Source organism: Chelmon rostratus, chromosome 20 (assembly GCF_017976325.1).
Source record: "Chelmon rostratus isolate fCheRos1 chromosome 20, fCheRos1.pri, whole genome shotgun sequence".
NCBI lineage: Eukaryota > Metazoa > Chordata > Actinopteri > Chaetodontiformes > Chaetodontidae > Chelmon > Chelmon rostratus.
In genome coordinates, this window is record NC_055677.1 from 4550360 (window position 1) to 4838717 (window position 288358).

The following is a 288358-nucleotide window of genomic DNA, read 5'->3' on the forward strand; positions in this document are numbered from 1 at the left end:
CCTTATTCCCTCTTTTTCTTTTCCTCATCAACATCAAAGCAGAGTAAAACACACACACATTAAACTCTAGTTTTCATCTGCCGGAAGAGCGTCTCTCCCCCTGCAACCCAGCTGGGGTCTGGTTTACATCTGTGTGCCACTACCATTGCAGGCCTTGCACAAAGGTGTGTGTATGTATGTGTGCTGATTCCCTGGTGTTCCCCACAGTGGGGAGTGTGTTTGTTCATGGAAGCAGCTTCCTAAGATCCTTAACACCTCCACTGTGGAGACCCAGGCCGCTTGGATCTTTGGATATATAGTCAGGTTGCACACCAACACACATAGCTTTCTCAGCGTCAACAGTTTTAAACACTATGAGAGGTTCTCGTTGCAGCATTATCAAATGCAGTGATGTTTATACCTTTAAGATAGCACAGAGGGAGGCATTCACTGTCTGTCCAGAGGAATGCTTTCAATCTGGAAAAGCTCAAGGTTTTCAGACGACAGTTGGCACCAGCGGCATCCTATATATGACTGCATGAGCAAGAATTTATTATGCCTGTAAAGCTTGCATTCCGGTGTGACTGGGAGTGTGTGTTTGCCAGCATTTGTGCAAGAGAGAGAGAGAAAAAGCTCGGCAGACGCGAGAAAGAGCGGTTAATTATAACTCTCGGGGTGAGTGACAGTGAGTTCATCTGCATTCACATAATCATACTGTTTACTTGCATGTGTGCTATGTTCAGAAAGCTCAGGGGTCTTTTGCTAAAGTGCAACAGCTTTTGTGTCATGTTGTGCCTCCTGCTAGTTTTCTCATATATTATTATTATTATTGGAAAAAAAACTCCAAGGTTAGAATTGCTGTAGAAGATTGAATCTCACAACATACCTTTTTTTTCTGGTTTGCTGGGTGAGAGTGAGGGGTTGCGCCAGTCTGGAAGCAGTGTATCGCTGCAGTTTGTTGGCTCACCACCAAAAGATTCATGGGGTGAAGAAAGACGGTGGTGTCTGTTGAAGTAATGAGGTGTCATTTACAAATGATCAGAGGGAGTGACTCCATTCTGATCACCATCAAATAATAATTTTAATGATTTTTTCAAGCATTGCTTTTGATTAATTGTTAGAGGATACCTATGTGTTTCAAATTAAAATTTGGCATCAACTCAAAAATCTTTTCACAGTTCCTTAGAGAGTCTCAACCCAGCAGATTGTGAACTGTCGACCTGACTGTCTTAGCGATGTTTTATTGTAGTCTTTTCAGCCTTCTAATCACTTTTTTTGCTCCACTGCGTCAAGTTTCTAAAATCCACTGGAAAAGCTTTTTCTATATAATGGAATTAATGAAGTTTACAGTTTGCTCAGATTTAAGCAATGATAAACTTAAATTGGCATCGTTGTTGATATCAGACGGGTTTGATAAGGAATTTAGACAAATCTAACGCTCCTTGTCAATGTTGTGTTCCTTATGTGGAAAAGGAGATAATGGCTCTTTAGTCTGCACAGAGTTGCTAAACGTCTCCAAGGAGTGGATTTGGTGTTTCTTTTTTAAATATTACAGTAAACAGTTGCCTGCAGTAGGTAGAAATCCCTTGAGTCATACACTGGGGAGGTAAAGCATCATGGGTAATCCTGCCACTAAAGGAGCAAATATAGCCCTCGGTGAGGGATGAACTGTGAATGACTGTGAGGTGGTGGGAACGACTACACCACACACGATTTTGTACGTAGGTGTACTCGATCCTCATGCTTGATAGACTGTTTCATGACTCATTACTTCTCAACTACTTATGACTGTCTCATTTTCCCTAATTTAGTCATTCATGTTCTGTTTGTTCTTTATTTCCTGTACATTTTGTAATTCCATGCAGTTACTGCTACTTCAGATGAGCAATGTGAGCTGGGATCTCAAATATGCAGAAGGTTGAGGGGAATCCAGCTGTTATTTTTCAGTCCTATATCTATTGCACTCTTGGAAATATTTATTTTTTGTTGTAAACAAGTAACAGCAAAAATTGCAATGACAGTCAATAGGGATTCACATAAAATGCATTAAAAACTGACAGAATGATTGTAATTCAGGCACGCAACCACTGGCTGTTTCTCTTTGCATACTCAAAAATGACCTCACTAGTGCTACCATGTGGCCATTAAGATCCTTCTTTACATTTCCGGATTATAAGATTATTTTTCTTTTCTGGTTACTTGTTGGCTGGTTGCATCGAGGAGGAAAAAAAAAAGCGATTTTGAAATTGTCCAAATTTGTTTTCTTGTCACATCTCCTGCAAGGTTGGTCCAATCCAAATTGGGCATAAGCATATCTGAATATCCTTAAAATGATCGATTTGCTCAATAGTTTTCTAAAAACACTTGCCATCATTGGCTGCTTATATCTTTGGAGTGGGCCAATTTGACTCAGACCTCCATATTTGTTGGACTTGTACAGGCATTCGTTCCAGTCATTATTTGGTGCCATTATGTTCATAGCATCATAACTTTAAATGACCCTAGCTCTGAAACTTAAAGTCCATTTGAAAATCCATTTGAAATATTTTACACAGCTCCCCAGCAACCATTAGGTTTTACTCATGTCACAAAAATCTGTCAGCCAATAAGATTTCAGCATCAGTCCGACAAGGCTAGTGATGGTCTATTCGGACCACATTTTTTTTGCAATGTGGATCTTTAGATTTGTTCAACATTATTTTTAAGATTTAATCATTCACATGTTTCTTGTCCTGGTGCCAAGTCCAGAAACTGTACTTGTGATTTCTTCCTTTTAAAGACACGCAGCACTATTGAACGCTCCCTTTTAAAATTTCTTTTATTACTGTCGTACGAATTACAATGTTTTGAGCCCAAATTGGCCATTATTTTAATGAAATAGAAATGTTAAGGGGAGAGTTCATTAGTATTCATCAGTGAGTCCATTAGAGGTAGACAATAGATTTAAAACAATTCATAAGTTGTACTTGTTAATCAAGTCGAGGTCAACATCAATGCTTTGAGCAGTGACTACTAGCAGCCACACTGCATTTCATTCAGGAAATACACTCCAAATTTTCCTTCTCATCTTTTTTTTTTTTAATGCACATCTGAAGGAACACAATAATCAGTGGCAGCAGTTTATGGCCTAATACACACAGTAGGTTGTGTGGACAGGACATCTGAAACATCTGTTTCAATATGGAGCTAACACTGACTGATGATATAATTCCTGGCTAATGTAGATAAATAGCCAGCAGTTACAATAGCAAGCAGCCCCTCTACCTCATCTTTCCTTTCCCATACACACAAACCAGGATGTGGACAGTGACACATCCACTGAGGTATTAGCTTGTAGTCTCTGGTGCGAGAGATAAGATGGGATACAGGAGATTAATGACTCTGTTATTGTTAAAGCAGTGGAAAGTCTGGGTCACAACAGGAACAGTTACTCTATTGTACTGCATTACCATCTGTATGCCTGACTTAACTAATGCCCTCCTTCAAATCAAATTAATTAAGTTTTAAATCTCTTTCCACTTGAAGAGGATTATATAATCAAAGTCACATTTTATATGATGAACACAAGGCTCATTTGAAAGGGAGCTGCTGGATTTTTACTCAAGATTCACTTTGATACGATTAAAATGACTAAAATCAAGAAATTGCACCTCTTAAAAGTATTACTTGGAGGACAAAAACCTTTCACACAAGGTCTGCAGGTAGAACCAGGTAGTATAAGCAGAGTAAAGGTGGTGGCGGATAAAGCCGCCTTTTCCAACAGTTAACATCTGCTCTGGTGTTACTGTGGGTCGGACAGGAAAAAGGACAAAAATCAAACCCAGAGCTCACTGATTGTTCTTTTTTTTATGAGTCTATGTGACTTGCTGTTCACTAACGGGGCCCATGTGTGTTCCATGTCAAACAAGAGCAGCCACAGGCATGTCGTTTGATCAGTGGAGGAAAAAGCATCAAGGGGTATACGTGGAAAGAAATGTGCTAGTCCAGCTTCAGACCTGGCAACCCGGCGTTCCTCTCTTGTTACAACCTGATAAATGATGCCCAAACCAGCAAAACTGAAGAAGTTTAATTTGAATTGATTTGCCAAAAACATAAATATCTGCCAGGATGAAGGCGTACATCATGTCATCCTCTGACAACAGGCTCTCCGCTGAATCCAAAGAAGTTTAGTGGAAATACATTTACATAATGCCTGGCAAAAGCATAATGTCTGGCAAAACAGTAGTATGCACTGATTGTGATTGTTTGGAAATATACACCCAGCTCAATCCAAAACCTGGCAACCCAGGCTACAAGGGGGTTTGGTGTAAAGAGTCTAGTCTGAGATGGAGCTTCTCTGGAAAAGGGCTTAATATGAAGCCAGAAAGCCAGAGAAAAAACTCCCGATGGAGACGGATGATCTGCAGTTTATACCCCTGCTCCGTGTAGTCCGACGCTGCCTTCAAGTGCTGTCAGAACATTCTAAGTAGACAAATGAACAGCCAACAACAGTAGGAGTTTGAAATGTTATACAATACACAGGTTGCCAAGAAGTAGTGCATCAGTTTCCAAGAAATTTTCCAGTCTCACTGAACAGTTTTAAGTGAGTTAGTGAAGAAAGACGGACAATGGCTGAATTAATGCCCAGTCAATCAATCAATCATTTAATCAAATATATGAACAAAAAAGCGTAAATGCTTTGGTAACAATTCACATAGATAACGATATGGTGTATTATTTTCACGGGAGGCTGTAGCACCGCTGAAAGCCAGATATTATAAAAACAATCAATTTAAAAAACAGGTTTCAGCTTAGTGTTAAGACCATAGCTTACTTAGTTTCTTAGTGGGATACAGGTTTATATGTCACATCACACACAAAAACATTGAGGTTTTTCAACTCTCCCGCTAAATCCAAGTAACAGACATCAGAGTCAGACTGACCCCTGTAAAGAGTTTATAAGGTAGCTGCTATTACTGCTGTGTACAGTGACACTTTTGGTCATTTTGACAACTAAAGCTGTTGTTTTCCGGGCAGGGGACAGTCTCTTGGCTACACAGAGGCATTTACCATTGAAACTTAAGACCGACCAAAGGTTTTAATCTTACTAACAATTTCCTGTGTATACAGATATGCCCAATATGAGCTTTATTGAAATTCCTACTACTCCTTCAGGGGTCGTTTTATGTGATACCCTGTAATGTAAAATAAAATTTTATGACCTAACCAGCCAGAATTGCATTTCATTACCTTTAATCCTTCACATAAAACATGGACTCCACTACATCCACTATAAATTAAATTTTTCATCAAATATTCTGTATAAAGCTTGTTCTTGTCTCCTTGCCTTGAAACAAATCAAAGTCGATGAACATCTTCTAAACCTTGGAATAAGGTCCACCAAAGCACTAATTACTTCCATGCCCTGCCTGTATGAGACCCTCTTCAGATATGCGCTGTATACCCTTGTGTGTTTGTATGCGTGTAATGGAAATCCAAAGAAGGCTGTCAGTGATGTGTTCATCAGGGAAAAAAGAGGTCACTCGTCGGCAGTGAAAGCACAGTGAGAGGAGAAGAGGATGCCGTGTAAACGAACGTGTATGTGTTGTCTGTGAAAAGAGACACATCAGTTGATTTAAGTTTGTATTCATAATGCAACCCTGATTGCAAAAACGTTGGGATGCAATGTAAAACATAATTAAAACAGAGTGTGATGATTTGCTAATCCTTTTTGACACATACTCAATGGAAAACAGCACAAAGGCAACATATTTAATGTTTGACCTCCTCAGCTTCATTTTTTTGTAAATAGATGCTTAGTCTAAATTAGATACCAGAATCTTGTTACAGCAAAATATCAGAGTGAAAGTGAAGCAACACACAAACCTCGTTCATGCCTCAATGATGTCTTACCTCCTATTGAGGTTGTTTGGACTGAGAGGGACAGTTCTCTGTGGTAGCTCATTTTCATTTTTAACTGCCATGTCTTACTCATGAGGCATGAATCACTGGCTATAACGTATGCTCAGGTTTCTTTCAGAAATTAAACTTCATAATCACACAAGGAGATTGAGATGTACACTATGAATATACACTGTGTAAATAATTGAGTTTAGTTATCTTCAGACCCAGTGTTTGCTGGGACAGGCTTAAGCTTCCTGCAGCTCTGCAGGATAAGAAGTATTATTTAATGGATTAACAGACAATACTATATGTGATTAAATTAATCTTATAACAAGTTTATAGAGGTTTGTTTTGGAAAATACTAATGTAGCATGACTAAATTAGCACTCTATTTTGCTGTTCAGATGTTCATTGTGATACTATCATATTGTAAGTGACTTGTGAATCCCAGCCCCAATAAAAGAGAATTAGTCTTTCTATGCTGATCAACAGGCAGCTGCACTGATGAAAACCCTCGACCCTTTAGAGACCACTGTTAAAAAAGAAACGTCTATCCCCCTACAATCACCAACCCCTTTCATTGGCTGCCAAATTTGAAACCTTGAAACTCCTTCATGTGCCCGTTTTTTGGAGGGAGAAGACAGTTGAAGCTAAAGCTGAGTGTGTTTGGCGAGTTTAGGGTTTCATCTTGCTCTTACCTCACTGCCTTTACAATAACACACTACCATATGTCCTCATGCGTGTCCTTGAAGAGGGATGTGGAGATAATACGGAGTAACATGGTGGTGACAGTAAGCTGAATGGTGGTCAGGGATTCTGGATTCACTCTAGACACAAAGAACAAAGACGCCATCAGGGAAGAAGCCTCTTTGTGTTTTTGGTTATTTTCCAGTGCCATCATTGGGTGAACAGATGTGTGTGGCTGTGTTCATGCTTAGGCAAGCTTTTGTTGGGCAAAGCCTTCATGTGTGACCACTATCGAACCGTGAATCCCCTGACATATTTTCTCAGACATACACATTTATTTGCAGTGATTCCAGCAAAGCTCTTTTTAAGCAGCTTTTGGTTTCTTTGAGTAGAAAAACAAAATCATGCATCTTAATCGTATTTGGGTGATCACACACCTCCAGTCTGTACAGTAAAAGGAATTAGACTCAATTAAGACATTCCACAGAAGTTTGGGAATTGTCAGGCTAGTCCCATCTGACTTACGAATGCTTTCTCACAGCCATTTGACCAATCAGATCCAGTTGCCAGCCAAATTTTCCAAAGAATTTGACCAATAAAAAAAATTGTTTGCATCCACCCGTGGTCTACGTCACGCCTTTTAACTTGGACAAGCAGTAGCTTTTTTGCCAAACTTTAAGTACCACTGCAAAACTCCTTTACAGCTATGAAAACCAACCATAGACACAGATCCAGTGATGATATCTGGGACAGAGTTTGTCAATGACCTCAGCTGGTGTGGCTGTCCATCATCAGTCCTCACTGCATTTATAACGGCCTTTTTACCAGGCAGGAGACCTCTTGTATACGTGCTGATGTTTGACAAAGTTAGCATAAAATCAATAATTAAAAGTTGCAGAACCTGTACTGTGTGTAAGAAAAGGAAAAGAGAGCATGACTTAAATTTTCTTTCCAGTCAAACTCCAGAGTCAACGTCATTTGTGCACCATGAAGCAAAAGGGTGTTGGTTGGTATTAAAGTGAGCTAAAACAGTTCCCTACATCACTTCGGAAACATCCCAGAAATATGCCAGTGAGATGTCCAGGAATGAAGTAGCTGATGCAGAAGCTTGACCATTTCTTAATCCAAACCAAGTTTGTCTATTTCCAAGCTTATCTTTCCTGTCTTTGTTTTGTGACTTCTCCAAAACAACATTTTTGTATCTGGCAACCTATTTGCAGGCTATGTTGTGGTAACTAAGTACTTGGTTAAGGTTAGGGAAAAATTGTTGTCATGCATGGTTGAAAGAAACATTGAATGTTGGTGGGAGAGAAGATCTGAACCATGGTTTCTGGTGTCAAACTCTCACACTTTGTACACCTAACCATCCATCCCCGCCTCCACCTTAAGAGGTGCTGTGGTCATATAATGTCACTCTACTTTCATCTACTGGCAAAGAACAGTTGTTATTCATACAAATGTTGTTTTCAATGTTATAAGAGGCTGGAATTAGTGTAATACCTGGTAGTCTTATCGGTATGTTCATTTGTCATGTGCTCCAGGAATAAGAGAAGCATTTGATGTTTGATGTGATATTTGATTTGTGTACTTTCTACTGATGTATTTTTGTTTTTGAAGACAGTTGCTCTACATGGCAAGTACACAATGGACAAGAAACTGATTGTAAAATCCTAATTCCAAAGAAAGTTGGGATGTTGTGTAATACAAAACAGATTTGGATGGTTTGCTAATCATTTTTGACACATACTGAATTGAAAACAGTACAAAGACAACATTTCTCACGTTTGACCTCATCCACTTCATTGATTTTTGTAAATATACGATTATTCTTCATTTGATGCCAGCAAACAAGTTGGGACAGGAGCAACAAAAGACTGGGAAAGTTGTGAAAACACCTGTTTGAAGCATTTCACAGGTAAACAGGTTGATTGGTAACAGGTGATAGTATCATGATTGGGTATGAAAGGGGCATCCTGGAAAGGCTCAGTCGTTCACAAGCGAGGATGTAGCGAGGTTCACCACTTTGTCAACATGTGATTGAATGAACGACATTATATATAATGGACTCAGGAACACTGTTTGCAAATAGCGTCCCAACTTTTTTTGGAATCGGAGTTGCAGCAATTAAAATTTTCTCTAGAAAGAATAAAGATCAGTTGCATTCTATGGGGTCAGTTGTTTAAAGTCATTTTCATGCTTATTTTCAATTGATACTGTGTCATTAGTACTTACCATGTCAGCATGATTTATGTCACCAGGTATGTTGCAGAAGAGAATGCAAGCAAGGAGAATGAATGCCTTCTAAAAGCTTAAAAAAATGTTTTCAGCTGAAATGAAAGGTCCTTATTTGGAGTTTAATGAACCTATAAGACATTAGACATCAATAATACCAGCTCTAAACTAGGGCTGGGCGATATGGCCTGAAAAAAAATCTCAGATTTTTTCACAAAAAATCCCTATTCACGATTTAAATACATTTTTTTCACCCCCTACCTAAAATCAATTTGCAGATGACAAAGAAATTGTTCAAAACAAGTTTCAATTTTATTTTCTTTAAAATTTCCCTTCTGGGGTTTAAGTTACATAAACAATCCACAAAGAAAGAGATGGCAATGTAACATTTTGGCATGTAACTTTTCAGTAAGCTTTATCTAGTTTCAAAATGACACAATGCACCCTAAAACATAAAAATAAAAAATAAAAAATAAAACGTAAAATTATAAGACGCTTTTTTGAGGTTGATCATGTTGGTACTGCTGTCAGTGGTCACACAGGTGAGTCGGTCCTCAGCAAGATTCTACAAGCTCAGAGCGTCTTTTAGCCCCTGGGCAATTATTTCCCCTTTGTGATCATCGGGAAAGGAAGTCGTTTGGAGGCAGACGCTTTCGCAGAGTCCAGTCGTCACTTATGAGGTGCACCGTTCAACTTAAGTAGGGCTGCATTACTCTGCTGGACCACAGATCGGTTGTCGCGGAGTAGGACGGAACTTCTTCCAGCTCCGTAGCGATCCTTTGGCGTGTACTGTTACCCGAACCAATTCCAAATAACTGAAGTTATGTTTCCTTTCTTCGGAGTGAGATCTGCACCGCTCGCCGCCATGTTGTTTGTGTATCAAGCACGGGGGGAGGGGGGCGCGCACTCTGAATTACGGGAGCCCAGCAGGCAGGCGTTGGTGGCGGATGCTGATGAAAAAATCGATTTTCATTAAATCAAATCGACATTAAGTACAAATTTGAATTAATTGATAAAATCAATTTATCGCCCAGCCCTACTCTAAACGCAAGAATCTGCTCCATTAAGGTTTAAATTTAATCTACAAGATAATCATTACTTTGACTACAGTACACTAAAACCTTCAGGAATACACTGTGTAGGCTTATATCCAGAGTCTGCACGTTTCCTGGCGTATTCAATAACCCAAACTTGCATCCAGCCTCATTTCACAGCTCACTGCATGGGTGTGGTGTCAAGGTCTGAATTTGCTCAAACAAATCTCTGCTGCATGCATGCTTTCTGCACCATGTGAGAAAAGAATATACAGTTTAATTCAGTGATAATGTGTATTTTTTGTCGAAATTCTGGCTCCCTCTCTCCATCTGGAAAAGTGACTTTTGATCGATGCTCAAAAATGTGATCCACCCACAGCTCAGACCGTCTGTTGTCCGAGATCTGAATGGAAAATACTGGATGGAGCAACAGAGATTATTTATGATCCGCAGGGGCTTTTGTCAGGGCAGCAAACATGAGGGGAAAAGGCTGGCTTGTCCCGAGTGGGATGTTAATACCAGACATTTGGATGAGACGCCACCCAGGCCTCACACTTGCACGCTCACAAGGAGAAAGTTTCCTGAAGACAGTTCCTCCCCTTGACAACATTCTGTCCTTGAATATGTGTGATAGGTGTAATCAATGAGCAGTGAACAATCGGCTCCAATTGTCTGTCTTTCCTGAACATTCTCCAAATAGTGTGTACAAGGACGGCTTTCCTCCCCAGATACTGGTTGTAATCTTAACGCTGTACGTAATTGATTCATCATGTCTCCTTTTCAGATGTCACTAAGAAGTTTGATGCTTAGCAGAAGAGCAATGGACTTGAAAATGGAAGGATTTTCCGAAACAATTCTAAAATATAAACTTTATAGCTCATTTCATTTGAAATTATTGTTATGGACTCCTGACAGTCTGAAAATGGGCAATGTGAGACTATGCAGTGTAATTTAGAATAAACTCTCTGATTGCACTGTGTATATGTTCATAAATAGCACAAATCCCAGCAGCCCGAACTTGTTAATGAGCATATTTACATGCACTGATGTGGAAATAAACTCAAAGCAAAGGGTGAATTTCACATACGTGCTTGTTTGTTTCATTTGTAAGTGACCTTGTCTAGAAAGTAACACGAACAGAAAAACTAACAGAGAAATGCTGACTAAGAATAATACGGATTAATTCATAGAGATTTGGTTTTTAACAAACTTCTTGACCTCATTTCTCTCACTTCCAGGCCCAGGAAAGTGACGATGTGCAAAAATGTTTGAACAGTCGTTGGGTTATGAGAAAAAAAAATGGGGGATATGTTGAATTTCTTGGCAGACAGATGAGAGTATGTGAGAAAACCCAGTGTGAATATATTCTCCTGTCCACAGAGTGAAAGATGGCAGAGGCAGACTCATGGCTTAAGGCCTGACCACGTCTCTGTGTTTACCAGCCGTGTTTTCTTAAACAGTCGCTGGGGGGCGGCTGGAGGCGTCAACAACACCTGCACACACACGCAATCCTGAATACTACATGACACACAAACTGTGGTTCTATTAAGGTGTTAATACTGTATTTTATCATAATCACTTCCTGTAAGTAGGATGCCTTATTGCAGCCATATTTGAGGCCTATCCTGAATTTTCATGTGATGCACTTGATCTTTTTTTTTTTTTTTTGCTGTAGCTGCTCGAACAGGAACTGGTTATTTCACATAGGATCTAGTTTGTGTTTGATCAACATTTATCTGGCAGAGCGAGCATTAGTGGTAAGCAGGAGGATTTACATGTGTTGCTTTGATAAATTAGCTCTCTGGCTAGCAAGCCAAAACACACAGTTACACCCAGCCTGCTCCGACAACCTGAAAAAACTTGAACAGTTTATTAAGACTAAACACATAACATTACTAAACCCATCTACAGCTACTCAAGAATGTTTTTTTTCTTCCCTGCTGTTTCATTTTATAATTACATTACTCTGTTTTCTGTCATCACTTATTTTTTGTTGGATATATTTGTGCCAAACCAACTAAGCTTGTCCGAAGCCTGTATAGATGCCACACATCATTCAAGGTGGGAGCTCCATGTACTGATAACAAGGAACTCATGTCTGTTGTGTGATTTAACAGACAGTCCATAAACCTTGAGTCCATAAAAGCTTGAGTCAGCGTCTTTAGGAGTGACTTTCAAGACCCTTTCAGACACAACGTGATTTGTGGTGCACTCGCTGCTTCGGTTCAGAGATTTGCTGGTGAGCAAGCTCACCAAGCAGCATGCTAAGCTGCGCGTTCCACTTTGCTCGACTCGCGAAAAGCCATAGTGGTGTGACGTGAGCCATTGGAAATAATGTGTCCAGGAGTGCAGTAATGGCGTCACATTGCTCCTGTGACATATTCAATTAAAAAATAAACTTGCAATGATGCCAAAAAAGTGCAGCATTTTTGTTGAAGTGAATTGGTGAGGATTGAGGGGAACAGGCAGAGGTGGAATGCACCTAATCCTTTGCTGCTCATTGAAAGCAGCTGCTGCTCACCCATGTTAATCACCTGCACATCTGAGTTTGATCTCACAGAGCCCCAAAAAACAAAAGGTACGTCTCCCCTTGGTCACTTGAAACCTCTGTATCCCACGCTTACGGCAAAATCCTCTCTAAATTTCTTCTTGAATTTCATCCGACATGTTTTATTCGTATATGAGAGATTGTATTCAGATGTTATTTAACTCTTGTTAAAAAGAGGAAATGACAATCTTCAGTTTTTCCGTGAGCGGTTTAGTGATGTGGCCCACGTTTCCTAACTGACCACATCCAAAACAGGTAGAGAAGGTAAAGAGAAGGACAGTGTGTACCACATTAGTTTTATCTGTGCACAGAAAATGACATTTTCAGCAATGACGTGGATGATTTTTGGATGAACCAGGCATTTAATTCGCTACTATGAAGTATGGGGGGAAAAAACTGGGAACTAAAACAAGGCTTTAATGCCAGGCAGTATCTATAAAAAGCGAGTCCCCGAGGTAAATGCCAGTACATTTGATTCACAAACTAATCTTACTTTTAAAAATACTGAGTTTAATCGCCACTAATACTTTTTCCCCATTAGACTAGTATTTTTCACATGACTGAGACTTCAGCATACGGCATAAATGTTAAAACCGTCCTGTCTCAAAACACCCACCATGTTTAGGACTTCTTATTTTTCCACCTTATTTTCCCCTCGCTGCAGCTGCACAGCCAAGCGCAAGATGAATGAACAATGTCTGGCTGCTGCTGCTGCTGCTGAATCCTCCCCTGACTGACGCTTCCATTACATTCAGGCTGCTCTTAAAATTTCAAGCAAAGCGCTAGCACACGATGACAATTTAACATCATAATTGCAAAGCAGACTGCAGCCCAGTATCTCTCAAACACGCACTCAATCCTGTCATCACACTGGGTTACATACAGTGTGTAAGCTTTGTATGGATGCAGGGTCAAGGACAGCCTGTTTAGAGGTCAAACGTTTGGCATTTTACAGTTCCTTAGTTGGAGCCAGGAACACCTGCAAGGATGATTGCACCTGGAGACCTGTAATAACATCCATACTGCTGCAGTAAATCTGAAGATAAATGGGATTTAAAATGCAACTTGACAACTGGCATCTCTCACTGCTTGGCTCTCTGATCTGGCAACTTAAACACCTGTAAGCACAGCTATGTTCCTACAAAGTAAAGAGAGCAGAAAGAAAACATCAAAGTGGAGCTAATATGTATTTTAAAGCCAGAATGTTTTTTATTTATTTTTAATTTTTCAGTGGATCTTTGGCTGTATTTTAACTCAGGACAACACTTTCATTTGCAGACCAGAGGTACTCTTGCCAGTCATCTGAATAAGACAACAAATGCTTACATTTCATACAGTGTCAAACTTTCATAATCCCATGAGGGTATTTTTTTTTTTCTTTTTTAATGTTGAGCTGTGAAGAACTTGAGCTACACATGTGAAGCCTAATCAGAGTAGTTTAACTTCTATTTATTTATGCTGCAGTGGCATACTTCATTTCAAGAATAACAGCATTACTCCAATTTTAACAAAATCTTGTGAAAGTGTGTGATGTGTGACTTGAAGAAAAAAAATCTATTTTTATGAGAAACTCAAGGCTTGATTGTCAAAGTAGAAAAAATGCTCCACAAGGTTTTCGTTAATGTCTTTCTGTCATTTTTTTATGTTATGTGCAGCACATTTTAGTTTATCTGTGCATTTGTGGTCTGGATCAGAACCTTTCCTTCTTAACCCATCATGAATTAATATAGAGGTTTATTTTGTCTCTATAGGCTATTCAGGGTCTAAATCCATGTATTTAAAGCTCATCTTTCACTTTTAAAAAGCGGCTTGACCTTGTAGCTCATGTTCCTGCCAATCACTCTGAGAGTGAATAGCGGATCCCTTGCTTGCTTTCGGTAGCAGGGTTACCCCTTTTGTTAACTTTGCGTTTGAATTTCATCTTAAACACCAGAAGCACTTGTTATTTTCTGTGTGACCTGGGACACACACAGCCACATACTGCAGCTCAACCGTCATCCCACCCTCAGAGATGAAGTATGACCTTTGAACCCGCAACACGCCCACGGCTTTGTGTAGAAGCTTCATAACGCTTCAGACCCCTACGTCCAAATCTGAGGGCTGGGGAGTCCATGTCAGTCACAGAGAGCGTGTGAAACGTGAGCAAAGAAAAAGAGGGCGAGATGAGAAACACAAAGAAACCAGGTTATTCCTTAAAAGGTTTTCAAGATTAAGCAATCTGCTACACACTTGGTTAACACAATGGTTAACAAAAATATAATCACCAGCACATGCATCCCATTCCAGTGTTGCAAGGTACATGATTATTGTTTCCAATCGTCTAGCTCTTTGTATAATGTATATGAATAATTCTTAAAGTTGCTGAATGTATGATAATTTTAACCAGTCAGTGTTTAAATGTTCAGTTTTTTTTTCCTATACATAATGGCGAAATGGTATGAATCTGATTTGGAGCCAGCATGCATCATACTGCATGATGGAAAACTGACCATGCCATCAATGCTTCAGTCACATTTCTGCAAATTTTTGGTTTTCCAGCCACTGTCACAAGTGGTCGACTGATGTGGTTTTTCAGTGGCTGATGCCAATATTCAGAGAGCAGGCCGATATATATATATGCCGATACATTGTCTGGGTCAGCGCACTTTTTTTAAAAATTAAAAATTGAGTACATAAAAAGGTTTGAGTGCACTCGACAACAGCATTTCTCAGCATGTAGCAGCATCTCCTTGTTCTGAGAACGAAAATTTAGAAACTAAAATAAATCAATAATAAACGATGTCAAAGCACACAGCAGCACCCAGCAGCATCTCTTTGTTTTTGTTGCCAGTGAACATTTATCTAATGCTGTATTATTATGTATTATTCACTTGAACACAGAACAATATGAAACAAATGGTTGAAACCCATGCAAGCACTGGGAGAACATGCAGCTCCACACAGAAAGGTCCAGAGGTGACAGTGCTAACCACTGAGCTACCACCCTGCCTGCTTTCCTTACATGCAATAGTGCGTCTTCTATGCATAATGTCCTGTAGTTGTATCTTTCTCTGGTTATTTCGTTTGCGGGACCTGGCAATGCTAACATCAAACCTGCATAATCTAAGCTGTTAAGAAACATGAGACATAAAACAAAAACTTGGACTGCAATTGATCTTTAACAGAACACAGATGAATGGATGAAATAAGATTTTTTTTAGGAACAACGAGATCCTTCTGTGCAAGAAACTCAAGTATGCATTGCATGCATAGGCACCTAATGACTTGGGTTTTAGACCACCATCACTGCTGAGAATGGACAGGAAAATGCATGATGTTGATGGGAATGACAAAGCGTGGTTGTTGCCCGCACTATGTTACCTGAGTCGACAGGAAACGTAGTGATCCATAGTGATACTTGAATGATCCAAAGACTAGCCGTTAAGTGATGTACATACAGTATAAACCCACTTCTTTGAGACCCAGTCTGCTCACCATCCCTGTGTTCATTCTACTCACACAGCATTTATTCTTGTTCTCTCATTGCTGTCTGGGGGTTAATAGACACTTAAAGTTCAGAGGTTCTGTGAGGAATCCTACACTCTGTGATAAGAAATATTTAGAACATAGGCAGCAGAAATTTCTGCTTATCTAGGGCCAAGTTGACATTTTGGGGCCCCATTCCTTCTTTCATCTCACTTTATTCTACATCACATATGTCGAACTGATTACATAAAGGGCCGTGTGGCTGCAGGTTTTAGTTCCAATCAAGGAGGAGCACACCAGGCCAACCAATCAACATCAAGGAATCACTTAGTTATCAACTGAAGACTGAGATCAGCTGATTAATTGATACCAGCCTGGTGTGCTCCTCCTTGGTTGGAATGAAAACCTGCAGCCACACGGCCCTTTATGGAATCAGTTTGACATGCCTGTTCTACATATATCAGCTCTACCTGCATCCTTCTGCATTAGAGCACTTGGCTCTCATGTCCTGTAATCAAACCTCCTCACCACATGAGTTTCAGATGCAAATCCAGGATTGAGAGATCCAATTTCATCACAGTAGGATTTAGTTTGTGCTTTGCCCAAAAGGTTTCATATCACAGTCTATTATTTTTACTATGAATTTTATTGAATTACACTCTTAGTGGGTTTGTCTTCCACTACATCTCTGGATGGCTTTTGGCAGCACTGCAGTCTATTACAACCACAAACCACTTAGGTTCACAACATGGAAATTCCCTGCAAAAAATGCCCCCCTTTCCGACTCAAAGCCCGTCACTGCTAGCAGATGTGTTTTCTTTTTGTTCTTTGGTGCATTTTGATGTCAGCTGGGGAAGCTCAGCCTGGCTTCTCATCACAGCCAGCTTTAGAGCGATGACGATCCGGTATCTTACTGACTCATACCAGCAAGACCTCGGCCTAGACCCCTTCTAATCTCCAGCCACCCACAGGCTGAAATCCCTCACTCAGCCCCCCCTTGTCTGAGTAGCTGTTTTCTTTGCATAGAAACAGTCTGTTGCTCTTTGTTCCCTTGTCTCTCTTTTCACAGAGAGTGGGCTTTCCACTTTGTTTACCTCCAAATACACAGACTACTATGGAGATCTCAGGAAATTCACCTCAAAGTCTGAGTGAGAGGGGGCATAGAGTAATCTTAGCAACCCACAAAACATATTTGTTTCACTTGAGATTTTTCATAAAATAAGCATCAGTTAAAGAAATGTGAGCTTTCTCCACATCTTTATAAACTGATGTTTCATCACTTTATTGTTTCAGTTATCATGCGCAACTTTTCAGTTTATATGCAGCTAGTCTTCTCTGTCTAATATGCTTCGTAGGTAATGTAGTCACCTATATTATGTTAAGTGGCTACTTTTTGTTCCAGTGCAGGATGTGTGATGTTCTTATACAGCTGCAAAGTCTTTGTCCGGGATGGATGGTTGAGCGTTTACAGCACAGGACTTTTTGACAACAGAGACTGGAATTTGCATCCATGTTTCAGGTGTGGTTAGGTTTGAGCTGATGAAAACACTTGGTGAAGGTTAGGTTTGTGAAAGATCGAAGGCTAGAAAATGACGTCAGTGTTGACGTGTGATTTCTGGGCAGTACAGAGCAAAAACACTGAGAAGACACAAGACTAGGCAATGTCCATCAACTCTTTACAATAAATACGTCTCCATCAACCAGCTGTGTTTGAAGTGTGACTGCAGACAGAAACAAACGCTGACTTTTCTATTGTCAGTTTCTTAGTCGAAAGCTTTTTTTTTTCTTTATAACAGTTGTCCATCATCTGCCCTGACTCAGAAACAGTGACTAAACTGGACACCTGTGCATACATTTTCTTTCTTGTTGAGGTATAAAGATTTCAAACTAAACTAAACAAGTTATTGCAAGAAGCATTTAATGCGGGTTTAAGAGCGTTTAATAAGACCAACTCAATTTCCACAGAGAGATGGGGCCCCCTATATGTATGAAACCTGAAATACAGCAGACAAGACATTCACACAATGAGAAAAAACACAACACCTGTCAGGCATTTTGAGTTGAGAATGAAATGCTGTCATTTTAGCTGATTATTTCAGTATGTCCGCTGTAAATCTCTATATGCTGTAAATAGGGATACGGTATATCTCAGTGTCAGTCAGCCAGACCTGAGTTTGTGTAGTTTAAAATGTGATTTGCATTGTATCTCTGAAACTTTAAAAATAAATAATTGTATAAACAAATATGGTACATGCAGGTCAATTGTTTCAATATGTAGAATTCCTATAAATGAGCCTAACAGGTATTCCATCCACCTGAAAAGTCATGGTGGATGGGACACTTTAAATCCCGTCCAATTATTAAGGCTGCAAAAATGAGTGGCTGTCTGACCTAGGATGACTTTGAATATGAAGGCTCGTTGAAGACCTCATTCGACAGACTTGCAACAATGTGAGGAGGAATGCCGTCTGACAACAGCACTGGTCAGTCTGCGGGAGGTCAGTGAAGTGAGAATTGTTTATTGCTGATGCCGCCTGTCTAACAGCATCGCTCAGAGGCTCTTATCTGTCTGAGCTGTCAGAGACAAGGTCTGAACACGTCTTTATCTGTCCTCCCCTCTACCACGCTGGCTCCTGCAGCTAGACTGGTGGATGTGTTGGTTGCAGGCGGATTCCATTTAGCACCACTGCACCAATACTCCAGTCCAGACATTGTGGGAGATGAATCACTGATGGCATCATTGTGAGTAGAGCTGTTTAACTTCACCGTACCTTTTAATCATGACTTTGTGGTACATTAGAAAGCAAGAAACTAAACTTTGAGTGCATTTTACTTGACAGATCAGGTCAAAGTAACACCACAGTTCAACATATGAGTAGGACTAAATGCATTTGTGTTGTGTTGCCATCAGTTTGTAATGTTGGAGCAGCTGAAAAGTGAAGATTTTGGTAGCCTTGGGATTAAATCTCTTTGCTGACAGTGTTGTTCTGTTTGTAGCATCTGACTATGACCACCACGACACACTCTGAGAGTGAAGATGTTTGTATGAAAGTCAGGAGCTCCAAATCTGAGGCATGGGTTTTGAATTCAAGCACCTCAAGGTCTTCTAATGTGGTAAAGGTAAAATAGAGATCAATGGGTGGATTGGAGTGGCATTTAGAGTGATGTGAGCATGTTTGGAGGGTGCTATTGAAGAGGGAAATGAGCCAACCCTCACTTAGGTCACGAAACTGGGTAGTAATAAATCATGTGATCACTGAGCAAGCCAAAATTAGTTTACTTCAGAGTGCAAGGGGTCATTTTTAGGGGACAGTGTTAGGAATTTTACATGTAGTGGGAGCTCTGAGTTGAATCAGTTCTCACTTACCTTTTAAAAGAGCCAGTCAGGATCATTTGGCATCTGATCAGGTTTCCTCCTGGATTCCTCCACGAAGAGGAATTCTTGACATGTCCAACTGGGAGACCCCGGAAAAGACTCACAGCAGATTGCGATAAAATTTCCAATTTGGTGTGGAATGCCCCAAAAAGAAGCCCTCCAAAAGAAGATGGAGGACATGTTTGGATAGAGGGAAGTCTGGGCTACCTTGAATATCCCAGTGACAAGTGATGCTTATTGGGACCCCAAAGAACTTCAGAGCATGGATGGATGAATGAATAAAAGATGAAGCACGTGTAACATTTGGAGAAAGGCAATGTGGCATCTTTTATATAGAAATATTGAATGATTGACATTTTACTTGGCCTCTGTGGATAATCATGATAGTTGGTTTGGACTTCACAAAGAAAACACATTCCTGTAATGCCAGTCATAAGCTGAGCTTTCGGTTTAGCCATTTGAATATTTACTTTGATCCAATGAAAACGTCTTGTCTTGACTTGATATACTTAAAAGAAAGTTTTGGACTTGACGCTGCCGCTCCTGAGGGATCTCCTCCCATAGGTCAAGGTCACACAAGAGAAGTGCTTTAAAGCGCAGGGAAAGTGAGAGAAGCTACACTGGTGAGGAGGAGCAGGAGGAGGATTTAACTGGATTGTGTTAATTTGTATTTGGAGTTGTGATGTCTGAGGGGAGGGCAGGATTAGAAAGCGGTGGTCCGTAGAGAGACACGAAGAGTCGGGTTTCAGCTTTGCGAGGGCCCCTTGAGTCCAACGCACTGAAGCTGCCTTTGTTTGACTGCGAACCAAAGAGAGAGAGAGAGAGCAAGAGCAGCAGGAGGAGGAGGAGGAGGAGAAGGAGGAGGAGAGTGAGAGGCTTTTGCAGGGAGAGAGGCAGAGTGGGCTCCATCTCTCTCTCTCTCTTACCAAAGCTATCACACATGAGCAGGACAACTTTACTTTGGATCTAAGCTTCCCGTCACTGAAGATGACTTCACGGTAAATGAAAGCACTGTTTTTTTCTGTGAAAAAGTTGTTTTAAGTCAACATTTAGTCAGTTTTCCAACTCTTCACTCCTGTCTTTATGCAGCATTCCTCCATGGTTCTTTGGATTATTTCTACTAGTCCTTCGGTTCTGCTGCTGTGGCTCCTCTGCCTATCAGCTGCTGGATGGTATGTGCACTCTCTCTTGATTGCTTTTTGCTGTATCATGTGTTTTTTTTTGCTGTCGGTGAACTTTCTGTTGGCTCATGTGTGTTCGCTGAATATGACTGGTGAAACTGTTCACTCTGGTCCTGGAAACTGAACTTGTTACCCTGGACGTTCTGACTTTGAGAAAAATGCTTTAACAGCAAAATTACAGCAAGAGTGGTGTGCTATTATGGGGTGATCATATGAGTGTTGTGGTGATAGTTTAGGACATTGTGAACTTAATTGATGTTATTGATGTTGCTTCAGAAAAGCAAGACAAGTTGTTTAGGCTCTGGACTCACATGTAGTGCCTTTAAAGTAAAGTCCATGGGAAAGTCTCTGGGTGTTTTGAGTCTGCATTTTGAGGGCATATTTGCATTAGACTCTCATTTGATAAGATCAGTACATCCCATGGGATGCTTAATGTTAGATTGGACTGGCTACAACTTCACTGCACATAACACTGTTTACACTGGAAGTAGGGTGGTAACTGTGTGGAGAGTGAAGCATGGCATTTCCCCAAACTCTTTGGAAACCTTTGGTAACCACTGTTTTTAGATGAACTTCAAGACATCAGAGCCTATTAGGGAGATACCTGCTGGCTTCTGTGCAGCATGATGGTTTCAATTATTTCTTGACTGATATGTTTCTCAGAGCCCCCGTGCAGCGTGTCGCTGTCTTTGCAGACTGTTTTCATAGCTTAAAACTAGAATTTCTTCATGATGAATGGATCAATCAGGACACTTCAACATGTTCCCAATTAGTGCTGAAGGAGCTGCAGATTTTCTTTTCCATTGCAATTGGATACAGGCAAAATCTCACAACGTGTACATTGACAGACAGGCTCTGCAATCAGTCGCACTGCATAATTAAGGTAGTGAAGATGATGTAATGCTCGGGATTTTTGAATGTGTGTGTTGGAGCGTGCTTGTCAGACATGAAGGTCATTGTCAATAATGTCTGTGAGCTTAATTTTATTAGTTTTCATCCTGGCCTTGAGACAAGCTACTGTACCATCACTGCTTTCGTCAGCGTGCTGGAATCCAGATTGACATTTGCAGCTATGTGTGTGTGAGTGTGTGCGGCTGTCTTGATCTGTGACCACTACAAGGACCTCCATGTCACAAAAGCAACATTGTTTGGGTCTCTTCAGCTAATGTGACCTCATGGAGCTTAATTATCACAGGCTGACATTTTGAATTAAACACTACTTAAGCTGCTTGTGGCTAAAAAAAAACAAAAAAACAAAAAAAGTAACTGCTTTGCAAGTGAACCCTGTCCCTAATTATGAAATAAAGTGAAAGACGATCATAGGAATATTTTAACTCAAAAGAAGTTTGTTTGAAACACAGCAGAACTTGACCATGGATGTGGGTGAGGAGGTGGATGGAGTTCAGTTGATGTCTGACTAAAGAAAAGTTTTTAAAGTGTGATTTCATGGTCCAGTTTCCTCTACTGTAGACCCTGCAGCAGCTGGCTGAGCCAGAGTCTCCACTCTCAGGCTGTTTGTGCTTTTGCCATATTCATAATCCTGTGTCATGATTCACTTTTTCAAGAAGGGGAAAAAAGAAGTGTGTGCACGCGCATGCTGGCTCACTTGACACAGAGAGAGCACTAGGGACAAATATTTCCAGGCTACATGTTGTAAATATTCTTGAAAACAGAGCTGTCGTCGTGGCAACATTTCTATGCACAGTATTTGAAATGAAGCTGATATAATCCATTTCCTCTGTGTGAAATAGTGCATGCAGCTTCTTCCAGCTGTGTATGTTGCTAGAGTGTCCTAAGGTTTTTAAGTGGATGCAGTGGAACTGAGAGCTGGCAGAACAAAAGAGTTTCTATGAATGAAACATCATGTTTGTCTCACATTTTGAATTTGACAGAAAAAGACAAGTCCTTATTGGCAGTAAATGAGACGTGACCTGGGAATGAGAGTAAATGAGAGTTATTAGCTGCAAGATGATTGATGAATGCGAAAATGTGAATTAATGAATGATTAACCTCAAAAATAATGACAAAATATACATGGCCAGAATGAATGAGTGTCTGGATAAATGAACAAACGCATGAATGGTAGGTTTCAACAGATCCATGACTAAGCAAGTGAATGAATGACTAAGCAGATAAATACATTAGTGCTTAAATATTTGAGTATGAATGAATGAATGACTGAATGCAAGACAGAAAAATACATAAGCAAAAACTGAATGAGTGAATGAATTGACAAATGTATGGATAGTCATCATCAGAACAATTGAATAAATGAATGAGCAACTAAAAGGAGGAATGGCTACAAAGAGTAAATTATTAGCTGAATGGATGCAAGACAGAAAGATGTTAAACTACATAAACAAGTTAACAAACCATAAAAAATGCTTGTTTTTTTGGCTGTAGTCCTTTTCGTTCTGCAGAAGAATCATAAAAGCATACTCTTTGGGCTGAAGCCGCTTTTAATCTTGACTAATGAGCAACATGTTAACAAACACGATATACATCATCTTCAGCCTGGGGTGCTGTGCACGCACATACACACTTGCGCATGCTTGCATCTGCCTGTACACCACACCCACAGAGAGAACACACACATGCAAATCATTTATGATGTTTTCCAGCTGCTGTACACATTGTAATTATTCACAAATAATAATGTTTTTAATTATCTTGATGGGACAGCGTGGATGCTCAGGACACACTTGGCTGTTGGGGATAATGGTGGATGATGTGGCTGTGGGTCTTCGAGAATATGGTTATGATGATTACACTGGGGCGATGATGAGGATAATGATGATGAGGACAAGGCTGACAATGAGAATCGTGAAGATGGATTACGACACAAGTCCTCAGTCTGTGAAGGGTGTTGGTGGATACTGTATAACTAGCAGAGAATCATACACAGGGTGAATTATGACGAACAGTTTTATGCATGGAACACAGTTGACTGAGAGAAGAAACTGTTGTGAATCTGAACATTTCACTGTTGAGTCATAGATGTACTTTGAGTTCATTTCAGTTTGCTTCCAAAACAAAACAGACAGCATTTTGAAAAACTGGTGCTCGCAGTTTTATCTTAACAAGCCAGGGTCTGGTCTACTATCAAAGGAAGGACTCATTATTTACTTCTTTTTATCTGTTAGGGGCTATTCAGGGAAGGTCAACTAAATATGTTTACTCTTTTTTTCCTCTCTCTCTTCCCTCCCCCTCCTCAAAGTCTTCCATTTCTCTCCTGCTGCTGTTCGGCTCAACTTACGGTGTCACGAACAATCCAGTGACGCCAACCTTTACATCACCGCTGGTCCTGAACCAGCGAAAACTCTGTGCAGGTTTAGCTGACTCTTTTAATGAAGGGAGGAAACCCCATGGCAGCATGTACTGTAGCGGCATCTAAACTTATTACACATACAAAACCAGCCTAAAAACATTCCTAACACCCAGTGTTTTTTTTTTAACATGAAGAATTAATAGGATTAATAAAGTTGATGAGACTTCATCTTTTGCAGTGAGGAGGAAGACTTGGACGTAGTGTTCAACTTGGAGGTCAAACTGTTGATTTATGGATGTGCTCTTTTTACACTAGATGGTGGAATGGAATGAGTTTAGATCTACTGATTCGAATGTGTCTTGATTAGCTTAATGTTGATTATTACGAAACAGTTTTACAACCATTCCATACATCATATAATAAAGACAAAAGACTGTCTTCAGAAGTGTTCTCTTGGCTGCTGCAGTGAAACATTGGAAACATTTCCGGATTCTGGAAACCATTATGGAAATAAAGCTGATTTCTCCGAGTGCTAGAGGGTTTCTCTCTTGTGTCCAAACAAAAGCTGCAGAGAAAATCGACACTTCAGTGTAGATGGCAGTTCTGCAAAAATAGAAACTGTAAAACACAAAGGGAGGTAGAGACAGAGAGAAGCTGTGCCTAAAACCTGGCTTCCTAACTTTTTTTATTGCATAAGTATGCTTTTTATTCATTCTTTTAGCCCCAAATCCACTGTAAATCCAGCTGAACATAGGTAGCAGCCACACCTGTAGACTGACTTCACATTACAGATTTGTCAACAAAGTAAGATGACAGAGTTTAAGGAAGTAATGTGTAAATACTTCCACGTCCATTTGGTTTTGATTCTGACTTAATGAGCCGATGCTGGCTTCAGTTTGTTGTAGGTCATCTGGACATCAGCCCTGCGCAGGGGTAACACGCCATTTTGCTTTAAAGTGTAATTTCAACTCAAGCACAGTAAGATTCTCAGTCCTGTCCAACAATGATTTCATGAATGAGCAAGAAACACACACACACACACACACACACACACACACACACACACACACACACACACTGGAGGCTTTTAAAGTCTGTGGCGTTTTCCTATAAATGAATGTCCAGTTTGTTTCCATCCACCACATGATAAAAAGCACAAGTGAGTCAACTTTTATCCAGCTCATGAAAGTTTTTACAGTTCTGTTTGACATGTGTGATACTAGACAGGCCTTTTCTGAGAAAACAAATCACAACAATGAGCACTGAGCACCAAAGGTGTCACCAATTTGATAAAAACAAGCAAAGATCATGATGACTCACTGAACGTTACAGGCAAAAGTGGCCAGATGTTGTTACTCTCCATGTCAAATGTCTTTGCCGAGTTCTTACTGAATGAAAACTACTTTCTCCGTCATAACATGAGGCAATGATTTAAATGTTTACGATGTATAAATTTAGCAAATGCTCAGATGAAAAGTGATTAACTGCCGGATAGAAAACCATAATAAATATATTCTACACTCATTTTTGACTGTGATGCAGATATCGTTACCTCCTGAGCTTTTTCAGTGTTTGGCTCAAGAACTCCTTGACAAGATAAACCACAGGTGATCAGGATTTTTGAACTGAGGCCTTGTTGGGTCAGAATTGTTCTTTTTCCAAAGTCAAGTCAGTCTCTTTAACAAGTTTGACTCAATGTAGGCAAACAAGGCCAGACCAAACTATTTGTCTGCTTTTGACAGAAAGTTGAACAGAAAATTAGTGTATAAATTATATGGGTATCACTTATAATTTACTCTTCTCTCAATCAGCTGTCTTCGTATTTCTTTGTTTGTCCTTGGGAGAGTGACGTGTGCCTTCATGTGGCTCTTTACACTTTCACGTGTCAGCAAGCTCAAACTGATTCAAGATGTACTGCAGGTTGTGTGTGTTGCACATGTCTCTGCATCCCAGATTATTCCTGTTTACTTCCACCAGCTGCCAAATTTGGTCCAATATGACAGCTCTTATTATCTTCATCTGGCTCCTGATGAAGTTTTTTTTACTCATAATTCACTCAGTTTGTTGTTTTTGTGACTTCCAGTGATAAGTTTGTTGTCAATGATTTTGTTATGTGACCATGTTTTTTTTTTTAACTCTCAAAGGGAAACTGCAGACAGTGTAATAGCAGTAAAAGGATCATCATCAAATTATGTAAGTAATTCTGCTGATTTGACACTTTGAGGAAAGCTGCTCAACAGTCTCAGAGCCTTAGTGATTCATTCTGCAAATAATCTAAGACAAACCCCAAACAAAAAACATGTGCATTATCCTGCAGGGTAAACAGGAATTACTAAATTTGTCCTGGACATAACAAGCCATAATTTTGAGTTGTGAGCACACATGATGTGTGTGATGACGCGGATGACTTTCTTCAAAGCATGAGGGCAGAGGACAAACACAGGATGTGTTAATTATAGGATTGATTCTGTAGGGGAGGGTAAAGGTGTGGCGCCAAATGTCACTTTGACCTCCATCCTTTGTACTCCATGAGTTTATTAAAGTCTGACCTCTTTGAGTAAAACCTTATAAACAGAGCAGCAAGAAAAATGGTTGCAAAAAGCTCCTGCACCCTCTGTTTGATATGGTCGACTGTTTTCTTTCCTCAGCCGTCATTTTAATGTTGGATGATGCAGATCAGATGGAACAGTGCATTGACTCCTTTCTTGCTGTCGTTGTTGCTTTTGCAAGTTCTTATTCCAAAATGTGATACATCCATATATCGGTAAATGCCTTCTATCTATCTAATCTATCCTTTCATTTTTCTTGCTTTGCTGTTGCCTTTAACACATGGGCCAATTATGAAATAATTAGCTCCTGGGCGTGGAGGCCTTAAAGCTTCCACCTTATCATCTCAAGAGGTCAAGTGACCATACAGCTGGAGTGTCTTGTGATTTCTTTCAGTAGATGCTGAGGGCCCATTTTGCATGGTGCACAGAATGGCAGTCTAACTCTCAGACCAATATCCAGCTGAGCTTTTTCAAACCTATTCAAACTGTATCCCTCAACACTGGATCTTGAAGCGTCTTGTTTCACATGTTACTTGTGTCATCTTTCAGACTTTCTCAACAGATAAGTGTGTCAACATAGGTCAGAGGTTGAGGTCCCTTGTTGCTCAACTCTGCAGCAGACAATGTGATTGTTTAAAAAACAGTTTATTTACACAGTAAAGTAAAGCCAGACCAGCTGAAGCAAAGTGGCTGGGAAAAGTAGAAGAGATCCGCTTTCTATTCCCTCAACTGATGAAGTTCCCTTGAGCAAGGCTCCGAACTGCCAGTGGCTCATGTAGAGCTGTTTAATGGCTAATAATAGACTGTGGCCGTTGAAGGTTTGAGTGAATGCGACTGCAAATGTGACGCAGGATGAAAAGAAAATTCCTCTCTGTAGCTGAGTGTTGGGACATAAACACATAAACATGGTTACAGCTGTAAAGGGCATGGTTGAGACTGAACCACAGTGCATTCTGTGTACTATGAGGACATTTTACTGAAGAAAATGTGTCTTTCTGTATTCCTGTAGGAAATGGCGTGCTCATGAAGTAGGTTTTGCCGTCAGAAGGGATTAGAGGTGCATCAAAACGTCAATTTACGATAATGTAAAGTGGTCTGAATTAGCGTGTTTGTTTTTCTGGGAGTGCCGGCTTCCTGGCTTTTTGCGCCACAGAATCCTGATGTGTGAAAACATGGAATTTCTAACAGTCTGGAAAATGTTTGTCAGTGCGGAAGGATGGAGTTTGAAACAAGCAGGTGTCTGTTCAGCTGTGTGGAGACCACAGAGAGAGGACATGTCCTGTCACACAGCAACGGAGCATCTGAGTCTCTAACGAGGTCATGGAGTGCAGACCAGCTGTGTGTGGCTTTAAAAACAAGTAAGAAATGAGGATTTCAGAGTCCATCATCTCCCAAAATCCCTGTTAAATTAGAATTCTGTATTGATAGTAATCTAGAAAAGTCAATGCTTTCCAGATAATATGTGTACGTGCTTGTGCATGGGCATGTATGAGTGTGCAGCCCATATCTACTTGTGTGTGTCTGTGTTTGCGCTGCAGGAGGATTGCTCCTCTAATGACAGAGCAGTTGTCTGTGGGAACAGATTTATGAAGACTTCCTTTTTCCTTTTTCACTATATCACCTTTACCCCCCTTTGCTCACTGATCTCTGCCTGTTTGATCAGTCTGTTGCCTCTAAACCAGGATGTTAGTGTTTAAGATAAGGATGTTTTGCTCCCTAAATTGCTACATGAGTAAAGGTTTCTTTGAACCTGAAGTTTAGCTCGTCATCCACAAATGGTAGAACACTACCAGGAGCATTTCAGCTTCATTTCAAAGTCTGTATCTCATCCCCAGCCCTCTTTCTATACTGCGCTACATTGCCAAAAGTATGTGAGCATCTGAAGATTACAAACGCAATTGTTGAACATCTCGCTGCAAGAATTTGCTCCCATTCCTTCGCTAGAGCATTAATGAGTTTGGCCACCAGTATTGGGCGATGACACCTGGCTTGCAGTCGGCACATCCCAATGATTTTGATGGGTTTGAGGCCAAGACAGTGGGGGCCAGTCACATCCCTCCACACCTAGTGGAAGTGTCTACATTATTTCTATGTGATGTATAGGATTGAGATTAAGATGTGGACAGGGGTGTCCACATACTTTTAGCCTTATAGTGTAATGGCAGTTAACATTATCTATCATATGTTGCTTAGCAAATATAAAATCATAGGTTTACTTTTAAAACTGGATGAAAATAACATATTTGTGCTCACACTTGCCCTCCTCAAGGTTACACCAGATAACACAGCTCAGCAGTGTCCCTGGTTTGTTGTCCCACCCTTGAACCTTTTGACTCTGGTTTGGTTTCCTGTGGAGCTGATGGATGAGTACTGGTCATCAGTAAACCACAAAAAAAAAAAAAAAAAACAGACTTCAAAGAAAGTTTAAACTTGAACCCTCTATCTTTTTTGTCTTGTTTCCTGGTTGGAGTGGTCTGAGGATTTGGGATTATGAGGTGCTTGCATGGTGTAAGTTTTTCTTTTTTAGTTAATTTCATTGTAACTGCCGAGTGAGGGTTTTTTTTCTTTTTTTTTGGCAGCTTGAGGTGTAAGGAAGGGAAGAGATCAATTTGACGATAGTTTGTAGGAAAAGAGACAGAAATATTTCCTGAGGAGCATAGTTAGGATCCTGATTGCTTCCCAGTGGGTGGTGGGATTAGTGGTGGTGTTGATGGTGGTTTTGTGGCATGTGTGTCTCCGTGTGTGCGTGCTCAGCTGGTCCGCAGCTGCGTTGTTTTTGAGCACACTGTCAACTCACTTCCTGAAAATCCCACCACAAATCTAATTAATGTTTTGTTCTCAGTTTACCTTATTATTTCACCACCTCTGGCGAGTAAACATCAGCAAACATCTGTCTCGATCTCCTCCTGGAATTCCTTCTCGTCTTTGTTTGTCACTGCTCTTTTTTATTCCTTTCTTCCATTTCATTGACTGATTTTTATCCTTTTTCTTTATATTTTTCTCATTTTGTCATTCATCATCTGCCTCACATCTCATCAGTCTTTCTGTCTCATCCTTTCTGTAATTGATCATTCACTGTCTTTGCTTGTAACCTCCCTGTCTGAAAAAGGTAAGTGCTGTTTATTCTGCTGTGTTTTTTTTTATTTATTTTGGAAAATCATGCAGGAAATAACAGCTGTGAAAATCAGAAAGTCAATTTCTCACCTTGGTTTGCGGTTAGCTCTTTGCTGCTGTTTCTGCTGTTGGTCTATCATTAGCACTGCCAATTATTGTGTTTATGCATGTGGTCGACGCTTTCACTTCCACCAACTCAAAATATCTGGCACCTTTCCATCAAAAAAAAAAAAAAAAACACTCTGGTGTACATGTGCTTTGTTTTATATTATTGCTCACTGTTATCCCCCCCCCTTTTTTTTTAGCAATCTAAGACCATAGACTACTAAATATAGAAAATATAGAAACAGTATAGAAAGATAGACCTAACAAGTTTCACAATACATCCTCACACCTGAACGACCGAATAGGTCGGTTGCTAGTGACTCCCTAAACATCATGTATGACCGTTCCCAAGACGATATGTACGCGGAATTAATGTTGTGAAACAGTCGTTTCCTTAGGTTTAGGTGTCAAAAGTACCTGGTTAGGCTAAGGTTAGCTTAGGTATTAGTTTAGGTATTAGGTATTTGTTTGACCTGTCCATCCACTTCAACTCCTCCACATATGGACTTACTTGCTCTGTACACTAGGTCACGCGACTTCCTGTTCCTGTTCACTGCATGTTGCATGTGTGTGTTTACAGTAATGGGTGAAATGCAGAGAATAATTTCCCAGTTTGGGATCAGTAAAGTGAATAAAATAAAAAAAAATTTAAATTAACTTAAATTAAAATTCCTCCTTTGCTCCTATTAGAATTTCCACGACAGGTCACTGACTAACAGTAATCGTAAATATGGTTTGTAATAACCAACTTATACAGTTGACCTGTATGAGCATGGTTCTGGGGAGAGCTATATTATGGGGTGCATTTTGTCTTTAACATCTGCATTGAAAAAAGGTTCTCCATTTACTGAAAGCCTATTGTGGCTTCTAATGTGCAGTCCACACCATTTCCAAGATAGTTTGAAGGTGGTACATGATGTCATGTTTATGTAGTCACAAAGATGAAGTCAAACATGTAGGCTTGTAAGAGAGAGAGTTGTTTCATATGGCTCTGGTTGTGTTGAAATATGGAATGCATTTTTCTGGTAATTGCCATCATAAGGCCATGATGTGTTCTATGTTGTTGACGTCACTGTAATTATACATGTTGATGGTGGGCAATAAAAAACGGATTGAAATGGTCAACACAGTTCACAAGAGTTTCCCAAAGGGATCCTAAGTATCTATCCAGCTTCAGTGTTTATGAGACAGTGTTTTTGGGTGTTTTCCATTTTTTCTGCTCTTTTCATTCTTGCCAAAGCTGATTTCACTTCAGCCCATTGTACACTACTGCTCTCAATATGGCAGTAGTGTACAATGGGACACAACAAAAGACACAACAAGAAATTGATTAAAAAAGCATAATAAAGAGATAACAAAAAGATACATAAATGGGTCTTCTACTTGCAAACTGTATTATCATCTTTAGATTTTTAGGGTAAAAATATGTTGGTCTCAGTTCTGTTGAGCTTTTTCTTAATGAAAATAAATACATTGGGAGCTGCCCAATTTATAATGAGAGCCAGGTTTGTGTACTACAGTGGACAAGCAAAACAGTGCAACAGTAATCAGTCATGCTTATTACTTTAAAATCGGTTTATTTAACCTCAGAGCTTTATGGATTTGTCTTGCATGCTTGTGTTGCTAAATTTGTAGTCATGCAATAAAACTGAAGCAATATCATCAAACTGGCATTGTTGCCTCAAACACTTCATGATTGGGTGAGCAGAGCAACTCTTTGTAGCTAAAGTACCTTTTCGTGCGTCGTCATCTGGCAAGTTGAACTTTCTGTTAGAAATCTTAAGATAGAAAACAACTGTGCTTGGCATGGCTCTTGTCCTCCTTCATTGAGTCCAAGAAATGTTTAACTAAACTGTAATCCGCAGCTTAATTGGATCAACATTGCACTCACCCTGCCTTTGGGGAACCACTTCAAAAATGAATGCAATTATGTAGCTATACAAACCATTTTCAACAAAAACACAGAAGAAAATTGCTCAAGATAAAGTGTTAGTTTATGAAAACCCTTGTGTGGTCAATGAGTACAAGCATGACATTGATCAACAAGTCTAAAGTGTGAACTTCTGAAAACCCATTCTTGAAAAAATTAAATTATTCATGAAGGTATTTTCTAAAGCAACTTAAGCATTTGAGGTAGTAGAAAGAATTTTAGATTTCAAGTGGCTGAAACCTTTAAATATTATTCTTGGTGTTTTCAGAGAGCGTTTCTTTTTCTTTAGCCCTTGGTTGAACAATGCTGTCATCAGTCCATCCTTCAGACAACACCAGACATCCCGGCTTGGTCCTCAGGCCCCTAAAGCTTTCAACAGCCTCTTTTGACCTGAGCAGTAGGAAAAACAGATCCGTTTTCCAAAAAGCTCTCAAGTTTTAGAGTTGGTTCAACACCTAATCAGTCCCTGAAAACAGCCCTGATGTTTTTATTACGCTTTACTGGAAAAGTCTTTTTAATATGTATACTTTTGGTCAGGCTTTTAGACGAAAAAATTTATTGGGATCAAGAGATTAGTTACATTTAAGACCACCCTTGTGTGGCACCCAAGCCTCATTTTTAAATGGCCGCTTCCATTAAGTGTAGAGAAAAACACAACCTCCCACAGACAGAGCAAAGTTCAGTCCTTATTTGGCTCATGTCCTCCAAAAAATGCCATTTCCTCACTGTCTCAGCACTGAGTCATGGCGACACTATCAGACAATGGAATTTAGGCCCAAATGCTGTTTAATAGAGCAAAGGGCAGTTTCTTTTAAAATATTTGTTCAAAATAAGCAGTAAAACAATGACAATCTGCTGATTTTTCTGTGTATCTAACATAAGTGGTCCTGGTGAGAAGTAATTTGCCTTCTCACAAGCAGCTACTTCCCTTGTGGTTTAGTGACATGGGTGTCCATAAAAACTGAATGAAACCTGGCAATGTGGGGGAGCTGAAGGCAGTTTTAATGGAAAATCATGGTGGTGAGTATGTAAGTATGTATCTGGCCAGCAGAACCTGAAATTAACTGCAGTGAAACAGTGAAATGTTTGTAAATTTTGTTTGTGGTTTGTCTGGAAGACCTAGTGGTTACTCTGGTAAGGAGATACAGTTTTTAACAAGTTGATTGTATTATGTTTTGTTTTTTAATCCATCTCAGCTGTGCGACTTTCTTTTTGGCATCCATCAGTCTTACAATTTAGTGGTTTCCTGCTCAGATTTTCTCCCCTGAAAATTATTTGAAACGACTCTTCCATTAATGTACGCATGTAATTATACCAAAATCTCTTTTAGAATGGACTCGTGCCGACTAGTATTGATAAAACTGGCTTCATATAGTAAATGTATGGTCTAGTTCTGTATGAGAGATTTGACAGCAAAAAAAAAAAAAGTCCCAGCTCACAAATCAGCTCCTAAATCAGCTCCCAACTCATAGTAAAAGTCTTGTCTTTCCATTTGAACAGTGCCCTCATTTGGCTAACTCTAACAGCTGAGTCAAACCTGGCAATGCGGCCAAGGGGAAGAGAACCAATTTAGTGTGATACTGTGGTTGCCTGAGGAGACTTCTGCCTCCTGACTTCTGCAAGCAACCCTGGATTTGATAACTCTCCCACTGGCAGCAGATATGAAACATGAACTCTGGCCCAATTTCCTCTCCACAAATAACACCGACTGGGAAATCGCTTTGCTTTTGATGCATTATTGAGCATAACCTGACTGCAAACGCGCGTGGCAAGAGCTTCAATTTTGGCTGAAGTTTTAGCTTTTGTTTTGATATTGTCCTTTTCCTACATGTGGTTTAACCGAACATAAAAGAGCAAAACTTGAACATAATATGTTTCAGATGATCTCAGCGCCTGTAAAATGGGGGATCATTGTCAGAAATTGTGTCAGTTAAAGTCACCTTTTGACAGCCGGAGCCGCTGAGAGGAAGTAGGCTTGTCTTGTTGGTTGTGGGCAGCCAGAAAAAAAACCTCAGACGTTTGTCAGTTTTACTTCAGGATTTTGTGGTCATAAGACACACGAACAAAATATAGGGTTTGTTGTTTAAAAGACAGGATACTTAAATGAAAGTGAAGACATTGAGAGTTAAAGAAAATATCAGGAATATGCAGGAAAATATATTCAAAGAAAACTAGCAGGTTTTATCATTAGTACTGAAAACCTCTGTTGCTTTTACTTTGCATTATGTTGGCCAGCTGGAAATGTCACAATGTGTATTTTAGCAGTTAACTCTGTAAAAGTTTCTTTTCATCCTTCTTTTTCTTCATATCACTCCTAAAGACATGTTTTTGATGGCAAGATTATAAACCTGATGGCTCACCCCCCCGTGCCCCATCCTCTGTATGCTTTGTACAAGATTAAGTCTGTTGAAGTGCTTCAAGGCCTTTCAGTGAAGTTTCCAACAGATGATGAAATGTAGATGTAATGGTCTGGAACAAGAAGAGGGGGACAGGCAGTATTATTATTATTATTACAACCTTGGCTTGTCTTGTAACCCAGGAGCTCTCAAGTGGAGGGTAACATGGTGTTCATCAGGGTTATGACTGAGGTCTCCCCTAGTTTATGATGGGAAAGGATTGAGGTTTCAGAAACACGTGTCTTCCATGTTCATTGAGCAGCAGCAGTCAACCATAACTAAGAATGAATGTCTAGAAAGTGTGAGTTGGAGGAGGATGTGATCAGACACAACATTTAAGATGCTTACTGTGTCAGATTAGGTGATCCTTGTCCTGCCATGGTTTGGCAATGAGCCATATCAGACTATTCAACCCAGACCATTAAGAATTTGCCATCTTTCTCGATGTGATCTGGCAAGAGAACCCAGAGACATGAATGCTGACGATCAGGAACGTCAACAACCATGGCATCCGAAGTTTCACAGAGGACATTGTAGACAAGTGACATTCGGCATGTAAAAACAGAAAAACTTTGGTCATGTTAGTGTCTCTAATATGGCCTTGTTGTTTGCATTCTCATTTTTGTCCTCAAAGCCCTCCACATCTGTTTGATTGTTGCATTCTGGCTTCACGTGGAGTTGAAGAAAAGGGGTCACTAAACTTCAGCTCAGAAGGACAGTGGTTGCAAGGATAGATAGTACTTTTCTCTAAAACATCCTTAAAAGTTTCACTTAACAAGTGAAAACTGATACTAAATTGACCAAAATCCTTTCAGACACATTCTTGTCATATATCTGTGAAGATTCTCATTCATTCGGGTCATGAAATTTGCACTTTGGAAGGACTTAGAAAAACATTCTCGTCCGTTTCATTGTTGCGTCATCCAGTCAGGTTCGACTGTGAAGATGAGTATGACTCTAGCAAAAAACAGATGGAAATATGAGCATGCTTACATTCAAGCATCTCAGAATAACATCTGTGTCATCAGATACAAACAGCATCTTGATTATTTCTTACAGTTCAGGACATGTGGCCGTCTATCACAAACTATACCAACAGGTGTTTCGGTTTTTCAGCATTTGTTTGCAATTTGTGTGCATTGTCAGAACAAGGCAGAGGGCCTGGAACCAATTTATTTCAAAAAACTGTATTTATGAACAGCACATCTAATACACTGTTCATGAAGGAGTTTGTAAACAGTTTGAATTGGAGCAAAAATGCACTTGTGGATATGCAGAGCAAAGGCGAACAATAAGACAAATGAAACAAAGTAAACAACTTCATTTTTTAATATCTCCAAAATAAAGCGCAAGCTTTCATTCATGATGAATCATAGTGGAAATCCTGAAACTTGATCTTCATAAGCAAATACTGATTATCTGTGTTTTGAGGTACTTTTGTGTGCAGAGGATGAAGTCGTCATGCTGTCACTATGTCCTGGATGAGGAAATGAACTCCACTTCAGATGTTCAGGATCAAAGTGCCTGTCAGGGTGCCAGCAGATACTTGTTGAGGATTTTTATGGAGGCTAACAGCTATGTGCAATCTCCTCTGTTAGAGGATGACTTTTAGCAAGGGAAGAGGCCAGCTTCTAATTCTGGAAAGCTTTACACCCCTGCAAGAAGTCGTACTCTTATGCACACATACATCTTAAGATGAACCGAGGTTGGGTCGTAACATTGGCTTCTGGATTAGGTTACCTCAACACTGACTGTAAATCATCTTTCTCTGGAGAGCACTGAGACTATTCATTATTCGAGAGAGTAGGAAGAGTTGTTGCTTTGTGTGTGCGATTGTGTCGTTTCCAGGAGTAAAGAATAATGGCTTCATTTCCAGTTTAATGACTGCAGGAGGTTTAGGGTGATGAAACTCATTAACAAAGTTTTCACTTAGGAGCAGTGCCATAGCTTCATGTATAATACTTTTGCTATTCCATCCCTACTACAAGTGATCTGCTTCATGTTAAGTCACCTTATACACTTGAGGTTGGCTGAAAACAACCATAGTCTTCAGCACTTTGGGCTATTGATGTTTTATCAAAGATAATTCAATACAGTTTACCTGGAAAAGGGAAAAACAAGGTGTCCAGTGCTCCTTTGGTTGTGATGCTGTATTTTAACATTAAGTTTGTGGCCTGCATTCAGACTCTCATGTAGTGTGAGTGGTTTTTCTTATTTAGTCTGAGCTTAGAAAAACTTAGCTGTTTTAGTCTAGTTTTAATCAATGAAAGCTGTTGCCATTTTAGTTTTTTTTTTTAAGTCCTCAGATTGATTTTTTGTTTTGAAGATTTCAGTCCAGTCCAGTAACACTGCTCTCATGTTCATCTTTATCCCCTGTCTTTGCTGTATAACATCTAATAAAGAAGAAATGACACTCAGAAATGACATAGAGCCAGTAATAAGGAAATAGTAGCTTTTACTCCATCTGTTTAATCTTTGCTGTAAGTGTCAAAGAGTTAAAGTTAAGACCTCACAGCTTTGCTTTTCTCCATTTTTTTTAATCTGTTGGGCCAACACCCATGGCATCACTTCAAAATCTTGTTGAAGGAGAGTAATTGTATGCACATCACAGAGCTAAAAGGCTATCTGAAAACAGCGTTAATGAAATAAGGTAACACGTGGACAAGTAATCCATGCCGCAAAAGTTTGATAACAACAAAGTCTGCCCAGGGTGGTGAACATCCAAAAGCAAGTCACAATTCATATTCAAGTAGTATAGAAAAAGGTACTGTACATACAGAAAAAAACGTAATACAAAAGCTTAACTTTAGATATTAAGCCTATGTCTAGTCCCATATATCATAATCTTCATCACCAACGTTAGGGTTAGGGTTAAATTAAAGAAACATTACATTTGTGTGTAGGCGTTGGGTCTTGACATCCATTATAAAGAGTGGTCTAGATCAAATCACACTAAGGAAATGGTCCCATCTGTTGTATAAAATTGAACATATTTTCATTTTTACAAAGTGTGTTGGGGTCTAGAAAATATAAATACATATAGAAATGGGTATGGTGTCCATTTGTCAAAAATATTCAAACTGATGATCAAAGCAGGGTCAAACCTTTGTGGCACATAGTACGTGTGCAAGCATTAATATATCACGTCCAAATCTCTCATCAAGCTAAACACAGTGCAGGTTCTTCATTGAGAAGTTAATATTGTGGGGATGCAAAGGTCAAAGATGTTCTCTGTGGAGAAATATGGACACAGTGTCAATATGGCAAATAAAATCATGCTGGAAGCCTCTAGCCTTGACTGTAAAAGCAGCGCAGATTTTTCCATCATGTGGAGCAGCAAAAGGAGCAGAGACATTACAGATTTTGGTTGGAGGGGCATCCAGAGGAGCTGGACCTTGACAGTGCATATGAGAAATGGCGCTCTTTGGATCTTGGCTATAAAGCTGAGACATGTTGCTGTTTGTCTGTGTTAATTTTAGTTTTTGTTTTTTTTTTCTATTGTTAAACCAACCCCTTTGCTCTTCTTTGACTCAAAGTTTGTGATTTTTAAAGGTTTAGTTAAGGGTAGATGAACATGTGGTATTAACATTGTAGTTGTTAGTCATCCCTTCAATGCCTGATTAAAATTGTATGTAAGGGATAATGCCCAGTGAGGTGACCATTATCACACAAAGCCTCTTTGGAGTGCATTAATTCATACCATGGTCACTTGCCAAAGCAAAAAACTAAGACCATTCGTTTAAATTTAATGCATTTGCAATCAAAATCTAAAAATTTGGCTCCACGGTTTCACCTAAGCATTTGATGAATATCAGGAACAATCATTACCATCCCATGCCCATCTGTATTTCTTGGGTGTGTGTGTTCATCTTGTTTTTGATTTAATTCTCTGGGTGTTAACTCTTCATGCCATTTCTCCCTTTTCTTTTCTATTGCTCTTGCTTCAGCTGTGCCTTCGTAATCAAAGTTGTGATGTTCTTCAAAAAGATCAAAGTAAATGCTGAAGTCAGTCATTGTTATGCAATGTGAGCCCGTTGACGTGATGCAATAAATTGTAAACGGAGGTTGCTGTTGACTGTGGAAGTCCCTGTTGCTATGGTTACTCATTTTAGATACAGGCGGCACATCATATTAAAACGGTGAACAAATAGTTATAATAGGGACTACTTGCAAGGTGTCAATTATCAGAAATAAATGGACATCCTGCAGCCAGTCAGAATTAAGTATTCACCCAGACCATAGTATAAAAGGTGAATAATAGCTGACAGATTAAAGTGTTCCCATTCAGAGTCCTTGCCGTTAATAAGAATTGTGAGGATTTCACCTCCTCTCTTTCCTTCATACCTTGCTCTCTGCATTTACTTTGTATTTCACTTAATGTGCCCTTTGCTTACTGTTCTTACTTCTCTTTCTCCCTCTCTTACTCTCCACCACCAAGAAAATCCAGCCATTCTGTAAACAACTTATTAAATAAACGTCTGTCCACCTCCGAATGAGTACTCCTAAAAAGGCCCGGCCTTTGTTTTGGCCACACCACTTCAAGCACTTGGGAGACGAGGAATTTCAAGTTTGAATAACAAGTCAATGAGCTTGACCTGGTTTTGGCCTGACAAATGATGCTAACAGCAGCTGAGTGTTCTCCATTGCTGTAGGACACTGGGGTCAAGGATTGGGGTCATTTCCTCCCCTGGGTGAATCTGGACTACATTTTGACTCAGTTTGGCAACTAATTGACCAATACATTCTGAGAACATTGCGATGCAAGAAGACTCTGCTCCGTGATTTTCTCAGGGGTTCCTTGAAGCAGCGTTTTGCTGACAGTGGTAATCTGCACTATTTTGGCAGAAAGGAGTTAATTGCAGAGTTTTTTCCACTGTACCTCTCAGGAGATCACTTGGCAGTGAAGCAGCACTGGTTGCTAAAATGCAAAATGGTTCTCTCCCTCCGTCCAAGACATCTTTTCCTGGAACGATCTACCTATGTTTACGACATTCAGTAAAAGTATGTTGTGAAGTAGCTGCTTGCTGAATTACCTTTAAAAAAATAAATGATAATACTACTGCTACTGATAAATCAGAGTGGGGAGTATAATCCAACAAGTTAAAGGTTAAGCCACAAGAGCATCCGTTAGTTTGGTTGATGAAATCTGACTCACAGTTGGCATTCTTATTTTAAAGTACTGTCAGGGCTCAGTGCGGACCTCAAGGTCTTCAACACCGAACTGGGAAAACCATATTTTTATGGACCTGATTTTGTACATGCGGCAATCGTTATATTCATACAATGGATTCATACATGGAAACACTCTATGGTCTAAAATGCCATCGTATGCTGCAGCGCTATTTCCCTTAATTGCAACAAAGGGGCCTATCACACCAATGAAAAATAGCCTCAGACCAATGGCCGTCCACATCCACATTCTCCCTTCTCCACTGAGCTTGGCACTAACATTCTGGGCTGGTACCGTTCTTCTGGCATCTGCCAAACCCAGAAGTGTCAACAATCTCTATAATTAACTATGATGTATCTTTGTATATGCAAAATAGAAGATGATTACTTTTCAGATGTTGTCAGCATGTTTCATGACAAACGTCTTCTTTTGCTCTTGTCTGTATGAACAGGAACCTTTTAAAGGCACCACTTACTGAAAGTGGCTGCTCGGTAGCACTCTGAACAGATTGCATATATCCACTGAATAAACATCATTTTAAAATCCAAATGAGCACATTGAGCTGAGGTCATCCAGGTCAGTCTGATCTGGGTCAGCCAAGCCGGTCAGGACTCTTTAAACAGTGACAGTCAACCGGCGCCATAGAAGCGGCCACACTTGGGTCAATGAATGGACCCGACTGCAGGCGGATTGGCCCAGGGCCTGCTCTTCAGACTGTAGCTAGCAACTCGCAGAGCCGAAGCAGATGCTGTCAGTCAGAGCCCCCTCCACCACCAGAACCGTCCCTGTGTAGGAACAGTTTGGATAAGCTACACGGGTGTCTCCTATGTAATAAATACAAACATGGCAAGCCCTCGCATCACTGCAAAAGAAGGAAAGAGGATCTTAAGGGATTTCTTTATGGCTTGAAGAGCTGGTACGGATGAAGATGAAAAGGTCACAGTGTGATGTGAAGTTGCAGATGTTGATCCTTCAGTTGCACCTTAGCACATTTGGTACAGTTATAGTTTTTCTTGCTCTGTTCTTTTTATCTTCCTGTCTCCGTCTCTTTATTTCTCACTCACACAGTCATCAGCTTTTCCATTCCTTTTCTCCTCCTCCTTTTTTTCTCTTCTGACAGGAGCCATGGCAAATCACAGCCAAGCTCCCAGTTGTTGTTTAAGTGGGAAAGAAGCTTTGCACCTTTCTCCCTTTTGCTTCTTTTAATTGCTGATGGATTGCTTCTATCTCTCTCATTCACGTTATCATTTTTCCTCACCCTCAATCTCTTCTTTTCTTTATTGTACCCTGGTGATCATTCATCTCATTAATTTCAGTTAAGAAGTCACCCCTTCATCTTCTTCCCACCTTTTCCATGAGGAAGTAAGACAGAGGCTTTGCAAAATTTGGCGTTGAAGGCTGGACATAGTGGCGGCAAGCTGCCAAAAACAAGCAGTGTTTTTTTTTAGTCGGCCCGTCATTCCTCTGACACTTTGGTCAGAGTGCAGTTTCTACAGCTGGTTAAACACAGCTTGGGGTAAGCCGAAACAACATGCCGTTTACACGGAGCCCCATGACATCTGACCCCTGTGGACATCCGCCTGCCTCTAGTTGTTTTAATTAACTTGAAGGCAGAGTAAGGGAGAATTGCTTCCAAAACGTTTTTAAACACTATCACATCACTTGATATATTAACAGATCCAAATGGTAATGAAAGGTGAAAAAATAGGAAAGTGAAGACCAGGAATACACGTTTGCATATCATGTTGGACCCTCACTGCAGTGAGAGACTGTGTGAACTGTGAACACTGCACACCGCACTTTACACCTACACCTACACCTCTACCTCCACCTGCACCTTCTGTGTACTTGACTTTTATGTACACACATATACTATAATTATATACATTTTAGTATATCAACACATTTCAGTTTCTTTGGCATATTTTATTCTGTCGGTACATTTCACTGTGTATATTTTATATTTTATTCTGCTTGTATATTTTATTCTGTTTGCACATTTCACTTCCATATTTTATTGTTTATTGTTTAGTATATTTTATTGCCTAAGTATATTTTCATTCTGTTATATTTTTAATTGCTTCACGAATATTTTTTTTTATTGCATGTTGGTTTATTTTATTTTATTGTAGTTATCTTAATTTTATTCACTCTTTCTAGTCTTATCTTTCTTACCATCTAACATGGGGGTTGCAATGAAAATTTCATTGACATGTGCAATGACAATAAAGACTCTTGAATCTTGGACATTTTGCATGCTACTCTGAGGTTTTGCCCCTTGACTTTTATTCAAGGTTCTTTTGTGGTTTCTATTTCCTCACCCCTGCAGTGAACTTGGTGACAAGAGGTAGACTGTTAAGGGTCAAAGCGGATGTTCAAGAAAGACCAGGTTCTTTTATATTTGGTCCTCTTGTGTCAGTGTGTTGTGTTTATAATATTGTGGTATGTTTTTATGTCTTAAAGAATTTCTGCACCAGCATCTCTCTGTAAGGCGCATAAAGTCTCAATCCAACTATTCAGGATTGATGTTTTCTTGAATCAGCAAACTCCAAGTTGTCATGCTGATTTTTTGGGAACATTAGATCTCCCATAGCTGCTTTTGGCTTCTCTAATCAGACCAGAATGTCTTAGGTACGTTTTAGAAGATAAAACGTCACTTGCACAATCTGTATTCTGAAAGCAGAATAAGTACATTAGGAAGCATAATGCATGGCTAAGGACATGATGGGTCTGTAGTGATACAGATGTGTCAATTTACCTGTATACATAAGCAATGTTAATTGCATTTTTGTGTAAAGTGTCATTTATTTCACCAATTGCGTGTAACTCTGATATTGTGCTGAAATGTGACTTGAGGGGGTTCAAGTGAAAAATGAAGAAAACACGAAAAATATTCCGCTTTATAAAGGTGATACTGTTCTCTCGCTGATGCTGGCAAGTTGGTGCTCCCATATTAAGATGGAAGATAAGAGTTCTGTAAGAGCAGGGAGTGTGTGTGTGTCTGTGTGAGTGTGTGTGAGTGTGAGTCTGTGTGTGTCAGACAGGAGGAATACTTGGCTCCACTGACCTAACGGACTAAACTATTTGGCCTTCGGCTCTCTGCAGCCTTGGACCTGCCAGCTTGTGCGGGCACGGAGAAAAAAGACCCTTATCGGTGACCTCAGTCCTGTCCAGTCTTAGCTTATATGGGCACACTCCAGAGCTTTGAATCACTGGTCCAGACTCGCACCAAAACAACGTTTAATCTGCAGGGACAGTTTGAATTCCTGTATTACTCAGCCACATAGATTCCTGAAGCCATTGTTAGCATTGTCATTTTTACCCAGGAAAGGAGTCTTTGAGGGTGACATAACATAGGACTATGAATGTTAAAGCAGATGAAAAGCTATTCGTTAGTCATTTGTAACATAAAATGCCCAGTCTGCACCAAACCAGTTCACAAGTCAGTCCACTCATATTAAAAACATAAAATATATTAGAGAAAAAAAACACTGACATAAATCATGAAACTACGAGCTTTGTCTGTCCTGCAATGACCTCCACACTTCTGGATGGTGACCCCCATCCTCCTGGAAGCTACAATTACTCTGTTGTCATTAGGCAGTCATTATGTGCTCCTCTTCCACGGTCTGCTGGAGTCACACAGAGACCTTTTAACCCCGTGTGAAACCTACATCGTTGCTGCCATTAAACCCAAGTGTAGTCTCAGCCAGTCTTTCCTGGCAGACTTCTCATGTTTTTCCAAGACATAATCAGAACTAAAATATTTGTGATGTCAAATTACAGCTATTTTGGGGACAAAAAAACATAAAAAATTTTATCCTATCTTACTCATATTAGTTGGACTACTTTGTTCTCGGTTTATACTTCGATTCGGTGCATACTAAGTAATGTGTACATTATACGCTCTTTTACTGAACTTCACATCTGTAAACTGTTTGCATTTGCAAAAAACTGCAAGTGACCCTTCTTTCACCGAAGAAAAAGTTGATCAATGAGCAAATTTGCACCAAAGTCAGTGTACTTCAGTAAGAGTTCCTCTGTATACATTATCGTACATTAAATGGACAGTAGTCTGTAAGACCACCGGCCGAGAAGAAGCTGGTTCGACTCACTGAGAGACAGTCAACCCTGCTCCCCAAGATGAATGTTGGATGAAAAACAAGAATGTGCTCTGCTTACCGCTCAGCTCCTTTTACCCCAGACCAGACCTCACTTTACCTGTCACACATAAGGCTCCCGTTGTGTGTGGATCTGTGTAGTGCAGTGTGAGAGAGCTATAGAAACAGAGACCTTTTTAAAGCTGCATTCAGCAACATTTCTATGTAGTAATTCACTCATTGTTGCAGCTTGTATGATCTCCATTGGTCATATATCTGCAAAGAAAATTAAATCTTGGTTTAGGATTTGACACTGGCAGAAAATTGTCCAGAAAAAAATGCATCAAGAAGGAAATACAAAGCACTATATCCAGAGAAAGTGAGAGTGTGAAAATATTAGATGAACCTCTAAATCAATCCCCATCAAGACCGTTAGGATACTGCATCTATGCTGCTGTAACCCTGGCAATGGTTCCCTGACAACAGTCGCTGTAGTTGTGCAGGAAATATAGTGAACAAATGAACAAATAAAGCAAGTAAAGCTAGCTACAATGGTTAGGCAAGATGATAACATTTCCAAACTGCCCACCATCAGCCCACAAACCACTGATTGCCGTGTATTACAGGTATTCATTAACAGGTATACTCATGCGAGTTTTGTGTGTGCAGTGCCCCCTGCCTCCCTTCTCCGAACTAAGACTAGCTTAGTTACCTTAACTCAGCGTAAAACACACTCAAACTTGACAAAAAACAAATATAAAATAAAGTGAAATTAAACTCACCGAAACAATCTTGGATAGTCTTTCCACTGTTCCAACAATCACCAACCCTGGTTTATTCAAAATAAGATTGATAATAAATGAGCAAATTGAGAGCTTCATTGTCAGGGGCTGGTTCCACAGTAAAACACCTGAATCTCTGCACCTGTTAGTCACTGAACAAGATCCGGAGCTACTTAATCTCCTTTACATTTGGCACTTCCCAACCTGCAATGGGCAGGTGCAATTTTATGCAAGAGGATGCATGCTTTCTGATCCCAACCACGTCATCCAATGCATGGAGGTCACAGTCCAATAACGCCCACAGAACTACATCATTGGTAAAGACACTATGCCTGGGGTTCCCAAAAGGGATGCTTCTCAACTGTGCCAACAATTCTGTCCATGAAAACAGCAAACACAGTCAGTGAGAAGTCCCGCAATCTGTGCAATAATAACTCCCATCTCCTCACATCTGGGAGTCTTGCTTGGTGGTTTCAATACTGCAGCTGGCATCAATAAGGATGAGATAGTGTTCACTACCTCATTCTGCTGCGGTTGGTACAGCGAGTCATTTATTGGAGCGCAAATTGGCAAATCGGAGCTGGATCAGTTACACTTGTTCAACAACAGCACAGATAGGTGTGTCTGTTTGGGCCACAGTTACAATGCGGTTCCTATTTTATTTCAAGGCATCTTCTGACAAATTGTGGCAAGTGCAGCGAATTTGAAAGCGTCAGTGGAAGTCAGTAGTTTTGCAGAAGGTCAAGAGTATGGCTGCCTCTGCACTCTAAACATGCAAAGGCAAGAAAAACATACTGTTGTTGTTCTCAGTGTTTTCACTCCTGAAATATTGCTTTGAGAAATTTCCTGGATGCTTGAGTTTATAAGATACTGACCACAGAGGTCTGTATTACGTATTAGTCTGTGACCGGTCACTTAACATTAGCTCTCCATCCAGTTAATCATTTTGTCCCTGCAGGATCATGTATTATTTATACTCGTTTGGCTACTGTGGAATTTCCCTGAAAACATTCTGTGTTTATGATTCGTTTCCCTTTACCCGACAAGCTAATTGCATTTTCTTTTATTTATTTTTTTTCCCACCCTGGCTACTAATTGCTCTTGTCTGAATAGTCAGCTCCCAGCATAATGCTGAAGTAGTCCTTTTTCCCCAGTGGGGACCAGAGCTTTGTACGGGGGTTAACTGGGGACATGGGCAGAGTGTTGGTTGAGTCAGTCTTGGCACTGAAACTTTGCAGAGCAGAGCTTTGAGTCAAGCTCACAATGTCTCATGGAAAACTGATTATGAACTGGTTCTGAAATCCTGCAGATAGAATTTGGATGTGGATGGTGGTGATGTTGTTGGTAACGGCAGGATATTGCAGACAGGATTTTATTTTTCTTCAGTCTGTAAATGTTACACACTGATGTGGTTCATGTTCTCAGCAGCTAGAGTACTTTGTTTATATAACCAACCATTAAGAATGAATTTGGAGCACACCTAGTCAGCTCTGACTGATAGCTGTGGCATGCAACAATGGAAAGAGGCTGTTGTGAAACTTATTTTTAAATGCAGTTTTGTCCCAAATGTTATGATCTCGTAAAGTTTGAGCAGGAAATACCCTGAAAACTCTCTCATGGCCTGTCCGGTGGAGGACTGTTTTTGTTTTTTGCCATTGCTGCGATAAGCATGGTGAAATGTCGATGGCTTAGAAAGAGAGAGAGGTAGAGACAGATGTATCCAAACATGAATTAAAATACCTGTGGAAATATGCTTGGCTCCGTTCCAGCAGTGAGGATGGCGAGGTTTGAAATGGCTTATTCTCATTCCTGTAAACCATCTGGTTCGTCTCACAAGCAGTTGAAATTTAAATTGCTGTAAAAGCTGTTTCCATTTTATGGGACAATCAGCTGTGCTGTGTTGTGTTGATGTCCTGTTGCAAGGCTATTAGACCATTATCTCATGTTGGCTGCATTGTGGAAAATGTCCTACTTTATGAGGACTGCTGGCGCCAACTGTTAGCACTCAGTGGCGTGACAGAAACAAACACATTCCATATTGTACATTTTACTATATGTTATGGTCTTGTGTATAAATTGAACTCTGCTGCAAAGGTTTTTGAGAGGTCTTGGATCAAAGGAACCTACCGTCTTTTCACATTAAGTGAGCTTCCTGCCAACTCTGACTTTTTCTGGATTCAACCGAACTGAGAACAAGCCTCTTTTATACCTCTGCTATACATTAAAGCTGCACCAGGTGACTTCCCACTTCGGAAACCCCACATGGCAGCTCCAGATATCTGTTTGCATTTCCGAGCATATGAAGGACTCCATTGTAACCGTGCTTCCTTAGGACTAAATAAGTGTATCTAGAGTGAATTTGTAGTTCACTGCTGCAGTCCTAATTTGTGATTTAGGCTTGAAATTGCACACTAAATGCAAAACAAGCTCTATAATATTTATATCTAGCCGTGCAGATAGTTTTGGTTTTGAGATGCATAAACTGGCAGTTGTTTTCACAGAGACTCTTTCTTCAGGTAAAAGTAGTTATGTTTCTGATTCACACTGATTCTGAAAAAAGACTCATTGCTTCTTTTCAGTGCATCACAAACAAAGCTCCATTCACCTCTATTGCATAGCAGTGGAGGCAGAGAGAAACATATGCCTCATCTCCATGGCTACCACTAGAAAGAAGTGAGAAAATAATTTTTCTTGTTATGTGGGTGAGTTCACCATTTCAACAGTAGGATAGACTTTCCCATACAAATCATCCTGAGCGCATCTTCAGAGTCCTTGTTGCCATGTGTGGCTAATATGGTTCAGTTGCAGTGGTAAGGTGCTTGCAACACTATGTAATCCATTTTTCCCACTGGGATCAATAAATTGCTGCAATATCAACCACAAACTGCCTGTTTTGGATCAGACTTCTCTGAAAAACAGCATCAAATTGAACAAATATGGTAGCTTGCTGACTTTGAGACATTCTTTGTGTGTTAGGCTGTCTCTTTCTGTGCACATGGCAGGCACACAGGCCTTGTACTCCTATCTGAGCATGACTATCACATTCCTAACATACAGGAGTCACATTTGCAGGTGCTCCCTCATTCCTAACATATATGTGTCTCACATTTCTCCTTGAACATGGCAGCCACATTCCCATGATACAATTTTTTTCGACTACTGAATGAGGCAGTGGGACATGGCTATAGGCAAGGCAGCTTTATTTATACAGCAAAGTTCAAACACAGACTATATTGTTCAGTGGACTCGAGGAGAATATGGGGTTCACTTCCTTCCTTGTTTACGTAACTGACTATGAAAATATACTCTGCCACACTTGTTAGTGTCTGTATAAATCCACGGAGTTCATAAAGATTGTAAAAATATATATTTTAAGAGTGAGAATTAGATTTACTTGCACCAATAGTAGAATCTTGCCCCCTTGCTAAGACATTTGAATAATATTTTTATTGTTTAAGCAACGTGTGACTTATCAAGACCTCCCTAAAGTCAAGAAACACATCATTATTGGAGCACTTGAAGTCTGTTTATTTCTACGCCAACACAAACAAGCTTAATCTCTGCTGTCAGACATTCATACAAGTGAAAAAAGTTCGTTTTGTTTCTGACATCACCCTGAACGAGATCATTCATCGCTGAGCTAAGCGCCACGAGGCTTTGATCACAGCGGGAGAGTTAACACTTAAATCTGCTCTCCTCTTCTTAACGACTGTGCTGACTTGCTGCTTTAGCTGGACGCTAACAGAGCAGCTTTGTGCTAAATGGGAGGCCTGTAGCCTCACCTGGTCACACGCATGCTTCTGTTTGTTCTCAAGCTAAATACACAGGCTGTGTGGTCTTTGCAATTTACCTCGAACTTCCTGCTTTTCACTACAACTCACAGCTGACGTCACCTCTGCTCCGTCAGTCAAACACTGAGCTGCTGAATGAAAGGATGTAAGATGTTTTGTCTACCTGTTGTTTGGAAACTGAGCTAATCTGTGGTTGAATGGAACAGGAAGGGAAATGCCTCTTTGAGCCTGATTATTTATTTAAACTTATTTAAACCAGTTATTTATTGAAACTTAGTCAAACACACAGATCTAAGGAGACCTGGTTATCTGCAGTAAGTCCCTTCAAAGTTAAACAGTGTTAAATGACAAGACCATACCTGGATTATTTTATGTTTTAGCCTATTAACTACAAACCAAGTGTGCTTAGCAATACTTAAAATCGTTTTTCAATTACACATATTATGATTTATTTACTGTTGTCAGAGCAGCAATTAGATTTAATCACATTCACATGAATTTTTGTTGTTTGTTTTTGTCAAAATGAAGTTATTGTTGCCTGGTGATGCAATCGTTAGCAGGTGCAGCTGGCAACAAGCAACCTTTTATGCAGGAAATGAACAAATTCACATTATTACTTAAATCAGTGTTTCTGTTTATTTGTCGTCTTGGTTTAATTTTCCCTAACATAGCTCATTGTTACAATCTTTTATGTAGAGCTGGCTCTCAAACCACCATTATGATGTTAACATTGTTTGGTGGATGAAGTTCATGTCAATCAAAAAGAGGCTGGGAACAAACAGGGGTTAAAAAGATTAGACAGTGAGGTGGGCCCTGGGAGAGAGAGCAGTGTGTTTGAAAGATGTGGTGAGACCACAGCCGCAGAGGATTTGCTGCGTAGCAGTGAGGTTTTGTATGTCTAAATACTTGGATACAGTCTATGAGCGATTGGTTTTGGATTTGTATGCTGAAACAAAGTGTGCGTGTGAATGTTTGTACGTGTGTGTGCATGCACGTGCGGCGGCACACTTGGTGCAGAGCGTGCTCCTGTCCAAGTACATGAGATGATTGAGGTTTGATTAGATCACATTTACTCAGTCTCTCATTAGATGTGGCAGCTCATTACAAACTGATGTGGACTGACTGACAGCTGAGTGACTTTGGCCGGCACCATTTAGAGCTGTCCAAATACTGTGTCCATCATCACCACATTATTATGACCTTTTTTTTTTATCTTTCTGATCAAGCCCTAATACTCGACCTTTCTATCTTAGCCAAGTAGAGAAAACACTTTATCTAGAACTCTTATACGATGAACACCTTAACCAAATATGTGTCCAAAATATGAAAATCTCAGCAACACCGAGACGCTCCAGAAGACACTGTCTTGTGTCTCTCTGAGAAGTATGTGTGTATTTGTGCAATAGCATGTCAGTTTGTGTGTGTGTGTGTGTGAGCTATACTAAAGATGATATCAGTAGTAGTGCACGAAGATCCTTTACCCTGTCTGCCCTGATGTTTTATTAAAAACTGTATTTTGTTCAACTGTTCGCTTGTGCAGTGAGTACTGTTGTGTGTGGTTACACCTGTTTTCAATCAAACTGAACTACAGTTGTACTATTGTACAGTTTAACTTTGTATTAACCTGTGCAGATGTTGTGCTGTCAGTCATTTTATTAAGAAGGGCTTTTTCTTGCAAGGCAAGAGAGGTCACTCCTTTTTGTAATGACAATCCTCGTGTCTCAAGTGGTGCTTAAGTAATGAGTCTGGTTTTTGCCATAATAGGGTGTCACATGGGGACTTTCTCGGTCAGAGACACACACTCCCAAAACCCGCTGGCCCATTTAAGAAACACCCCTGCAGAGGCAGCAGTGTTTGGATCATTTTGCCCATTTGCAGGGTGTCAAAAACCAGCGTTTGCTTTTACCCCTCGGCATCTCATGCAGATGCACAAAGTCGGCACCCTTTATCATACTGGAGCACTCTTGGCTTTTAACTAACTTCAATGTAAACCTATCTGCAACACATTGAGGCGCTCTGAGCAAGGTTATGTGATTATAAAGAGCAAAAATGTCTGCAAAAAAGGATGTCGGGGTGGATGGATTGGTCAAATACAGGACTTTCACCTATGAGACTGGGGTTCATGTCTCATGTGAAACCAGAAGTCAACGTTGACATATTTGAACTTATCTACATAAATTTACCTACCTGACACACTTACCATAACTTACATCGACATACGTAACTTAACCTGTCTACTTAAATGCTCTTTTTCTCATGTGAATACTGCAGGGACAACTGATGCTTTTTTTTTTAAATAAAAAGAAGTACTTTCTCGTTGTTTCTGACTGACGCTAAATTCTCACTGATTTACTGTTTATGCAGAAAGCAGTTCTTAGGCAGAGGAAAGGAAGGAAGGAATAATTTGCTTTGTATTCAGTTCTACCACTCAGTTTTGAGCTCTGCCTTCCTCATTTATTCTTTGAAGTGATATCACGCTTTAAATACGAAATGCTCTCCAAAACTGAATGTTTCGTAGTGAAATGTACTGAACATAGTAATAAAAAAAAATTATGTTTTGCTTTCCAAAAAATAGCTGGCTTTCTCGATTTACACTAAGCGTCACACTCTGTTGCGTTGGAGCACTGTAAGCTTGTACTGTGAGATTAAATGTGTTGTCACTTTGTGTCTGCCCTAAAATCATAGCTTATCATGTCCATGTGTTTTGCTGGCCTGTTGTCCAACATATATCCTCTTCCAGAGAGAAGGGAGTTCACCTTAAAAAAGTCAGTGATAATTCTCTGGGACTCGAAGACGCGATCACATGGCAGCATCTTGTACTTCATTTATACATCTTGAAGTTATTACCGGGAACACTAGCTAGGGGACATGTACTGTATCTCCTGAGCCTTCTTCATCTCCTCTCCTTTCTTTCTCTTGCCCTGTTCCAGTGCAGGTGGTGCTCACTCTCAGCCAAGCTTGATTACACTGTCACACCCTGACCCAAATTGCACAAGTTTCTCACAGCTGACAACGTCTTGCAGTGGGATGTTTTACATTTTCACTGCTCTACTTTCATGATTCGCAGTATTCTTGACACGAAAGGCCAGGATCAGCTGTTTGCTTACAAGTACGGGATGATGCATGACACAGGACAAATGATGTTTCGTCAAAGCTCTTGTGGGTTCCCGTTGCATCATGAGAACTCGAGCGAGTGCAGAGAGTGTGTCTAAGTTTCCATGGCGATCTGTCCAGCTGTTAAGTGTCTGACCCAGCGGAGGAACATCTGCGGTGATGTCACTTTCGGGCAAAGACAGAGCGAGGTGACAGGCTGAGCTGTGGGACTGCTGGCCGACACACTTTGGCAGGACTTTACCAGTGACAACACAGAAGAGCCAGAGCGACGTCCAAGTCGACTGGCGAGGCAGCCAACAGGCTAATCAACATTTTCTGATTCTGGGCTTCTCTGGAATCAGAAATGGGTCAAAGAGTATTTGGAAAATATTTCTGGGAGGAGTGTTTGAACAAAGGCAGCTCTAAAGTACACTCCAGCTTAGTTACAGCTACAGTGCAGTGGAGGTTATACAGCAGCACGGTGTGGGTTGCACTTTATTGTTATTTTTTAATTGCTGCAGTCTGTCGGGATTTCAATCCAATTAATGCATGGGGAAAGAAGTGTGCCTCTCTTTCTGTGGGGAGCCTAACTGGCCACACACACACACACACACACACGTGGAAGTCTTTAATGTCTGCACTCTCCATCTCAGTCTGTCTCCCCTTTCCCTACTCTTTTTGTCTTTGTCGCTCCTGCGCACACACACACACAAACACACACACACACGGCACGCGGTAAGCCTAATTTACAGGAGCTGCCACTGCGCAGAACGTGTGTATTAGTCTAACCTAATGCCTTCCATATGCCCAGCCTCTATACCCTGCTGCCCATACACTCTAAAAGAACAGACGATTGTTCCAGGGGTCGTCCTACTAAGGAGAACCAGGTGTAGAGTGAGTGTGCATGTGTGTGTCTGACAGAGGGAGAGAGAGAGGGATGTTGCGGTAGGTGGGCATTCACAAAGTGCGTGCCTGTTGGAGAGAGAGTAAGAGCGCATGCTGGTTGTCTGGCATGCTCGTGGACTCGTGAATATGTGTGTGTGCAGTCGAGTGTGCATTCAGCCTTGAGTACAGTACTGGCAAGTTTACAGAATGAGATGACAGATGAAGGGTGGGGGCTTCAGATGGATAGACGCCTCTTCTCACCCTCTTGGCAAACTTTATGGGGTGTATCTGACATTTTGTCTTCAAAGTGTCTAAAGACAAAGATGGATGCAGGCAGTGGTTTTGAACTCCATGGTCAAATTGAAACTAATGTGAATAAAAAAAGTTATTTTTCAGTGTAGTTAAATTATAAATTATAAGATGACTACACCTCCCACACTGTCTGTACTGTGGAATGCTTCATTTCTAAGATATCAGCCCTGTGGCCCATGGCTGGATTAACCCACTAGGGGGCTCCAATGCAAAAATGAGCTTTAGACCACCAGCGGCCCCGACTCCTCTCTGAATTGTGTACCCTGTCACATTCAAGTACCCATCGAACCTAGAGCACACAGCACACCACACATGGCAGCTTCATTATGTTTTGTCTAGCCGCAGATACCAACTGGTGCTCCTACTTAACTGACCGCAGGTTTGCTTTGTGTGAAGTTAGTTGGTGGTAATTCAATTAAACACAAACTTATTATGCAGTACATACAATTTTAAGAGCAGAAATCGTTTTAAAATGTCCTTCATTGGAGGTAATAATCAGCAACTTTAAGGGCTTTATCTTTTTCACATTGTGTCTTAGTTGTGCACATTCTTTTGCATGTAGTGAATTTGCCCCAGACTGAGAAGTTGCTCCAAAAAACTACTGTAGTGTGGTTAGAAAAAAGTGCCAGATAGTTCATCATACAGAGAGCACAAGATTGTCACTTGACTTGAGAACACAGCCAAAGGGGAGACCTGGCTGCAGGTGTGCTCCTGCTCAGACAAATAGGATCCGTCATACATCATTAAGATACTAATTGCAGTGACTCAGATAAAACAGGCTCTTGGCACCAATACACAGCAAGTACATGAGATGCCAAATCTGCACCAGTGAGATTCATTTTAACCCTTGACACCATGTTGTTTCCATATTGCAGCAATCAGTGTTCTTGTACCTCTTTGTTTGACTTTTTCAGCTCAGTTTATTTCTGTTTGGCGAAGGTGTCAGTAGACCGATGGTGCACTCCGTGACGCACTTTGTTGCATGAGGAATTTATTTTCTTTTCCCCTCCGCTAACGTGGTTTCCACCTCCATGATCTGCTCTTTGCAGAGCGCGGTTCTCAGGGAGCCTTGGACCTGACGGAGTTGATCGGCGTCCCCCTTCCTCCCTCCGTCTCCTTTGTAACGGGTTTCGAGGGTTACCCCGCCTACAGCTTCGGCCCGGACGCCAACGTCGGCCGCCTCACAAAGTCATTCATCCCTGACCCATTCTACTATGACTTTGCCGTCACAGTTACAGCTAAACCTACCACAAGGCGTGGTGGCGTGCTGTTTGCCATTACAGATGCTTACCAAAAGGTAGGTGACACAAATCAATTTAACTCTACTCCTTTGTATTTTTTATTTTTCTATAGCACCAGAAAGTAAAACAATTTTCTGCATCTCTCTCTCTCTTTTTTTTTTTGTAAGATTGTACACTTGGGTATCGCGTTGTCCGAGGTAGAGGATGGTTCCCAGAGAGTCATATTGTACTACACCGACCCAGGAACAAGAGGTGGGACCCTGGAAGCAGCTTCCTTCAAAATGGGAGACCTGACGGGACGGTGGGCGAGGTTCACCCTGACTGTACAGGGGGCAGAGGTGGGTGTGCTGTACTAGTGTTATTTGTGGCATTTCATCAGCTATAAACTATGATCATATTGATTATTTTAATGACAAGACTGGCTTGACCTTCTGATTTCTGAACTGCACTTAAAACTGTGAGTTTTTTGAACAACAATGAAGGTCTATGGCACAGAGGAATAAGTTATATCAGGCTTTGGATACGCAGACTGTACTTGTTATAAAGTTAAATTCACTGTTGGTCTTTTCATGGGATTTGTTGAAAATAACAGATTTTTACCAGACCCTTGGACAATAACCTGATGCAGTAAAAAAAAAATGCTATGCACTGACAAAACTGATGTTTTGTGCAGCTTATGTTTTGCATGCAGCCCTTTTTGCTATATTTTCATGCCATCATGAGAAGTTGCCAAAATCAGGAGCGTTAAATAGGCTCCATACGGCACTTTTATCTTTCACAGATGTTTATTTAATATGCGAGGATGTTGTCATAAAATGAATGTGTGTCTCTGTATATGTAGCTGCAGGGAATAATACAGACTTTCTTTTAGCATTTTTTATTGATTTGTGGAAGTGTGCGTGTGTGTGTGTGCCCTTGTCACTCAGGTGCGTCTCTATATGGACTGTGAGGAATACCACAGAGTTGCCTTCACCCGGAGCCCTCAGCCTCTGACCTTCGAGGCCAGCTCGGGGATCTTCGTGGGGAACGCCGGGGGCACGGGCCTGGCGAGGTTTGTGGTGAGTCTGGATGGGACTGGATTTATTGTCGTGTGTGTGTGTGCACATATCTTCTCCGTTTCTGTGTACATCATCATCTCTTGCAACATGAACGCCTCAGGATTTTCCTGTGCGAGAGCCGCATTTCTGTGTTGTTAATTCCTCATTCCTAATGTCAGCGGATTTGGATCAGTGGGTTGACAACAGATGTCAAATCCACTTCTAGTTGCAGAAACAAACGTGGCGTTTGGGCGGCTGCCTATTTTGCATTTGAGACATGAACACAGTCGTCTTTGTTGGCAGCTTTATGACCGCCACAGGAGACAAGGAATGAATGACCACATGTGTTTATGAGCACTGCCTTATCCTGCGAGAGCTCATAAATGACAGGCTGCATATGATTTACATTTTTGGAATATAGCTGATCTCTCATCTTGAATTACTTACACTGAGTGCAACCGTGAGCGCAAATGCCAATTCTTTAATTACACTGAATAGAATCAAACAATAGTAAGGATGCGAGAGTGGAGGTTCCAATCCAGTGCAACTTTTAAAAATACCCCTGAGTGGTTATAATGAGGGTTTGTGACAGAGAAGTGCTGAGTAATCAGATCCAGGAGAAGAGGTAGTAACACATGCTATGATGTATTCTTCTCTCGGTGCACTTGTAAAAGAAAATAAACTAATAAATGCTTCAGCACTTTCCTCCAAATTATTTATGATTTGCTGTTTTGTAATTGCAAGAAAAGGTCCGTCCCATTGTAACTGGGAGAATGATGAAGGGAAAGTACTTTTCAATTATCTGCTGTGTGTATGAGATAAGCAAGAAAAGATTATATTTATCTGGGCCAACATGTGTTTTCACTCTTATCAAGATGAAACTTCGCCAAAGCATTGTGAGAATATGAAATTTTAATTAGAGAGGAGCTAAGCACATATTATAAATCGGCTTGTGGCCGTTGGCTATACTAGAGGAATACATGACCTGTGACCTTCAAAACAAAAGCCTGACCTCGTCTATGCTGCATTTTGTAACCTCTGTCCTCTCCTCCTCTGATTTGTAGTTATGTAAGTTCATGTGACGGACAAACTGCAAGATGTTTCATGTCCAGGACAGTGGAAAGAAGTTCTTGTAGCCAAGCCTCTCATTAAGATTTTATTAGAGAAATCTGAGGAGAGGTTCAAAGAGATCCAATGAGCCAAGGAGGGAGAAAATGTGTTTATTCAGGATTTTTTGGTCTCAAGGGGAGAGCCCATTTTGTTGCTGGAACAATTTCTCAAACAGGTTTTCGCTACCTACTGTGGCTTAAAACCAGCTCTGCCGTTGGTATTTACACAGTGACAGCCCGAGTTTCATTTCAGACCACTGATCACTTCATTCTACCATTATTTAAAGTATAATACTAAATGCTCCCTTCACACTCTGTCTTTATTTTATAGAGTAAAAGTGGTCACTTCATTTTACTAGTAATTTTTTCAAAAGGTTGATATTTTCGACCTGTTTGTATTTACTGACTCCAGAGGATGACTTTGGTTGACTCTACAGTGGCTTGGTGCGGTAGCAAGGACACTGAACCTATAATAAAGACAACAGGAAGTGTTTTTTCCCCCCATAGTAGAACCATTCAATATACTTTACGTTTTTTTAAGATAAAATGACCACTTTTTTATCCCAGGAGTCTTAGCCATTGACATCCTGTCAAAGCCTCATTAAAACGAAATCATTTTGGTTGCATCTTTTCTAAAATACCAATTTGTATGAAATAAAACATTGCGAGAAATGCCCACCGTCTTAAATGAATAGTAGGCAGCGTTTGTTTGAATCGGGAAGGAGCTAGATTATCAGTTTCCAGTCTAATCACCTGTTGATTATACCTCCATAATTAGCATCCAGATATGCATGCCAGTTAGGAGCTACTTTTAGGACCCAGATGTCCAGATGTGTCAGGAAATAAAAGATGATTCTGAGGCTTGGACACCTGCCTGCCAATCAGAAACAAGTATTTTGAGCAGACATAATACAAAAGACATTAAAAAGGCAGCATCAATCAAGGGATGCCACTCAATTACTTACACCTTTAAGGAGTACAACAGCAGAAAATCAAGCCGAGCACCTCTTCTCTTCTGTAGAAAACCCTATGTGGCCACCTTTGCTCAAGATTTTTTTAAACCTCAAAGTATGGCCATCATAAGCTGTGCAACATCACCCGGAGGCCCTCTAAAAGCTTTTTGTCCTACCTCTTACCAGTAAGCCTTCTCCTCCCTCTCTCCTCCCATCTCAGACAAAGAGGAGCAGCAGTGACCGTCTGTTTCCAGCTGTTCAGTGTTTGAACTGGCAGCTCCATCAGAGATCCACCTCCTCTCGGGGAGAGCAATAACAGCCACGCAGCAGCAGTAGCTCTCTGCATTAGTACGCTCACACACAGCTTCATGTGAACACACACATGCAAGCCAATATACTAAAATATTTTACTCTCCGTATTGTTAATGAAACACACTCCATGCTGTGTTTTGGAAGATGTTCTTGTGTGGCTCGTCTGTACACGAGCAAGAAATAGACAGAAATATAGAGACACAGAGGGAAACAGTATGTGCAGCTTTCTGATTGTCTCTTCTTACTCATAACATTGAGTAAAGTCAAGCACTTTAATGTTCAAGCTGTGTGCATATGGTTTGAGTATTTTGTGCCACATATTTGCTATAAGAATGCAGCTATCGAGCAACATAAGTGCTGGATGTAAGAATGTACCTCTAACATGTTTTCTCAGGATGTCAGCTTTCATTGTGAAAAAAGTGGGACTGTCCTGTTAAAGGTGAAGAATTCAGTCCATATTACTGCTACCAGGTATTATCACTCTAATTTCTCCAAGTCATCGTACATTTTGTTCTAATCAAATTGGTGACACCTTGTGGCAAAAAGAGGGTCTCATCACATGATCTGATACAGCCTATCGCTAATTTGCATGTGCTGTGACATGTGTATGTGTCATTATACATCATTTAAAAGTGGGCTGGCACACACTGACACACACACACACACACACACACACTTGGCCAGCAGCAGCTGAAGTGACCTTGTCTCTGTTGCTTTGGCAACAACACGTTCCTCAACATGGTGAGTGCCAGTGCCTGCAGACACAGAACAATACCTTAGAAGCACTTAACCTTTTTCTTTGCCATCCCTGACATCTGAAAACTCCTCCGAGTACCAGTCCTTGGACCCCAACCAGGCTGCAAATTATACACAAACAGCTGACTACCACCAGCTACAGCTCTGATATGTTGCAACTTAAGTCAGGAGCTCCTCCTCTGAACTGCTGCACAGTCAAACCATAGAAGTAATTATTTAGACGTATTTAACCTGGTCTTCAACCACCGTGCCAACAACTGTCATATCTGTATACAGTGATTTATGTGCATAGCAATCATTCACTCATTCAATTGTCACTTACAGAATTAAGCTGTTATATCAGAAACAGAATGACTAGCAGTGAATAGACAGGCCATTCAAACATCCTATCAGTTAAAATGGCCTCAACATCAGAATCAGTCGGACCTCACACAGTCCAGGGTCACCTCAGTTCTCACACAGATCTTACCAAGTTCAGACCCGTCTGCCTAAACACCAAACAAAGCCAGCAGTGTGGGTCCATCGTGTTGTCTCAAGTCCAGAAACAGATGCTTTGCTGTAGTAAACCGTCCGACAGCTCATAATTAATATGAACCATGTTTATCTAATGGGGCAGCCTGTAGCAGTAAAAATCCACTCCACACCTGGTAACCCAAACCTACAAAACAATGGGTGAAGCACTACTACTACCCTAACCATTTTTTAAATAATACTTATAGTAATTCTTAACCAAAAATCAAGCCCTGAAAGTCCACAAATGTAAGATCATTCCCATGTGTGACTGAAGTATTTATGTCCCCGCAGTGTGATGTCACTCTCCAGTGCAAGTGTTTGCATGACCTTTTAAAAAATCTCCTGTTTGCCTTCATTGTGCACATGCATGCATGCTGGTGTATCTGTGTTTTGACTTTCACCACCATGTTTGGATGCCGTTGTATGTGTGTGTAGGACTGACACATCGTCCCACTGCCTTCAAGTGTTTACATTCACAGAATTCAAAAGTTGTACAAGCTGACCGGCCGAGGCATTCGACCACACTGTTGTGGCTCACTTTATGGGGGAGCTCACATGTTAAAATGCTCCAGAGAAGTTTGCATGCTGCATTCTTTGTTTATTTCAGATGTGTTGTTTACTGCATAAACAGATGTCTCTGATTTGGTTGCTACCCCGACTCATATCCACCCATTCTTTGTCGTGCTCTCCCTCCCTCTCCAATTCTCGCTCCTTCAACACCATTAAATTTCATAGGCCGTGCTCCATTCCATTAAAAACAGGTGTTTGTCCTCTGGCCTGAACTCAATATCAATAAACTTGGCTAAAATTGAACTGATCTAATAAGAGGACAGACCCACTGACTCTCAGATTTTAAGTTCCAGTCTAAATACATTGCATGGAATAATTGGAAATCTCCCCCATTCATTGTCATGCAACTGTTACATACATGATTCATTTCCAGATTTACTTATGAGCAGGTTAAAGTCTTTGTCATAACTTTCACAATAGTGACACGTTGGAAAGAAACTGCATCTTCAACAACCACCGAGAAAAATCAAGTCCGTGCTTGCAGGTCACAGTGGGTTAAAAACATTTGCAGAATGATAGCGGCATTATTTCTAGAATTTCTTGCATCACTCCCTGCGCGACACTAAAATCTCAGGGTTTCAGTAGTTCGTCCTGCTTAAGTCACACCTACTTCTATAGGTCATTAAAATAGTTGTAGCTAAAGCTTAATGCTTTGTTAGAGGTTCTTCATGAGATATTGAGCTTTGAATTGTGGTTTAAGCAGTAATACACCACAAGGTGTCTCAGTATAAGAAAATACTTGAAGAAGTTACATAAAAGACTCTAAATGGTCCAATCAATCAATACATACTCAATCAGTCTTACACAGCAGGAAATGATGCAGCTTACATTTCCTGTCGATAGTAGGCCCGAAGAAGTTGGCGACTGTGCAGCATGAGGCATTAAAACCAGTATGCATGGTGTCAAGCCAGTGGGCTTTTGGGGGCTTTCATTAGTCTGTTTAGCTAGCATACACTGGGTACATTAACACCTGTTTATGGACAGCTTGATGCTAGAGTGTACATTAACATAACGGACCAGGTTCAGCCATTCCTGTTTATCATCTTCAAACTCCCAAAGAGGGTACTGACAACAGAATAATGCACCTGTCATAGCACAAGAATGATCCAGGGATGATTCTAGAAACACGCAGGTGAACTGGCATGAATGTAACGTAAGACTGACAAGACGAGATTTAACAGCATGCACTGAAGTACAGATTCTGTCTAACGCAGCATCCACCCATTAATCTTGGCCAGCTGAAGCACTGGTGTCTGTATTGTCTGCTTAAACGCTGATAAACTGTTACAGTGTTGAAGTGTCAGAGTGTTAGCACTGCACTACTGCAGGTCCCTTGTTGAGCCACGTGATGTCTAGCAGCTGTTAGCAGACTCAGAGATGGTCCAACATTTCTAAACAGGGGTCTTCATTTTTTTTGGTCACTCAGTATACTGTAGTATTTACAAATGTGAGGAGAAATGACCCATAGTATATGACTTATAGTTGGCAGTTCAACTACATTCCCATATAAAGCCTGTGTGAGTCCTAAAATGTGTTTAATTTAATAATTGGTGCATGTGCAGGTGGTAAATTTTCATCATTTTGAACATGACTTTGCACAAATGTCCATACTGCAATATGAAGATAGTCTTTAGAGGGCAGATGATTTGGTTGAGCATGAGACACCTGTTCCACTGCCAGATGTTCGCGAACCATCTGAGTGTGCATGTTAGTGTGAGCAGTTGTGCTGGATAATGTGTGGGTACTGAGGAAGTGGGAGACAGATGAACTGGTATGCTGGAAGAAAGGGGCAGTGTGTGGCTGGTGTGTGGGAAATGTACTCACAGCTTCAATAAAATTTAATGACACAGAATGAACTAAATTACCACGCAACATAACACAGGACGATCCTCGTCTTCCACCCCTCTGTCTCCCTCCAGGGCTCCATCCAGCAGCTGGTGCTGAAGTCAGATCCCACGGCCCCAGATGACCAGTGTGAGGAGGATGATCCTTACGTAAGTGTGCATGAAAACACCCCAAAACACAGTCTGCAAGAAGTTTTTATTACTTCTGTCAGAACTCAAAGCTTCAACAGTCCAACCAAACATGGAACTATTCCTCCCTCTAGTGGTGGAAAAAGTGTACTACAGTAAACTATGTAGACAAAGTCCTCCCTATTTCAGTTGAAGAAGCTTAATGCTGCAATACACCGTGATATTTTAGACGATAGCGTGCTTCAAACAATTTCATTGTTTCTACGTGATAAAGCCAGCTCCATGGAAAAAATAGTTTCCCCAGTTTTGTGTGGAATAACTTGACTGGCCTGCTCAAGAGCCTTGACCCTCAACCCCATCCAACACCTCTGGGATTAACTGGAGCAGCCAGGCCTTGTCGTCCAAACACAGCCCCCAACCTCACTCGTTCACCTGTGGCTGAGTGGCAGCAAATCCCAGCAGCCAGCTTCCAAAATCTTGCTGAAAGCCAAACCGAAAGAGTGAAGGATGCTGTTTTAGCATCATACAGTATGAGATGTTCAGGAATCACATGGTGTAATGTTTGGTTGTCCACATACTTTTGGCCAGAAAAGGAATAGCAATATACAGTATTTAGAGTAGTATGACCATGAATGTGCAACACAGCTTAGCATAGAATGTAGTTCTTCAGTATTCATGATATAATCCCATCATGTTCCTCAAGTGATATTTGCAGAAAGTTAAACATAAAGCTAATTTGCTGATGTTATTTTAAGGTACACATATTTGCCATTAATTCTTTAATTTGCATTTAATTAATCATGATTAAGCATGAGCATGCCTTATTTTGAGGGTAATTAAGATCACACTTCATGTCCAACAACTTCCTTGCTTACTATCAATAAGCAGTAAGTAGAAGGTAATTGATGAAAAACTCTTGTTTAATGGCCCAGTATTTGAGAGAATTTGGTCATGCAGAATAAGGCAGACATATAGTTAAAGTTTGATGTGTTTGGTATATGAAGTCAGATTTTGCACATTTTTTGAATATGGTCCAGCTTTCATACAGTTTCATGCATGTTGTCTTATCCTTATTAATTAAGGCAAAGTAATGTCTCATCATGGATTAGCTGATGCTTTGATTTAAGGATACATTTTTTTTAAATGGCTGTGTTAAGTACTGCATACAGTGCATTCAGCACTCTTCTTCTTCTGCGTTTCCTCTAATCCTTACCTTCCTTCCCTTCTCCTCTTCACTTCTTCTTCACCTTTCTTATTCTGCTGCTTGAACTGAAATTTGTCCACTCAGGAGGATTTAATCATTTCTGTCTGTCTCTCTGTTTATCTACTGACTCTCCAGGCCTCTGGATACGGAAGTGGTGATGATGCTTATGAAGACATGGAAGGAAGAGACGAAGTGAAGAAGATCGTGGAGGAGAGAGAGTACACAATGGTGTGTGCCTGCACACACTCATACACACTTATCCCTCTGTCCCGTTAAGCTGGGTTGGACTCGGACCAAAGAAAACAGGTCTTATCCTTACAAGCCTGGTGGAGACTGGAACATGGTGATCTGTGCTGCTCTCTGCCAGTTCTATGTTCTCTGATAAAGAAAAAAAAAAGATTACAACAGGGCAACAGAAGAGAGGCAGGGGTGGGAAGACTTCTAAAAGTAGTTCCACATTTTAGGAGATTTGTCCTTTCCTGCCAAGAGTGAAGTGAGAAGACTGGTACCAGTAACCTTAGCTGCACAGAAAGAGTGAAAGCAGTGGGAAACAGCTAGCCTGGCTCTGTCACTGACACACCCAAGAAATAGTTCCCCCTTGTAAAACTTCATCAATTTTATGTTTTTGTTTTTACACACTTATCCCCCAAACACACAAGCTATAACGTGTTAGTCAGTGAGCTTTAGACGTGCTGGTAGGAGTGTTTTTAAACTCAGGAGAGAGCGAGGCGAGCCGCTTCCTGTCCTCATGCTGGCTTTTCCAAATACAATAAAACACAATGCCGCATCAAACATCTATGCAGAAGTGAGGTGATTTTAGACTGCACTCAAAGTACTGAGACTGTACTCACAAATGTCTCATGTGCAGTAATCAGAGTACTTTGTATAGAAAGCAAGCTAATAAATACTAATATTACTGACATTTGGTGAAAGCAGTGTGACATTTCTCGCTCTACAGCTCCCTACAGTTTTAGGGAAATTTCACTGTCATACATTTACACAATAACACGTTTACCTGCTCATTTCAGAGCTGCTGGACATGCCTGGAGAGATCAGGGAGATTTGCTTCATTTCCCCAGATTTTCTTCCTCAACTCCAATACTTTGTCTTGATGGTACCTGAAGTACCTCAGTGCTGTGTCAGTAAGATTTGAAAGTATGGAATCATGAGGTGTCAGGGGACGGATTTAAATCCCAAATCCAACGTTCTTCCTCAAAGATTTATTGCTTTTCCTTTGCTACTCGTTTCGAGGGGTCGCTCATAAGCAGGACGTGAGGTCAGGGCGTAGCGCCACAGCAGATCTTGTAAAAATAATGCAGAAATAATGCTGCAGTAATCTGGTCTGAGAGAAAACATTTCCTCCCATCCTATCTTTTTTCTCCCAGCAACTGTTCATCAAAGTGCTGTTTATGAGTACAAGTCAAATCCTAAAATAATAGCAATATTTACACATGCTGTTTACATACACTCGGCTAGTTTATCTCATTTTTATGCATGGTCGTGGAGTATTTTACATAAAAATGGGCAACATATATGCAAAATATTTCCCCTTAAATTATTCATCTAAGAAGTTTATGATATTCTGTCTCGATTTACATTTCATTAAATAAATGTATTGTAATGCGTTTTGTTAGTTTGTGGAATGTTGCACAAAAAAAACCAAAACACTTCTGTTTCCTTAAATTTGCAAGTTTTCGTGAGGTGACTGTAGATTTGTACTTTTTTTTTCAGCCCTTGCCAGAGCTGGACCCCACAATCAGCACCCCAGTCCGAGCTCCGCCCACTGAGATGTCGCGAGGTGATGATGAAGATGATGACGATGAAGACATAGAGGAGACTTCTGGGCAGGGGGTGGAGATGACCACAGCAAGAGGTACAGAAAAAAAAACAACATAAATCTAATTTTTATTTTATTATATTTCAGAAGATCACATGAACAGCATTCATTTCTTATTATTTATTATGTATATCACAGATATATGTGCTGACCAGTGGTGGGATACTTAAGTGCTTCAGTTTTGAGGTGTTTGTACTTTTGCTCGAGTTTTTTACATTTTATACTACTTAATACTTCACTGCAGTTTGGATGCAGGTTTTTACTCGACTACATTTATATCTGATGGCTTTAGTTACTTTGTGGGTTTTGATAATTCATACAAAATACAGTATAAATGAACTAATAGATTAGGATGTATTCTTATGGGTTAAGCAGTATAGTAAAGTGGCTGAAATTTGCTCCACATTTTCCAGCTGCAACATTAAAGTTATGTGCACATGAATGCATCACTAATTATAATCCATTGATATTAGAAATATTATCCTGAAATACATGAGTAGTTTTGGTACTTTAAGTAGTTATGTGCTTAGGGAAGATTTTGAATGCAGGACTTTTGCTGTTATCAGAGTATTCTTACACTCTGGTATTGCTATTTTTAGTTAAGTAAAAGTAGTACTCAGTAATATGCAACCGAGTACTATTTCCACCATTGAATAAATCACAGTTTCAGTCTTGTTAAGTTACTTTATACAGTATAGTAAAACACTACATACCAGTTTCAGACTTCTCTGCCTTTGAGTCAAAATAGCTAAACAGGCAGGACATTAGTGTAGTACTACAAGAAAAGAAGGCCTACTTACCACATTAAAACATAGCTTTCGGATAATGTATTGGGACAGAAGCTGAAAAGGTGGAAGGCATCACATGAGTTCAAGGCGAGTGAGGTTTTGAATGGAGTACTTTTATGTGTAGCAAAGTATTTTTACACTATGGTATCACTACTTTCACTTCAGTAAAGAGGGTAAATAAGATATCGGATTTCTTCTTGCAGCCCTGGTGCTGTTATAGAAGTGGCACTGCAAATACTCCTGTGTTGTATTTCCCAAATTTGCCAGCAGATGGTGCTGGTGGAGGCAGTGCAGCCTCCCTCACTGAGATGCAGTCTCTCTGTTTCTGTCCTCTGGTTGGCCCTAAATGAGGTTTCATAGCCTAACAGATCATATAGGTTTCCATTCTGTATGGTTCCACCTTTTCAGATCATAATAATGATGTACCATCTGTTGTATTTGCAACTGAACTGACATCTGTTTTAATGTGTCTGCTTTGTGTCTTTTTTCAGTTAAATCATTTAAAACAGATACACCAGCCTCCATACTTGACACTGTAAGTAGTGATTTTCTTCATAATTTAGATCATAATGATGATGTAAAGCACATATCATGTTTTTGGTTTTGTTTTGATGTAATACTGTAGTCACTGGTGGGAAAAAATCATAAAGAAAGCTGGAGTCACCAACATTAAGATGATGACATGATCACAAAAGTCAATGATGGCTCCTTAAACTAAGCCAAAAATGCCCTCTGCCTTTAGTTCATGTTAATGTAAGTCAAGTCTGCACACTGTTTGATGCCTTGCTATCATGTTCAGTCCCTCCAGATGTCTCCAGGACAGAAAGGGGAGCCAGGTGAGCCAGGTCCTTCCGGTCCCCCAGGACCACCCGGCCTTCCAGGAAAAGGGGAGCCAGGACCCCGGGGTCCACAAGGACCTCAGGGACATCCAGGCCCACCTGGAGTTCCTGGGAAAGATGGACAGCCTGTGAGTTTCATCTGCTTGTTTATATGCTTTATTTGCTATATGCAAAATTCTCTAGTTTTAAACGAAGCTTTCTAGTTACAGGACATCGTGACAGCTGATTAAAGCACATCCTGTTGTTTAGGTCAGTCCTACAGGTCGAAACATAAAATGATGGATTGGTTTTCTATTTTTGTCTTTTTTCCAGGGAAGCAAAGGTGAAACTGGTGTCCCAGTAAGTAAGGCCTTTCCAGTCTTGTTGATTTATAGGTTCATTCTTGTACGAGTGTCTCAGGGGTGAAGAGACGCAGGAATGTTCCACTTACACTGTACAAGTCAAAATGTGAACAGCTTCACTTTATATATGTAGACAGCTTCACTTATCTATATATTAAATAACTATATATTAGCTGATACTGAATGCTGATCTAACTCACTTAATGCCACTAGATTTCGGTCACAGATCTAACATCAGAGCCTCATTCCTGATGTCAGTACTTACAGCTGGATTAAGTCTCAGTGTGCTAAACTTGGACTGCATTGCATGACCACAGCTGTAACTGTCTTTCTCCAAGGGAGCTACAGGGGTTCCAGGATTCCCAGGATTACAGGGAGAGCCTGGTCCTCAGGGAGAAAAGGTAAAGAACATCCCGTGATACCTGGACTTGAACATTGCCAGAATGTAAATATTTTATTGATTGATCGCTGCTTTGTGAATTAATGAGCCAATGTAAAAGTCAGTAATTAATCATGAATGTCCACATTAACACATACATTGTTTCTCTCAGGGTGATCTTGGTGTTGGACTGCCAGGTCCTCCAGGCCCGCCTGGACCTCCAGGTCGACCTCATAAGTCTCCCACGTTCCTGGTAGGTTATTCAACCTTTTCTACCTTTTCTTGGTCCTCCACAGTCCGCCCTTCTGTAATTATTAATGGACTGTGATTCAGAACTCGGCATCAAAGCCTCAGACTGAAGTAGTATCATACTGAGCTTCAGTGGAGATTTGATCAAAAAAAGGTGAAATCCATGATGTTTTTTCTTGATATTATTTATCTGTAGGTGTATTTATCGTTCACTCACCTTATTTTGCTATTTACAAACGTTGATCTGGTTTGTGTGGTTGCATCTTTGCAGGTGCAGCACTGATGCTCAGTCATCACTTTCACTTTTAAGTAATCAGTTGCTTTTAATTTGTACAAATTCCAAATAACTGGATCCACTTCGGTTCACTCATCTGTAATCTCTGTTCAGTTATGGTTTTGTTTTGTTGTGGATCCATCTGTCATTTTCATTGTGTTCACTGGTGTCAGTAATGTTTTGAAATGAGACTATAAAAACTAATTTTAGTCCAAAATGAATGGACTGATGTTACCCTGCCCTGTTGATTAATCTATTTCTTTTTATGGCTGCAGCATTTATCTTCCAGAGGTGTGTAATTATGAATCCGCAGCTGCAAAATGACTCCTGAAAGGAATATGAAGCATTTGGGCGTGAAACCTTTCGGCTCTAGTCTGAATCCAGTAACTGTGACTGTAACTAACTGACTGGTCATATGGTGCGTTTTCATTAGGAGGGGTCAGGATTTGAAGACTTTGACAGTGATGCAGAGATTATCAGGGTAAGTGAACTTTGTGTTTTCTTTCTGTGACATATTTAACATCACATAGCAGTCCCAGTTTCTTTTTCAGGCTTTTTCTTTTTGTCATCTTTGGCTCAAAGTTGCACGTGGCATGTGGAAGGTACTTTCTAAAAAAATCTTTTTTGTGTACCGCCTTGTTTCATCAGGGGCCTCCAGGGCTTCCCGGCCCCCCGGGACCACCGGGGCCCTCAGGAAAACCATCTGAGAACATCTTACCTGGACCACCTGGGGCCCCTGGGAGAGATGGAGAGAAGGGTGAACCTGGACTGCCTGTAAGTTTTCCTTCTTCCTTTCTTCAGTTCATCAATAAGAGCTTAAAAGAAACATAAAGGTTTTGAAATATTAAAAAGTTCTGGTGTTCTGTAGAACCACCAGATTTTGGTCCTATTAAACAGGACATGTTTCTTCATATAATTAATAGTTCCTTTGAGCAACAACTGTCCAACTCTGAAATTGTTCGGTATTGTGGAGAATTTCATAGTAATTTATGCATAATTGTGTCATCAGGTAATGGCTTGTCAGTGACATTTTAATTTCCTTTATAATGTTCACTGTATTTCAATTTAAACTTGTATTATCTGTTAATTTTACACGCACCTGAATATAAGGTTGAATTTGCGAGACGACCATTTCTTAAACAGGACAGCAGGGATTTGTCCAGAAAGTGCACTTTTATTGCTGACCTAGCTTCTGTTTTCAGGTGATTGAGGAGTGGTTTAGTGGCTCTGGGTCTGGGTCTGGTCAGGTATTAACAGTTGGTCCCATCAGATCGAAGGGGCCAAAAAGACAGTATTTCCCCCCAACTGAAAGACCATGTTCACTCCCTGCTTTCCAGCCACTGCTTGCTGCATCATGGTATTGATCAGTGTGCAAACATGTTGAGTGTGTGTGGTTGAAAGAGAGAGAGAGAGATTGCAGAAGCGTGTGCATTGATTGACTACTTGTATGGTTGTCTTTGTAAATGTTACTGCCTTCCAGCACCCGTCCTCAGTAAGAGCCCATTTTATATCTATATGCACCCTCGTACCAAAAGTTCAAACAAGTCCAATTATCCTCAGCTACATTAACGGTGCTTTGGCAGAAAATCCTGTAAGAGCTTCAGAACATGGTCTGAGCTGCAGCATCTGTAGGGGGAAATGTGTCTTTTATCCTCAGAATGTCAGAAGCTTTTACTAACCGTGTGAATGGACTACTCACAGGTTAACATTTACTGCAGCGCTGTTTCTGTGCATGAAAGGTTTCCGCTTCAGTTCCTGGGAGCCCTTTAGCTTTGTTTAATATGTTTCATTTTAAGCAGTTTATCTGTTAGTTTGCACCTAGCAGCTCTGTTCAACAATATGAGTGCTACCAACAATTCAATAAGCCATTCAGAATGAATGTGCCTCTAAAATCTGAAGTGTAAATATAGTCTTGTCACTTCTGCAGGGAGTTGATGGAAAGGATGGAGATCCAGGACCTGCTGGGGAGAAAGGAGACAAGGTGAGGCTAATGAATATTAGTTTGCATCATTGCATGCATCATCGCCATATATTCTCTCTGTGGACAAACACAAGTAAATAAGTTGAATTTAAGAAGCCCGCCTTAAATTGCAATGTACTGCTGCATTTTATGTGAATGTACAGCACACCAGCCAGGAGCTGCCTCTTGCTTGTGTAACCGCGCTGCCTTTTGTATGAGCTCGCCGTGATTTCCCTTGAGCGGGCCTCTTAGTGCTCTGTTAGCAAAAACAATTACACACAAGCTAAATAACCACCTAACACAAAGAGCTAAGCTCTTAATGAGGCGACCCTATGGACTAATAAAGTGAGGACTCGGGTGTAAACAAGTCTGCAGTGCAAAAGCTGCTCTGCCTTTACGTGCAAACCAGAAACCACAGTTGCTCTCCAGTCACTGCTGCAGCTCATGTGATTTTATTGGATTTCATCTGTTAACAGGGAGAGTCTGGTGTAAACGGACAACCAGGACCAAAGGTAAAAATCTTCATATCCTACATCCATATTGACCTGACCGCTTTACCTGTCCCTTTCTGTTAATCCCACCCCCTCACACTTTGTCACTTTATTGGTTGAACTGGTTTCAGGATCATTTTGAATGCACACTTTATCACATCTCTCGCAGGGAGACCAGGGTCCGCCAGGATTTCCAGGCCTCCCAGGCCCAGAGGGTCCAGAAGGGCAGCCTGGTCCCAGGGGTGTACCTGGCCCTCCTGGGCCCCCAGGCCCCCCTGGAAGAGGCTTTGTGTGGGACTTTGAGGTACTGGTCTGCTTGCACTGTAGCTCAACTTGTCATTAGTAGTTTCATAAGGAATTAGGAAATATTGATACGCAGACAAGCATCCACAGTATTTTGTTGTTTTTTTGAGGGACTGAAGCATGATGGATGTTTTTGTTTGTTTGTGTTGAAAGCAGTCTGGACGTTGCACTGATTTTAAGATAATATCGGCACAACATCCCATCCCATATCTGCCTGGTCTCAGCACAGAAACAGTACACTTCATTTCTTATGTCAGCAGTTTTGTCATGCATGGGCAGCATAAATAGTTTGATTATCAATTCTGGATGTTTCAGATAAACCTGAAATCATCAGGTTTTCCACCATACAAGTGCTGTTTCCAGCTAGGCGTTGTGATTTTAGAGATTTTATTCAAACAGTTGTCATTTTTGTGAGGACAATAACATCTTTGACACAGTTTCCTCATGAATATCTTTATGTTTAGGACTTGGAAGGATCTGGGATGCTGAGGGGTTTGGAAGCTGTGCCCTCCAGAGGCCCACAGGTACACTGCATTGACATGAGGAGTATTCTGCACCATAATACATAATACTTTACAGTCACCATACAAGGTCATTTAATCGTATCATCAGCTGCTGTTTTTGTCACTTCAGATACATTTACTTGTATTTGTTTCACAGGGTCCTCCAGGAATCCCTGGACTCGAGGGACCCAAGGTGAGATATGTGTGTGTCCGTGATATGTTGCAAAGTCAGTTCCCCTCTGTGGACTTGAGTCAGGTTGTGTTGTTATGTTAAGGTTAAGAGACTGAGATACTTAACGGGTTTATGTTAGGGTTGGGGTCAGGCAGTGGTGGAGGAAATGTTCAAGAAAATAGAATTACTAATACCACAGTATAAAAATACGCACAGCCATGCTGCATTTGTGTGTTCATCACTTTCATGTTGCACCTGGGAAAGGTGCAATGTCATTTAATCACTTTATATATTGCTGGATCACTTAATCTGCAATACTACATCATAATTTATGATTGAATATATATTTTGTATTATCTGAAGCTGCAAAGTAACTAGTAACTCAAATACTTGAACATAAGTACAGTACTTGAGTAAATGTACTTATTTACATTCCACCTGTGGGATTAGATATGTAGTGGTTGTGGTTAAGGTCAGCATACTGGAAATGAACCTTTAAGATGACTGACTTCACCTAATTCTATACATTCATGTGCTGAATGATAGAATTCAGGTAAGAGGTCATTTGGATTTTACTCTTCATCTTTTTCTCTCTCGCAGGGTAAAGATGGTTCAGTTGGCTTCCCAGGAACGCCAGGTCCAAAGGTGAGTCCGCCGTCACTCTGTTGTGCTTTTTGAGATGTAGGGTTTATCTCAGCACGCGTCAGACAAGCTTCTTACATTAAACGTCTGGAGCTTTAAGGTCACAGCAAACAGCTGTAAAGCGAAAAGGCCACAGCGACGAGGGATGTCAGCTTTTGGCAGCGAGCTGCTCTGGAGAGCAGAAACACTGTCTTCATGTTCCCTCCATACAGAAATGAAGCATCACAGTACAACGCAGATAATCTTGTCATGAGAATTTGACTTTATTATTTATCACCAATACTAATTCAGAGAAATCTGTGTGGAGTAGGCAAAGATCAAGTCATTGTTACTTGATTACTTGGAGCTCTTGAAAATACATTTCACCACCAGTGAAATGAAGGAGACAGGTTGTCTGATACCAGTGAAGTTTGTGAATGATAAATGTTTCTTTGTGGTCCCTGTAGGGGGAGACCGGTGCTGCAGGACAACCAGGGCTTCCAGGACTGAAGGGACTAGACGGGGAAGAGGTCAGTAAACGATGTACATACAGATACATGAGCAGAGGATTTCATTAAAATGTCAGCTTGTACTTGACTCTACCTCTAGATTTCAACTCAAGAATGGAGACGAGCAAAATTAATGTGCAACCGAGGCTTCTTATGTTATTCCAGTTTGCACCTATAGAGGTCCTCCAAATCCACTTTGTGACCTTAGACAGGATAATTTAAGGTTTATTTAGGGGGGCAAAAAGCTCAGGTATGAAACTGTCCAGCTACCAAAACATAGAGGGGCATTATTTTCATGCTGCTCAGTTAAGATGAAGTATTTAATATGTTGGTACAAACAAGATTACAAAGAAGAGTGCAAAGAAATAGAAAAAGAGTTTGGAGAACATTAATCCAGAAATTTATTGGAGATAAAAAAGAGAGTAAAATGAAAAATCAGACAGATGCATGTTTTCTTTAGAATTATGTTTCAGAATGATTAACAAATAAAAGCTGAAGAAACAAATGTGCTAAAATGCGCGTTTGGTCATTTTAAACCAGCCACACATGATAGAGGATTCAAAAAGTGAGCAGCCTTGGGAGTCGCAGCATGATGCACGTCTGAGAAGGACTGGAGCTGGAGGGTTTTTCAGATTATGAAAGATAAATATGATATGGGTAAGAAAGATTTCAAAGCGTACCAACGACTAAGGGGTTAGTATAAGAGGGAAATCAAAATAGACCCCACTGTGGAAGTGAATGGTGTGATCCACATTAATTATTTATTGTACAGTCAACAAAAACGAGAATATATCTGGACTTGATAACACAGCTAATAACTGAATGTGTAACTTTAAGAATTTGTGTTTCGTCTTGTCCACAGGGAAGAAAGGGGGACAAAGGTGATCCAGGACAAAAGGTAAATCCACCAAGGAGTTAAAGTTAAGAGCTTTTTGTGTTGCAGTTTACTGTGAGGCTAAAACATCAAACGTGTTTTTCAGGGAGAGACAGGGAGGGATGGGCTCAGTCTACCCGGCCCTCCAGGACCACCTGGACCTCCAGGACCCATTATCAACCTCCAGGATGTAAGTAGTGAAAAAGGGGGAGGGTAATGTTTGTGCCACGTCTTACCAACCTGTGGAGGACTGAGAGCTTGAGGGATTGATTTGTTGAGTCGGTTTGATTGCACTGACATTCTCCTTCTGCCTCGTATTCAGCTTCTGCTTAACGACACAGATGGCGCCTTCAACTTCTCAGGGATTTTTGAAGCTCAGGGAGCCGCTGTGAGTATCAGACAAACACGTTCAATCATAGACCGAATGATGTTGACGTCATGACAACAGAAAATGTGTGTTTAGATAGCTACAGTTGATTTATTGTTTACAGTGTACAGCAATCCTGCGTTCCAGTTAATGCTTTCAGCTGTCAGGTGTCCTGTTCCGAACAGAAGTAACATCAGACACATTGTGCTTAATACTAATGAGTGCACAAACATGAAGAAGACAGCATGTAGAGTAATAATCTTCACTTCACTTTATTCCATTTAGATATACAGAGTTATCCTAACTTTCATTTCCTGAATGCTTGCAGGGTCCAAAGGGTGACGTGGGCTTGCCGGGAGCTGAAGGACCTCCAGGGCTGAAAGTAAGTGCATACAGTACGTGTTTGATAGCTAAGCAGACTACGGTTTGGTAGTCGTTAATATTTGTGTGTACATGCACGTTGCTTTTCTCTTTCTACATTTGGTTTGTTGGTTTGTTTACATGCAGGGTGAAAAGGGCGAGCCAGGGTTCGTCATCGCAGCAGATGGATCCATGATGTCGGGCCTGGCTGGTCCAGTGGGACCCAAAGGACTCAAGGTTACATTTGTTGTTGTGTTTTTTTTCCTTTCCAGGTCCAGATCATTTTCCTCATATTCTCGTGTACAAATTGTTGTGTCCTTGTTTCAGGGAGATCTTGGTGTACCTGGACCTGCCGGGATTCAAGTAAGTTTTTCGAGCAACAGAAGCAAAAAATTTCACTTGTCTGGTTTGATAGCAACTTTGCCTCCAGTCGTTTCCACTGCTACGGATGCAGATGCGATGAGTGCATTTAAGAAATAGTCACATTATGTTCCCAACAGGGGCCTGTGGGACCACCGGGACCCAAAGGAGAATTTGGTTTTCCTGGAAGACCCGTAAGTACCATGAGCTCACCAAGCATTTCCAGTTTGTTTCAAACACTGACCCCTCATTAATGTTAATGTTAAATTAATTCACACATTGGCTCAGTCCACAAATTACGCTGTTGTGCACATTTCCCTGCGGACATAATTAAAGTTAATTGAATCTTCACTTGCCACACTGCTGTTGTTGCTACTTAGATGCTTTTGGATGATGTGTGTCTGTGTAGGGTCGTCCAGGCCTGATGGGACCAAAAGGAGAGAGAGGGGACTCTATAGGCCTGCCGGTGAGTCCCACACCTCAAGAGCGTGTGAAAAGACTGCGAAGATGTTTGTGTATTTAAAAAAATACGATAGATGCAGGTTGAGAATCTGCAAATGAAACGACTGTGCTGTGACTCCCCCCCCCCCCGAACTTCCTTCCCCCACCCACATGTGCAGGTGTTACAGTCTTGTTATGATGTCTTGAATGTTGCTTGTGCTGAGGTGTTTTTTTTTTTTACCAAGCCCACACTGTGCCCCCCCCAATGGGCGCAGTCTGAGATTAGTCTTTTTTTTTTCTCTCTCCTCTCCCTCCCCTCCTGTTTTCATTTGTTTTTCATCTAGTAAGCGAGGCGCCGCCCTGCTGGTTGCATCGTGGTTCTCCTGTCCCTGTCTTCCCATGTCAATTATTTGTACTGTCTTTTGTGCCATTGTGTCCTCTGGGACGGTGTAACTGAACAGAATTTCGTTGCACTTGGAAACTTGTGTGATGACAATAAATGATTCCTGATTCCTGATTCCTGATTCCTGATAATTATTCCGTTCAATAATAGCATTTATTTGTGTCAGTTTGACGTCAGACCACCTCATTTCCCCCTTTTCTTGTCTTCTTCGTCTGCTATTTTCAGGGTCCTCCTGGTCCACCTGGGCTGCCGGGCCGCCCAGGAATATATAACTGCCCCAAAGGAGTAAGCACACACGCACACGCACACACACACACACACACACACACACACACACACACACACATTAACTCACACAGTCATGACTCATTTCTCCTCAATCATCAGGCTTGTTTTATTTGTTTATGCGCTCACTGTCCTCTCTCCTCCTCTGGTTTCTGCAGACAGTGTTCCCCATCCCCCCGAGACCCCACTGCAAAATGGCCGTAAGTCTATGCATCCTTATTACTGGTGGAACATGTTTTATATATTCAGTTATTCATTTCTAACTGCACATTAAATCCTATACAATCTGTCATCCTCCTGCTTTGTCTATATTCTAAGTCGTATCTCGATTTTACTCGTGGTGGCTCAAAGGTTTAAAAAAAAAAAAGACCCATAGGAGTCATTGAGATAAGCTGCTATGTATATTTAATTTCTTTTAAGACATATAATAATCTTATAATAGCCAGTGTCTAGATTGAACTACTACTTCTACAGGCCTGTCGAGTGATTAAGGTTCCATCCATCTTCAATAACCTCAGCAAGCTCCTAACTTCATTTCTGTGTCTGCAGTACTGCATTTAGCTGTCTGCTGAGCCCTTCCAGACATAACTCCTAATCACAAGCTGTCTGTCATTCTGTCTCTGTCCCCTCTTTTCCCTCTGTGTACTGGATGTCGTGCACGTTTCTCCGTGTAACACTGGTGCTCGCTAACCTTTTATCACTCAGAACTGTTCAAGGATGGTTCTTATGTATTCCTGCATGCTGCATGTCCGGTCTGGAGAGGTGAAGGTTCTTTGCCATAACAAACACGAGGTAGCACGAAAATCACATCCACAGAAAATCTGACTGTCATTTGCATGTTGATTAAGATTTTAACAATACAGATTGCATTTTTTAATTTGTTAAAAGGGAAGGTAAAGTGACAGTTTTTGCATTGCCCTGATGTTTATTCTGAAAGTAGCACAAGCTTTGTTGTCAGCTGTTGATATGTTTGTGCTCTGTTATTTCAGCTTAATCCCAATGGAACCATTGCAGTCGGTAGGTTGGGTCATCTCTTTGTTCGTCATGCATCATAAAGCCTGAAGTCAGCTTTAACCACTTGTATGAACTTTACAGAATGCTCAGGAGAGTAGCAGTACAAAAAAAATGAATGCACTTGCAATATATACTTTTCTCTCTGGAGGGAAAAGCAAGTTAAGTTTGGCTTTTTATCTCCAAGGTAACTGTCAGACGGGACTAAAAGGAGAAAAGGGAGCGAGAGGCCTTCCCGGGATGCCGGCGCCACCAAGTGAGTCGACACTTCAAAATTCAATCAAAGGATAACAGCTCTCCTGATGTATGGACTCTGGAAATGAAAAATGTGTAGTAACATAAAAACTATAAATGCTACCGAGGTGTGTTTTGATGAGTGAATTTAGAGCTCTGATTTTATCATTAACATTATTTTGGAAAGTGTTTTCCTGTTCTTACTCGCTCCCGTGCTTCCTCTGTTCTAGACTCATTTCTTCCCAGAGGCAGCTGGGTAAGTTTCATGTGGAAGTGCTTTTTTCCATCTTGTTCTGGTGGCTTTATGTGCCACCGCACTCAGGTCTTATATGAGTGTGTGTGTGTGTGTGTGTGTGTGTGTGTGTGTGTGTGTGTGTGTGTATAACCACAGGGCACAAGAGGTGACCAGGGCATTAAAGGAGAGAAGGGAGACAGGGGGGAAGGAGGGTTTCCCGGGCGACCAGGCATTCCTGGGAGACCAGGACCCGTGGTGAGTCAAGTTTCCATGGCTACAAGCATGATAAAGTGTCATCTTTGTGAGAAAAAAATGTACCAAAGCAATCAATAACTTCTATCTAACACATTTCAGGGACCTAAAGGAGAGTCAGTGCTTGGTCCACCAGGCCACCCTGGAGTGCCAGGTTCACCGGGTAGCCCAGGCTATGGCAGACCAGGACCGGTCGGCCCTCCTGGGCCCCCAGGGCCTCCTGGGCCCCCTGCGTCACCCTTCAGATATGGCTCAGGTACAGTTGATCAGTCATATATTTCATACAGACAATCCAGTGTCCTGCCCCCCTTAGTTACTGTTGCTAGGTTACCACACAGCCTAGTCTTTACAGCGGACAAAATGTGTTTTTGGTTTTGAGGATGGTATAAACGCATTTTCGACATGGTCAGCATATCAAGTGTTGACTATACGTCCCCCAGAGGCATCTTTTAACCAGTCTTCAAAATCTGGAAGACTAGATGAGTCCAGCACACATCATATCTAAGTATTGCTCAACTGTCATTGGAGCACAGAGTGAAAAGGGGCGGGACTTAGGAAGGACTAATGACAGCTAAGTCTAGTATATTTACAGTCCTCTAAGTTTACGGTCTCATCCGATGAAACATAATGAGCTTGTTTGACATTTTTGTTGTGGCAGCTTTGACCATTGCTGGGCCACCTGGGCCTCCTGGGCCACCTGGATCTCCTGGACCTTCAGGTAGCGCAGCATCTGTAAGTGAGCCTGTTTCCTCTGGCCATGTTGTTGAACTCATGATTCACCAGGATGTTACTGCTGCTGTGCCGTAACATTATCAAAGTTTCCACAGAGAGGTACAGATTTTCTGTCTTTGTTCTTCAGCTGAAAACCTTTTTGACCCGTGAGACTATGATGCAGCAGACCCTCCGGGATGCAGAGGGAACTCTGGCGTACGTCACAGCAACAGGAAGTCTCTTCCTGAAGGTGTCCCAGGGATGGAAAGAGATCCAGGTGCTGACATGGAATCGTCCTTCTTTATTTAGATTTAGGAAATCCAGACATTAAATCACTAAAGACATGCAATGATGTCAACACTAATCATCATCTAATATGCACATTGTCAATGGCTGTATAACCTCTCAGCAGAGAAATGAAGCTGCAGCATTACAGCAGCTAGAAACATAGCCCAGAGCTGCCCCCTTTTAAAATGATACGCATGTAGGTTAAGACCTAACTGACGTAGCGAGTGAAATGTTGTAATGGCAGTTTAATTGCTTTTCTTGTCACACTCAGCGAACCATTGAGTGAAGGTTGTGATTTGCCTCTGAATTGTGTCTCAATCCAGTCCTGATTTACAAATCCTGTGGTCACTGGAAAATAAGTCATTTCAGGAATAAGTGCTCCTGATTATATAATGTAGCCAACAAACTGGTTGGTGGGAAGTTTTCAGGTGTTTCATATATATATATATATATATATATATATATATATATATATATATATATATATATATATATATATATATATATATATAAATTTACACAGCATATTGAAGTTAACATACAGTCTTGATTTTTCTGTTTTGTCTCCACAGCTTGGCAGTCTGATCTACCTCTCCAATAACATTATTCCACAAGACGAGGTTCTCATTGTTTCTTTTTACGGCTTTTAGCTCCGTTAAAATGAGATATTGTGAATGTTGCACTGTGTATGCATTATTTATTCATTTAATATTTGTTTTCAACCATTTATTTAGCCCCGAGTTGCGTATCAGATAAGAGGAGACACGATGGAAAGAATACGTTCAGTTAATGAAAGGGTGAGTATTAATAAGACTTCGTTTGACTCTTCATGCTGGAATATTGAACACTGAATGTTCTGCTACAGTGAATTTTGGAGAGGGATGCTATGAAATATAATACAACAAAAACAGGTTCAGGATTTTTCACAGCATAGTTCTTTTTATTTCACTCATGAATACTTACTGAATGTTTTTGCTTTTAATTGTTCAAAACACATGAAAACTGTGCAGCAGTCAGTCGTTCACCCGACAGTCAAACAGGACTTTTCGATTATCCCATAGTGGACTAACACCATCTGTTGCTTCCTCTCCCTCCAGCTCAACCTGGTGGCCTTGAACCAGCCTCACTCAGGCGACATGATGGGGCTCGACATGGCGGACCGGATGTGTTACGAGCAGGCCAAGGCGATGGGTTTAGCTCCGAACTACCGCGCCTTCATTTCTTCCCACAGGCAAGACCTGGTCCACGTGGTCTATCCTGGTTTCCGGGAAACTCTGCCAATTACCAACCTCAGGGTGAGTCTTCTTCTCTGCTGTTTTTCACTGTCAAACAGCTACTTGGACTAACTTCTATCACGCAGGAACCCTCCACAGACACAGTGCGTCTGGCTGCATCTGACCCACCATGTGTCTTCTTTCAGGGAGACGTGATGTTTAGGAACTGGCGGTCCATTTTCAGCGGCAACGGGGGGCGAATCAACGCCAAGCTACCCATCTATTCCTTTGATGGCCGGGACGTTTTAGCTGACCCCTTCTGGTCAGTAAACTTGATCAGCTCCCACCTTGTTTGTTATTTAATCTGTAATATTCACATGTGCAAAAATGCTTCAGTCCTGTTTCAGTCAATGCATTATTGCACATTTTTCCTTTCTGTACAGCTCTGTAATGTATTGAATAGCACTTGACTGTCTTCCACACCAGAGAAGAAGACAAAGGACAGTGTTTTTAAGGGGCTTGTTGACCACATCTTAACATTTTGTCATCTATCTGTCAGGCCGCAGAAGAGCATCTGGCACGGCTCCACCAGCAGGGGGTTCCGAGTGGTGGACAAACACTGTGAGACGTGGCAGGCGGACCACATGTCTGTCGCGGGCCAGTCGTCGAGCCTGACCTCAGGCCTGCTCCTGGGCCAGCAGACGCGGAGCTGTTCCAACCAGTACATCGTTCTTTGCATCGAGACCCACAAAAACCCTTAAACGCCCCACCGAGACCACTCCACCGAGGAACCCGTCCCAGCCACCCGTCCCAGCCACCGTTCAACACTCGGGGAAAAGATTTGAGTGTCGCCATTTTCAGCAAACCTTTGGTGCTACGTGTAGCATTTTGCGGACCACATTTAACACCCCGTTGTTCACAAAGAGGCCGTTTTTCTCTTCGCCTTCTTCTGACATCAGTCTGTGTTTTTTTTCTGAGGGGCCAGAGGATTGTTAAAGGGCAGTAACAAATTCTTCAAAACAGCCAAGATATGATCCAGGAAGGTAGGCTAATGTGAGACTGATGCTAAGCTGTGGAACTGGAATGATTGTGTGGATCGTTTGCAATCCAAATACGCAGCTTTAAAGAAAGCAATCCAGGAGGTTTCCTCTTACATTCAACCTGGTGGCACATAATGTAAAATGCAGCACAGATCCCGGCAGAGTCCTCTTGTGCTAATTCATAGATAGATAGATGGATAGATAGATAGATAGATAGATAGATAGATAGATAGATCATACCAATAATGCTAACATCTCAAAGAGAATGTGGTAGTTGCTTATTAGTGTTAAAATGATACACGCAGCACCTTCCAGCCTTTACTCAAAGAAAGCGGACAGATACATCTGTTTCCCATGTCGTCATCCAGGTGTCTACAGGATAAAACGTCTCTTTTTCAAGTTTATTGTCTCCTAATGGTTCAACAGACTGAATTTAGAGACTGAGCGGCTGCAGGAACCCGCACCTGCCCCCGATATGTGGCGATTTTTACAAATGATCGATTTCCAAAGACTTTTGTGACGGGAGCGTAAAGAGCTTCTCTCACTGTTTTTGTTTACAGGTTGTCGTGGAGAGTTTTAAGTTTAAAACATTTCAGCCAAAGTTTACTCAATGTTTTCACAGTCCCTCGCCCGACAGCGGGGCGAACAGACAGCCAGTGTTGCCACCAAAGTCATTTTTAATGCACTGTATTTTATTTTAAGAATATTTTCTAGTTCAGCATTTTCGCCCTTGAAGATGTTGTTTGTGTTGTAGCCTTTCATACGTCTTTGTGATCTCACTCATTAGCAGCTCTAACTCTCACTAGGCTATTTAATTTAAACTCATTGATTTATTTATACCGTCACAGCACATAACATGGAATCAGATGATTAAATTTAAGAATGTAATTTATCGTTTACTGTGCCTTCTCACTTTTTGCCTCTTTTCTATTTTTTTGTACAGTTTTTTTTTTTTTTTTTTTCATTTATTGATTTTTGGAGAATGTTGAAAACAGTCAAAACAAAGTGTAGAGATCCAATTCAAACAAGCTAAATATTTCAATGCAGAAAGAAAAGAATGCTAGAAAAATAAATTCCAAGGGAAAAAGTGAGAGCACATGTTTTTGTATAAAAATTGGTGCTTTTATGAATAAAGTTTTCTCTTTTCATAACCCTGTTCTTGTTTCATTCTCAGCTCAGTGCACAAAATAACTCCAGTACCACTGAAGTAACACTGTGTGTTTCTTGCACTATTAATGCTTTTTCCTCGGTGCCCATTATGGTTCCCTTAGTGTCTTTCAGCTCAATGTTTTGGTTTTACGGCACACAACTTTTCTGTGTTGGTTCATTTACAGCTGCACCAGCAGAGAAAGTTGCCGACGAGCTGGTGAACACAGAGGAGCATAAAGCAGCTAAAGATCCAAACACAGCTCGAAGAAGAGTGAATATTGACAGATGGGGGAGAAGATAATTCTAAATGAAAGCTAATGTTGCTCTGGGTCTGCTGGTTGTGTAAACATGCACCTGTTTGCTAACACCAAAATTGGCTATGATGCTTATCTGGTCAAAATTATTGTGAACAATTTTTTGTGTTTTTTTGCTGCAATTTTGTGGTTGAACGTACAGAATAAACTCAAAGTATTAGATCTGTGTTGAGCTGATATAGGCCATGTAATTGATGGGATTACCCCAGATTGGCTGTAGTTTTAATCTAACAGCACAGACAACAATATTTTCATTGATTCTGTCTTTCTTAGTATTCCAGCAAAAAAGCAAGATGTGTATTATGGTAATATTTTAGAGGATAAAACATGAATGTTTTTAATGTGTAACTACTCTTTGAATCCTTTATAACTGCTGTTGTAGCTGACAACAGCTGCTGTTATCTGCAAGCTTTTCAGAGCCACCACTCAAACATACAGAGCCTGCATAGGCTGAATGTTGGCCATTCGAAACGCTGTTCTTTGGTGGAGTTTTCCATTCAAGGTTGCACTTAGCATTGCTGACTTGAAGTTGGGATGAATCATTTTTCTGAATGGACGTAGCTTGCTGCAGCCCTGCTCATCCTCTAGCACCTCTTAGCAGCTCTTAGCAGCAGCAGAATCCTATGGCTTTGTGAGTTGGATAACTTGCTGTTGCACTGCAGGTTAAAGGTTTTGTAGACTGTGTCCAAATATAGCTCTTCAAACATACTATATTTTCCTTCCAAAGGTCTGAAACGGAAAGAGAAAACATCCAAGAACAATCAGACATCTCTGGGCTCACGCTGCACTGTTGAACTCTAGTACATGACAGCAGTAGAGTAGCTCACTGTGCTCTTACTTCAATCTTTTGAGGTTGTTCTTTTGTTGGAACATCTTTTGTGAGTTTTTCGGACATGAAGGCATTCCAGGTAATAACAGCATTTTTCACTAAAAGGCACATTTGGAAAACTGCAGAACATGTCTGTATCAGTCCCCAAAGACTGGAGCCTGTTTAAGCACATTAACTATTCTGACTTTGACGTGAAGGTCCTGCTGGTGCTTCTTCTGACTGCTGCAGCAGCTGACGCTCAGTCTTTCCACCTTGGAAGCTGTCCTCAGCCGCCTGTGCAAGAGGACTTCAACATTACAAAGGTTAGACACAGAAGCAATGCTCAGATCTGTTCTGTGTGTACTGATCTTGTTTGTTTATTGGTCGTGTGTGCTGTGTTGCTGTTTCTTGCCTTGTATTTAGTTGACAGGTTGAGGTTTAGATCATTAACAGCCTTTGTGCTGTTCCCCTTCTAGTATATGGGCACCTGGTATGAAATAGAGAAGCTCCCGGCCATGTTTGAGAGAGGAAAGTGTAACCAAGCCACATACAGTCCTCTCGCAGATGGGACAGTCAGCGTTCGCAATGCAGAGCTGCTGTAAGGACTGAAGTAAAAACAATGTTTGACATGTTAACAACAAACAGCCATCACCCTTCAATGCATTTCTGATAAGTAACGATGGACTTGCATTCATTGTGAAATCTCGTTTCTCTCCTCTCTGTACAGACCCAACAGGAAGATAAATTCAATTGAGGGTGTTGCCATAGTTAAAAACTCATCTCAACCAGCTATTCTGGGAGTCAGCTTCTTTAAAGGTAAATATGCTGTGGATGTATTTGAGCTAGTATGTTTAATACACTACAGAATACCTAAAAATACTGTTTTACACCTGTCGGAGACATTTTATTTAATAAGCATATTTTGGCCATAGTTGACTGGCTGAGATTGATCAGCATGTGTGCAGCGACAAGATAATTAAACCAGATGTGCACCAAAGAAAAGAAACAATTGTTTCAACTGCAAAGTTTTTTTTTTATCATGGTGCAACCTCACCACTAGATGCCACTAAATCACACACGCTGGACCTTGAAGCAAATTTATCTCAGGGTAAGAAGGTAACATAAATGTGCGTGCTGGATGTCTTGCATGCCGTCTGACTGGCGTATCTGTACCCAGGTGTTCCAGATGCTCCGTACTGGGTGCTCTCCACAGACTACCAGTCATATGCTCTGGTGTACTCTTGCTCTGACTACTTTGGCCTCTTCCACGTCGACTTCGCCTGGATCCTAGCTCGCACCCGCGTGTTGACTGAGGACCTCATCAGCCAGTTGCATGATAAACTGGCTGCTGCTGGTGTGAATGTAAACCGCCTTACAGTGAGCAATCAGACAGGATGTGATGTCATGTACTGAGGCATTATCAGAGGAAGTGCTGAAAGCCTTTTTTAAACTGCAGGTGAAACTCCAAGCATAGTACTTTTTGTTTACATCATCTGCTAAACTGATTCAACACAATCAATAGATTGATTGATACATTGATTCAGTATTGAATCTACCTCTTTCTGTTTTTGGGTTGGACATTTAAATGAAGTAATGTAATAATAATGATCAGTAATAAAATAAAAAGGTTTTGGAAAAAGGAGAGAAACAGTTTCAATTGCAACTTATTTCATAAATGCATTATTAATTTTGTTTTTTTTTACTTAGACCTTGAAAGATATTTACTGCAGAACCATTTTTTTCCAGAAAAATCGTAAACAAATTTCACGTCAATGTCCAAGAAAATACTTCCGTTTAAAAATAAAAGTATAACAAATACGTCACAGTAAAAGTCATGTATTGTCCAACATCAGATGCAAAATACAGAATTGTTTCTTTATCATTAAAATATAGCTTCTTAGAAACATGCTTTGACATAATCTAGTGCTGGAGCAATGAAGGGAAAAGGTCTAAATTAAAATCCACATTCTAAAATTGAACACATTAGTTTAAATAATTGTCACCACAGAAAGCATTATGCTACAACCTAATCTAATATATTAAAGAATATGTTTGCGTGTTGCTGGTTAATTACTCGTTTACTTGTGAAAAACGTAATGTTTACGTTTGAGGTCTAATTTGATGCTTTTATTCTGAAGGAGCTATTCCGGAAGTGTTATGAACAACAATATCGCAAACCTGCGGTCAAGTTGCGACACTCGAGCGAGCAGCGTTAGGTTTCAGTCGTAGAAAAATGATGCTGTTGTTATTTTGCTTTTGTCTTTCGTGCCTCACGTTTTGTTCCTCAGCCAACAGAAATGACAGACCCATCATTGGTAAGTTTATTAACAAGTTATTTACTGTAACAGGAAGTTGAGCTAGCTTACATTTTGATAACAGTAAAAGCTAAAGTCAACTAACAGCTAGCTAACCTCTGCAACCTTATTGCTGTTGTTTCAGTTTGTAAAGTGAAAGCTTGCTAAAAGACAGACGTGTGGGGTCACGGGACAACCTGTAATTATTAAAACTGCTTGTGTTTTTCTTAAAGGTGTTTTGGCTCAAGAAGTTTATTCACCAAAACCGAATCAGACAGCTGTCATCGCTGCGTCTTACGTGAAGTTCCTGGAGTCAGCAGGAGCGAGGGTTGTTCCTGTCATGTGAGTTATTGTCTGTAAATTTGCTTCACCTGCAGTGAATGAGAACAGGTGTTGCACGTAGTTCAGACATCAGTGATTGAACTGAAACTTGTAACCTCGCCTTGTTTTTGTTTTGGCAGGATTAACCAGACACCGGAGGCGTATAAGACGCTGTTCAACTCCATCAATGGGTGAATGTGTTGTAATGCTACATAACACTCAAAGCCTCCGTGATGCGTTTGAGGACTTGTTTTAACGTTAACATAACATTTGCTGACAGGTTACTGTATGTGTCAGAACAGGAATCAGTTAACTTTATGAACAGGGTTGGACACAAAAACAAACTTTAGGACGCCATGAAAGCCCTGCAGGAGGGAGAGGCCACAGAGTCCAGAGTAACAGACATTTAAGGCCATTGTTATAAAGCAAGTGTCCCACTAAGTATTTGCTTTTTATCAAGATCTGCTCATGTCATTGGGACTTTAACCCTCGCCGCATTACATAATTCTGCAATGTTTATGACTGAAGCAGCAGCTGCTGTAAAGCTTAATAACAATGGCGTGGAAACGTCATAGGTTGGATAATAGGTTAAAAGGAAAACTGACTGACAAATGTAGGTCAGATCTAATAATTAGCAATATATCAACACTAGGCTTCTGACAGAGGTACAGCTGAATATTTGGTGCGTCAGTTGTATAATGTGGAAGGTAGTTAGCTCATAAAGCAACACGTTTGTGTTCAAACACCTCTGAAGGCTGCAAGTATATCAAATGAGGGTGAAGGTTTCCTATTATTTTGTCCACCCCCTGTATGTATCCTTTGGAAAAAAAGACCTGATATCGTGTTTCTTTGCAAATCATGACTCTTGATTCTTTGTTAACAGGATCCTTTACCCGGGCGGAGGTGCCAGCATTATCTCCTCCGGTTATGAAAGGGCTGCAAAAATCTTCTATGAGCTGGCCATACAGGTAAAGGTGTAAAATAGCAAGGACGTACTATAGCTTTTGGTGTGTTGATGCTGGATTGTGCCTCATGCCACATGTGATGTTTCAGGCAAACAAGAGAGGCGACTACTTTCCTGTGTGGGGCACCTGTCTTGGATTTGAGCAGCTGACCTATTTGACGAGTGGAGAGTCCATCCTGTCACATACTAATACGAGCGGTGTGTCGCTGCCGCTGAGCTTCACTAACGGTATGTCTTTTTCCAAATACATCTACGACTGATCAGTGAGAGAGAAGTCTTAAATCAACAGCAAATGGGTGAATGCTGTTACCTGCAGCTTTGATAGTCCAGGAATGAGACCTAACTTTTGAGGATTTTCCTGTTGATTGTTGGGAAATGTTTACTTTTAATTAACATGACCAGAATTAGTTTTGTAGGATGCCTATTTATAACTACAAACTATAATTTCTTCCATTTTTCTAAACGTTACCCATCTGTACTCCTTAACAAATTATCGAAACATAATGATTTGATTGACAAACGTGCCGAATATACGTATATACGTATATGTGGTGGAGCAATTTAAAATGAACATATGTAGTCTCCACTAATTATCTCCATAATTCCATGTTGAGGTTGTAGCAGCAGAGTTATCATGCGTTTCAGGACAACTATGGACCTTTTTTTCATTAACTGCTGTAAATATATTATGAAAATGTGCATATTTGTTTTGAAAAAACTGTTAATGATCTTAATGTTGTGACTCATTCCCAGAAGCCAAAGACAGCAAGATGTTTAAAGGCTTCCCAGCTGAACTCATGGCAGATCTGGCTTCTCAGCCGCTGACAGAAAACTCTCACAAGTGGAGTTTGGCAGTGTTGGTACGTCATTCATTACTAATATTATCAATAAGCAAGAGGCACAGTACTGAGGATGGGAATGAAGAACAGGTTCCAAATTGTCCGATCAAAGGGAATCGTATGCCTCTGGTCTTATCAGTTCCTTTAATCGATGCAATGATGTCAAACTAATGGCGGAGGGCAGTTGGTGTCAAAATCTTATCAATTCCCATCCTGATACAGCTCTGCTGGAGCACACCAGGCAGAGAAGTTAGACCTCACTCTGCTTTCTGTTTCTTTCTCTCAGACTTATAACACAAATGAGGATCTGAAGAAGTTCTACAAAGTTCTCTCCACAAATACGGATGGAACAACAGAGTTTGTGTCAACAGTGGAAGGTACAGGGGTTGCAAAGCTGCATCACTTTATCAGCACAAGTTTACGCTGGAGGAAAGTGTTTCTAAAGACTTTCTCACCTCTCTGCAGCGTACGATTACCCAATTTATGGGACGCAGTGGCATCCAGAGAAGAATGCATTCGAGTGGACGAGGCCTTACATTGCACACTCGCCATCAGCCGTCAAGACCACCTTCTACATGGCTGAATTCTTCGTCAGTGAAGGTGTGAACACTCAGCGTGTTTGGTTCTTTAATTAGTCTGTAGCTGCTCGGTCGAGTCTTTGTGATCTGTAATTCTTGTGTTGTTTTCTCTTCACAGCCAGGAAGAACTTTCACAAATTCGAGTCTGAGGAGGAGGAGAGGAAAGCGCTGATATACAACTACAGTCCTGTTTACACCGGACCCAACAGCAGCTTCGAGCAAGTGTATTACTTCTAATTTATTCTGATGCCAGTTTGCAGACTGCTTTTCCTCAGCAGCTGATTGGCCGTCTCAATCACGCGACTTGCGAACATTTGCGGATAATTTGATGTGTTTGATTTTGCTGCTCGCTCCATCTGTCGAATCTGCAACTAAATCAAGCAGTAAAGTGGAAATAAGACAGATTTATACATGCAGCCTGATTCTGGATGCAGGTCAGGATTTAAAAAATGTTAAATCACGTTTTGTGGATGCTGTTTCTGAGTTTACAGCTGAGTAATTCAATTTTATTACAGAACGTGAACATTGCGATGTTTACGGTCCATCATTTTGTGTGCACAATTACCCACATAAAGCAGCTGCATTTCGATGAACAAATACACATTTAAAGCTGCAAGAAATCAATATTTTTCCATTAATGATCAAATTACTAAATGTGTCACGTAAAAAAGGGCTTATTGTTTTTGTTGTCCTGAAAACCCTGCTTCCTGTTGCAGCAGGCAAATGTTTTTAGCAAAAAAAAAGCTCAGATAAACTTAACGCTAACAGACAGCAAGTGAGCACAGTGAAGCATTTAACAACTGCAGAGCCAGAACATTACTATCAGGATTTATTGGAGACCAAAACAGAGTGAATGTTGGACTTCCATTCAGTGGGTCACCAAAAACATGACTCCAAATGAATGTGGCCGTGAGTCTGCTAGTAAAGAAGCTACTGTTTGATAACATGTAACAGCTTTATACAGTGATAACAGGTCTGTTTTCTGCTTGTTCCGCTGCTCCCAAATGGACAAAAAAAAAAATTAATACAGGTTTAAAATTCACAAGAGCAACAAAACAGATGAGCCGAAAAGACTGAAGGCTGATAAAATATCTATTTTTTTTTTATTCTAACATTTACCTTCATGCCACAGTCTGACATTAATCGCCTTCTACGCTTTGGATAACAAAGTTGAGCGTCTTGAAAAAGTCCTCAACCGCTGGCAAAAGAGTTCGACGCTGCCTTTTATAAAGTCCACTTCCATCTCAGTTCAAGGACAGCAACAGGAGAACAGAAATGAATAGTCAAATGTAACTTCCAAAATGCTTTATGCACAAATAACACTCAGGTAATATAGTTTTTTTTTCTTTTTTTTTTTTTTTTTTTTTGGAGAATAAAATGATATTTGAATAACATTTACACATCAAGCTGACGAGACTGGGATCTCAATCACGATACTACTGGAAATGTAATTAATGCAATCCAGTAAGGAACATTCAAGATGTCAAAATTACCATGTGGAGCTGAGCTATCGGGGGTAGTGCTGCAAATAACCTCTCAACATGCACTGAAACGCAACACAAATGGCCATTCAAATAAAAAAATGGAAAATTCGACTTGTGCCTCAAGGATTCCTCATTCCGTAGGTCGTGTTGACGCGTCTTCATCGGACTCTGAAGCTAAAACCGTGTCTCACCCTTATATACAAATGCATCATTTCTTGGGGTATGACACTAATCCTAATGGTTTCTCGCCTTCAACCTGATTTACGTGTTTCAATATCAAACACTGCAGTTTCTGTTCTGGTTACAAATGTTCTTTACCTACCAGTCTTTAAAATCTTAAAAGCAATGATGCATGCAGGTTCTGTACACTTCAGCTTGGTGTAATAATGTCATTGGGTTCCCGAAAATGGTTCATTTTTAGCTGTGAAACTTTAAAAGCCTTCAGTTTCTCAATCGTGTACTAACTGTTTATTTTAATAATGATCTATTTCAAGCTATAGATTTAAAACAACAGCTGCTATTTTGGGAAATGTGCCCACTCGCTTTCTTGATGAGTGTTAGATGAAAAGATTGATACAGCTATCACGTCTGTTCGTTAAATATGAACTGAAATCCAGGAGAAGGTTAGCTTAGCTTAGCATAAAGACTGGAAGCAGAGGGAAAAGAGCTAGCCTGGCTCCAGGAAGTCCCTGCTCCTGGCCAAGAAATAGTCCAGGTCATAACTCCCATAAAACCACAGCTTGTAGTTACAGTATAATGTGCTACTAGTGTACTACGCTAGCTTTTCCCTCCACTTCCAGTCTTTACGCTAAGCTAAGCAGCTAAACTGACGCTCCATATGTAACAAGCAAACATGAGTTTGGAATGTTCTCATCTAACACAAGAAGACGAATGAGCTCATTCGGCAAAATGTGACACCATTCTTAGAAAATTCGCCTTGTTGTAGTTCGTAAATGCAATCCCACAGCAGGATGTTTTCTGACAAAGTAAGGCACAGTGACTAAAACAAGTTGATGCTTCTGTGTCCCATGAAACTGGCTCGTCACAATAAAACTGGCTCAAATGAACTTGAAGAAACCAACGGCGCCATTTTTTTTTAAAGAGAATTCTGTCAGCGTCACAGAAATACTTAAAATGAAGCTACGAGATGAAGCCGACATCAGGGCGAACATGGCGACTGAAAGAAGCTCGATCCGTAACGGCCGAGTGAATGCTCGTGTGCTATTTTACATACAAGACACAACCACAGTCCAACATGAAAGTTCTTCACAACTTTAAAAATAGTTTCCGCACGATTCCAGACACCCGTCGTGAACAACCAGCGTTTGTCACCCGGCGTCTGGTTTGCAGTGATATACAAGCCCACCAGGTATGTGCTATAAGGTGTTCCTTCCCCCTGCGGCTTGAAAGTCTGTGTGAGAGCTGATACTTTCTCTCCACTGCTTCGGAGGAGCTGGTCCGTCCCACTTTGAGGGAGGCTGCTTCCTGTTAAATCAGTATATTCCAAAACATCGGGTCAGTCTTTGTCGGCTCTCTGGCGGGCCGTTTGGGTCTGGGATGGGGGGATGGTAGCGGATCTGTCGTCTGCTGGAAAGGCAGTCTCAGGTTCAGCATGCGGACACGAGGAGTCCAAATCAAACTGAGCAAGAACAGGTGAGAGTTGCATATCGTGGACGACTGTATGCCAGTGTTGTGCTTGGGCACGGGGACGGGGTGGAGGTCAGGGTAGGCGAAACGTATGGGTGGGAAGGATCCGGGGCACGCGAGCCTCAGGGGGGCCAGGCTAACCCTCGTCCTCGCTCTCCTCCTCCAGCGCCTCCTCGAACACGATCTCTGGTAGCCTGAAGCATTCCTCAAAGAAGTTCACCAGGGACTGGCTGAGGTGCTGCCGTGTCGCCTCGCTGTGAATGAAGTGGCCTTCGTCTGGGTAGATCTGAGGCACAAACGACAGAGTCGCTTTATGAGTGAGATGCTGGTTATGGTCATAGACATGCAGACCAGTTATTGCACAGATCATTTTAGATTATGGTAAGACTTCTTGCAAACTGGGGAGCAGAATGTGTTCCAGTCAAGCTGCAGAATCTGAATGTAAAATGTGTTTTCTGCTCCACAGAACTGTTTTCTCTCGTGTGAAGAACAAACTGAAGGTCTGGTGTGTGATGAGACTTGAGGCTGATTCATGATGAAATCTCAGGTTTAGGGTTGCGAGCGAAGCAGTGGTGGAAGGTAACCAAGTACATTTACACAAATACTGTACTTCAGTACAATTTTGAGGTACTTGTACTTGAGTATTTCCATTTCTATTGCACTTTTTACTCCATTATGTCAAAGATTTTAATAACAAAGTTTAATCATAGAAAATGTAATCATCAAATAAATTATGATGTAATATTGTAGATTAAGATAAAATTTAATTGAAGCGCAGGTAGAAAATTAACCAGCTACCCAAAAGATAAACTATATGAATTATTTAAACCACCTTTACCAGCTTCAACATTATAGTGATGAACACATTAATGTATCAATAAGTATAATATGATGTACATTATTCTGAAATTTACTTTTTAAGAATGGCACAAGTACTTTTACGTTTGGTACTTTATATTTTGATGCTTATACTTTTATACTTTTGCTTAAGTAAAAATTTAAATGCATGACTTGTAACAGTATTTCTACTCTGTGGGCCTGCTACTTGTACTTAAGTATAAGTAGTACAAGTAGTCTGAGTACTACTTCCACCTCTGGAGTAACCAGTCAACACAGTAAAGAAAAAATAATTGTAAGTATTACTCTGTAAGTGGAAGGAAATATTCTACAGAGACAGTGTGGGCATCTTTTACTTAAGTTAAAGTACTGACACCACACTGTAAAAAATACATAATAAATAAAAAGTCCTGAACTGAAAATGTTACTTCAGTAAAAGTAAGTTAAGTAAAAGTGCTCAATGCAGACAAACAGCTCCTGTGACTGTTGTACTACTACATATTATAATATTAGATTATTATTACTTGTGCATTAATATTGAGGAAACAGTTTGCTGTTTTAGTTGGTTAAGGTGGAGCTCATTTTGAAACTCCACCCATTTCCTCTCAGACTACTACTACTACTCAGGCATCTTTAAATTAGTGCAGAGCTGCAACCAGCAGTTACTGTGATGATTAATAAATCTGTGCTGTCTTAGTCCATTAATCATTTAGTCTGTGCAGGTTCTGTTCAGAAAATCAAAATACATAATTGAAATGATTATTAAAAAAGGATTTTTTAAAAGTTAATTAGTCAATCCAAGACAATTAATTAATTTAGCACTAAATTAGACTCATGATAAACTGGAGTTTAATCTTAACAGAGATGTACTGTAACATGTTTATAAGGGCCGACCTAAAACCTATTAGAGCGATGAGAAACCAGGTAAATGCACAGTAATAAGCTCCAATGAACACTCAGCTGCCATACATTGTGTCTTAATTGGATTAGTCCCGGTGTTAACGCAGGATGCCCGGGAAGGTCTCATAATCTCATTATGTGGAATGAAGGCATTGTGAGGACTAATCCTCTGCCTGCTGCGGGAGCCCACTGGGATCACAAAGCCCCCAAAGGTTGCAGGAGAACTGCACCGGCCGAGGGAAGACGGGCAGAGAAACCGGATCTGCGGCCGCAGCGATTACATGGGGTGAAAGTGAAACCACGTACCTGTAAGGTGTAGTTGGCCTTTTCGTTGATGAGCTGGCCAATGAATTTTGCTGTATGTTGGAAATGGACTTTTTCTGGCAAAAACATAACGAGACAGAGGCCAAAATGTGAGAAACAACATGATTTTCGCTTGGTGAGATTTAAAAATCTGGAAAAGTTGTCTTACCATCAGCTGTAGGATGGATAATAAGAAACTTCTTATCCATGAACTGAGATGCTCTGTGTGCTAAATTTGCCATCTGAGGAGTAATGACACACAGCAGCACATTAGATCAAATGAGTCTGCAGTGATTATCACAAATGAAACGTAACAGTGATCAGGTCTTACTGTGTATGCCCTTGGATCAGGTTTGGGCAGTCCCAGATATCTCTCTGAAAAAGCCGAGGCTGAAGGAGGAAAGAGGGTTTAATTAACACGCTGCTTCGACGTCAAAACCTCATATTCACAACGACATGAACGTGTCATTTCCGTCTCCTTCTGTGGCCATTTTGAAGGAAAAAAAGTCCCCCTTTCCAGGTTTCTTCTCCTCCATATTCAAATATATTCACCCATCTACATATTCTTTGGTCTCGTAGCTGTTGTGGACCGCCCTCATTTGCAATTCCAAACTTATACAGTGTCATGGCACGTCTCTCACCCCCTCCGGCAAAGCGAGAGAAATCAAATAGATGGGAAATCAGTCACACCGCGGCGCCCAGCTCCTCCTTAATTTGCAGTTTCCTGACTCGGTGCAGCTACAAGAGCGGCGCATCTCGCCCTCCGCCTCCCTCCCGACGCACACAATTCTACATTTCACACATTTTATTCCTTCGGCAGCGGAGGTGAGGCCGCGGTAGTTAACTTCGCCTGCTGCTGTTGTGATTGGGTTCTCAGGTGTATCTGCACCATCACACTGATAAGGTGTACAAGCGTATTTCTTTTTTTCCCCTCATACACAGAGTACATACATGTACAACACAGGCGCTGAAATAACTCCCAGCTGCGGGGGTGAAGGCGTCAGGCTCACAGCCTCCGTCTGTCTTTTTCCGTTTGCGATCATTCAGGCTCAGGCAGAAAGCATTCAAACAGATTCTGGATTTGTTCAGCACACACGGCGGGGAGTGTGCTACGAACACAGCTTACCGTACAACTCAAAGTCGGTGATGGGTGAGAGGACGGCGCCACACTTCACCGGCGATTCCTCGCCGCTGACCAGCAGGCTGGTCACATAGCCGCCGTACACCTGAGGTACAACACAAGTGCATCAACAACAACAGCAGCAACACTTCAAACAAGCAGTTTTGTTCCAAACCGACACAATAATCCATCCAGGGAGGGAACAAACAACAAGCACGAGACTTTCAGACACACAGCGAGACTGTTCTCACCTTCCCAAAAGCTCCAACTCTGGTTTTGTCAATGTAGGGCTCCTTCAAAATAAAACTGCAAAACAAAAGATAAACATTGGTTCCAGTCAGGAAGAACATTTCACTATGTTGTATGGACTGTCTCACCGGAGCAGCTGGAGCTCATAACTCTAACATCTGACATTTTTAAAAAGGCGAGATGGAAACTTCTCGTACTTGAGTGCATCCTTCTGATCCTGTTCCTCGAACACGCCCAGCTTCTTCTGGATCCGGTGCAGCAGGTTGGTGCCCTGGAAGCCGCTGCCCTGTCCGTCGCAGCGCACCACGATGACGCCGAAGCTGCTCACCAGCACGGTGGCCCAGTCCATCTGAAACCGCTCCGCCACCATCTGGCCACCGGGTGTCCCGTCGCTGCACGGACACAAGCACAGAGACGCAGGTCAGTGCAGACGACACCATGAATGACATGAGAATAACAATGATGAAGCAGGATGGAAATGATGAACTTGCCTTTTCTGCACTGCAGAAAGTCCTCTTTACAAATAGATGTTATTTGGAACTTTTATTAGAAGCTTAGCATTTAAATTTGTGCAGATTTAAGCTGAAGCAGGTTCCTGTTTCAGTGCACAATAATTCCTTTGACATGCTGGAATGAACAGTGCTGCTTTAGCAAAGCTATTCTTAAATCTTCACAGCAGAAATAGAAGGTCGGTCTGTGGTTACTATAAGAACTGGGTCAGTGAATATCAGCTGACTGATAAATCACAGTTTAAACCTGTTCAGAGACTCATACATACACGAGCAGGAGCAGCGGGTAGTGTGACGTCTCCTGGAAGCCGGCGGGTTTCAGGATCTGCATGGACAGGGCTGCAATGCAGATACAAACCACTGTTATTCAAAACGCAAGAGCTTCACTCACTCATTCATTAAGGAAAACCGTAACATTTGAAGTCATATTTAGTAATTACAAAACTGATTCTGATAAAAATTATAGTGTATATATTCTAAAAAAAGACCAGATTTAAATGAGCGTGACAACACAAAGGAGTGAAGGAGTGAAGAGCCTCATCTGTATTTCTCGACTATATTAGAATTAAAATATCACTGTTTACTATATGCTACAGTCCAGCTGTAACATATAGTAAACAGTGATCCTGTCCCAGGATGGGGGTCCCAATATGGGCTCGAAAGGTGATTAATGGGTACATAAAGCTAAGTGAATCCTTGTTTTCTTGAGAAATACTGGATAGGTTTAGCTTTTCTGGGCTCTAACATACAGTAATTCAAGTTAAAAATGATAAAGAGTGGAGAATCACTTCACTGAAAAGTCATTGTTTGAGCTGATTCTCGTATATAAACTGCTTCATTTTAAAAGGCCGAAACAGTCGGGAAACAGTTATTCGTATGTGAGTAGCTAATGCAAAGTGTTTTTTCAGCATTCGTCCTTCTCAGCTATCAGATTATTGTGGACTTCATTTGTTGGTTAATGTGACTGTGGCTCTGACACGTGACACGTACTGTAGTCGTCCATGTTGATCTCCTTGTACTCCACTATGGGCATCTGCATGGAGTCCAGGGTCAGCCTCAGGTTCTCATTCGTCTCCAGTTCATGAACTTCTGCAATACCTGTAGACACATGATTAACCAATGAGATTCATTCATGTGGACGGGAGCACGGCCAGAGCTCAACATGAACAGGAAGTCCAAATCGCAGTTATGATACCTGGAAATCAGCAGTTTAATAGAGTTTTAGTAGCACAAAAACTCTCCTTTAATGCAAAGCTGTCATCAAAAAGACTTGATTTAAATTGCATTCATTCATTCTTGCTCTTATTAACCTGCTAATTTGTACTTTTTCTTATGAGGTACTGACAGGAAAATTGATTGAATGTAAACATGTGATAATTAGATATTTATAGTTTTTTTAATAGTAATAAGTTTATCCTGGTGTAAGAAAATACATGACATTTTTGATAAACTGGATGCTGTAGAAATACAGATTTAGCTGCCAGCATTAAAATTCATACAAGAAAGCAGCTCCACACAATATCAGAGCCTCTCATCCTCCAAAACCTTCAGCATGAACTCCAACAAAATGCAATCCAGGAAAAAAAAACAGACACGACTGCAGCTGAAACCTGGACCGCGACCTGGATTCGCTTAGAGCAAGCTTCATGTCTCGAGAGGCTGTCCTGGAAAGAGAAGCAGCTGTACTTATTCAACAGCTTCGGCCGGTCGGCGCAGCTCGAACTTATCGCCCTTGACTGCTGGAGTCAGAGGGGATGCAGCAAACAGTGTGTGTCGGGGATTGGTTTGTGTAGACGCTGAAAAGGAAGCATCCAGGAGGGAAATCCACAGACCGGGCCTGTCGGCGCAGACACACTCAGATAAAAACCTGCCAGGCTGATGGAGGAAGACTTCAATTAGAGGAAGAAGAAGAAGAAGAGGAGGAGGCCTGTCTGGATTACTGACTTACTAATCACTGTGTTTCAGTATGCATGCATCGACTCTATGACTCTAGACTCTAATATGACCTTGATTCTATCACTGCTCAGTGTAAAGTCTTAGTCGCATCTCATATTAAAAATAAAAGCATGGCTCTAGGAACGGTGGCGTCGGCCGGTCGGTTGGTTGAGCACTTTAGTTCACGCTGATTTCCATAAAAATTTGGTTTTGAGATTTAAATGAAGGTCGAATGAATGAATGAATGTTCTTCTATTTGTGTTTCTGCTGCCATAACTTTTCATCTAGCACCATCATAAGGCCAAAATTCATCCAATACTTCATTTATGATTAATCCCATCAGCCACCGCTGCACATTGTCTTTACTGCAAATGTTAGCATGCCAACATGCTAATAATGCTACAGTACTATGCTCAAATTTAGCAGGCGAGCGCTGTTAATGTTATACCTGCGCAACATCAGCATGTTGACAATGGCGTTGTTAGCATGCTTATGTTAACATTTCACTCAAGCGTAACACTCTTGCACGCTTCGATATCGCCGTGTTGGTAACTGTTGCTCCAGGACCATCATTGCAACCGACCAACCGCGTGTAAGTGATGTCATAACTTCTCCTTTCTAACAGGTGGTCAACAATAAATCCCACATGGGGCACAAAGCCCAGACTACCTGCTTAAAGTCCGGTGCTGGACCCATTCAGCCACCATTCATCCCTCCGTACCTGGACTTTGTTGCCATGATGGTCCTGGAGCAACATTATTATCATGATGTTGAACAGATAAGCTCTTTGCATAATTCATGACCATCACTCATGTTCATTTCAATAGAATTAAAATCTGCCTGCACAGAGAAGCCTGAAAAACACCAAAGTTTGGTAGGTGAACATTTGGAAAACATAACTGGACTCATTTGGTGTTAAACACATCGAATAATGATGAGTGATGAGATTTCATTGACTTGACTGACACACACTCGCACACACACACTGTCGTGATCGCATTACAGTATGCTGATGGAGCCGCTGGGCGGGTCATAATTTAATGAGGACATCCATTGCGAGGAGTAATGCGATTACTGCCATTCTGCTGGACTTGGCTTGTAGACAAACAGTGAGTCAGTGCACAGGTGGTGGCGGAAACGCTCCCGACAAGGTCGTTTTCAACGCGGCCATGACGCTCCTGCGTCACGAGGCCGCTCGTAATGTCGTTAACATAATTCACAGTCTTGTAAATGCAAATCTGCGATGCGGCCGGCTGAAATACTCACTCTCTCGATCTTGCGTCTGACTTTCTCCGTCTCTCTGGGTCTTGTAAATGGCTACAAACGGGATGTCCCGGCCTAAAGAGACAATGAGAGACTTTAAGTGTCACAGATGTCTGCTTTTATATCTGAGCGGCACATTCGGACACTAACATACGGTGACAGTGCTGTTTGTATTGTTTGTTTGTGTGCTCAGCAGTGAATGCACCATGATGTCAAAGCCAGTGGCTGCAAACACTAAGAGAGGAAAACCAGAGAGGGAGAGAGACGTCCCAGATCTTTTGTCTGTCAAACAAAGATTCTTTGCTTATTAGATTTATCTAATGCAACAGCTGAAATAGCTTTTCCATATCTAGGTGACAAACAGAGGCTGAAGCCCCGAAAACCTCAAATCGGAGGGAGGAGAAGTGATTGATGCACTTAGCAAATTGGGAACGCTGTGGTTCTGTCTGGCGGAAAATGCGCCAGCCGCTCCCTTCCTCCCTCATCCTCTTCCTCCCGCTCTCTCTCATTGTGGTAATGATATCATGACCTCATCACTTAGATTCTTCCAGGCAGACTCTGAGCAGGGAGGTGGATTACAAATGTATGAGGTGCAGGACCGCCGACTGTCAGTGATTGCTGGGGTTTGATGGTCACGCTCTGTTTGATCTGTCTGGGTGTCAGTGACGATCACTTACTAAAGGTTCGGAGGTGACCGGCGCAGAAGCGTCGGATTAAATATTGAAGCTACGCGGCTTCACGCTGAAGTCACAGAAACATGAATCTCGCCTCTTTTGAATCTTCTGGGCTTTGTTTTAGCGGCGGTGTGAAAACTGCGCCTGTTCTTTTGGTGTTGTCGCGCCCAGCACATCAGATTTGGATCAAAGGTGGAAGGAGAGACGCAACATGATGCGAATAAAAACTGAACAGATGAACAAAGACTGAGACTAGTTTAAGAGCAAAACGCCACTTTTCCTGATTGTTGCACCAGAAAGTGCAGAACTTGACAGAAAGATGCAGAAACTATAGAATAACACTGAGTAGTAGTCGAAACTAAGTACATTTACTCAAGTACTGTTCCAGTGTACACCTTTAACATACATCTACTGTCCTGGAGCTGTTTTGGATATGATGCATTGTCGCTGATGAAACTACCAAACAGCCAATGAAGCATTTTATATAATTATATAACACTACCAGGGACCTTTCTGCACGATCAATACTTCTGCTTTTGAGCATCTTTGACATTTACAGAGTAATTTTACAGTGGAGTATTGCTGCTTCTACTTATGTAAATGTAATCAGTGAAAAAATATAAATCTAAATTAACCAAAGACCGTGTGTCAGTAAGCCTGTGTGCACTGAGCTGAAGATTAATGAGTGGATTCTGTCTGTCTCTGCCAGCCTATATGAATCCTATATAAGTCCTTATATCCTATATAAGTCTTCCCCTCCAGCTAATCAAATCCCCGCAGCCATCTGAAGGAAGGACGAGAGATACGCCGCACACTTCTGTGCACGTCGAACTCGCCGGCTAATATCATTCCCCTCTCGTCACGGTTCGTGCTTTGACTCCGGCATGCGCTTTACAAGCCCCGCTTGTCCACGCGAAGTGTCCACGTTGAGAGGGGAGGTGGAGGGATGAGCATGAGCAAAGGCGCTGCGTTAGCTACCTTGGCAGTTGAGCAGGAAATAGCTCATGTTGTAGCTGAAGGAGCCGCTGATGTAGCCACAGCTGTCGGACAAGGCGCACGAGAGACAGCGGCGGTTGAAGGAACCAAAGGTGTCGGCGCTGTGGAGACAACGAAGAAGACTTTCAGCTGTTTGGGGATCTTTATCTGACGAGCCTGTTCCACTTCCTAACAACAACTGCTGCCACTGGAATTGTTATAAAGAGAAAACAGCTGTTACCTGTACAAATGTCTTCGCTTTGGCCCATCCTCAGTGCTCAAGAAGTATCTACATTAATATAAGAGAAAATGTGAGTTTAAGCAGTATTTCATAGAACAAATAGGTTGGCTTAGTCGTTTTTGTGGCTTTAGCAGAGCTGCGTTCACCACTCAGTGGAAATAAAGCACAGAAGCAGTGACCCAACTACTCACTCGAATAAATGTATCATAAATGAATGAAGGGGGGGGTAAAAAGGGGGGATGAATCCTTTTAGAACAGAAGTAGGCCAACTCTTACCCACTTGGGGAAGAGGTTTTGAGGTTTTTCACTTCGGCACTGGGGACAATGAGTAACTTTATCCGTCTACGTGTGAGTGAGTGTGAAATGCAGATGTGTACACGTGAGATGATGTTAGTCACATCGCAGCTGCGGGAGCGAAATCATCTGGTGGCGATGAAGATGAGTCACACTCCTCACGGGTGTCTCAACAGAGACCCTTCGACACTGAATGCATTTAGAGCGCTTTATTGTGCGGAACTGTGCGAGCTCACCACAATGCACACTAAGCATAGCCGCCGCCTGTAAACTCGCCACACATCAGCATCAGCGTGCGTCCTCATAATAGACAGGATCGATGTGCTTCAGTGTGTCTCTGCCCCTGATGCTGAAACACTCGATCTCAACTCTGCTGCAAGTTTTTCTTTCAACTTTCTGATGATTTCTGGGTGTTTTGTTCAACTTCATATTACGAAAAGAGCGAAAGAGCATGTTTCCTCACGGTGACATTCATCTAGCTACGGTCACAGGTTTATTTATGATGCATCTGCAGAACAAATTTGTAACAGAATGTCAGTGAGCTGCAACGCTTTTGTTTGCTCACAATGAAACCATGGTTACCAACACACAGAACAACTACTACAGAATGGTGACACGCTGCTGTTTGCTGTGAGGGGGGTCGGTGATGCCGCTGGTAGATTGTGGGTACTCACATCAGCTGGCTGTCCTCGTTATAGGCCAGGACTTGGGTGACGTCCCAGTCTCCAGACGTGATGGACTGCAGCGTGTCTGTGCTGGTGTTGGGCTTCGGAGATAAACAGAAGAGTGCACGAAGGTGGTGACTTTATTATTGTCATTATGATGACGAGCGCATGCTAAGACAATAAAAGTGCTCATTTTATTGCCTAAAACGTCTATAAAATAAAAGAATAAAGATAATCTGAAAGGAAATAATACCCAGACTGCATAATGAATGTGATTCATGTTCATGATTCTCCTACCTGCGAGATGGACATGGAGATGTGGAAGAACTTGCCCCTGCCTCCTTGAGGAATGGCTCGGGTGAAGAACAGCTTCAGTCCGTCTTTGGAAAATAGAGGCTTCTCGTTCTGAAGACACAGACGAGCTCATTCAAATCTTTTACTTCTACTTTATAAATATATAGCAACGCAAATGCTGCATGATAAACGCAAGATATTAAAAGCCTAGAATTACAATCAGGCAAGAATCGATAAAACAAACAACAAAATATAACCTCCAGAAATTAAGAGTTGAATCAAAGCAAGTCCACCACGGTCCACATCTCCAAATAAGACTTTCAGCGTCCTCACCTGTCTGTGCAGCCAGCCTTCACTTTCATCCTCGTGTTTCTGTAGGAACAGGTCGGCACGTTCAGTTGTTGTATGAAAACAGTCTGGAGTGTGTTTGATGCATGCAGTACATTTAACACACACACACACACACACGCACACACAGCCTCAGGCTTACCTTGGTGCAGACCCCCGTCGTGGCCTCGCACAGCGTGAGAATGGAGATGTTCTGGGCTCTGTTCAGCCAGTTGATGGCCAGTTTGGTGGTTGTGGCCCATTTCACCATGGTAACGTAGTACTCACTGTCAAACAGAGAAACATGGCGACAGACTTTGTTTACACTGCGAGCTCTGCAGCGTCATCAGCGGCTGAATGACCGATCACTGTAACACGTCAGAAAACAAGAGAAATGTCCCAAAATGTTTCCGTTTACTAATTGCAGATTATGATAGAATTTTAAAAAGGGATGAAACATTAATGATCTCTCGCAGATAAATTGAGATATTAGAGCAGCTTATAATGAGCCACAGCGAAGGAGGAATAAAAAACTGGATATAAATACGAACAGAGCAAATGGAGGCATTAAACTTAATGGAACTAAACACGGGACAACGTTAAGTAAAAATGCATCACTGGAGGGAGAGAATTTGCAGGATCTTTGCAGGATGTGCAAAATGACACAAGGGAGATTCAAACAGGACGATTTTTGAGAAGCGTGCAAGCCTATGTAGCAGCAGAAGATGAATACATAGAGAGATTACACACATGACAGAGTATATGAATATGAACAAAATATGTAAATTGATGGAATGAATGCAGGAGGTGTGAAACGTCTGCATGCCTCACCCTATCCTGGGATCATCGGGTCTCCTCATCTCGATGGTGTGAAGAGGACCGTTGAGGTTCACGACATACAGAGTGATAACAGGGTTTTCCTCGCCGGCCTGAGCGGAAAATGAAAGTGATACAGCAACACTTCTAGCAAAAAACCAAAGGTTGTCTGTTATTAAAGTAATGTTGAGGATAAAACTGCGCACCTTCGGGTAGTGGTACTCTTTCCCCATTGGGTAGGGTGTGCCGGTGAACATGGGGAGCTCCATCCTGGGCACCAGGGTGTCGTTGATGGTGGCGTATGCTAGCCTGGCACCGTCTGGAGACCACCAGTGGGCAATGTGGGACTGGAAAATCTCCTCTGGAAGAGTGAGAAGAAGATGGGGATCAATCAGATTCAATGAGAGTCAATTAAATGGCTGCAAGCCAACAGAACCGTACTGTTGTTACTGATGAGGTTTAGAGATGAGCAGGTGTTCTGGGAAAAAGGTCTTTTAAAATGTATAGAAATGCCGTTTAATTGCATTGCTCTCTCTCTGCACAGAAACTCATACATTTCTCATGCATGGACGCGGTCTCCTATTGGCCATCGTGCAGGACTTAAGGATGCTACGTTGAGCAGTTCGGGATAACACAGTGCCAAAAACCCCACAGAACCCAGTACTGGAAGAAAATACCAGTTCATCACCAGAACGCCCCAAAAGGAGCAATAATTCCCCTCACAGTAGGGTCAGGAAATAAGAAGCTACCCTCTCCACCCTCAGTAGTGCAGCATGCTAACGCTCTCCTGACCTCTTTTCTATATTTGGACTCTCTTTCTTAAACATACACACAAAAACACGCAGAGTAACAAACGCTGAGCTCATAAATCAGCTTTTAACCTCAGGACAAGCTATCGACCAACACAGAGCTCGGCCACATCTCCCCAAAAAATGAAGCAAACAGCAGTTTCTCACCGCAACTTTATCATGCAACTTCAGTGTTTGCTGTGTGTGTGTGTGTGTGTGTGTGTGTGTGTGTGTGTGTGTGTGCGCGTCCATGTCTACCATTTTCAGCTAGAAAGTCACTTCAGCTCATTTCAGACTTGCAACCTAGAGGGTTCCCTCGAGACCATCGCGTGCAGGTGTGTGTTTCTAAAATTATGTAGCAATCACACACACTCTTGTTCGACAGACAGAGAGAACATAATGGGGGATAAAAGCAGTCCAGGTCCTTTATCTCTCTCTCTCACACACACACACACTCGACTGCCAACACACAGTGAGTTATTACGAAATTATGCAAATCAAAGATCAGTGAAGGAACTTTCTGACAACATAAAGCATGACCGCGACACTTCCAGTTCATTATTAAGTCTGTTGTGACGACGCGGACGGCATTCAAACAGTTCGGCTTGTTGTCACCGCGCGCCACGAGCTACATTTAAATCAACTTTTGCAATTAAATTTTCATTAAAGCTGTTTATCTGTGGGACTGGGTGCTGGCTTTGGGGAATTACCAGACATCAACTACCAATTAGCATTTTCATTAACTGTGCACACTCGGTGGAATGACTTGATATGCAGCATCATTTGACAAACCTCCTCAGATCAGACGTGTTCGTACGTTTGTTCCTTAATGTAATTCTGTAAAAGTAATAGCGCCTGAAGGAGCTTTCCACCGCTGGACACTGCTAAACTAATTAGAGCACCAGATATCTCTATGCCAGGGACAAGACGAGCAGGGCTAATGGCAGCGTTCAGTCCGGTTGGTCTTTGCTCTCCATGCCTGGTGCGTCCACCTGCACCCTGCTGGCACAGCTCACTGGGAACGATTGGATCTTTTTCTCTGACGATGAACAGAGAAGCATGGCTCAACGTTATGCTGCATTTGCAAATCAGGAAAAGAAATAAAATAATAAAGACGATTTCCCGCATGGCCGCCTTCACCGGCAGCGGCTTAAAAGGCTTTCCACGTGGAGTGGCGCCACCGGGCCGTTCGACCCTCTCAGCTGGGGACGCGCAGTGACTTTGGCACGTCAAGGAGAAAGTTTCTAGAAGGATCCTGATACGTAATTAACCAAAGAAAGCGAGGGGACAAAAAGAGGGGGAGTAATAATGAGAGATGGGCGTGTAATGATGAGCTAACGCTCATCGTCTCTCTCATTAGTAATGAGATTATGTCTCTTTCTTTTTTCAGACACCTCATTGTGATTATTACCAAGCTGAGCTTTTGGAGGCTCATCTCCTCTCTCCATGTTCCCCTTCCTGCTGTGCAGACCAGATTATTCACTTAGTAAAGGACATTATTAATGCATGAGATACCATGAGTCCAGACGCCAGTGGGAAATAATGAGTGCAAGGTGACAGATCCGGGCAGACTGAACTAATGAGAAAGAGAAAAGAAAAGAAAAGAAAATCAAGTGGTGCAGGATGCATTTCTTCCTTTTTTTCTCATTAGTAGGAACACAACATTGACTAAACTCTGTATTGACGAAGTGGCTCCTGTCTTAAAAGTGTCCACCAACAGAGGGCAGCAGTGTCACATGGTAAAACCACATAGCAGCACAATACAGACAGGAATGCAGCTTTTTTTGATAGTTCTCCATGTCTGATGCAGATTTTTAGGCCACTAACTCCATGCTTTTGGAGTCTATGTATTCTCCTCTTGTGTTCTGAATATTCACAGGCCACCCCACCAATCATAGGTAACACTTGCGTCAATTCTACATCCGCCTCCACCAGTCACACAAGACAAAACTGCACCCTTTAAAAGCTGGTCTGGATTGATTACGGCCCGCAAACTAATTGTGAACCTGTCAAATCACTGAATCAACACCACCTCCTCGCTCGTGACAAGCAGGTTGTTTAGATGACATGACACTTGAGTTTTCCATCCAGCATGCCCCAAAAAAAACATGCGAGAGGAGCAGCTGCTACTATAAATACTGTACAGTTTCCACCGCGCCGACTGAGGTGACAGTGCAAGTGATAATTGAGCAGGAATAGAAGCACACGACAGAGCGAGGTGGGACTTTGCTGAGCGTCTACGGAGCCTCATTTACAGTTTTTTTTGGCTCAATCCGAACGATGCGGTGAGTTGGGGTTTTTGTGCAGGTCTATATTAAGCGAGCAGAAGTGGAGGAAAGAACGGCACTGGCACATGTAGCCCCTCGTTTACCCTGTAATGGTACCACAGACAAATCCTCCTAAAGGGAAATGATATATTCAGGTTTGAGACAACATTTGTAACAGAAACAATGCGTTGCAAACAGGGAGAAGAGTGCATCTAAGAGGCAGGGGATCGGTCTAATGACAGGTGATATTGCATTATGGGAAATGCAGTATCCTGCATTTTCAGAGCTAAACCCAAACTAGAACTAAAAGTCAGAATATCTTGGCTGGTACCTGTCTCATCTGAACTGGAGTCGTCCTGCACTTTACACAGATCACTCGTCAAATCAGCTCTTTTCTGCCGTGTGATGTGATAGATTTGAGTTTTACAGGTGACATGCTTTCCTTTGACTGCACAGCAATGCTACATATTCTTTTCCCAATCACCAAGGCATCGCACCGAGGCCCTTTCTATTAAAACACATCATTTCCTGTCCCCCAGGTTGAATCACTGCTGTTTAACAGTACACCAGTTGGTAATAAAACTCGCAAGAAAATATATTTATTTCCATCATGCCACCATTTGTTTCATGATTTCGACAGATCATTAAAAAAACAAGCCCCAAAGATGCTATTTATCATGATTTAACTGTAAATGCACAGTTTTGTTGTCGCGTTCCTAAAATTGTCTCAAGAGGCAGAAGCATACGATAAGAAACAGAGCAAAGCAAATCTTTGTTTCTTTCATGCTGAGAAGAGACTGATACTGACTCCACAGACAACGCATCCTGGCTGCATTAAACACCCAGGTAGAGTCCCAGGTATTTAACCCCTGTGAGGCTGTAATCATGGTAACTGACATCAGCAGGGTCGTAAAATGTTCTACAAAACTGTTTCCATCCGTTTGTCTCACGTCTGCTTCAGCTCGTTTATTAATCTCTCCCTTTCGAGCGCACAAGTGTCGATGTTGTAGTTACTTCGCGCCCCGCAGGCTCGGCCGCAAACGCAGCGATAAACAGACGCAGCCCCGCGAACGAGCCTCTCGACACAAACAAGTCATCTAGCCAAACATCTACGGGGGCAAACATGACTCAAATCAGAGCGACGGCGGGTTTTTATCTCGGCGCAGCAGAGCCCAATAAACAGCCGTTTCCTCGGGCTGCGTCACACCGCGGGACGCGTCAGTATCAGCACAGCCTCGATAATCAGACAGCCGACAGATGACAGAACACTCGAGGCTCCCCTGAGGCGTTTTGGGCTATTACACACAGCCGACGGGGCTCTTGGCTGTGTCTCTTTAATTGTTTTTCACACACAGATTTAAAACAGCAATGCAAGCCAGAGGATATTCCAGCCCGGGAGATTATTTGCCAACCTTTCACCCCTCAGCATCAAATCTGGCAGAGCTTAAGACCTCATTTCTCCTCGCCGGCAGTCTGAGCCTCAGCTTGACCTTGGTCGGAGCACAGCCCAAGTCATTAGCATGGAAAATCTTCTGCCTGGCACTTTCACTGATGAAGGTAAACATTACACAACCTGGCGCGGCTTCTAAGCTGCCCTGCAGATGCGGGCATCACCGCTGGGTCGACGCCAAATCTATTTACAGGCTTATAGACATTTTCGAAAAGGGATTTATCATTAATAGGAATGAAAATGACTTTTAGTGTATTGGCAAAAATAAAGAAATAAACGTCATCATCATCAGATGCTTGCAATTCATTTTGGCAAAAATGCCGTGGACGCCTAAACATGACACCCATGTGTGATTATTGAGCATTTCACGGTCGAATCACGAGCCTTAATGTGCTGCTACGTAACAGCCCCCGCTCTTCTCTAGACAAGATGCTGGAACCCGGCTGCAGGGATTTGCTGCTGCTCAGCCACAAGAGCATTAGTGAGGTTGGGCCCTGATGTTGGCCGATAAGGTCTGACTCTCAGTTGGTGTTCCAAATCCTGCGTAAGGGACTGGGCTCTTTCTGAACCTGGCTTTGTGCGTGGGGGGCTTTGCCGTGTAGAAAGAGGAAATATCATAAAACAGGATGTATCGTTAAATATTCGGCTCGATTACAACTTGAAACCATGAAAACGGCCCCAGCCACCACGGGGACGTCCACATACTTTTGGCCGTGTAGTGTATCTCAGCATCTTTTGAACCATCCATGAAGGTAAAGAAGTGTTTTGAAATGTTTTTGGGTGCTTTTACTTAACGCCAGCCTGTTTTCTGTACTTCATCGATCGTCACTGGTACACACTCAGCTGCCAGTTTATTAGGTACGCCTGCAACAGTCCTGCAGTATATCCTCCCTGCACGAAGGTTGTAATGCTCAGCTTTTATCTGTATGTGTAATTCCACTTCAGTGTCATGTCTCTCAGCGATACGGATGGGGTGGACAAAATAACAGAAACACCAGTGAGTATAACGCAATACGACTGAACTGGACCACAAAGTACGACTCCGAAATGGCCGTGAAGTTGAATCAACGACAGTCTCAACAAAAACTAAACGATATTGTTGTACTTGACAGCACTTGTTTTAGCAACATACAACTGAGCGTAAATGTGGTGGACAAAATATTGGAAACACCTTGCAGTGTAACGCAACAAAATTCCTAAACACCAAAAACTACAGCCTCCAAAAAATGACCATAAAGTTGAATCAAGATCTAACAAATTACAAACATTATAACCTTCATGTGTGGATTAAGAACAGAGAGATAATTAGATAAACTGCCAAAGAAATCGTGATTAGTAATGATTAGTTTAAACCTGGTATCTTTGGATTTTGCCTTCTCTACATTATCATTATCTCAAGCTACATCTCACTGTTTTAAGACACTGTTAGCAATCTCGACTTAAAATAACGTCTGATACCTTGAATTAATGTGAGTAAATATTTTTTTTATGATAACAGGCTTACAAATACAGTGAAGTTAAGGTGTTCTAGAAGATATCTCAGGATAATGGAATAGAGGAAGACTGGAAGAACCTCCACGTGCCATCACATCACACTGTGTTCATTTGGAAAGCTACCTGCAGAAATAAACAAAATGCGATTCTGTTGTTCCATAATTCACTTTTTATCTCAACATTACGAAGCTGATTCTGTGTTTTATCTCTGTGAAAGCTCTAACTGGTCAATAAATGATGAGTGTAAATTTCAAGGCCTTCAGCAGCTCATACATATGAGTCAGGGGGTCAGACGCTGCAATAACGCTCTGATTAATGTTTAAATGGCTGAGAATGGATATTGCTCTTGAAGAATGGATGTGGTTTCCAATGGCGGCCTGGCTAATGCGGAGATAAGAGGAGCTGTGGGTTGATGGCATTGAATAGGAACGGGCCAGTGCTGAAGAGGAAACAGCTCTCGCCCCGGTGCACCAGTGACCTCAGATAACCTCTGCGTCTAAAAACCTCAGAGGCCTCCGAGGTGGCAGCCATTCACATTATCGGACTCATTTCATGCTGCTGCTCGAGGATTTACAGCTTGTTGTATTATCACAGACTGTCTCTATTTCTGCTACCTCTAAATCTACGCGCCTGCCGCTCCCCCGCCACCCTGTTATTAAAACACTGTTCCACCAGAGCAGCGAGTGCAGCCAGCGCGGCAGATATAAATCCATTAGCTGAACGCGAACACAGCATCCGTCCTGATTTCACTGCGAGGCACACAGGTGATTTTTTGATTGGTGGCGCTGACGCTTGGCGAGCACTGTGACATCTGTAGCAGAGTGTGTGCAACACACGCCACAGCTGAATTAATGTAAATCAAGCGATGTAGAACATTTATTCATTTCCGGGGGGGTGTAAAGCAAAGGCAAATTGACAGAGTTTCCCTTTTTAATTTACCTGCAGGAAATCAAGTGCTGCACGCCAAAAATACTAATGTGGCTGCAGACGCTGGGGAGTAATACTGTCTCATGTCATTACTCGCTAATACATGTGTCCAAATCAGAGTAATGGGACGGGGGGGGGGGGGGGGGGCAGAGGGAGGAAAATGGTTCATTTTACATCTCTTACATCAGGGATAGGATAATATAAGTCAACGTTTCATGACGGGATGCATACGTGACAAGCCGTGCATTGTTCAGAAGCCTAGTATATGCCTGTATGCTAAATATAAGGCTATTAGCTACATGGGATTATATGTGGGACCATATCCGGGGGTCGGCAGTGGACTTAACTTCTGTCAGAGCCAGGCTAACTGTACCCCCACCTCCTCTCAAAGCCTGCAGAATATGCCTGGCTAAACACTCTCCGGGGGCAAGTCAAATGTTTTTTGTGTAGTTTAAGTGAAAAGCCCCCCAGAAAGCCATGTTGTCACTTTTAAAGGAACAGTTTGAGAAAAAACAGGAAAAAGGAGACGTTTAGCTTAGCTTAGCATAAATACTGGAAGCTGTCTCCTGGTTCTAGCTCCAACAGATATATGTGAAAGTGGTATCAAACCTCTCATCTAAGAGAGGAAACAGGTGTAATCCCAAGCCGTCAGACTTTTCCTATAATGCCAATTTTTTTTCTGCCTTACCTTCATACAGCCAATCGCTGAGCCCGTTGAAGATGACGCCCTCCTTGCCGGTAGACACCAGACGAATAGAGCGGCTCTCCACCGTAGAGCGATAGTAGATGTTGTTCTCGAAAATAAAGATCTGCAAGAGCCAGCAAGAGAGGAAAAAGCCAGTTTTTGGAATATGAAACAATACACCAACCGTGTTTAAACCGGAAACCCAACGATAAGAGAGTCTTTTCAAGCTGAAGCGCCCTCATGCAAGACACCGAATCCCTTCCAGCTATGTGGACGTCGATCTGTAGCTGACCCTGACCTTCCTGCAGGGAAGTTCCTTATAGTGAATAAGCTGTTACACCATTATTATTACCAACACGCACGAGAGGAAGCCTGAGGACAGTCTGGCATATACGCTGACACGTTATATCACAGGTGGGAGACCTGGATAAGGCAGAGGTCATGCTATCACAGCTAAGATCAACCCGAGGGTCGCAGCACACATTAGCATGGGGCTTTCATCACCTGCCACGCAAGAGAGATCACTGCACGGCAATGACACCTTTTCATTGGAACCAAAGTTTTTCATTCGATACAAAGAGGAAAAAAAATAAGTCATTTCATTTCTGATAAGACGGCAAACCTTGGGACCGAATTTTGACTTTGACGCTCTTCTCCACGGGCCTGCGGGGCTTTCCAGATAACTGAAGGTCAACTCTTTCATTACAGAGAATAATAGATCATCAGCACCCACGGTGAGCGTGGTAGGGCACAGCGGCTCTTGGGGCTGGAATTTTAAAACGCTGCAGCCTTAATGCCATGCTGAAATCAATCTCAGGCTATTACAGGAAAGGGTTCGCTCTGTATCTCAAGGATTACAGAATCTCTTGGCCTCCAGCTGGTATCAGTTTGTGAATGATTGAAGGAAAAAGTATTCACTCTGAGAAGTCTAAATGACGGGATGATGAACTGCAGGAAATCCAATACTGTCTGCGATAGCTGCATGTGGATTTTTTTTCGACGGAACAAAAAAACACCTCTGCGGTATTTAGTGTACGCACTTTCTCCTGCGTTGCTGTAAAAGTAACATAAATCTGTCGCAGCGAGCTTCTCTTGAAGAGACGCGATCTGGGCGCCCATGTGGTTTGGTGTCACCTTGGTGCAGATGGAGTCCCTGTATAGAAGCTAATCTAGGCCACAGCACAGAGAGAAGACCTGGCCCCGTTCTCTGAAGGAAGGTAGAACTCTGCCAGCGATGGCTGGCATCCACGTTTATCCTCAGCAAGAACATTTGGAAGGGATTACACAAACTTTGCCACTTTAGTTTGGGCTGGCGATGGTATGCAACTGAAGCTGCACCAACAGAGAAAATCCATTCGATCGTCACTTCTTTACCAAGTAAACCATGATCATGCTCAGGTAGGAGAAAGCAAGGTCAGGAAACAACCTCAAAATGTGAGGTTATAGCAACATATTAATATGTTCTCAAGTGGTTTAAAGGTGTCATCTGTGGCCTTTTTAGCCATGCTAGCAGCATATAGTCAGTTGGTCAGTGGGTCAGTGTGTCGGTCCTCTGTGGGCCAGACCGGAATTGGGGTTAGGTCAACAACTATTGCAATAACTTTGAGGATCCCTGAACTTTTCCACAATGCAACCAGGTAAAAATCTACATTTGCCTTAAACTTTGGTTCACGATTCCTGAGCTCAGCTGTGTTTAGTGCTATTTACCTAATGTTTGCATGCCAACCGGCTATACTAAGACAATCAACATGGTGAACATGAAACGTCGGCATGTTAACACTGTCATTGTGAGGCTGTGCTCGAGTACAGTCTCACAATGCCACTAGCCGTCTGTGGCTGTGGACTCGAAAGTCTCGTCTCTCTCTCTCTCTCTCTCTAATATAATAAAAGGTTAGGCCTCCTGTGGCAGAGCGTCCAAACTTTGATTGTGTGAATATGTGTCAGCCACATGTTGAGGACGAACCGCCTACAGGGAGCAGGGAAAGAAACTCTTCCATTCACCAGGGGATTTACTTTCCACACACACACACACACACACACACACACACACACACACAAAAAGTAAGAAACATCTTTGTGCAAAGACATCCCTCTGTGAGAACAAGATGCCACTCATGCACCCAATTACACTGACTTTTTAGCCCAACAAATAGCTTAACATGTGGCTGGACAGCTGTGTTCGTGGGCGTAAATATTGGCATGTATGTGCTCATTCTCTCTGGGAAAGCAAAGGAGATTTAATTAAGTGCATAAGGGATGTGGGAACAGGATAACAGGTGGGCTGATTTATGTATATTAGGTGTCTAAATGTGACGGCGCACACCTTGGCCGCCTGCGCGAGCTTGTTTTAGCTGACGGACATCTCTCACTTCAACCTCCACCTCTTCGGCAGAGGACATCTGAACCTTCAGGGAAAGCAGCTGCTGCTCAGTTTCACGCTAACATAACTCGCCTGATGGAAGTAAAACCACTTCATGACTAATGGTGGGAAACTAGAGGCTATATCAATCTAGCGACTGTGTTAATTAATCCACTGATGAGATAACAGGTAATTAATAGCATTGTGCTGCAGGATGTTATCACTTACAGTGTGTCTGCCCTGCAAACCAACAGACTGAAGCTCATTAATGCTCTGACAAGTTCGACTGTGTTATGATGGAGGTGGAAAATGACTCATCTTGGAAGAGTTGCAAAGGACCATTGCTCCTTGCGATTTGAACAAAAGTGCTTAATGTGAAATTTGTTCACTGGGAAATCTCAGAGAATAATTTGGATGATATACACCCCAAGTAGTAAAATAGTTTGTGTACACTAAAGACTCAAACATGTACCATATCAGTGAGTTAAGGAAAATGCTGCCTCTTAAATATAAAGATTATCTGCGTCCTAATTTAATGGATTCCTCTGTATTTCTAGACCAAATTAGTCATAACGGGCCAACAAGGCCTGTCCTACATCAGGTTTTCTTCCAAATGCAGCAAAGAAATGCAGCTGTCTTCCCACCTAATGTGGAGGACAGCTTGTAATGGCAGAAAATGTAACATGACCATGTCATACATGCTAGGTATTTGTATTCAGGGGGTCATCAATCACTGGTCAACCTATGACATGAAGTGGATCAATGAAAAAGCGGGTGGGGCATGTAAATAAGGGAAGTCAGGCATAAACTCCACTATCGGTTCTTGTTGGTGGCCTGATTTGTGAATCAGAGGACGTTACATTGATATATTAAGCATCACCCTGATCTCCTGTTTGCCTGTTGTAAATGTGTGTTTAAGTTAAATGTCACGACTTTTACTCAGCCGTTTCAGGTTAATTTCCAAAAATAACTGACTTTGTAATTTGACAAGGAGCTGTTGAATGCACCATTAGTTTTGCTCAATGTAAGGCTTGACCCGAGTTCATCGGCTGCAACCTTCAAAGGATTTGACATCTGTATAAAGAATGACATTGACATGAGCACATAATTGCAAACAAAGTAACCTTAAAGCTGCTCTAATGAATATTTCTATATTAACAATGGATCAAATGACTGCATGTACCGAAAAGGTATCGCTCTGAGCAATGAATTATTGACTCTGCAGTTCCCCTCAGCTCTGCAGAGCGTTTCACCCTCTCTCAGTCTCACTGCTCTCATAAGTGTTGTGTCCAGACGCAGCAGGCAGCTGCTTTTAGCTAAAAAGCGAAAACAGCTAAAAAGCACTCAGCTCTGAATGTTGGACTTACATTCATCATGGGGATGAATGCAAGTCCAATATGTCATTTGGACGCAAATCCAAATGAATGCTAACGTTGCTGCTGATGTTATAAGGTGCTGATCTGTCAGCGTTGTGTTAACAGCGTGTTGCACTGCCCCCAAGTAGAAAAAAATCAATTAATGCAGGTTTAAATATAGGAAACGCAAGAACCTTTTACACCCGCTTCATTACTCATCCCAGCTCCTCCCATCACAGGGCTGATAAAAATTCCCCTAAAATCATTAATTCCATCTTCCATTAACTTCATAAACCGGCAGTAAAGGATGCTGCAAGCTTGCACTGTACATATATTTTGCACTTGGCTGCATCTTGCATGGCCGTATTGATCTAGTTTTTTAATCTAATATGCAAAACGTATGCTCCACATCATAGACAAGTGTCAGTGGCTGTATGTTAGACAGTAAAGATGGTCAAGATGATCAATGGTCAGCTGAAAGAGATTAGACCAGGGACATCATGAAAATTGTGGTTCTTACCAGTTGTTGACCCTGGGGTCCCCAGCCTGCATACTGCAGCTGAGCATTTCGCACCTCTGGAGGATTCAAGTTCCACGTCTCCCTGGGGGGGTGGGAAACAATGCTATCAGATAGAAGTGCAGACACATACACACAGTGATTGTCTGCTTCCAGGCCTGCTGCAGCAGAGGAACAAGTGTAGCACATCTGAGAACAAAGGTTTAAGTGTATCCATAAATACCAGCGTGCTATAACAGTGTCACCTCTCCTTATTGGGAAAAGTGCTGCACAGTGCAGGCTGCAGAATTAGAGGTGCCACTGCCTCTATGTCTTTGTCTGGGGCTGAGGATGAATGAGGTCATCAGCTGAGGTGGGTTTTTGTAAGGCACAACCACTGGGTGGCAGCACACAAATAGAGTTGAGCATGAGAGCTGCTGATGGGGCTGTGATACTGTGACCTGGTGTGGAAGTAATTCAAAAGGGAAATAAGTGAGGTGTCTACTTTCTGGACAAAGTGGCTATAATATGTACAGGCTGTTGACCAGCACCAATTAATCAAGTGTGACGAGGTTTGGCTTTTTAACTTGTGGAAATGTGTCACGATCTTGTCGGGAATGAGAACATAATTTTCTGTTTATGTTGTGATGGTTTCACTCCACTTCGAGGCAGCTGTGGCTCTGCAGGTAGAGCTGGGTTTCCACTGATCACACGATCGGCGTCCACGTGTTGAAGCTGGGCGACACATCGAACCCCCATATTGCCCCTGATGGTCATGCCAGCACCTTGCGCGGTTGCTCACCACCATTGGTGTGTGAGTGTGCGTCCGGATGAAAGGCTTTGGATAAAAGCCCTATATACAAAACACAGCTATTTACCAGTTGTGCAATAATGAACATTTTCTGCTCCTCTTTCATATGTTTTAACAGACAGAATTGACAATCAGAGAGGTTAAATTGCAGCAAAGAGAGCTATGCTTCTCTTCTCGTCATCAGTCTCAAGTCAAATAACAAAGCAGTATTAACACTGCGCCATTCTGCAGTGCATGGTAGCACCTCGGCACAAGTGCGTCTGACTGACCTCTCAGCATACAGTAAATTACACTAAACTGTTAAGATGCGTCTTTTTTTCGAGGCTTGATGTGAATAAAAATGTAAGATCTGGAGTTGTTGTGGGAACCTCGGCTGCCGTTTCAAGTCACAGATTACTTTCTCTTCACAGGCAGCACTGGCGGAGGATCCGAAGGTGAAGGCGGGGTGAGTTGTGCTGGAGAAAGATGGTTGATGTTGCCATCTCTCCTTCTTCACAATGCAGCCAGGTTTACCCTCCATCTCTCCTCCCCTTGTCCTCACATGAGCACGAACACCACCTGTCGCCGGTCGGCCTGAACAGTGTTTCGCGGCTCCGTCCGAGCCACCTCGTGTGTTTCTCATTTACAGATCCAAGGCTGTGTGCAGAAACCAGACGTGTTCCAGCGCCAAGACAGAACGGACAGCTCGCGGACCGCGAGGGGATAGTCTGCTGAATTCAAAATTCAGCAAATAACAGCAATTTCTCCAGAATGACTCACCCCACCTTTAACAGTGTAGCTGATGTCAGAGGTGCTTCGTGGGAGGTACAGTGAAAACAGGTTGTGAGAGCAGGTGGGAATGAGCTGAGCTCGGTGTCGTGGGCAGCGAGGTCAGGTGAGATATTACAGGATGCAGCCCTGTTGACTACTTACGGAGTCTCCAGACTGCAGATGATGTAGAAGGCCGTGTAAGAATGCTGGTACACCTGGAGGAAGAGGGAGCAGGAAAGTAAAATCACTTTGCAATAACCAAGCAACAGTTTCACCTTCACATCTTGATTTAAACTTTTCTGGTATTCACTAAAACGGATGCAGATGTCAAACTTAGAGAAGACTTCAGAATTAAATCTTTGAAAATGAAGAAGTTAAAGGAACAAAACAGAATTGGACATCGACAATAATGAATTGTTTGAGCTTTGAGCTGTTAGAGGGCAACTCTGAGAAAAGAAAATACTATTTCTGAAATCTTCAGCACTAACAGAAAAACAGTTCAGCAGATTAATATTGTTGCAGTTTTGTTTAATTTATTGGTCCATATTGGTGTGCAGGTCCATTACACATCAAAACAACAGGTTAAAACCTAACTTAAAGGCCCCTGAAATCATGCTTCTTCTAACCTCCCGTGCTCGCTGCAGTGATGTGAAAGTGTACTCTGGTGTACATCAGTATATCACTGCTGGGTGTGGTTACAGGTGAAACCAGCGAGGGTGGAGAACATTGCTTTGCAGCCTGGTGTTGAGTAACTCTTGACTACACACAGGGCTCTCGTCCTTTTCATTGGAGGCTGCTATAAATTTCATTTGCCACTTTAAAGTCAGGCTGTGATGATGATAATCGTGAACAACCGCCAACACTCACCTCCCATCTTTGAAATCTTAACTATTCCTTAACAGTTTTGGACAGTTGATAACTGATTGCTGCCTGCAGGAGGCGGTTTGTATGTGTTAGCATGCAAACACTGTGTTTATTGTGATCCATACAACATGTTACAGAGACGAGGTGAGTGTGAGTGTGCATATGGCGGTGAGTGACTGCGTGCTGCCGCAGTGAGCGTATAGGAGGAATGACTGTCATCTATCAAGGTGATGGAGGCTCTGATGGAATCGCAAATGCAAACACATGCACTACAACACACTTGATATCCCTAGAGTGCGTAACATTTCCTATTCATCTCAGGCAATAACAAGGTTATAGCTCTGCAAGCATCCATCACACACTAACAATGGGCAGAAACTCTCTGCAGGGACTCAACGGCGAAGCACGATGAGGTAAACGCATCAACTAGCTGATTAAACATATCTGATCCACCTCTACGCTTCAATACAGATCAAGGTCAAGTTGATTTATATCATATGAAAACTTTGACCAAAGTGCTTTACATTAACATAAAACAAAGGAACAGAGCAGACAAACATAAATAAGAGGATATAGGTATACTAATAAAAACACAGGATATCTTAATAAAATCATAACACAAGAAGCACTGAGACAAGCAACAACATACAATAGAAACAAGCAAGAGAATAAAAAAAGAGTGTCATATCTTCATGATGATAATCGAGAGGCTAAAGAAAAAAGGTGGACCTTTAGACGGGTTTTTAAGGTTAGGGGGAAGATCTGATTGTTACTGGCAAACTATTCCACAAGGGCGAACAACTGGAAATGCTCAATCACTTTTGGTTTAAACTGGGTGCTGTGGAATGGAGAACTGTGTGTCATCAAATATTTTCTTAAAATCAACCCCAAACGAAGCATTTGTAGAGAAAGTAAAATAGGGCCTAACATGGTGCCTTGTGGTACTCCACATGCAGAGGAAGAAGACACATTATCATTTCTAACAGAGGCTGATCGTCTTGGAGGTCAGAGGCAACCCACTGAAGGGCCAGTCCCTGAGGGCCAACAACATGCTCAAGGTCGTCCAAAGAATTAAAGAATTAAAACTGTGTAATTTCCGGAATCTAAAGACAGGAACAAAATCATGTGTCCAGCTCAGGAGAGTGGATAAGAAAGAGAGCTCAGAGATTGGTTGATTATCACAGTCAAGGGACGTATTCTTCAAAATGGCACAGCAATAATAAATTCCCAGCCAATATTTCATATTCCTTCCGTCGATCTCATCTCCCTCCCTGCGAGCCTATGCAGCGCCGAGGGGTTTGTTTGTGTTTCTGCCTCCCTCGCTACAGTTCCACTCGGCTGTGCCGGCCCCCCGACGCCATCGCTGACAGGCAGCGGTGTGCGACAGGCCTTCACAACCCGCCATGATTACTTCCTCCTCCCTCCCTCTTTCCCTCTCTTCCCTGCCTTCGCCGCACTACAAGCCTACACCCCACCCCACCCCACCCTCGGTGGAGCCGGCTGACATATTTGGCTGTCAGCTCGCTAATTCAAAAAACAAGCAAACAAATGAGAAGCTCACCGGTGCAACGTTGTAGGCCAGCAGCACATGCTTCATGTCAGGAGACACCTCATACTTGCTGGCTTTGTACATTTCCTGAGAAGCAAAGGCAGATGTAGGAGGGAAAAAAAGACAAAAAGATGAGACCTTTAACCATGCGTGGTATTTTTTCATTAAACTAGTCTTTAAATGACTGCGTTTGACGGATTGCTCGGCTCCTGAAGCAAATGGGAGTCGCATTAATCTTTGCACGAGGGCTTGGCGATTTGATGGCGGACATAATGTTGTGTGTCTTCACCCAAGCCGCCACCGCCGCAGTGCTGACACTACATCTCCATCTTGGCGTTTTCCCACACAACCAAGCCCCGAGTTTCAACTATGCAGCTCGCATTTCACAGCAATAATGGATCACATGATTAAGCTTTGCAATAAAAAAGAGCTTTGGGTGCTTTGATTTGCTGACGGTGTGAGAAAAGTTTTAATTTAATTCATGAGCAGTCGTGGTCAGTTATTTAGTCCCGTGATTGTGAGAAAGTAAGAGAGAAGAGAAGATGACTTACAAACTTCTTGTTATGCACCAACACGGTCTTTTCATCGGTATCGACGTTGAACTTGACGACATCGCCGTCGCGATTACGGTACAACAGCTCGTTACCTGCGAGGAGAGGAAGACAGATTTCAGACATTCCTTAATATAACATCCTCAAAACGTAACGCGACATACATATTGTCTCAGATTCTTTCAAAATAAGACAAAATCATTACTGGGAAAAAAGACAAAAGGGTCTGTACGACCAAACATCCTCAAATTCACCCCGTGGGTCAGAAACAGCTGAGCTTTAATTAAGCTCCTCACATCCAACAGCGGACACCCAACATGCACAGAACAAATGTAACTCAGTGACATGAGACAGTGAGAGGCAAAGATCGCTTAGTACAACAAAGGAAGCTGCGAACTTGACCCCACGCTGTGCTCTGAAGTCCAGTATATCAGCAGTAAAACAGGGAATCGTCTGGTTTCCTGCATTCATATTCTGAACAGGAAATTAACCCTGTGAAGACGTTATATAACAGGTACCGGCATGACAAAAAGAAAGAAGCAAATATTCGATTTTAATGAGGCTATCAGCTGTCTTGAGCATTAACAATAGAATTGTTTAATTTATTACTTGTTAAATGTTCTATTAGGGTGGTTAAAGACTTTTATTGATCTATCAGAAAGCATCTCTGCTGCAGATACAGTCAGCCACAGCTTTAACACACTGTAAAAAATTACTCATAGCTTCTGAAAACTGGAGGCTTAGTATCATTTATCAAAATGTAAAAGGTCAAAAACTAAAAAACAAAACAAAAAAACAGTCGGTCTGTGGGTGCAATTTGATGAGATTTGGCAGAAAACAAGCCGCCAGCCAGAGAAGCTCAGAGAGAAAAACAACAACAACAAAAAAAAACACCACAAACACAGAAATCTCTCATACGAAATAAATAGAACAGGTCTAACTTTAGATGTTGGACCCCTTTGCTCATAATAGGGAGCTAATTGAGAAAATATGTTTTCAGGGCCATTACTGTATCTTTATGGTACTTGACACACTGCAGAATACTAAGAGTGCCATTTTTCCCAAAATAAAAATGTTATTTCAGATTATAACTTTTCAACTGGGTTACACAGATGTGCTCCTCAATCTGACCTACTGGATGTCACGGAGAAGTCACAGCTTTCGATGCGAGTGGTCGCCGAAGCTTCCAGCGCAAACACAGTGAGTTCAGGCCGCCAGAGGAAACCCTTGAAGGGAGCCATTAGTTGACAGACGTATGAAAGTTCACAAAGCTCCTCATCCATCAGGCTGTTATCAGGGAAGGATAAGTTTAATACAGCAACTGCCCCCCTTCACCTTCAATCTATCTGCGCTGCTCCGTCTTATTGCTTTAGTGATCCATAGGCGCACGAGCAACCACGCCATTTGGCGAGGTAATTAGAAGCCAGAGATTGTTATGCAGAGTGCTCTCTATCTGCTAGCATACCTAATTGTCCATTAGAGGTGACAAAATTACCATCACAATGGCTTTAATTCAGAACGTGCTTGGGAGAGCAGTTTCAGACATTTTCAGATTGGCATAGCCAAACGCCCCCTCAACAGCTTTTGTCTCCTTGTTAAAAACTGTTGGCATACTAACCAGGGTAGAAAATGGACTCCTTCCTAGAAATCATGGAGATAAATAAAAGAGTGGTGCTTTTTTTTCCCCACCATGCTCCATTATTTTAGTTTGACTCCGTCTGGCATCTTGATAAACGTCCTGCTTTTATGTGTGAAATGGTAATCGCAGATAATGGGGCTCGACTGTGTGAAAAGACAGACAATATGATGATAAATCAGTGGTCGGAGAGATTGACTGGACTTCATTTTGCTTCGTGACTTACTCTGTTTTCATAGCCGGGCTTCACTCGACCTGCATCTCTTTAAGGCTCTCTTTTCATCTTTATTCCTCAGCGAGTCGCTGATCCTTTCCTTTATCCACACGCCCCAAGACACCTCAGATATACCTCAGATTTCTCAAATCCTTCCCATCACTGCCCTTTCATAAGCCCTCCTGCTGAGTTCATCATTTTAGACCTTATCATCCCTCCTTCACCTCTCCAACTCTTTGTTTTCTGCTCTTTGAAAGACCGAGAGCCATCTATTCTTTCACAGTACCCCAGGCATTACGTCTTCCCTTCAATCTCTCTCTTTCTCTTTCCACTCTAGCTTCACTTGCTGTGCATTAGCCCAGGGCGCTGTTTTCTCCTGTGATCTATACCTTTTCACGGCAGTATGTCTTATTAATACAGCCTCCTGCCCTGGGCACAGCCCTAACCCAGCCTCACTCCAGGGAGGCAGAGATACGAGGTGACACACCCGAATGAGGCTCAGACAGAAGGTCCGATGCAACTCCACGAAGCTCCCTTTATCGAAGCAGATTTTTGGAGCAGTCACTTACAGTGGAAACTTTAAAGGATCATTTCTGTTTATTCCAATGTAAGTCTATTGGTTAATACTCAATATTACTCACCAGAGGCACAGCGACATTGTTACAGTAAAATGAGACACAGTAAGAACGTGAGTAGTCAGACAATAATAGAGGTTATAATCAAGCTGGAGTCTATATTACGATCATATTGTCTCATTAGAAAAACATAGCAGGGGTCTGTGAAGCAGGATTTAACCAGACGTCAGTCAGAAGATCTCAGTGTGGACTGTTGGGTTTTTTCAGAACAGATGATCCACACTTTGCATCGTCACAGACTATTTAACCATTCGCTGGACGTATTTGAGACCTTTTGACATGAATTTATCATTTTCATTAGGTGAAAAAAAATATGATATCTCTCCAAAAATTAATCGATTTCTCCACTACTTTGTCTCTGAATGCAGCAATAATTTCCAAGACCTGTAGGCGGACTTTTAGCTGTAAAATGATTTGAGTTTGAGGGGTCGGGACCTCGAGGTTTGGAACCGGTGGTCCAAACCACTTCATTTGGAGGTAAAACTATAAGTGAAGTGTTTGCAATCATCCCAAGAAAACTGTGCGCACGAATAAGGTAGATTAAAGTTTGACCATTTTGTATCAGTTTGACTGGTCGTGTTTTCTTCCCACATGTCGCTGCGCTCTCAGGTCTTAGCAACTGACTCGATGACTACGTCATTAGTATTACCCACAGAATCGATGGCTAAAACTACAAAAATAAGACTCTGTTGTACCACATTGTTGTTTGACCTGATCTGACACTCTGATCCTCCGCCACCTTCTGCTCCTCACCTGGGAAACAAGCTCTTTTCTAGCACGTCAATGACTTCATTGTACTGTCGGCCTCATTAATGGTTCAAACAATCCTTTTTGTCTCATGCAATATGACAGCTTAATTAGAGAGACAGAAGAGTGCTAGAGAGACTAGTTAATGCCACTTCAAGGAAAATGGACTCTAGTCTCTTGAAGTGAAATGATCCTCTACAACACTGCAAATGTTCTACTGTCTTCTCAATCCTCCTTATCCATTCCCACTAGGCCCGTTCTTGAAGGCACAATTGTAATCGCACCATTCAGAGCATTCAGTGTTCTTCTTGTGCGCTTTGTTTTGTTCCAGCTGAGAGGTTGAAAATACTCCAAGAGAGCAGCAGGAATGCTCCAATAGAAGAAGTGGTAGCAGGCTGATCGGTTGGATAAATCAGGAGAAAAAATGTTGACTTTATGTGTGTTTTTTAATTATTTTGGCTCACATAATACATTTACCCGAGGAGTAAGCACTCATCAAGCATAAAATGTAGACGGACGGTGCAGATTACTTGGAAATGTCCTCTCGTATTGTTTCAACCGAAAAAACTCAAACCCAAACCTCCACATTATACATCACCATATGATTACAGAACCCACTTGGGGGACTGAAACAGGTTTTTTCTGTGGGCTACGTTATTAGCTGTGAGGTGAGGCAGGGTTGCCAAGGTCTGTATTTTTCTTGTCAGTTGCAGCTCATTTGTCCGTGCCCAAGGCTGCGGATGATGACTGGTCTGTTAAAAGGGACACAAGCTCCTGGGGGAGAATTATGGTGTTTGTCTGTGGCTAAATAAAAACAGTCTCTAACGTAGTAAAACAGTCTTAAATCTTTGCCAACCATTGGCTTAGATATGTGGTGAAATTTAGGTTTATAAAAAATTTCAGCAGTAGTTTTAATTAAAAATCGTCCCCTTATATTTCCCATAATTTAGTTTCACTCTTGAAATGGAATTCCACATGATATCTCGGTGCGTTTTTCTCCACTGTTGCAAAGCTGCATAGCAACACCACAGAATCTAAATTTTATTTCTGACCGCATGACAAATGAGTGTGCTAGCAAATGATTGGCAGAGCAAACAAATGAGCAAAAACCTCCACCTGCCGACAAAATATGAAACCACCCAGGGGTACTGCCAACCTGCTGGCCAGTTTTCACAGCGGAAGTCATTTATGTTCATCAGGAATGCCAATCAGAGTGTGCCTGCTGGCTTCATTACTCACTGCTTGTGTTGCTTACGAGTTCACATAAAGGATTTTTTTTTTTTTAAAAAAGGCACATTACCAGGTCATTTGTGCTTCAAGCCATTAAGCTTCTCAAATACAGATAATGTTTTTCTTTGTTTTATCATTTCGTTTACTTGGACTTTGCATATCTGAAGCCACCAGGGGTCCAAGCAAAGTTCAAAGAGCTACTGACATACCTCCACCCTTTGCATTAGAGCCTCAACATCAGGGTCCTGGAAATACCCAGCTTCAAAATCAGAATTCCTCTTTAATATAGAGGAGACTAAAATACCTTGTTCCACCCTCATAAAGTTAAAAGACAGCCATCCTTTGACATTAAGCCATGCACACAGGTCAGCTTTCAGGAGCCTTTTATGAATTATGCATCCTCTGAGTTCAAACACAGGCCAACAGAACCAAAGATGAAGAGGCCTGGACGGGCACAAACAACGCAGAGCGCCAACACCAGGGGATGCAGCACAAAAAAAAAACTGCACAAAGCAATTACGTAACAATGATGAACAGATTTGCTGAGTAAAAAGGTTTAAACCCCAGTAACACAGCTGCATTTAAGAAGCAGCAAGAAATGATTAAAACAGGCCATGATAACATCATGGTTGTGTACATGGCCCAGGACCCCAGGAGTCTGCAGACTGACAAAGACTGAGAAGAAATAATCCATACACCGTAAAATGTTTTCAAAATCCCTGTCGCTATGGGATACAGCAACCTAGCGACCAAGAATGATGATGGTAATGGGTGCAGCCAGGCCTTTCTCCAGCTCTGACACAGCACTGTGGAGATCTGGCTACGAGAGACTAATTCCACCATAATAAAGCTGGAGAAGCAACAGGTAAGCATCAGCTTGCATTAGTATTTGACATGCTGCTAAAAATTAGTAAGAATCTCAAGACTGAAGCCCACCTGTCCGTGGAAAGCAGTGTGTGTGTGTGGGGGGCTCAGAGCCTTGTGATGATCCAGGACAGACTGTCTGGTGCAGTCAGACAATATCTTAACGAGTTCATTGCCTCTGAAAGCAGTTGAGTGGAGAATTTGCTTAACATTAAGTCATCAAAAAGTCACCCACTGCTCATCTAACTCCGTATTCCCTGCAAGATGACTCCCACGGGAGCACCCAAGTGTTCTCAGAAACCCTCCATCAACTTGCCAAAACCCGTGTGCTTTCTCTAACCTGTAACCTCAATTTGCAATTCACCCTTAAATCACTGTGTCATGGATTTGACTCGCTGCCTCTGGGGTGACGGTCATTTCATGAGTGTGCGCCAGCTGTTCACACTCTCCTCGTGAATCCATAACCGCTGTCGCCGCTTGATTCATCATCCACAGTCCTCATGTGCTCGGGCTTCTTCTCTTCCTCGTGTGTGTGTTGGTGTAGAAGTGGTGTGTTTCCTTTGTGCAGGCAAACCGGCCACTGAACTTGAAAAGACCCGCCCCTGCTTATAATAATTAAGATCATTCGGGAGGCTGGCGCATGCAAATTAACTTAAATAGCAATAATAATAATAATAATGGCAATGAACATCGCAGCAGTGAGTGGGCTCTGGTGTCTGGTCAGCAGGAAACACAATGTTATTATCACACACCTTTACTGGTCCAAAACGTCCATATTTGAGTATTTGAGTTATTTGTTATAATTATTCATAATTCCCAAACAAAATTATGCAACCATTTGAGCCACAATATCTACAGTACAGAAAGCTGCATGTGCATTCTTTCATTCATTCATAAGTGAAAGTGTTTGTAGAACCGCTGTCACAAAATTATCCAGCAGGCCTCTTGCTGTGAAGGGATGCTCTCAGTCTTTCTGCTGCGTAACACAAACACAGTTTAGCTGTGAACTCTCAGTGGTGAGACCGCCAAAGTGAATGCAGGGGATTGTAAGTCCATTTCACGGCTTAGACGTGAATGCGAGCATGTGCAGCAGGAGTTATAGGGACGTGGACTGTAAAAGTGCTTGCTGGATGTTCAGCTGCAGTAGAGATGTGTGTCAAAACATGGAGCGGTAGCTGCTGCACAAATACTCCATCATTTATGACTTTACAACACACATGATTCTCCGCACAGAAATTTACCCAACAGACGAGCAGTGTGTGTGTATGTGTGCGTGTGTGTATGTGCACGCTAATTACTACCTCTGTCTTCTCCGCAGGCAGAAACACAACCACAAATGCTGCTTTTTAAGCATGTTTGCACGCTACTAGGATGTGGAGCTGTGGGACTAAACTGGCAGGCTGTAAAAGATTGCTAAATGCATGAAGACGCTACCACTGCTGATGATGCTATGTCGTTATGGTAAAGCTTTTGATAGGAAGGACATGCAAGTAGAAAAGAAATAGCACGAGTAAGAAATAAACAATTAATAATAAACATTAAAAAGGCTATTAGTCAACTGTAAACACCAAAATAGGCCAACTAAGAGATAACACCATGGTTATGCCATCATTCCCTTGTAAGGTACATATATGGGGGTATTGAGCTTTAAAGAAGTTATCATTTAAATTTTTTTAGAACAAGTTCCAACACAATGCCTGACTTTAATCAGTTTAATAAAATCTATTACATAAAAGAAGCCAAACTTCTCAAGTATATAATATGTATTTCAAGAACTGAAATAAACTGCAGGCTAAAAGTGGAAAGATTTAAACGAGGAGCCACCTGATCAAAGAATAACAGCAACCAATACATATTAACACACATTTGATGTTAACCTTTGGTTCAGTTCCCATTGGCACTGTTTGCTACGGGACTTAGCGAAGAGTTAGTAGTCACTGGGTCTTTGTATAACTGGGTTTAAAGCTGTGATTTGAACTTATAAACACTTATAACCAGCCACAGATCTGCACACAGGGCATTTGAAAATTTTGGGCACTGCCAGTGAAAGCCCTGAGAAGTCATATTTCCTGTCCAGCCCTTGACCTCGCAACTGCAGAGACACCCTGCTTGAGTTCTTGGGACTGATACCTGATCTAAAGAGAAAGACTTGACTTCTTCTGCACTGTAGCAGTCAGCCATTCTCTGCCACGAGCTGAATGTCGAGATCCCTCGGAGTTGATTGGAGGGTTTTTCAGATTCCCCGCTGGGCGGGGTGTGGAGGCCTAAATAATGATTGAGAGCAGCTTGGTGCATTCCCCTCTTGGCCAATCAGGGTGTGACGCCACCCTTTCTTTAAGGCTTAAGCGAGGCGGCGAGCTGGACGCGCATGTCATTCAGATCCCTGACTGCAGACCTCACCTTAGCAGACATCGTCATCCAGGAACTCTGCTCTGTTTATGATGATACAACTTTTTTGTTGTGACTTTATTATTGCATTAGGGCAGATCTTAGCGCTGTTTGTGCTTGCCTAGCGACAGCATGGCACCTGCAGGCTTTCTTTTGTTTACTTGTTTATCTTCATTAATGAACCCTCATTAAACACAACCCCCTTTATTTCATTTGGGGAAACTTTGAAGGGATGTAAAGGGGAAAAAATACATCAGTTCCCTTATCACTGAAGAGGCATTTGTTCATTATTGTTATTATTATTATTGAAGAGGCACTTGTGAACGCACTTGTGGGACTTGTGTCTCCCAGTAAATATTTCTTTTATTTTTATTTTTTGCAGTTGGGAACTGGTTCTTAGGCTTCTTCCCGATCAGCTGAAGTCTGGGGAATCGCTACCATCACAGCACCATTCATCTGGAACATCTCTAATTAAATTTTAAAGCTGAAAATGAGAGCAATTTAGTTCCTACTTGTAGTTCTGATCAACTGCTTTTTTGAGGATCGTGCACAATGTGGATCCATGCCATCGCTTCTTCATGAAAGAAGGCAACAAAATACAGTAATCAGGAGGAGAATCATAAAAGTCTTCTCTGTGCCGCTGGCAAGAAAAGGCATCTAATTTTAGCAAAATTCTTTAGTTGGACAAAACATGACTGAAATAGCTGTTTTTCAGTTTTTATTGCTCAATACTTGGATCAAAGATGACATCCAGCCGCTCAGATATTGCCTTGATGTTAGCAGCTAAGGAGCTACGAGACTGCTGAATTTATCATGAGACGCACCGAAGCAAACGTGTAATTCCAAAGTCGGCTTCTCCTCCGCGGTTCTGCAGCAGATGCTGTTTTTTCTGCTCCTCCCTGGGTATTAAAACACTGAACAGCATTGGTATATTGCGACAGCTTGTTTCTGTCAGAAGATGAGTTGCCGCCTCACTTTCCGGAGGTTGAAAGGGACGACGAAAGTCTGAGTTTGAGCCAAGACGTCCTCTCAGATGACGCATCAGTCATGCTTTGCGGTAAAACTGGGCCATCTCAAAAGGGGATATTTGCACCTGCTGCTTCATATACTGTTACCATTGCACAAAGGCTGATTGTGTGTGACACTGAATGAACACTGGACACTAACAGTGAGCACATGGTAAGAAAAAGACCCATTGCAGAACTCCATTAACAGATGACATTCACATCATTACTCATGCTGCATCATGGGAGCAGAGCTATGAAAAGTCAATAAGGGAGCGAGACAACTGGTTAATCTTCTCCAAAGTGATTGCTTTACATAAACATTAGCGATGAGAGGGGGTGCATCATTCAGGAGCGAGGTAATTCTCCGACATGCACGGAGGACTGTAGGCACACTGACAACGCAAACATCCCCATGCTTCACTCTTATCTAAATCACAAGTCCCTAAGTCACAAGCCCCTCTCAAAGTCACGGCGATAACGCTTTTAGGTAGCCTCAATCGGTCGAGTGCTTTACAAACGGCTCCCCCTTCGCCATATTTAACAAACATCAGCGAGACAAGAGGAAACGTGGCCATTAAAACGGCAAGCAGCTGCTCGGAGCGCCTGCGTCGTGTCCCCCAGGGCCGGCTTCACCTTGGTGGCGTGCGAATGATGTTGATGCTGCGTCTGTTTGATTCCGACGGAGCAGGCGGATGTGAGCGGTGTCTGCTAACTGTGCAATTACCTAACCAGGGAGACTTATAGTGATGGCTCCAGAAGGTGATCAGAATACTGATGCAGAGTGAAGCAGTTCATGCATATGGCGTCAGGTACATCACATAATTAAAGGATAATTTCAGATTATTACAGTTTGGGTTAATTTAGTTGCTTTGGTTATTGATTCTACTGGTCATGGAAACATTGTACTGCCAAGTTAATTACTGAGAGGCAGCATTGCTATAAAGTCTGACTGGAAACAACAATCAGACCATCTGCAAAGAAGCCAGATTATAGACTATTTTACTTAAGGAAGGCATGTATGATGTATATTGGCACTGGAACTGACCTTATGAAGTGGATCAGGTATCATCCAGGATGTAGATATCAGTGTTAAACACAGTTTATTTGTCAGTTATATTATAAAATCCAATGTTTCTGCCATCAGTTAATATCTATTCAACCTGCATGGGTTGTGGACTTTTCACAGCAGTCTCTGGTTTAAAATGACCCCAGTGACCTCCATGTTGGGAGGTATACAGATTTAAAATTGGGGGAAAAGAGAGCACCTGTATCTGATTGGTTGATCTGAGTGGACACACTCCTGGTTGATTCCTTTGTAACACGAACAGGATATTTGTCCTGTTAACCTGTTGATGGCCGCAACAGAAGGTAAAATAACTGTTGCAGGTATGATTGATAAACGTCTGATAAGGCTTCAAACGAACGGACCTATTGTTCAAACCAGGCTTCCTGGATCGCATTTCTGCATCTAAAACGATGATCCATTGGCTGCACAGGCGGGGATCACAATCCCTGCGACCACTGTGAAGAGCAGATAAAGAGCACCTAATGATACTTAAGTACAGAATCTATTTAAAGCTAATACTGTTGGACAAGACATGAGGAAGCCATTTTTTTCTGGTAAAAATAGCCTAATATATGATCATTGAGGCTTCTGGAGGTTATATTCAGTCTGCCTCCAGGGAATTGATTGATAGGTGGAGACAGCCAGGCGAAGGGAAAACATAAAACTGGCCTAAATTAGGTTTTAAAAAAAATTCAATTTCAGGCCTCAACCAGGGAAGCCATTACTGCAAATCCTATAGACAGGCCTGAAAGAATGCAGGTTGGTCGAGCACCGGGTTGGGTAAAAATGACTAACGAAGACAAAATATTCAGCTGATGGATCTCTCTCCCTCTTTCTCCCCCTTTCTCTCCTCCCTGTCAGCTGTATCTAATGATACACTAAAAATACCTCCAGATCAAGGATGGTACTGTCAACAGCACAAAAAGGAGGAGATGAAAGAGTGGACAGCTTTCTAATGACAAGCCTTGTTCAAAGGCGGCTGCTGTATTTATAGATCGCTACAAAGCTCTTTCCTCTGTGCACCTTATATAACAGCCTTAGATGAAGGGAGTGTTTTGTAATAAAATAAGAACAATTCATTTTCACAAAGCGTAATGACCTCATGTGCAATCTCTGCCCTGCTGTTAGGGATATGCCTCCGAATACCGAGAATACTGAAGAACATCTGTTTGCTTCCAGATGTGCACAGAGCTACCACAGTTTGCGATGTTCGCCATCGCTCATTCGAGCGCGATCGATGTGTTTACAATGTTTGTGGGTCGCAGCTAGTGAAGGCGACAAATCGGCCACATGAGAGGCGCCTCGTCCTTAAGCACATATGGGGACCTGTAGCTTAAACAAACAGCAAAATCAGGCCAGACAATTTACTCGTCGGCTGAGACTCGGAGGAATGTCACTAATGTAATAAATATGGGTTTTCAGCTTTCTAATTACAGCCGATCGGGGAGGTGATGGCTTTGAGATTTCAGGATGCGAGACGAGATTTAGCAGCTGCTCCGTTTCTGGGAGCCATCTTAGATCCTGAGATTGGAGGTGACAGCTTCGCCAGGCGCGAGAGAAGACAAAATCCACCTCATTAATCCTTCAGCTGTACAGATTCCTCACATCCTGGAGCTGCGATCGCTCTCTTCAATGCAGCGCTGAGACATGTGAGGCCGCATCAAGTCGCTGTTTTACCTTGATGCGAAATAAAGCATATAATTTTCCTCTCATTGGCTCCCTGCGGTGCTGCCGGTGTTTATGCTGTCGGAGTCCCGCTATTAAAAAAAAACAAGCCTTCGAAATTGGTGGTGATGAATTGTAACAATAGCAGCATCCACAGGCTGTCATTGATCACAGAAAAATGAGGGTTGTGGTTACAGGTAATTGGGTAGCTATTGAAGCATTATGGAATAAATCGTTTGCAGGAATGCCAGACAGCAAGGACACACACACACACACACACACACACACACACACACACACACACACACACACTGCTGAGATGATGTAAAGAATGAATGTAATGAGAGACAATTAAAGAACTAACAACATTTTAATAAACGCTACGTGTGCTGTTTGAATCGTGGTGGGATGCACATTAACACACAGCTAAAAGAAACATATAATTATTTTCATTTAATCAGCTTATCATCATGAAACAGGTGTTTTAAGATGTCAATCTGTGTAGTTTTGTGTCATCACACCATTTATTGTGCAGCAGATCTGCACGTTTGCATCTAAAATATTAGCAAACTGCTGATGTCAGCTCGTTCTCAGGTCTGATTTATCCTCATGTATGTATGTATGTATTGTAAGTTGCTTCTCTCTGTTTTTCAGGTGTGTTTTCCTTCTGACTGTTAAGCACGGCCCTTGATTTTGATTGGTTTACAACCGGTAAAGTGGACTCTCATTGGCCTTCAAGACAATGTAAAGGGAGAAGGATTTCAAAGTTGCCTATTAAGTTACTTTAAAGATGCTCTGAGCAAATTTAATGAAATACTCTAAAGCAGGCTGCAACACATTAGACAGAAAAAAGTGTTAGATTAACATTCAGCCGACAGTATGTCCAGTTCTTCTCTTGCATTGATGCAACACCTGAGAGAAACATCTCTTGTTCTTGCAATGTGCATAAGAACACATGCAAAGTGTCAAATCCAGCTCTAATTCAATAATCAGTGCAGCTGTTTAATTTCATTTCATTTCAATAGGACTACTTACTGCTTATCCATTTGGCGTTCGGGTCATGAACCTTGAAGTCTTTTCTAAAGAGGTCTCCAACAGTCACCTTGCCCTTGAGAGCCAGGCGGTCATCCTCACCTGCAGGAGGAAACAACCGCAGCGTTAACTCAGCGACTCTTTGTGCATCAGTTAAAGAATCACTCTTTTTCCATAACGTCCAGGAGTGAGTCGAACAGACCCAACTTGTTTGAAATGTGTTGCTGGCATCTAATTCAGTGTTTTTTAGCAGCACTTTATCAGACAACCACATAACACCACATAGGACCTCTGCTAGCTGAATGTGGCTCATCAGTGGTGACGTGTGAGATATCATCAGAAACATCATGTTTGTTCGACAGATTGATCTCCAGATGGAAAAGTGCAGATGTGGTTGTTTTCAGAGTAATTTAACAGCACACTGTATATCATCAACTTGTGACATTTCAAACTAACTCAAAACAAACTAGAAATATTATAAACTGTTGGACAACGGAGGCAGGATCACAACTTCTTTCTTTTTTCAAGGTGAAATACAAACAAAACTCGGTGCTGTGGAGAAAAGCTAAATAAAGATAAGAATAATGTACTTGCTACCTCGGACAACAGAGGCAGAGAGAATATATAACGTCCTCTTGACACATTTTGATCTCAAGCTGCATCTTAACAACTTTTTCCTGCAGGCTGCAACTGTTCACCTTTAAAAGAATAAAGAGCGCGGCCGAGATAGAGGAAAAAAAAAAAAAAAACACGAGTAACAACAACAACAAAGCGGAGCTTCGTCTGAACTCCCTCAGGCCTTTGATTAAGAGTAGTGTGGCTTCTGGATCATCAGACCAGACATGCATATTTACAGCAGATGCCTCCTGCAATTCATTTCATCTTAATTTCATCCATCAGTGCTCATCATGGCATCTCCTGCTTCACACTGTGACTCATTTCACCTCCGTGTATGCGGTGGGAGGATAAAAAGCGAGTGTCGGGAGATGCTTTGTTTCGCCTGTTTCTCTTCTTAATGCCTTTACATCGTGTTGTTTGAAGGTGTGATGCGAATAAAGTTGCCTTGTATCCAGCAGGAGGAGCATTTTCAGCCAAGTTTCATACTGGAAAGTTGTGGTTTTAGGTTGACTTCAAAAATGTTTTGAGGCATTCGGTCTCCTGCACAGGGACCCGTTGACAAGACATGGCAGTTGATGGACGCGCCGGCTGCTATGAGGATCAAAGCTGTGATATTCTAGCGACGGGACTGTCTTTCTAATGTGTGATGTTTAATCCCTCTGCTAAGCCTGTCTGTGTCCATGCTGCAGCTGTCGTTTTATATGTGAGGTAACAATTTTTGGGCTGTAACAGCATCGGCAATGTTTTTATTTGGGTGTACAAGGAGAAAAGATCAGGAGGTAAAGCAGGATAGAAGACATAAAAACAGCACAGGGGATGCTGGATTGAAAAAGCAGAAATATTCAGTGTTCACAATGAAAGATTTTTTTTCAAAACATTATACTTAGATCAATGCTTCATGTAAATATTTTCTTTAATGTGACAGTAATTTGTCTGACATGTATGTAAATAGTGTGTTTATGGTGCTTTGTTTGTCTTTCTCAGGTCTCTCTGTTTAAATAGAGGATTAACAAACGAATGTGCCAATTGTATGTATGGGAACTGATACTGCAGCAAGTATTACAACAATCAGTATTAACTTCAACGTTCATTTGTCAGCCTTCATGCCGAAGACGTCACCAGCTTTGCTTTACAAAACGGTGACATGAAAAAATTACCGTAAAAACAAGTTAGAAAAAAGTAAAAAGTCATGACAAATAGAAGTAAAAAGAAATGTAAGTTCAGATTACATAGGAGTGATAAAATAAATCAGTGGACGGGGCACACACTCAACATTACAGTGATGTTTTGCTAGGGAGACCAGATGTGAGGAAGGAAGCGTCCAAAAACGAAGACGGTGGAAAAATACTCAGATGTAAAAACGTACAAAGATCACCTTGAGTAAGTGTTTCTTCTGGAACTTTCTTTGCGGGGTTGAAAAACCTGAGCATCAGCAGGTGGACCATTATGGGACACTATAACTGTCGACTGAAAACCAGAATAATGAGAATGCTTTTAGGTGAGTTTGAAGGTCCGTGAGGCCAGATGACCCGCTGTGCTGCCTCTGGAACTGAACAATCAATAAACCGCAGCGGTGTTCTACATGTTTAATGCCTACACTTATAGATCACAGCCAACCGTCATAAAGATCACGCTGCATTATACTGTAGGTTCTCACACTGGTAACATGAAATGTTCAAGTGCTTGTGAGGGCTTCATAAAGAATCAACCTGCAGAGCTTTAGTTTTAATCTACAGCAACGCTAGTGGCTCTGTAAGGTTGCACTAATGCTCAGCAGTGCTTTGGGCTAAATGTTGCTATGCTAGCGTGCTTACAATGCTCTCACGGTACAGCTGAAGCTGGTGGGCAGTGGTGGCACGAGTGGGGAAAAAATAAAAAGGGCACCAGCTAGCAGAAAGTCATGATGCATTCACAGTGAAACAATTCCAAAGCCTGGTTAAGATATAATTTGTTTCATGATGTGGCTCAGATTTACAGAATAACTCCTACAGCTCTGTAATAAAGACACACAGGGAACTATTAATTATTTATCCATTTACATACATGTAGAGGCCAAACCATTTTCTAGCACCTAGGGCAGCCTTCATGGAACTGCATTCAGTTTTCTCCATTTTAATGGCGTCTGCGTCATGTTTTCTCCACTGGAGGGCACTTTGTAAAGCTTCCTTGCGCATAGAGCCATCGTAGACGGCACTTCTGCAGCTTGAATGTCATCGCTTCTGCAGGTGCATGGCAATAAACCAAAGAACTGAACAAATTCAAATTCTAACCTAAAGATCGCACTTGAAGAAAAGCCAGAATGTCACCAAAGTTATTAGAATTCAAACTGAAGGAAAAATGAAAATCTGTCTCACCGATCTACCTAACAGTTGTTTAGATTTCAGTCTAGACCAAAGTGGTGCAGAAACCGACCGGCGTTTAATCCCTAGAGCCACGCTGCTAGTGTGGCTAAAATCAATGGTAGTCACTAAAAGTGTATGGGATTGTAGTCAATGGACAAAAAAATGCAAATGATATCAATATGTGCCTGCAAGAATTCCCCAGACTGATTAATGCAGCAGCGGTCAAGGAAGAACCATTATTCAACGTCATATACTCACATTAGCAAACGGCTATGACAGATTAACTCACTGATCAAACTGGGGCTCAGTATTAATAACACATGCCAGTAATGGACACTGGACAGGGGGAGAGAGGGAGAAACCAACCAGTCTTATTAAACGAGAGGTTTTCTAACTGCTACAGCCACAAAGAGGAGCTCCAAAGGTTTCCTCAGCAAACTGTGACCACGTCCCTTAATTTTAATCTGACACATGCTTTGATCCATGTGTCGCGGATGTCAGAGAAATCACCTTTAAAGAGCAGATGGATGGAAGGAGGGGAGGTTCAGACAAAGGCTGGCAATATAAAATGACACTAAACATCTTCCGCCTGTCACGTTACACCATCACATCACACACGGGCGAAAGAAACAGCTTAACGTCGGCCTTCAGATCAGCGGCAGATCCCCGCAACTGAATGTGATCGTGAGAGTCTTGAGATCATCAAAGTGTGATATTCACACCGCATTGACAGCCAAATGTCTTTGGAGTATCTAAAATATTAATAACAGATCATGGGGAATAAGTTCTGTCATCCGTATATGCATTTTAACGTCAGGCATTGAATTCAAATCTGAACAGCAAGTAGAGCTGCAGTTATTCATTTTAATTCATTTAGTCTATAAAATGTCTTTAAATTGCTTGTTTGGTCTGACCATCACTATCTAAAGACAGTCAATTTACAATATATACATAATGCATACAATACATAAACAGATCTGTGGAGCAAAGATAGAATTTTAGCTTGTTGGACAGTTTTCTTTCAACATCTGAAGAAGCAACGCTACATCAGTGATGCTATTTGCATAGCATCACTGATGTAATTCATGCTGCATTAGAACAGGATATCAAATTAACACAAGGCTACAAAAAAAGACACAAACAGGGTTGGAAAAAATAAGCTGAAGCTAAAATCAGAGTAATTACATAAAAATGGCAGTGACAATGACTTAGATTCATCCTGATACCTCTCCATGGTGTCCTGGAGCCCAGGTAATCCACAAACCTTTTCGGCACTAGGAGCAGGTTTCAGTTTAAGAGCAAGTACAGAAGCTGGTTCTGGTCTTAGTTTGGCTCCAACAGAATACACTTGCCGGTGTTAGGAACTTTTTAATAGAAGATGCTCCATATCTGTGCATCTTTTTCCATCTAAAACAAAACAACTGTTAAGTATGCACCCTAAAGTGATGATAGCCTCTAAATCTATTCCTCCCATTAAGCCAGTGTCAAATCAACATGAGATCAACAGAGTAAAAAAAAAAGCTTTTTTGACTCAAAATCAGCCAGAAAACATTTTTTTTTTTTTTTTTTTTTGTATTTTAACAGGTTTTATAGGATTTTGCATATGCTGTAAACTGAACAAGTATGCAGAGATAAAACGAGACAAATAATGTGAGAAATAGTATTTCTTAACGGCGCCTTGGCTACGGTATCTTAGCTCCTCTGGTTTTAAGTGTGCTATTACATCCCTGACTCGCCGGGCGTGTGATGGTGGACTCCTCTCCCTCCACTTCAGGAGAATTTGACAGCGGGCCAGGAGTGACACCAGGGTGTTTGATTGGCTATGAGACAGCGACACCTCCTGTGGGACGCTACAAACACAGCACTTGTGGGGTTTGGGGGTATGTTTTGGCCACATACATGAGAAAAAGGACCAAAATGGAGCAACTGATGGACAGGAAAAGACGTATGATATAGGGCAGCAGGGCCACCATGACGACTCCGGCAGGTGGGATCAGCGTCAGCTTGGCGAGCTTGCCCCTGCAGTGATGCAAACGATGGAACAGTGTGAAGTGAAGTACTCTGTCTCACTCAGATTAGATGCAGTTTCTCTTCCCAAGCACATTTCAGATTGCTAAGAGATGAGCTGGAGATGTTTTGAATAATATTAAATGGCCCTTGAGACAGAGCCCTCCTGATAGGGGCTGAGGCGAAAAACAGCCTTCAATCCATCACCCAAGTGGTTCCTCCTGGAGCCACAGATGGAGTTCTGACTTTAGCAGGACTGTGGAGACGGACGAGAGTTTGTTAACGACCTCGAGTCCAAAAAAGTTGGGCCTCTAAAACGTAGATAAAAACAGAATGCCGTCATTTGTTCCTGAGCCCACGTAGTAACATCGTCTGTAAGTGATATGAGATTCTTGGCATAATGACAGCTTTAATGGCGTTTATCCTGCTCGTCAGTGACGGGACGACCGGTTCAAAGGGGTGAGGCGGAGGAAGTACAGAGGTATAGTTTTTAATGCAGGATTGTAAACTGGGGACAGGTGTTGTCTCAAACCCCCCTCCTCTGTTCTGTTCTGTCTCCTTGACCCCTCTGTCAAACCACGTCGTCTCTGTCGAGGACATGTCCCCCATGATCATTAAAACCATGTTCCTTTCATTGTCAGTGTGTGAAAACTGCAGAGTCCCGTCCTGAGGACTGTGTTCGCCTGAGTGTGGACAAGCTGTTCAGTTCACACTCCTTGCTGCACTTGACCGCATTTACAACGTCGTTCTTGAGACGATTACAAATCCGGACCGAACGCTGTCTCAGTGTTTAAAGGTTGAAAATAAAAAGGGATGTTGTGCTTGGAGAAAACCCTTCAGAACTTTTCAGGAACTCCAGCTACACATTGAATGACGATTGTTCAGTCCCTGCGATCCCCTTTTCCTGATTGCAGAGATATCCTCTTGTGTTCTGATGAATGCCGAGTCTAGATAACCACAAGCTTGTTTAATGAGAGTATGTTCCTTCTCTCCAGCCTCAGAATGTGTCGATACAGCCTCGGTCCAGTTGTAAGGTACAAATCGCTCCTTGTTTCTGCTCCAGTGGACGATGAGTCAAACATGGAGACACTGGTTAGTATGTGTTGACTTCCAGTATACCTCCACTTTAAGGATTCCCTCTTTCTCCACCTTTATGCCACTGTCCAAAAATAGAGGAAGTTGGCTTCCTCTCATCTCTTCTCCAGTGAACTTAATGCTTTCAGCCACTGAGTTAAAGTGATGTGTATAACAGCCTATTTCATGGCCCTTGATTTTCAACCAGGTGTTATCCACATACCTGAACCAGTGGCTCAGGGCATCACCCTTATAAGCGTCCAACGCTTTCCTCTCGACTTCTTCGGTATAAATGTTAGCCACAATAAGGGGACACAGGCAACCCCATAGCACACCCATGTTTCTGTCAGGAGTATACATCCTCATACTTAAAATATGTGGTTTTCTAGCAAACAGCACTCCAGGGGCCTCATTTATCAAAAATGTTCTTAGATTTTTACCCGAACTTGCTTTTGAGATCATTTCGTTCAATTCATTAAGACGCTCACCTAACGAAAGATCAACTCACATAACGGCAGCACAAATGAGGGTTTAGTCATGAATAGCCAGGGACCAAAGGAGAAAAGCAGGATCACAGTGACGGTGGAGGAGATTGAGGCTAAGACAGACGTCAATGTGTGCTCAAATATAATTAACAAAATCTTCATCCGACAATCGACGTGACAGCCAAAGTGGTGTTAAATTGCAAGAACGAAACAATGACTTGCATCATTATCCAAACCTGTGCGCTAGCTGTGCGTGAGCTGCATGTGGCATATTGTGCCTAACAGATGGACAGACATCGACTGATCCTCAGCTCCTCCCGATTTCATCACGGGGGGGGGGGGGAACACCTTTGAAGGCATCTGTTTGGTGCATCGCTTGAGTTTTCAGTGTGATTATTGGAGTCACCAGACTGTGTATAGACTGCAGGGAAATGCAATAGCGCACATAAGTTGCAGCTTCCCATCAGATGGTGGGGTTTAAAGGGGATAAATTCTGATTTCATAATCAGTTATGATTCCAGCCAGATTCACGGATTGAACACAGAAGCACTCACTGGAAAAAGATGAAGTTAGAGTTTACATTTAGAATTGAATTTTCATATATAGCACAATCTCTAACGGGCAAATCCATTTTCTGTAGTTAAGTATGTCTTTATCTCATCCTGACAGAGTGCTGTGATCATAGGCAGAAACTTTGAATTAGTCTGACAAAAGTGAACTGTCAGCCCCAGCAGGGTCAGCTCACTTGAGCAGTTTATATGCTAATGTGGCACGAACTCTTTTCAATACAATGCGAAGGCAGAGGGAGATTCGATCGATCATTGAACCTGGCAATTTGAAAGATAATTTGAGGGTCTCAACTAATACAAAAAGTCTGCAGTGCTGGCTACAAAAGAAAAGGTAATCCTATCTAATCATATGGAGATTTTGTAGTAGAAGTATTTCATTCTAAAATTAGAAACTCACCACCCGAAAGAAAAACCTTGCTAATCACCTTTGAGCTTATTTTCTGTCATAAGAGTGAGAGATCATTCTTTTTAATCCGCACTGTAAATTAGACACTAGCTGGTGAACATAGTGGAGCATTCATCATCTGAGGAGTCAGATATTTCCCTCCTGGAGTTGGCAGACACTAAAAACAGAGCTAAAAGGAGAGTCGGTATCAGACTAATATTCACAAGGTGGACAGAAATACAACTCCAGATGAAAGGTAATGTTTCTCATGTGTATGAAATGATGTGTAAGTTAGGCCACTGTTTGCTAATACATTCACCGTATCACAAGAGCAACACCTGTGATGTGTTCACTGCTGCCCCCTAGTGTCCAAAAATCCCTTACTGCAAGTTTAACCTAGTGTGGAGAAGCCCAAATATGATAGCAGGAGTTCTCCAATGTGGCATCTTCTTATCCAGCTTTCTGATCACTGTCTGGCAGCTGCACAGGTGTGTCCTCAAGTTGAGTTATATAGTAATTAGAAAAAAATGGAGTATCGTATGTACAAGGAGATATAAATATTGAACACCGGTAAAAGAGAGGATACATCCTACATCCTGTGTAGGTAGTGATACTGTAAAAGTTGCTACATCCAGCAGAATGGTTGATGCAGCAGTTAGGCCAAAAAATAAATATGTCATCCTCTAAGTAGCTACAATGGATTTTTTTGTATGTGTGAATTCTGGGCATTTAGCACCCTGCATGAAGTTTATACACTAATCTATGATGCAGGGCCGGTTTTTGCTATGGGCAATGTGGGCGACCGCCCAGGGCGCAATCTATGTGAGGGCGCACGAGGGCGCTGCGCCCGAGCGCGAAAAAACCTCAAAAAAACAAAACAAAACAAATAAACTAAAGTCAAAACAAAGCTTGCCAGTTTTCTAGACTACCGCTTATTTCCATGTCAAGTTAGTGGAGAGGGAGCTCATTGTCACGTCAACATGCTGGTGAGAGTCATACAGGTTTTGTGTCTGTTCGGACACTGTCCGAAGAGGCAAGGGGGAGGGGGACGAGGGACGAGGGATCAACTTGCGACTGCAGAGGTTGGCAAAGGGGAGGGGGGGCGGGGAATAGATTGATGCCGCTAGGCCACACAACACAAACTGTCCAAATAAATTGTATTTCATAGACCCATATGTGTACACGTAATTGATTGTGTTATGTGAAAAATGCAAAAAAAAAAAAAAAAAAAAATGCAAAAAAACCCCCCCACAAACCTCTACATACATTTGTTTACGTCACGTGACTCCAGACTCCGGTTGACTGACGGGTGAAAGGACGGTGTTGGCAAAAGGTAATGCGAAAGGTCATGTTATGGAGTCGTGTCTTAAATGAAGATCGTGAATCAAACTAAAAGACCAGTACAAGTGTAATCAGCACAAAAATAAGAGATTATGTATGTATGCAGGGATATAAACTCCTCAAGTACATACTGTGACCAAATCAAAAAACCCAAAACCAGGCTAGTTAAACATGCCAATAAAAGCCCCTGAAGTAGCCAAATTCTGGTCACGAGTGATCCGACTTATCATCGACCTCATGCAGTAATCTCATTGACTGCCTGCATTCAGATGCACCAAATGACTAACATGTGATCCTCCCACAGTTTCAGTTAGCTGTCACTCTGTCAGTCAGCCTGACATCCCTCAGTCTGACGAATACCCAGATGCCAATTGTGAACATCTGACCTACTTGTATTGATGTAGAGAACAGAGCAACCTCTTAGTAATATGGAGCTATCAGTTACAGCAGGCACAGATTTTCAGAGAAGGAAAAGGAGAAGGAGACCGAAACCCTGTTGTGTGTGTGTGTGTGTGTGTTAGAGTGTGTGTGTGTGAGAACAAAGTGGTTGTCAGGAGCAGTTAGAGACTGGCTGGCTTGTCTGGCAGGGGAGCATCCATCAACAGCCCCTCCTAACTGAGTGGAAACAACATGCTATCTCATAACTCCTCACATGAGCTGCACTGCCACAGTTTGCCGCTCAGAGTGAGGCGCCTTTGTTCCTGAAATGTTTCTCCTTTAAGTGTAATTACAGCAAAATAAGTTGTTCTGAATGATTGCTGCATTTTAATAGGAAAGTCCTCCCTAAAGCACTTAAAAATGGCAAAAAAAATATATAAAAAAATCCTTTCCTATCAAGTTGTTTTTGTTTTTAAGCTCTTAACGTCTCATTTTCTTAAAAGCAGTGGAAAGAAATCTGCTCAAGCTTTATCAAGCTTAATTTATCTCAGTTCTGGTGCAGTGACCTTCTTTTGCGAATTTTTGTTTCAAGCGTATAACAGGTTTTTCTTTCACTCAACAAAAGTGAGGTCTTCAGCACTAAATCACAGAAATAAATGCCTAGATTAGATGTTTTTTCGCAGTATAAATTCACTCTGACTGATTTCAATCAGCTACAGTGGTGGCTTTTATAAGACAGCACATCGGTAAGCATGATACCAGTTGTGATATCGGTGCGTGAGAATCAAGCCTTTCTTGCCACATTCACTATTTTCTTCACAATCATACGGGGGGGAATTCATCTTAAGAGGCAGAGAAAGCAATTTCTCCCCAGACAGCAGCTGAATAGACCACGCTGCCACAGAGAATGGAAGGCGATACAGCCCCTTTGGAGATCATCATCAGTAGTGTGTGAAATAACGTTTTTAGTGGTTACGTATAATTTGAATAACCGGTTTAGGCAAACCACAGAACTGTCGACAAGTAAAACGTTTATTGAGGCTCTTTCCATGTGCATGGACACAGCGTACATCAACCAGGGACATTTATTTAGCTGTTTAGAACACTAAGTAAAATCCATTATCTGACTTCAGCTATTAAATCTGCACTATTCACAACTGCAGAAGGTGCTGCGGCTGAAAAGGGAAAGATGCACTTTGTGCCCAAAAATTTCACTCTTTGTGATTATTTTTTTTCTGAAAGCGTGCACATCAACTGCTTCCACTCCTAAAATGGAAGTCGTAGAGATTTGCTTTCGGTGTAACCCTTTCCTGTACAGAGGAGTGTGTATAATATAATATACACCGTGTTATTGTTATTACTATTATTACAATTATGAGATGTTTATTTTATTTTTTTGTTTCTCTGTTGAATTGAGCCTATACACTAAGTTCAAGGAAACTCACTGTCAAAAAGACAAGATTTTTTTTTTTAATGTTCAAGATGTGCATGCTTCCACAGTCAATCAATAACTGTACTAAATAATCATGAGCTTGATAATTGTGTTTATGATTTTTGCTACAATGAAGCAGCCTTAATTTGCTCCCATTCAAGCACCGGAGCATTAGTGAGCCGCTGATGTTGGGCTCTGAGTTCTGTTGTTGGATTTGTTGAAGTCAGGGTTCTGTGCAGGGCAGCCAAGCTCTATCACACTAAACTGGGAGAACTAGCTCTTTGTGGAAGTGACTTTGTGCATGGGGCACAGCTATGGTGAAACTGAAAAACAGCTGCTACAAATCTGGAGGCCTGCTGAAGCACCAAACTGGGAGAATGGTCTCTGACTGACAGGACACGAAAGCATGTGGACAGGAGTGTCCTCGCTTATGTAAATCTTAAATACCAAATCAGAAGTTTTTTAAAAAAAGAGTATAATCACTCAAAACTGGCACAACTGAAAGTCTGTGTGCTGAACAGCTCGCGATGTTCGAAAGTATTTAAGGGTTTGCTTTTAAACCTGGTGGGTGAAAAAATATATTAGACTCGGCAGAATCCAGGGATTCAATTAACAGCTTCATCCCAAATACGATAACAAGAAGAAGGGAGTAAAATAAACTGTCCTTGCACCAACACACCGCTGACCTTGAGGAATGATTCATGCAGCTGCATTATCCTGAAGCTCACCTCAGTGGGTTCGGACGTCTAATTAATCCACACTAACATTCAAAAGTGCATCTGATGAGGCCAGAGCTTATTCTAAACATCCCCAAATCCGCTGAAATGACGTCCGTCTGCCAGGGGCCTCACATTTGCCGCAAGGACCTGGCTTGTGTCGAGACTTGGAGCGGAACAGTGGTTCTGCTCAAGCACGCAGTCTCGACGCAGGGAGGGGACGGATTAAGGCGAGGCGCAGGCTGGAGACGCCACCTGCCCGGCCTCCGCTTTCTGCCTGACTCCCGCTGGCCCGCCTTGTTTGGTAAGTGGCACATTAAACAGCTCTGGTTCGTGTGAGTCCATAACAAACGCACCGGGACAGGAACAGGCCACAGCCGGGAGGTGACGAGGCCTTTTTGGCCTTGCTGCTTTGACACCTGCCGCTCTGCTCAGGTCTACGCTCTGACGCTTGTCTAGATCTCGAAGGATTACGCAGAAAAAACATGGAATTTCTTTCGTAATTGCCTGCCCTGCTTTGCCACCACTCACCTGACATCCTCGGAAACGTTACCTTCAATTGTCTCCGACGGAAAATCATAAACAAGGGCACAGTGATTACTGTCTTTGTAACTGCATTATAGTGCAAACACACTGGCAGTCGCATTGACTGATCTGGCTCTGGCAGCCCATAAAACCATATCAAGGAGCTTTATGAGCCTGAATATAAACAGATGGCCTATTGATTAAACTTTCATGTAAATCTGCAAACAGGAAACCTGAAGGTCACACCGAAATCAAACTCAGATGCCTTAAAGCAACTAAGGAAAATACACACGTACAAAATGTGTGTGTCGCGCGTGTGCAGGAAGAAAAAGGGCTAAGTGAAGGAGACAGATGGGGAGCGCGTTTATGAAGAACGCAATGTTGCGCAAGCTGACTTCAATGAGGTTTACTGACCTTCACTAAATGTGGCCTTTACAGCCACAAAGCGTGCTCATGTGAAAGTTAACTGTGGCATTGCCGCGGGTGACGCTGCAAATATGGCATGACAGCATGGACCACACACAGGGACAGAGATACTGACAAACACACAGCATTCTTTGCACTGTTCGTGTTGAGATTGATTGCAAAACCTAATGGGCATGTCTGTGCATAATAATGGCCGTGTAAACAGAGCGATGTGTGGTGTTTGGTGTTGTGACCCCCCCCCTTCCTCGTCCTGCGCCGTGTACCTGGTGTCAACAGGATGACGGAGGTGACGATCAGCGAGCAGATGACCAGAATGACAAGAAGGGCGATCGCTATTCCCTTCCAGTTCCTCTGCGGAGGGTTACTGCCTACCAGCTCCTGCAGAGAGAGACGGAGGGGAGGAGAAAATTCATGGTCAGAAACAGGAAAAAGACCATTGTGGGAGCAAATCAGACTGAACAAAGGATAAGGACCAAAGGAAAGAAAACCTGTAAAGAATAAAATGTGGGATGTGTGACAAAAATAGATATCTACAGAGACAAAAGTGAGGAGAGGAAAAATAATTACAGGTAAAACAAACGGCGAACTCATGAAAAGGAACGATGAGGTTGTCAGTCAAGGACGAACGTGAGTCAGAGTCGCAGCCTCTCGGCTCTCAAGGAGACACGCCAGCAGCGGCGAGAGGAGGAGGTGGAGAATTCTTAATGAGCCGAGCATCAGCGGCTATCAGCCGCAAACGAATGTGACAGATAAAAATGGAGCCCTCGACACGTTGGCGAATTGCATGCTTGACAACAGCTTGGCAACAGCAGAGAGAGGCTTTGGGGTTGGGAAAATGAGCCTGAGTTATGAGCAACCTTGAGGCGTTTTTTTTTTTTTTTTTTTTGTCTGACCGACAAATCCTGAAACAAATGTACTTATTGCAGTTTAATATTGTTGAAAGTGAAAACTGAATTTTAAAGAACGAATATATATAGCACCAGACAAAGCATCACCGCAGGATATAGAATAAGAACAATAAGGGGAAAGCAGCTTTAGGCTTCTCGCTCAAGCCCAAATCTAATAACGAGCAAGAAAAAAATACATTTGATGCTTGGCGATGTGCAGCAGGTGGCAAGGTTCAGCAAAAAAAATTAAATGAGCACAATATATTACAATAACAATTCAGGACAGTCCAGTCAGCGGCTATGTATGACTCTGGATGTGCTCTAAACTTCCACTTTGGAGCAAAATGTACTCAACCTTTGCTTATTTTACAGCTATTTACCAGCAACATTTACAAATAAAGTTTATCTAAACTAAAATAATTATAGCATTTGTTGTTGTGATGATAATAATAGAAATGCATTTATAGCAGCTTACTACTACTAAGTTACTAGTTTAAAAGAACTAATAAACTAGCTAGCTAGCTTGACCAGTCTTCTTTTGTTTTTAGCTTCTCACCAAAAAAGCTGTTATTTGCTGTTAGCAAACAATTGTCAGCAAATACTTGCCCATTCACAATGCTGCTGATATACATTAGTCTTCATGAGTTGACAAATGTAATAATCAATATTATATGCAATATTAAGTCCACTTTTAGTTCTTTTGTTAGCTCTACCAGTTTCAGTCTCCACCACCATCTTTAGCTTTAACATTCCTTCAATAGCTAGTTGCTAATTTTGACGTTTAGCTGCTAGATGTTCACATTCCTTCACCAGCTAGTTGCTAATTTTGACTTTTAGCAGCTAGACGTTTACACTTCTTCACTAGCTAGTTGCCAATTTGGACTTTTAGCAGCTAGATGTTCACATTTCTTCACCAGCTAGTTGCTAATTTTGACTTTTAGCAGCTAGACGTTTACACTTCTTCACTAGCTAGTTGAAAATTTTGAATTTTAGCAGCTAGATGTTTATATTTCTTCACAAGCTAGTTGCTAATTTTGACTTTTAGCAGCTAGATGTTTATATTTCTTCACTAGCTAGTTGCTTTTTTACTTTCTGCCACTAAGTGCTAGGCAGGAAGTGTACAGTTGGTTTATTAGAGCAGTTATCAACCAAAATGTCGTCCTAAAAGTGGCTAAAAAGCTCCATGGACAGGAAAAGTGCAGACAACGAAGGCAGAGATGCTAAAATCTGGGCTACATGTACATCTCTGTTATACTGTGTATGTAATAGATAAACAATATAATAAAGGTGCATTTTTTTTGCAAAAAAATACCCAGAGAAAAAAAAGCCCACAGCTGAATGTGTGACTTCTAAGACGCCTCCCTGACGGTTTTCTACCTTGGTCATGTTTGGTCCATCTAGCACAAAGATAACCCAGCGACAAAACCACAGCCAAGAGGGACTCGCACAAAAAGGATCTGAAGCCCAAACTGTTAGTGGAGGATTAATAAGTTCTTAATTAGTTTATACAGGATAAAAAGAGCGAGGCAGAGCATGTGCTTCGGGGACCTGTGGCTGGGGCGTTAATGAATACACGCTAAGGCTTTAATGACAGTGAATGGCTGAGCTATGAAGCAAACCCTTCAGTGACCTCATTCCCACCTTAATTGAAATGAGGCCAAGACATCATTAGCCTGCAGATAAGAGCAATCAAGGCTATTTACCAGACTGCCCATTACCCACATTCATTAAAACAGGAATCAGTTAGTAAGCTGTATAACCATATTGCAGAGTCGTAACAACCAGAAGGCACAACATTTTGGGCAGAGACAAATATGTATTATTCAGTTTGGAGCTAAGGAGTGCAGATCACTGATTTTCTCTCTGTAAGAAGGATTCAATAAGCTCATGACACAGACTGGAGAAGGTTAAAATGATGCAGTTGTTTATTTGGAGGAGCCACTTGTTCCTGAAGTAATTTTACTGCTCTAATATCCCAGTTTTCTTTTCATGATATGTTCTCCAACATAGAAGCACAGCACGGCAATGTAATGATGCAGTCTATTTGTGCATATTATATATCAGTTTTAATTAGTTTGACTTTGTTTCATGGTTTTTGCAAATATTACAAAACCCATGAGCCTCTCCTTCTTAAGACAAACAGCCATTTACAAGAGAAAATCAGAGCTGCAGTAAATTTTGAATATATTTTAACTGGGAACAAAAACACTTGAATCAGTCTAAAAGTAAACTGAATCATTACTGCTGATATGATATCTGTTTTTCTAGAAAGCCATAAGTGGGTAACATGACAGAATTTTGAGCTCAGCCATTGGATGTTTCTTAATAAAAATGCTTCTTGGCAGTTGTTGACCTCTTTCCTTCGGATTTTATGCACTCAGGCTTGTACCTTAGCTTATTGTAAATCAAGGAAGCAGGTACTTTCTAAATCTTTGAAGTGCTCCAACTCCAACTGTTTTATTTTCAGAACTCCGGATACCCAAAATTTAGCAACTAACAAATGCCCCAAAAACAAAATAAACCATACGAGTCACATGTGCATGCAGATACTAATAAGCTTTTCAGACAAACATTCACTCGTAGAAATAAAAAAACAATAGGCGAAGGCGTGGCAACAAAAAACGCTTTAAGCTTAAGTTCAATAAAGCTCAACAGTAAGTCAACTTTCTTATGGCTCTAAATCCAAACTGAGGTACAGTTAAATCTCCAGTGCGACAACAGTGATCATGGCCGATTGGTGCAAAATGAACAGATCTATAAACTTAAACAACAAACATGCCCACTCAGTTAGTTCTCTTGTGTGGGGATCACTTCAGAGATCAACTGATAAAACACAACCATGTGGGTGATGAGCTGATGGCCTACGATGTGATTTACTCTCTCCAATTCTGTGCTCAGCTCTTCTCTCTGGAACAATCTTTACTTTTCCTGCAGAACTGAAAATTCTACTGGAGGTTTTATTAGAGAGTGGAGGCGGAGAGGGCAGAACGAGGGGGATTTACTGTATAGAAAATGGTGACAAAATTGTAGAAAAAGTGCTCTATAGAGAGCAGTTACTTGCATGCAATAATGGGATGTAAAGTGAGCATGACAGAGTGCTCACTGTGTGTAATGCACAATAAAAGGGAAGACAAAAATCCTCATGCAATGCTGAGCAATGACTGTTTATTGGGTTCTATGCAAATAGCTCAGTGTAGTAGATAAGGCAATCTAAAGCCGGGCATGATTCCATCTTCAATCCGGCGTCTTAAATTTAACAATCTCATCTGCGTGTCTATGTGTGTGTGTGTGTGTGCATATTTGGAAATGCTGACTGTAAGGCAACCTAAACTAAAGCAGCTCTCTAGCTGAATGGCCTTCAGCATGATGCATGCTGTGCAGCAAAAGCGATTTCTAAAGGTAAATGTAAATGTACGAGCAATTTTGCTCCGTTATCTATACAAGCATCGACGCAGCTGCTCAGTTACGCAGCAAAATCTCACGGCGAATCTTAGACCAACAACTTGTTTCCAGGTGAAAGGTTTACCTTTAAATCCATCAAACCTTTGATGGAGGAAGACTTAATTAGTGACCTTTCTACTTGGTAGACAGACAACACAGCTCTCAGATTTACCGCTGTCTAGTAGGTAATGTGAAATTTTAGTGGACTGACCAATGACAGCAATTAATCAGCTCCACTACTGTAGAAACCGCCAACACACACACACACACACACACACACACACACACACACACACACACACACACACACACACACTCACACACTGTACAGATGCTGCAGGTCTGCAGCAGCTGAAATTGCTTCTCTTATTTTCTCTCCACATTCTGCAACACTAACATCCAGCATGCTGAATGATCTATTGCACTGTTCCAATGACTTGAGAGTCAATGTCAAGCAGCATTTCCATATAGATCAGCATCTGTGTGGGAACATATTGACACTGGAAGCGAGCCAAAAGAATAATAAAAAAAAAATCCTCTGGAGCTCCTCTCAGAGCGAATGAGCAGCGTACATCCATACCTCGCTCGGGTTGACGCATACTAATAATTGGATCCCAAACAATTCAGCCAAAAAGATCAAGGACAGACACCTCACCTAGAGAATCTGTCACCTGTTTCCTGCTCCCGGGCCTGGAGGGAATAACAGTAACCACTTATTCAGTCTGAGTAAAGGTGCAGAAACAGGCTGAAAACCTTGCCTAACCTTCCTGATCATGCCTCTCTGCTCTGTAATTAGAATAATGATTGGACTAATTAGCTAGACCTTCTGTGCTGAAGTAACGACAGGCCGATTACAAGCGACTGTGGCAGGAGAGAGATGAGGTATAAAACGAGCAGCGAGGAGACAGACATCAGAGCTTGCAGGAACAGTAAATAAATAACATGTTGGGAGGCTGCAGGAGGATTCACTGACAGGAAAGCTTGAAGCGAGACCAAAACATGACAGAGAGAGCGAGAGAAAGTATGCATCCAGGTCCAAACCCAAATAAAAACAAGATCCTGGGTTTTCTTGTCCGCAGTAACTGTCATGTTTGGATCTGCACAGCATGCCCAGGAATCACCGCTGTTGATTCTGCCCTGAGAGGGTGAAACATGAGACTGTGCCAGTGTCTGTCAAAGTCAACATCTACAAAGCTAATCGAACACTTTTCAGCAGCTTTGAGTACAGACAGCCTTCATCTCTTGAATGGACGAGCACTTTACGGTTCACCTTTGCACATTTTAAAAAATGCATCATTGATGCATCTGTTTTTTTTTTTTTTCTTTTGTTGGACAATAGAAAAGGCTGAAAGTGCTGGGTGCTAGTTCAGGAGCAACAGATACACAGAGTCCTGATCCTTTTTGTTGGTTAAAGTTGATATTTTCTCAGGTTTATGTTAAAATGTGACGATTTCTATCCCTGTGACATTTGGAAACACTTGTCCTGCAGCTCATTCAAAATTCGACCGCCCACATCTTGACTCGCAAGGCCGTGGGTGCCTTCCATATCCATACATTTTTTTAGGAATATTGACTGTAGGCTGTAAAAAAAAAGTAAAAATATAGTTTAATAATATTATTCTTGCACAAAAAACATGTAGATATGGTGGTGTTACTTGTGATTGTGCTGCATGCAGCCCCAACATGCAGCCTGAATGTAGCCTGAGAGGCAAAGCCTAGGGCAAAAAAAATTGGCAAATGCATCACTCACAGCTGCTTGTTAAGTTTATTCTTGTGAGGACACGTTCATAACAGAAAACAACTCAGATGATAATATTAACAACTCTTTTCTCATCCGAGCCGGACAGTCAGATGACGTGTTCAGTGGAAATAATGCTCTTGTTGACTGCGCTGAAAAAATCAATCATATCACTGGTTCTCAAACATCTCCAACGGCTGTTCATGACATGATTGACTTTAAGATCCTGCTCCTGATCTATAAAAGTCCACATTATATATCTGACATGCTTCCAGTTCATGAAAATATGAATAAAATCAACCACTATCTTCCTTTAAGAATAAATACAAAACCTCTCTGCGTGTTGTCTTTCTGCATCTGTTGTTAACAGTTCTGCCACTCCGTAAAGAACTTGGACGTTCTTTTGTGTGATACTGTGCCGCAAATAAAACTGATCTTGTACTTTTCAGGGATCTAAATTAACTGAATGATGGCAAAAACACTGGGAGCTACATTCATGTTTGAAGGGGGGAAAAAGTAGCCATTTTGACTATGAACGAGGCATGAGAAAGGCTGTGCGGCGCGAGTAACTGCTCCATCGGCGCTAGCTTCATGGGATGCTGAACTGGAAATGGTGCTGCTTGAATAGCTCAAAGTGAAATGTCTTGTGCGTGTGTAGGCTACATGCGTCCTCCCCGAGGATGAAATCATAATGCCTTTGGGCTCCGGCATTAGAGATGGTATAGTTCATTAATTCTGATTCTCAATGAATACGTTGGCTATAGCATGCAGAGTACCTGCGATCCAAGAGCCTGTTTATGCAATTGCACGTGTATTTTCTGTTGGTTTAATTATTCAACACAGAAAGTTACCAGTGTTACTAAAAATACCACATTGTCATTAGGCATGCATCATAATGCACCGGCAGCACAACGCTATTGGAGGTGTAGGGGAAAGGAGCCGTTGGGGACCTATAGGAAGCCTGAAAACATCATGGAAGTGCAGAGAGGGTGAATGACACCAGGCTGCTGCAGAGAACACCAAACAAACCAAACAGACTACAGCCACAGAATGTAATGAGCCCGTCAGCTTTTAATTTGTGCACTTATCCGCAGGGACCCGCACAGGCAGTCAAGGGTTTGCTGCTTGCTTGAAGTTTGACGGACACAACAAGATGGCACATGCTGTTAAACAGACACAAGTTGGCAACTACGTGGATCAAACCTCTAACCCCGGGTCGAGCACTGACTCTCCGACGAGAGATGCAAATCAGAAAATAACGAGAGCGATGTCTCTCAGCACGACAGGTCTGATGTCGGCTGATACGGCAAGCAGCAGCAGAAGCCGATACGAGCGGCTGCTGGGACTTGCTCATCATTAAGCATTTAGCAAACGCTCTTTTCCTGAAAGACTTGGAATGAGAAAGCAGCTAGAGGCTCAGTGCTGTGACACGACGGCCGACAGAAACATAAGAAATGAAAGACGACTGTTTGAGCTTACAATCGGCTGCAACAACATCGACAATTATCTTTGCCTTGTGATGAGAAATACAGAATTCAGATGCTCAAACCAGAGAGTTATATTATTCAGATTAGATTACATAGAAAACACTGCAGCAGACACATACTGTAAACAGGTGATTGTGCAAAATAACAGAGCTTAAGGCCCATCTGAAATTCCATGCTAACACGCTATTGAGTTTATGTTTTAGTATGTCTGAACAGTAGTATGAACTAAACAGTACATGAGATGCAAACACTGGCTGGCACAAATATCCCACAATTTGACGACGACAACAAAGTTGCCTTTTATTATTATTTGGTGATGAAGATGCCTGCAGGATCCACGACAAGATTGTGTGTGGCTCGCATTACTTCTGATGTATATTCGCATCAAGATGCATTATATGATTATCGTTACTATTATGATAAAGGATTGTTGCAAATGCCATGAGAGGTGAGGTTGGTTGGCATGGGTTACCACGGTGACGCGTCTCCAAGGAGGCTCTCGCAAAGTGCCGCGCACGCCACTTCCACACCAAGTGAAGAATGATTCTATAAATATACTTCACGACAGCAGTTTTAATTACTGCTTTGCTACTAAACATCTCCATAAGAAGAAACAGCAAAGGTGTCATTTCAGATAATTTTTACAGAGCAGAGATGTGATTCTGATCCTCATATAGAGGGATTTGGAATCTCTGCTTCTTCCCTCCTCCTCAAACGGACTGGATTTCTGCAAAAAATATGAGCAGATTAATCTCAAATCCAAATCCCCTCCTATTGTTCGAGTGAGTTTAAGTACAGATGGATTTTCTCTCAGGCCAATCTCGCTGATATTTTTCAGTCTTTGAATAAAAGATTCCCAAATCACGCGCCTCTTCCAGCTCTGCGCTTCACAGGTCAAGGAACATCAGCGCTCTGCGACAGCATCCAAACCCATTTGGACGATCTTGTTGTTGTCAGACAACAGGGCGCGGCAGTGGGGCTGCACGCATAAACAAGTTGCCTTGTTTGTTACTCACAGCAGGAGGACTAATTTCCAACTGGCCAGCGCGTCTCTGTGTGTGAGATTTTTCTTGAGCTTCTTCCGCCTGGTTTGTTTGATTTGCGAGTGAATCTCTTCCAGTCCATTAGAGAGATGCTGGGAGGGCGCCACCGCCAGCTGACCTCTCTCTGCCGAGTTTGCACTAAATCACATCTCATATAATACCCTTGGCCAGAGGATGAGTCAGTGTGCATGGCACAGAGCTGCTGTAACACGGAGGAAATGAACCTATAGGAATGATTCTCATGATACGGAGCGCGCTCGGACGTGATTTGCATGTGATGAACGGTCCTCCTGAACCAGAATCTGATTTACCGCGAGAAACAAAACCCTGGAGCTCATCTCCATCCCATAACTGATAATATATGTACTTATCATATGATTTCTCATGCAGCTATAGACAAAATGCCTATTTGCATGCAAGTGCGCCTTCTGTAGAGGCAATTAATCACATCCTTTCTGTATCATTCCCTCATCGCTATGGAAACAGAATGAGAACCATTGGGGTTTTTATCAGAGAGCGTCCCCTATAGATATAGCGCTTCTGCTTGGTGGACGAGCATTATGACGTGGCTAAACCGATGATGATGCAAACTCATCACTCAAAAGTGTTTCCTCCTCTCTTGTATAATGCATGAAGGCAATTTCTTTTTTTCCATTTTGTCAGTTTCCTCTCACACATCTCCAGAAAACAAAAACAAAACAGAATACAGCCAGAGTTTCTCCTCGTTTCATCACTTTTCCTGTGGCAGCGTGCATCTACACATCTGTCAAGGGAGGCAAAACGCATCCGCAAATGTTGCTGTGGCTCCGCCGAATCAAAGGGTTACCTTCATCTCTTAATTTCAGCAGCACGGCACAAATGAACGACTGCTAGAGGATGATTGTATCGGTAGAAAACGGTGTGGTCATCCCCCTGTCTGTTGTACGCCACCGTTGCTTTAATGATGGAGGGGAAATGTTCCAGCATATCATTAGCCAAGTTTCTGAAGCCATACCCTTGTGTGCAAATGTGTGATGTGTTGACGCTGTGAGGCACGAGCGAGTCCCAGACCCCAGACTGGCTGGATTGCCAGTGACAAACTCTAGAGGAGGACCATAGCGTTGCCTTCGCAGTCTTTTCAGTCTTATTGCACATGTGATAGCAAATCTTAAGTGTTAATTTGTTGTTTGTATATGTCAACTCTCAGAGTTAATTAACCCCTTCAGAAACCTGCATCACAGTCAAATCTGCTCATTATTCTTCTGTGTTTGGAGACCTTTTACAAATCACATATTCTTTAATTCCTACTGACAGGGAATGTACACGCAATTTAATGTTCTGTAATTAGGGCGTAATTCTGTCTCTTTTGTCAAATGAGGGCAACATGCCAGAAAAATGAAAGCACACAAGTTTACTCTACAACAAAACTTACCATACAAACAATGACAGAAATAATCTATGCCTTTCAACGGGGATCTAACCCTAACCCTAACCCATCTACCGCCTCTGTCAAGGTTTGCTTCAAATTAGGCAACTAAAATTGCAAAACGGCCAAGAGTGAAGAAAACCACTACTTCGACTGTTTGTAGAAGATGGAATGGAACTGTTCCCGACATTAGCTGAAGCTTTGTATTTTAAATTAAAATAAATATCTGATGTGTGTCTGCTCTGCAGTGATCTGTAATCTGAATGGGTGCATAACACAATCGTTTCCTGGGGCTTTTCAAAAAAAAACAAACAAAAAAAAACACCATCCATCTGACTCACGCTGACCCGTGGTGCTCTGGTCCGCCCCTCTGGGTTGTTGTTGTTCTCTCCGCAAACGGAAAATGGGGAAAAACTACGAGCTGTGATGAATGAATAATTATAGATTCGGAAATCTGGATGGACAAAAGCTGTTTGCAGACTTGAATGTGAGACCACACATGAACACAACAACGCTAACTCCACAGCGTGTTTTGCCTCATGTGTTGCATTTGAATTGAACAAATACATTAGTCTTAATTCACCAAAACAAAAGTAAAAGCACTAGTTGAGAGATAACACTCATTACACTCACTACAGACTGTGTTTAAATAAAACTAATAAGTAACAGCAAATAGGTTTAGAAGGAAACATAGCTAACCCTTATATACTGTTCATATTCTGTCCCTGCACAATACATCCGGGTCAATTTTGACTCAGTCCAACAATCCTATCATTACACATTTTTTCAAATCTATTTAGAATGTATAGCCTGACATTAACAAATATGTGATTAATCCTTAATTAGTGTTTCAGAGAGCAGGGAGAGTGTATTTTTTTAGGTTTTTTACCACTCCTTTTTGGAGAAAAAAACTCCTCTATCACATAATATCGTGTCCTACCTATTTCGCCTAAGACATGAAAAACAAAACAGCCATAAAGATTTGAACATATTTTATGAAAACTGAAAATAGGAAGAACATTTTGGGAACTGTGGGGTTTATTATATAACCATTTGTAACGTTACAAACATCAAACACTGTCTGAAAATGTGCGAACGTGGTGGGAACACAGGCGGTTCTCGTGACAGTGTCAAGGTGCCCCGTAAAAAATACGCACAGACATGGCATGTACAGTTTCACAGTTTCAAGATCCCCTAAGACCACCATTTTCTGTGCTGGTCGATCTAAAATCAATTTCAATAGATGCGGGTCAAATTTGACCCAGAGTAGCTTCGATGTGCAAACATTTTTTGGCACCTTTACAAAAGCAACATTTATAGTAATATTTTTAAATATTTTGATTTTACTCAAAATAACTGGCACTTAATAACTGTGCAAGTTACTTGAGTTTTATGAGATGCCCGTTTGCTGCTCAGGCTTACTTGACAAGGTCAAACAGCCGGTAAAGTGTTTCGCATTGGAAACTTTCGAGGAGCCGACTAACTGGAGCGCCGTCTGAGGCGCTGCTGAGGAGGAGAGCTGGGGAGAATACAGACGACCGGAGAGAGGGAAGCGGCGAGAGAAAGGCGGGCAGGAGGAAGCGTGTCCCTCGGCCCACACTCGGAGCGATTGGTATTCACCGCGGCCGGGCGGCAGTGCCAGTGAGCGCTGCATCTCTCAGGAACATTAAGAATTGAAAAGCATCTTTCCTACTGTTCTTATCTATCAGCCTTCATTCCACAACGCGCACTTGTCGTGCCACGCCGGCATAATAAATTGCCGCCATGGAAACAATATGCACCGGCAGACGCGCTCGCTTCCTGGAAATGAAATGCCCCACAACCCACTGCTTCCAGGCGCGGGGGTCTAATAAAAAGAGGCTGCTGCTCCTGTTGATGTTTACCCAGGCTAATGTATTCTGGCCTGCTGTTATTTTATCGCGTTCTCCCACAAAATATGAACAGTCATGTAGAAAGAATGGACTTCCAGCCTCTTATCGTTGGCGTAATGTTTGGCTGAAGTGCTCTCACGATGAAAAAACGCCTGATCATTAAGGGCAGCCTCTTCTTTTTCTAAGAAATAAAGAATAATAAATGAAATCACCTGGCTTCACCTCCCTCCTGCAATGGGAAAACATCAGCTGCTTGGGGCGACTACTTCACTTGCAAACGCCGTCACCGTTGTGCTGTGTGAGACGGACGAGGCAGGACATTGATGGGTACTGTCATGTATTATGAACACTATAGCACCCCAGTGAGTGCCCAGTGGATGTTCAAATACACCGTCTCCAAAAGCCCAGAGGACGTAAAAAAAAAAAAAAAAAATCATTCAGAATAATATATCAAAATCTGCGATGAAGTCCCCCGGTACGGCCGTGTGTGCACGGGGCACTTCCATCCATTCCATCTGCTTTGTTTGTGTGGCTTCTTGTTGCGTCGCCATGGCAACCCTGTCAAAAGTGCATAAAATAATTCAGCGCTTACCCTCTATCCAGCCACCTGTTATTACCTCCACAACCCAATTGTTCATGCTATTCAGCTGAAAATGGGAGAGCCAGCTTTGCATGCAAGAGTGGCCACTGAATGATTTAACAGGTTTGTAAGTACTGTATTTATTTAATAATTGGTGGTTCAGGTGTTTGTGCTCAACATTCACTTCATCTTATAGCCGCATATTACACGAGCCCTTATTCAATATAGTGCTGCCCGGAGTGTGTGTGTGTGTGTGTGATGCATGTGTGACTGAAATGAACTCCATCTGACTGAAAATGCTGTATGGTGTTCCCATTTCAGGCTATAGCTAGACTCATGTGATGAAAGCCTTCTGCACTCAACACAACATGCATGCACATAGAATACACAGTGCTTTTTGTATGCACATGCATGCTTAAACTGTTAGATCCTTTAAGTCATACATTTGGTCCTTAAACACTGACTATGTTTACTTGCATAGTAATTTTCCGTTATTATTCTGAATGTGGTGTGGGTCACATAAACCAGCATATTCCGTTGGGATTAGGCCTTTTTTCTAATGTAGCACTTTCTGATTAAGACGTAAAATACACTGATACAATTCGGTTTTCACTCTGTGGACGAGGATATGTCACATTCAGAATATGCGACACCACAGTTTGTGACACGCGGCCTCTTGCCTGTTTACAGTCAGCTCTGCGCCTTGTTTAGCTAACAGTTTGCAAGGCTGGTGTAGAGGTGCATGCATAAAAAAAAAAGCCCACGCTTCAAACAAGTTGGGACAGGAGCAACAAAAGACTGAGAAAGCTGTGGAACGCTCCAGAAACACCTGTTTGGAACATTCCACAGATGAACAGGTTGATAACAGGTTATAGCATCATGATTGGGGATGAAAGGGGCATCCTGGAAAGGCTCAGTGGTTCACAAGCAAGGATGGAATGAAAACTTCAATGTTTTACGCATGTAAACGTACTGATGGCAACTTCCTGTATGTTTGCTCTTTAAAACTAATCAGGCTTTGCTCTTGAATCACCAATTGCCTAGCAACCACTTCCCTTCCCCCTGTGTTCCAGCTACAATTAGTGCAAATAGCAGTAGAAGGTCAGTTCAGTTCTTTGATAACAGACAATTCAGACAAACAGTATCAACTGTTAAAGCTTCAATGTGGCCACCAAAGAGTCACAGAGTCACAGGCCTGCTGTGATATCTGCAGGACATATTACAGCCACACATTACTGCTCATCACTGGTCAAACATTCAGTGGAAACTGTGTCCCCTTTGCTCTGGGTTGCATTTTCACTGGAACTACTTTTTTTTACCAAAAACATAGTCCCTAGGTGTGTGTTGTGCATACAATTTCAAAGCTGTGAGATCCACAAAACCGAAACTAGCCGCTTGTCTACATATCAGGCAAACGAGAGAATATTTTTCCCCGGTTTAGGTGAACCATCATGCTGCACACGGCGCGAGTACTTTTCCGCCCGACAGCAGGGTTCTGTAAAGTTGCTGAGAAGTTGGAGGTATGCTGTTAAATGAAGAGCCGTTGCCTGCAGCTCCACAAACTATGGCTGCTGCTGCATGTCTCATTACTGTCTGCAACATTTAAAACTGATCCACTGAGTAAAGAAAACAAGTCTACAATGATTCTGTTTTGTCCTTTTTGTCTCACTTTGCGGATAAAATGTGACTAATACATTGTTTCCTGTGAAAGACTTTAAAGTGTAGCAGCTGCAAACAGCTTAAACGGCTGCGAGTGACTGGATACTTAACACTGAGGCTCATATCAATTAAATACGATTACAAACAGCACACCTGGATTGCATGCTGCATCATTTCCTGTGAATCTCTTACACAGAAAGGCGATTTCAGCTCAGCACCATGATGATGGACTCCACTTCTAAAGCTATATGGAAAGATCATGCAAAATGTAAATACAGCGAATGGTTATTGCTGGGCTAATGCTAGTCAAAGATGGGATGTAATATCAAAAAAGTTTTAAGATCAGTGAGCTGGCATTCAAAATAATGTGTTGTTTCCTCGTCTTTCTCCTTTTAAAGCTACAAAATACATGTTCTGGTGAAATACACACTATCCACCTGAACACTGTGGTTGCAGTGACATTAAGGAGGTTTTTAGGCATGTACCACTCGCTAGGCATGGTTGTTTGTATCAACCAAAAAAAAAAAAAAAAAAAAGTCAGAACAACAAGGTGGAAATGGTGGACAGTGCGGGAGGGCAGTGAGGAAGGCAGGATCTGTCTGCTGCCTCAGTGCCTGTGGGGGTTTTATAGATGCTGGTTCCCTCAGTCTCAGGATACATGCTGTTTGAAGGTAGACAGCTCATCAAGCTTTCAGGGCATGAACCTGACCAACTGAGACAGAGAAGAGCAGGATACAGATACACTTACTGCTGCCACAAGGCGAAAAGTTGTGTAGTGTAATCTATGAAATTATTTTCTTTTCTGCCACATACAAACTTCTTCCAAAGCTTTTTTTTCTTTCCTGATAAGCCTCATTTAATTACCATGTTGTTTTACTGGAAAGATTTCCCCGCTGTGAGTATGAAGCACTCACCCCCTGTAGACTTGAAAGGTCGCTGTGCAAGATGTAGTTTGCTTCTTCACAGAGAACGCAGGCTGTACTCAGCTTTGATTTGCAGCAGTTAGAATGGATTGCAATCATGGTAAGTTTTCACAGAGGGGAGAAAAAAAACTCACAAAGAAACTTCTGAAACCACTCCTGCAGCAAAATCCAATTCTCCATCTGTCTGTCTGTGTGCTCAGTATGTCATTTTTGCCCAAATGTATGCAAAAATACACGGCGTCTGTCTTCTGGAGGGTGCTGCTCCATCCTAGGCCACTCATTGGCTACCCTGACACTGCACTTCCTGTTAACAAAATGTAGCATAGATTTGTGCACCACCATATGGAGATAAATAGACATTGATTTTATCTGGTTGTACTAATGAGCTATCTTCTGGTGTTTTGTCTATAAGGAAAGTACCGGTTTGAGTGGCATGCTCAGGACCAACAAAAGCCAAATGCAGGTTCTCTGGTTAGCCAGTAAGGGAGCTAGGAAAGTGAGATACTGACCAATGGAAGAGCAGGAGGCGGGAGCTCTAAGGCATGAAAACAAAAGACGTATTATGTGCTTTATTTTGGTGAAAAATATTTTTAGCGATGAATGAAATATCTCAACTTCTACTGGATGGAATGTAGCACACAGCATTTTTCATCTAGCGCCATCATCAGGCGATTTTTTTTCCAGTGCTGTGGATCCCTGCAAAGCTAACGACATCCCCATCATCCTCAGCTGTACTTTATGCTTAGCGCTAATTGGCAAATAATACAAAACTAATATGGTGAACATGGCAAACATAACATATGTGAGCATGTTAGCATGCTAATGTTAGCATTTAGCTCAGTTAATTTAAACACAAGATACTTGTGCTCAAAAAGAGGATTCATTCTCAGTGAAGAACCTTGGAGCTCTAATCTGCCTCTATACCTGCCAAAGAGCAGTGATTCCTAACACGTCTCTGGGGGTCATCAGGTGGAAACCTCCCTTCAACAGTGTTTCGCCTACTTAGTCCCACTACACCTCCAGGAGGTTAGGCAGTGAACTCCGGCGTCCCAGAGTCACCCCCCCTAGTGCCAGTTCACACTGCTCCTACACAATCCAAACAGCACCGCCACGTTCAACTGACCCAGAGATGCTCCAGGTAGTGGCCAGTACCGATGCTACCATTTAACTATTGCTAATGCTAATGCTAACCGCTAGGAAGAACAGAAGAAGACAATACAGTTGCGATGCTACCATTTAGCTAATGTTACGTGCTAACCGCTACCTGCTAAGAGGAACAGAAGAAGACAATAAAGCTAGATTCACCTATACTGTTAATGTTAATTGCTAGCTACCAATACTAACTGCTAAGATACTATCATACTCTCACCGCTTTAGCTATTGTTAGCTGCTACAATGCTACCACAGGCCTAGATGCCACATGTAACTGCCGATTGCCACACTACCATCATCTACCCCTGCCTCTCACCAACTGCACCAAGAAAAAGCGGGGTGGGAATACAAACCCTGGTTCGGGTAGGGGATAGAAAATAAAGAGGTAGAGTCAAAAGATGGAAGTAGGGATTGGATACAGACCCTTGTTCGGGTAGGGGGTGGAAAATTTAGAGGGTGCTGGAGGTGGAGGCCTAAACCACAGACTAGATTTAACAGCCTCTTCTAACATTTCCTTCAAGAAGCAGCAAACCCTACCATTTCCTTCAAAAAGCAAACAGAGCAGGAAAACAAACCCTAAGATTTCCTTCAAGAAGCAAACAAAACAGGAAAACAACCAAAAAGATCAAAAAACAAGCCAACTCTGTATCTTACCACGCAAACTCACCTGAACAGGCCGCATGGTCCCAAAGAGAGACTCTAGCTGGCCACACCCCCACCTTATCTAAACTTCCTGGTTCTCTTCCTATTGGCAGAGCGAGAAGAATCACCACTGCACTTTAATAGAGTGTCACACAGCCAACTAGAGAAGATGTACACTCCTCAGTCTATTTTGGCCAAAAAATCATTCTAAGATTAAGATACTGATGCATTAGCACATAGCATTTGGTTGCTTGGTATGATTTTTGATGTCTAATCCCAACAAACAATTGGCTGTGTTAAATCCCCAGACTGGCTTCAAAAGACTGTGAAGACAGTGAATTAAAATGACCTCCTCACCTTCAAGAACTACAGCAAAAGAAAAAAAAAAAAAAAAAAGTGAGAGGCAAGGCACTTAACCCCTGAAAGCTCCCGCTGACTGCTCAGTGCAGTGCAGCCTCAGTCTGTGTAACTGTACCGGGCAGCTCCCAGGTGGAAAAATGTGTGGAACTGTGTGAATGTGAATCACAGCCTGGTTAAAGAGCAGGATTACTGCTGTCAGGGTCGATCTTCAGTGGTTAAATAGTGCAAAGACAAGTATCGCTACAAATGCATGCCGTAGGAAAACACTAGCTAAATTAAATTTAAAGACAAGAAGGGTGATTGTAGAAGTTGCAATTTAAAATTTATGCAACAGATCAGCAGAATTTATGCAACATACCAGTTGGAATAACTTTTCAGATACTATATGTTACATTTAAAAGACCTTGAAGTTATTCCTTCTGCCCCCATGTTTCTTTTATAGGACTTCGTGAAAGAAGACAAGGCTGCTGTTTTGCAATCTTTCTGTAGCAGACAAGAAAATTCTACCTTGGCCACAGCAATATTCAACATACTAAAAAGAAAATGTGAAGAAAACAGACTTTATTCAGACCCCAAGCCCTTATATACCCATTAATGCTTATCAACCTACATGTCAGATGAGATCCACTGAATTTCTGTGTCCCAGCTCTTCATTATTTAAACTATATGTTTGCACACTTTGCTCTAAGCTGCTTCTCTCCATGCATAAGATGAAGTATGGCGTGCATTGGGAATGGTGCATACATTAAAAGAAAACTGTGAGCATAAAGGAGGCTTATAATGTGCAGAAAGTATCTTCACAAAGTCTAAAATCAAAAATTCTGATCCACTTCCCCATAACATGTTGACAGGGGCAAACTCAAGAGATGACAGTTGCAGATGTCTCAGGGTTCAGGCAATCAGGAGACCATTTCCGTTACTTGTTGCATGGCCACTATCCTTCAGTCTGTCACACCAGTGATTATCATTACGAGCAGTCATAATAATCATACGGTTACAAGAGCTCGACCACTCTCATCAATACAGCTTAACGCCCCTCCATAGAGTCTCTTCACGTTGTCTTTCCTGATACAAAGCTTGACATTTCAATTCGAGCCAGGCCCTTCGGTTGCAGAGCAGACAATTACTGGCAAGGAGAATGCACCGAAATAAGGATGATTCTCGAACAACACCCACCAATGAACCGGCCGGTGATCCCGAACGAATTCCCAGGTGCGCCAAAACGGTCACGGCAATCGACGGAGACGGAGGAGGCAGCCGGCTCTGACGGACATGCTTAGTGGGCCACGGCTAATGAGCGTTGATGCAGAGGCTCGAGGATTGTGAGCGAGGCGGCAGAGCCGACCAGATGAGGACGGATGACGGTGCGAGTTACGCAAGGTGCACATTCACATGCACGCACACACACACACAGACACACACACACACACACACACACACACACACACACACACATGCACACATGAATAAAGTATTAATAAACCCCAAAACCAAGTGTTTTATACTAGTGATGCAGCTTTTATTTTTTTTTTAATCTAACATCATGAGGAGTCAAAGCGGAGGTAGCAAAGCAGAATCGATTTTCAATAAAGAAAAACATGCTACCCCCTCCCCCCACCTTCTACCTTGCCGCTGCCTCCACCTGAAAATAGCCGAGAGAAAGTGCTCTCGTCTCTGACAGGCAGGGAGCAGTTTGCTCTCCTGTCAAGCTACACTGGAAAGAAAGGTCGATGGCGTGTCTCCTGCGAGTGTGTCGGAGAGAAGAGGAATGTGTGCATTAGCCTCCGCGGGTGCATCAAATCCGAACGGAGACACAGAAGTGGTGGTTAATCTCTTTATAATGAGGATAATGTGTCCATCAATAAGTACAGGTAAGCTCACAGTGGATGGGGCTCTGAGACGCCTCAGCATGAGCATGCTCTCACCACGAAAACAACGTGTTTAAACGCTTGCAGAAATACCACTCCCATTGCTGTGCATTACACACAGTGCCTGAGCTGAGGGATGCGATTAGCCTAGCTTGCCATTAGCACTGGAGTCTTTTAGCAGCAGTTGCTGTTTCTTGAGGAGCAGTTTATCCATTCGCCCATCACTTCTGTAGAGTGTCTCCAGCTGCAGCTGTGGTGGCCTGGCAACCTCACCGTGGCCACAAGACTCCAGGAAGTCACAACACCCGCTGTTAGCCAAGGAGTAGCTGCAGCTAGTAATTCCCCCTTAAATCCCAATCTTTCATTTTTATAGTTCCGTTTGTGTACAAATTGAGTAGAAACTGGTACGTGTGATTGTATGAATAAGTGAGCTTTAGAGGTGTTGGTAGGTATGTTTGGAACTTGGACAACACCAGCTAACTGTTTACCCCGCACAGCTCGGCTTATTACTTCCCAGCTTCAGCTACATATGCAAATAAGCATATTTTCAAAAGAGCTCAAGCGAAATTCCCCTGGAAACCTCTTGCAGTTGTGCAAGGCGCAGAGTGACATACTGTTATACTGCTGAAAATTAAAAATCTTAGGCAAGAGCATGCAGATCAATTACACTGAAGCCAGTGGGGACCGCACGCACTCATGTGTATGGTGATGTCAATATGCACAGGAAAAAAAAAATGGCTAACAAGGTTTTTGTTCATGCGGAATGCCTCTTGCACTGGAGTCAATAGTGTATGTCAATTACTAGAGGGTGAAGTTATCGATGCTGCTCTGTCAATTTGTCATCTAATTACTCCAAAGCACTGTTCAAATTTACAGCAGAGAGGCTTTAATTAAGTAAACAAGCAAAAAAAAATATGCTGAAAAGAACTCCATTTGTGGCTTAATTATGTTTTCCATTGACTATCCCTATATGTTTACCTTTCGGTTCACATTCAGGTAAAAGGAGTACAAACTTTTTTTGATGTTAAGTTATTGTCAGTCATAACTCGTACCAGAGTTGTGAATTCAAAGTTTTGGTTGACCTCTACAGTAGTTATAACACTAAATAATTAGTTCTAAAATAGAAAGCAACAGCTGCCATCAGATTTAATCCATATTAATATTAGAACTTTTTCACTCCTTTCATTAAACCAAAGAAAGGAGTTGCAAACTGTATTGCCAGCTGGCAACCATGATGAAGCTGGTTAGAAGACAATTATAGAGGAATTAAGCCCCGCTGTGACAGCACCATCACAACACATTATTACTGGTGAAATCCTACAACGTGAACTTTTACATCTATTCAGCTGCTCTTGTGAGCACACAGACTGGCAAACCGCCTATTGGAAAGCTGTCAAACAGCTGTCAAACGTGCTGCCTGAGAGGAACAAGGTAACTATTTCTTCACACAAAAGAAACCACCGATCTCCTAAAGATGGATTACGGTTCTGAAAGATAGCTGTAGGCCGGATTTTCAAGCTGAAGGAGATGAAGAGGTACAAACTGATAAACAAAGGCGCCTTAAACTGTGTAATGCACTAATTGTTGTTTCATAAGTTCTAAGGTCTGGAGTGTAACATTGAAGTCAGATGGCTGCAGAAAAAGCAGTCCAGTGTAATGACTCTGCAGCCATCTGACGTATCCTTGGAGTAAGTGCAGCACTTCTTCTGATTTAGTCCAGCACAAATTTAGTTTGGTCAGGACCTTGAATGAAAAGGCTCGCACTGAGCTCTAATAGCTTGTTCAACCAGCAAGCCCACAACCCATTCCCTCAAAATCAATGTTGCCCCTGCAACAGGGGGGAGAGTACATTACGCCCAGCCCCTAAGAATCACACACATCGTGATGTGTTCAGCTGCCGAGGCGATGCATCTTTCCCGTCCACTCTCACATCTGTGTAGATAATGCATCGATGTTTTGCCGTCTGTGTTCAGAAAACACTCACGGTGAAATCACAGGTAATAAAAGGGGAGTCGGCAGCGGCTCATAATGGCAGTGAGAAAATGTCCCCGCGAGTGCAAATTCAGTTGCAGTTGTTGTCGTTTTATGTCTCAGGGCATTCCTGGACGTTCAGTTTTGCAAAAGATTCTCAAAAAGCAGGCAGACAATGTCTTTCGAGCGCCATCAAAGAGCCCATCACCCACTTTAAACATCGATTTCAAGCACGAGGTCGAGGATCTTTACTGACAGCGACAGCAATGTTTTCAGCCCTCCGCGATTCAAATCTGTGCAGTCAAGCAATGTGAACACTCTGAGGTTCGGTTGGAAAGCAGATTGTCCGACAAAACGTGCGCCGAACAATGGAAAATTAGAGATTCAAATTGGATCCTTGTACTGAAACAGAGCTTGTTTCTCATTGTACAATCCACCATATTGTCTGCATTGGATTATGGAGGCATCCCAGATGCTGATGCTGCCGCCACAGTGACACCTGATTCATGCACAAGATCGCTTTCACACTCACCACTGTGAGTTGTATGGAAAGGTTGCACAGACTTAGACGGCATCAGCATACCTGTGTCTTCATCCATGAGGACTTGCTACCTAAGATAGCTTGTTTGAGAGCTAGTAACCATTTCACCCAATCACCGGTTGGTTTTACACGTTCCTCATACCAACCCTGAACTGGGCAAGACTGGTCCCCAGAACTGTGCATCGTACTACTGGAATGAACAGCGACACGCACTTGACATTGGAGATGCTCCTTCCTCTGAGAGACTTTAGACCTTTACTAGCTTTTTGAGTGTGCGACGGCGGTTCTGAGTGATTCTTCCTGTGATCTTGCACATATGTCAGTCCTGCAAAATAAAACGAGAAGACTTAACCATTCGAACTGAAGAGCTGGAATTGTAATCTTTTATGTGAGCTAAGAAAAGGAAGGCCACATTATTCCCTGGGTGTCTGCCATCAAGGGGACCACTTCAGACGGGTGAGTCATTTATGCATTTTAAAAAAAGGATGGCGAAGCGAAGACTCCTGAAATAAAATTTGGTAACTTAATCTCAAAGACGTACTGAAGGAATGAGGTGGCCTTGAAATCTGATCTTCTCCTGGATGGCTGGCGGCTGGAGACCAAATATAGGTCTGGTGCTTCGGTCGTAATTGGGAGCTTTATTGATTTCCGGGCCTGTCGTCACGCCTGAGGTGACCTTTTGTTTGAGAATAATTGCTCTATTAGAGGGTTTATTCAGGCACCTGCTGGGTATCTCAGACAGTATTATTGTCCAATAAGAATCCCCGGGCAGTAAAGCAGTGACCCTGTTCTGATATGTGTGGTGGACAGAGAGAGCCTGACTCTCTGCACTGCAGGGGCTTATCATTAAATGAGAACACAGAGCCAGATCGGTAATACTGGTGGGAAGCCTGATAAGGTTATAACACATATATTGCTTTCATCGCATTGTTTCATTTCAGAGAAGCGGCGAAAATAATTTACCGCTCGGCGCAACTCAGCATCCAATGAAATGCTCACACACGTTCAAACACATGAGACGTAATCATTTGTTGTTATCACGTGTCCGCGTAGCGCAGGAAGCACTGAGGACAGGGTCGTAAAAGCAGCACACTATGGGTTCGGTAATATGGTTCTCCAAAACTAGTTGCTTCTTTACCACAACTTAAACAAGTGGAGCCCCATTAACATGCAGCACAGGCTCCCGATGGGTTCATCCCAAGTGTGATCAGCACAGAGTCGACTGAGAGTTAGAAAGGGTTACCAAGGAAACTTTCTCAGGCTGCTGTTGGTTGGTTTTGACCGAGGCACACTGGCCCCCCCGACCTCCAGAGAGTTTGAGAGGACTGTGAGCCAACGGTCAATAATTAAAAAGAGAAAGCGAACAAATGCTGTTTCTCTTAATGTAACTGTTCTTTATTTATGCTATTGGGTTGAGCCAAAAGGGCAAATGTCAAAAAATTGACATGCTGTCAAGAGAAGAGTGTTTTTAAATAAAACATGTCTGTGTATCGTGCCAATACAAAGAATAAATAAGAGTAGTCATATGTTGACATTATGTCTTATAATGCCCTGGTTTGACGTTATATCTTAAATGGATTTTGCATTAATTTAATCAGCATTTGTTTTATATCTAGATGTGAAAAGGGAAAACTAAAACTTTCACATGTAAGACTGACCGGCTCCTCTTGGCCTCAGAGGAGACGTCGATAAGGCTTTCAATATGCCCGCTCTCCTTTCAGGGAGTGTAGGTGGGTGAACCCACAGCTCGCATATCATATTATTAATCTCCGTACCGTAAAACCCGAAGACAGGTGGCGTGCACGCTGTATTATTAGAGAGATGAAAGCGCTGGTATTTAACTATCATGTTCAAATCAAACTTGGGACCTGGTTGTCACAGATAGATTTGAAGCCACGCGAACGGGGCCAGGGGGGAAAAACACAAGTGATGAAGAGGAGGCTGAGCGTTCGTCATTGCGGTCTTGACGTCACGCTTTCCATGAGTTTCTGCTGTGAAGGCGTCATGCTCCATGTTCCCTCTGGCAAAGAGCGCATTCACTGAGCCTGGGCATGAACAGTTATGACTCACACTCTGGCTGTTTATTGTCATGCCATCACTCTCGCTTTTGTCCTCTCTTTTAGAGCAGAGCTGCGCACACTTTAAACGCATAAACATCCATCCTAACAGAAGCACCACAGAACACGTGAAGTAAAAATCCGTGTTTTGAAGCTCCATTGAAAATCGTTGCCATTTCAGGCGGTGTGAAACACGCCGGGAAAGCTCCTGTTCAATGGTCTTAATGTACTAATGCTCTCTAATGCATTGTGTTGCCACAACGACGGCGTCAGCATACACTTTCTCAGTGTGGCGAAATTGATTTTCAACATGTTCTTTGTCCCCTGTTTGCAAGAACACAGCAGAGAAGCAGAGAAGAACTATTGAAGCTAATTTGCTCTCTTGCAAGAGCGTGTCCTCAATTCAAATCCAAGCACAGCATAAGAGCACGTGGCCTTTTGATGCTTCCACAACAAGAAAACTATAGAAAATGCCCCAATATGTTCCAACTGTAGTCTTTCTCTGTAAAACTGCAGGTCCTAATTATGTCAAATACATCGGACAGTTATTCCCACTGGGATATAAACTGTATGTCTGTTTAACCTTAAGCCCTTGATGCCTGAATTTATTCAGAATAATATTAAAAAATTAATTCTTTGTGTTTTTGCTTTCAAACTGTTCCTAAATTAAGAGGAGTTTGTTAATTTTTTCTGTAGCACATACAATAGATATACATTTAGGTAGGTTCACCAACTAGAATAGGCTTCAAACAAACAGTATATGTCCACTTTTTTCAATGTTTAAATGCAGTAAAAACATCTTTTTTTGTGTATTCAAAATTAATTTATTTCATCAAAACAACCACAACATTGGCTTACAACCATTACATTTTAACAACAATTAGAACAGGGGTTCTTTCGCTTTGACGGGTCCGATGAGAAACCAGTGCTTGCAAAAGGTTCCTAGGTGTGTGTTGAATATGCACAAACCAGCATTAGAGGAATGCATGCGTGATTCGGCTGCAATGTGGATTAAAGCGGTTTGATGAGAATTTGCGACAATCAGCGTTAAGGGGTTAAGGTAGCTGTAAGTTTAATTTTAACCCTGATCTGAACTTAAACTTAATAAGCAACCCAACACCAAGCTGGGTGCGTCAAGCCTGAAGACCCTGAACGCAGAAACCAAGAAGCAAGAGGTGCTGACAACACGTGCACAGCAGTGTTAAAGCTATGAGATGGAGCTGCAGACAGACGCCGTGTTCAGTTCACACATACGGTGGAAGAGAGAGGCGAGAGGAGGCAGAGGTCGAGACCACTTCAGCGAGAACAAAGCTTCCATGTTAAGAGCACTTTGCAGGAGCTGTCCATTCAGCACCGCGAGCCCGCTACACAAGGCAGAACACCAGTATGAGCAGCACATTGATGATTTATGTATACATGATCACAGCAGCATCCAGGTGTCTGATCGCCTGCCGCCGTTTTGATGTCTGACCTGTTTACACGCCACAGTGTCCCGATTCCTATCATGACACTCCAGGTAGCACATCCAAGTTTTTTTCCACAGTCCGCACTTCAGGATCTTCACCCACCTCTGATTAATGCGATCCTCCTGCGCTCTAACCCCCGCTTGTCCTCGTGCAGCAACACACTGCTCATCACGCAACCTGAGTGGAAGCATTTCCTCTCCCACCACTGTGCGAAGTATATGCGCTTAATTCTACATGAAAGAATCGAGATTAAATGCAAATTAAATTTGAATGAACGCCCTGAGGTCTGCGGGGTCTATAACTTAAACTTCCTCACTCGTAGTTGAACCACTAAAGTATAACCATCACTGTTAATTTTGATATTTTATTGGCCTGAAGCAACTCAAGGGTCAGTGACAGCTGATAATAAATGTGATATAAAAAGTCACTGAATAGCTTTCCAAGCTTCATTCAGACCCAGAGGTTACCCAGGAGGGCAGTTTTTTCTTCTTCTTGAAAAGATAGCAAATGACTGAGTGGGGGAGAACCTGTATTTCACTGATATAAGCAGGGGTAGAGCATATAATTCAGTGGCAATTGACAGCACCCTGAGGATCACTGCAATGAGATAATAAACTCCAGAGTGCGAACCCAGGGACTGTGTGGACTTCTAATCTCTGAAATGGTAAAGAAGGAAGATTCATTCATGCTGAGTAACTGCTACTTAGTGTACAATCACTCTTTTTATCTCTGCTTGGCCGTATAATGCAAATGAGTAACACATTGTGATTGGGTGATTACTTAAGTAGGCTGTCTTTTTCAATATACCATATTTTTTTTTTCCATTATCGAACAAGCACGCTCTTTGGAAATTTCTTTATTTGGGAATCGGCTTGTCTACATGCAGGCTATGAACCGCGGCATTTCCTGGGAATGAATAGGTTATGAAAACACTTTAAAGTGTGTGTGGGACTGACTTTCTGTGGTAATTAGCACCCTGCGCGGAATGCCAATTCCAGCAAAGTGCCGATGTGCCACATTTTCATATCAGCAGAACAATTACCAAATCAAAAGCCCCAATCAAGCTTCCTGTGGCGTTTGATGATCGAACAAAGTCGGACGCTCGTTTGCTGGAACACTCTGAAATTAGGGCTGCATGCCTATTTGCCAGAATGAGACGCGCATTAGCTGAGCATTTGATTCAATTTCAGCACAAACAAGATGGTGACACAATTACTGAATTAATATTATCCCCCCCCCCACTCACTTGGTCTGTTTTAATCTGCGTGTGTGTTTTCTTTGCACAAAGCTGCACACTGAGCTACGGCATCTCCATAGAAACTAGGCTGCTGCTGGGCGTTTGGAGGGAGCCCAGCAAATGCCATGATGAAAGTCAGTGTGTCAGGGATGGGCACTAAACACCACTGAGGAGACATGTAATGGCTGCCAATACTTTGAGCGTGGAAAATCAGCAGGGGGTTGACATTGTCGCCTCTGACCAATTCCCTTCCACCCAGACTTTTTTTTATATAGCTGGAGGAAGCAGGAGTGGGACGAACGCCAGCAGATATGTTGTCAGCTCTGTCCTGGAACCGCCTGACGGATGACAGGGACGCATGCTTTTCAAGAAGAGAAGGATGCTATTGCAGCGGGCCTCCCACTTTCACGCTCCCGTCACCATAATGTGATGAGCTGTCACATTAAAATCCTCCAGTTGGTCAATTTGGAGCGCCATCAGTATTGCGTTGAGGCGAGAATTATTGCAGCCATAACAATAACACTAAAGGTTCGAGGCGATAAATGTCAGCAGGAACACTGGTTGGGAGACTGGGCCAGGCTTTGAAAAGCAAGCTCGTTCCTCTAGGCCTGTGCCAGGCTGTGCAGCCAGATGCCAAGATTTGGGCGCAGCCTTTAGCCTCCTGCAGGCTACTGAGTGGCTCTACGTGCTGCCTCATCGAGCAATTTTTCTCATTAATGCAAGTGGGGAGGGATTTTTGGTTCACTTTTTGGGGAAAAGATACAACTCTGCAACTTTAACAACCTGCGCCACGCGTTAAGGGCAAAGTCTGAAACCGGAGCTTAAATAAGACAAAGCTAATGACATTCCAAGCTCACCTCAGTTGTGTGTATCACGTTGAGCTGCCACACTGGCACAAACAGCCCCTGAGCAGCATGTCCAATGAAGCTGGAGCACCAGCTCCTCCTAATTCACATCTGAGCCTACAGGCAATTACCTGCTTATCGTTCGTGACTAGCGCTCGCTCTTCTGCATGTTTGTCACCGACATGGAGGCGGCGCGGAGACGACAGCGGTACACCGGGGGAGGGGGGGGGGGGTGACGGCCGACCTGGCAACGCTCAACGTTTCAATTAGAGGCCTGGCGGAACATGGCGGCTCCTGATCGCCTTCCTGCTCCACGGCTCCGGGCCCCTAATTACAGCAGGTCGATAAGGCCAGAAAACACGGCTCGAATAGACTGAGGCGAGGCGCAGATAAACACGCAAGCTAAGACAAGAATGCAAAGACATTAACTTCCACACTGATCCGCACATGCTATATACGGAGAACAATCACAGCCCTGACAGGCCGAAGCATGATACATCATTAGCTGCTCACCATTTTCACTCAGCACCTGCAGCGGCAGAGACCGGACTGTTGTAGGTCATCGATAAAAATATACTCTTGCATCAATTATTCTAAATGCAATTCCCTTATTTGCCTCCTTATGAGACCATGCAATTCACTGCATGCAAGGGAGAGAGGAACGAAAGCTTTGGTTTAAAATTGAGTTGCATCATTTATGCAGATATGACCACTCAGGCTGATGCAGTATAATGGGATCTATATGCATATTCTGTGCTGACTTCTATAGCTTAGAGACACCATTAGAAGACACCTTACAGGAAAAACGCTGACCTTTCCCTGAAGGAGGCGGTTTCACGTGCCGTTTGGAAACTCCTCCTGAGGTGTTTTCGCTCAGACACACAAACAGACACACATACACACATACACACACCTGAAGTCTACACTGACTATTAGCGAGATGGAGGATTGTCATGACATTTAGTTTGACCGTTGCTCCAAACACTGAATATTTATTGCTGTATTAAAGCAACCGCCTCCCACACATAATAAGCCATTTCGGCAAAGAACATTTAAATCATGACAACAGTCGTGATGAAGCGCTGGCTGGCAAAATCTCGCCTCTAATCTCCACTTCAGACCCCAACATCACTGCTCGATTGTTCATAATTGCCCTTAAGATGAACTACGGTAAAAACATTAGGGGCACCCAATTCTCCTTTAAATCAATCTTCCATTCCCTCTTATCAGTCAAGGGCACTCTGCAAACAGGAGGAATTGGCCTACTATCTATTTGCATTGAAAAAGTGAATCATCCCCTTACTCTTTGCTTTTCTGAAGCCATTTTGGCCACGCAGCTTATCGCTCTCATTAAGGAGTGGCTGCGCTGAAAAGGTACAACACGGATCTTAAGTGCGCGTGATAACGGCGGACGACCTAACGCCACGTTAGGTGTTAGGTTGTTAGGGGAAATCTGGAGGAAGGAGGAAAGGATCAAAACAAGCCTGATGCATCAAGTACAGCTGTGTGATTTAAAATTAAACCTGCCTAAATATACTCTAGTATGTCAATCCAAGTCTGGCAAGAGAACCAGGGATTCAAATTATGCACATGAGATGCAGACATGACTTCTATAGGAGCTCATACATATGTAAAACTGCCTCTTGAGAGATTTTTTTGCACTTTACATTTTGTCACTGAGGGGGCAGCAGGTGGCCCAGTCTCGTCCTTAAAGAGCTCGGCGGTTTATGGACAACTTGCGGGACAGGATGGTAAACTACTGCGCCTGGTGAGCTAATTGCTAACAAGCTGACCCTCTGGGAACACGCTAGCGCTCGGCGGTCATTAGATCTCTCTCCCTAACCAGCGCCATTTTCTCCTGCTGGTATTTTATTCTCATGATTTCACATCATTTAATTCAGTGAAAAGGTATTTAATGGGTGAAACTATGTGAAAGAAACCCTCAGAGCTAGCAAGCTAGTTAGCTGGTTTGCTTCCTTGTCTAGTTTTTCTGTTTTCGATGTGTGAGCAGGCCTTTACACAGGCTACACAGGCAGAGCATCCGTATTCACTGCGGTTTCACCTGTTACGGGACTTCCTGGTCCACCAACAGGTGACCTTGACACCTGATTTGGCAACATGTTTTGACCACTTTGACAATGTAGCACTTATTACATTAGTAATTAATTGGCTTGTGAAAAGGGGATGAGTCTATTTTAATGACATGAGGCGAGCTGATGAACAGCGGCACTTCTGGACCCACAAATACAAACTAAAGGGCACTGAAACGGCATCACTGCAGCCATGTTGCACTGCACACCGCTGCTGGCAGGTTCACGCAAAAAAACACAAACGGCGTAGCAGGTGCCGCACAGATGAGTCCACGTCGTCCCACTGTGCAAGTTGCTACTTTAATTAACATCTGTTTAAGCACTTATCACTTGAGCTATTCATCAGCAGGCCACTGAGGCAGCAGCTCTACCACAACGAGGTGAATGAAACAAAACACGGCTGATTAAAACCACACTTGTTTCCTCAGTGCAAGCCTGCGCACACACTCGCACACACACACACACACACACACCACTAAAATACTCAAGTCGAGTACAATAAATCGTGCAATAGTTAAACCTTTCACCGTCTTGAAACCCGTCTGATTTTTTTCCCTCTTGTCAATATTTTGGTTTAACTTTGAAGTGAGCATCTTCACATTTTATGCTTGAATTTATCAGCTCATAGCAGACAGGCACCACTTCAAATAAACAACATTTTGTCAATATTTGACAGGAGCGCATCCTCGGAAACCTTGCTTAAGATTTATGTGGCATTGAGTGCATCGAGATTACTAAGTCAGTATCATAGCATCTTACAGGAAACACAAATAGGCGCTAAACAAATATGCTACAAGAAGGGATTTAAAACCATCTTCTCCTAAATTTGACATAGCAAAATCCCCTGAACTGTAGTCACTGTCACTTTCCACTCAACCGTTGGCTTGGTGAGGATGTAGACAGCCATGAGTTTCCTCTGGTACAAGACCCCTCTTGTCACCTGCCAGAAAAGAGTCTAATCAGGCTGAAACAGTTACAGCTCTTTCCAGCGTATTCGTGTATCACAAATGCGGCTGGAAATAGGAAATATGGCTTGGAAGCAGCGAACGTGAGCAAAACCTTCCATCCCAGCCGTGATGTGGCTTGTCTATGATTAATGCCTTCTTTGGGTGTCTATTCTGTTCAGGAATACCCGCAGGCTGCTCTACTCATCTGTTCCTCAAGCTGCCTTGATGGCCTGATCTGCGTTTTCGGCTTTGAATCACCCCCAAAGTCCTTTACCAGTCTGCTAGTATGAGATGCTAGAAAATCATCTTCAACGGTGCAGACCTCGCCTTTCAGCTCGGCTCTTGCAGAATCTTAGTTGCTCCCTTTTAGCATGCATTACCCACTAAGGCTTCCCAAGTTCGGGAGTAACGCTGAATGTGAAAAAGCGGTAAAAAGGCCTATTTTTGGGCTGGATGGCACAGGTGCTGTGATCCTGCTTTAAGGCTGGACTTGGCTCTAAGTGGCTGTGAGAAGAAAGCTGAACCTGAAAACTCTAATGCAACATGACATTATTGAACTGCACAGAAATATTAACCGAGCCAGGCGGGTTATGAGATAAAGGATACCGATAAGACAAGAGAGGCGTAGAATCTGAGGTATTTCACTTGTCATTTGACATTTTTGTATCAAGCAGCAGAATTTAATTTCAGCAAGTACTTTGTGCCAAAGTTACAGGTTCTGTTACAGCACTCTTTGAAATTACTCATCAGTGCATTCTGACAACAAAAAGTGCTACTTTACCTTTAATTATTCCAGAGTGTCGCACCTCTGTAAGTGCATTACTGCACCCTACCCTGACTTCACCTCTCACACCTCGGGAACCTCCACCCTGCTGCAGTAATGAGGGTTAGTGGTGTGACTCACTCTGTGCTGTGTCTAGCTGATTACTGGAGGGCTGTTGCTGCTGTTGCTATCTCTGGTGAGCTGCCCTCTATCTGCGTCCTCTGTCCCTGGACCATAAGCTCCACCAGCAGACCATCAATCAGGGGGCTGCAACAGGACCTCACGTAATCACACAGTGGTGTGTCTTTCTCTGTGTATGTGTCTGCCCGTGTGCATGCATGCATGTCTATGTTGCATTGCTGATTTTACAACCAAATGTGCTTGAAGCAATTTTTCACTTTGCTGGAACTTCACGCCTCAAGAAATTCTAGTGACAGGCACCATTTGCTATGTATTGGTGTTCCGGGGCCACCACCTCTGGAATCTTATCAGCAATTACAAAAAAAAGATCCATTTCTGCAGGTGTTAGCCGTCAATTTGGCTATAAATTCTCAAAATCAAGCGATTCAGAAACAACCAGACACGAAAGCAGTATCGTCCCACAAGCCCTCACCCTGATGAACAGTTAGCTCGTCATCCAGTGTCACTGGCCATCTGCCATCAAATATTGATATATGATTTATCATGTAATAATGCACAGTTTTCCACATGTGCATCATCACTCACTGTCACTGTCAACATGAATCCCTGCACATTGTAAATGTCTGTTATTATTATCATTTACTGTTCTGCTTTCTTATGCACATTGAGTGCAATGTGTAAACCGGAGTCAAATTCCTTGTATGTGCACACATGCTTGGCCAGTGAAGCCGTTCTGATTCTGAAGCCAATACTCTCAACTAAATGATAATAATGAAAGCTAACAAGTCAAAGCCAAATTAAAATCAGAAGATGAAACATTGAATTGTTTAATCCGTTAGCCTGTGTCGATTATTCTTTTCTCTTGTCATCTAGGGTGGACGGTTAGTAGATTAAATCGAGAGGCAGAAAATTAATGGTTTAAATCAATGATTGAGTAAAAGTGGCAAACATCGCCTGATTCCAGCTTCTCAGACACAAACGGACAAAACTGTGAGAGCCATTTTTAATTTCTTCTGACATTTTGTAGCCTCAATGATGAATTGATTAGTTTGAAAAAAGCAAACAGATTACTTGATATTTCAGTCTACAGCATGTTCATCACAGCTCAAGCCGATGGCTTTAAATTGTCTGTCTTAACCTAAAGATGTTAAAAAAAAGCAGCAGATCCTCACACGCCAGTCTTGCATGAGTAATCCACTGATGCTGATGCTTTCACCTACACACTAGCCAGTCGTGCATGTGCAGAATATGCAGGGTGGGACCGGCGGACCTTTGGCCGCCTCCGAGGGTGTGACTGACAGTCTGCAGCTGAATCACAGCGGGGGAAGATTGTCTGCTTGGCAGGATAAAGCCAAGCGTCCCTCTCACCTTTTCCATCATCTTTGGACAGGTGCAGCGCACAGGTGGAGGCCGGCAGCGACAGATGCCGTCCGTGTTGATGGACTGGCTCGAAACACGGAAAACTTGAACACAATAAAACCTTATTCCTGCACGTGACAATGAGCAGCATTGTAAGAGGATGGAACAGCAGAATAAAGGCAGCTACTGCACTCGTACAGTGAACGCCACACACGGCTTTCAAGGTCTTGCGCTGTGAAGTTTAAGGTCTGAAAATGAGATAACATCAAGGTCAAACCCGATAGAAGCTAAAAGTAGAGTCTTTTTGCAGCCGAATGACTGTCGCTACTGTATGATAAGACTATCCCTTTCCTCGTGGTGATGCAGGAAAAAAGAGCGCTTGGGTAGATTTTTGCAGGTGCGACATTGTTATGTATTAATATGGACCGTGATTTCCAATTTCTATTCAAACAAACTTCCAAACATGTCCAGTGCCTGCGGGAACCCTTGTCAAAGGTGTCAGTCAGCAAAAAACTGCATTATTGTTCAAATGTACTGTCTCTCACTGTAGGAGGAGGAGTATTTTTTTTCAACCCTGACATTAACAGAGCACAGTAAAGACCGAGTGTCTTCTTTTTCAGATCGTGGAATATTAATATCCCAAAATAAACTCCATTGTTTCCCTCATCGTTTGGGCTGTAAAGCTGTTGCACCTCTATGGAGGTGAGTCAACAGATGCTTCATCATCCCTGGCTGACTGATGGAGGTTAGTAAGAGAGCAGAGCCACCCTGCACCACGCAGAAACGCAACAGTGTTTTCAGACAGTTCAACGCGAGCGTTTTTCTGAGGAGGTCAGACGCGTCAAAGGCATTTCAGGCACACGCTGCTCCAAATGTGATTCAAACTCCTGCCACGCAGCCCTGTCGCACATTCTGCGGGCCTTCACAAACGCACAATCTCACCCAAGTTGCGCTAATTGAGCCGATTTGCTGCCCTCCCTGCAAGGTGAAGCGCGCTGGATGTGATGGAAAGCACAAACTGCTCGTTGTCTGCCGCGCGTAAAGTCACCGAATAATGATCGCTGATGAATAATGATGATGATGATGATCACAACCGAGCACGGTCGTGGTGAACTGACAGCACATAACCGGCAACCACTTCCAGTTGAGTCCGAGTGAAACGTCTGTCACGAGCAAAGGCTACCAAAATGTTTTTTTTTTCACTCTCTCTCTCCGGCACCATCACAAGCGGTCAGAAAAAGTCACCGCAGCGCCGCATGCACAGACCGTTCAGCGGTGGCCAGCCGAGGCAGGGCGACACGGGTTAATGTAGATGATCATGTGCGAGGCTGGAGAAGTGAGGAAAAAGCTCGTCGGTACCTGGTCCTGCTGCTGAGCCGCTTTCGACGGTGCGCTGCCTTCCTTCGCCGTGGTCATGATTCCCTACAGCTGGGAGAAACTGCTGTTTCCCCGGCAGGAGGAACACACACACGCACGCGCGCGCACACGCACACACACAAAATGACAGAAAGATACACCGGTGCAGTAGAGAACCGGCAGGCACGCGATGAAGAGGAGGAAGACGGCGTATTCGGCGGCCGCAGGCTCCGCGTGCAGCGGCCAAGGTGTGAAATAACAAGTGGCGGAAGGACGCGCTGCTCAGGATGAGAAAAGGCAAAAGATTCAGAGTGGAAGCGAAAGAGAAGAGGAGGAGGAGGAGGAGGAGGAGACAGCAGAGAGAGAGAGAGAGAGGAGGGAGAGAGAGAGAGAAGCCGCGCATCTCTTCTTTAAACGCCTGATGCGGGACTCTGCGTGAGCCATTCTATATTCCACAGGCGCGTGCCCCCACGCACGCACACACACTCGCGCTCGGCTTGCAACAGTCAGCCAAAGGGGGATCTAATGTGTTGCAGAGTGAGTGGATATCAATTAAAAATGCACGTTGAAATTAGCCGCTGAAACTTTAATTCATGGAGAATCTAAACTCATGCAGTATTCATGTGAGACCAGAAGGACAGTCTGAATCTGTTTCGACCAGACGCTGTGTCAAATTCTCATTTCATTGATGAGCATCTCACTCAGTGAAGTCTCATAGTCCTTCATCGGCCAGGGACAAGGCTGCAATGAAGCTGCTGGTAAACTGGGCAAGGAGAATTTAAAGCAGCATGCTGCCAGGATTTGTTTTTCCCAGTTTGAATATAACAGCTTCTCCATTACATAACTTTCTTGCTGTAATTAGAAACGAACCTGCGCTGCTGCTGCTGCTGCACTGGTGCATTAGTGATACTGAAACACATCAAGTGGCTTGAATGTAACTGGATTGAACATTAGACTCAAACAGGAGGAGCAGAAGCAATAACAGCGAGAGGGACTGAAATTATGTTTAGGACACGAGTGGCGGTGAAAAGTTATGATCCAGGGGATGAAATAAAGTGGAACTTGTTAGGACTGAGGCAAAAAACTGCTTTTAAATAAAGTTTTTAAAGCCAGTCTGAGGCTTTAACTGAATCTTTGAGGCTGAAATATAATTAGAATATTCAGTTTACTGCAGCAGCACTGAAAGGAGCCTCTCATGTCGTCTGGTTCGCGATAAGAACCACATTTCTTTTCACGAGCTCGTACAATTAATTGCATCTACGAAACGCGTCGTCCAATCCCTTTTAAACACCGCGAGGAAATGACTTTGATTCGTTCTGATATGTACTTAATGTTAATTAATACCTCCGTCTCCAGTTTGACTCTTTATATTGCAAGTTTGCAACCCAATGTGCTGCACGGTTAATTAAAATCAGGTGGAGGCCCGGCGAAGTCAATTACCCTGGAATCCCTAATGAACGTCTGCAGCTTCATGTGACCGGCAGAGCACAACGGGCAGAAAAAGACCCGTCCTTCAAACAGGAGCCTCCGGGGAAAAATCATCGCGCAAATATCTTGTTGCGCGATTCGCTTTCGCTCGACCTGCCAGATGAGACACTTGTTTGTGATTCGTGGTTTCTCTACATTTGCATAAACCAGTGTTGACAGTCCCTAAAGAAACGTTTCCATGCCTGCTTAAAACAAGACCAAGAATCTGCAGAAATGCTAGCAGCTGTGTGAGGATGTACATAGCTAAATGCTAACGTCAGCAAGCTAACATCCTCACAATGTTAATAAGCTGACGCTCAGCGGGAATGTGTGTTTATCATATTTGCCATCACATTTCAGTGTGTTTGCATGGTAACATTTGTTAAATAGCACAAAGCACAAGGATTGGACAACGTGAGGTTTTGAGCACTGGACGATAAGTCGGTTTCATCTCAATCCATCCAATAGTTGCTGAGACAGTTCACTAAAAAGCAAAAATGTCAACCTGATGGTGGCACTAGAGGAAAAGTGAAGGGATCAAGTCAAGTCAAGAGGCTTCATCCTCTTGGGACCCCGACTGTGTGAAAAGATTCATAGCAATCCAAACGAAAGACAGACCAACATTATTTGAATCACAGCTAAAGCCTCATTGAACAAGGACGACTGTATTACCAATTGTTCCGTAGTGATTCACTTGGAGAAATCTTTACATTTTGATCACTGGCGAGTAAATCTACCAAACCTAACATCTGTGTTGTCATTTTGACATGTGAAAAAGGATGAAAACCCACCCAGTGCTCACAGCACCATCCACTTGTGGCTCAAAACTATATTAGCAGCCTCCTCCAGCAACTCAGCCTGTGTATACCATCAAGAGGATGATGTATGAAACCGAAAGGACTCCTCAACAGCCAATCAATCAGCCCCAAAATAACGACGGCCACTCTGGGCCAAAGCCCTATTGGCTGATGACGGATGCTGTGTGGTCGGACCGCGGCAGCCGAGGAGCACAATAACCGCCTTATTGCGGCTGTGTTAGCAGGCGAGTGTACAAACCTCATGTCTCTGATGTTGACAAATGGACGAGAGACGGCGGTGATGAATGGTCCCGGGGGCGGCTCTGTTTAAATACACATTCCTGGAAAGTCCGGAAATTAACTGACGGTGCCAACCTGCCCAAACAGATGGAGCCATCCACTCACTTCTGCCACATCACTTCACTGCTAATGCCAAGCTAGCGGCCAACCTGATGAACTGAAAGCGCTGTTGCCTAATTAAAACTTGAAACACAATCAATACATGCCACAATCTTAAAATACTATACACTGATGCATTAATTTGGCACTGATTATAGTTCTGTAATTACTGGAAACAAAATCACAGCCACTGGGTGATGATTATGTAGATAAATATAATTGCTATTGTTCAAGAGGCGTCTCCAATTAACCCTGCAAAAGTTGAGTCTGACGTTTATATTTAGGCTGCTTCAAAGCAGCCAAGAGGTGGACGGACTGGCTCTTATTTACACGCATCCTGTTAAAATGTCCTGCACAGGCTAAGAGGAGAGAGGAAATGAATAAGAATCAAAGGGCCAATCAACCGGAAGCTCTGAAAAAATGAAATGATGCTCGTCCGATCACTCAAAGCGAAAGGATGAGGTGAAAGGCGAAGGGCTGCTGGTTTTCTTTCCTCATTTAACTTCCAGAAGCACAAACCAAAGCGATGTCTGTCTTTCAGTTTACTTAAAGCAAACGGTTGTTTCCTCGAGTGCTGAAGCCTTTTTAATTGAGATATTTGGAGAACTAAAGCGTTAAATCCCTGTTAAGGCCACTGGGTACGGGAGGGATCATGCACATTACATGGAAATCTGGTGTGTTTTTGATGAAGTCTCTTGTCGAAACTCTAGGAAGTTAAAAATCGCAGGCAGGCAGAGCGGAACGGTGCAGCATGTTGTGTGAAAAGCTCATACAACATACAACTTTAGCATATTAAATATATGATTATTTACAGCAAGTAAATTTAGTTTTTTCAAGCGTCTGAGCCCGGATGCATAAAATACGCTCCCTGCTTGGCTTTAAGCTGATGCACGCTCACAGCCACATCCATAAAATGTGTCCCAATACACCCATTCGTGGAGAAAATGGATTCTAAAAAAAAAAAAAAAAAAAAAAAAATCTATTTTCTGAGTTATAGCCAGCTCCACTCTCCCAGAACATATTCTGTCATTGCATATGGCCAAAGCCATCTATCAGTGTTACATTAATTCCTATATCAAACCCTTCAATGCAAGCAAGCCCCCAGCGCGCAGAATGGCCAGGGGAACAAGTGTAATGGGATGTTTCAAAAACAAAAGTTGTTCAGCGCTGTAGCACGCCGTGACTTGTTTTGATTAAATCCTTTAAGGAGGTATCCATTTCCTCGTGGGCCGCAGTGTTATTTCTTGGAACGTAAATTTTGATACGGACAAATCTCATATAGCATGTGATGGAAAGTGCTCGCTCGCAAAATAGGACCAATATCACCCCAGAGAGAGGTCGAGGATGGGAAAGTGATTACTCTGCCCCTGACACGGAGTAAGACCAAAGGTCTGAGATTCACACTCCGGGCTTCCCAGCTGGTGGTGTGTCGTGCGACAGTGTGCCTCAATTTTTCCGCTCTTATTTGTCTGACACATGATGGCAAGCATCGGGATATTGGGGAAAAAAAAGTAATTGCTTTCCCTTCTCTCCCTCCTGCTCCCTCTCCCTGCGAACACTCTGTGTGAGGTCCTTACATAAATACAGCTCGGACCCATCATCCTGACAGAGGGGGGATGCATGCATCAGGATGCGGTCTCTCCTCTCGGCACACAGCACTTTATGCCAGGTGTGACTCATCGGCCTTCACACCGCTCAGCCGTGAAATGTCGACAGAACCAGATCCCAGGACCACGCCTGCGTTTCCAGCACCGCGGCCGATGAGCGCGCCTGTGCTGCTGAATGAGATTTCGGCTTTTTCCTTATTAGCATACACTCTGTGTACAGTGTGTCCTCCCTGCCGGAGCCTCGGAGGAGACAGGAGCCAATCTTACAACAGCACCATCTCGAGAGCCGAGCCTTTCTAAACTTCAGATGTTCGGATGCATCTGTGGTGCAACCTCAAGTTTCCACTGTAGCACTGAGCAGCTGCACATGTGCAGCGAAAAGCCTGCAGTGTGAATTCTGATGCTCACTTCACGGCCCTGCTTTTCTCCCCACGCTAATAAACGCCGATGACATATTCTCAACAGGTGTCGCACGGATATCGTCTTGTTTTTGACGGGCAGCGTTGTCATGACAACAGAGGTTGCGTCACACAATAAATGTGGTTTGCTTTAAGTCCTGCATTGCATAGTATGCTTCAGAAACTGAGCTGACTGTCAGCAGCTTTTTGAAATAATCTTCAAGCCAATTAAAAAAAAAAAAAAATCTGAAAATATCATTGATGGAACGCATTAATTACTCATCACGCAGCACATATCCAAGCCCAAAAAAGAGCAACACAATCAAAGTAAATGTGAAAAATAATACTATCTCACTGTTCTTTGAGAGGATGACAAGCGGCTGATTCGGCATTGTAGCGCTCCTTCAAGGGCTACCGCTTCCTGCTACACCCAGAATAATAGCACACTCCCCGCCAGCCCCCGCTAACACATTTAGGGCTCCGCTTAAAGGCCGGCGTGGTATCACACGTTTCAGCACCAGGCAAAAGGACAACTCCCGATACGGATCCAGCCACCATCAAAAGCCGCACTGTGCTGAAATAGATTTCAGCACCACTTAATGGACGGCCCCGATGGTGCATTTCACCGCCACATCCAGGACGCCTTTCAGCAAGAAGAGGGAGCCTGGAGAGAAAAATACCACCACAATGGGCTTTTTTTTTGCTCCCTTTGCAGAAGATGGTGAAGCCATGAGGACACGCTCGTGGCGATGAAATGTCATGAGGGTCCTGTCATTGCTCTGAAGTGATCCATTTTAATATGACAGCTTCTTAATAACAGCACATCACTATTCCTAATTGCAGCGTTGAAGAACTATTTTGCCGTCGACAGGCTGACAGTTTCACTGACGGTGAAGATGTGTTTCTCACCTTCCCTGAATGCTTCTTTATGTTGCATTCACCGCACTTTACATCACATCACCAGGCTTTTATTGTAGGCAACAAGCCCCAAGCTGAATGCGAGCTGATACTGATACATCAGATGCAACATATTACAGGAAGGTCTAGAAGTCAGAGCCATTTAATTAATAACCTTTCCACTCATTCCACACGATGATATCATTTGAGGTAACTTTTCCATTCATATTCATGCAGCTACAGGTAACATGAGGTGACTTTCTTTTTATCAATATTAAATCTTTTTATTCTCAGTGACATGATTAAAAATGAATGCGTGCCAGCCGTAGACGTATTATTAGAAAAAAAACAAACAAACAGGGCTCAAGACTGTTGCTGACTTTGCTGTATACAGTGAAAGCGTCTCTAAAAGTGACATTTAGAGAGTATAAGTGGGATCCAAAGAGCAGCAGAAGATGATAGAAACTGCACAACCGACCAGTGGTGGAAGAAGTATTATTATGCATAAATATCATCAGTAAAATGTACTTTAACTCTCAAACATAAACATGTAAACTTTGCCAAATCTCGCCCTTTCAGATTGTTAAATGTTCATGTTAAAAGTTGAGATTTTTTATTATCATTATCATTCAAAATCTCAGGTTTGTTTGACTTCTCTGTCACACAGGACAAGTTACAACTCTGCTATACTCAGTAGCACCTGGAGTTTATATTCTAGATATAGATATTGCAGAAGTTGTGGTATATATTGTGTATTGTTTACTATATTTTTGCACTACTTCACTTGTTGTTCAGTGTTTTTTTGGCTTTTTGTCCTTGTTGAGCTGCATGTTTCTTTTCCTGTGCAAGCACATTGAGTGCAATGTTTAAATTCCTTGTATGTGCACACGTACTTTGCCAATAAAGCTGATTCTGACCTTTGTGACCTTGTGTAAATACCTGCATATACAATAACTACCAAATCCTGTGTGGACATGCAGGTCCAGGATCATGTGTTTTGACTGTAAAATCAAAATAACGTATATATTTCAGAACAATGAGCAGTTCAATAAATTGGAAACACACAAGTAGCTCAAAATTGTGCTTAAATGCAGTATTTAAGTAAGTGTACTTAGTACTTTCCACCACTGCAGCTTACATTTTTTTACCCTGACGATAAATGTTTTTAAGGCAGCAGTGAAATGACAGCAATGAGCAACAAGATGCCCTGTAATTTTCTGTGGTGTCAAGAGGACACCAGTCCTCACCACCAGTTTCTTTCAGAGAAGCGATATTTAAGCCTAAAAATGCATTTTATTGCAAAATAGTAACTTTTAATTCTTTGGGCTGATAACATTTTTAGTACCGTAAAAGGCATCTGCTTTTGGTCTAAGATGGAGGTATTTCTGACAATTCTGTTGGAAATCGCTCCCTCGATCCCACCACAGCTGACCACGAGCAGGGGAGAGCTTTCCAGCGTCAGGGTCAGGACCCTCATCAGGGGTTGGACGAGTAATCTAAAGGGTCGCGAGATGAACAACTGGATAAAGGAGTGGAAAAAAAACAACTGCTGCACCAAATCCTGTTTAGTTTTTTCACGCTTTCTTCAATTTCTTTTTCCATTTTGAGTATTTGAATAGCTAGAAATAGAGTAGAAAAAGATCACTTTTTTGGTTTAACTGGTCCAGCTTTATGAATGTGCTCCACTGAAGCTTATTCAATAAACGGTAAGCCACCAAACTGTGCGGTTCAGCAGTTTTTTTTTTCTCTTCCGCCTGAATGAAAAATAGAACTGTGACTTCAAATGGTGTGAGCATCGCTTTTATTCCACAAGGGCATTAAGATAAAGCCCAGTTTCTGCAAAATGACTCAGAGTGATCACATGCTAAACCGCAATCACGCTCTGCCTCCTCGTGGCCTTGAAGTGTGGCCCCAATCAACAAAAGAATGCATAAAAGCAGCACACGTCAAATCAATAAACAATACTTTTTTTTCCCCTACCAAGTTGTCTATATTATGGTTGAGCTGGAGCAGCTGCCTGTGTTGCTCTCTCGGTCTCTGGGCCGTGATAAATCATAAGTCGAGAGACCATTTGTCACAGTGGGCCACATGTCCTTTCATCACGCCGGGTCTCCCTCTCCTCCTCCTCCACTCGCCTCTCATTCCTTCAGCCTCCATGGTAGTTTCATTCCTCACAGGAGAGCTTTGTTGTGAATTTGTCACCGTCCGAGCCTCTGCGCCGCGTTCGCCATGCCCTCGGGTTTCCGATCGGGCCGGCAGAGCGCGGCGGAGCTGCGATAGAAGGGGCGCTCGCCGGGCCGCTGTCCAACCGAGCCAGAAGAAGAATGGACGGCTACGCTGCAAAGAGTCTGACAGGTAGGACAGCGGTGCCACAGAGGGGCTCTGAATACAGAGACTTTACGGATATACGCCACACTGGAGTGATGTTTGAGGTGTGTATGGTGCGCTCCCGCACTGCAGTGACACGAATAAAAAGGGTACAACAATGAGTCTTGAAGATGAGGAGGACTTGGTGATGCCCAGGGAAGGAAACACTGTAATTGGATCTTCTTTTATAGGCGCTGGTACCCATATTCTACTTGACACATCCCTGCGAGTAGCTCAATAACAAAAGCCACCCTCGCCGTGATATACTGCACATGTCTTGCTATTCTACTTAAAAAAAAAAAAAAAAAAAATGCAGCAGAGCAACAAAGCATCGGGAAGGAAGTGAGGATCTGAAAGTAAAGCTGGCAACCGGGTTTCTGTCTGCATCCCAAAGGCGAGAGTCAAAACAGATCCATACGGTTAAATCTAGAAGTCAATGGCTTTGTCTGGAGCTTTGAAGATGGGGCGAATCAGCCTAGATCGCAACCTGATTTAAGAGGTAATTATAGAAGTAAAGGTATGCCAGAAACGCGGCTCATACCCGTGGAGTATTCCTTTGTATGAGTTTGAGGTGAGGGTGATTTGAAATATTACAGGTGAGACTGCTGGCGGGGGGATACTTCCTCGAAGCAGGCAATAAAATAACTCATTAAAACTTCTCGTCTCCTAAGACAGAAGATAAGCAACTGGGTAAGGAGGGCGGATTCCGACAAAGACAAACCAAATAACCCCGAGAGCCGCGATTCGTTATCGAAATCATCCCTTTTATCAAGCTTTTCTGATTCAATGTCAAAGCCTCCCGCACGCCAGTAATGACGTGGATTTCAGTAAGAGGGATTTTTGCTGAATGGAGTTGATTATGAAATGCATATGGTACAGAATTTGTGTGCGTAGGCATGTTCAGTAGGACATTTTCTGTGCGGCGCTCTGTGTTGTGGATGTTGAGCGCTGGAAACTGAACTCAGCCCTGATCTGAATGTCATTAAAGACAAGTGCGCACAGACGGAATTACCGAGAGACGATCTCAGGGTCAGTCCAGAAATAAAAATGAATAAACTCATCAGGGTTTCTGAATGTTCAGGCCTCAGAGTGACATCCACTGGAAGGATTTAATGGATGGGATGTCGAAGGCCTGGCAAGATTCAAACATGAAACCTGGGCTGTTGTTACACATTCAGATTCAGCTGGACTGTGGAGAACTTACTGTAAAAAAGAAGAAAACTTAACCCATTTCAGGAGGTGCTTTCAAGCTCAAATCACGAAATGCTAAACCACTGATTCCCAACATCTCATTTCCTCATTTTTTATTGAGAACATTGTCTTCCGACCTCTGTGAACTCGAGGAGATGAAGGTCTGGCTGCATGATTTGGTGTTGAAATGACATTTCTGTTCCAAAGGAAGTCTGAAATATGTGACACCTGATTTTACTGAAACTGACGACTGAGGAAGAACCAAATAAGAACTGCAGCTGAGCCTTTTACCTTTTCGAACTTAATGCTTACGGGATTTATGTTAACATTTACTTTTAATTGCAGATTTACTACATATCAGCGGCATGCTTATTAATATATACATAATTAAGGCCACTTTTAAGTATTTTTCAGAGTCTCTCTGCATTCTTTTTGCTACATTTATGGACTACAATATCTGTAAAGCTGGGTTTATACTTGCTGCATTGTGTTTTGATGTATAGTTTGGTGTCAGATTTATAGTGATGGGCGATGCACACTCACAGAACTGGAGTTAGTAACTTGTATCTATGCTCCTTGACTTTGGAATGACTTGCCTGAGGAGATCAGGGCAGCAGACTGTAGATTTTTTAAAACAATCCAGTCCTGATTTATTGATCATTTCCAGTGTTTTGACTTTGTTTATCTGCTGTGTTGTTGTTCTGTCTTATTGTGAAGCAACTGAGTTCTATAGAGGTGATACAGAAAGTTTATTATTCAATGTACTCCCCTGCTGTGTTTGCGTTCCTTCATCCATTGCGATAGAGAGCGGCGACGGCGGTGAGCAGAAAGTTCAAAATGGAGATGGCTTTGCTCGATGTGCGCTAGTGAAAAGGTGTAGAAAACTGAGCCTTTCCTCTGCTTCCACATCCACAGGCATCAGATACTTCCAGGAGAAAACAGCAGCAACCTCATAATGCACATTTAAGCTTAAAGCAGCGGCGAAGGGTTAAATGTTATCTAAAACTCACGGTGCCAAAAAACAATTTCCTGAGAAAGCGCCATTAATGGGACGAGATCAGTTCATCTTCCTCTTTTCCATTCTGAGCAAAAATGAGCGACAGCACATGAAAATGTGCTCTGATATCATCTGTGCTGTTCTGAAGAGAAACAGTGGAACTTCACGCTCAAACTTACAAGCTAGCGCGTGTTCAGCCGGTGCTACAGGCTGATGGGTAAGATCTGTGTGAAGTCACATTTGCTCTGATGATTAATTGCTGTATTGCTGCCCGATACAATTGAACATGACGACCTGCTTTGTTTGCGGAACAAAAGAGGAGGCAAAGGAGAGGAACTCCAGCTCCCTCTTCCTCGTCTTCCTATCAAGCAACAGGCCGGCTGCTCGATTGCCTGGGGTGGACGACTTGACCTTCCGCCGTTCCCCAGCAAGGGACACGAGCTGCAGAAGGATTTCCGATCGGCCGGGGCAAAAACCTGCTAACTAATTTACTCGAAACGGATTGGAGAGCAAATGTATTCTGCGACGACTATCAGGCCTGGCAGGCGGGGCTCTGAGGACAGGAACAAAGTCTGACATCAGGAGGCAGAACAGCGAATGAAAGACAGATAACAAGAGAGGAAAAATGAAAGAAGGCTCACTGTAGGCAGTGCACTGTTATTAGGGTCTTACACAGTAATGAGAAATGGAGTGAATTCATGGGCAGACTTTTCAGTTAGGATGAAGGTAGTTTATGGTCCCACATAAGGCCCATAAAAATTGAAATGAGGCAGTCGAGGCAATGCTTTTGCTTTACAAGTTCCCCTTTAATCCAGATGATGGTGGACTTTTCCATCTTCCTGGGCCCCTGTGAGGGTATGAGTGCAACTCATAAACCCGACAAAGCACAATAAACAACACAAGGTTAGAAAAAATGGCCAAAAATATCTGGACGCCCGATCATTTCACCCTCATGTAGTTGTTTAGTGTCTGATTGGAAAACCACTGACATTGATATTCTGCAGGAACAGCCTCTCTTCCGGCTGCAGGAATTTGCTGCCTGAGCATCCCAAAGGTGTTGGATGTGGTTGAAGTCAGGTCTCTGTGTAGACCACTCAAATTCCGCCATGTCTTTATGCTTCATCGTGATGAAACAACAGGAACCAGGTCTAATGAGCAACCTCTAAAAACTAAAGAAAGTGATCATCTATGGCAAATCTACTCTTAATCATTGTATCATTACAAATTCAAGCATTTGCAGCTGATTCCACACGTTCCAGTTCTCACCAATGAAACACAAGATGCACAACCATTGTAGTAAAGCCAAGGAGGATGTATTTCAGATTTTTCAGCTAAATATTGGTAGAAAAGAGTAAATTAATTGGAAGCACTTTTTCTTGCAGTGTGCGTCTCTGTGCTGTTGACAGAATGACACAGTACGGCTCCCCCATCACAGTCTGGCAGGTCTGAGCTTTCAGAGGGAGAAAACCATGGTCATAAATCAGAAACTAGTATTTGAAACTGAAATGACAACTTCAGTTGCGTTTGGACAGCTCTGCCAGCCATCGGCTGAGAATGACAGTGCGGAAATACCAATGCACAGCTCGTGTCAGCAAGCAAGGTGTGCTTCTGGGTGGGGGGGTGGGGGGACGGTGCACTCAGACTGTCAAATCAAAGGGAAATCAAAACAGTGCATGGTCGGTTGATCAAAGTGTCAATGAGGACCTGTGACACCCCTCTGCTTCTTGCCGAGCAGAAATACAAGCTGTTGGAGTGAAGACGCAGGCACCCAGGGAGGACAGACAAGCCGTCAGATAAATGCTTTCTACCGCCAATGCAGAATAACGGCTGGGGAGGAGATGGGAGAGATTAGGCTGTTCTTGTGTATTATTTATCACATGAATGTTTCAGATTTGATGCGGCTGTGTTTTCATTAAATCGTACTCATGCACCGTCTAGCTATTGCTATCTCTCTGGCACAAAATGATTTGGTCTGCAAACAGTGAGTGAAATATGAACCCCCGTATCCGGTTTTAGCATCAGTTCCCTGCACTGGAATTAACGTTCAAATAAATCCTGGTTTAATGCCCCACCTGATACCCCCGTCTTACAAATCCAAAGGGAGTGCAGCTACAGGGAGATAAGCTGATTTTGTTTCATGGAGAGGTGCGAGCTACAGTGAGCACCTGGTCTGATTTAGTGACTTATGCATGGATGGATTACTAAACAGGCCAACCTGGCACAGGTCCAAGGGCCCAGTAGGTCAGAGGGCCCTTGGACCGAGCCTCTATATGAAGGGACAGTTAATATTTCTTTTTGGAAAGACAATCAATTGATAATACAGACACTATAAAGACAAAGAAACTCAAAATGATTAAATTCTGAGAACTATAAAAAACTACAAAATGACTGGTTTCAATCCCAGGGAGTCCGAGTTCCTCCAGACATCTAATACTGCAGCGGATGGGTTTAATATTGGAGACAGTTGAAAGCCAGAACATCAGTTTTTGACGCTCTGGGAATGAGATTGGCTTAAAATGACTGCAAAAAGACTCAAACCAACTACAAAGAGACATGTAATGACTACAAGGAGACACAAAATGTCTTCAAACATGTGCAAAACAACCACAAACAGACTCAGAATGATTACAAAGAGACACAAATTCACTATTAATGTCACCTCGAGACGTTTTTGTGTCTGAGTCTGAGAGTTCTGGTCCAGCTGCGAAATGTTACTCAACCAGACAGAATGAGGGTCATCGTTTTGTGCCTGTGCTCTTTCAGTTGTGGTGTCTCGTTCCTCTGCAGCATGAAAAAACACTTTCAGATTTGGCACGCGAGGCAGACATACTACTCTCCCTGAGCCCGGCTGGAAAGACTTCTTCCTCGATTGCCCTGACAACGACAACTCATCGTTGAGGTAATTATGAAAATGCCATTAGGCAGCTGTGATACTGTAATCAAGAATCAGAAAATTCATGTTGCAATTGAAGCAAAGTGTAGGTTTGAGGAGGAATTATCTCAGTTTGCAAGTTGATTCACTCCTGCTGCCGAGACAGGAAGTCCACCCCCACTCCCTCTCTTACCCTTTCCATCAAATGGATTCAAAGCTGCAGCGGGAGAGCAATAATTAGTAGCCATTGGTGCCAAAGAGCGAAAGCATAATGGCGTCGTTGGGAGGCTTCGGGCCAATTGTACATATTATACCCTAGATGCTCAGGCTGCAGCTGCGCTAGAGGATCAGAGGGGAAATAGATTCCTAGAGCAAACAAAGGTAGTGGATTAACTCTCAGCTGACAACCAATGCTTCATGTCCACACTTCTCAGTACAGAGAGGCGGTAAAAATACCCTCCTTACTGCCAGTGCAACAATGCAACAATATACAGATTCAGGCATCAAGCAAAAGATAGTGTCGGCATGAATAAAAAAAGAACTCCTACAAAAAATCTTTTCATCATACGGCCTTCGTTTCTGTGCGAGACGGCATGATCGACGTGAAAGAGAGCGTCAACTCTGTCCCAGCTTCCTCATCTTTCCATTTATCACAGAAGCATTCAACAATGAATCGTGCAACCTGTTATCACTGGAGGAGCATTCAGGACCGGCAGCCCTCCCCCCGCAGCTCATCTGAGGTCACCGTCTTATCACCTTTCCACAGTTTCATCAGCAGGCCTTTACAGCTGTCGGCCTTCGCTAATTCTGCTGCTATCTGCTGCAGCGCAGTCAGCGTCCAGGACTTACCACCTTCAGTACACGCACGCACGCTCATGCTCACACTAGGTGTTAGACCGCTACAGAAAAAAATCAGGGAGATAGTGGTCTTTTATTAAATCTAAATAAATAGAGAATGATGGGGGCTGCTGGAGACCTACTTTCTTATTAAAAAAGGTTTCATCACTAACCTTTTTCTAAAAGCCACGAAGGCACATTTTCTCAATCAGCTCCCCGCTACGAGCAACAGAGTCATGCATAAACACATCACTCTCTGCAGAAATCAGAACAGTAATGGTTACTTCACGTGAGAGGCTTCTGGGTTTTTTCAGTGCTCTTCTCATTTGAGGCAAAATCTGACGACTGGGGTCAGGTTGTTTGCTCATGCCACCAAACCAGAATCAAATCTGAACATCAGACCACACCCTCACAGTCTGGATGACGCAGATCAACTGATTTCTGACTGTTAAGTAACTTAATAAGTAATACCTAAGCGGAATGATAACTTTGATTACTGTTCGTTTAGTTATTATTCATTTAAGGTCAGAAACCAAGTGCTGAGGGGCTTAAAGGTTTGACGTTTCCACCCAAATACAAATCTGGGGATACTATACAGGTGACAATTAACCAGCAATGTTGTCAATGAGCAGCTACAATACACAAAAACTGCAGGAATTCTTCATCACCCGCTGATTGAGAGCAGTTAAAATGGCTTCAAACGTTGACCAGCTTCTGCAGCGTTATGCACCGATCCTCTGTTGATCTGTACGTTCAGCCAGCCTCTACTCATACATTACCTCCACTGCTCCACCTCTGTTTCCTGATAAAATGCCTTGTCTGGATCACGTGGAGAAGAAGGGTGATGGTGCAGGTTCCTGTGGATGTGCGAGCTGCAAACTAAAGCTGCTTTCAAGCCAACTGGGGGGTCATACATGAACAATTTTCAGTGGATTGGTCCTTTAACTGCATCCAGTTTACGCAACGACATAAAAACACTTGTGCACAAATTTCAATCAGAGGCAGATGCACTCAGGAGCACCTCTCAGAGCGAGCCCAAATTAGTCCAAAACAACCCCCCCACAGAGCTTCGATCTGCACTCCAGAGGACGCTGACGTTCGATGACAGAGCCTTGACACGGACGCGGGGAGCCGCTGCGGTGTTGATTCAGAACCACAGCCGTCCACACTGGAACACTTTGTGGTTTTGTAGAGACGAGGACAGGCAGTGTTGTTTACCAAGCTCTGCCCGAGCCCCTTTCATAACACTGTTCCCATCAAAGCGCCATGTTGTTATTGTAAACCAGACATTTTGGAGCGCCGTTCCCCTGTTCGCTAACTTTCTACAGCTTGTCTAATTTTCATACAGCAGAGGCCGGGGAACAGACAAATGTGCCATTAACATTGCAGAAAGAAAGAGGCTTTGTCATCCAAACCATTATAACATGAATATTTGATTACAACATAAAAGGTCTCTCTTGTAAGTTAGCCTGGCGATGCATACAAAGAGGAGATTTAAGTCTTAGTGTGGCAGTACACCACAGTGGGTCAAACAATTTTAGATCAGCATAAAATCAATGTGTTCTTTGGTGCTCATCTAATATTTACAATGCTGTTGCTAAATCCTCTAATCTACACACATTACTTCCATGTAGAAATCTGTGCAAGCGAACAATGCCTAATGAGAGCAAAATAGCAGAGTTGGGAAGTATTCATCAATTTCTGATGCCCACATCTTGTGCTGCTCTCGCTGTGTGTGTGTGTGTGTGTGCTACCAATGCACAATGAAACAGAATACACCCTCACAAGAACATCTCTCATCTCAGAAATACACTCACTGGAGCAAATATCACTTTTTGAAATGAACCACGCGGGGATCGACACGCAGCAATCAAAGAAAGAATCAAAGAAGTTATTTAGACGGGGGGGTAGGATGAAGCTCGCGCTCGTCATCATCGTGACACGTGCACAAAGAATCTCATTAGTGCCACAACAAAAAGAAGAATAAACCATTTAAGTGTCGAAAACTTCAAAGGAAATAACAACTTGGATCTTGTTTTCGCAGCTTTGTTCATCATTCCTGTTGGTTATGATGACATTCAGCTCACCGGCCTCAAGCCTCAGATTTGACATGACAACTCCTCCTCCAACTGACTAACAATATTACACGAGCACGTTTTTTTTTAAGTGAAAATGAAGGAGAGCCATAAAGTTCTGTCCATTCTGAGCACATCTTGAAAACACTCCTGGTTATGTTGAACTATACTTGGTTTTCATGAGTACAGTGCAATAGAATAGAGGTTAAAAAAAGAGGAAGCTTTTAGAAGATCATGTCGAGAGCTCTTATCCAGAGCTGGTGGGTTTATTTGTTCAGAAGATCTGCGATGTAAAGGAGTAATGGAATAATATGCAATAGCAACGACAGTGAAGTCATTTGCTATAATACAAATTAGTTTGCTGCAAAAATTGGACTTCTTCTCTGAGACTGGTTATTCTGATCCAATGTTCATAAATCAGGTTGGATTTCATAGAAAACAGATGCTGCTTTTAATGGCAGAACCTGCAACGTTAAGTTTTCTTTAACGTTGCCAAATTTCCAAATTTTGACAAATATAGGCTAAAGATAATGGAGCTTAAAGGATGACTTTCGTTTTTTACAACCTGGACCTTATTTTGTAGCATTAAATACGACCATTTACTCACCCAGACAACTTTGGTGGCATTTGGAGTCGTTTTGAAGAAATTAGCCCCAGAGGAGCGGCGCATATATCCGTATAATGCGCTTACTCGGGGCATCCATGCGCAGCCTCCTTATAACGCATACTCTTTTTTTTGTTATATTTTGATATGCTCTTGCTTTTCCCCTCTGAGCCGGTGGTCGGCTAGTTTAGCTGTAGTTTGGCACAGCTATGGTTCGTTATTGCGTATTTGTAGCTGACCGCCGCAGAATCAGCCGTGTTGTGGCTCGCTGCTTGCAGCGCGCGGCGTTCGGTAATGACATCATCCACGTCAGAGGTAGTTGTCTAGAGACACTGGATGTTGATAGCATGCCACCATGGGCTCAGAGGGGAATAGCACCAGCATATCATAACAAAATATCGGAATATGAACGAGTTTCGCTGCAGATTATGTGTTATATAGAGGCTGCACATGGATGCCCCGAGTACTCGCATTATACTGATATATGCGCCGCTCCTCTGGGGCTAATTTCTTCAAAACGACTCCAAATGCCACCAAAGTTGTCTCGGTGGGCAAATGGTCGTATTTAATGCTACAAATAAGGTCCAGGTTGTAAAAAATGAAAGTTATCCTTTAAGATGCAGCCTCAACATAGCATCGAATCACTGAATCCATGGCAACACTCTTTACAACCCCCAAAGCAGTATGAGAACACAGGAGTGACCAAATCAATTAACATGAACTTTTTTCATGCTGTTTAATCAGTGTGTTTTAAACATTACTAATGCCTGAGTTGTCTTGGTTTAGTGATAATGAACACAATCGTTTGGTCATGGTCGTGGCTGTATTTCTTCAGATCACTGCAACAAAACAGGCATTTCTTTTCATATCAGATAGTGTTGATGACCTATAGACCTAAACTGTGATAAACTGTGATTTTGCTTTGTCAGTGTATGAAAGGAAAGTCCACAGCCATAAACATGCCAAACACGCACTAAAAGACGGCCATATTGGTGTGGCTGGATGAGACTCACAGCCTGAATGACTCCTGCCTGCTTTGCTTAAAGGTTGAAGGAGTTGCCCTCTAATAAATTTCTCTGCAGTGACCACAGTCTCCAGCTCATGAATAATAAAAGGGTTGCACTGATCCTATTCTTCACCCAGACATCCACCTCATCTAACATTTCACACCGCAATATCACTCTGAGCGGAGCACAGCGGCAGCCTCAGACCTGCGCCGCACACAACGGAGTCGCATTCAAGTTAGTTTTCATTGTGGTGTCACTTACAAGCTAAGTGATTGTAAACTCATTTACTTTTAAGAAGTGAGTCGACTTGTGTGGCAGCTTTATAAGGTCAGAACAAAAAGCCTCGTGATAAATGCACAGGGGAAGTCAGTCAACCCTGCAGAGGGTGAGGCCTGCATTCACCTCCCAGAGCAGCTCAGTCGCCACAAATGTTCGTATTGTACATTTCTGCAAACCACAGAGACCTTAAATTTCATGACTATTGTCATAATGCTGAAAATTGAAATGTACACTTTGATTGTAAAGAACATAAAATACATGGGGCAGAAATGCACAATGACTTTACTCTGCGTTGTTCAGAGACACAAAGGCCTTTGTATTAAATATATTTAATGCTGCTTAATAAGACTTGACTTTGTTTTCTGAGCTGCTCTTATTTTAATTAGCTGTTGATGCTGTTAGCTGTAATTGTAACACTGCTTCTCTGTAATGAATCCATAATAACACAGAGTAATTTCCACAGCTTTCTCTCCATCAGCACGACAGCAGAGTTATATCAAACTGATCACTCTGTTGCTGTGAGTTTCTCTGAAGCTTCCATGATTTTGTGCACAAGCCTGAAAATGACAAACCCAAAGTAAGAAGAGGACTGCTCTTGAACCCTGTTGATTACAGCCGCGATCTCGTCAAAAGATTGATCTGACGGGTTTCCTTATGATTAGAAAGTCAGCAGCAGTCAACGTGGCACTGACCCAAATTCACAAAAGCACAAACCTGGTTTAAAAGTTAGGTTTTTTTCCTGTATTTTTCCTTTTTTCTTTTGCTGCTCCACTCTTTAATTCTGGAGCCTTTATGCTTTTAATGGGTGTGTAGTTTCTAACCTGGATGCTCGTACTCTCCTCACCAATTTAATACAGTTTCACTTACACTGCCACTGTCAGTTAAACACTTCCTGCACAAATTAACAAATTAAAAGCATTGCAACATCTTAAAAGGGCACAAACATGTCCTTTCCTTGCGGGCTTTTAGTTTGAAACTTCTGCAGGAAGTATTGACTTTGACTGACAGCGTCTTAACAACAAACGAAATAAAGGCAAATCAGAAGCGACTGGAATAAAAAAGTGAATGAGAAGAAGATTTTTGCTGGTGAAAAGACAGTGCTGAGTAAAAGTACAATCCTGTATGCAGCTGGACAAGTTTGACAGCTGTCTGTTACACCAGCTAAACTTTGAGGATTTACTGTATTTCACATTTCTCTTCATTATACTCCACCACCATAACCAACACTCAACAGTCTCTGGATTCCTCTTTGCTTCGTTTTACTGTTTCATGGTTTAAAATAAGCAGCATCTGGGATTTAACGACTTCAATTCATGGAAAACAGTAAAATCAGATGTAGTACAAGAGCATTTTAAGAGTAGAGCTTAAGTCAAGACACTTACACAGAATGACAGACGGAGGCCAACAATGCATCCAAAGGTGGAACCTTAAAAGCTCTGCCTCCTCATTATAGCTCCATCAATACCCACAGACACTGTCATACAGCTCGGGTTTCCTTATCTGACCATATCCTCAGAGTGTGGCTGAATATACAGTGTATATAAATACTGCATGAGGCTATAAAGCACCTTGCGTAAGTGGGTCATAAATTACCTGTGCACATTAATTCTCAGAGCCATATCAGCTGAGTTATGGCCTCCAGCTCAAAACAGGGGAAAGGACAACACCCTCCACCCCTCACAGCTAAAACATGATGGATGCGTGAGCTGTGAGGGTCGTAGGAGGGCTTTATAAAGTAATGTTGTGTAGCAAAACACTTGGTGAGGATGAGATTGAGCCACGTGAGGAACAGGTGAAAGGGATAAATCCCTCTGGGTTTGGTGATCCCTTGGCTGTTCTCGTATCCTGTAACATGTTTAAACATCTAGCTGCTTCACGGTCCCCAGATGATGAATCCAACAATTAATTAGTCAATCAATTTGGCTCATGACCTGCAAACATCACATTTGCATCAGTTCCTACTGAATTTAGCAAATGCTACCCTGCTAATCTTAGACAGTGCAAATTATATCTGCTAACCATCTGCATGTCACTATTAGCATGTTAGCATGCTGATGTTACCATTTACCTCACAGAGACGCTGTGCCTTAATCCAGCCTCTGGTGGGGCTGTGGACCACAATATCCTTACTTTTAGTAGGAGAAAGATATACAAATGTTTTGTTGTACATCCCATTATGTGTAAACTGATTTTTATCTCTCAAGTGCTCCATTAAATGATGAATCCATTTTGCCCTTAAACGGCTGTTCATTTTCTGCTGATTGAATAGTCAATGAATTGGCTAATTATTGCCGCAGTATTATTTATTAAAATTAGTTTTTACGAGGAGCCTGATGATACGCGTGGCTTCAGTTTGCACGACCATTAGCTTGCTCTCCTGCTCTGAAAAGAGGAAGAAACCGGAGTCGTGCTGAAATGGCATTTGCCACAGACTCGCTGCAATCAGACACACAATACCTTCCTGTCAGCTCCACGGCCGCAACAAAAGATGGAGAGAGTTACGGGGGAGTGGAGGGTGTGGGAGGCGTCGATAAATGAGGAAAAATGTATTGTTCCTGTTTCACGAGCTGATGGAAAAAAGACAAGACAAGGTACGAGGCAGACTGCCCGGCGCTCTGCTGCAGTCAAATTACAGAGAGCAGCCATGCATGACATGCACACATCTGGGCAGAAAGATGCTGAAAAACAAGTTGGAATTGCTAATGCGTATATCTTCTGATCATCTCCCCAATACAATGTTTATCTGCAGGAATATTAGTATCTGTGCTCCGATAAAAAAACAGCTTCAAAAGCAGAGTATTTCTACAGCCGCAGTATATCTCAAAGTGTTTTATCTCTCCAGAAAAAAGGGGTGGTTCAGCAGCCTGGTAATCTTTCCTGTGGAACAGCCTAAATATTCTGATACCAAGTCATGCTATGATTTCAAATGAGTCTTGCATCCACTGCGCTATGAGAGAGTGTCGCTGAAGGTGAGCTGACCAGTCTGCTGTGAGAGATAGAGAGTGGTGGGGTGGTCCGGGAGTTAAATGTCGGCTGACTGCATCTATTCCCGTCTCTCTGTCACTTTTCCCTGCCAAAACTTTTACACTCTCATTCTCGACTGAACTCAGACACATCGTACATCATTCAGCGAGTTCGGAGCGGACTTTTTGAACTCGGGGGTGTTTTTACTCCGGTGCTTCAGCTCATCAGGGTGGGAGGGAACCATGCCAGCTGAACTCTGTTCGCGCAATATAAGTGCAGCAAGACAACTTAAACCTCTTGTTTCTCTTCCAAGGTAACCGGGGCTTTCCTTGAGTGGCGAACATAAAAAATATGAAGCAGGAAACAAGCTCAAAAAGGAAATTCATGTTGACATTTGATATGCAGGAACGGACTTGACTCGCAGAGCGAAACCTGGCAAGGACAAACAGAGATTATGTAAAATTCAGTGGAGCCTCCTCGTCTTAATGACAAGCTACCAAATCTGCTCAGTGCACGAGCTGCTCAGCAGGCGCAGAGGGTTTTGTTAAGAAGACCTTGTTAATTTCTATCTGGAGGATGTGTTATGAAATCAAGCACGTCCAAAAATGTATTCATGCTTTTCACAGCAGGTGAATGTCAAGAGCTCGTCAACGACTTTCCAGCTTGTGATGATTTTTGGCTCCAGAATCTAAATCATGACCCCAAATGTGAATTTTCTGTTACGGGACAGCGCATCCGATCGCACAGCCAGCCTGAAGCCATGCACAGACTCTGCATCAGCTCGTAGGCTGACACGGCGACGCTACAGAAATGATGACAGATGAATCAGATGCTTTGTACAGAACAAATATTTTCGGTCGAAGCCAAATGAAACACGTAAACAAAATGTCTTTTGACTCATCAGACGTAATGATGGGGAAAGCCTGCTTCAGATGCTAACTTTAATAAATGAGGAAAAGTGAACTTAGATGACCCTGGCACAACTTGCACTATTCCTTAGCAACTTCGAATATAACCGGGGGTTACAGGAGACTGTCTGTTGGATGTAAGCAAAATTGCCTTTGAATGGTAACAGGGGAAGCAGCGGCGGGAGAACAACTATTGCTCGAAGGGATGACGTGCAGAAAACTTGGCTGACCCTGAAATGACTTGCACTCTACATCACTGACTTTATGAACAAAGAGACGAGGAGACTTGCTGGATCAGCAAGATGCCGGCTTCCTGCTGAATCCATGTGGGCACATCAGAAACACCTTGTGAGATGATACTTGATCTGACAACAGAACAAAGGCCTCTGCTAATCACCGACTAATACGGCCTCTGGTTCTGAGCAGGACGGCAGCGGGAGGTTAATGTGTTGTGATAGGAAAGGGATGTTGTGGTGGATTGACTGAGATGGATGGAGAGGTTGTAGCTTCCATTAAAGAACAGAAGACAAGGGAGGGAGTGCGAGCATCGCAGGCAGCTTGAAGCCTTCTCTGCTTTTTTTCTCCAAGTCTTACTCATCTTTTTTACCAATATAGATTTTCACAGCTTTCAGTCATTTTCCAGTCAAGAGCCGAGTCCGAGTGAAATCATCGGATTTCCACTCTGTTGGTGTGAAAAGCCGTGATGGATTCGACTCGTGTAGTCGAAAATGAGCTATAACATTTGTAGCTAAGTGATAATAAGCTGCACGAAGAATGTAAAGTATTAACATGGTGGAAAAGTTTACCCTCTGAAATAAAGTCAGAGGATAAAATTAGAAAAAACGGTAAATAGACAATAAACATATGAAATTAAAAGAGAAAAATGGACACATGGACAATACATAAAGTATTTTACTCGGCTAAAGATAACTGACTTAAAACAGAGAGGAAAAGTAAATTCAATATTCAAACTGACAAACAGATGTTGTGAAATTGCCCTGGTTGGGAAATGGAAATTAAAAAACTCAAACTGAAATATGCAAAGGGAAATCTTAAATTGTAACTTGTCATGAAAAATCTATTAAAAAAATGTTTAGAAATAAAACAAAATGTGCCAATATTTGGATCCTTGTCCAAGGCAATAATAAAAGCTAAGGAACAACAACAACACCAACACTGTAATGAGGTTGCCAACCAGCCTTTTGTTGAACTTCAAAGTCTTTAAAGATTAATGAAAAATGCCGTTTTAACCCTTTAGTTAACTATTTAACCACAAATGCCACAAAAATACACAAATTCCTCATATTGTCGTGTTTTTTTTTGTTCTAAAACAAAATATGTTCTTATGTTAACTAGAACCACCTATCAATCAATCTTCATCTTTGAGCGCCACCATGACAGCTACGATTCATCAGTTAGCGACTTGGCAGCAGCACGGCACGTCAGATACCGCCGTCTACGTTTGTTATGACACCCCCACGCTTCAATATTCAAACCAGAGTCCTCCCGGTTATGTCCTGCCTGTTTATCCTCTTTCACTCCGATATTCACAATACAGAAGCTAGATGCTGTGGACATGCTGAACTTTACAGCAGGAAACCATATGTACACTCTTCCCTTCACAAAACACAAAGACAGCAGGTTTTTGTGATATTGATCCTTGTTTGAACCATCTGTGGATACAGCTTTTATTTTTTAACAAAAAAAAATAAAAAAATAAAAAATGCTGCAGTCCTTTTCAGCCCTTGAACAAGTGTAAAAATCTAAAAAGGATTTACTGGGTTTAGGTGAAAGGAGAAAGCTTCATTAGCGCAACAAATTGTTGTTAAGCCAGAGATTTTCAGCTCAGCATCAGCACATCTTCTTTAGCAGGATGTGAGGCAAAAACAGTCTCTTCAGATGCCGAAAAAGCAGACATGTGACCCGTGAACATGCTAAAAGGTGCTAAAGAGGCCTGAGCTGGAGAGCAGAGCCAGTTGTCCGTGCAGACCTGTCCTGATCGACACTCGACAGAGCGGAGTCAAGTGGGGTGGAGCGCCGCATAGTGCACACCAAATAGTGGAGAGTAAAGGTCGACAGTATGAGACGGGGAGAGTTTAGCCTGCACACACATGATGAGTGATAGAGATTAAAGTGAAGAGAGAGCTCCTGGGCGATGGAAGGCGGCGAGATTGATGCGGGCCGGCGGGAAAGAAAACAAAGCCACGGAGGCGAAGGGGATCAACACACACTCCGGATTTAAGTCCAGATCTCATTCAGAGGAGCCGCCCAGTCAAGTTGCATAAACCACATCTGTATTCACCGCTCGCCTCCGCGCAGAAAGAGTGTGTCTTTACCCTTTTAAAGCCATCGTCCTGGGGGAACGCGATATTGACCGGCTCCAGCGGGTGCTCCAAACACCCTCTGTGGCATATTGGTCCTACCTCCAGACAGCAGAGTTTCATTAGGTTCTCATCTCTCCTGGGATAACCTTTAAAGAAATGGACAAACTTTGAGGGCGGCTTCTCTGCGAGGCTGCCGGTGAGGTATGCTTTTCGTTTTTTGAGGGCTGCTTTTCAAAGGGACCAGAAGTTGGTCTTTTACAGGCTCATTAGACCGATTGGCTGGGAGTGAAAAGGACAAGTCTTTATCAGCGAGTCAGAACCGCTTTCTAGACAACAGTGAAGCTCTTAAACAGGACTTTAAAGATAGTTCAGGTGCATGTTCTGTTCTGCAGTGATCTTTGAAACACCAGCAACCTAATAGCTTACTTTTCTCTCTCAAATGATGCAGAGATAAGGACATAAACTGAGTGCAACGTCTCTCTTTTAAATTTATTCAAAGCTCCATTCTGATGGTATGCTACACATGTGCTTCTCCAAAAGTTCCCAAAGCCGACAGTTGTGAATCGACAATCAAGCTCACAGCGCTCTCTAACAGCGATGCACTTTATAGTCTCTAACAGGCAACGAGTTCCTCACACTGCATACAAATTGTCTGAAGGCACACACACTGGCAGAGGCTCCTCTCCACCTCCTAAAATCGGACTCACCCTCCAGAATCTCTTGGCCGACTCCACCCTGGAGGGTTTCCTGTGAAGGCCCAGCGGTGGCCCCAGTTGATGATCGAACATCATTCTGGGGCAGCCCGTGGAAGCTACTCAGCTCCTCGCTGCCTGCTGATCTCGCCACTCGCCGTCCCGGGGACACCGCAGCTGCTGGGGATGCTCCGCCGACGAGCCGCCGTCTGCTTCGACAGCACATCAGCCTTTCCCATTTAAGAGGCAGCTGCCACACCCAGAGCCATTACACTGTGTATTTCCCAGCAACTGCATGCAAACAAAAACAACCGCCAGTCCCTCTGTCTCCAAATCCTGCTGCTTGGCCCGCACATTAACGGGCCCTAATGGAGGCCGGAAGCAGTCGCAGCCAAGATTAGCTTTCACTTTCTGCTCAGGGGCAACCCACGCCAGGAGAGTCCTCATAAACAGCAACTTAACTTATTCAAATTGATGCTTACCCTTATCAGTGTAACAATACGATTAGCAGGCTTACGCTAATGACTGAGAGGAGTTTGGAGATACAGATGCAGCCAGAGTGTAGAGGGGTGATGGAGGGTGAACAGATGTAATTCAACACCTCCACATGAGAAGCCACTGAGGGAACAATCAGTGCTAAACTGTTTATTCAGCCATTACAGCCACAGCATGGTGGGGTGTACCGACAGGTAAACGGCTGATGCCAGCTCATGAGCCCGCGGTCGGGAGTGTCGGTGCGTGCAGGGCGCCGGCTCTGAAAGCGTGCAGCTGTGCAGGGTGGGAGACGGTCCTGCAGCATGTTTCTGTTTTAAAACTCTGCAGCTGACGTCATAGCATCGACAGGGCAGCCAGGGACGTTAATCAAAGCAGGCCGAATTCAAAACATGCTGGAGATAAATGAGCAAATTCAGAAAAGCCTTTACCAAATCCGTTTACACCCACATCATCACCAAAACCATTTCCACCAAAACCTTAGTCACCTCAAACGTAGGATAAAATCACAGCAAAAAGCTGCAGTTTCACCATCCCTCTTGTTTTTCGTCTGTCTAGACGCAGCAGACGTGATTAATTGCAGCAGAAGCCTAATAATAACAATTTCAGCCTCATCAGGAAGTGATCTCTCACGATGGCAGAGCCAATAAAATATGACAAATCTGCTTTTGATGTCCACTGCAATCATCATTAAAGTGCCCACATGCGTAAGAGATGAGGCTGTTCACATTTCCTGAGAGCTTGCAAGGCCCCAGCAGCGATCCCCGCATGTGCTCCACACCTGAGTGTTTATGTGCAAATTCGTGGGCGTGTACACAATTGAAATATCTGCCCACTTGGGGACTACTTGATCAGAGTTAATAATGAAAATCCCACGCATTCACTCCAAGCAGTGTGCCTACACATGCATTTAAAACAAGGCCGCTTATCATTAAAGCTTAAGCTGCCGTTTTTGGAGAGCCTGGATATCATTAATCTCATGCAGCCTTATTGATGTGTAAACACTGGGCAGATTTTCATTTGAATTTTTAATATTTTATCAGCAACTCTTCTGACCCAGAGGCTACGTCTGATGACAATAAAACACACTTTAATCAGTTTGCAACACTTACATAACCTGTTCTAACAACAGCAAACACATCCTGCCTGTAATGCAAACAGTCACAGTCGAGAAGAAGCTTCTGTCTCAGTCCTGGAACTCTGCCACTAAACAACTTACAGTGTGTGAAATCTAGTTAAACGTCCAATAAAAGCATGATATTGGGGAATAAATGACAAAATGTCGACACACCTCAAAAACAGCCAGTAATTCCTAATAAAACGTGCGTTCAATTGACTCGGGAGGATCAGGATTACAATCTGGACTCTAAACCTGGAAAAACCTCTGTTTACCAACTAAGCTAAACTGTCGCAGCGATAGGATTAGCTTGTAGGCTGCACAGCGGCTAAATCCAACCACGACATGTGAGCGCTGAGGTTGTTTTAGAGCGGAAAATATATATATATTAAAAGCTTTATTTGTCCATTTTGTTGAAAATGTTGTTTGAACTCACGGGGCTTTCACAACATTTATTCAAGAGCACTTTCAAGACAGACTGTACACCTGTATAACAGCGGCCAGCATGGTCACAAGTGGTAGCTCCACAAGAGCCACTTGAGACAGCTGATTTAGAGGCCACTGAGTTTGCCCATGACGAGCTACAATGTGACTCATCAGGTCGGCTACACAGCATCTATCTAAAGCTTGCTATAAGCTAATATCAGCTAACATTAGCCGCCATAAGCTAGTGGTCATACCAGACCAGGTGAGGCTGTAGCAGCACAGCCCCACTGAGGAAAGGTGTGCTTCTCTTATCAGTCTAAGTTGAAAGGGGAATGTGGCGGAAATGGAACATTAATATTCACAGTTCTGATTTCATTAGGGTATAATCACTTGAAAATAAGCATATCTGTGTTTTCGTTGCCTTAGAATGAGCTCTTCGTATCTACAGAGGGAGCAGGTCCATCATGCTGCACCACCATTTTTCTACAGTAGCCCAGAACGGCTTAGATGCATGTCAGTGTTTTACTACTATATCTAACGTCTGTGCATTAATACGACTGCTGCTTTAATGCTGCATTTTACTGCTGAAGATGTTTCAGGTTGAGCTCATTTGAACTACTTTATATACTGTTGCCTGGTTTAATCTAAAGTGATGCATCATATTCTGTAAGATCATCATATGTTTGCAGCGTGGCTGTCCTGTGAGAACCACGTATCTCTAAAAGGTTTCATGAGCTCAGAAAAACAGCCTGTTTTCTGCTTTGCGACGACGCATTTTCCAGCCGATCCAAGAGGCTTTTTAAAGACTTTAAACCCATAAAGGAACACTTCATCCTTCATCAGAAAAATTCTCAATCACAAAATTTTGAGATACGTGTCCGTAAAATTGCAGTGGAGTGGAAAGTACAATATTTGCCTCTGATATATAGTGGAAAAAGTTGCATACTGTAAATTGGAAATAGTCAATGGTGTACTTAGTTACACCATTCCAGTATCTCAGCTGAGAAGCATACAGTGCATTTACAACTGAGTTCAGACAGAGGAAAGACCACAGCATGGCTGAAACATGACCAAAAGCAAACATGTTGCTTGAGCACCTTCAGCATCATTTTCCCCACACCAAAGCCCAATAGAAGCCCCTCCTGTCTCCTCTGCTTTCACACACTGGACATTACAGTATTTATCAGCAGTGTGTATAATTCAGGCTGCATGTGTTCGACCACTGCTGCAGCCTCGTTCAAGGCCTTCACCGGTCAGTGCAAGGCTGACAAACGGCGAGGGATAAACTGTGCAGGCTGCATTCTGTGTGGCTGACAGCGCCTGAAATGGATTACTAATGGATCAGATGGAGCAAAAAAGACAGAGTACTGCAGGAGGGGAACGATGGGGAGGCTGCAACCTGTTTGACTCAAGAAAGAGGGAAAGAAATAAAGATGAGGGCTTAGTGAGAGAGAGCAAAGAGGCAAAGAGGCGGGGAGGGGCAGGAGTGAGAGAGCCACATAGACGGGGCGAGGAGGGGGAAATGAACAGGAAACCATGAGAAAGTGACACTTTTGAAAGACTCGGAGGCACTGTGGAGCAACGGTCCAGTGAGCGCGCCGCTTGGTAGCCCTCGGGAAGAAAGCACCCGCTGGGATGGAGAGGAGCGGTCGGGTGTATTTTCCTCCATCCTGCACGAGCAGACAGACAGCAAACACCCTGACGCTTCTGGCGAGCACAGACGCCGCGGCATTCGGAGGGTGTCATCAACGTCTTGCCTGCGCTTTATTTCCTGTCGGATCAAAGGTGGCCAGGGAGCCGCATCCTCAAGGCCAAACACGGATTCAAAACGCGTTTGGATGTGAACGACGGACGCTTCCGTCGGAGAGTCTGTGAACGTGTTGTATACACGCACGCACCCCCGCGTGTTTCACGCTGCGTTGCTCTGTAGATTGTGCTGACACAAGCCAACCGCCCATCACGCGGGAGCGTCAGCAGCGTAATGATCTAACTCCTGCAGACCCAAACTGCACAAAGCTCATTTACAAACCCTCCTCCCCTGGTGCCCCCCTGGTACCACACACGCAGGATGTTACGCATAACCAGTTAATAACTGTCTCATTTGTGGGCTGCAAATCCTCCACGGCAACGGATTTAAATGCAATAGCTTGCAGCTAATTTGACCTTTTCCTAGAAGCTCAAGAGAATAGCATCCCTGCTCCCCCCTAATGTTACTCAGATCAATGTCTGGATATGCTCTGCATTAACGCTAATCATTATCATAAATGGTAAATGGGCCGCATTTATATTGCTCTGCTCTAGTCTACAGACTACTCAAAGTGCTTTACGATGCATGTCACCATTCATCCATTCACACACACTTTCATACACTGACAAGTCACACACAAGGGTTCGTTTTCCTGCCCAAGGAGGAGCTGGGGGTCGAACCGCCGACCTTCTGCCACAATTGTCCTCAAAACATAAGCACAGAATAAGTTTTTATAATTTTTCATTATTGTCAGGATTATGTTGTGGCCAGAAGGAACACTTCTGGCAACCCTTCTTCATGGTGCATTCGAGGACACTCCAACATTCAATATTTGAGAGTTGGCTGCCGACTGTATTTGTGAACTTCGGTATTGGAAAATAAACCCTGAAGACAAAGAATACAATACAGGAAGCAAACAAGGACACCGTGAAAAGATTATCTTTAAGAAGAACATTTAGCAATAAAAAGGCTAAAGTTTGTTAGCCAACTCAATCTCCTTGGAAGGTAAGAAATACTGAAAACTGGGAACTATTAATAGGATTAAAGCAGGAAAAGCATTGTTTAAAGGCAAAGTACACACACAAAAAAGACTTATTCTTTTAAGAAACAAAAACAAATCAACTTTCTTCTGCGGCAAAGACACTTTAAGATACTGTCTTGATTCTTTTGATAAGATAAGATGAGAAATGATACTGGATTTTAGTTAAAATTGTCTTTCTGGCATGAGCAGATTTTTTCCACTTGCTTTAAAAAAATTAAGATATTTTTATAATATGCAAAAATGAAAATGAAGATTTTTTTTTGCAGCGTTGCAAAAGCGTATCTGTTTTACAGAGAGGAAGCTGGACCAGAAACCTGTGTTTTACTGCGAGACACAGTGAAACACAGGAGTCCCTCTGCTGCGCTTCACATACACCCGACAGTCAATGAATGCACACCTCGACCTATCATCCGCTTTTCAGCCTTTTCACAAACAGCGTCCTTTCCAGCAAATGAACTCATTTCACAATACTGTCGACCGTTCTATCAAATTATTTTCTATTTCTATTGTTCAAATAAAGTTCTTTTTCCAGGCAGCTCTCCGCAGCCACAGAAAAGCAATATTCTCGTTTTTTTTTTTTTTTTTTTTTTTTCCCATTCCCTTCGGTTCATATCTGAGAGTAATTCTTCACACGCATACAGGGAGGTGCGTTCGCTGTGAGCTCAGTCACAGCCTCACAATGACTGCGGCGGCTGTACGGATTCGGAACAAACAGAGAGAGCTGAGGTCATTTGTTACGGGCTGTGACTCACAACACGTGTCCGCTCTCCACACGCCATATGTGTGCAATACGTGCAGACATGAGGCGTGTGCCATTTCTGCAGTAGGTGCGATAGAGTGAGGAACAGATGTCCTCTCCATGTGAGGAATCCGAGACGAGCAGACGGATCGGTCGTTTCATTAAAGGTGGTGAACATACATATGTGGGAAAAATCAATTTTTGGTAAGATCTTGATCTAGGGGGCTAATATGAAAATAATACATCATTGTTTTGCTTCAGAGCTGTGCGGCGTGTGTGTGTCAGCAAAATCCTCACAGGTTGTGGGCTGTGTATACCTGCTCCATCACAGGTGAGACAGGTGTTCTGCAGGAAAACTCCACCCAAGAAGCCAGATTCAGACGACAGGATATTTTTTGAGACGGTCCCTGCGTCAGATTATGCGCTTAAAGAGCCACGAGGCCACATGTTGGTCTCCAGCCAATCGCAGCTTGCCGTCTTTCAGGACATGCGTGATGTCATCGGGAAGGAGGCGCTAGGGGCGGACTTCCAGGAGCGTGAGGGTTTGCTTCACCCTGTTAACAGCTGAGGAGCGCTCGGTGCTCCTGTTGGTCAACGTTTGTAACACGATGTGGAATTTATCATCAAAAAGTAAAAAAACATGACGGCACGCTCATCTTTCTCCCGGGACATCGTGATGCGTCCTAGATGCAGCTCTGTCATGATGCACTACGCGGGAATTAACCATCAATTGTTGCATGACGTCCATTTTCGTTCACATGAGGTCTGGCTGCCTACTTCAGATGCATTTTATCGACCCCCCATTTAGACGTGACGGCCTGATGAATGTGTCTTTGTTATCCAGACAGAAATCCAGCAGCACACTCTGCTTTGTCACCCCGATTTATCAAACCACTGAGCAGAGAGTTTGAGGAAATCAGATCTGCACAAAAGCATCTTTCTATGTTTGCACCTTTTGTGCACAAATGTTAGCAATTTACGTTTAGCTAACTTGCGATGTAATATGCTCAAGACACACGTGAAGGCTGTGTGTATCGGGTATCGTTCCAGTGGACTTCCTGAATTTTGGACTGTGTGAGGCACCCGCCTGCAAGCAAAGACAGAACATTCAAACTCCATCCAAGCAGCTGAGAACTGAATGTGCTTCCCTCTCGCTGCACAGTGCCAGAGCTGGTGAATTAGCATTTCTATCGTCTGTTAAATATGATTCCTTGCAGGCGATTTTTACAAATTTGGAGGGATGGTACAGTCCAACCCTCTTACCGGACAGAATAATGATATTGGACAATTGCTCAAAGCTCCATGTTCAATGCCAATGTTTTTCAATATCAAACACTGATGTCTTCTAATTAATTAGTCCTATAATATCTGCACATGGCAGCTGCAGTGGCTCCCTAAAAAACTGCTGTTAAGTAAGGATGGGTCATAGTTTGAGTACAGTTAAGGTACAGGTGTGTTTAAAAAAAAACAAAAAAACCCTCAAGGTTAGAGAAAGTGGACAGGGTAAAAGAAGTTTAAAAAAAAAAAATCAATTGTGAGTCTGAAACGGTACAGAAACTGCAGTCCACAAAAATCAAAGAGCACATTGTGTGTATGTGCAGAATTCAAAACCAACATTGTCTGCGTTCCCTCACTGTTCTCTGAGCAAGGATGGAGAACAACAAGACATGTCTCTACAGTCGAGCTCCTTTTCCTCCAGGAACAATGCACCAAAAGATCTGAAATTCTTAGAGTTGATTACTGTGGTGAATACAAGTCAGTCTTACTGTTTCCTGCCACCCTCTTGTCCAGATTGGTCTTACAAACGAAACTTTTACTCAGTTTAACAAAGGTAACTTCACAACCCTGCTGCATAACGAACTTCCTGCACTCTGACTGTAGTGAATGTCGGCATCGCAAGTGCTGCAGAATCATGCAATAAATCAAATAAAGTAATTTAAGGGCTTCCAGGATGCTGTGCATTCATGCTCTTTAGTATCTAAAGTAACTGCAGTGTGCTCTCGGCCTGATGGCAGCACTACAGTTCAATTTCAGGCCTTAAACGGAATAAGACCTCCAGTTGATGGCTGGGCGTCTGCCAAAGTAGCTGGTAAACTGAAATGTAGCAGCCAAGCTTCACCTCAGCCATCATAACACGGCTTAAGCGCGGACATCGAGTCAAAGCAACTCATTTCAGCAGACATACAAAGACGTGTAAGCCTTGGTCCACACAGCCGCGACCCCGATCCCGTGTCGGGGACAGGAGACAAGGTTGCTGATGTAATGTTAGGCTCCAGTGAGCCGACGCCATTCAACAGGACACCGGGTCAAAAAGGCGAGCGATGAGAAGGAAAAGAAAATAGATCGGAGGAGGAAGGAAAGCGTGGCGGTGATGATCGAGGGCTGGGTTCTATTCAGGAGCTCTCAACAGGTCAGCGGCAAGGAAAGAAAGGCAATTCCAGTTTGTGAAGACTTCTGGAAACAACCTCAGAAATGGATCAGAGGATAAATAGACGGAACACAGAAGCTCCCCAGCAACAAAACTCAATTTATTAACCAGGAGGATTTGTCAGTGAGAGCTTTCATATGAGCTTTATGTCTGTAGGTATCATTTTAACAAGAGGAGACTAACTAACTGAATGATTGAAGCATAATTCCCGAGCTCAAGTGGACGCCTTCCTCCAGGGCTCTGTTATATCACATAACCCCCCAGCAGCCATACAAGCAAGCTGTAGTCAGAAACATACAAAAATCACCAAGGGCTTCAAATTAGGAGGAGCAGATGAGTCGAATTTAGGTGTTTATGACATGTAATTGCTAACGCGTGTCTCTGTTAGGCAACAAAAGAGAAGTGAAAGGTGCAGAGGAGTAATTATGCTTTAAAAATAGCGTTGCAGATTGGGGGAGGCGGAATGCAATAACCCCGTTTATCAGCGAGAGATAAAAACTGAGCTGGAACTTTGGAGCGTGGGGGAAGAAAACTCAGCAGCAGTCTGCAGATCGCAGAGATCCAACATTTTCCCTCACAAACACTCAGCAGTGACACTCAAAATCCTTTCCTGTCTTTATCTGATCTCGACATTTTGTTTCTTCAGACGCCGCCACATTAATAATGCACAATCGCACTCCTCTCTATCACAGACGAATCCAGAACTGCCATGTTCAACCCGACAATCAGAGACGCGCCGCCTCCTGTTCCGAAGCCACCTCTGAACTGCGGAGGTAAACTGCAGCCCTGCAGCATCAAAAAGACAACGTGTCAGAGCGCCCCTGAGATTTCAGCGTTTAAGGTTCGGGCGGTTAAAAGCGTTCCAGCCGAAGACGCCTGGCAGAAAGGATCCACCTGAAAAAGCAAAGTCTGGAGGAGACAACAGAAAAGGTTTTTTTTTTGTTGCTGGAAAAGTGCAGAAATAACAGCACCCAGACGCTTTGTTCAGCTGTGGAAAGGTGTGTGCTGCTGCGGAAACCTGCATCTGCCACCAGCCGTTACCTGCGAGGAAACTCTGCCCTCTATGGCGTGTCGTGTGGAATAATGATCAGTTTGTTTATGTGCTGAAATGAACGTGCGTCATTATCTGATAAAGAAAAAACCTAAAACCATCCTGCTCCAGATTAGGATTTCCCGCCGACGTTGTGTCCCCTCTGTCTCCACAGACTCGGGCAGAGCAGTAAGAATCAGCAGCTGTTCAGGAGTCGTGTTGCAGGAAGACGTGTAGACGATGAGAGGTCCTGGGTTAGCCTGGTGTGAAAGCTTTGTAAGATGACACTTCCTGAGCCATTCTTTATATTATGGGCCTATGGCATACAGTCTTAATAGGAGTATTCTGCTGTGCTGGCTGTCGATCAACCTGCCTCATTTACCTCCAAATGGGGCTGCAGCTAACAGCTATTTTATTGATTGCTCTGTCAATTATCATTGTTTTGTCTATAAATGTCAGGAAATAATAATAAAAAAAAGACAACTAAATTCCCCAGAAGCCAAGATGGCATCTTCAAATCCCTTCAAATTTCAACCAGTCCAAAGAGGTCTTAAAATGTTCAGCGTATGATCATATATGACAAACAAAAGCAGCAAAAATGTCACATTTAGCAAGCTGAAAGAGAGAGTGTTTGGCTTGAAAAACGACACAAATACTCATTTGCCAAAATAGTTCGCTCATTTTACAGCTGTCAATATTCATCCACTCTTCTTTAACTGCAGCGTAGATACACTGAAATGCTTCTCAGTGCATGAAATCTCATGAAATATGTACTGCTGGAGAAAACAGGCCTCTGCTGCAAGTAGCTATTAGTCGCTACTAAATGAACTGCTTTACAGTTTGAGTCTTATTCACCCATTCATTCACACACACACACACACACACACACACACACACCAAGCCTTGGCCTAACCGTCAGGAGTCTTGCTGGACCGGAGGAGCCGGGGTTGGAACTGTCAACAGCACAATTAGACCTGCAGAGCCACTGCCTCACACAGTGCAGGTCAGACTTTTACTCACTCAAATGGAGACACATTACAGTAGCGCATGTGTGCAGGTAAATTAGATTATAGAGGAAGCAGGTGGATTGTTTCCCGCCTCAAGATATCTTTTGGCTATGAGTGCACGATGCAAATTTCGTCTTGTTGCTGTATTCAGATTTTTCAGCGACGGTTGCTGCTGATGTGCTGAACGGGGGGTTGTTTGTTCACACGGAGACAATGCAGCTCTGGGACAGGTGTTATACTCCATTTCAAGGTGTTAAATTGATTCTGAAGGATGTGGACATGATGTACTCTTAAACACTTTTCACATTTCAGACTATTGAAGTTACTGTCAGTGGATCATTTTGTGCCCTCCGTCCCTTCATGATGATGCTAATCGCTAACTAGGACTGATGACTTTATCCGCTTACTTCATTTATTTCCCTAACTGCAAATTTTTTGAGGAAATTGGTGACAGTTGGGGTTACAGATCCATTAATCCAAAGCCCTTACACAAAGACGACAGCACACATCGCTCCGAAAACCTTGAACCCTGCCAGTGTTTGTGCTATTTCCTCTATTTGACTCCACGACCACGAGGCAGGAAGCCAGGTGATGTACTTCCTTCCATCCAGTTGTACCCATCAGACCTTTGCTGTGATCCTCCAGTCTGAGCAGGTTGGGTCACTCTTTATTGTCTTTCAGACACACTATTCATCTTTTATTATATAACACGCTATTCAATTATCTGCCTCTGCTTTTGAACCCGGCACCTTTCTGTATTGGCCTCTTTGCCTTTAAAGCAAATGTTTTATCTTGTCTGTCGCTGTCCCTTCCTCCCTCCGTCCCTCTGTCTCTGTACATTCCTTTCATCATCCCTCATCCCCTCTATCATTTAACCTCACTTTGTAGGACCGGCCTTCAGTCCCCGCAGACCCTACTTCCAGAACGATAGGTTTCAGCCTTCTCACTGGCCCTTTGGAAGTGATACACCTCACTCTGAGACAGCAACAGGACAGCCTCTAGTGGTGCACCTGCGGCACTTCAACTGATGCTTTTTTCCTCCCAAACATCAAAGGTAGCTGAGAAACACTGACTGATGTTCACAATCCTATCATAAAATGCTAAATTCTGCAAGCAAGTGAGCCGCTTCGTTCAATCCTAACGGTATTTTCAACATTTAAGGACTATCACTTGTCAAAAAAACTAGTCCAATTTTTGGTTTAGAGCTCAATATGCTTGACAGATCAGCTTTGATCTGCTGCAATGCGCTTTAACTCAAATCACATGAAACACACCTCTGTGTCAGTTGTTAAAGCTGAAGAGAAACACATCAATAAAGACCAGGACCACAGCTAATGATCCATCCTAAACCTGCAAGAGTGTGGCGAAAACAGCAACTTTGCGAACTCGCAAAGAAGTCATGGGACGATTTTTAAGCAAACATCACAGTAAGGTGCGACTTGATTGTATCACACGACAGTCGACTGCCGTGTTAAGCTGGGTTTGATGTCAGCGTTTCATGTAAATCGCATGCTCGTTGTTCATCAGCAGGAATGCTGCAGAGTTATTTGCCTCTCTGCTGTTTCCTCCCTAATCTTAGAAATACTGCGTCCAGTCATAAATAATGACTAAATCAGCGCTCCGGTTTTCTGACCCATAAAAGTGAAATGCAGCACAGCTCTTAAGGCCCTTGCCTGTGTGCTCGTGTGTGTGCGTGTGTGTGCATTTGTATACGGCTGTGTGCATGTGTCAAAGAGATGGATAAAGGGGGAAGCGCTCGGCTTAAAACCCAGCAGAGGAGCATTTCGGTGACTGCCTCCCCGTCCCTCTCCTCTGCTGCCTGCCTCTCCCCGACGGTGAAAACGCCTCGTGAAGGGGCCGGATATGAATTCATTTTATGCTGAGATGAAGTTATTAATGCCCACCATCTGTTATCGTCAGCTAGCTGCCAGAGCAGCAGCGGCAACACAAAGAGGGATGCAGCACCGGCTGGAGAGCTGCAGACGTCAACAGTGAGACACATGATGCCACCTTGGTATTGATGAATAGCCTTTTTTGGGGAGTTATCTATAGCCTTTCCTCTTTTTACTGAGCATTTGTTTCTCCATTTCTGCAGAACACAGATTCGAAGAGACATGACAAAAAGGTCTAGCAGTGATTGGGACGAGTGTAGACACACTGGTTCGACAGTCATTGTTATTTTTGTTTTGGTAGCCTTCGGGAAAGGACAAATCTGCCATTATTCTGCAAATCCCTTCAGTGAGTGGTACAGGATTATCTCATGTTGCTAACCCTCCCTCTGCGCATATTTAATCACTGCGAGACAGATTTAAAGAGGAAGCAGCAATAAGGAATACTTTTGCCCCTTTTTTAATTATAGACTCTAGTTTATGCATTTCATGATGTGATGTTTGTTGCAATCATTACAAACCTGTTTTTGTACTTTTTTTATATATATATTATGGATATATGCATACACACATCATATATAATCTCATCATATATAGAGAAACTTTCTGCAAAGCATTAAAATCAGCTCCAGTCTCTCTTCCATCTAATCACATGCCGCATTCTGCCCCCTCCCCCGGCCCCCACCCCCTTAATGCGCACCTGATTTAGTTAGTAAGAGCTTCCTGATGATAAATAAACCATATTGCCGTTTTACACCCCGCTGGCTGCATAATTCATCGCTTGGGAAAATGGTGCACATGCGAGCGTGTCATGTCTGATCAACACGACGTGTTTGAGGAATTGTTGATGAAGGAGAAATTAGCTGGATGCGGAAACGGAGCTGGAGGTCAAAGGGGCTCGTCACTGAAGATTTACACCATGACAGTAATCGAGTGAAGGCTCAACGCTGTTATTGTTGACCGGGGACAAGAGGGAACAATTACATTTGTTGTTTTCTGACTGGACAAGCCTCCTTATTATTATTCCCTCAATAATTTGTTTTCTCTGGAAGGAGCTATCGCAGCAGGGCCTGCGCTGCAAACCCACCAGTTGCCACCCTGAATCGAGTGTGCAGACTGATGACTCAATCCCTCAAGTGCCATTATTGATCACTCACTTACTATTTACTAATCAACGCAAATTAAAGCAAAACCTGGCGAACACTGTCTCTGTAGTCAGACTGCATCGGATAAGTAGCAGTTCATTATTATGAACTGAATAAGACCAGTGGGCCTGGAGTACACGGCAGACAGTGGCTACATTCATATGCATGCAGTGAGCTTTTCACTAACATGAACTGCTCGCTTAATTTGGACCACTTTGAAGCCCACGAGAAGAAAGAGTGAAAGTGTATGAAAATGTTCTGCGTCTCTGCCGATGCCTGCCGTCGCTGTGTTGAAATCCGCCTGAGCTGGTAGTGACGAACAGACCACAGGGTGCTGTGTCCCGCGGCAGAGCTGGGGAAACAAAGACCGCCTCCGCTAATGTCACATTCATATGCTTTTATGAATCGTAGCATTTGGCTTCAGGCAGTGGTGGAAGAAGTGTTCAGATCCTTAAATACCACACTGTGAAAATACTCCATTACAAGTAACAGTCCTGCATCAAATATTATCAGAAAAATGTATCACAACTTAATGCACTTATTAGGCCAATGTAGAAAAATGCTTTTACTATTATATCTGATGTTGATGGAATAAAATTACCACAGAGAACCACAGCCTGTTTTCAGCTTTGTGACGATGCATTTTCCAGCTGATCGGAGAGGCTTCTTGAAGAGTTTATTCAGCTGAAGCAGGAGGAGAATCTTCTCAACTCATAGAGGAACACTTCATACTTCAGTTTGCCAGAAAAATTCAAAATCACCAAATTTGAAAATGTGTTTTCACTCGACTGGAAAGCATAAGCACCTTGAATTTGCCTCTAAGTAGAGTGCTTGAGTAACCATTGGTTGCATTCCACCACTGCCTTCAGAAAAAGAGCAACAGTGCCATTTCAGACAACAAACAACATGATTGTAGCTATTGTTTAGGACTTCAGCACCTATAATTGAACTGATGACAAGATGAAATGCATCTGGATGGGTGACTGAGAGTCTACAGCCAAGCATCTCTGTGATGCATGGCTGCAGACTCTAGCTAAATGCTAATGTCAGCATGCTAATGTGTTGATGTTAATAAGCACTAAACACAAAGTACAGCTGAGGCTGATGGGAACGTCATAACTTTTGCAGTTTTGAAGTATTGGACAAATTAGACACTTTGACCTGATGACTGCACTAGTGATTATAATTCATTGTGAGGACCATTGTCAAATTTAATGGCATCCATCAAATAGTCACTAAAATAGACAGTCAACCTCATGGTGGAGCGAGAGGAGAAGTCACGATTCATCTTCTGGGGAACATGAATGTCTGCTCAGATTGGTGGACTGACATGACCGTCTCTAGAGCCATGTTGCCAGCACAGCTTAAAACAAACAAATTCAGCTAATTACTTACAAAGCTTTGAAGTGAGTGAGACACCAATCAGGGTCTAAGTGGGTCACCAGGGCTACTGTTTTTCATAGAACTTAATTTAGTAGAGGATCATCCAATCCTTCATCCTAATCTGAGCACTCACGAAATTAGTCATTCATGTTGTTGTCACTCGTATAACACGGTATTAAACAATTACACAAATGCATGCATCATTTATGGCTTGTTTACCCCCACAGCAAGCTATCCTGTTATGTTGCAATGCGCTTATAGCCAACGCTGCACAAGAGCCAATGCAAACTGAAGTGATTACATCTGACAGAAAACAGTGAATCAGCCTGTGTAGCAAAGTGCTTAAAGTTAATGAAAAACAAACTGGGTCGTTGGAGGAGGAAGAATGTTATTAGTATGGATAGCATCGGTGATGTCAAATAAAACAGACAAATTAAGTTAAATGATTTACATTTGTGCAAGTGCTGCATACACACTGTTGTGTGTGGTGTTAGAGAGGACAAAAATTTCTCAATGCACGGGTCAGGTTTGATAGCGCTGCAGGGATAGTGCATCGCTGTGCTATCTTCTGAGAGCAATATTGAAAAACATTAAAATCATGAGCACAGGGCAACATAAGAACGAGTGATTTTTTTTTTTATCTACCCAGCAAGGGAAAAAATCATTCCCATGACTTATTCAAAGCCCTATTATACCTCGAAATAACCTCTATATCTGCTGACAGTGAAAAAGGATATAAAAAAAGATTCTACTATGTACTGTATATTTACTACTTCCATTCTCTGTTCTTCATCATTTTTATTTGTGTTATAATAAAACCCAAATCTGGTACTGGGCAGCTTATTAAAAGGGCATTTTAGGGCTCGCCTGTCTCATAATCCATACCCAGAAAAATATCCTCTTTTTGTCCGTGCATGTGTGTGTGTGTGTGTTTGACAGAGAGATAAAACATAAAGGAGTAAGGGTGTGTGTGCATTAATGTGCGGCAGTGGATTTATCCCTTTTTTATCTCATCCTCCTTAATGCGAAGTGCAGGCGCAAAGCCATTAGACTGCAGAATAAGTGAGATGAGTTGGGAGAGTGTAAAAAAGTGGAATTGTGGCGATACGTGACTCAAACCACACACACATCACACAAAAACACTATCACCTCTCTGTGTGTAAGAGGTCTGAATCTCAGCATTTCCAGCCAGATATCTCCTGAGTCTCATTACGATTGGGCTGATGGTAGCAGACAGAGACAGACGAAACAGAGATGTTTACTCTTGTAATGGGGTCTGTGGAGAAAAACAAAATCGCACCACAGGGACCGTCCTTTGATGGCGAAAGTAAGGAGTCGTTTCTGCTTTTTGTCTCGCCTTTTCATCTGTCTAAATACCATCGGAGAGGATAACTAATTAACGAGGCTGGAATGTGAGACTGCCTGTGCTTTTTCTGCTTTAAAATGAAGCAGTCGTGAAAAGCAGAGGCTCAAAGTGGGACCCGAAAGGCTTCACATGCGATCACGATCAAGATCGAGGTGGACTGGACCAAATGAGGGTGAAAGGATGCGCAATATTGGACATTAAACTCTTTGACTGAACTGTAAAAGTGAGCAGATAAAATGTCACTGGATGCCTAGAACATGAGCTTACATAGTGAAAGCTTCAAGGGGGGGTGGGACATGTTTGATCAGATTGTAATGAGTTGTTTCACCAGCTGCGAATCATCATCAGAGAGGATTTCAAACTAAGATCTCTATCAAACGTATTGACAGAGAAGGATTTAGCCCGCAATGAAAAATAAGTCAAGCTCATTCCAAACAAAGGAGATAATGAGTTGTTTTAAATGCATTGTCTATTTGAGCGAGGCTAATTCTTCTATCTGGAGTCCCCATTTTCAGACCAAACACTAATCAGTATCCTTTTTTATGACTGGAAGTTTAAATTAAGCAGTCTGATGTGATAACAGTGTAATTCGGTGGCCCCGATGGTGCTAATTTGTCGCTAAGGCATCACTTCTGTGGCTGTCGTCAAGAGAAAATCCTGACATCAACTGCAGTTTTTGTAATTAATACATCATCTGTCCATCCATATGCAACAGAGTATACAGAGTATGATCGGCTGAGACCCAGCTAACTTCATTTTTAAGGATCCTGTTATTCTACTGTATAGTTGTTTGTTTTTGTGTTGTTGCATAAAAAGTTTTTTCTAAAAGGTTTGTTGTGTTTTATGCATGTTTGTAATCTCGAGGGGTTTGGCTGAAGGAGGTCCGATTTACACACTTCTGGTGACATAATAACAGCTCTTTTTCTTATCATTGTCCGGTTATAGACCAACATAAATGCTCATGAAACCAGCCACTGCCTGACAAAGTGCTGTGAAACAGAGATGCAGAGCTAGCGTGTTTGCTGAGTGCACGATTTCACATTATAAGACCAATTTGGCAGAGCTGCTATTTACAGCAGCTTTTCAAGAGGTCACAACAACAGCTGGTTCATACAGCTGACGTATGATGAGCTAAACAGGGTGATGACAAGTCACACTTACTTTGTTTACTACAGTAGTGAAATGTAAGTTCAGTCAAGTACTTCACTTAAGCATAGTTTTGAGGTACTTCTATTGTGATGCTACCTCACCGATTCATCTGACAGCTGTTGTTACTTTTTAAATCAAAGTGTTATGTTATTTTACACCCCCTACAAAAGAAGCAGTTGCTAGTTGTTGCCTTTTGTGACACTTCAGGTGGTTGTTAGCAAGACCACCTGAAGAGAGACTTCCCTCTGAACCCCCCTCAGATGCTTTTATTTAACTGTCCAAAGAGGTAAAACTTTGCAATTCCAGGAAAGAAATAACAGAAAAGTAAAAAGTATATACAAATGATCAAATGATTTGATACTTTCGATAATTCAAGCACATTTTGCTGATCATACTTCCTGTACATTAACTGAAGTAAGCTTATGAATGCAGGGAGTGTTTGTACATAGTTTTATCTGTGTTTTTAGTTCAGCAAAGCAGATGAATTCTTCCTCCATTATTGGCTCATTATGGCAATGGCCAGTTTCAGCATGGGGAAGTTGTCTGGAAGCTAACTCAGTGTGTCTGCAAATGAACAGTCTCTCACTTGATACCTGGAGCAGGTATCAAGTGAGCAGGACAGTGAGCTCTGCCATGCATCCACATTCTATCTGACCCCGAATTCAAGCTTCTGCTAAATGTATAAACTGCAAATAGGACCGGGGGAGTGTTAGAAATAGGAAAAAAGGTGTTCAGGGGCAAACAATTAAGGTGTTAAAGTGACACTTTTACACAGAGAGACTTACAGCGGGTGTAATGAACCCAACATCTCAAGCACTGCAAGCGAGCATTAATCAGTGACACAATAACCGAAAATGTGCTTCAGTGAATTCTTTGTAAAATGAGATAAAATAACAATCTCAGCAAATGATCCGGCATAAAACTGTAATGTTAGTAAAACAGTCATGTGTGACAGTGAAGTGCTGCGTAAGGAGGGAGTAGCAGCAAAGGGTGGGGAAAGTTTTGAAGTGGCAGAGCGGGGTTGTGTGGCGGCCCTGCGGGGAGGCTGAGTCGGTGGATGAGCTCTTCATCCCAGTGGGCTCTAGTCCTCATCCACACAGCGTGATGTAAATGTCACCTCCACCAGACTCACTCATTAAGGCCGCACAGCTGGATAGATGCCAAAGCTTGGATTGACATTCAAAAAGAGTACTAGCCAGAACTCGGTTAAGAAGACTATATATAGAGTGTTCTGTGTGTGTATGTTGTCTATATTAAATGTGTAGAGGATGTTAAAAACACAGCGGAACAGAGGTTTTATTATCATGTCTTTGCCATGCGATAATCACTGCACAGGCCTCTATTCACGACCTTTTACATCCATTAAAGCTCTCTTCCTGAGCAGAATTCCCCACCACGCTCTCAGGTTGATGAATACGGACTATACATCACTGTTTGCATTGATTTCAGATTACGTCGGAGTTCTCTGCACCAACAAACAGAAAGACAGGACCACCGGTCAATAAATCAACCTCATGTTATATTCATGTACACCTCAACCAGTGTTTTACCTCCTGCACCGTACTGTAAGCACTGCAGTTCGCAGCACAAGCTAGCAGGCATTGCATTGACAGGGGAGCACTCTAAAACATGAAAGCACACAAATATGTATAAAAGTATAATAGCTAGGTGGAGATTACTGATGGAAAAACACACTGGAAGCAAGAACCAAGCATGACCTTTGACCTTTAAGGGTCTATCTGACTTCAAAAATGAATCACTAACATTACTGACCTTTATGTGCTCTGAATGTTTACTGTGTCAGCTCCCTGCTCCATGACTGAGGGTAAAAGAGCTGAAAAGATCAGAAAGGTCTGCAACTTAAAAACTGCTGATTATTATTTACTAAGAGCCATTTTTTTTTATCTAGTTTGAACTTGATGACAACCCTATTTTAACTGCTAGCTACCATGCTAGACAGCTAATTTGCTAATATCAAACATGCAGCTCATGCTATTGTTTGTTAGAAAGTACTAATGACGTTGTCAGTCATTCAAAGCAATGAGGCCAAAACAATAATGCTAGGAATCTGAGAAATATTCAGATTTCTTGAACATTTACTGACCTGAGGCTAACACGACCGCGCTCCTACCTGGGTTTATGTCTGTTCATAACTTTAGTGCTGCAGAAGACTTAATGAGGATGATGGTTTATAATAACAGTGATAGGGGTCATCATGCACACCCTGACAAAGTTAGATGCTTTGGGAGCCACAAGGAAACCAGAAGCACCTATCCACCTGAAGTCCACCTGATCTGGAAAAAGCTCACTGAAGTTATTTTGAGCCAAAAGTCCAAACTTTCCTTTCCTTTTCTATCTGGGATGTGAAAATCCTCACACACAGGGACAGTAAATGCAGTAGCTGATAGCAAAGCGCGGGGTCACAAGAACGACAACAGGGAATTTTACATTTCCGGAGTAAACAGACAGATAAAAGCAGCTCCACACAAGCTGCTTTGCTCCGTTTACGTTTCAGCACCGCGGACAGCGACAGCGGCGGGCGCGTCATGGCGCTCCGCGTTTCAGCGCCGCGGACAGGGACAGCGGCAGGCGCGTCATGCAGCTCCGCGTTTTAGCGCCGCGGACAGAGAAAGCGACGGGCGCGTCATGCCGCTCCGCGTTTCAGCACCGCGGAAAGCGACAGCGGCGGGCGCGTCATGCCGCTCCGCGTTTCAGCACCGCGGACAGCGCCACCGCTCTGCTCCACCTGCCCGGATCTCTGGCACCGTTTCAGAAACACGGATTATCACACCGTCAAGGTGACCCTGATCGAATTTACGAAAACCCACCACACAAATACATCATCTGAGGCACAGAAACACAGTTCCCGGAGCCGCACTGAGAGGTTTACGTCGCACAAACATTCCGGTTAAACATGAAAGGGGATTTCTGCCGACCGTGAACGCGCACCGTTCAGCGTGTTCGATAGAATAAAACACAAACAGGTGATAATGGAGGCAGAAAGCGGCCACATCCTGATCAACAAACAGGTTGTGTTCAAACACCGACGTGGCGTTTGAAAGGTGCGTTAAGTGACAAGAAAGCGCCGCTGAGCGCGCAACGCTTTCCAAGAGACGTAACAGACGCGTCACTTATTGACAGACGGGCCAACCAATTGAGGCAATGACGCAGAAGTTTGACAACTTTGCCATGAAATGGAGAGTTGTGATTAACAGCTGAATGAGGGAGACGTTTTCTGGCTTTAAAAGATTTCTATTCTGTCATTTGAACGTCTGCGTTAAAGAGTCGTTCAGGTGCAACACTCCAGAAATGGTGCCGACAAGACAAGCAAAGGCAATAAGTTTCTTACATCCTCGTCCTCGCAGTGGCGGCTGTACTGATGCTGAAGCCGGGGTCGCTGGCTCTCCGTCGCCCTCTCCCCTTCGACTCCCTGCCCGAGGAGGCGGCTCGCCTCCGGGGGGTTGGGGAAGGAACTGTTTGTGTTGATCTTGCCGGTGAATCTCTGATACAGCGACGCCATTTCCACCACTTCTCAAAAAAGACGAATAACTTGGCGAGGCTCTGTTCTCGATCAATACATGCAACAAAAAGTCCAAGTCAGAGGAGGTCAGTGAGCAACGGCTGAGGTGATCCGATCAGGCGATGCTCCAGTTCAGGTGAAAGAACAGGAAAAGCTGTGTTCGGGATTCACATCACGTACTTTCAGGCTCAGCGATGCTGCAGCGACGCAGTTTCCACACTTTCCCAACTTGATGCGGGATTGACGCAAAGACAAACGAGCGGGGGGTCAGCGGAGGCTGGATGCAGCTCTCATGATCCGGACTCGAAAGACGGGAGGAGGCAGCATCAGCGATGTCCCGTCTCCCTCTTCGCCTCCCTCGTGGCAGAGAAGAAAGTGACCGCTGATCAACGTGCAGGGACTAAGAGGTGTTCGCCTCACGAGTGAGCGCAGAGCGCGAACAGCTGCGGGGGACACGGCCCATCATTAGCAGATTACATATCAGAGGTTTGCGCTGGAAACTTATCATGACTTTGCAAGATGGAGCGGGCTCAAGTATCGCTATTAGTTTACCTTTGCCTCCATTTGAGTGTGTGCAGGAGTCGTGCGGAGAACAAGAGCGCCCCCATGTGGCGACAGACGCAGGAAAAGTTGACAGACGTGGCACATTTTCAGGGAGACAAAGAATAAAAGCATCTGTCTGACATCACTCAGTGAGATTTCAACCTCAGGTTTTCTCCTGGTTTCATGTGACAGGTGACAAATGATGCTCATTTGTTTCCTATTTAAACCCAATTGGTTGTTTTCTTCCACTAATAAAGCACCTTAGTGGTGGGAGCATACAAGACTGACAATACATAATACAGTTAAGGCTAAAATTGGTTAAAAAAAAAAAGCCAATGTGCATTAAAATGAAGATGCTAGAGAAGTGTTGCTGCACACACAAGACTTTCCAACCACCTTGAAACAGACAGATCACGCAGATCATGTGGCTAGAGCTGCAACTAATGACTACTTTCATGATCAATTCATCATTTCATGCAAGAATGCAGGAAATGTGTCTTTTAATTGTTTTTTTTTTTTACAAACAGTCTAAAACTAAAAAAATATTCAGTTTACGGCCACATGACACATGAAAGCATCACGACTTGATGTCTGAGAAGCTTAAATCACTGAATATTTAACATTTTTGCCGAGTAAAAGACTTAAATGATTACTTGCTTATCATAATAGTTGCAGCGTATTTATCAATTTATCAACTAATCTTTTGATGTCTACATGTGGAAATGAGCAATGAAAAACAGCTACATTAGCGAGTCCAGGCACGGGAAGCCACAACAAACAATAATACTCTCTTTAAGTATGGCAGGAAACATAAAAAAACACAATGAAAGCTGCTGTTCCACTGAGGGGCTGGTCCCACATCATTCAGCTTTATTTGTAGTCCTAGCACGGGACGAGTCATTTTATCCACAACAGACCCAGAATCTGTAATCTGATTTGATTTTGTTTGGCCTCACAGGAAACAGAACACCTCCCCTTGACAAGCCGAGCATGCTCGGATTTCAGCCTGACGGAGGAAACACACAGCAGAACTCATCCACTCATCACAGCCCACATAACAGACGAGTTCCAGGAACAGGCACAACTACTTTGGAAGCTCAGAGCCTCATGAAATGCAAACATCCTCCCCGCAGCCTACCTGCAGCCTAACAACTGCTCAGATTTACCTTTCAACGAAGAGGACTTCCTGAAAAGATGAAAAACATGCCCAGCCACTGGACAACTTGATTACTCAGCCGCACATGAGGATGGTGCAGACTCCAGCTCAGCCGCGGTCCTGGCAAAATATTTTACCATTGATTTCCAAGAGAGGTTTCATAAAAGGTGGAAAAAAAATGCTGCCATGTGTTTCTGCACATCAAATCCATCTCAGACTCTGGCACAGGACCCAGAAATGCAATTCAATTTTCAGGCACTGATGTGATTAAGAAGAAAAAGAGGCTGGGTAGCACGATTTGCCAAACTGCAGGAAATCCTCAGGGCACAGATGCAGTACATTTTAAGGTGGACTCAATACGTCTTCAAACTGATTATTGATCATGTAAAAATGAGCGGTTACGCCCTTCCTGGACCCGCAGTGTGGTCTGGCTCGGCCCTCCAGCCAGATCACCTGATTAGATTACCTCCATCATATGAGCTGAGATCATAAAAAAGTGCTAAACAGGATTATTTCTCAGGCTTCCCCACGAGGAGTTAAATACAGCAGGCTGTGTGCTCCCTGATGCTTGAACAGATGAGCCCTGCAGCTGGGCAGCAGAGGGCAGAGCTGTTTGGTTTAATCCCAGCCAGAGTCTTCTGTTAGTGGGGAAGGATGGCTGATATCAGCAGACATCGCACACTTCCAGAGGACAAAGAAGCAAAAGAAGTCAGTAAACTGAAAGCCATCACTATGCACACTTTTACACAGAAAACAGAACAAGCGGAGGGTTTATAGTAGCGTCAGCTGCATTGTATATGGCCCACAGTTCTTATTGAGTTGTCATGTAATCATGCGTGAATGCAGCTTTCCCCGGTGGGTCACTGCGGGGGATTCCTGGAAGCCACTAATGGGAAATTTGCTTCTGCTCAACTTCCACTTTTGTGCCCTAATAACTCGCAAAAAAGCAGTTAAAGGTAAAAGCAAAACGAAGAGAATAACTGCAGCTCTGACACTCACAGGCACTCAACGCAGTTAACCAGGAACATTACATATTCTAAAATCAAACACTGCCATCTAGTGGGTAAATGTGGTGTCATTTATGTGCATTCTGAATAAAAGCTCACTGTGCTGCTTCACAAAAGATATGCTGCAAATTTCATGCAAAAACTGTGAGCGTGGCCATGAGTTGGCATCTCCCAGAGCCTCCTCCCGTCAGCCGACCACCACGACTTATGATGGATAGCTTCTCATTTCATGCCACTGAGCGAGAGCTGTTCTTATCAAGCCACACGTCTCTCCCTGGACTGGAACTACTTTGGAGGGCTGCAGTCTCTAAATCCTTTCCTCCATCATAAAATGAGGGTAGCGTGGAAGAGGTTGCCACAGTGAGGGTGGCGGGGGTTTGTCGGGTCAGCGTCCAGAGTATTTCCAGAGGCTGTGTCACTGCCAGCGCATTTTAAGCTGCGAGACTGCCAGACGGCAATTAATGCAGCCGGAGGGAGGTGGTCAATCATCCTGACAGGCTTTAAGTAATATGAATTAAACAAGACGATCAATAGCTTTTGTGTGTGAGATTTAAAGAAAGATTTAAAGGGTCATTTCACCCAAAATAAAACATTCTCTGCCCTTAACACACACAGTTTGTCTGATTCTCCCTCTTTTATTATGTGGCTGTAAGAATTTGCGAAATATTCAAACCAAAGACTCTATTCCACGAAATGGGAATATTCTTCACATCTTGTGCCTAATTTAGGATAATTTTCCACTAATGTCACACTCAAACCTGGTATCTTTGGGAATTTCGGGAGGATTAGATTGTTATGGTGGCCACTGCTTTTAAAGTGTTTGGTTACCATGCAGATTAAACAGGAAGTTTTTCCTCGACGCCATCGCAGAGTGATTGCTCATGGGGGAACTGCTGGGTGTCTGTAAATTAAAGAGTACAGTCCGGACCTGCTCTTTATTAAAAAAGATAAGATAAGACTTCATTGATCCCACACTGGGGAAATTCACTTGTTTCAACGGTAAGACTATAGAGGCCATGTACATTATAGAAGGAAGAGTATAAAGAAATATTGCCTTGTGAAGAACGCCTCAATTTCACAGCGGATTTTGAATTGCATTTTGCTATTGCAGTAAAATACAAAATACATTGTACTATTGCACAGTAAAAGTATATAACACTGCACAAGACAAGATGCACGGATGTGATGGATATTAGCAGATGTTGAGATAAAATGTTGACAAGTGTCACAAGATACTTTTGTTGTGATTCACTGGTGTACAAATGACTTCTTTCTGCCTCCACCTCAATACAATGGAGGTAAATGGAACTCCAGTTGCGGTGCTCACAGCATTGAAAATGACATGTTTAAATGATTTTTCTAGAAAACAGTGTCTCATTATTTCAAATAACACGGCAGCCATCGGCAGGGGACTGTGTGACTACTCCAAAGCATTAAAACTCAAAATCTCAAATTCTGAACAAATTATGCAAAAAGAAGAATAAAAATCAATCCAGGAAAGTCAAACTTTGTTGGTTCTCTGATCACATGCATGCATGCTAGTAATTAATCCACCTGGCAAACTTGGAAGCTGGAGGAGAAAAGTTTGCCTCTTTTGTCTGTCCTGTCTTTCACATGTGAGGAAAAAGACAGGTTTGACCTCGAAGACAACCCCCCCCCTGTGGAAGCTGTGATGGGAGCAGGCGTTCGCAGCAGGAGCACGAGTTCAGACGAGGGAGAAAAACTCATGAATTTATACTGTGGTGTCACATTTCTCTGTTGCAGTCCATTTCTCACTGAGAATACTGTCATAAACCTCCACCTTCAATCCCGAGCTTCACAGAGGGAGGATCAATCTGGCCATTACTCCAGATATTTGAGTCTGTTGGGCCTCTACTTTATGACACGAGAGCCCAATTTGCAACTGCAGTCGTTTTACACGCCCGTACATCTGTCCCGAAGCATCGCAGAGATATCACAGCGGCAGTTTGAAATGTGGTGGAATATTAGTGTGATTGATTCAAAGGCTTCTTCCTGGATATTTGCATTCTCAGGCCAAGTTTCAGCTTCAGATTAAAAGCCTTTTTGCTTCTTCTGTGTGTGTGTGTGTGTGTTTGTGGCTGCTGGCTTGTTTTGAATGACAGGGGGAGATTGAAGGTGCTGGAGCCTGACGCTGTCGGACTTAAAATTAAACGGTCAAATTAATAGGTGCTGTCACTCGCCGCCGCCAAACCACCTACTCGCCTGAACACCAATCCGACGGCGGCACCTCCATCTGCCCAATGTCGCGCCGTCGATCGCTCACGACGAAGCGGCGCATTACGGAGGAGAAACAAATCTCAGAAATGACAAACAGCCGGAGGGAGGGAAAAGTTTTGACGAATCACATTTTGCCCATTCTGCGGCTTTATGGTGCGTCTACATCAAGTCTGGAATTCTGCAGCAAAGTGACATGAAGCATGGCAAATTGAGTCCCAATCCTATTTGAAATGGGCGAGATAAAGTCCCCGGGAAATTTAGAGGGACAGAGCGAGCAGGGAGGAGGGCTGAAGGGGAGATATAGAGAAGAGCCCGGAGTGGGGAGCGGGCGTGGGCTGCAAAGGCGGGTGAAGCATCGAGCACATATCAAGCATAAGAGGCACAAAGGTAATTTGCAGATGCAAGGCTGGGAGGGAGGGAAAAAAAAATGCATTTCAGTTATCTCATGCCTCTCTGTTGACTTGGACCCCATTTCCCAGACAGGGCCAGCAGAATCATTTCACATACGGTGGAGGTGCTGGTCCAAGTATAAAGGACTGATTTGTCATTCTGGAGGCTCAGCAACAACCCAACAAATCCAGTCTCAGGGAGTGAGAAAAGCTTGTGAAATCCGGAGTTGAAAAGGACGCGCTGCTGTGTGAGGTTGATAAATGTTGAATCTACGGCTGCTTTTTCCAGGAATTCCAGGAATCGCATTATTCTAAACAGCCATTATCAGAAAAAAAAGTCTTCTTTTTTAACAATAGCAGACACTGATCCCTTTTTCCACATGGTGTCAAACATATTCTGTATCAGCTTGCTCCATCTCTTCATTGAAGCTACATGATGTTTTAACCCCATAGCTCCACGGTTGGCTGTCTGTCCACCACTTGGTCCAGACTGAACTGTCTCAACAATTATTGAATGCAATTGAAATTTTGTACATTTCTTGTCCCCAAACAACACGTCCTAATGACTTGTGACTAGTGACTTTTCTTCCAGCACTGAGGTTGACATTTGTGGTTTTGAGTGAAATGTCTCAACAACAATTAGCTGCCAAGAAATTCTGCATCATGATGTGAAAATCTTTATGTGTCCAGTACTTTGATTTCTTTGAACCCACCAGTCTCCGACTTCTGTGCACTTATAACCCCAATTTCTAAAGATCCGGGACGCTGTGTAAAAATAATCATTTGCAATTTGTGCATCTGTGTTTATCAGCAGTGGTTTTCTGACATGTTCCTGAGCCCATGTCGTAACATCCTTTATCCAATCATGTGTTCACAAAGTGCTGAACCTCGCTCCATCCTCCCTTATAAACCACCGAGCCTTTCCAGGATGCTCCTTTCATACCCAATCATGATGCTATCACCTGTTACCAATCAACCTGTTTACCTGTGGAATGTTCCAAACAGGTGTTTTTGGAGCGTTCCACAACTTTCCCAGTTTTTGTTGCTCCTGTCCCGACTTGTTTGAAATGTGCATCACGTTTGAGAATTAGCAGATATTTAGAAAAATTAATGAAGCTGATGAGGTCAAACTACGCTAGCACGCCAACATACTCAGTTAAGATGGCGAACATGCCAAATATAATACTTGCTAAACATCAGCATGCATTGTCATTGTGAGCATGTTAGCATGCTGATGTTAGCGTTTAGCTCAAGGCACCGCTGTAGTACATCCTCTACAGCATCCTCTATGCCGCTAGCATAGGTGTAGACTCTCACCCCTCTCAGCTCTCATCTTGTACATCCTCGACTCCTTTCCTCGCCTCCTCCCCTTTCATCCCTCCCACCTGAGATGCGAGCAGAGGAGGCGAGGACGACACCCGAGGAGAGAGGAGTCGAGGCAGCGGGCATTCAACAAAATGACACATCCTCACTACTGCTGTCATTTCAAAGCGACATCAATCTAATATGACATGAGGCGCAGCTTCATCATCCGTCTGTCGTGTTGTTTCAGCCTACAGCGGTATTTTTTATTTACTTTTAATTATATGACAACATGAATTACAGCTAATTAGCGCTGAATGCAGGAGAATGTTCTTGTTGATCTAATAGTTTGACGTTAGCAGCTGTTTGCACTTGTAAACATCATGTCATGATTGTAGCAGCTGAACTGGGTGCAGCCTACACTCGGCAATAAAAACACAAGTAATGTCTTTAAGGAGCAGCCTCACGAGGCGCGACACAAACGGTGGAGAGCACGAAGTCTGATGATCATCTGAAATAACTAAAGAAACTTACGAATACAAAGGGAGTGCTAAGATTTGGAAAGTCCTCTTTTGAAGACTTCCATGAAGCATACAGCTGCGCATCCTCGCTCAAAGCCCCTCTGACAAGCCTCCTCTCTCCTCACGACGCCAGTAAGAGCCGAGACATCCTTCAAGATGGCGCACTGAGATTGATTTCCGGGTCACAGGCAGGAGGACTGGGGAAACGAGGACGCATAAAACTGAGAAATGACAGTAGCCCTCAGTCTAGTCACTACTTTGTTTGTGCTAAAGTAGCTTCAAGCTCGTTAAAAATCATCTCATTCCACATAGCATCATGTCTGTAACTCCAAACTGAAGCTGTAGAAAGTTCACTCTTAGAGGAAGTTTTCAACTCCAAGACACATTTTTTTTATGCACATTTACCCCAAAAGTCAGTCTGAGCTATTTGGTATCTTTAAAAAGCTTCAGGATGTCCACTATTTAGACTGAGTTTCTGAGGGTTTGTACAATGTTTGGCTGCTCAGCATGAGGCCACCGGTGGGCCGCTGCATATTAAGCGGTTTTAATACCGTACCAGTGACTTCACAGGAAGTTATCAGGTGAAAAGCATTACAGAAGAGTAAAAATTCAGGCGTCTGGCTGCAGCTCCCTCGCTTATGATTACTCTATCGTTTTTCTAGTTGTTGTTTTGCTGCAAGCACTGCAGCACAACACACACCCCGAGCCCGCTGTTTATTTGCACCTCCAGATGTCCTCGAATTATAAATGTGAGAGGTTTACAGAAGGCAAAAACCGGGGTGGGGGAAGAAAAAGAAAGGAGAAAAGAGCAGAGAGGACAGAAAAAGAGCAAAGTGTTAGAAGGGAGAGACGGGGCGGTGAGGATGAAAAGTTCAGATACAGTCGCCTCACCTGGACTGCTGCCATTTCAACTCACCACACACACACACACACCTCAAATCTATGATTGTGAAAAAGCTTTGTTATTACTACAAGAACCTGCTGTCGTTATCTGATGGCTTTTTAATTTGTTTTACTCGAGGATTCCAGTCACAATTTTGACTCGAGGCCAAGCGAACTGGCCAGAAGGCGTCAGCCAGGGCTTCACTTAGCGAAGGAAAAAAAATCTATACCTTCAATTCCACATTTGTCATTTCTCAGCGGAGCTTTATCTTCTCGGGTATTCTAGTTCGCAAAGCGAAAAGGTTGTGTGAATGACAAAAAAAAAACAAACAAAAAAATGTGGCTTTAAAGTAATTATCGATTTATCTAAAGAGAGGTAGGACTTAAATGCCACAGAGGAGCTGCGCCAGACACAAACGTCCGCAGAGAAAATCACTTATTCATATTTCAGCCTTTGCCGCGTGTTGCAGTCAATCATCTGTCATTTCAAAAAGAATCAATACTAAATCTCACCTGTTTTTTTTTTCTTTTTCAGTAATATATCCCAGAACTAATCTGCGACACAGCACACAAACATTTCTATATGCTGGGAGAAGTGTTTTTTTCCCCCAATAACATTCGTATCAAAATTCCATTAAAATCCATCCTACACTCTGCTACACACTCACCCCCGTCCCATACTTAGCAAGTCAAGCATCTCGAGTGTTTAACGTGAGGAATTTCCATCAGGGATAATAGTTCATGAGCGGGAAACCATTTTAATGTAACAGATTGGAATTAGACACATTAGCTGGGAAATGAGACATCTTCACATCGAGTAGTGATGTGTGCCGTCGGCCTGGGGAGGTTTGAAGGGAAACGGGGGGGAGCTTTGTATTAAATCTGGCACATCAAAACCTTCAGACAGGCCCCGCCGCTGCTTCTGGACTGCAAATCATTTGATCTGCAGGTATAAAAGGGCTCCGGGACACCAGGGACCAGGGCACTGGATCCAGTACATCACGGTTAAAGTGCACTGGTGGCGACTACTTAATGAAACAGTGCGTGCTGAGGCCGGGGGATTTAAACTGAAAGGGGACACGGAGAGGGGATGGCATCCGTCAAGACATGAAGCAGCATGAGGCTCGAAGGCAAGGCTGAATTTTTTCCAACTTGAAATAAATATAAATCCACACTGTCTGTGTCACAAGGTTTAAACGAAGCAAAAAGCAAAGAAGAAGAAGAAAAGCGACCGCTGATTCGCCGAATATGAGCTTTAAAGCTGTAAAATATTACACTGCCCCTTCCTAAACTACCACTGCTGTTATCAAAGATCACGCCTCCATTCACCTGCTCAGATATGCCTCATAACTGATTATTATAAGTGCTGGTTAAGTGAAACTAAGTCCCCTTTTAAAAACAAATGTGCGCATGTTATGCTTATGTAAACAGAATAATGCACCAACAAAGTCGCTGATGCATAATATTTTCGTAATTCCCATGAACTCTCAAATGAATAGTCACCTTTTTGTGAGCGCTGTGCTGATTATATAAAGAGGACTGTAAAAACCAATTAACGGAGTCTGTAGAAAAGCAAACATGGAGACGGTTTTCTGAGTTTCTCTGAATGTTGCTCTCAGGAGCAGCGTGGGGTGAGAAGGTTGTGTCAGAGCCTGCTTTTTATCTGAATCAGCCATCGCATGAGAGGGAAAATACGCCAGATACAAAGCAGCTCAAGCCTGATTTCTATAAAATACACATATGATGGGAAATCTGTTGACTCCAAAGTGTGCAGGCTGTTTTTAAAGAGCCAAGGTGAGCCATGAGAGGAAGATCAATATTTCTCTATGGCAGAAAAAATAGACAGAAAAGTCCACATCTTTGGTAAACGCGTCACAAAAGATGTAGTTTACATTACACCACCACATAATCGTGTGTTATCAATTAAAGGCATGACACTAGCTTTACCTTTTCTTATCAAACCCAGATGCTGGGAGTATTTGTTGCCTTCACCAATTCCAAAACGGCTCCGACTTGTTAAGACGTTCTGAAAAATAAACCTTAATATAAATAAACCACTTTTTCTGACTCGCCACACGCACTAAAAATGTGTCCGGACATGCAACATGTGCAACTTTCTTGCAAACTCTTTTTTTTTCTTGTGTCGGCCACCCGACACGTTGTTCTCGCTAATTAAGGACGACACTTTCCTCCCACTTACACAACATGATCTGAGCATGTGCGATTCGACCACAGTTCAAGAAACAGCACGAGGAGGTGACTTTAGTGGTGTCTGAAGATACCGACGTATTTGTCGAGTGCTGCACACGTTACTGTAGCTGCTTCGCCTTAATCTTACATGTTATTCACACTTAATTGTACTGCCTTGATTGCACTGGAGTCACACTTTGAAATACAGTTCCAGAAGGCGTTAAGCTGTTACAGGGATTGAACTGTTGGATTTCTGTTACAGAGTCAAGTGAACTCAGAATTTGAGTGCAAAACTTCTCCTTTTTTGTCATAAATCTTCGAAGTAATTTGAAATTCACTGAAAAAATCCACTGCAGCCAAGGCCACTTGTCAAGTTTGTTGCAGCAGCCTACATCTCACACACGAACAAGCAGACTCAAAGACCAAAAGAGTCACTTCTGGCCACGTTCAAGCAGACCCACTGATGAGACACAACTCTGACAGGCTTTCTAGGGTTCGAACGAGGGAGCTGAACGAGCAAATAAAGTGGACAAAAAGATGAGCCAAGGGAAGCAGATTTAATGAGGCAGGTGGAGAGCCTGATTTACCGTCCGACCTCAGCCCAGGAGCCTTGAGAGATGGTGAGTGAGTTATGGAGGAGAGCCCCGGAGACGGCGCTGGCCCATCAGAAAAGCAGCCCTCCCGTCATTGCACCCGGACGATATAACACTCACAGTCCAGCAGCCTGACCCAGCTGTCTGCTGACAGGACGGTGCAGACGCACACTTACACTGCAGATCGGAAAGAGTATCTCAATCAGAACGAGAGCGTCATGAAGTGATTCAGCGGCGATGTGACAAAAGAGCGGCGATGCACGTCTCTTTAGGGCGAATTAGCATCATGCAAACCACATGGGCCTCAGAGCACTAATAAAGAAGACACGGCTCACTAACACCAAGCTGCTGCAGTCGCCGGCTCAACGGTGCTTCAGCATGCATCTTCAGCCTTACCATTTTGGAGGTGGTGGTATCGATCTGCTGGGTGGCAATTAGCATTGACATGGTTGAAGTGACGGCGAAAGCTCCTCCAACACTTCTTCTCTCCTTTTCCTCAGTAGAGAAAAGTCCTCTGGACAAGTGGACGAATGATTGGGAGGCTTCACCTGAAGTGGGAGGATTAGTGGAGCCCTCTTCCTCGAGCCCGAGACCCCCCCCCCCCCCCCACCTCCCCCGCCCTCCGTCAGCTGAGCGGCACACTCCGAGCGCACTTCCACGTTAGCAATCAATCACATAGCGACAAGGATTCGGTCTGATGCGCCGTGATCCGTTCGCCAGGATGGGCTCTTTGGAAATGTGTGCTTCCCCGGCTTCACTCGCTCCTGCTGTCTCGCTCCCTCCTGCTCCCCTCTTCCCTCCACAGCGCTCTGACTATCCCTCTTTGACTTTTCTCAGCCCCTCGATCTTTTCTCATTGACTCTGCTCCCTCACAGGGTTTATCAGTCTTTGTCTCTCCAAGACAAGTCGTCTCCTCGAACTCCCACTTGTAGTAGCTGCAGACAGTCTGTGTGTTTGGCTACTCTCTCCCTCCCCTGATTCACTCTGAGTCTTATCCGTGCCTTCCTCCCTCCCCGCTAAGCTCTTCCTCACAAGAGGCTGGCTGTTTTTTTGGCGGGTTCAGCACCTGAACTAAATTGGGAGGTTTAAACGTAATCTGTCGGGCTGGCCATGGGAGAGGCATCTGCCAGCAAACGCTGCCAAACAGCGTTCTTTACATCTCCATCGCAGCTTTAGTGAGGCAAAGGTGTGTGTGTGTGTCTGCTTAGAGTTGGCAGGTGGGCAAAGAGATGGAGAAACAGAGGAGGGGAGGGAAACAGAAGAACAGACGGGAAACAGAAACGTCTGTGCTGATAAATCGCAACAGAAGCGAACGCATGTCTAGAAGTTCTCATGTGATGTTAGAATGACTCAGGTTATCGGATATCGAAGGCATCTGCAACGCAACTTCTCCCAGAGTTCGTGTTTTTGCAGGTCGCCATGTGAACGAGGTGTCTGCTGCTGTCCGCCAATCTGCAGATCAATTTAATCAGGCCCTGTGATGGGCTGTAATAAAGCGGCAGTGATGTATTCGTGCCACAAATCGCACCTCGTAAATTACCCCCACCTCTCTGGGAGATTGGTCCCGCGCCGTGCCCGGGACCAATCTAAATTTATGTCGCGTTTATAGCTACAGCGTGGTCAAAGCCAAAGTGCCGAGATGGAACGACTGGTTTGACACTAGCCCAACGCCGGCCCGGCCAGCAGCTAGTAAATGAGAGGCAGCAAAGGACTTCAAGAGTGAGCCGGGATTGAAAAAGACTGATGGTTTAACTCAGGGCAACACAAACTTTGCCATAAGAAAGTTCTGGAAGTTTCCCATCAAGTCTGATTTGCTTGGCCAATATTGGTCCGACTCTGCAAACTTTCAGGGTCGGCTTTGTTTTGCAAGAGCGGGGACAACAAACCAGCTGCTGCCTATGAACACCACAAATCTGCTACTAAATAAAAACTAGTCTCAAATTAAAGGTCTCAGTATGTTTAAAATGATCATAAAATGATAATCTGTTCTGGACAGAGATGGGAACATGATCTAGCCGGGACAGGACGGGGTTGGAGGCCCAGCTTTGAGTGTGGCCTTTAAAAACACACATGAACATTTTCCGACGATCTTAGTTCATTTTGCAACCCTGACTCCAGGAAATAATGTTTCTATTCAATTAATTCATGACAGCAAAGACGCTTTGAAGAAAACATAATGCTAGCTTTCAGTAACATAATGAGGAAATGTTGTTAATTACGTATCTGGCAGGTGAATGTATTTGTTTTCCACCAAAATATCTGATCCTGCAATACAATGCAAGAAAAAATTGTGGCTTCATACAGAAAAAATCAACATGTTTCCTGACATTTAAACAAAACCACAATCTGCTTTTATTCCTTACACCTCACCAGAGGCAGAACTCGGGATGCAAACCGCGGATCTTTGGTGTGAACGTGCAGTCCACCCCGAACACCTCCCTGCTACTCCGGCATGGCACTGCGAACGTAGCCAAAAAAGATGCATCTGAACATAAAATGCAGGCAGCACTGATGTTACTAGGTGAAAAAACTGAAAGAAATACTGTTCTCACGCACTAATTAATTCCTTCAGATCATTCAACGTTTCTTGTTAATGAACACCTCGCGCAGATATTTCACAATAAAAGTCTGGGAATGGACAAGAAAATGAAAGAGGCAACGTACCCTGAATCGCTGCAGGGCTTTTAATGTGTAACTCATTAAGGAACTGGAAGAGGTTTTCAGTTTGCAGTAACATCAGAGCAGCAACAACAACCTAAGTGCAGGAGAACAGGGAGGCAAATAAGTAAAATGTCATCCTATCATCATAAAAGTGGGGGAATTGGATAGAAAAGTCTGTAATAAAAGCTCGTATAAAACCTATGGTAAAATCATCAATATCTGAGACAGATTTCAGGAAATCACGTTGTAGAAACTCAGCAGGTCCATCTGGTCCATGTAGAGATCTGGCTCTGGTGCCGCCTGAGCATTTTTCACCTTGACATCAGATGTTTCGCTCCACACAGCGAGTTACTGCCGCCGCCAGAGCAAGAGGCATTTATCCAACATACAATCCTGCTCTAAATTGCTTTTACTTTATGGTTTAAAGACTCAACGGACCATGTGATTAGTTGCCTTCCGATCGTGAAAGCAATGAAGTTAACTTGCTCGATTGATTTCCAGGTTGGATTACGTGTTCGTGTATCGAATTATGCTGAATGAATAAACAACTCGGGTAATGAAACATCAAATGCTGGACAGTCACAAAACATGCGACCCCAAACACAAATCTTTATCCCTTTTTGTATTTGTGCTCAAGATTATTGGATGAGCACGATTCACATGTGCTTATTTCATCATAACAAGCAATAATTTAAGTGATAATTCAGTATTACAGGACTGATTTTAGTCTCAGTGCAGAAAATACAAAAAATAAGTAGAGTGCACACCAAAAGGCATTAAATATTAAAGATAATAGGCACTGGAGTGGCAAATCTGCAATTGGTGGAGCATCTATGGTTGACAGAGTATCAAACACAGGCCTGATATTGTGTCTGGGCTGTTAACTAATGCCCGGATAAGGACGCGGTTCTCCACCTCAACCCTTTAAACCCATTTATTCCATTATTGAGCACTGACTTTTCAATTCCCCCAGATCACAAGAACGGAGCGAGGAGACAAAATGAAAAAAGTCCCTGAGGTCTGAAGAAGCACTGAAGGCAATTCCAACATATTGTCTGCGAGGATGGAGCTGGATGGATCCAGAGTCAGCCAGGTAAGACTGCTCCGCTTACAGAAAGAAACAGAGCCGAGAAGAAAAATCTGAATCAGACTCGAGGGTAAAAATCTGGCGAGATAAAAAAACAAAAAAAACAAACGTGCTGCTGTGGAAGCTTTTTTTCATCCGAGCATCATTTGGAGAAAAACAGGAAGCAAAACATATCGCTCGAAGCCATCCCCATGACAAATGACTGTGATGTTGTACAAATCCAATTCAGAACAGCTTTCCATTTTTTTGATTAGCAAACAGTTGAGCATTTTGCTAATTTAATCTGGCCCCTGAATTGAATTTGTATTACAGCCATGGTTAATAACTTGACATTCAGCGTATGACTCCGTGCTATTTAGATAAGTGATGGGCCTTCTTTGAACACCCACATGCCTCCAAGCCAAATTGCCCCATTGCTCATAATAAAAACCTGTGTCTGAGAGAGTCACCGCTGTTATATTTTATTTGAATTGTTATTAATAGGACTATCAGAATATAATGCCGGGTCCATATGTAGAGATAGAATAAAGCAAAAAGAGAAGAAGAATCTTCGGGGAGGATTTGAGGAGATGAAGGAAGTCTGCAGTGGCATTCATGCCACCGCTTGTGAATAAAAGATGAAAGTTTTGACTTGGCTCCAAGTTTCTTCTCTCTTGTGGCTCATCTCAATTACTATAGAGGCGGTTTAGAGGAGAACAGAGTCAGTAAGTACACTTTAAAGAGGAGGCGAAGTGGAACGCTCCAGGAAACGTTTCATTTTTAATACATGGAGGACAATGAGTGACACTTCAGAAAGAGACGAAAATCCCTAAACACGGAGTAACATCGCAATATGTCGGAGCTCAACCTACATTTTCCGCCGTGCCGAGCTTTAAAATAGCGTCATGAAGCGCTTCGATCAATCACGGCTGGAGAGCAGCCACCTCACAGCAGATGAAAGCTCCGAACAATAAAGCTCTGCCAAAAAAAACAAAAAAACAAAGGGATTCTGTCCTTGATGACTGTGAAATTTTGAGGCTCATCAATTTAGATTTTTATTAAGTTTCTCACCAAAAGATTCTACAAAGGAGCAGATTAAACTTATTTTCACACAGATTTGATGTGTCCATGTAAAGTTTTTGTTTTTGTCATGCAAAAAGATATATTTCACCACACATTCGGCGTGAATGAGACGCAGTCACTATGAGAAGACTAAAGAAGGCTAAAAATACAAAATAAATGAAAAAACTAAACACTTAAATGTTGCAAATTGTCCTCTCCTTCATCCAGATATTTGTTAAGTTCATATTTTTCCTAAATATTAATCCATGAATCAGTCAGTCACCATCACTTTGGTCCACACTTGAATATATTATATATAAGTATTGAATGCATTTCCATAAACTTTCTTTCAGACATTCATGGTTCCCAGAGGATGAATTCTATTGAATTTGGTGTCCCGTGACTTTTTCCACTGAGGTTTGGACAGAAATGCCTCGACATCTCTCGGCTGGACGGCCATAACTTCTGTGTACAGACATTAATGTTCCCCTCAGCTGAATTGTAATTGTAATTGTGGAGATCTCTTAACTTTGCATCTAGTGCTGCAATCGGGTCGAGAGGCTAATGCCTTCTAGCTCCATTTATGACCAAAACACCTCAGAACTAATGACATTCACATCAGCCTAAGCTGTACTTTCTGTTTACAGCTAACTAGCAGTTGGTATGTTAGCGCACTGATATTAGCACTTAGCTCAAAGCACGGCTGTGTGTGGGTGCAGCATCACAGAGCTGCTGCAACTGTCATTTACGGAAAAGGAGATTAAACCTGATTCATGTGTTCACACAGAGCTCAAAATATGCTTCTGAGAAATATACAGTTAAATATTGCAAATTGTGCTTTTTAAGTGAATTTTTCAGCTGGACGTTTGTATATTCGTGTCGTTTTCCCTTAGTTTTACCTCATTTTTCAAACTCAAATCTGAATATATGCGAGCAGAAAGAAGGAAAGAAAACAGCGACCCAGAAAAAAAACATGCAAGAACAGAAGTAATGTTTGACATTTTCAACAGGGTTGGATGTTCTGTCTCCATGGGGTTTGAATAGTATGGGCTTTTAAATGCCAATCAATACCAATATTTAAATTAAAAACTGAGCAGAGCCAGAAAAAAGTCATCGACATGTCTGAAATATGAATTGAGAATCACATAAAAGATGAAAAATAATAAGGAAAGCGTGGTGGGAATGCGGAACAGCTCGGGCGTAGCCTTAGAAATTCATCTCCATTATATCAGCGGCGGACGATGTGATTGGACAAAAAAGCATCTTAACTGCAGAAATTCACAATTTACCTCTGATTTCTCTCCCACGGAGACAACAAGTACAGTAAACGTTCATTAGATCATCAGCAAAAAGTGGCTCCTGCAGCAAAAAAGGTCAGCAGCGGAGAAAATCTTCATTTAACGAGAAGTCTGCAGAGAGGGATGAACTTAACTCAATACTGCACTCAGCAAAACAATCCGTCTCGCGCAGAATGGATGAGGGACAATGCTCCTTTTGACTAACTGACTTTTAAGCTGCCTTCTGCCTGACGCAAAAGGGCAAAGTAATTCACTGACACCAACAAACAACTCGACCACAAGCTCAGCCGAGAGGGCGCTTTAACCAAAACCCTGAGACATTAATCCAAGGCACCTCCTCCATTAGCCTCAGCTTGTCAGAAGGGAAATTGGAGCGATAAAAGCCCACTTCACTGGCATATAGTTAATTTCATGCCATGCTGAAGAGAGACGGGGATGGGCAGAGAGTAAATGCTTTAGGTCGAGGACTTTACAGCACTCATAAATACTCATCTATTAGTTTTGGAATTTAATTCCGCCTCCCACCCTCTATGGAGTTTGGTCTGGATGGGAGGGATGAGTCCAAGGTCGGAGCCGCTCCTCGCTCTGACCATTGATCTGAACGCCAGGCCAATTCAGCAGCGTGTGATTGATGACCACCTCGGCCAATCAGGTTGTGCAGGTAGGAGAGGCCGATATGGTGACAGATGGAGGAGCACGTGCACCGCGTTTAATATCGTAAAGGCTCGTCATACGGCGACTCAAGGTAAATGGCAGCGGGACCAGGAGGGGGAATGTAATTTCCCAAAGCAATGTCAGACAGGAGCTGCTGACGCGGTTTACTACATCTGCTCTGCTTCACCATCAGATCAGCTGCATGCGGGACAGATAAATGGATTTCATCCAACTTTAAGAGGATTAAAAAAACAAGAGCAAATGGGGGGGGGGGGGGGGGGTTTGTACAGTTTGTTTAGTGTTGAGAGTTTCAGGACTTCAGCTGAAGTTCACGAGGTCACTTCCAGCAGGAAACACCTGACGTTAAGCAGCATCGCTGTGAATGAGCTGTTTATACAGACTGTCCTGTCTGCTGGCTTACAGGGGCCTGTTTTTCCTCTGTCGTCCCTTCTCTCTCCATCTTTTTCGTGTTGTACCTCCTCTAAAAATCTCTTTATGGATAAAAACAAGCAACTTCTGATCAAATCTTCTGCTTGTCCACGTGTTCACATCACTGAAATGTGTCTAAAAACTTTGTTTTAAGTTTAAGAATGTAAAATAAAAAATTAAAACAGTCTAAATTTGTGTGAAATTTGCTGCAGTAGATGATTTCTGGTAGATTATATAGATTTTTCTTAGATTTTTGATTTTGTACTGATGACATTTGCATGAGAAGAACACAAAATTGCTATTTTATAATAAACCAAATAGAAATATTCTCACCATCCCTTTTCCTTAGTCATAATTTTGTGATAAATCTTCTTTTAATTGTTTGTTTTCGATGCGCCTCCCTACCAAGAACAAAAAAATGCACCAAATGTTCTCTTAACAGTGATGCAATCTTGTGCAAAAATTATGCTAGATGTTTTCTGGACACAGTTAGTGGCCACATGGAAAGCTTCAGAATTTTAAAACTTTCATCTCCCTTAAATCCTCAAATATAACTCTCGAACAGTGAATTCTGTTCAAATGCAAAATCCTCTCTGTCTGCTCTGACTTCAGCCTGGCCACTGCATTTGCTGCTTGCAGCTATAATTTCATTTTGCCTCTGTCGCCCTGTGACCACGACCTTAGATCATAAAGCCTCAGAACCTTTCAGGGCTATCTTTTGGCCAACAGCAACACAATAACTATCCATCCTGGATGGAGACCTGCAAAGCCTGGAAATGAAAAATACGTAAAGGAAAACTCCATCCTCAGATACCTCATACACCAGCAGTAATAATGGATTTTTACCCACTTTCCTCAACCAGTCTCATCTACTTGTTTTCCACCTTGTAGACTATAACACATGATAAGTCTTTGCATTGACAACGTGCAGGAGAGCAAAACTGAGCGATAAGAGAACCAGAGTTTTTTCAGTGGTGGAAAAGACGAATCGAACAGCTTGCCTCAGATGCATCGAATTGTGGTTTTGATGAATTATGATCTATTGAAGCTGCTGTTGCAGGAAGAATTTTAATAGTTATTCTACTTCCATGCGAAAGAACAACGTCCTTCTAGTCTCTAATTTCAAAGAAGCATTGCTCTTTAAATCTCTAACACTGACACCAAAATCTGATTTGTACTGATATTCAGCTACAGATTAATCTCTCTTGGAAACATCTCAATGTGATGACTCATCATTTGGCCTGCACTTGTAGGAAAACATACTGTCTGCACCACAGACTGTATAAAATAAGTGGACTTAGCCACCACTGGTTTGTGGACTTCTGTTCTGAAGGATTTTGGCAGTCGCCATCTTGGCTTTTTGGAGCCAGAGGTGACCTGGCTGAGAATCTATCACCTATTTAGTCTAAATGGGATCATAATTTACAAAATGAACATCGTGCTGTAGTGAAGAAGACTTAAAATGAAAGATTCAGGCCAATAACTCCTTAGGTAGACTTCTTTTTGCAACCAGTTGAGTCACCCCCTGCTGGCCATTAGAAAGAATGCAGGTTTATTAAGGCACCTGAAGGCTCCACTTCTTTGGTACCATTGAAGTCACAGTTTTTGTTATGTCTACACCAAGCAACCCCTGAATCATAAAAGTTTTCACTAGCAGCTGTCTTTTTTGAGTTTTTCCCTTTAAAATGTCTGCAGCTCCACCTCTGAACCAATTAGGTGTGTTTTAGAAAATTGCCTTCAAGTTAAACAATGTCAAAACTTCAGAGTTGAGCCTTTGAGAATACAGAAAATGTCGGCGAAGCATGACAAAGGTGGTTCTGCCGTGCGGGTTCGATCTTGAGGGCGGCTGGGGCGAAAGATAAAGAGATGTTGTGCGAGCGCTGAGCGGATAGCGCCGGCGAACCGCAAAGATCTCAACCACTGTACCGCTGACAGGTACAAGTGGAAGAAGAGGGAGGAGGGTGACGCTCAACAGAAGGTAGCGGAGGAGGGCTGGAGGCACTGCCAGTCATCCATCCCCTTGTTTCCTTGTAGACAGGTCCAGATATCCCCCCTCATGCCCTGATTGCATTCTCCACACCTTCCCCAGGAGATTAGAAGAGGGGTGGGAGAGGGTACACAAACGGGGGATACGCTATGGTGGACAAAGGAATAGCACATCCCCTCTATCTCTTCTCCCGCTCCACCTCCTCCTCTGTGTGCACAGCGCCATAAGCACCATGGGGATATTGAGACAGACATATCCCTCCTAGATGAAAGGGGCATTTCAGTCACACAGGCCCCCAAAGGTAAACGTGGTCTGAGTTAGCAAGCAGCTCCTCGTTTATTGTGGAGCGAGAGAGGGACTCAAAGGCACCATAACACCACTGAAAGCAATAAAGGGCAACTGCTCTGTTCACACTTCTGACAAGCTATTTGTGGCTACCAGGCCATAAAGACATATGCTTATTTGCTATTGTTTGTGAAGCCCTAACAAAGTTTGTCCCTGTAGAGGTTACTGTGGTTTCCCTCCCTCTATTTTCTTTCACAGTGCGGCGGCGGCGGCAGCAAGCATTTCATTTGCAGATATGAAGCCCCGTCGGGTGCTCTCGCCTTATCATTCATTATTTGTGCAAGCGATTATGCATGAGATAAACCTGACAGTTTGAAATCTCTCTCTTCCCTCCCTGGAGGCTTGCATGACAGCACTAAGATCTTCAATATTTTGTTAAGGCTAAAGTCATGCACGGTGTAAGCTGCGTAAAAACAAGGCAAATATTTGCCAAATCCTATATAAAAGATCCCCCATGCTGCGTTCATTAAAGCAGTCTGTAATGCTTCAACACGTCTGATTAACTATTCCACCTCTTTCAATCCGCAGCTTTCTCTCTTTCTGTTGATAAGAACTGAATAAACAGGCTGCAGAAAAAAATACTCTCCAGAGTTTCGACACCATCCCTCACTCCAGGTGTCACTATGTCTCAGTAATAAATACAACAATATACTGAAGGCATACAGCGCCTTCCTCTAACGACAGCTGAGAGCCGGCGCAGTTAGACAAATTCCTTCGACAGCAGTCAACGCCGTGCAAACGCGGCCTTCACGGGGCGGCCACGTTCATTTGTATTCCTTTCTACGTAAGAGAGACATGCAAAAAGTCAATGACAAATTTGTCTAGACACCATTATCTCGCTCTGGATTTCACAACAGGACCGAACCGAGGCTGAGCGTGGACGCCCGTGGTTCATTTTACAGGAGCGCCACAGAGATGTTGATGTATTTCCCCGGGGACAACGTGGCTTTCTCTGCTGCTGCTGCTGCAAAAAAAAAAACCTTTCCAGAGAACACATTTTGCTCAATTTAGCAATGAAGCAACACAGCCCTGAGATTCATTTCCCAGACTGTGAATTTCAATGAGTCTTTTAGCTACAGTGGAATCTACATTGGCATAAGAGCTAATTCCGCAGTTATGTTACAGCCTAAATTGGAGGCCAATTAGTGCGCTATACACTAAAGTGAAGAGTTAGCTGTGAAAGCATCACTTCCCCTATTGACAGATGTTTTGCTTGCCCATAGTTTCAAGGAATGCATAAAATAAGTTGCAATTAACAACTGCTGCTAAAGTTTTCTTTCACATTCTGCTTTCTTGAAATAGACGAGTGGATTAAAACAAAAGGAAAAGGCAAAATTTTCATTCAATCATAATTAAGAAGAAGTACATCTGTTTAAAACAGGAGTGTTTACTGCAGCACATGAAAACCCAGCAAACACGGACAGAGATGGATTTGCATATCCTAATTAAAAAATACATCGACAGTCAGTTTATTACGCTCAAACAACTTTCTTTTCACTTTGTGTTCAGTGAGGTAAACTTTTTTTTGCTCCTTTTTTGCTTTGGTACGTCTCCTGGAATGTCAGCGGTTTTCGGGGAAGCTGTTGTGTTGCAGAAAATGGGGCCTCCAATAATTATAGTGCAGCTGATTGGCCTGGGACGCAACCACCCACAGCAGAGGCAAACTTCACTTTGCACAACATCTTTTGGGACCTGGAGACTACACATTCCATCAAACACTGTGCTCTGAGCACTAATGTCCATCAAGCCTCCTTTAAGTGATTGTTTTGTTTGCCTGTGCTTTGCTTTTATTGACTAGTTGCAGGATGTGGTGCAGCTCAGTGTCTTTCTCTGGGCTTCCTATTGTGTATCATTTGGCTGCAGCCAGAGCTGAACAAACTGGCTGCACAATTAGCTACTGCGACACAATGATTGTGAATATTCTGCAAGATATTTTGATTATGAGAGTAATGAACAACAGCATTATGAGTTCTTCTTAACCTCTGCTTATCTATGAAGAGCCGGCTGTGAATGCAGGCTTTCTCGCAGCAGTTCCCTGCTTGAGTAGAAGCAGAAAAACAGCTTTTCCTATACTTTCCTATTCTATTTTTATCTTATGACGCTTTGGGGGAAAGGAGGAGATCACAAACTGATGTGCTGCCTGACACTATATGACCAAGAGTAAGTAGACATGTTGAAATTACACTACACGTGTGATTGTTGAACATTTCTTTCCAAAACCATGAGCATTCATCTGAGTTTGTGTTGTAAGATACAGAGTTGGCTTGTTTTTTTTTTGCTCTTTTTGTGGTTGTTTTCCTGTTTTGTTTGCTTCTTGAAGGAAATGTTAGAAGAGGCTGTAAAATCTAGTCTGTGGAAGTAAGACAGTATCTTAGCAGTTAGCATTGGCATTTAGCAGTTAAGATTAACAGTATAGGTTAATCTAGCTGCATTGTCTTCTTCTGTTCTTCTTAGCAGTTAGCGCTTAGCATTTAGCATTAGCATTAGCTAAATGGTAGCATGGTGGTACTGGTCACTACCTGGAGCATCTCCTAAACAGGCCTGGGTCAGTTGAACGTGGCAGGGCTGTTTGGATTGTGTAGGAGCAGTGTGAACTGGCACTAGGGGGGATGACTCTGGGACGCCGGAATTCACCCCCTAGCCTCCTGGAGGATACCTCCCTTCAACAGTGTTGTAGGGAGGTATCCACCTGATGACCCCCAGAGACGTGTTAGGAATCACAGCGCTTTGGCATGTATAGAGGCAGATTAGGGGTCCAAGGTTCTTCACTGAGAATGAATCCTCTTTTTGAGCACAAGTATCTTGTGTTTAAATTAACTGCTGCATTAAACAGCCTGCAAACTTCTGGTTTAAGGCTTCCTGCAAGACGATAGAAGCTGGCTGCAGATTTGCTCCCATTCAGCCATACGATCCTTATCTGAGGTCAGTCAGTGATGTTGGGACACAAGGCCTCACTTGCATCTGGCATTTAAGTTCATCCTTAACATGTTGGATGGGGCTGAGGTCAGTGCTGTGCTGGCCAGTCAAGTTCTCCCACAGCAGGATGGAAGAAACCATTTCCTTATGGACCTGGACTTGGATGCATAGCATGAAAAAAAATGTCCACATATTTTTGGCCTCATAATGTACATAGAATGTGTTTTCATTTAATGATGGCCACTAAAAATACGATTAAACTGTATAGACATAACTAATTGTGCTACCCTTCCATGCTGCAACTCTGAGCAGCATTTGCAAAGTGGCATACAGTAACAGCAGGCTGAGAGTGAGGCAGCACGGAGGAGCACAAGCAGCTACTCACAAAGACCAACTTGGCTGGCAGAGAGAGAAGAAAAGAGAGAGAGGATGTGGTCAAGATGAGGACCAGAGCCAGAGACAGACAGAGAGAGACAGAGAGGGCGAGAGACTTGGCGTGGACTCTTGTTCCTGCAGCCAGAAAGCGAGCTGAGAAATATGGCTGCTGTCCCTGGCTCTGGCCACTTCGACTTTGACTCAGAAAGAGACAAAACACACATAAGTTACACTGCCATTAAAATATTCCCAAAGATAAGAGCAAGTCTCACACATTAGTCACCTCTATGGAAATAATAAAAAATATTATTAACGTGGTCGAGACATGAATTTTATTATTTGTATTTGTTTTTATGAATGAATACGATCCACCCAGCAGTGTTTATAGCAGCAGCTATGGTGAAGCTGCAGGAAATAGCCAAGTCTAGCTTCACAATAAAAGCAACGCCACGTTTCACCAGCTGAATGCTTTAAATGCCGCAGGAAATGTTGGGTTAGCATTAGCACTAGCTCAATATACCACTAATACAGCTGTAGACGAGTGAACAGTAAACAATGAGGCTGTTATTATTGAGATAAAATTACAAAGCTGCAACATTTCCTGTCAATCTCTTGTGCAAAGGTAGACAACTTGAATTCAGTGCAGTAACGATGGACTCCGCCACTACCAAACATAACTACTGTGTAGAGAACTGCAACTGGTATTGAATTTGGTGAATGAAACAGTCTAAATACACTGAATGGCAAAAAACAACCATAAAATCTACTAAATATGAGGCGTAACTTCAAGAAAATACTAACAATTATAACTTTAATCAAGAAAAAGTGTCAACCATTCTCTGGTTCCATCTATGGCCAGACATGACTAAACATCTGATGTCACCTTGGACTCTGGGAAATGTGATTTTGCACATTTTATAGATTAAACCATCAAGTGATTAATTGTAAAAGCAGACAGATTCATCAATAATGTCAATAACTTTACCTGAAAGCTGAGTCTACAGTAGAAGAGGCGATTTTCCAGGCTCAGCATGTAAAGATGATAAATAAATCATCTTCTTTGGTCCCTTTTTAGCCAGTTACCATAATAACACTAACTGGTGTTGAAAAGGTCTCAAGCTTTAAAACCTACTTTTTGTCTCATTCATTGTCATGGACGCAGCTGATATTCCACACATCTACGCATTTTTAACTTTTCCTCCTAATTACTTTCCTGTAAACTTTTTGAGAGGCAATTATCTTCTCCTTCTCTCCACCTCTCTCTCTCTCACACACACACACACTATTTAAATACCAGAGGCAGGCTTTGATCACCAGTACATTAGCTTTACATTAGAAACAATCATTAGGGGGACATCATCCCCACGACCAATTTGCCTTCGGAAAATAGTAGTGCTTGAGTGTGCCGCAGCCCACGGAGGACCAATGAGCCACACCAAACTTGATTAGGCCTCATAGTAATACATCATTCCTCCTGGCCAAGGCTTTGTAGATGAAGGACTCGTCCTCATATTAATCTGGAAACGGCTAGAAACTGGAGTGGACTCATTTTCAAAAAATCTCTTTGAGGAGGCTCACTCTGGCAGAGAAGAATGTGTCAAAAGATAAATGAGTAATGAGTTCCACGTGTTCATTGGAGGCTATTGAGATAAATTTCAGGCAGGCGCTTCAGGTTTGATTTTCAAAGAGCCACCTCGGAGGCTGCGGCACAACACAGCATCACGAGCAAAACTTTTAACGTTTTTAGACGGCGGCGCTCAGGAACGCATTTGAAAAAGTTGCAGCTCCTCTATCGAACATGTTTGACGCCCCGCTGAGAGACGGAAGAGCGAGCAGATGCCGTCTCATCCTAAGAGATACTGTACGCATCCTCTCAAGGCTTCAGAACAAAGGGATGAGCTGAAGAACCGCGTCCCCTTCACGCCGTCGCAGTATTAAAACCCCCTTTAATGTGCAATGACACCCCATAAATAAAGTATACCTTACAAAAGTCAATAAAAAGAAAACCTCCTGGAGCGTCACTGACGCACACTGTCCCATGTAGCTGAGATGGGCTCGTTTTAAGAGCATAAAGCCTCTTCATTACAGAGCAGCATCATAAACGGCTATCAAACCTACCTCAGGACAGCTTTATGAGAGCATAACAGACGCCATTTTGTGGCTCGGGGTAGCTTTCAGGGAGCAGATGGGAGTGAACTTTAAACTCAGCGGGGAGCGAGCAGCGACGTCCAGCTGACAGTGGGGATGGCCTGCCTGATGTTTGATTAAGAGGCACGTTGACCTTTCCGAGGCTCCAGGGGGCGCTGAGACACGCTCTCACCTGACAGCCCACGAGTCAGAGCCTTCTCATTATGGCCCAAATCTATCAATCTACTCGGGAGCTTTTTCTCTCTCGTTCGCCGGGAAAAAAATGAAATGCCACGGGTTTGTGGGAGAGAAGCGCGCTTTGAGGGAAGCTGTCATTGAAAGGGAAGAGTCGAAGGGTAAATGTAGAATACTGGGAGGTGGGCTGCGGGGTTAAGAGAGGAAGGAGGGAAAAAGAGGAGAGAGAGGTGATACATGCCTGCAGAGGCTCGGCACTGCTGCCTCTCAGCGCAGTTATCCCAAAGCTGTGTAAAACACAGGCCAGCCAGCGAGGAGGAGCTCAAACTACTCTTATCCCAGCTATGATGAACACAGATGAATCTTCTGAGCACAGCGCTGATGCCTTCACCTGAGATTATAAGCGATGGCCAGGAAGAAGCTGAGGCCAGTCAATACTGTGTGATGAATTAGACCTGCAAAGTGGCATTGGGTGTGCGCCTCTACTGTTCATGACAAATTGGCCATGTCAGACTCTAGGTATTTTCCTTACAATCAATACATGCTGAAGAAAACGCCCGCGAGGCCAGATTTAGTTTGTAATCACGGAGACAAGACGGACAGGGACACAAACTCCTTTTTTTGTTACCCAACAAAATGCAGACAGGGCTGGAATGCAGACAGGGCTGCTTTGAATCGGAATGCGGACGGAGCAGTTTGGTGGGCGTGGTCACACATGCTTTCTGTTGCACCCATAACCACACCCCCACAGTGACGTCATCGTGCACTGACCACACCCTGGAGTAAACCTCTACAACAGTGGACGTCAACAAACACAAGCTGGTGTTACGTTGCCCTTTAAAGCTGCTCAATTCAGCATTTTTATCTAACAATAATGAGTAATCTGAAAGGGGACACGTTACTTCAAATAGTAATGTATTACATATTACTTGGTAATGCTATTACAAAGCAATTAGTTAAACACACACACACGTTAGGTCTCCATCACTTTTGGGGACATTGTCCAAAGCATAACCACTATTTGCCTAACCTTAACCCAAGTTGTCATCTTACATTTGAATGATTTACATCACAGGGACCTGCATTTTGTCATTTTGTTAACAGCTGACTGCATAAACAGATTTATGTTCCCACGACATGAGTAACACATGGCCATGGCCACACACACAAACACTCCTCTTTTGCACCAACTTGCTAAAAGCTGGAGCTTTTTTGACGGCCTGCATTTCCCATCATGCTGTGCTGGACTGAGTAGTTTGTTAAGTTTGCGGTTTCATATGCTACATAAGCGTTTGTAACGTGTGTGTTCAGAACGTGGTGGTTTATGTTGGTCATTTTTTGTGCTGGTTTACAATTTTTACCATATGTGATGTGTTTTGTTGCTCCTCTCTCAACTTATTTGAAACATGTTGCTGCATCAAATTCAGAATAAGGAGATATTTACAAAAATCAGTGAAGCTGATGAGGTCGAACATTTGCTCTCAGTTGAGCATGTGTCAAAAAGGATTTATAAGGATTCATTGATTTGATGATTTGATGATTTATTTATGCTGGAAATTAGGTTTTAATAATATGTCATTGCTGTATTTACAGCTTGCACAACCAAGTGGAGAAAAAAGCTTTAAAAACGAGTCTAAATAATCACTTTTTCTCTATAGCCATGATCATTTTAGATCACATTTTTTTCTAATAAAGAAAACTCACCTTGCACTACCGCAAAATTAAAGGAATAATTCTGCAAAAACTTGCGCAGCAGCAGCCTGAGGCGTCGAGCCGGATAAGGTCGAGGAATTATTCGCCAAAGTGACTGTTTTCCAAAGCTGCTCGGCGGGTCAGTCAATAGGAGAAAGCCCCGAGGCCTGCATCATCAGAAGAGAAAGGTACCTGCCGGCCATCCATTAAGCTTGATTTAAGGTGAGGGAGGCTTTTACTAAAACACTTCTTGACATCAGCGTGGAAATGTTGGTATTCCGCCCGGCCATAACACAGCCACTGTAAATCTACCTTCTTGTTCTCCAGTTCTTGTTCGAGTGTGTGCTGTGTATGCATGAGTGCGTAAAGGAAAAAATTACAGTTGCTAATCATAATGTTGCCGATTACAAAGAGGTCACATCTGGATGCATTCTGTTCGGCAAAAAGCTAGAATTTAACATTCATTCCGTGCAGGAACGTCTTCTTCTGGCATATTTTTGGACACCGTCACCATCAGCAGCTGGCTTATGAGGAGCTGTCTAGACCTTAAAGACAAGCTCCATTCATTTCCCATCACTGCTGGAAATTCAACCATATTTTCCTCATGAAATCAGAAAAAGTGTCTAGGTAGATAACTTATTACATTTTTAATAGAGTACCTATTGCCTGTACTGTACTGCTGGGGTGGACGCCTGCCGAATGAGCAGCTGCCCAATCAGTGGGGACTGGCAAATGTGCCTGGGACGCTACAGTAATCCATTAATTCAGCTTCACTGAGCGGCCTGTGTGATGCACTACAGCGCAGCGTGTAAGGTGGAGGTTCACTGGAGCTGTGTGTGATATACAGTGCAGACACCACGCTGCTGTAGCCGAGCACACATGTAATATCTCAACTCATGTAGGTGAGTGCGCAGCAACTGCTGGAGCACCGTGCAATAAGCTCCTGAACTACTGTGCATCACCTGCTCATACACTATAAAAAAATGCAGACAAAAGGGACTGATTTGTGTCTTTTATTACCAAATTTCATCATTTAAAACATTTGGTGTTAAATCAACTTACAAATTCACTTTTTCATTTTTATTCACTGTACAGCTTTCTGAGATAGAGTAAATCAAGCAGGAAGCAAAGTTAGACTCAAAGTTACCGGCTCTGGCAGCAGCAGGGCGTCATAATAAATCTTGAAAGAAACATATCTGCCTACATTGAGAAGGCATTTCACCTCATCTTGACTTCCTGCTCTCCCTCGCCTCGTTTCATTACTCCTGCCTTTGCGAGCGTGAATAACTGCTGGCTATCAGATGCAAAATGTTTGTCTGCTTATACCCATCGTGCCTCGCATTTCATTGTTGCTGTTTTGAGATTATGTTCCCCCCTCCAAATGAACCACATCCAGCCGTCCTCCCGCCTTAATCTTCCTGTGTTTCCATTGTCTGAAGAAATCAAACAAAAATCCTCCAGAGGGAAAAAAATGAAATGCTTCAAATATGCATGGCGTGATTGTGCCCTTAGTGTTACATCAAATGCGCAGAGAAAATGGAGGTCCGTGAGGCATTCAAGAGACCTCCAATTAATTCAAATGAATCCCAAACATCCATATCATAATTAATAATACATCAGCCGCACAAGACGAGGATGCACAAAAGTTAATTTAGCAGTGCGGAGCATTCTCCCAATGCACTGTGAGGTTGGTAATATTCTCCTAATGTTCAGGGAATATACAACATTCCCCGCTACAACAGGTGCTTTTTCATTTTCTGTCTGGCTAGCTTTAATGATCTCATTAGACAACCACTCTAACCAGGGAACTGCCCATGGCACCTCGGGCACACGACGGGGAGTGCAGCGAACAGGGAGGTCGGGCGTCTGTCTGATGTCACGGCTGTAACAGAAGCTGCTTACTTACAAGATGGACAAGACTCTGAGAGCGCGCTTGAAAAAAAATAAAGAAAAAGGCTAATTGAATTGCGCCGCCATGCACACAGCCCCTCCCCCCGCTGCAGCATGGAGGCTGGAGAAGACAAGCTAAGAAGCCTGTTAGACTCAGTTGTACATCATTACCCAGAATTCTAGCCGGCAGTTTCCCCAACTTCTTCTGCCAGGAACCAAATGGCACAGATTAATCATAGATCGCCTGATGGCAAAAGGCAGAGAAAACGGTCCTATAGGCTGATCATAAAGCTTCTGCAACGCTCCTACAGCAGGAGAGCACATAACTTCCACTTCAGAGCAAAGCTTCGGATCTGTTTAAACTGGTTAATGACCCTGTTAGTGTTTAAAACGGCGCCATATATTTGCATCCGGCATGTTCCCTTTCAGGCGGATTATCTCATCATTGTCAATTAAATAAAAGAGCTAAAGATTCTCGATGCGAAATGTTCTCATTCCGCCGGATCGCGATGAAGAGATGCTGCGTTTCCTTTGTAAGTGCATTTTGCCGTGGCTCGTTTCAGAACGAGGAAAAATAAAACACGTATCGTCCTGCGATGCACAAAAGGACACGAGAGCTATTTCATGTGCAGAAATGTACGTTTTTCAAATTAAAAGGCCAAACATTTGCTGATTTCTGCTTCTCAAGTGTGACGATTTGCTTCTTTTGTTTTTATATCACACCACATCAAATATCTTTAGGCCTTGGGCTGCTGTTTGGATAAAACGGGACATTTTCAGACTTCAACCTTGGGCTCCGGAAGGTTGTGATGGTTATTTTTCACTATTTCTATATCCCTACTTTAAACCAAATGATTAATTGTGACAGATATTAAATTTGAATAATCGATAGCGGAAGCCTCAACTGAAAGAGCGTAGTCTGAGCAAAGTCAGGAAACAAAAAAAATCTGAATGTAAATTGAAGGTTAATGTCAAACGGATACCCAGCTGGAACATTTCCAAGTGCAAATTCACGACAGGATGATTTTTCATCTCCACTCTCTTTTGTCTGCCGATTCTTCTGCCTTCAGCTGCTGCAGATTTCAGTCTGAGTCTGAGGGAGAAAGATGTGGATTTGCCCGATCTCACAAAATGCGGCAGAAATTTGGCCGGACCGTTTTCCTCAGCTTAGTTTTTAATAGGTTTCCAAAACTCTCTCATCATGTTGGACTGCATGGTCCAATTTGAAAGTCAAAAAATTGGCATTGCATGTTTTTTCCCCCCTCTCCATCTGCCCCTCTGTCTGTCAGTCGGCCTCACTCGTCTCGCCTCCCTCCACCACTCATGTTTACCTTGTTTCACAGACTGTAACTGAATTAGAGCACCCAGCCTTTCAGCATCCCTCCCCGTTTTACTGAGCTTAGCCGCAGTATGGAAATACAGAAAAAATCTATATATACACACACACAAGATGGCAAACACTGGAGCTATGTAGTGAGATGTGGTGATTTCAGACAAATTGAGTCATTGAGTCGTCCGCTTGCTCATTCTGCGCACACGGTCTGCCTGTGAAATGCAATTACACTCAATGCCATGAGTAAGTGGTGGAAACCAGCTTATCATGTCAGAGTCCTAACGAGTGTTACTGAGGGAAATCATCGTTAATGCCGAGCACAAACACAGAGTTCCTCTGCGAGGGGAGGGAACAGACCTTCTTCAGAAGAAAGGCCTTCATCTCTTTGCTTCTCATTGAAGGTGGAGATGATTACAGGAAGAGGGTGAGAGGCTGCGTTTATGATATGTAATATACTCTACATGCAGACTTACAGTACTTCCCATATATGTTAACTTCCAGCAAAACCATGTGGAGTCTGTTCATCCAAACCCCCGTCAGGATGCTTCCTCTTCAAAACCCGAGCCACCACACCAGCCTCAAAGCACTAAATATTAGCTAAATCATTCAGATTTGGAGTCGCAGCGCCTGTCGCACAACCCATATCTCAACTGTGCTCAAGCTTGAGGAACCATCCTGGTGGTTCTGAATGTTTTACCCCATTAACTACAAATTGCAAACGCAGTTATTGCTGTCCACTTTCCAAAGTATAACATATGCTTTTAGATTAATTTTCTTCCTTGCAGGCAGTTTCCATTAATTTCAGCGCACTATAAGAAAATCAACTTGCAGAGACTTGAAACGTGCTTGAGACGGGTAATCCATCACGCCGAACGTTTTTTCACCTTCATCTTTTTGTCAAGGTCATGTGGTGACGCTGTCGCGAGAAGGAAAAGTGAAGCACAATCCGACAACAGCAACGTTTTGAATGTGAGAAACGGACAAATTCACATTCTCCTTTTCACAACATTGTTTTTTTCTTTTTTTTGCCACTTTCCTGCAAACCTCGCAGTGGCTCACTCAAAACATTTCTGAATGTACCAACAAGTACGTATTTGAAGCTGAAGTTGAAGTTTCTCCCTCTTGTCAGAGTTAACCTCATCGTCACCTCAGATATTTTGGGAGCTGTCCTTGGTGGCACGTTCACAAACCCTGAGTCATCTGAAGTCTGAGAGGTTGCTGAAAACCGATGCATTCATGAGCTTTTCTTTGATTTTGGTTCAGACGTTCATGTTCGCCTCTGGGTGAACTGTAACAGCTGTTTCCAGTTCACACCATCATCACGTCAGAATGCAAAACTAATGACTCCCACCAGTGTTCACTGCTAATTATAAAATATTAGCATGCTACATACAATGGTAAACATGGTAAACATTGTACAACTACCTGCTTACATAAGTAGTAGCATTGTTAGCATGCTGATGCTAGCATCTAGCTTAAAGCACCAGCCCTTCATACAGCCTCACAGAGCATTTTGGAAAATCATTATTGGCTTTCTTGCTGAGAGTCAGATGAGAGATCGATACCTCCCTCATGTGCGTCTCTTCAATCTGAAGCTGCAGGGAGCAGCTGATTACTTTAGCTTAGCATTAAGACAGGAAACAGGGAGAAACAGCTAGCTTGGCTCTGTCTAAACACAAAAAAATCCATTGTTTTGACACTTGAAGCAAATGGAATAAAACTTCTTCATCAGTCAGCTGTTTCCTCTGTTTCCAGTCTTTGTGTGATGCTAAGCTAAATGATTTTTTTTTCATACAGTAGCCAGTTAGTTGGAAACCGCTGGCTATTTTGGATGTAATTAAAAAATCTTAAGATTTAAATGATTTAAGAAAATGGTTCAAAGTAATGTGGAGGTTTATGTGCATGTGTCCATGCAACCACAGGTACGGTCCTTAAAATTCTCTAACTCCGCCAGCTCTTCATGACAGTATATTATCAACATCAACATGAAAAGACTTGTCAGTCACATACTGCACATTGAGACTATCTCAGTTTCACTCTGATGAAAAACAGCAGGTAAAAGAGAAGAAAAGAAATTAACGCGATTACTTGACAAGCCCAATTACAACATTCCTGAATAAAAGACGAACATCGCGGCAATCAGACCTGAACTATCACGGGTCCTCGATCTCAAGATGCAAACAATGTAGGAGTGGATGGGGCGGGTTGTGTGAAATATTCAGCTACTGTATACTCATTATCTCGCCGGAGCGCTCAGCATGGTGTAGCCTGGCTAAGTGGTGATTGATTGCTCAGGGCCGGGGAGAGGCTGCAACAGACAGAGGCGGCGGATACTGTACACACAAGGCGGGGAAAACGCTTCTGCACGTCTCCAGGAGTTTAATGTGGGACACTTCCACGCATGAAAACAAGACACGGCAGCACAATGTGACGCCATTGTAGAAGGTTTAAAATTCAATCATCTCCGCCATGTGAATAAAATGAATGGAGCAGCGCACAAATAAGTGCAGTATACTGGGGTTCTACCAGTATGAGCTTGACTGCCAAAAACAGTTATTTTGAATCTTCAATGTCTTTGAATGGCAGCATTTTCATGCCAATTACTGTTTGTTTTTTTTACTCTGGCATCCTACTGTTGGCAGGGTGTAAAAGCAACTGAAACAGACCACCATGTCAGGCTAAGACTCACACTTGAAACCCTAACTAACAAAATAATTGTATTTTTTATTTGCTCTTCAAGGCAGGATGAAATATGAACACCAGCACTATTACAGCCTTTAATTGAATAATAACTGTTCACAATAAACCTTAAGTAAATACATGGATACCCTGGTTAAGAGGGGTACTGATTCATATGAAAATGAACGCCACCTGTCCAGGATTAAGACGCTGAAAAGCTTGGAAAACATTCACACAAATACGACTGGGAGATAGTGGTCACTCTGTGAACTCCTCAGAGGCTTGAAACGGAGTTACACAGACGGATACAGATACAAAAAAAGCAGCATGAAGCTCACATCAATAAGCTGTTTTGGTAATCAAGGATTTTGGTCTCATCCACAATTTCAATGAAAAGTCGCAGAAACATTTTAGCGAATAAGCTTATTTGCTTTCTTGCCGACAGACAGATGAAAAGAGCGAGACCCCCCTCGTGTCTGTCTGTTAAATATGAAGCTACAGCCAGTGACCCGTTAGCTTAGCTTAGCATAAAGACTGGAAACTGGGAGAAACAGCTCGCCCGGCTTTGTCCAAAGGTTAGAAAAAACATATTTTTTCCACTTGCTCTCTTGTAGCGACGACAGGAGTCTCTCCTTTTCTAAATAGCTTAAATTCTGTTCCTTTAACAAGGAAATCTTTGTCGGGTCCGCTAAAGTATTTTCAAGCTGGTGATTGTAGTCGAGCATCACGACATGCGGCCATGTTTCTTTTGGCTCAATGTCTGCTGCTACAGCGACCCACACTGCACAGTGCTAAAGTCCAGCAAGACGACAACTAGCCACAGCGCCCCCAGCTGCATATCTGCTGCAGATGCAATGCCACTGCTTTATTACAGCACCATGCTAAAACCGCAGAAGAACAATAAGTGTGCAATGATGCAACAGGCAGACACTGGATGAAAAAAGTACGTAATCCAACTCCCAGCGAGAAGGCAATGCAGCGTATTTCTCAAAAATAAAGTCACAGTTTCAAAATTTGAAAGCAGAAAAGTTTAAGATCGATGAGTTGAGCAGAGATCCAACTGAAGTGTCAAAACGTAGAGTGTAATGCAACGAAATAACATAACAAGGCTGCTGCAGCGTCGCTTTTCTTGGTAAATGTGTTGAAATGCTGATCGCTTTCAGCAAAGCCCTTGATAGCGGAGCAGGTCACAGTGAACGCGGGATGAAGGTCTTTGATCAGAAACAGAGCACAGGCTCCGAAGTGAGTTTTGAAAGTTAGAGATTTCAATGTCAAAATGATCCTTAAATTATTGGAATTGATCAGCTGTTCCTTCAACAAGCGATTACAGTCATTTGGTGCTTTTTAATCTTCTCTTCAGCTCACAGACAGATGGGCAAACAGGTGAACAATGGAAAGTAACAAAGAGTCTGTTTTAGGAGACGAGACGACTTCGTGTGAGACAAAATTAAATCCAAATAACCACCCTCGCCATAAGATTCCAGCTCCTGTGCTGCAAAAGTTGATAACTCGAGCCATCTGCCAGCCTCACTTGATTGCTCGACAAACAAATGTAGCCAGAGGGGAAACACTCAGTGTGATGGATTCCAGCGTGCCTAATGAAATGCCGCTGTTGTGAGCTGGCACCGCTGAGAAACTGTGGCGCACATAAAGGTCGCCATAAATCAAGACCCTCAGTCACAGCCTCCCGCATTCCTGCCTCTGCAAAAAGCTGACCCCAATCAAGCACATGAATATCCCAAAAGTATCCACGGACCACCTCACAGGGACCAATCTGAAAATAAGAGTGAAAGCTGGAGCGTTCGCTTTGCCCATCAGTTTGTGACAGGGCCGTTATCAGCGGTGGACTTAAAATGTGTTGACTGGATGCATTATAAAAGAATAAAGACTCAATATGGAGCTGGAAAACAGGTGATCTGCGGAAAAATAACTGACAAACATTTTGATAATTGACTGATGGATGATCATTTAGGTAATTTATCAAGATTTTAGCTGATTAGCAGTATAAACACCGGCTTATACCACTGTAAATGTAATATATTTGGGGTTTTAACAAGCACTAATGAAACTGATAAGACTGCTGATGGACATTTTTCACTATTTTTTGACATTTTACAGACTATTCAATTAATCCATCAATAAAAAAAAATGGTCTATAGATTTTTTTTAGTAATGACAATAATAATTAGTTGCAGCTCAGTAGAGTTTCTCTTCCCATCGCAGTGCTGCCAGCAATGTCTTTACTATGTCTAACACCTTATTTCAGAACCTGTTTGATATTTTTGAAAGCCTCAGAATGCAGCAGCAGCAGCAGCAACGTCAAAAGAGCCGCGATGGTAGTGCTGACTCACTCACAACAAGGCAGCGGGTAACAGGTGCACAGATACCAGATGTCTGGAAAATCATGGTGCAGGGTGCAGCAGGCATTGCACAGCAATCAATAAAGCAGCATGCACGCGGAGGTGGACAAACAGCGCTGTGATTTCACTTCTTCTTCACGTGGTTTGAAGTGGACGCGGATGAAAACAAGTGAAGTGAGCTATTGACATAGCACCTACGAGCTGGCCTGCAGCCACGAAGTGTGTATTGGAAAGGCATTAACTGCGAAGTGGAGCACCAAATCATGCAGGGTGGTCCTCCATCAAAATGCACTCATCAGCCTGAAGGCGCACAAGCAGCAATACTGCAAACAGCTGTTTGAGGTACAAAACGGAGGCATTGTTTAGTATGTAAACAGGGGCACATCTGCTTCCAGTCTGTGCTCAGGGGAAAACACAGCGGCCAGCAAATTAGGTTGATCTTCAATAAAGGTGACAGTTTGTACACGGAGCTTATCGGCGTCGTCTGGTGGAACAATCTGATCTTTAAAACATCAACATGCGAGAGGAACAGACTCAGTTCGGACCATCTCTTTTGGGATTTTACACACGTTGGGCTGGGAAATATTTCAATGCTGTCAAATCAGTATCGACTTTTGGTGGAATTATTGTGCCGGTATGATTATTTGCTGCTGCCATGTCAGAAAATTCTGTTGTTCCAGTTAATGGTTCAAGCAAATAGTGATTAAAATGGTTTTCTGAAGGATTTTGTTTTACACGTCTGATGCAAAGCAAAGCAGCAAAACAAGATTCATCATCCTGAACAGGAATTTGAGCATTTTATGGGTAATTTTGCAACACGTTCTCATACTCATACGACAGAAAAGGTTGTTCGCCAATGGCTCCCAAAATGACATGCATGACTGCAGGAGGGTACCTGCGACAGGTGCACATTTGCCATATTGTGATATATTTTGATAGCGAGAGCTGGGTATCAGAACAGAACTCACTATGTTTAACTGCCAGAAATGTGTCTTTAACAGAGAGTATTAAAAAAAGGATTATGAGTTTGCATTAAACGCTCAGTCAGATTCTTGTGCTTATTTCTTTCATCTAAATGGTAAAGAAAACATCTAAATTAGGACAGTTTTATAACTTCAGACAATATTAACTCATCTTTAGTTCTTTATTTAACTCTGATGCATTGAAGGTTTGACATTATTAAAGAAAAGGGGTTAAAACATTCCACTAAGCAAAGTAATGTCTACTTGCAGCACATCATCACTGGTCACATATATTTACTGTTTCTAATAAGCTCAGTTTGCTAATTAGAATTAGAAAATTAGCTCATTTTAGCTTATTTCGGATATATGATATTTGTGTATTTCAGCCAAAAGGAACAAGAATTTCCAGTGGAGAGCTGCTGCAGTATGTTTAGCAGGCAGTGTCGACAGTCGGGCTTTAATCCTAATATGAAGATCAGAAATCATGCTGCTGTAGTTGACTGACTGGAGATTCCAGGATATTGTTAAAAATCTAACTGCATGTAATAGTGATTCGATTCCTTTGTCGTTTATGGCGTGAGTAGTTTGCTTAAATGCCCAAAAGAACAGTAAAACCTACTACTTAAAACCAAAAATCTCAATTGTGACCTTATAATACTTCTGAAGTCGAGTCAAATTGAATGTTTTTATCATGCAGCCACAAAGACTTCGAAGTTAATGAGACAATGGAAACCGTCACTGGAGGAGCGCCAATGTTTACTCAAACTGAGAACTCAAAACTGTCTCAAATATAATAACCATGACAACAAGACCCTTCCTGGTTTTGAACGCCTCTCCGCTTTTGCAGAGATAAATCTCCACAACGCGTCCAAGTCCATAACGCTGCACATAAATATATATTCTTTTTTTTTCATTTCAGCCCAGAGAAATCATTAGTTGCTGAACAGCACTGCTGTCTGTGCCCTTGAAGCGGGATGTCTGCCATGTCAGAGAACAATTAGACACGAAGAGCCGGAGAACGAACGTCTGAGCTGTTTCAGGGTGGTGTCACACTTGTGCCAGATGCTCATTCATTTGCAGACATCGAGCATGTAGGCCTTCCCTCAGTGCAATGCATGTGTACCGCAGGTGAGATAATAGCATATGCATCCCGTGGAAACACCTTCGCTGGCAATACCCCCTTTAGGCATCTGAATGTGGTCTCGGTTAGCTCTAATTTCTCGTGCAGGCTCAACACCTCCGGGTGTTTTGGCTCCCATTTTCAAGCACTACCTGTTTCGGTTGCAGGCAGAATCCCCAGCGGGCAACAACGATGCCTAACCGCCATGTCTGGTGGTCAGATGTCCCGCTGTGCAGATTTCTCCCTGTTATTGAGAGGACTTCCCACTGAGACACAGCAGTTAGTCTCCGTCCCAGGAGTACAAGCTTATTGTGCGGGAAGCAATCACTTGGTGCAATAAACCTGTCATGCTGAAGCCAAAGCACATCGCCTGCTTTGCTGTCATGCACTTTCCATGTGGTTATCTGCTGAATGCCACCCTAGAGGACGAATAATGTTACGGCTGAGTCCATAAATCAAACGGTGAATTTAGGGATACAGGCATATTAATGCATCCATATACAAATGCAACAAATAAAAGGTAAGAAGGTGTGTGCTTCTTTCTGTCCGGGGGCAACAGAAGACCTTGGTCCAGGTCTGGACTGAACGTGCAGATCTCACCGAAGAGGCTAAAATGAACCAACAAATGCTGAGACTCAGGCAGCAGACTCCTCTCAGAGGCACCGTGCAGGTCTTTTTCAGCAGGTGCATGTTCACTGGACTCCTGCAGGATTGCTGCTCCCACTTTGAGAAGAGCTGAATGGAAAACACTAATTTAGTTTCTGTTTCTGAACAACCCACAGAGTAGTCTGATCGATTCTGGTTTCTGTTTTCTGTTAATACTTCAACAAATAGTTAGACTTTTGGGAAATAAGCTTAATGGGCTTTTTTTGCTGAGGAATTCAATGACAAATGTTCACAAAAATCGTACGTGAATTTCCTGTAGTTGTGTTTTGTGTGGAGGTGGTGAAAGGGGGCCATCCATTAAAACAGTGGACACCTCAGCAACATGTCAATATGATGAAAGGCATCATGAGGCTCTAGGGTGAATGGCAAGTTTAAGGAGGACACTGACACCCAAAAAAACATGAATAAAACAGCACTCGTCCATAACTATATCAACACAATGTGTTTCACAAGCTGAGTAGCTTGGAAAATGTCCTGAGACGAGACATTCAGGAAAGAACCACTGGGAGACACGGGCAGCCAAAGGAACAATAAAAGTGGTATCAAGTTTGCATTCATGAACAGTCAAGGCAGTCAAGGATCTGGATTGTCTGCAGGTGTCATCCACAACCTAAACGAATTATCCGACAGCTGGTCTGAAACACATCACAAAGTCTGTCATTTTTACACAATGAAGACATAACGTGCTCATTTTTGAGCTTTCGAGGTGCTGGTTGGTGGAGTCGTATGCCTGTGGACAGAGCCACGCTAGCTGTTTCATCCTGCTTCCAGTCTTTATGCTAAGCTAAGATAAGCTAAGATAGACGAGCTGCTTCCTGGCTGCAGCTTCACATTTAATGGACATGAATAAGAGTGGTATTCTCATCGAACTATCAGCAAGAACATGCATATTTTCCTTAATTTCTCTATTTCTTTGAGGAAGAGCGAGCTGTGTTTGTCCTTTGTTTCTGGTCTTTCTGATCATCCTCAGACATGGTTTCAGCTGCTGCTTCGGGCTCCGGATTCTTCACATATTCAGAACTTCGTCCAATCAAAATAGGGCTGCTGCACAATTGCCAACTGGAAAGAAAATATTCGCTTTATATCTCACTCGGCAAGAGTGACTTTCTGATTTGGAAATTGACCAAAATCCTCATGATAAACACCCGTGTTTACTTTTCATTATGCAGGGATAAAAGAGATAAACACACGCCGCACGTCTCTGCACAAAATAAGGCCACAGGGAGTAAAAGACTGTCTTCAGCGAAGGAACCATTTAGAAAGGCCTGACTCCACACAGCTGTGTCCCACATCTTCCAAAATGGCCTGGAGTGTCTGCAGAGCATGGCTTATTCAGCTATAAATAAAGCAATCACGGGCCAAATCGAAAAATTAACATCCAACTAAACTGCCCAGGAAGAAAGTTGGTCTGGAAATCAGCGAGTCGTCCACGCTAAAATAACATCGGACGAGGCTATGAAATAATACAGAAGTCTAATATTCCACACATGAAAAATTTAGAGAATCAAAAGCCATTCAAAGTCATGTTACTGGCCCTTAATATCTGAAAGAGTCCCACAGGACCTTTGGTATTCATTCACCTCATACATACATCCAATATAGCAGCCTGCAGCTCCCAGCAGCCATGGTAATATCTCCTGCACCTCGCAGCTTTAGATGCAGTGAAATATTAATGGGACCCTCCTTGGGCAAAAGGTTACCTCTGCCCTCAAAAGCTTCACGAGGCAAAGGAGACAAAGCCAAAACTCAGCAGTCGTTATGATCGGCCCTTAAAAAACAGGAGAAAACTTTCCAACTCCTTTAACTGTGATCCACAGCCTCGCTGGCTCCACTCTCGGGCGGGGGGCACGTGAGAGCCAGAAGGGCGTGAACTATCAGAAATCACCTCAGTGGCTTTAAACAGACGCGAAAGCCAAATGTGAGCGGACAATGCGCTTCGATCGTGCGCCAAAGCGCGTGCGGACGGCGGAAACGGCTTACTTCCCCAAAGATCTCAGCAAAATGCACGAGATCATTTCATCCGCGTCATGCAATGTGCGCGAAAAGCCACCAAAAGCCAGCTTACCATGACGTTGCCCTGCATTTTAGCAGTCTCGATCAGACTCTTTTCCTTCATTTTTCCCTTCCTCCGCGGCTCTGATCTGCTTCCGAAAGGCTCAATTTGCAGACTTTTGGACAGCTTGTGTCAGCTCTGCGTCCGCGCCAGTTCCCAGCCAGACCCTTAGGTAGTGAGCCAGTTCATAAGTGGGTGGGCTTACAAACCCAGCGGATTGATTAAAAAAAAAAATGGGGGGAAACGAGGTGGGCTCTCCTCGGTGTGCTGATGAAAACGTATGTCTGCCCACTTCTCCCTCCTTGCATACAAAACAGTAAATCATGCAGGGGGGGATCGAGCGAGGAGGGAGAGAAGTTTGGTTTATGAGCCACTCCACATCATCGCTCGTCTCTGGCAGGAAGATGCGCAGACGTTTCTTTTTCTGTGCATGTCAGAGAAACAGAAAATCCCCGTTGTGCACATTCGTCAGAGGGGGGGCTGACAGCTGCTGGACAGCGCGTAAACCGCCGACGGCCGGACAGCAAACCGAGCCCAGCTCAGCTGTGATCAGCTCTGCATTTACACGCATGAAGGTCATGATCGTGAATTAACTGCTATCGTGGACATCAGCATGCGCGCATCCCATAAATCTGATCACTCTCCAGGTTCCCTATTGATGACTGTGGCGTTAATACCTAATAAATATAAAACCTTAAAGGTCATGACTGAAGGGGAATTATCCACCATGAGACTGTGAACATCTATGCTGATCTACCTGAACACTTGTTCCTGACTTCCTGTGAATTATTTGGCCCTTAAGAAACTCCTTTATTCAAAGCCAGCTTTCTCCAAAACGTCTCAAATATCTGCAACCAAAAAGCTGCAGACCACAAGTCTACAAACATTAAACTTTCCAAATTCCCAGCTCCCTGTGTCTGCACTGTCTACACCAGTAGTTCCCAACATGGGGGTCAGGACCCCTGAGGGCCTCGGTGCATCAATCTGAGTCACCGGATGATCAACAGGTCAGGAGAGAAAAACGTATTCTGCGGGATTTGTTCATGCATTTGTTTGTACAATAATTTTACCTCTTCAGGCTGCAGATTATTCGGATTAAACAAGAAACAACGTTGTGCTCAGCCTAAAGTTTAAAAAGTTTTGGTCTAATTTTTGGGAAAAAAACCCCCACAGACTGTTCAGCTGCTGTTTTAGGTCGTTCTGAAGCTGCTGTCTCAGAGCCGGCAGGGTTTAATGTTGTGTGCGGTTCGAGCTGAAAGACTTATTGTGAGAGAATGGAAATCTGCTGCCCTCGTTTTAAAAAACGGCACAATGACGTGGAGGCGATCAGACTCATCTGACTCACACTGAAGATTAATTAAGACAGCAAAGCGACTCGGCGGCAGCTAAGAGGCATATGTTGATTTCTGCCCTCTTGAGTCTTAATGTAGAGTTTATCTGAACAACCTTTGAAATCACACTCACTGCACATCTCTGGACTGTGAACACACATTTACAGCAGATATGGACACTGGAGATACACCACATCCGGGCGTGTGGACAGATATTTGCTACTCTGGCTCTTTTTACTTTTAGTGTTTGTTCCATATGTTAGTCGGGGTATCAGGGGTATATAATTGTTTATACATTTCCTTATATTAGAGCAGGGGTCGGGAACCTTTTTGGCTGAGAGAGCCATGAACACCACATATTTTTGAATGAAATTCCAGGAGAGCCATACAATATGTTTAAAACTAAAAATACAAGTAAATGTGTGCATTTTATGTAATTTCAACACTTTTAAAGTACAAGTCTCTGAATTCTTTTTAATAACATTGTTATGCTGTTGCTAATTAATGATGAGTTAGCTGACAGCGGGATTAACGACAAGCCGTAGTGCGCCCCTTTGCGCATGCACACATCGACCGCTATTTTCGACAGCAAAATACGGCAGCCTCACTTAAACAGTGCCTGTCACTACCCGATCTGCGTTGCCTCATCTGCGTTGCCTTTGTGATTGATGGATAGATAGATAAATAGATAGACACAACGACATGTATGTTTGCCACTTTCCCACTGAAATGACTGCGAACCGGCTTTCTAGTCGCTGGCTCGCGCGTGCGCAAAGGATTTGTTTGCGAGCCAGATGTGGCTCTTTTGACGGCCGCATCTGGCTCGCAGCCATTGGTTCCCAACCCCTGTATTAGAGGGTCCAAAAGGTCAGGAACCAATGACCTACACAGTTTAGACCAAATGTAGCATCAGTTTGTTCGATTTTTATGAAAATAATAGCAGGAAACATGTGCAATGTATCTAAACTGAACAGCCATTTCTCCACCACTCCTTCACCGACTACTTCTGAACTTGATTTTGGAAAAAAAAAGAAGCAAAGTTGCCAAGGGTTTAAGATCAGGGGACGACCAGAATCAAGATGCTGAAAAGATGAAGAGCGGCTACGCCTTTTGTTACACCAGCAGTCTTCATAACTGCAGATGTCTTGTTATTCATCCATCCAAAATAGAGCTGCAGAATTTTAATGAACAGTACACAAGGTTCATTAGGTCCCCAGGTAATCGCTTATGATTTCCATTATTGACATCAATAACAAATCACAACAGAGACACACATAAAGGGAAGATACACACTGTACATGTTCGAGCACTGAGACGGTTGGGATGCGGATGAGTAATATTTTACACAATCTCTAACCTTTAATATCACTTTTACCTTTAATATTTACTATTTTCAGCGAAAAAACAAAACAAAACACCCACATAAGACCAAGCCCTGTGTTTCAGCAGCTGTAAAGATGAAGGCCGCCTCAGTTCGCACTCTTTCTCTCGAGCTTTATAAATCAATATCAGTCTGAGTCTTCAGAATTCAGACTCGCTGTGTTTACAGTGCTGCATATGAAAGGTACGCTGATGATGCAGCCAGGCAGCCGAGTGTCCTAAACTCTCAGCGGCAGTTCACAGAGAGAAGCTTCCCCCAGCTGGGAAGAGCAAACAGCATGTCTCACATAAATCTCATTTTAAAAGTGCCTGGTATTAATTACGGTGGATAAGGCTGTCAAAACAACCTAATGGGGGCATCGGGCTCCCTCGACTCCAGCTGGACTGCTGACAGAGGGAGAACGCAGCAGTTGCAAAGATAGGTAGCTGGCTGCGCTGCTTCATTACTCTGTCGGCATTTTCTTTTACTGATTTTCTTCATAACCGGCCCACAGAGTTCTTCTGCCAAAGGCTTAAAGGATAACCTTCATAACACATTATTTCCAACTCACGGCATTTAACTCCTGTAAATAACAGGAGTTGTATGCTTTGCTGATAGCGCCACATTCAATCAGGTTTAAGCATCAAACATGACACATAAACTCCCCTCGACCCCACCAGCCGGCCTGCACTACACATGCAATATTGAATTCACCGTGTTGCTTATTCCCCTACTAGGCACACTGGGCCAAGCTGAAATTCATCATGTACAGGTGTGGCGGCCAAGGACATCTGTAGCAACAATGTTGGCTGTGTAGAAGCAGGCAGCAGCTGCCTGACGTTAGGGCTCTCAGAGAAAATGGCCGGCCAGGGATGGGTAAGTGCTACTGCGCCGTAAAGCTCAACAAAAAACAGGCAGATGACAGCAGCAAAAAGCTGCCGAGCTGCATGGGAGCTCTGCTGGAGAGAGAAAATCTGCTGGAGTGTGGACAGCTGCTGCTCCAATATGGAGGACCACAGTAAACTGCTGGCAGAGGAGCTGCGTTACAAAGATGGTGCATGAAAAAAAATGTTAAATGTTCATTAGTGCCTGAATCATTCTGTTGTCACAACATACAGCCACCAACAAAAACTGCAAATATGTGGATGCATAAATAAATGAAGTGCAGTTTCATGCAACTGTATCACCTGATGAGGATGTTGCGATTGGCCAGGTCTGGGTATGGGCGGGTCAGACAACCAAACACAGGAAACAGTATCATGGTTACAGTTTGAAAGAGGTCGGTGATGGTACACAAACTCTGCATGAGAGTCACAAAACCTACAAGCCATCTCCACATCCTTACTTTCTACATACTGTTAGCACTGAATGTCGACCTTGGACATAAATTGCGAGGTGCAGAACAGTCCAATATGGCATAATTCTTCAAAATAAAAGGTATGCATAACCTGAGTCTGAGAGGGACCGAGCAAGGCAGGCACAGCAGCCACAATGAGAATGAACGGCTTTACTTGTCCAAACTTCAATGCCCATGAGACACAACTACTTTAACTTGACTGCGAACACATTTAGCAGTTAAGAAGACAAAGTAAAGCAGCTCTTCCTCACCTCCTAAAAAGCTCAAGCAGAAATTAAGCTGCAGGCATAAACACGGGAACACGGAGGTGTGACTGAGTGACTGAGACAAAACAGGAAGCATTTGTCTCTGTCTGGCCAGACAAGGAGCACAAAGGGGGGCCAGGGAACACAAACACCACAAAAGGGATAACGTTATCAGAGGCTGTAGATAGTTTCTACATCTAATCTACAGTTTCACTTTAAAGAAACAGGATCTATAGTGGAAACCCGGGAAGTCAGAGCCAGTTAATTAAAACAACAACGATGGATTTCTCACCTCACTTCTTAAGTTTAGGTCACTTTCTCATTTTCATTCATGCAGTTGAAGGTAACATGAGGTCACATCCAAAGAGCAGCAGGCGGCGCTACAAACCGCAGCACCTACCAGTGGTGGAAGAAGTATTACAATACAGAAATAATGTGAGCGAAAAGGAGTTACAGTGCAAAATTTAAACACTGATTATGCAGCCCTCGAAGTCCCTGAAGATGTTATCTCATTCAGAGAAGATGTTATTCAGACTCATGGTCTGATTGATCGCTCTCACTCCTGTTAGTCAGGATTCATACTGAACGCCATACATTAGGGGTTACTGAAGAGCCATTGAGCTTCACTGCGAATCCTGAGGAGTTAGTTTTCACCCCTGACCTCGCCTATAGGACAAACAGACCACAGGTAACCAGACACAGAAACACAGGCAGGATGGACAGATATAATAAAGACAGTGTGACATGTTTTACCTCTTTATGACGACTGCAAATATCGACGCCACCTGAGTACAAAAAGTAAACTGAAATAGTTTGGTTCAGCTCATCTCAGTTAAACCATCTGACCCCTGGTGGCCATTGAGAGGTATGGCAATGATAGTCGAGCTGTTTACATGACAAAGAAATTGGTAAATAATTTATATTTTGCTATATATGATTTGCTAAGCAGCTCTATAGTTTCATTGCAATATACTGAAGAGTGTTTTATGGGAGAATTTTTTAACAATATGCCAGGACTCCACAGTTTATGTGAGCATTTTTAAGAGATAAATGGAGTCAGAAAGAGTTCTGACCATCCGTCAATGCTCTTTTTTTGCACTACGTCAAGAAAAACTAATCTTGCTTTAATCGCAAACATGTCTAAATCTTTGTGACCTCACATATTGTGCATGCAGAGAGTAAACATGATAACTGTGTGTGTTTGTGAGTGTTACTGTGGTGCTTTCAGAACTGGGTGTGCGTTTCAAACCGAGACTCTTTGACGAGGCGGGAAGGCTTTTAAACAAAAGTGATTAAAACTTGCCCAAATCCCGGATTGATTGGCCTGGATCCCCAGTGGAGTGAGTCCAGAGGACAAGCTCCATTCTGGTGACGGCAGTCATCCAGCACAATAAACTCAAGCGAGACCTTCGCAGGACAAAATCGATGGTTTCATTATCAGCTTAATTACTTGATACCATGATATCCTCCACGCCGCTGTCACTGTTGTCTTTTGCCGTTTTAATGACAGCCTGAGAGATACTGGACTTGTTTCAAAGAGGAATAAAACCACTGTAAGCAATATCACCGTCAAACTAAATTGAATCTATAGGAAACTGAGATTGCCACTAAATCCGGCCCTGATACGGCGCCGCTATCTTCAACTGAATTTTAGAGTTTCATGAAATATAGTTAGAAAAGGTGCTGCGGCGCCTTCAAGCAGATTAATCCTAAAATGTGTAATTATGTGGGGTCAAGGTGCTTTTCAGGTCAACGTGGCTCAAGGTGTCGGCTACAGGTCAAGCAAGAGAAATGTGAAGCCGATCAGAGACAGCTGAAAACGCAGCCATTACCGAGCAGCAGGAAGCGACTGTTCCAGCGAACGCGCCATCCGCTGATTTGCATCTCAAACATCTTTCTGTGAAATTCTCTCAAAAAAAAAAAAAAACGCTGGCTGCACTCCTCCGCTGGTGGGGAGCTCCGTAATCTAGATAAGAGGTTCCTGCTGACCTTCCCCGCCCCGGACTGTCAGAGCGACAGATCGTTATCGTCTCTAATGAATTCTGGAGCAGAAAAAAAAGTGGTGCACAGGCATGTAAAGCACACATTAATCTTACAGCCTCGATGCAGGAGGTCTATTAGCGGTATCACGGCTACATACGGGGCTAGAAAGAGCATGAACTAATGTGAGGTTTTGCTGGTATGTAATTTTTTGGCTTTCCTATCGAAAAGCAGTTTTAGCCTTTTTATCATAGCTTTTATGCAAATACCGAACCCTAAAAGTGCTGCAGGTGAAAAGCACTCTGATCTTTTAAATTCAGATTTCTGTAGTTCTGCAAATGCACTGACTTCAACGCTCCCTAATAAAATTCGACATGAAGTAAATTGCAAGCTGCAGCCCCACCTCACAGCCAGTCCCTCCTCAGTAGCAGTTGGCAGCGTGAGACAGAAAAGTTACTGTAATTATTCTCCAACTTAAGGGGACTTTTGCTTCCCTCCACCCCGCGACGGAGCCGGTAAGCACATCTGAATATTAATGGAACAGTTGCCTTGAACAGCAGGCGTTTGTCAGGAACTTGGATCAGATTCATCACTTTAACCTACTCTGCTCCGCTCAGGGACGGATGATGAGTTCCCACAGCACAGCAGCTGGCTTCGGCTTCGCCACTCACACTTGAGCGGTTCAAAAGAATGTCAACACAAGTGTTAAAGTGAAAGTACGGGAGAGGAAAACCAATGCATGCACATAGAAGTTATTGCATTTTCTTTTTTTTACTTTTATGCATGTGTATTTTGTGAAAAAGTGATAGATTTTATCTGATTTTCTACACTTTTCTATTGATATAATGTAACAGTCGGGTCAATAAAGAACATTCATGTGCTGTTCTAAAGAGGGCCGGTCAGACTTTACCTGGAAAAACCCTTTCGATTACGAGGCGTTTTACATTGCTAGCAGAGGCACATGTGAACTGGAATTCACTGAAAAATCTCGCCATGACTGCTGCTTATTAAATATGATAAATTGATTGTTTGCTAAACCTCACCTGCCGGCTGCACCATCAAGCCTTCGATTCTCACGTGGCACACCTGTTTGTGATGATAATGCTGGCAGACTTACCTCCATGTCATTTTTTAAACAGGGGGGGGCAGGTAACTACTTTTTATCCAGCAACAGCTGATTTTGAAATGACGGGGGTCACTTGCAGATTTTTCCACCGTTGCCAGCTATCGAATCAAGCTGACCTTAGCTCCACGAGTCAGGACTGTCTCCTGATTACTTTTAAATGTAAACCTTCTGTAAGCTTATCTTAAATGGGTAATCACGCTAAAAGACTGAGCTAACGCTAAATGTCCAAGGAACTAATATCAGAAGACAAAAAAAAAAAAAAAAACAGACTTGTATTGTGTTTTAACCTGTTTGGCTGTTTAGGATGAGGGCTAACCCTGAGTGGTGTCTTTTGTTCCGTCCACCATGCAGCTGCAGACCTCGCCAGGTGCGTTTGGTGCAGCAACCCCACAAACTAAAGTAATTAATTAATGAAATGCTCCTTGGCCCTGGAAGTTGCACGTGGTTAGTGCTGTAGGACGTAAGCTGGTTAGCCAGACTTGCTAACAAGTGTAGCTTACGTTTAAGCCGATATACGTGATTTAACTGACTGAAAAACACACTTTTCTCACAGGATAAATCACCTTCTCTGTTTACCTGCTAGACTCTCAGCTTCATCAGTGTTTACATGTACGCACTGTCTGTCCCAGTCCGATGTCAACAGACTGTAAAACGATTAGACCTGGTTACTCTTCAGTGCTAACAAGCATTAAGGTCGAGTGATGGCCCGTGTTTATCCATCAGGGAGATACAGCTCACAGAGCCTAACAGCACCCCTGATGAATTTCATGCAGCACACCTCATCAGATGTAGTGTGATTGACTAGACTGGACTTTTAAACCTGAAAGATGTCTTCATCCTCTCATTCAGTGAGGTGAGGCGTTCAAGCCTGGATTCCAGTTCATCCCAAAAGGTGTTTGATGGGGTCGCACATGCAGGCCAGTCAAGTTCTTCCACTCCAAACTGGGAAAAGCGTTTCTTTGATGTGCACGGGGGCGGTCATGTTGAAGCAGAGACGGGCTCTCTGTGTGAAGGCGTGTCCACACACTTTGTTCACCTTATCGAGGGGTCGTTATGAAAAGAAATCAGCGTCATTGTCAAACACTTCTGTCTATCTGTCTGCAACCATTACTCTTTCTGTCCCTTTATGATGCCTCTTTTGCACAGCACCAGTTCACATCTGCAGCTTTACTGCCTGATATTATGATTCATCTATAGCAGTAATTCACTTAAACACAACACTAATTGCTAAACATATAGCTATACAGTATTAAAATCCTTCATGGAAGTTTTCATATCAGTGAATAATGAAACACGCCAGCAAAGCTCCCTTCCTGTCATCCTCTTTGTAATTTTTGCTTCTTTGAAATGAGCTGCATTCAGACGTGCCACTGCAAAAGGCTTTCTTTCATTACCAGTCAAGGCCCGTGGATGCCAGATATCTTCTGTGAACGCCCATTTGGGAAGATTAACTACAGGAATATGCTTTAGTGTCTGATAACGGGAGAGTCATATCACATCGCCCAAGGTGGTTTCTGGGGCAACAGCGTGGCCATCAATCAGCTGGGTGTAATCTCACTAGAAATCGTTGTCAGCATGCAAATTAGTGTCACATTTCACACACTGCCTGTGTGTACACACCAGGAAAATTGGAAAATGTCTGGTAAATAACACTGTAAAACAGTATCTGTATTGTTTAGCAGCATGGAAGGAAAGTGATTGTGTACACAATGTGCAGCAGATGTGCTATATGTGTGTGCAGAGATATGACATTTAACTGGAGTTCAATCAGCTAAAAGGAAAAGTTTGGCATTAACACAGTCAGTCATCGCACAACAGTGCAACAGCATGACAGCCTTTGTGCAGACATAAGTCGAAGCAGTACCATCTTGTTGCACTGCAGCAGATCAACAAGCCAAACGCAGCCTGCGAGTTGTTTCTGGAATCAGGTGAAGTTCAGTGATCGTTGATCGCGCTGACCTGCAGGCAGCGGTGCATTTCAGCCGCAAATGTCTGCACGTAGGGTCAGTATCAGAATGATGGATGACAGCAGCATCCAAGGCCTTTCATTTTTCAACCTTGTGAGATGACAGACTCCTGGAGAACAGTACTGCACGTAAAAAAAACCTCAACATGTCTTTTTTTTCTTTTTGCACACACAAATGAGAAAAAAACATTAATTAGTCAGAGGTGCTGGTGGACAGAGCGGGCTTCCCCTGTTTCCAGTCTTACTGAATGCTGACACTAGCTGAATGATTAATGAGAGCAGGTTGCAGACAGGTGCATATTAAAATATAGTGTCGTAGATAAACAGTAAAATAAGTAAATAGTAAATTAAATACACTGAGATATAAACAGGTTGGAAACAGTAAGTGACCAGGAGAAAGTGCAGCAGAATATGTACTTCCACTAACAGTAAGTAGCCTATAATATAAGTACGAGTAAGTTTGCAGTGGCATTAATGACATGCATGTATCCCCACAGTGTGAGTAAAGTAATACAGTGGTGAGCTGAACAGACATGAGGGTGGCATCAATCTTCTCATCAACTTCTCAACAAGAAAGCAAATCAGCATATTTCCCAGAATGCTGAACTATTCCTTCAGTGGTACAAGTCCCAGATTCCCATTCAGAATGACAAGTGCATCAATCACCGGAGCAGCAAACAAGCCCTGAGCTGCTACTTTTTAGAGCGCCCCCAAACGAGTCTTGTGCTGAGAGGATTCACGGCGTCAAGTTGTTTTAATAAAGGACACTAAACTGGACAGTCACCTACGTCTTCTGACACGGTAACACATCTGATGTCGTCCTCCGCATCACATCCAGCGTGTCCGTGCCTCACGCTGCCAGTACCGCTGAAGGCTAAAACAAAGAGGCAATTACAGATCACAAATGCAGAGAGTGACTCTGATGCTGAAAAATATCAGCCATGAAAGGAACCAAAGATGATGTTTGGCGTAATGAAAATCTCAAGGAGAAGCCTCTAACTTTAAACTCCAGGGTTCTGGTGCCGTGCACAGCCCGCTCATTAAGACTTATATTATCTTCATCATTAAGAGAAGAGTTAATGATGCTAAAAGATTAATCCCTGAGGCACCAGCTTTCTGAGGAATATCATGCAACAGACTGCACACTTGTATGCACTGCAGGTCCGCCACAACGCACTGAACCAGGTTAGCCTAAAGGACGGGGCTGAGTGGGCTGTTTTTTGACATTGCACCTGCATATCTGTCCCACTTTCTGCTGTTGTCTACAGCTTGCTGCTCATTTTAGATTGCACTGTCTCTGGAGGCACAAAACCCATTAAGTGAAACTAATACGAACAGGCAGCAAGGTGAGGTTCAACGGTAGTGAAATATCAGAAACTATTGTGCTTTTGTTAAACTTTAATGACGGCTCAGGTTTTGAATTGAGTTGTAAAGATGGTTGATGGCTTTACTGATCCCTTCATCGCTCTGATTCTTCGCCATTTTGCCACAGAACCACTCATTATCACTGGCTGACAGTACACAGCATTGGCCCTTTGCACTTTATCCATCTGTATTAATGTGCCAGTGTGTTCATAGATGTTTTGGCTACACGGACTGGATCTTTGTTTGCATGTCCCCCGAGGATGATTTACAAAGCATTGATTTGGAGGCTCACAGACTGGAGCACAATAAAAACCGTTGTTTATGTTCAGGCGGCGAGTGTTCATTGTCAAGGGGAACGGCATCTTGTTTTAGGGCAATGTAGAGCACGGTGGGAGTTAACACGACAAATCATCTCTTTTTAACTGCCAGGGACGCGGGGACAGATGACGCCTGTGCGATCGGTTATACACCAGCTTTTTGCAATCAGTCAATAAAATCGCCTCCACCAGTTATATGAAAATGGGCCGTGGCAGGGCCGTGCTATACATTCCAATAAAGGCTGCAGATTGGGTGTGCAGTGAGACAAGGACAGAGCTCGGAAAACAATATGTAAAAGTCACGGCCAAGCCAGCAGAGTGCCAAGTAATCAGGCCAAATAGGGCTAAATGACTGCCTTAGTTCAAATGATTATGCGCCGCAGATACGGAGGGGCTTAAATTCACTTTTAAAGCTGGTAATGAAAATCCATATGCTATTAAAGTGACAATTTAAGCACATATAGTGACACAAATCTATTTCTAACACTATACATATTGATTATTTATATAAGGTAACAAAAAAACCTTCAATGGCTTTAAATTAAAAAAGAAACCATTTCATCCTGAAAAGCACGGACAAAAACAAAAGGCTGCTCCTTTGTGTTGAAGCCAGGATGCCAAAACTCTGATTGTGCAACACACCTTAAAATTGGAGGGTCGCAAGCGCGCTGCGGTTTAGCCGATCACATTCAAAGCATGTACAGAGCTAATACGCTTTCACCTGAAATCAAGTGAAGTGATTCTAATTAAAGGATTTGACCCGAAGGTTTCTTTGTTGCTCAGTGTAAGTCAGTGTGCAGAGACACGCATGGACAACCAGGAGCTAACGTAAGGTCTTCAAGAGCTTACTGCTGAAAGGCTCAGCTTAGGGGAGGGATAGAAAAGGGATTTCAAAGACCTAGATATTCCCTGGAAAACACTTGGGACTATAATGAAGAAGAGGAATTATGGCATCACCCAAAATGGTTCCATATAACGGGTCTATGTATAGAGGTCTTTCCAGCTTTGTAAAGAGCCCTTGAAGTTCTTTCAGAAGACACTTCCCAGCTAACTTCAAATCAAAGTGCACTGAAAGAATCAAATGGCATTTTCTTTACTTTGACTAAGACGACATGAGAAGACTGTAAAAGTCACTGATCAATAACAACATATCAGCTAATAACGATGTTAAATAACACAAATTCATCTTCAAATGCCAGGGCTGATAAGTTTTATCGATTTTCTTTTTCGCGACACCGAGTCAGGCTGCAGTCAGACTTAAAAACAAACCTGCAAAGACATATAGATATTTAGATATGGATATTTCCAGAAGGATCCGCCGGTAGCCTCATAAAGCCAGCTCACACATTTCACTCCACTCAATGTGGTCTGGAACTGCTCAGTGTGCGTTTGTTTAATAAGCTACGGGCCGCAGTTCTGGATCCCACCGGGATGACGGGTAGAAGTGCTGTGAGCCAACTGCCAAATGCTGAAAGGGAAAATCCACCCACTCATAGAATATACATGGTTCTGTTCCAATCACTCTGGATCGGGAGGCGTCTGCAGCGCAACACAAGCGACTGATGACGTCCGGGGCAAACTTTTTACAGCTGGTCCACTGACACTGAATTTGACATCGACTCTGTGAACTTAAAGAGTTGCATTTAAGATATTCCAGCTTCAACTGAGTGTCGGCCGTCCAGCTTTGAATGAGAAAATGCTCCAGTGCCAGTCACTACTGCTGGTGTCACAATGTGCTGCAAGTTGCTTTTAAGTCACATTCTTAACTCCTAAATTACAAAACAAGTTAAATAATAATGCATTAAAAAGATGTATGACCATCTTCTATAACTTGCTTTGCTTTAGATACTACTGCAACCAACAAAAACAAACCTACAATCCATCCCAGTGATGTTTCTTAAGGAATGACCAAACTGTGCAGCAGAAAGGGTTAATTCTGATATTTAGAAGGAAGAAGTAAAAAAAAAAAAAAAAAGGTCATAATTGCGCACGAAAACAATAGTGGCTGCAGCAAAACAATGTGGGAAAGAGAAAGGAACTTGTTGGCCTTTGTTTCTGAGATTCAGACAGTTGACATAACACAGGAACATTTTGACTAACTGGGTAAGGAGCAGAGCAAACACAGATGCTTCCATACACGACGCAGATGTCACTGAAGGGTTTAATGAGTAGGAAAATCATGTGACGCTATGGCCCTTTATGGTCACCGGGTCTCAACACAGTTGAAGGCTTATGGGAGATTTCGGAGCCATGTGTTTAAAGAGAGCTCTCCGCCATCCAAACACGACGCGAGGGAAAATCTTTACTGGAGCATCCCTCCGATAGTTTCTGCTGAGGAGCACTGAGGTAGTTCTGGAAGCTTGTGCCCACCTGACAGCTTACTGAAAAAACACCAAAACTATTACTGTGTACGTGGAGTGTTGTTTGATGAGCACAGCTGCGCTGACTTTTGTGGGCCGACCGGCGCTTGAACTGAATTTCCAGAACTGTGCGATAACAAATTGGCTTCAAATTGAGACCCGACAGGAATAAGATGCAGATGCAGCTGCAGGTTCATTACAAAAACACTGTTCAACCCTCTAAAACATTACGCAGCAGTCTAGCTACACTACATTACACCCAGCTGTATGTTTCAGGTGCAGAGATGCTCAGTGCAATGACGCCCTGATAACAGCACATATAAATTACATCTAATTAGAATACATATAAAACAATAGAGGTACAGGCAGGATTCATAAGATAATAGACAATGCATATATTGTGTCTACTGATTTCCCTGCTAAATACAGAAAAAATGAAAAGAAATTAACAATTTTAGAACAAACAGGCAAAGAACGACATGAGAGCTAACATATTTAAACAAAACACCTACATTGACTACTACCTACCACTACCACTAACTTCACACCGCCCCACGTCTATCAAAAGAGATTTAAATTGATCAAAAGGGATCAGCTTGTTCGGAGGTCCTGCAGGTTGTTCCATTTGTGTGGTGGAAGGTATTTTAGAGGCAGTTTCTCAGACTCAGTATTGACATGGTGATCCTCCAGGACCAAACAGTCTTGGGACCTCATGCAGTGCGAGCTTGATTTATAGTTAAGAAGACATGAGAGGTAGGTAGTTCTGCCAAGAAGAGCTTTATAGATGAACAGAATGTAGTGGCGTTCTCTTCTGACTGCTAACGACCGCCACCCAACTTTCTCATACAGTGAGCATCGATGCGTTCTAAAAGCACCCCCAGCTATGAACCTGAGGGCAGGATGATAGACTGCATCTAGGGGTTTAAGAGTGGAGGCAGAAGCATGCATATAAATTACATCACCATAGTCCATAACGGGTGAGAATGTTGACAATTTGTTTTCTGCAGGTTTGACTAATACAAGCCTGGTTTCCATAAAAAAAATGAATGCCAGTTTTCCTTTTAAGGACTTTGTCAGTTCATTGGTGTGTTTTTAAAGCGCAGCTTGTCATCCAGCCAGGAATCGAGCTATTTATAACAGGATGCTCTTTCAACTGGAGTCCAATTAAGAGTAGCAACATTCACCTTTCTGAGATTTAAGATCAATCAAAGTTTGTGGTACAGAACAGAAATCAAAAACATTTTGAACTGCCTGGTCAGCAGAGGGCGCTGTTGTATACAGAACAGATTAATTGTACCCACTGTGAATAAGCGTCCTGGAATAGAACACCTTTACTAATACTCATAAAACTGAACCAGGAAAAAAAAAAAAAGCTCTCAAGGCTAAATGACAATTAAATGCGTGATGATGATCAAGATTTTTGGCAGTGTTGATCAACCTCTACAGGTGAGTCTGTGCCGTTTTGTGAGTCTATGGATGTTGCTGCTGCAGAACACTGCATTTATATTTAACCTTTCTACATTTTCTAAAACAATACAGCTAAAAAAACACCTGCAGCGGAGAGAACACAGGCAGAATAAAGCCATGAAGAAGTATAGCTATTTGTATACATCTCTCTGGATATGTGACCAAGGCCATTCAGCGCATAAGTTTGCCCAGAGCGCTCTTGCGTGGGTTGAGGATAGATGAGGATAAACAGTGTGACTGAAGAAGCAGAAAGAGGCCTTTCTTCTTCATCTGAATTTCCAGTCCAAGTGCAAGTATAGTATGTTACAACTGCAGGATCAAACGCGCTGACAACACAACAACACCACAAAGGATCTTCTTTATTTTCGTATTCCCTTTCATGTGAAAGTCGAAGCAATAGCAGAATGAATACAATTACGGTTTCCTTGGAGTAGCCGAGGTCCTGCTGTCTTATATGATGAGGTGGAAAGCCCCACTGTGTCTCTCTTTGGGAGCAGAGTGATGTCAGACTGTCACTGTATGAAGCAAACTGCAGCCTATAAACACAATCTTGTGTTTTGCTGTAATAGTCCTTGCAATCTTTTTTAAAAACAGCAAAAATGCTCCACAAAACTTTACTCTTCATACAGCAAACCACTCCTTTTCAGGCTCACCGTTATTAAACCATTCCTTTAATGGTGTCACCATTCCAGATGCCTCATTATGCAGCAGCCCACTTTGCTCAGCGAGACTTGAAGCGCTTGCGCTGAAGATCATGAACTCTTTCATCCAGCAGAGGGCAAACTTAAACCTGACCCGGGGCCCTCAGCTCTTGCATGTCAGCTCATTGCAATATTCGACTGAAACTCCACTTCGTTAAAAAGGGCTCATTTGAGTCACGTGTCCCTAAAAGTGGCATAAGAAGGGGTGAAATCCAATGTGACAGGCTCTGACAGCATCAGACACTTTGGATGCAGCCGGTTCAGTCTGGTTTGATGGGTTGCAAGGCCTCTGGGGGCACATAGTGGATATGCTTGTGATTTTAGATATGGCTCAAGTGTCTAACTCCCAACCAGCGGCGGCTGTTTACTGTTGTGGCGCCATTTGTCTCATAGGGCCTTGTTGACTGCTCGTGATACGCCACCAGATGGGCTGTCATGACCCAAGCATTTTGCCAAGCCAAGCACTCACTCAGAGGGTCAGGGAGGTCTCAGTGACTCATGCAATTACACTCCCCGGTGGTCCCCGCGGTGTCAATCATCCCCAGGAAAACACAGAGCCACGAGCTGTTGCAGCGGCGGAGCACCAACACAGCGTTCCGTGCATGCGCGTACACATCACGTTGTGTTTGCATGTTTTTCTCTGGCTAACATGCTGTAATGAAGCTCCTGTTTCCACGAGGATTTCCTCTGTGCAGTATGAGCTCAGGCAGGGGAGCACGGCTGCACCACCAAATGATTCAGTGCACCACAAACAGAAATGCCACTACAGCAGAATTAACAATCTGCAACACATTTAAGAAAAACCACTTCACCTGCTGGTGTTAAAAGTGAGAAAAATCTATTCTCTCTGTGTGTTGCATTATTCATTTCACAGGGGTAGAGCTCTCAGATGTGGCTCCAAATGTAATCTCATTGTGTACACTAAACAAGTTCCCATACAAATACAGAGAGAGATGCACAAGGTGTATTTGTTTTTTTCCAGACACAGAGTCAAAAGACTTCATCACGTTGCTACCAGACAGCAGCTTTTATGTGCAGGAGACCAGCATGAAAGAGCAGCTTCAAAAGCAAAGACGCAGCACTGCAAAGGCTACTCCTGTGTAGCAGGAATGGGTCCAGTTTGACCAATGGCAGGGCACCGTTCTCATGAGTCGCCAGGAGGAGGAAAGGATTGCTGGTGCTAATGAGCAGGAGAACGCCTCCAGTGCAGAAATCCAAAGTGCAAAGATGATTGAGATAGACGTTCTCCTGCCATTTATTCAGGGTGCAAAAAAAAAAAAAAAAAAAAATCAATGATCATTTCCATAGACTCCAGTGAGGGAGTTGGAGTGATAACGGTGCATTACAATGGCCTGCAGTGTAATGAGAGCACGGATCAATACTTGGCACATTTGTGCTGGTGTCTGCCCTGCTGTTGGCCAACAAAGCTGCGGTAATTAAGAAGTCTATCCTCAATCCAAATACCTTTCAGCTTAGCTCCTATGCTCCTTCAAATATCCGTTTAGCACCAGTGTGATCTGAATAACCGGGTGCCGTGGTTATTTGTATTCTGATGAGAGCTCAATAACTGCAGAAACAAATGAGTTTTAGTTAAAAACACACACAAAAATCTCAATGACACAGACAAATAAGCCTCAGGGAATTTCCAATTATAGGACAGGACACTTTCAAATGGCTGATTTGGTCAAGTGATCAATTCTTATTTGGGCAGCAGCAGTTAATACATATTCATTGCAGGGGACCATCAATTTAGATGTGTTTTTCTGCGTCCCACAAATCAAACTTTCATATTCTCATTATGAAACTATAATCAGAAGAACTGGGGGATTTTCTGGGCTTTGCAGATGCAGAGATTAGCAAAGTTGCAAATGGTTGTGAAACCGGGGGGAGCTAATTGGGATTTAGTGTGCGCACACAGGACTGCAGGGCTGTCAAGGGCCAAGATAATCAAACTAGCCTGCTGTGACGGAGACTAAAGAAAAGGAGCAGCAAGAGCTACGGAGTCAAAAAGAAGTTGAGCTCTGAATGGATCTCAGAGCAATGGGAATCTTACAAGCTGCAAAAATCCTAGATTTATTAAAAGCAGAACAAACTAGTGCATTTCACCATGGAAAGACACAAAGTTATAAATGGGTGCTCAAGCTTGACCAACAAAGAGACGGGAAAGGATTAAGGAAGTGGAACAACAGTGCAAAATAAACCATGTAGTCAAACTGCTCCTGTCAAGAAAATATCCTCCAATTATGTATAATGTATTTATTAGACTGTTTTCAGTTGAGGTCAATCAAACTACAAACAAAAAATAAGAAAGTATTTTAAAATAATCATTTGAAAAATAACACTCTTAAAAAAGACCAAGCCTCGGTCCCTAACAGGTCCAGGTCCAGGTCCTGCAGTACCACACTGCCCTCTAGTGGTTCTGTCATCTCCAGACACCATTTTCATCATAAAAAGACTGCACACAATATTATCTCCTCCTCTATCTGATCATCCAGTCAGTTAAGACACATAATACACTCAGAGTGGGGTCTGAATGCTTGCTTTCATTCGACTAATGAGGTCAAACATCAACAATACTGCTGCTGCATGGCGTCATCTGTATGTTTTATCCAGCAACGGATCCGTCACCCCAACAGCTAATCTGGTTACTAACAGCGTATGTGCAGAAGTGGTGTTACGACTTCCTTTCTTCTTCTGTTCTGCTGCTCTAAACATGACCATGAACTGCTGTGGATGCTTAACGTGAACTGTTATACCATCCTAAATGATTCAATTAGAGGCACTAAATACTCACTTATCACCTCGCTCACTGTGAGAGGCAACAGGATGCATCAGAGACTCAAAGGAAAATTCTGGCCTTATATTCTTACACTATATAAGACCGTATTAGTGCTACAACTAATGACTCTTTTCACTATTGAGTCTGGTGGTTATTTTCTTGATTAAACGTTTAATCTGGTCTATAAAATGTGAGAAAATAGTTAAAAATCTCCACATTAAATCTTAAAATATCATGTTTTATCAAATCGGCTGTTCAAAACCTGAAGATATTCAATTTACCTTTATATGAAAGAGAGAAAATATTCACATATAAAATTTTAAAACAGACAAATCTATTGATCTTCACAATAGCGGCTAATACATTTTGTGTCTGTTGACTAATAAACGAATCAACTTATCATTGCAGCTCTTCTAGAAATCTTCAATTTAATTCTCTTGAGATAAAGATTCATTTTCATGTGTTCAGATTCTGAGAAACTTTACTGACCCCCGGAGAGAATTTGCTTGAAGCAGAGACAACATTTAAAATCCTACGCTCATTGAAACCGCCGCATCTCTACCACTGCTAATTACTTCCTACACTTCCTAGAAGGCATTTGGACAACCCCCAGAATGAGGACTCCCTCTCTGTGCAGGTAGATAGGAGTGAAAATGAGGGACGGGAACAGCGTGATGGTTAAAATGAGTAATAAGCTACTGAAGGGAGCAGCTAAAACTGCTGCTGCAAAGCTTAGAGATGCTGCTGCAGTGCATGATGGAGGCCGGAGGACACAGCAGACGGTGCTGCATACATCTTTTGCAGTGAAGGTCCTACAAAGCAGAACTCCATCGAGCCACCTCATCTCTAACATGGGTGCAAGGATGCTGGTTGCATGGCCAACAGCTTCTTTAAAGTCTCATTTTAAATGCTACAGAGCGAGTTTTATCATTTAAAAACAGCAAACTGCAGAGAACGCGTTTGATGGAATTCTCAAGGATCCTAAAATAATCTCAAGACCCGCTTGCTCTCCTCTCATTTCAGGTGTTTATAAACCTGTCAAAGCTCGTCACGAGCTGATGACCATGCGAGGCTTATCCTGTCGGGAGGCTTGCAGAACACACGCAGACCTAATCAGAGTGTCATTAATCCACGATGAAATGTCTCTGTGGCCGACTGTCAACGCGACTGGAAATAGAAACTCCGCAGAGAGAGAGGCGACTCATCAAAGAGAGGCGCTCAGCGAGCACCAAAGCTTTAAACAGGCACAAGCAACAAAACACAAACAGCTTGAAATTGCAGACAATTGTGCCGGCGGGCTAAAAGTGGCCACGGGACGGATAATGAAACGGACGCTGCTGTCTGGAGACAGAAGAGTCTGGAGAGGTGTTTAGTCTGAATCTATTTCCTCTCTCAAAGTTGATGCGTAAGAGGAGATGAAACACCCCAAAATTAGAACAAGCAGTGAGTGAAAGCACTTGTGAGCATTGAAGCATGGACAACAGTATCACCCCGCAGAATAAAACCGACAGGAAACTCTGCAGATACGAGCCGAAGGACAGTATGGAGACGCACAACAGCTACGGCGAGCGTGAAATCTGAATTCCTGACGGTGGTCCTGGCAGGGACTTCCACCGCTCTGCTCTCGTGTTGGGCCCTCAAACTCAAGCAGCTATCACCTCCCAAATCTGTTCATCTGAATCGACTTTAAACAGGATGTTGTTTAACAGTACTGATTATTAAAATGAACAAAGAGCTTGTTTTCCACACCACTGAACTGCTGTTTGAGCCACTTAGGTCAGCTGAGTACAACCACTCGGTGTGAGCTGGACATCGTTTATCTGTGGCTTTCATCCAGTTCAGCCAGTTTTAACTGACACTTTAGACTGTTTTTATGTTACTTTAAGGAATATTTGAGCATGTCTATCATTGCTTTTACATGCATCCATCACTAATTTTGGATTCCAACCATTTATTCATCTCGATTTTGGACTGTCTATCCATTGCTTTTAGCTGTTTAAGCCATTTATCCACTACTTTTAGCTAGCTGTTACACTTACCTGCCAACTTCTGTGCGAGTTTTCACACAGTCTGATTTGCAACATGCAACCTCAGGTGTTAATCCTGACTCATTATGCATATTTTTTGAAATCAAGTCAAACTTTCTGGTTTATTCAAGAATTATTTGAACTGCAATCGTTCCCTGTGACAAAACAAGACATTTTAGGACGTCATTGTGGGCTCTGGGAAACGTTGATTGTCATTTTACAGACCAAACAGCTAATCGATTAAAAGAGAAAATGATCGGCAGCTCACTCAGCAATGAAAATAATCATCAGCTGCAGCCCTGCTCGTCAACCTTCCGTGCTGCATTCGATGTATTTAAAATTGAAATTGCATGCAACATGCAACAGCAATGCTCTATGACACAATTGTGCATTTTGCAGGCTTTAAACTCGTGACCACGAGGGTTTTATTCTGAAGTTCCCAGTGTGAAGCATCACGGCCTGCTCCATCACACACAGAACAAACACCGCCTGTGTCAATTACACTGAGGGTGTTGACCAGCACCGAGCAGCAGCGTGCGTGTGAGCCCATCAGGACTCATTTAGCAGATCATCCTAAACACCTCGACGAGCGCACCTGAGCAATCAATTCACATCAGGGCCAAATATTTGGAGCTGAAAAATCAATATTTGTAAACAGCGAGAAATCTGCTGAGGATGCTCCATGTGTCAGAGCTGCAGCTTTCACACTTCATCTCCGCTGATGGTGCATGTTGACAGAGCCAGATGTGTTGGGAAGGAGAGCAGCCCCCGCACAGGCACGCACGCACGCACGCACACACACACTTCTCTAATGGATTTTCACTGGGAAGACTCTATCACGCAGTCCCCCCTCTTTTCCTCCCACCTTCTCCAGCTTCTCTCCCCCATCCTTCCTCTCCTCCCACCTCCACCCTCACACTCACTTCCCCCCTCCCCTTCTCTCCCTGTTGACTCCACAGCAGTGGAGGCAGCCTTGCAATGTGGGTCACAGGCTCGGTTAAACAGTGCCGGTATGGTGGCTTCATCACCTTGGACCTGAGCAGATGACCGTGAAGTCGCGGATAAAGAGGTCTGAGATGTGAAAAGCTGCAACTGAGCATCCAACTGCTTTTTGCGCCACTTACTGCTTTGAGAGAAAAACTTGCAAAATGGAGCATTTTATTGCAAATTGGCTCCTCTCGCCCAAAAGCTTCCAATACGCTTGTGAACAGACCACTGACATCTTCCACGTTCATTAAGGTGATTACCGCAGACGACAAATCGTGTCCAAACACTCCCAAAGCGCACAGACGCGCAGGAACAGTGTCTAGCCATCCCAGGGCTGGCAAACATGGCACGCTGCCTCCGGAGCTGCACCGTGCCTGGACACACGGAAGTAGCGCGCTGATGTAAATCTCAACTCCTCTCAATCGGTGTCTCTTACCTTTCCTCCTTTGGAGCATCTGCGGTACGCGTTTGTGGCTCCTGCCGTTTGGTTCATGGCGGAAACTTCTGCGAAAAAGCAACAAAGTGATGCTAAAAGTTGGATTCAGGTTGAAGCAGGCAACGCGTAAAGCTGAGCAGTGTTTGCTTTACCTGGCGCGCTGGATCGCCCTCGTTATCGGCTTGCAATGAGCTTGTGTGGCATTCAGAGGCGCATTCAATGTCTCCTCGGATGTAGTCCAGAGGGTTTCACCAGGTCTCCTGTTTGTTTCTGCGGGCAAAGTGCGGCTGATTGACGCCAAGCCGAACGTAAATCCGATGAGAACTTTTCCAGCAGATCACCTGTTCAAAGTGACGCTTTTTACCCCGCAGTCCCTGCTAACATGAACTCCTTCGCATTCACGCACTTCCAGGATGATTTCGGACTCTCACCCGCTCACACTGACGGTGCTGTGTGTGTGTGTGAGCGTGGCAATTGCGCAAGCGCACCGCGGCTGACAGCCTGACTGCACAGGGTTGAAGAAGGAGCCTGTCAACAGTGCTCGCCCACTCCACCGCAGAAAACAGCAGCAGGGACTGCAAGGTACACTCTCACCATGTATCAGAAGAGGAAAACAGGCTGTGCAGGTCTGTTTATGAACAATAACACTCGATTCTGGGATTCTTCTCCCTTCTGAGCTCATAAAAAACACAATTTCAGGTTGATTTGTCTCAGAATGCCAACACAGAGTGACCCCCATCAAATCCAGATAACATGGCCGCCACAGTTTCCATGTGACAAATTATTTGTGACCATTACAATCTATCTCAGCACGAGGAAGTGAATTTGTTTACTTTCAATTACAGCCTGATAAATGAATGCTACAAGGGCAAGCTTCCACTGAGCGTGACAGTTCGGTGGACAGGGTGGTGCTGAGCTGTGATGGAGCTGCTGTCACTCACTTTCAGGAAGGTTTGCAGGGCGGGGAATCAACAGGTAGAGATTACCCGGTTGACTGTGTACAGGTGGGCGTTGCATTAAAGAAAAAACAAAAAGGAAGGAAGGAAGGAAGTACCTGAGTCGACCTCTGAATGAGCCTCTGTGGCTCCACTGGAGGGATGAACACTGTGTTCCCGTGGTGTTTTGACGATTGTGACAGAAGAACTGTGTATTTCCAACATGTGCCACAGCTGTTCAGATGACATCTGGAAACTGTGAAGGCCAAAGCAAGTAAATCACATTATTTTCACAGTCACTGAGCCGTGCCGGGCCCCTCGTACGGAGGCACCATTTGTTATGTTTCTCCTTCAATTTGTCACCTGTCTGGGACTCAATTATGCCAAGACAATATCTGTCCAACTCATTAATGAATGATCAAACGACATACGCTGTTATATATTCCTTCACGCAACTCAGAACATAAATCATGCAGCAAAGCGCCACACAAGCGGCGCCAACACGCGTCTATAAAATAGACTCGAGACTGGTTGTTTGAAGTAGCTTGATGTTGTGAATCGGGGGACGAGGTTGGGGTAGATGCACATCTTTCTCTGAGGTTTAAGTCGTTTTAGTTGCCCGAAACTTAAAAAAGTGCCGCCGGCTTGCTGCGTTTTGCATCCATGGGGACATGAGATCGTCAGGATGTTCGTCGTAGCCTTCTGTCCTCACCTGGAGCCAGGCGGTGTTCCATGTGTAGGAGTTTTGATTGGTGAACTGTACTTGGTAGGAACTTGGTATGATTATTAATATAAAGTAGGTGTGGTCATGCGGCAGTTTGCCTTTTAAGTCTTGCCATTTTAGTTTAGCCCATAATAATCTGTGTGTTTAAATGGCCAAACACTGCTCTAAAAGCGTCACCCCCTCAACTTTCACCAAAATCACACGGCTGCCATCTGATAAATGGTTTTATTCTAAATGTTTGCGATTAATAACTAACCGCCGAGCCTTTCATGCAGTCGCTGCTGATGCTCCGGTATGTCGTATCATCCTTCACTTACAGGACGTCTTGTGAGCTGAAGTGTTAACTTAATTTGTGTATTTCGTATTCAAATAATTTAAATCATGATCAGTTATTTAGTAAGAATTCATAGAGTGAAAATCTCCTCATTGTTGATCCCGACGTGACTGATCCCTCTTTAAAAACGGTCTAAAATGAGCTTGAAGTGATCACAGTTGTGATCTGATTTTTTAAAGCTAATTTATTGGACCAATCTGAGCTTTTAGACTATAAATGTGTGATCATCTGTCCATGTTTTGCCATCGTTATCATAAAGCACAGTGTTATAGCACAGTGCAGAGTTGTATATATTTTTAATGCTGGGGGACATGAGCAGGTCAGCCTTCACCGTCTCGCCCAAGGACACTTCAATAGGATATGTGGCTGCTGATAGACAGACTGTGGCTGTTTCAGGGATCTCCGCCCTCTATTCTCCTGGTTGCAGGACATCTCGCTCCCCGTTAAATCAGCCCGTTGACAGAATCTATCAGCAGGACATCAGTCAGCGTGGAAGTCCGGTTGTCAGCATGTGGACTGCGGCGCTGACCCGCGCTGACAGGTAAGGACATCTGAGACTCAGGTTCACCGCTACACTTGAGCCATGCTGTCACTTCCAGGGTTAAAGCTGACCTGTAGGTCGTCTCAGCGTTGTCCCACCGGAGCTCAGGCGGAGAGACACAAACGACAACGTTAACTAAATGATGTGTGAATTAAAAGATTTGTGTCGACTGGAAGCCACGTCGAGAAGCTGCACTTTTGTTGTGTTTCGCTGTGTATTTATGCTCCATTTGGCACAACTGCTGACTTACAGTAGTTTGCCTGCTTGGTATTCCTTTTCACTACACTGAACGGGCGCCTCCATTACAGCCATATTGATTGCAGAGCTTATGATGTTTTCCTGTCTGCAGATTTTAGTGTGAAATCAGCAGGTGCCGCATGAGGCCATTGCATTTAATTAAGGGCCATCGTGTTTGCACAAAGTCGCATGCATTGGAGTGTATTCCTATCATCGAGGCTTTGAAGATGCTTTAAATTAAAATAACCCTATAGATTTGACCGACTGTGCTCAAGTTGCAAATGTAGAGAGTCAGAAAAAAAAAGCAGTGCGCTCAGAAGGGTAAGTGGCTCTGCTCTTGAAAACGCATGAAGAATCACTCGCAGGTGTGAACAAAGGTGAAGTCAGAGGAAAAAGCACCGGTCGGCTCGTCCAGAGGACAGACCGAATGTCCTGACGTGCGTTCCGTCAGCATTCAGAGAAGATTGCTGAAAGTTTAATGTTAATGTGTTGCTTTTGGGGGGTTTTCAGACGGAACCTGAAGTGATTGTTAAACAGGGCAAAGCCGCATTTGAATGCAACAGAAAGACTCAGGTGGTTGAATTGAAAATATTTAAATTGAGGGGAAAAAAATTACCCAATCACCCAGCCTAAAGAACAGAATAGAGGCACGTCTCAGAATTAGATGTCCATATAAACACTGAACCAGTTTTTTCTTGCTCCAATCATTCCTCCTGTTCATACTGATCCCTCTCATACATCCCAAAGTTTATGTGAAGCCACTTTAGCCGCTGGAGGTGCTTCTATAGTTTTCAAACATGAATCAACATCTAAATCAGGCCTCTCTTTGGAATAAACAACACAGTTCACATCAATCCAGAGCTACCTCTGCAGCAGCTTCAGTCTATGGCGACGCTGCATTCACCCACATGCATTAACTGAAAGAGCAATTCAGACTCAACAAGCAACGCAGTATCACACAGAAGCCTTTGAGACGTAAATATCAACCTTCAGTAAAGTTCTAAATGCCAAGAAGTAAAATTCAGTGTGTGGCGTTAATGAAGCAGGTGGGTGGCTTTCATATGGCAATCCTCTTTCTCCAAAGCCTCTGAATCAACACGCTGCAGATTATTTTGGTTTGATAACCTTTTGGTGTGCATGTCCTCCTCGGCGCCCCTCGCTCCCTCTGTACATTGTGAACGTTGATGTGCGGTGCTGCTTTCCGTGTTGCTGTAACCAGATAATGGATTTATGCATAATAATGTTCGGCGGGGATAATCTCATTTTGGAAGCTTCCATTTTTTTTTCCCTGATAGCATCCGAATGTTATAAAAGGCGCCTTTCCTGGTTCTCCAAACTTTGGGAAAAAACAGCTTTGCAGATGCTTCAGAGAGGAGCTTGTATTGGTTTAGGTGTGATGAGCTTTTAACCCACAAAGCAGGTATTTTCAGACTACATGAGGCCTCTGGGTTTTGGTATGTAATATTTGCCCTTCATTTGCACATTAGATTAAATTAAGGCTGTTTTTTGCCTTTTAAAGTTATTTACACTATAATATTTTCAGTTTGCACCAAAAATCAGTGATTCCAACAGGTAAAAACAGCTAATCCAATATCCAAGTACATATATGGGCTATCTGTGGTTTTATTGAGTGTTATTTTGTTACATTTCTGTTTAACTTCAAGACTAGAACTTTGTGTGTCCTCACCAAAACTTATTATTCACTTTACATGCTCGAAAATAAGATGACAGATACATAAAGTCAAGGTGTGCTCAGGTTTTCAGCATGGAGAGATGACAGAATGGCTGCACAGACGCAGCAGGAAGTCCACAGTAAGTGACTGCAAACACACACAGAGAGGAAATATTTAATTATATGTCTAAAATAGCACTGTGTTCGTAGCACAATCTGAACATAACACCGACTCGGATTTTCAAAACACCCCTGTTGGCCCAATTTGACATTTTTGGCCACGTTCTGTGCATCAGTGTCTCCCTGCACAGCGATCTGTGTTCTCTGCAGAGACTCGTGTGAGTGGAAGCAGATGGCAGGTAGTCGATGCATTCAAGCTGGAAACGTAGCTTTGAGCACACCAGTTATGCGAAATTCAATTACATGATTGGATAACCAGAGTGACAAAGATCCTAAATCATCAAATATTCAAACCACCACGAGGAGCGATGGAGGCCCAGCTCCTCTCAGCTTCAGCTGCATCAGGAAAGTCACCCAGACTCAAATTGTTCGGACCGATTTCACCCATTTCACCTTAAAATATGAAAAGCAGAGGACTAGAGTGAGATCTGG

General features: G+C 42.7%; 4 protein-coding genes across 7 annotated transcripts; 3 read left to right on the forward strand and 1 right to left on the reverse strand.

Annotated features, from left to right (window-relative positions):
- Nucleotides 1-20102: 20102 nt before the first annotated feature.
- On the forward strand, nucleotides 20103-80031 carry LOC121623978 (collagen alpha-1(XVIII) chain-like). 2 transcript variants are annotated; one of them, XM_041961540.1, is made up of 45 exons: nucleotides 20103-20202; nucleotides 20294-20376; nucleotides 52930-53177; nucleotides 53289-53459; nucleotides 54048-54179; nucleotides 60291-60365; nucleotides 61684-61776; nucleotides 63280-63421; nucleotides 64665-64708; nucleotides 64973-65140; nucleotides 65325-65351; nucleotides 65692-65754; nucleotides 65905-65985; nucleotides 66689-66736; nucleotides 66904-67029; nucleotides 67458-67502; nucleotides 68183-68236; nucleotides 68692-68727; nucleotides 68876-69010; nucleotides 69474-69533; nucleotides 69670-69705; nucleotides 70285-70329; nucleotides 70773-70835; nucleotides 71677-71712; nucleotides 71795-71878; nucleotides 72011-72076; nucleotides 72384-72437; nucleotides 72563-72652; nucleotides 72743-72778; nucleotides 72916-72969; nucleotides 73185-73241; nucleotides 73845-73904; nucleotides 74063-74104; nucleotides 74894-74921; nucleotides 75103-75171; nucleotides 75380-75405; nucleotides 75541-75639; nucleotides 75739-75892; nucleotides 76295-76368; nucleotides 76496-76624; nucleotides 77208-77255; nucleotides 77370-77432; nucleotides 77733-77930; nucleotides 78056-78171; nucleotides 78409-80031. In XM_041961540.1, the coding sequence occupies exons 1-45, from the start codon at nucleotides 20192-20194 to the stop codon at nucleotides 78608-78610; spliced, it is 3771 nt and encodes a 1256-aa protein (XP_041817474.1). In that variant the 5' UTR covers nucleotides 20103-20191; the 3' UTR covers nucleotides 78611-80031. The 2 variants fall into 2 exon arrangements, with proteins under 2 accessions (XP_041817474.1, XP_041817475.1); XM_041961541.1 differs by lacking the exon at nucleotides 67458-67502.
- Nucleotides 78880-82573, forward strand: LOC121624266 (apolipoprotein D-like). Its single transcript, XM_041961919.1, has 6 exons — nucleotides 78880-78892; nucleotides 81205-81260; nucleotides 81379-81483; nucleotides 81637-81758; nucleotides 81888-81976; nucleotides 82338-82573. The coding sequence occupies exons 1-6, from the start codon at nucleotides 78880-78882 to the stop codon at nucleotides 82571-82573; spliced, it is 621 nt and encodes a 206-aa protein (XP_041817853.1).
- A 764-nt stretch (nucleotides 82574-83337) lies between these two features.
- Nucleotides 83338-88710, forward strand: ggh (gamma-glutamyl hydrolase (conjugase, folylpolygammaglutamyl hydrolase)). 2 transcript variants are annotated; one of them, XM_041961207.1, is made up of 9 exons: nucleotides 83338-83475; nucleotides 83688-83796; nucleotides 83916-83966; nucleotides 84659-84743; nucleotides 84829-84967; nucleotides 85493-85599; nucleotides 85865-85955; nucleotides 86044-86178; nucleotides 86275-88710. In XM_041961207.1, exons 1-9 carry the CDS (start codon nucleotides 83394-83396, stop codon nucleotides 86391-86393), a joined length of 918 nt encoding a protein of 305 aa, XP_041817141.1. In that variant the 5' UTR covers nucleotides 83338-83393; the 3' UTR covers nucleotides 86394-88710. The 2 variants fall into 2 exon arrangements, with proteins under 2 accessions (XP_041817141.1, XP_041817142.1); XM_041961208.1 differs by having other exon boundaries at nucleotides 85496-85599.
- On the reverse strand, nucleotides 88457-220808 carry LOC121623771 (dipeptidyl aminopeptidase-like protein 6). Of its 2 annotated transcripts, none has more exons than XM_041961206.1 (26): nucleotides 220638-220808; nucleotides 142081-142195; nucleotides 129523-129621; nucleotides 117036-117130; nucleotides 116497-116571; nucleotides 114234-114286; nucleotides 112535-112616; nucleotides 108304-108424; nucleotides 100896-101050; nucleotides 100705-100802; nucleotides 100037-100160; nucleotides 99880-99918; nucleotides 99550-99657; nucleotides 99262-99353; nucleotides 98294-98341; nucleotides 98056-98174; nucleotides 96428-96478; nucleotides 94196-94294; nucleotides 93475-93544; nucleotides 92894-93088; nucleotides 92699-92753; nucleotides 92454-92553; nucleotides 91659-91717; nucleotides 91497-91569; nucleotides 91331-91404; nucleotides 88457-89573 (listed from the first exon to the last, which is right to left on the reverse strand). In XM_041961206.1, the coding sequence occupies exons 1-26, from the start codon at nucleotides 220806-220808 to the stop codon at nucleotides 89424-89426; spliced, it is 2520 nt and encodes an 839-aa protein (XP_041817140.1). In that variant the 3' UTR covers nucleotides 88457-89423. The 2 variants fall into 2 exon arrangements, with proteins under 2 accessions (XP_041817140.1, XP_041817139.1); XM_041961205.1 differs by having other exon boundaries at nucleotides 94196-94303; nucleotides 96407-96478.
- Nucleotides 220809-288358: the final 67550 nt, after the last annotated feature.

Excerpts from the sequence above, each read along its gene's own strand:
- LOC121624266 (XM_041961919.1), top strand. Across the intron at positions 81,759-81,887 it reads GTTCGCAATGCAGAGCTGCT|ACCCAACAGGAAGATAAATT; the intron begins GTAAGGACTGAA and ends CTCTCTGTACAG. Across the intron at positions 81,977-82,337 it reads GGGAGTCAGCTTCTTTAAAG|GTGTTCCAGATGCTCCGTAC; the intron begins GTAAATATGCTG and ends ATCTGTACCCAG.
- ggh (XM_041961207.1), top strand. The coding sequence starts at position 83,394 with ATGATGCTGTTGTTATTTTGCTTTTGTCTTTCGTGCCTCACGTTTTGT. Across the intron at positions 83,967-84,658 it reads CTGTTCAACTCCATCAATGG|GATCCTTTACCCGGGCGGAG; the intron begins GTGAATGTGTTG and ends CTTTGTTAACAG. Across the intron at positions 84,744-84,828 it reads TCTATGAGCTGGCCATACAG|GCAAACAAGAGAGGCGACTA; the intron begins GTAAAGGTGTAA and ends GTGATGTTTCAG.
- LOC121623771 (XM_041961205.1), bottom strand. The coding sequence starts at position 220,808 with ATGGCGTCGCTGTATCAGAGATTCACCGGCAAGATCAACACAAACAGT. Across the intron at positions 116,572-117,035 it reads TGGTGCATAACAAGAAGTTT|GAAATGTACAAAGCCAGCAA; the intron begins GTAAGTCATCTT and ends TTTGCTTCTCAG. Across the intron at positions 112,617-114,233 it reads ATCTGCAGTCTGGAGACTCC|GGAGACGTGGAACTTGAATC; the intron begins GTAAGTAGTCAA and ends CCACCCCCCCAG.
- LOC121623978 (XM_041961540.1), top strand. Across the intron at positions 65,352-65,691 it reads AAGGTGAAACTGGTGTCCCA|GGAGCTACAGGGGTTCCAGG; the intron begins GTAAGTAAGGCC and ends TCTTTCTCCAAG. Across the intron at positions 75,172-75,379 it reads CGGGATGCCGGCGCCACCAA|ACTCATTTCTTCCCAGAGGC; the intron begins GTGAGTCGACAC and ends CCTCTGTTCTAG.